The 276,804-nt window shown below is 38.2% G+C and overlaps 15 protein-coding genes, 1 long non-coding RNA gene and 2 pseudogenes across 24 annotated transcripts; 8 read left to right on the top strand and 10 right to left on the bottom strand.

The window, feature by feature from the left end:
• Positions 1–22,912: 22,912 nt before the first annotated feature.
• On the top strand, positions 22,913–26,625 carry LOC147566291 (LEAF RUST 10 DISEASE-RESISTANCE LOCUS RECEPTOR-LIKE PROTEIN KINASE-like 2.1). Its single transcript, XM_086652778.1, has 3 exons — positions 22,913–23,844; positions 25,012–25,050; positions 25,148–26,625. Exons 1-3 carry the CDS (start codon positions 23,013–23,015, stop codon positions 26,266–26,268), a joined length of 1,992 nt encoding a protein of 663 aa, XP_086508904.1. The 5' UTR covers positions 22,913–23,012; the 3' UTR covers positions 26,269–26,625.
• Positions 26,626–27,977: 1,352 nt separating this feature from the next.
• On the top strand, positions 27,978–29,833 carry LOC147566290 (putative glutamine amidotransferase GAT1_2.1; annotated as a pseudogene). The gene is made up of 4 exons (XR_015230421.1): positions 27,978–28,079; positions 28,261–29,027; positions 29,189–29,398; positions 29,508–29,833. The product of XR_015230421.1 is annotated as a putative glutamine amidotransferase GAT1_2.1 (transcript).
• A 571-nt stretch (positions 29,834–30,404) lies between these two features.
• On the bottom strand, positions 30,405–31,936 carry LOC147566289 (uncharacterized). Its single transcript, XR_015237407.1, has 4 exons — positions 31,902–31,936; positions 31,257–31,392; positions 30,808–30,916; positions 30,405–30,712 (listed from the first exon to the last, which is right to left on the bottom strand). It is a non-coding gene; the product is annotated as an uncharacterized LOC147566289 (long non-coding RNA).
• An 11,946-nt stretch (positions 31,937–43,882) lies between these two features.
• LOC147566288 (LEAF RUST 10 DISEASE-RESISTANCE LOCUS RECEPTOR-LIKE PROTEIN KINASE-like 2.1) lies at positions 43,883–47,067 on the top strand. The gene is made up of 3 exons (XM_086652777.1): positions 43,883–44,866; positions 45,615–45,653; positions 45,750–47,067. The coding sequence occupies exons 1-3, from the start codon at positions 44,026–44,028 to the stop codon at positions 46,868–46,870; spliced, it is 2,001 nt and encodes a 666-aa protein (XP_086508903.1). The 5' UTR covers positions 43,883–44,025; the 3' UTR covers positions 46,871–47,067.
• Positions 47,068–48,557: 1,490 nt separating this feature from the next.
• On the top strand, positions 48,558–50,449 carry LOC147566287 (putative glutamine amidotransferase GAT1_2.1). The gene is made up of 4 exons (XM_086652781.1): positions 48,558–48,691; positions 48,872–49,638; positions 49,800–50,009; positions 50,119–50,449. The coding sequence occupies exons 2-4, from the start codon at positions 48,946–48,948 to the stop codon at positions 50,341–50,343; spliced, it is 1,128 nt and encodes a 375-aa protein (XP_086508907.1). The 5' UTR covers positions 48,558–48,691; positions 48,872–48,945; the 3' UTR covers positions 50,344–50,449.
• Positions 50,450–50,916: 467 nt separating this feature from the next.
• LOC147566286 (putative inactive cadmium/zinc-transporting ATPase HMA3) lies at positions 50,917–57,158 on the bottom strand. Its single transcript, XM_086652766.1, has 9 exons — positions 56,514–57,158; positions 54,772–55,029; positions 54,042–54,139; positions 53,694–53,949; positions 53,410–53,547; positions 52,951–53,278; positions 52,352–52,554; positions 52,044–52,237; positions 50,917–51,947 (listed from the first exon to the last, which is right to left on the bottom strand). Exons 1-9 carry the CDS (start codon positions 56,749–56,751, stop codon positions 51,180–51,182), a joined length of 2,481 nt encoding a protein of 826 aa, XP_086508892.1. The 5' UTR covers positions 56,752–57,158; the 3' UTR covers positions 50,917–51,179.
• A 15,642-nt stretch (positions 57,159–72,800) lies between these two features.
• On the top strand, positions 72,801–80,830 carry LOC147566285 (LEAF RUST 10 DISEASE-RESISTANCE LOCUS RECEPTOR-LIKE PROTEIN KINASE-like 2.4). Its single transcript, XM_086654051.1, has 5 exons — positions 72,801–73,618; positions 79,210–79,219; positions 79,335–79,370; positions 79,499–79,555; positions 79,663–80,830. The coding sequence occupies exons 1-5, from the start codon at positions 72,878–72,880 to the stop codon at positions 80,781–80,783; spliced, it is 1,965 nt and encodes a 654-aa protein (XP_086510177.1). The 5' UTR covers positions 72,801–72,877; the 3' UTR covers positions 80,784–80,830.
• A 34,064-nt stretch (positions 80,831–114,894) lies between these two features.
• LOC147566284 (uncharacterized) lies at positions 114,895–115,506 on the bottom strand. Its single transcript, XM_086654037.1, has one exon. The coding sequence runs from the start codon at positions 115,504–115,506 to the stop codon at positions 114,895–114,897; it is 612 nt and encodes a 203-aa protein (XP_086510163.1).
• A 4,622-nt stretch (positions 115,507–120,128) lies between these two features.
• Positions 120,129–202,788, top strand: LOC147566281 (LEAF RUST 10 DISEASE-RESISTANCE LOCUS RECEPTOR-LIKE PROTEIN KINASE-like 1.2). 2 transcript variants are annotated; one of them, XM_086652776.1, is made up of 4 exons: positions 120,129–121,004; positions 201,112–201,147; positions 201,280–201,543; positions 201,636–202,788. In XM_086652776.1, the coding sequence occupies exons 1-4, from the start codon at positions 120,176–120,178 to the stop codon at positions 202,559–202,561; spliced, it is 2,055 nt and encodes a 684-aa protein (XP_086508902.1). In that variant the 5' UTR covers positions 120,129–120,175; the 3' UTR covers positions 202,562–202,788. The 2 variants fall into 2 exon arrangements, with proteins under 2 accessions (XP_086508902.1, XP_086508901.1); XM_086652775.1 differs by lacking the exon at positions 120,129–121,004 and adding an exon at positions 199,178–200,085.
• Positions 165,838–174,157, bottom strand: LOC147566282 (uncharacterized). 4 transcript variants are annotated; one of them, XM_086668288.1, is made up of 8 exons: positions 173,845–174,157; positions 172,784–172,898; positions 167,749–168,223; positions 167,556–167,645; positions 167,364–167,486; positions 167,003–167,281; positions 166,841–166,921; positions 165,838–166,095 (listed from the first exon to the last, which is right to left on the bottom strand). In XM_086668288.1, the coding sequence occupies exons 3-7, from the start codon at positions 168,208–168,210 to the stop codon at positions 166,847–166,849; spliced, it is 1,029 nt and encodes a 342-aa protein (XP_086524414.1). In that variant the 5' UTR covers positions 168,211–168,223; positions 172,784–172,898; positions 173,845–174,157; the 3' UTR covers positions 165,838–166,095; positions 166,841–166,846. The 4 variants fall into 4 exon arrangements, with proteins under 4 accessions (XP_086524414.1, XP_086524421.1, XP_086524419.1 ...); XM_086668295.1 differs by having other exon boundaries at positions 167,749–168,333; positions 172,061–172,898; positions 173,845–174,146; XM_086668293.1 differs by having other exon boundaries at positions 167,749–168,210; positions 173,845–174,126.
• Positions 168,385–172,035, bottom strand: LOC147566283 (uncharacterized). Its single transcript, XM_086652172.1, has 3 exons — positions 169,745–172,035; positions 169,393–169,653; positions 168,385–169,314 (listed from the first exon to the last, which is right to left on the bottom strand). Exons 1-3 carry the CDS (start codon positions 172,033–172,035, stop codon positions 168,411–168,413), a joined length of 3,456 nt encoding a protein of 1,151 aa, XP_086508298.1. The 3' UTR covers positions 168,385–168,410.
• Positions 202,789–209,529, bottom strand: CRS1 (maize chloroplast splicing factor-like protein). 2 transcript variants are annotated; one of them, XM_086652772.1, is made up of 9 exons: positions 208,504–209,529; positions 206,656–207,175; positions 206,418–206,548; positions 205,515–205,865; positions 205,260–205,416; positions 204,139–204,431; positions 203,966–204,025; positions 203,579–203,731; positions 202,789–203,125 (listed from the first exon to the last, which is right to left on the bottom strand). In XM_086652772.1, exons 1-8 carry the CDS (start codon positions 209,338–209,340, stop codon positions 203,684–203,686), a joined length of 2,397 nt encoding a protein of 798 aa, XP_086508898.1. In that variant the 5' UTR covers positions 209,341–209,529; the 3' UTR covers positions 202,789–203,125; positions 203,579–203,683. The 2 variants fall into 2 exon arrangements, with proteins under 2 accessions (XP_086508898.1, XP_086508899.1); XM_086652773.1 differs by lacking the exon at positions 202,789–203,125 and adding an exon at positions 203,186–203,490.
• Positions 209,530–210,286: 757 nt separating this feature from the next.
• LOC147566279 (delta(7)-sterol-C5(6)-desaturase-like) lies at positions 210,287–213,935 on the bottom strand. The gene is made up of 3 exons (XM_086652782.1): positions 213,420–213,935; positions 211,585–211,890; positions 210,287–210,817 (listed from the first exon to the last, which is right to left on the bottom strand). Exons 1-3 carry the CDS (start codon positions 213,637–213,639, stop codon positions 210,525–210,527), a joined length of 819 nt encoding a protein of 272 aa, XP_086508908.1. The 5' UTR covers positions 213,640–213,935; the 3' UTR covers positions 210,287–210,524.
• Positions 213,936–217,075: 3,140 nt separating this feature from the next.
• Positions 217,076–221,979, bottom strand: LOC147566278 (protein ABA DEFICIENT 4, chloroplastic-like). Of its 2 annotated transcripts, none has more exons than XM_086652784.1 (6): positions 221,656–221,979; positions 218,173–218,371; positions 217,922–218,022; positions 217,688–217,816; positions 217,534–217,622; positions 217,076–217,441 (listed from the first exon to the last, which is right to left on the bottom strand). In XM_086652784.1, exons 1-6 carry the CDS (start codon positions 221,716–221,718, stop codon positions 217,411–217,413), a joined length of 612 nt encoding a protein of 203 aa, XP_086508910.1. In that variant the 5' UTR covers positions 221,719–221,979; the 3' UTR covers positions 217,076–217,410. The 2 variants fall into 2 exon arrangements, with proteins under 2 accessions (XP_086508910.1, XP_086508909.1); XM_086652783.1 differs by having other exon boundaries at positions 217,076–217,445; positions 221,656–221,933.
• Positions 221,980–229,888: 7,909 nt separating this feature from the next.
• Positions 229,889–230,957, bottom strand: LOC147566277 (uncharacterized). Its single transcript, XM_086668285.1, has one exon. It carries the CDS (start codon positions 230,823–230,825, stop codon positions 229,992–229,994), a length of 834 nt encoding a protein of 277 aa, XP_086524411.1. The 5' UTR covers positions 230,826–230,957; the 3' UTR covers positions 229,889–229,991.
• A 20,905-nt stretch (positions 230,958–251,862) lies between these two features.
• On the top strand, positions 251,863–258,042 carry LOC147566276 (KH domain-containing protein At4g18375-like). Its single transcript, XM_086652774.1, has 8 exons — positions 251,863–252,027; positions 252,750–253,466; positions 253,835–254,284; positions 254,473–254,718; positions 254,846–255,055; positions 256,725–256,786; positions 256,923–257,022; positions 257,195–258,042. Exons 2-8 carry the CDS (start codon positions 252,801–252,803, stop codon positions 257,765–257,767), a joined length of 2,307 nt encoding a protein of 768 aa, XP_086508900.1. The 5' UTR covers positions 251,863–252,027; positions 252,750–252,800; the 3' UTR covers positions 257,768–258,042.
• Positions 258,043–259,707: 1,665 nt separating this feature from the next.
• LOC147566275 (3-ketoacyl-CoA synthase 6 pseudogene) lies at positions 259,708–261,317 on the bottom strand (annotated as a pseudogene). The gene has a single exon (XR_015230420.1). The product of XR_015230420.1 is annotated as a 3-ketoacyl-CoA synthase 6 pseudogene (transcript).
• Positions 261,318–265,604: 4,287 nt separating this feature from the next.
• On the top strand, positions 265,605–267,258 carry LOC147566274 (uncharacterized). The gene is made up of 6 exons (XM_086652136.1): positions 265,605–265,664; positions 265,926–266,098; positions 266,183–266,337; positions 266,423–266,541; positions 266,645–267,002; positions 267,088–267,258. Exons 1-6 carry the CDS (start codon positions 265,605–265,607, stop codon positions 267,240–267,242), a joined length of 1,020 nt encoding a protein of 339 aa, XP_086508262.1. The 3' UTR covers positions 267,243–267,258.
• Positions 267,259–276,804: the final 9,546 nt, after the last annotated feature.

Genomic DNA, 276,804 nt, shown 5'->3' with positions numbered 1-276,804 from the left:
AGCGGACGAACCTTTGTTAAGTATTATGAGCTCTTGGACTAATGCAGATGATCTTCTAGATGCTTCGAAAATTCAAACTTCACTCGAAAACTTCTTTCTTCCTTTTCTAGATATTCTAGGCAAACCAGAACCTCTAGAAATACTTTCCAATCAGATATTCTAGGCAAACCAGAAACTCTAATTGTTATAAGGGAAGAGAAGAAGAGAATGAATTGAATTGATGATAAATGAAGTGGGTTTGGTGGGTTTATATAGGAATTGAATAGGTACATTAGTTTGGGACACATCTTTTGAGTTTTGGGGACAAAACCCTTAGTTTTTGGGACACAACTCTTAGAAATGAGTTGGTTAATTAACTGGGATTTCGGGTGAGTTCTGGGCCATCAGATTTGGCTAAAAACCGCGGAGTAAACGCCAGCCCTTAGATGGCATGCGATCTGTACCGAAATTTGCCCACTGAGCAAGCCAGATGGCAGTTAGATGTGGGATCTCGCGAAATCCCGAATCTATCCCGATACAAAGTGGACGCGCGCCGTTGGATCTTGCTGATCCAAAGCGTCTGGCGGATCCCACTTCTGTCCCACTCACTTCAGGCGCAACTGCCAGATCCCGGGTCAAAAACTCGGGTGGAACGCGAGCCGTCCAGATCTGGACGTGCTCGCTTCGCCCAGATGGTCCCCAATTTAACTTTGTCCCTTTTGACGTTTTAGTACCTATTTCAACCGAATTTCGTCTAAACTTTAATCTTGAATTTCTCATTCATCCGGAATCGGATTTGAGTGATTCTTGGCTATAAATTGAAGAGCTCGACGAGACGAACGCAATGGCGCATTCCGTTTCTTAGTTTGACGAGTCGGGTCGAGCCAAAATCGGCTCCGATTCCAACAATTAGTGGCAATGCCAAAATTTGAGGGTGTTTAACTTTATCGCTCACCTCATCCGTTTGTCTTTCCGGTCAATCAAATGACTGCTGGAGTTCGGCCAGCAAGATGAAAAATAAAACCAATTTCTACTTTCTCCATCTGTTGGGAGTTCGCTTCTTCATTTTGTATACAGGCCAAGAGACGAAACAATAGCTGGTCCAATAACTGCTTCAGCGACGACAATAGCTATAACAAAAATCGAGAAGATGTCGGGGGGATGGAAAGATTAGAGTTAATGAGATTGATTTACCGATGCAACTTGTTTCAGATCTCTTCGATTCTCCGCCTTAAAGGAGCAGCAACATATGCAGCTTCAAGAAAAAAGTTTCCGCCTTTACTTACCCCTTCTTCATCTAATATCCACCGGACCTTCTTCTCTCTACCACCCGGTTCTATCTCAACTTACTCGGAACGACCATCTACTACCGATTTATACTTGATAATCTTAGGAATGGTTTTAATCTTGATTGGGTTGAAATCAATAATTTGGGATGCTTAGGGTTAGATCATTATTCTTGTCCTACTCTCTATTTTTGGTTTGTTTTGGGTGGGTTACCCATTACCATGAATTATGAAATTGTCCAAATTTTATGGCTCAACTTCTCAAGAACAATGGTCACACAGTTTTACCACAATATGTAAGTATTTGATAAGCTTGTTTTGTTAGGATTTCATTCCAAAACTTAGATAACTTTCTTAGGTACTCGATTGCCTATATACATAGATTGTGTCAATTATCTCTGTATTGTGAACCACAGGAATCTCTATTCTCTCATTCTTGGTTTAAGTATCTTGAAACTTTGAGCAAAGACCCCCTTGAAGAAGAAGAGGAGAAGAAGGAAGAAAAAAAAGATAAAGTGGCAGACCGAACTCCCGCGTCTCCAGAAGAAGAGAGAAGACAAGAAAAGCATGAAGAATATTTTTTTTAATCTATGAAGGTCGCAGCCGGAGATTTCCGGCCTGCGACGACCTAACGACATCAATTGTGTCGTTAGGTCAAACATTGAAAGAGGCATTGCCTTCTATACACACATTACCTTTAAGTATTTTAGGGATTGCCTTTAGCAAGCTTGCCTTTAACAACTTTGGACATTGCCTATAAAATCTCCCAACTCCAAAACTATAAAAGGTACCAAATTCGATTACCAGAGGAGGTGGAATCCATAGTTTATTGAACTTGGGTTATTAAAGGTATAAATAAAGAAATTTAGTTGGGCTTTAGGCCCGTAGTTTAGTTGGTTTTTGGTCCGGTCTTGTGAGAGCTTTAAGTTTGACCATTATCGTGCTTATCAAATCATTAATGTGTGTATTGCCTTGTAATGTGTTTCTACTCAAATTGCAACCAGAAAAAAAAGAAATTTAAAAAACTTTTGGGCCTTAGGTTGAATAAAAACTGAACAAATTTCGTTACTGTTCATACTCAACAAGGTGCATACACTGTGATGGCCATATGCCATATCATAAGGCTAGCCATGACGTCAACACTTGGTTGCCCAAGTGGTTGAAAGTGTTGAGATAAACTCCAAAACTCTGTCATTAAGTTCGATTCCAAGAGGAGGTGGAATCCATGATTTATTAAACTTGGATTATTAAACGTGTAAATAATGTAATACGTTTCTCGGACTTTAGGCCTCTTTCATGTTGTTGGACTTTAGGCCTCTTTCATTGTTAGATTATTCAGACACCAAGAGCGTTTATAGGTGCCCAAAAAATAATTCCTTGCCTTTTTTCTCTTCAGGCCTTCTACATTGGGCAGTTTGAGGGCACTCTGATTGGGCCTAATTTGTGTTGGGCTTGAACAACACAGAGGTTAGTCTGAGGCGCTCAAACCACTCTAATCCGTGGAGCTCAGACCGCTCATTATGAGGCCCTCAGACGGCTCAATCCGACACCAGGAGCGTGTATAGGCGCCCCAAAAATAACTATTGTCCTTCTTCTCTCTTCATGGCTTCTAGACTAGGCCCTCAGACTGGGCTTAATCTGTGTTGGGCTTGAACATGCCACGGACTTAGACTAGTCCGAGGTGCTCAGACTACTCCATTCCATGGGGCTCAAACTCTCATTCCTAAGTTCTCGGGCTGTTCAATCCGAGGGCCTCAGACTGCTTACTCCGACACCGGGAGCGTCTATAGGTATCCCAATTTTTTTTTTTGGCATGCTTCTCTCTTCACGCCTTCTAGACTGGGCCTAATTTGTGTTGGACTTGAACAACGAAGACTTAAGCCATTTGAGGCGCTCAGACTTTTCCAATCCGCATGCCTCTCGGACTACTCAATCCGAGGGCCTCAGACTTCTCAATCCAAGGCTCAAGAGAAGGATAGGCTAAAAGGAAAAGGATGGGGCGCCTTTAGAGGCACCCTTAAACACTATTTTTTCCTGTCACATGGAACCCTGATTAGCACGATCACGCATGAACCAACAGACAAAAACATTGTTCTGAAGGGTTCATGGTTGCCATTTTAGATTTTTCTTTTTGTTATTTTAGATTTTTTTTTTGCCATTTTAGATTGAGAGTATGTTGGATACCTGTGAAAATCAGGTTGGAAAATCAACTTAGACTCTATCTACTTAGTCCGTTGTTTGATTCAACCAAAAGAGTTTTCAGTCCGTTGTTTGATTCAACCAAAAGAGTTAGATAACCGAATTCCCTTAAGAAAAAAGAGTTATAAAATCAAGTCAAATATTTTCCCATCGAAAACATGAGAAAGTCACTTTCTCACACTTCTTTTTTGCGCACACTCTCCTCCCCTCCCTCTCTTACTCGACTCTGCTCTCCCCTTGCTCTGTTATTCCCTCTCTATTTTGAAGCTCTCTTTTTCCCTCCCTCACAGGCTTATTATTGTTCTTGGAGATCCTTGTTGCAGCTATAGATACTACATACATAAATCGGTCATGAAAACAGTAATTTTGAAGCTTTACTATGAAAGAAAACTGTTCTTCTCAATTGGTTAAAGGTTTCCTTGCTGCAAAACTAGATTTAAGGACTTCATGGTTAATTAGTGATCAAAAGCTAGATTCCTCGGGATAAATTACATATTCATACATCATTTACTTACTGCAAACCCATCCAGAAATCATGACCATCCTTTCTCCAATTTCAAAAACAAATTAAATCTCCAGCAAGTTATTTCCCAGAGCATTAAAGTATTAAACCAACAAACGTTGTTGGATTCCAAGGAGAAGAGGAAGAGGAGGCCGGTACTTCACATTTCAATCTCTACTGACACAATTGGATGATTATGTTACTTCTTTGGAGATTTTTGGGTTTTTCCCTCTCAAATCTAGGGTTTCGATTTTGATGTAGAAACGCAGCGGAATTAAAGAAGATGAATAAACTAAATAAGAACGATAAAATAAAGGCTAAATAACTCTAAAATACTCAACTTTATTAAAACTTCAAAGGGGTTTCTTTTCAATCTGAGAATAATGGACAAACTAGATATCCTTTTATAGGATTCTGGACTTTCCTAGATAGACTTGAATTAGACTTTCCTAAATAAATAAAATACTGCAACTTCCTAAATAACTAGACTCAAATCTGGACCTTTCCAATTATTGGAAATACTAAAATAACATAATTTCCTAAACCTAAATTTTCTAATAATCATACTAAAATTGGGACTTCCTAAAACTACTCTCCATAGCCGGATGGCCCATGGCCCGGTTTAGTCATGGAAAAAGCCTCCACGCCGGGTGCCCCTGCATCAGCATCCCCTTCTCTCAAGAGGTTCGTCCCGACCCGTTTTTGAAGAGAATGTAGTTCCTCCGATCCATCGTCAATTGGTAACAACGTCACAATCTTCTTTTTCCACGGGAATTCATAAACATTCAAACGACCACGGTAAGTAGCATCGACATCAGATTACCATGGTCGTCCCAATATGATGTGGCATAAATCCATATCTGTGACATCACAAGTAACTGTAGACAAATAAGAAGAACCAATAGAAAGATTAATAGTACACATTCGATCAACCCGTGTAGTAGTACCCGACTGAATCCAAGCTGTTTTATACGGATTTGATTTGGGCAGTGTAGAAATACCCAAGAAATTGACAAGTTTAGTAGAAATTAAATTCTCTACACAACCATTGTCAATTACAATAGTACATACTTTATTCAATACTGTTCCCCGTGTAACGAACAAGTTCTTTCGTTGAGATAAAGTCTTCTCTAAAGGTGTAAAAAGAAATCTTCGAGTTAGTAACATAACTCGATCACCGTTATCTGGAATAAGATTAATACGTTCCAGTTGTTCTTCATCTGAATCAGAATCTGACTTTTTTTCTACAATATTTGCTTTACCGCGGGAGGGGCAAGCATTAGAACAGTGTCCCGTTTCATAACAACGATAACACTTTACTGGTGGAGGTTTTTTATAAGGATTTTTGGCTACTATTTTAGCACCCTCCTCTGGTTGTTTTGTTTGATCTAATTCATCCGGTAAAGTACGAATTGATTGACTTCTAGTACTGTGTCCCCGGAAGATGGAACGTGAATCTGATTCAAAAGAACGAGCCACACTGATACATTCAGAGACCGAATTAAAAGACCTTAGATTAACTAAATCTTTAATATCATTCCGAAGTCTGTCTTTGAATTTTTCCACTTTCATTGATTCTGAATCGGTAGATTAAGCCTTGTAATTAGTCGTTGGAATTCCGAAGCATATTCCTCAACTGAACGTCTTCCTTGACGACAACGTAAATAATCAACACACAATTGGTTCTCATAATCCGGAGGGAGGAATCGTGAGAACATTGATGGTTTCAATTCTAACCAAGAAGAAATAGGAGAAAGGTGTAATAAACGACGATTTTCGGATTCCTGTTTCCACCAAGTAAGAGCAGTTTTAGATAAGTAACCAGTAACACAACGTACCTGTTCAGGACCTTCCACTTGCATAACTGATAGGCCTAAAATTAGGTCTTTCCCCAAGTGTAGGGGTTAAGTTATAGTATTTAAAATAAGATCGAGTATCGTTCCAAAGGACAAGCTATTTTACCTAAATCTCGAATTAAAAACCCCCTTTCAAAAATTTGATTTGATTTGAAAACTACTTAAAGAAAGAAAACAATACTAATAGACTAATAAGAATGAAATCAAGGTGAGAAAAAGAATTTAGGGATTTCGATTTCACCACATAAATGGACTACTTAAGACAAGCATTCAATCAACAAATTACATTTTGTTTATAACTCAAAACCTAGCTTAATGAACTAATTAGGTTTCGGATAATATTCTTTAATAACACAATTCAAAATCAAGAATATTTGATTGACTATCATATAAAACTAAATTCCTACACTATCATTCATTATTTAAAAAGCATATCTCATCTAATAATTCAATAAAAGCATGAAATATCTAATTATAATGCATGAATGATAATAAGGTTATAGAATCAACATGAAATGACAATCAATAGGCATTGAAGCTCAATATAAGGATTCATTGATTTATAACATATCTCAAAATAAGCCCAAATATGGGTTTCCTCTACACCCTAGATACAAATTTAGCTACTCATGGAATCTAAAGTAATATTCATTGAATTTATAAAATAAATGGAATTACAAAAGATTAATGGAAAGAAATCACCAAGAATGTTCAAACTCCATATTCCCATGTATCTCCATTTTGATATCCAAAACTAGCTCCAAATGTCTCAAGAATATTACCCAAACTCCAAATAATAGCTTATTAGAAGATAAAAGAAGAGAAATTTAGAAGAGAGATAGAAGAAGAAGAGATTTTAGAGAAGAAGGTAAGAAGAAATTAGAAGGTTAGAAGAAGAAATTAGAAGTGGAAAGAAAATGTAGAGAAGAGATAAAGGTGGTAGAGAAAGTAGAAGAAAAAAATGGGGGGCTAGGTTTTTTAGTTTAGAAGAGGTAGAGAGAAAAGGAGGCTAAAAGAGGAGAAAATGGTTTAGGGTTTTACTACTACGAGGAGGAAAGAGAGGCTAAGAGGAGAGAGAGAGGCTAAGAGAGGATTGAGAGGGTTTGCAAGTCTAGAGAGAAATGAAAGAGGTGGAGATTTATTTATAGATGGGTTGATGGCTAGAGTTTTAGGAGTTAATTGGGAGAAAATGGGAGAAAGAGGGTTAAAATAGGAAGTTAGGGTTGCTTTCTACTCAAGAAATGATTTCTTATTGGTTGAACATAAAGTGAGACAAAAAGGAGGGGCATTTCTGTAAATTCAGGGACTTAAAAGTGGGAAAAGAGGGGACCACATGTTGCTGTCCGGTTTGTGCATCCCACCAGCCAGAATGGTGCCCGAAAGTGTCCCACCAGTCTACATTGTTTGACTCCAACTTTGACTATGCATATCTCACTCTTCCGGACTCCGAATTGACTTCCGTTTTCTCCTACGAGCTCGTCTCGGACTCTACTTTTCACTCGTCACTGACCTTGTCCAAATTTCCCAGAATACCCTTGTGTCCAAAAGACCAAAATGCCCTTCAAGTAACTTTTTCTCATTTTTAACCGTTTTTCACACTTAACTCCGCAAAAGACACCTAATCATAAAACCAACCATTTTATTATAATAAAGACTTGATACGAACTAACTTGGCTAAATTAAACGACTCAGATGGGACATTTTCATGACCCATCAAACATCCCCAAACTTAGATTTTGCTAGTCCTCGAGCAAAACAAAATAAAAGAAAAACCTAACTCACTTTCGGAGGAATTCCGGTTGCATTTAGCCTATGCAACAAGCCGTTAAACCCCTAGGTTGCTGATGTGGCGTTAAAATACCACATTAAGATCACTTAACTTGGATGAGTTAGTTCGTTTCGGGTTTTATTTCTAATAATTTATGTATTTTTCTTGTTAGGAAGCTTATTTGGAGTTTGGCATTACATTCGGAATAAAACGAAGCAATTCGTCACATTTTCGTCTCATGTGGAAGAGATCGGAAGGAAAATAGCACCAGGGGTATTTTGGTCATTTTGGTGAAATCAGAGGTTCAATGGAAAGTGGAGTCAATGGTGAATCCGGTGGTGAAGACGGAAGTCGAATCGGTGGTCGGACGGAAAAGTTATGGAACAAAGAAGTCGAGGGACATTTTTGTCTACTTTGGAAATTAGAAATGTAGAAATATATGCTGAAGGCACCCCTTGGTTGCTAATGAGATACAAGGTCCAAAGCCCAAAGTCCAAAGCCCAAAGGCCAAGAGTCTAAGAAAGAATTGGAGAAATCTATAAGCACCCCTCTCTTATGTCTCAAGGGTTGGAAAAAAAAGAAGAGAAAATCTGAAAAAGGGGGCCAGACTTCATCTTCTCAAGGAAGTTTAGGGTTTAGAAGAGAGGGAGAGAGAGAAGAGAAACCGCCGGCCATAGCTTGGCCGGCCGGGGAATGCAACCAGCAGCTTCACGGGTGAGAAGGATAGGTCGGAACATCAGCTCTTCATCTCGGAACAGTAGCTCTCGGGTAGCACATCACAGCAACCGAGAGGGAACAGAGCTTTCATAGCTCGGTATTGGAAGAACAGCCCGTGAAAGCTGCTGTGCAACTCGGGAGCATCTCGGGAGCAGCTTCAAGCAATAGGTAGCTCGGGTTTTGGTCGATTCTTCAAGGAGACGGTCGGGACTTGCTCGGGAATTGAAAGGGAAGCTTCAGCTCGGTCGGAACAGCTAGGGGACGGTCAGGACAGTAACTCTTCTTTGGCCGGACCTTCCTAACTTGGCCGGAATCTCTCTTCCATTTAGCCGGATTTTATAGGTGTTCCGGCCATCAATCGGGTTGGAAACCTTAGGGCTTTTCATTGACATATTATTGCCTTGATTTTCTTAGTGTTTGATTGTGATTTGGTTGCCAATTCCTAGTGAGAGAAAGCTTGAAGCTAGATTTAATGGTGGATTTTGTTTAAGGAAGAAGATGATACTGGCTGATAAGGGGAGGTCAAGTTCTGCTGAGAGGACACCCATTGTATACTGTTAAGAGGACCCCTGCATTCTGTTACAGGGAGATCGACAGCACTTCAACACATATATTTCCCGTCGATCTTAGTCTCGCGCCTCATCGGAATAGGGAGATTCTCACCTTAACTCGTGTCTTTCTTTGTCTTCTTCCCATTTATTATTTGTATCGCCATGTCTAGCTAACTTTTGTATTCGGATACTCGTGATACATGTTTTGATGTGACAAAAGAGTCTTTATTGCTTTTAATGATGACACTTTCCGGATTCTAGAGCGTTCATGTTATAGAATTCGAGTAATATAAAGAGTTCGTTGACCAATCCAAGTAAGTGGGTGAAGTTAACTAACTTTTCATGCTCATAGATTATTCGTATTAGTCATTATCGATCGTGTGAATCGAAATATCCCTCTCACTACATTCTTGCTCGACTCTTATCCTGAGTTTCTCTCACCTTTTAGTCTAGTTAGTTTTTCTTTGTTTATTTATTTAAAATCAATCCAAAAACTCAATTTATTATCTTTTCGTTTTTAGTCTGAGTTAGTGACTGACACTTAAACCGGTGGGTTAGACTCTTTCGGTATTCGTATTACCTTCCTATCTTCGTGGATCGATCCCGGTCTTACCGGGTTATTACTTGACGCCCGTATACTTGCGGGTGGAGACCTTTTAGGGTAACCTTTTAGGCCCATCAAGTTTTTGGCGCCGCTGCCGGGGATAGGTTTAGTAGTTTGGATATTGTTTGTTCGTTTTGTTCATCAGTTTAGTGTTATTTGTTAACTTAGACGTTTTTGTTTATTTTCGTAGTTTCTGACTCTTTCATATTTTCAGGAACTACTCTAAGGAAAAAGCCGAAAAAAAAAGAACATAGGAGCGAAGGAAAAGAAAGGAATCGGAAGGAAGAACGAAACGAGAGGAGCATTCGCTAGTATCGTATTCTATCTCTTTCTTTCTACTTGTGTGTAATTGGTTGCTAGTTTACATTTATAGCTTGTGTGTTGTTCCTTGAACATTGTGAGATCATGGCACGTTATTCTAACGGTTGGTCATTCCATGATGATGATGATGACCTTAATTTGAAGAGTTCCATCATTACCCGACCTGATATGACCTTAAGAGAATACCAACAGTTGCGTAGAGCTGAGCTTAACCAACGTGGTATGACCCTAGGAGAACACCGACGGGTTAATGAGGGGAATAGGTCAATTGAGCCTAATCGACCTGGTATGACCTTCGGAGATTATCAACGAATGTGTAGAGATGATCCGATTAGTGAGAGGAATAGACCATCTAAACCTGATCGATCTCGTATGACACTAGCAGAATACCGACAGATGTATAGAGATGGTCAGATTAGTGATGGATATCGTCCGACACCAAATATGTATGAGAGACCTTATAGTCCACACTATTCTGAGACCAATGACTTTAGAGGCAGGTATGATCCTAGTATATACGGAGGGAGTTATTATCAAGAGTCTTCATTTTATTACACTGGTGAGCCTTGTTATGAGGAGACTCTTGAAGATAGATCTCGATCAGAGTCCGAGAGTCGTCTTATTGAGATGATGTCACAATTTGCTACTCAAACGAAGCAGAGGATTGAGTCCTTAACTCAAAAGATAGAGACGCTCGAGTCACAGTCATTTGTCGACGAGGAAGGGGTTTCACCACCCCAAACTCAAGAGGGTACTAGGTACGATGACGAGGGTAATACGTCTAACCCTAGTACTAAGTTAAATGTCGATAAATCTACTGAGAGGACCCAAGAGCCCGAAAATATTGATGACCTTGTTTCGTCTTTACCTCAACTTTTATCGTCTCATTATGATAGGACTATACCAGACTTTGATGTTCAGGATGATGGCTCTATGAGCAAGTTTGAGGATAACACGATTATGAACTATCCGATTTTTGACACATGTAAGGAGTCAGTCTTAGATGCAATGCTAGGAAGGCCTGATATTATAACTGACTGCGAGGCTCCAGATGCCTTTGAGGATGTTGATGACATAGTAGTTAGAGACATGTTGGATAGTTTGTCAGACTATTTACCTAAGGAAACCATGGACCTTGACTTGGTCCCCGAGCATACTGCCTTACCCTTAGAGTCTAGTTCGACTTTCCACATGATCTCAAACTCGGTTGTTGATCCCTTTTGGGACATTTCAGACGTCTTTCCAAAGACGTCTATGGACATAGTGGATATTCTGTCCACTAAGCTTCCAGATGATTTTTTGCCTTCGACTGATATTGTGACTCTTCACATGTATGTCGATCCTTTTGATGATTTCTTTGTTGTCGTTCCTTGTATTTATGCCTACTTAGTGGACTGTACACCCACTAAGTTTGGGGATGGCTTGTTTTCTTCTATCGTCTCATGTGCACTTCATATTCTTTATCTTTTTGTGAGACGATTAGCATCGGCATATAGCTTTCTTTGGGTTGACCCCCAAAATTTCCGTCTCTTATTGTATGATCTTTGACTGATTGAGATGAGTCTTGATGTTTGTGGGTATCATCTCTGGAAACCCTCCACGAGACAGAACTCGTGCTCTTGCGAAAGCAAGAGAATCAACGGCTAATTGCATAGCTCAATGCAATCGTGTGTACCCGCGTTAGTGGTCATTTTTATGGTCATGATCTTATGTGTTTCATTCTAATATTGCTTGTTGATCATAGGAGCATTTCTTACTTGTTTTGCTTCTGAGACATGGTTTGTTCCAAGTTTGGGGATGACGACGAGCTCGACATCAACTTGGAACCTGTTCATACACGAGTCTCGGTAGTAGTATCTCTTATCTCCTCCGGCTATGGTAATATCTTTTCATTCTTCTCTTTAAATTAATAAGTCTTATCTTTTGGTGAGTATACGGTTGAAACATTGAGGACAATGTTAATTTTAAGTTTGGGGATGGGGTATGACTTTTAGCCATGACCATGGGGTTTCAAAAGACAAGAGGGTTCGATAAATTCGACCAAATTTGAAATTTTTTTTGGGTAGATTTGATGTGACTTTAGTGGTATGCTTAAGTATGTTGATGCATGTGTTTCAGTTTTGGTGAATGTTATACATGTTCTTAGTCTTTTTCATGAATGTTGAGTCCTTTAGCGTTTGTTGTCTGATCATGTGAGTAGCATCCTAAGGAAGAAGAAACATTTCTGAGGGACCTAGAAGAGTCATTAGTGGAGACTTAAACCCATGTGAGATATCTGAGCCTTTATATTATTTTCGAGTGTACTCTTCTGCGCTAACTCCGAGTAGAATGAAGAGCTACTTAACCTCGTAACTTTTAAAAGAGCTTAGACGATCTCATGAGCTCAACTTTCTTAGCCACTAGGAGTGACATCAGGATAGCGACCTTACTCTTGTAGTCCATGAAACCCGCTAATAGTGTCAACTTTAGGGAAACGGATACTCCACCACCCATTCACATACTACTCCCGAGAATGAAGACTTGGAAAGTATAGAAAAAGAATGTGAAACAAAGTGAGAATGAAGAAAAAGTTGTTTGTTGAGAATACTAGTGTTCTTGTTTTGTTATGAAAAAAAAAGTAAAAAAAAATTTGAAAAAAAAAGAAAAAAAAGTGAAAAGAAAAAAAAAGATTGAGTTTATTTGTTATTTTGTTTGTGCTGTGAATAATAAAGTGTTCAAAGCAAAAGCTAAATTTAGTAGTTGTTTGAGCGTTCTTTTGTTGAAGACGTCGACATTCTCGGGATCTCATTACTTCCATCTCATTACTTGTATCCGTTGACCTTTAGGAAGCATTGTTAGAGGGTATAGTGGGTGAGAAGGGTGAGTGAACTTCCCCATTCCATTTTAGTGGTTATTTCCATTCTTTAGAGATCATTTCGTTCTAAAACTTGTTATCCTCATTTGTTTTGTATGTGTTGAGTTTCTCTTTATTCCATGCTCACACATTAGAGTGAACCGTATTATCTATTTTTGAGTGATTTCATGTTTTTGAGTGTATGACCGTGAGGCTAAAGTCGAGGCGAAATGTACTAAGATAGGAATCGAAGTTTTGTGACTTTGAACTTAGATGATGCTCATTATGATTGGACACTCACATTTTCGGATGAGACTACTAGTGAGGAGACTTTTAACATTTATATGCGTTTATCGATTTTGATTCGCTTGTTTAGCATGCTTGAGTGTGTCATTAATTGTCATTATCTTATTTACATCGATGTTGAACTCTTTTATGTCTTTGAAATCTTGAATTTTGTGGGTATATTCTCTGGAAACCCTCACGAGACGACACTCGTCCACTAGGGGTAACCTAGGGGTTTAACGGCTTATTGCATACGCTAAATGCAATCGGGATTCCTCCGAAAGTGAGTTAGGATTTTACTTTATTGTTTTGTTTTGTTTATTTGCTCGAGGACTAGCAAATTCTAAGTTTGGGGATGTTTGATGTGGCGTTAAAATGCCACATTTGGATCACTTAACTTTGATGAGTTAGTTCTTTTCGTCTTTTATTTCTAATTATTTATGTGTTTTTCTTGGTAGGTACCTTATTTGGAGTTTGACGCTTCATTCGGAATAAAACGAAACATTTATCACATTTCCATCTCATGTGGAAGAGACCGGAAGGAAAGAGCATCAGGGGTATTGTGGTCATTTTGAGAAAACCAGAGGTTAGATGGAAAGTGGTGTCAATGGTGAGTCCGACAGCGAAAACGGAAGTTGAATCGGAGTTCGGACGGAAAAGTTATGGAGGAAAGAAACCGAAAGACATTTTTGTCTTTTCTGAAAATTAGAAATAGAAACAATTATGCAGGCACACCTTTGGTTCTTAAAAGCCCAAACTCAAAGTCCAATAGCCTAAAGAAGAAGAACATAGTTGAAATTCTAGGAGCACCTCTCTTTAAGGTCTAAGTCAAAATAGACTAAGAAAAGTCAAGATGGTCCTAAGTTCTATTCTTTAATAAAAAGTCTGATTTTAGTGGGACTTCATCTTGAACATTAGGATTAGGGTTTAGGACTTTTTGGAGAGAAGAAGGGAGAGAGAAAGAGAAGCCGCCGGCCAAAGCTTGGCCGGCCGGGAAAACAGCAACATTAGGCTTCTAGGGTTCCAACAGCAGCAGCTCGGGTTTCCACTTGGACAGCAGCTCGGTTTTCCCACTTGGACAGCAACTCGGTTTTGCCTCAATCCTCCATTATAACAGCTAGGGTCTTCATCTTCAAGAACAGCAGCAGCCACGGGAAGAGCTCGGGTATTCACGGGACGCTTACGGGAAGCTTAACCGGGAGCACGGGAAGCTTGGCCGAACCTCAGAGCAGCTCGGATTTCAACTTCTTGGCCGGATTTTGCAGATCTGGTCGGACAGTTTTGTGGTGATTCCGGCCATCTTTTTGGCCGGAAATTTTAGGGTTTATGCTTGAGTTACTCACTTGATAATTTCCCTTGTGTTTCCTTGTGCTTTGGTGTTCAAATTTCTAGTGAGAGAAAGCTTAGTTATAGCTTTAATGGTGAATTGTTTTTGAAAGGAAGAAGAAGACACTGTCGTTAAGGGGAGGTCAAGTTTGGTTAAGAGGACACCTATTATATTTTGTTAAAGGGACTCCTGCATTCTTTTACAGGGAGATCGACAGCACTTCAATACATATATTTCCCGTCGATCTTAGTCTCGCGCCTCATCGGAATAGGGAGATTCTCACCTTAACTCGTGTCTTTCTTTGTTTTATTCCCGTTTATTAATTGTATCGCCATGTCTAGCTAGCTTTGTAGTCGGATACTCGTGAAACATGTTTTGATGTGACAAAGAGTCTTTATTGCTTTTAATGATGACACTTTCCGGATTCTAGAGCGTTCATGTTATAGAATTCGAGTAATATAAAGAGTTCGTTGACCAATCCAAGTAAGTGGGTGAAGTTAACTAACTTTTCATGCTCATAGATTATTCGTATTAGTCATTATCGATCGTGTGAATCGAAATATCCCTCTCACTACATTCTTGCTCGACTCTTATCCTGAGTTTCTCTCACCTTTTAGTCTAGTTAGTTTTTCTTTGTTTATTTATTTAAAATCAATCCAAAAACTCAATTTATTATCTTTTCGTTTTTAGTCTGAGTTAGTGACTGACACTTAAACCGGTGGGTTAGACTCTTTCGGTATTCGTATTACCTTCCTATCTTCGTGGATCGATCCCGGTCTTACCGGGTTATTACTTGACGCCCGTATACTTGCGGGTGGAGACCTTTTAGGGTAACCTTTTAGGCCCATCAGTTGCCCTAGTGGACGAGTGTTGTCTCGTGAGGGTTTCCAGAGAATGTACCCACAAAATTCAAAAACATTTCAAAAATACAATAGGGTTCAAAAACACTTAAAGTCAACTAAGACAGACAAAAAATGTTTATCTCCTAGAAAATTTTAGCAAGCTAATAGAAATCAGTCAAAGTTAACAACACTATACAGACGTTAAAGATCTCTTCACTAGTAATCTAGACTCGAAGTGTACGTGACTAGCCACAATGAGAATCACTTTTGTTCCGAACAAACAGAGCCTTGATTCCTATCTTAATACATTTCGCCTCGACTTTGGCCTCACAGACATACGCTCTAAAAGATGAAATCACTCAGAAATGGTTCGCTCGTATGTGTGAGTGTGATCACGACTATAGACTCAACACATAAAAAGGGGTGAGGACAATATTTTAGAACGAATGATCTACGAAAAGGATTATAACCACTAAATGGAATGGGGAAGCTCACTTACCCTTCTCACCCACTCTACCCTCTAAAAGTGTTTCCTAAAGGTCAACGGATACAAGTGATGAGATGAATGGAGATGAGATCCCGAGAATGTCGACGCCTTCAATGTTAGAGAACTTCAAGCAACTTCGATACTTAGCTTTTTGCTTCGAACACTTATTTTACATAACAAACTAAAGTTCACCTGAACTTTTTACACAATCTTTCTATTTTTATTTTTTCACTTCAATTTCATTTTTTTTTTAAAACACAACTACAAACAATACAAGCAATGCAATACCAACACTAGTATTCTCAACAATCAACTTTTCTATTTTCTCACACTTTGCTTTCACATTCTTCTTTCTTTACTTTTCATGGCTTCATTCTCGGGAGTCATATGATGAATGGATGGTGGAGTATCCGTCTTCCTAAAGTTGACACTATTATCGGGTTTCATGGACTACAAGAGTAAGGTTTATTCGCTATCCTAATGTCACTCCTAGTGGCTATGGAAGTTGAGCACACGAGATCAAATGAGCTCTTTTTATTAAAGTTGCGAGGTTGAGTAGCTCTTCACTCTACTCAGAGTCAGCGCAGAAGAGTACGCTCAAAGGTAATAGAAAGGCTCAGAAATCTAACAAGGGTTAAGTCTCCACTAATGATCAATCTAGTTCTCTCAGAACCGTCTACCCTTCACTTCCATAACACTCACATGGCTAGCAAACAGACGACCTCAAGACTCGACATTCATAAAAAATCCTTTAACAACCGGATAGTACGATCAACTCGACTCTATAACTATTAACAAGCCAAAAACAACCATTAGACTCACATTTTCGGTCAAAATTGAAAAATTTTGAACCCTCTCGAATTTTCGAAATGAAGGACTTAGCAAAAAGTTCTTCCCTATCCCCAAACTTAAACCGAACATTGTCCTCAATGTTCTGAAGACTATGCCAAAAATAAAAAGATGAGAGGGAAGATATTACCATACTCCACTGTCCTATATCAGAAGCATGGGTTGCCTCCCAAGAAGCGCTAAGTTTATCGTCTTCAGCCAGACGATGATGAAAGAAAAAGGAAAGAAAAGTTACTGTAAACCTACTGGATTAAGGGTTGATGACTCCCCATACAATAGTAATCGGAAGATTTGAGGGTCAACCCAAAAGATGAAGTATCCAGGAAGGTTCAGTCTCACGTCCATGGAATGATATGACAATTTAAGTGAGACTTCCAATGTGAATGATTTATCCCCAAACTTAGATGAAGCAACAATCATTAAGTTTGGCGATAAACTAAAGTTGAAAGACATTGGATAAAATGGATCCTCATAAACATGACAAATTGATTGAGCGACTATGGAAGAATACACAAGTGATTGACACGAGGTTACTTGGACTTCCGAGGGACATGGTGCATGACTATTGAAGAGGTTTGATTCACCTAGATCAACACTCAAATTCGGAGGTTCTAAAATAGCCTCATTGGCTTGTTGTATTGAAATTACCTCCAAGTTGGGTCTAATCTCCTTCGGTAAAGACTCAGACAAACTATCTTTCATTATGATCTCATTAGTGTTTAGAACTTCACCTAAGTCGAGTGAGTCATCACTCTCTTTGGACATTTCAACTAGCCAAAGTTCATCAGCTTCATCTTTAGTAAGACATCTAGTTTGATCCAAAAGATTATCATTAAGATGAGTAGAAGGTTTAGACTCGGGAGACAAAACAGACTCAGCTTTTGGTTTCTCTGAAGGTGGTTCAAGAGTTTCCTCAGCAATGGACTCATATGATGATAGCGGCGACTCTATGGTTGGCAAAATACTATGGTCAGAAACTAAACATGGAGTAGGATCAAACAAAGTATTCGCCTCATTTATACTACCATCCTCATCATCATAAGACTCATGATATTGTGTATTGCACTCCATATTATCAAAGGACTCATCATCTATGATGTTGGGTTTTTTTATTGAGGGACAATTCTAGATTTTCACTAATTCTTTCACTTAGAGCTAATCTTTCAGCTCGTAGCTCCCGACCTTTCTGCTCAAGCTCTATATTAGTCCTGACAAGAAGACTATAAAGTTTGTCTAATGAAGATGATGAAGAGTCATTAGTTTGAATATTATCCCATTGAGGTGGTTGGGACATGTTTGGATCATAAAACTCTTCATTATATTGACTGTAGGATGAACTATTGACATGTGCATAGTGTGACTCATAACCTCCTTGAGGTTGACAATACTCCTTATAATTATCACCATAGACATTATCCCTCGGATTTTCAAAATAATTTTGATAGTTAAAACGTTGATAATTATTGGTATTTTGTAACTGAGGGACACAACCTTGTTGAGGTTGATGATGATTCCAATAGTTATCGACGTTATGACCATCATTACGGGACTGGTCAAAATTATCTAGAGTAGCGTTAGTCGCCTCAAGTCTAGACATGCTCCGTAAAAGCATCTCTTGTGTTCTTAACAATGATTGTTCCTTCCGTCTCTCTTCCAATTCGTCCTCATAGAAGAACCCTTACATTTTTTTGGTATTTTTTTTTTTTTTGTTTTAAAAGAGTAACGAAACTACGAAGATCCTAAGGAAAACACACACACAAGCAAGCTGACTCAACCTAGCAACCTAGACACAATCTAGACGACTGGGTAGTCTTTTTCACCTAAAAATTGATCTAGACAGCTTCTATTTCTTTCCAAAGCTTGAACTATGATTCTTATAAGGAGTTACTCCGTCACAGTACAACGATCAAGAATTGTGCGCTTAGATCGTTCCCTCTTCCTGGGAAAACTCCAAATACTAATCAAGTTCGAGATTTGTCAAGAAGGTCCTATAAGCTCGTTACCCTTGGCCAATGTCTAAATCGATTTTTAATTTTAAGTGAGGCTTGGGATTGCGCAATGTTGTTACCTAAATGGGCAAGAGACCGGTGATGAAATCCGACTCCTATCTTGTAATGGGTTAGTGCCCTTACTAATATGATAATTAAACTAACAGTTCGACAATCAATTAGGCAAGCAAAACCATCACAAGTACCCACTTACAGGAGATTCGTGGGTGATCTAGAAGTTACCTCTCGTTCAAGACGGGCGACGACCTTTGTAGACGACCCGGGCCACTCTTCCCGCAAGTGTGCGAACCCGAGGCTTCTTAGTTTCGGTTACAAAATTAAATGCCCTCCAATTTAGGGTCAAAATAATAAAGGCCTTATTACAAAACAAACAAATAAAAGAAATACAAGAAAATTAATAACACTCTCTCACCAAAATAAAAATAAAGAACTAAAATAACTAAAATTTAAAAAAAGGTCTTCTTTGATGTCCTCTTCCTTGATGCTCCTTCCCTTTAGCTCCTTACAAAAAGAAAAGAAAAGCAAGTCAAAGTAATCAAAATAGACAAAAATAAAAATAAAAACCAATTCAAGATTGAAAATAAAATTAAACTTATCCCCGGCAGCGGCGCCAAAAATTTGATAGGCCTAAAATTAGGTCTTTCCCCAAGTGTCGGGGTCAAGTTATAGTATTTAAAATAAGATCGAGTATCGTTCCAAAGGACAAGCTATTTTACCTAAATCTCGAATTAAAAACCCCCTTTCAAAAATTTGATTTGATTTGAAAACTACTTAAAGAAAGAAAACAATACTAATAGACTAATAAGAATGAAATCAAGGTGAGAAAAAGAATCTAGGGATTTCGATTTCACCACATAAATGGACTACTTAAGACAAGCATTCAATCAACAAATTACTTTTTGTTTATAACTCAAAACCTAGCTTAATGAACTAATTAGGTTTCGGATAATATTCTTTAATAACACAATTCAAAATCAAGAATATTTGATTGACTATCATATAAAACTAAATTCCTACACTATCATTCATTATCTAAAAAGCATATCTCATCTAATAATTCAAAAAAAGCATGAAGTATCTAATTATAATGCATGAATGATAATAAGGTTATAGAATCAACATGAAATGACAATCAATAGGCATTGAAGCTCAATATAAGGATTCATTGATTTATAACATATCTCAAAATAAGCCCAAATATGGGTTTCCTCTACACCCTAGATACAAATTTAGCTACTCATGGAATCTAAAGTAATATTCATTGAATTTATAAAATAAATGGAATTACAAAAGATTAATGGAAAGAAATCACCAAGAATGTTCAAACTCCATATTCCCATCTATCTCCATTTTGATATCCAAAACTATCTCCAAATGTCTCAAGAATATTACTCAAACTCCAAATAATAGCTTATTAGAAGATAAAAGAAGAGAAATTTAGAAGAGAGATAGAAGAAGAAGAGATTTTAGAGAAGAAGGTAAGAAGAAATTAGAAGGTTAGAAGAAGAAATTAGAAGTGGAAAGAAAATGTAGAGAAGAGATGAAGGTGGTAGAGAAAGTAGAAGAAAAGAATGGGGGGCTAGGTTTTTTAGTTTAGAAGAGGTAGAGAGAAAAGGAGGCTAAAAGAGGAGAAAATGGTTTAGGGTTTTACTACTACAAGGAGGAGGAAAGAGAGGCTAAGAGGGGAGAGAGAGGCTAAGAGAGGATTGAGAGGGTTTGCAAGTCTAGAGAGAAATGAAAGAGGTAGAGATTTATTTATAGATGGGTTGATGGCTAGGGTTTTAGGAGTTAATTGGGAGAAAATGGGAGAAAGAGGGTTAAAATAGGAAGTTAGGGTTGCTTTCTACTCAAGAAATGATTTCTTATTGGTTGAACATAAAGTGAGACAAAAAGGAGGGGCATTTCTGTAAATTCAGGGACTTAAAAGTGGGAAAAGAGGGGACCACATGTTGCTGTCCGGTTTGTGCATCCCACCAGCCAGAATGGTGCCCGAAAGTGTCCCACCAGTCTACATTGTTTGACTCCAACTTTGACTATGCATATCTCACTCTTCCGGACTCCGAATTGACTTCCGTTTTCTCCTACGAGCTCGTCTCGGACTCTACTTTTCACTCGTCACTGACCTTGTCCAAATTTCCCAGAATACCCTTGTGTCCAAAAGACCAAAATGCCCTTCAAGTAACTTTTTCTCATTTTTAACCGTTTTTCACACCTAACTCCGCAAAATACACCTAATCATAAAAACCAACCATTTTATTATAATAAAGACTTGATACGAACTAACTTGGCTAAATTAAACGACTCAGATGGGACATTTTCATGACCCATCAATAACATCAAAGAAGATCTCGAGTCGTGAGACGTAATCCAAGAAATCTTCAATATTTATCGAACCATCATATGAAGGTACTTCTATTCGAATACGGTACGATGAACCACGATTTGGACATTCGGTTTCGGTTGGTGGAGTGTGGTATTCTAGTTCGGTTTGAGGGGTTTGGAAAACCAAGGGTGGTCGTTGGGGTAGGGTGATTGGACGGTGGATATGTGTGTTAGGTTCTCGGGTTTGGGTATGGGTTAAGTTGGGTTCTCGGTTTCGGGTTAGTGGATGGAATGGTTCTCGGTTATGTGGGAGTGGTATGTGGTCGGGTTGTTGAGGACAGGTAAGGGTCGTCTCGGTTTCATGGTTACCTAACTGGTGTAAGGTTTCATGTGGACGGCGGTGGTGGATAGGTGGTGTAACCGGGTCACGAACGGAGGAGGTGTATCTTTGTTCGGTTTGGAGGTTGTGGTGGGTGTGATGAGGTTGATATTGTGAGTGGTTCTCGGTTAGGTTGATAGGGTTTGGTGTGTAACGGGTGTATGGGTAAAGAAGACGGGGGTCTTGGTAGGTTGGGGTGGTTCCCAAAGGGACGATCGGTTGGAGGTGGATTGCACTATTTCGGTTGTTTGTTTGGGAGTTGGTGAGGAAATGGTGTTCGGCTGAGAAGGGAGTTTCGTGTTGTGGTCGATGTGGTGTCGTAGTTGGCTCGGAGAAGGAGAACGATGGTGGTGTTGACGTGTGGGTATAGGAGGGGTACGCATGTGTTTGTGAAGGTGTGTTTTGTGAGTACGATGTGATGAAGGGAGGAGTAATAACCGAAGGGGGGTTGCTAATGGTGTGACCGAATAGTGGTGTCGTGGGTTCGGGAGAAAAACCGAGAGGTGGAAATCGGGTGGTGTTGGTGGTGGTCGGTAGTTGTGAGGGTTGTTGAGTTGTGATAGTGGTGGGAGGTGGAGTTTGGTTTTTACACATACCTTCGAGTTGTTTGGAGATGATGTTGATGGAGTCGTTGAGTTGATCGATTTTATCGAACTTTTCTGTTGTTTCCTTTTTGTACTCAATGAAACCTTCTTCCAACTTTTTACCTGCAGATAGTCGTTCTTTAATGTTGTCCCATTCGGATGAAAAGGTTGGTGTTTTCTCCCTAGCTGGTGTAGCGGTGGTAGTATTAACCATGGTGATAAAAGTGAAGAAGAAAAAAAATTTATGGCTCTAAATACCACTTGATTTAGAAACGCAGCGGAATTAAAGAAGATGAATAAACTAAATAAGAACGATAAAATAAAGGCTAAATAACTCTAAAATACTCAACTTTATTAAAACTTCAAAGGGGTTTCTTTTCAATCTGAGAATAATGGACAAACTAGATATCCTTTTATAGGATTCTGGACTTTCCTAGATAGACTTGAATTAGACTTTCCTAAATAAATAAAATACTGCAACTTCCTAAATAACTAGACTCAAGTCTGGACCTTTCCAATTATTGGAAATACTAAATAACATAATTTCCTAAACCTAAATTCTCTAATAATCATACTAAAATTGGGACTTCCTAAAACTACTCTCCATGGTCGGATGGCCCATGGCCCGGTTTAGTCATGGAAAAAGCCTCCACGCCGGGTGCCCCTGCATCAGATTTGGGGAAGAGAAGAGAGTTAGGTTTTCTTGAAATTGCGGAAAATGGAGATCTAATTAATACTTCGTTTTCTATAGGCGCTCCAAGTTGAATCCAATTGAAACATCATTTTTTAAAAGCACTCCCTCGATGAATTGGTATATAAAAGAAGAGATCATAACTTTTTGAAGACACCCCACCATTTTCTTACAACTCTGTCAAACACTTTAAAACTTAATTCAAATGTGAAATAATTGTTTTTTTGCCATTAGAAAAAAGTTGATTTTCTGACTCAGACATTCCAACGTATCAAACGGACCCTGACTGAAGTAAAAACAACGTCAAATTTGTTCTCCTTTGAACAATCAATGCTGATAGGGAGACTCTCTAGTATACTCTAGAGTTTACTATCCCTAATAGGATAAAGGGCATTTTAGTTTTTTCACCGTTTGAAAAAGACTAAAATATCCCTTGTCTTATTAGCCAACCCACATGTAGAGTGTACCAGACAGGACACCAGTGAGTCACATGTAGAGTATACCACAAAAGACGTAAACACAGCCGCCTCCTATATTTCTATATCCTTCAAATTCTAACTTTCCATTCGAATAGTTAAACTCTTCTTCATCTCTCAACAACTCTCATCTTCATCTCTCAAGATGATCTCCAATCACCCATCATCTTTCATTTTCCGACCACCCATTATTACCACCTTCTTCTTTATTTTAGTTTTCATCATTCAATTTCAAGATTGTTTATGTCAGCAACAAACTGATGATGATTCAAAAAAGTACGAAAATTGCCAAAATAATTTCACTTGTCGAGATGGAATTAATATTGGATACCCTTTTTATGGAAACGATCGACCTGATTACTGTGGATTTCCTGGGTACAGATTAGACTGTAACCGTGATGATCAATTCACTGAAATTGAAATCATCTCTCAAAAATACAGAGTTCTGGAAATCAATCAAGCAGAGAGGATCATGAGAATAACAAGAAGAGATTTTATCGTTGGAGGTGATGCTTGTCCAGAGAATTTCACAAACACAATACTAAATACAACCATGTTCAGTACTCCTGAAAATGGGTATTTGAATCTAACACTTTCTTATGATTGCCCTGGATCAAATAATAATGGAGGATTACTTAACAAGTTTAATTGCAAAAAGAATGAAACAACTAGTGGTGATGCTTATTTTTGGAGTAAAACCCCAGGTGATGGAGCAAACCCTAATTGTAGAGAAAACATGGAAGTTCCGATTAGTATATCAGATTTTGGCAGATTAGCAAGTGATCCAAGAAAACTACTTCCGATATTGAGAGAAGGTTTCAATGTTACTTACTACGTTGATGGTGAAGCTCGAACGAGGATAGATGCGTGTGTGAATTGTATTGAATCAGGAGGGTCGTGTGGATATGGATCAACTTCATCTTCAACCTTTTCTTGCTTTTGTGTAAATGGAACAGTTGCTACTACTTCATGTCCTGGTAAGTAGTTAGTTTGCCTTGTGCTCAATAAATTCTTATAACTTGATCTGTACAACTATCTTAACTGTCAAGGGAAGTATTAGGGACACAACGGATTTTACCATGGACTCGTGACTCAACTCTCTTTGCTTGGTCCAAAGACTTGGACCAAGTTTTGGCGAAACCTAGACGGTATAAACTCACCTTCATCTTCAGGCTTTGTCTGCTATTGTCCAAATGGAACTACTTCTACTTGTTCTGCCGGTACTTATCCACTATCCATTATTTCAAACAAGTTATAATCTGTCCTGAAAAGTGGATCAAAATTCGAGGTTGACCGGTTGGATTTGGTCCAACCTATGGGCGGAATCCAGCCCTTTGCCTTGGGTTTCTGTCGGATTCGAAACACTTTTCTGAGCAGACTAAGAGCATCTCCAATGGGACACTCAATCTCTAACACTTAGAGTGCCACATAGATTTTTTGGAGTTTTTGTTAAAAAATCATCTCCAATGGAACACTTTATTAGACACTCTAATATGAGGTGGACACATTTATTATAAAGTGTCTAGAGAGAGAAACTCTAAAATGAGAGTGTCTACTTGAGACTCTCTAAGTGTTACTTTTAATTTTGAACCAATAGAAAATCTTGCTTTTCAACTACTTTTTATCTATTGAATTGAAGAAGGACATGTGTATTAAGTATAGACACTTTAGAGATGTCCATTGGAGACCAACAACAATTAGAGTGTCTCTATATTGACATTTAGGAAAGAGAATCTCTATTAGCCCTTGACAACTAGGATTTTTAGAGTGTTTGTAAGAGTGTCCCATTGGAGATGCTCTAAATATGAAACAATGAGCTTGAACTCACATGAGCCTTAACACCTTTCTGGGTTTATGTCGGATCACTTACTACTTATGTTTGAAAAAAGACGAAAACGTTTGAGTTAAATTCTCATTTGACCCCATTTATGACTAACTAGTTAATTCGATCTTTCATAATTTTAACAGTTGAAAAATCTTTCAGAATTACTTTATAACTTTTAGTTTGGCTCTTGCAATTATGCTAGTGAATTAATATTAGAAGCGTGGATAGAAAGATAAATTCGTCAACGTAATCCGATACCTGGGAGCTTAGATTATCGTGAGCGAATGTTACTAATAAATGTCGGGTTTTCTAATTGCAGATCATGCAAACCGCAGTAAAAGAACGAAAGTTCAATTAGGTAAATACTCGTCCTTGTTCGACTATACAAGTTTGCTGGTTATAAGTAGAGGGAGTTTGATTTTTTTCACTTCATTTCTTCTATTATCTTGTTACAGGAATAGGAGCTGGAGTAAGTGGAAGTCTGATTGCAGTGAGCTTATTGATTCTGGTATTGAGAAAGATATCCTCATGGAAGAAGGAAAATGATGACCAGACTCTGGAGGCTTTCTTTGGACATGGTGGATCCATTGTTTCTAAGAGATTTAGATACACAGAAGTCGATAAAATGACTAACTCGTTTAAAGAAAAACTTGGCCAAGGAGGTTACGGTTCTGTCTTCAAAGGACAACTTCAGGATGGTTGTTCGGTGGCAGTTAAGGTTTTGTCCAATAAATCCACAAGTAATAACGGAGAAGAATTCTTGAATGAAGTTGCAAGCATTAGCCGAACTTCTCACATCAATATCGTGAGTCTACTAGGCTTCTGTTATGAGAAAGAAAAACAAGCTCTAATATATGAATTCATGCCCAATGGGTCTCTTGACAAATTCATTTACAACAAAAATATTTCATTAGAATCATCTTTAGAATGGAAAATATTATACGAAATCGCTATTGGAATTGCTCGAGGACTCGGGTACTTACACCGTGGTTGTAGCACTAGAATAATACATTTCGACATAAAACCTCATAATATTCTCTTAGGTGATGATTTCGCACCCAAGATTTCAGACTTTGGACTCGCAAAGTTGTGTCCTGGGAAAGAGAGTATCATATCGATGTTGGATGCAAGAGGAACGGCAGGTTATATTGCTCCAGAAGTATTTAGTAGAAACTTTGGACGAGTTTCTCATAAGTCAGATGTTTACAGCTATGGAATGATGATATTAGAAATGGTTGGGGGTAGAAAGAACTTTGATGTGAAAGTGGGGATGGATCATTCTTCTCAGCTATATTTTCCAGATTGGATTTACGATCGTCTCAATCTAGAGGGGGGACTTGGAGTGCAAGGGATTACGATTGAAGAGAGCGAAGAAGTTGTTGCAAAGAAAATGATAATTGTGGGTTTATGGTGCATACAAATCAATCCTTCTAGTCGGCCTTCAATGAGTGAAGTGTTGGAAATGTTGCAAGGAAGCCTCGAAGCTTTGCAAGTCCCACCCAAACCTTTCCTTCATTCTCCTGCAAGATCGTGGCAGTCGGAAACAGGTTCTTCGACATTAATTGACTCAAGTTAGCTCTTGTACTATACTGTGGAGCAGGGCTGTGGTCCACAATTTATGGGCCAGTGCCAAATTTTAGTCTTGCTTAGAGTTGGTGTAGAACCCAATACCATTTGCTTGGAAGGGAGAACATTAACCACTACACTATTCATACTTCATTGTTAGTGAATGAACCGAATTAAATACTAATCAAGCCTCTGCTCTATACAAGATCTAAGTAAAAAATAGGCCCCTTGTGGTGGGGGTCCAGTGCGGGCGCACGGCCCGCACTCCCCACCACACAGGCCTGCTGTGGAGGTACTAAGAAGTGTGTGCACTATTTGTATCCTTCCTATGGAAGTAATTTTAAGCCACTCATAATTTTTATTCTCATCAAACACGTTCAAGACTGTTCATGTCAATAGCAAAGAAACTGCCTTACTAATTTAGCTTGTAGAGATCAGATGAACATTGGGTATCCTTTCTATGGAAATAATCGACCTGATTTCTGTGGATTCCCCCGATACAAATTGGACTGCAAATTGGACCTAATTTCTGTAACAATAGTTTTACAGAAATTACAATTATCTCTTAAAAATACCGCGTTCTGCAAATCGATCAAGCAAATAGAATCATGAGGATCACCAGAAGTGATTTCATGGTTGATGGTGATGCTTGTCCAGAGAATTTTACAAACACAAACCTAAATTCCACCCTTTCCAGTTACCCTCGAACTGGGTATTTGAATCTCACCCTTTCTTATGATTGTTCTTTGGAAGCGAAAGGAGGATTACCCAACAAGTTTAATTGCAGAAAGAATGAAACAAGTAGCGGTAATGCTTATTTTGGCAGATTAGCAAGTGATCCGAGAAAAGGTCTTCGGTAGAGCACCGTTGTTTAGTAAAGACAACGCATTAGATAGGGAGAGCAGATTACATATATCCCAATGTTCCATTAGATTTAATGGAAATCCACCGTTAGTGAGAGTGCAATTACTATTAATCCCATGTGCTAAACATTGTCCCTTTCCGACACCAAAAGAGTTGGGGCGCCTTCCGTAGCATACATGGGAGCTTTTAACTGAAATCATATTCTCCCTTACTGTCTCGGGCAACCTCCCTAAATTCCTTGACCCCGAAATCCTCAAATCAAGATCAGAGAAGAACGTTTAGCACACTAAGAGCATCTCCAAACGTGCTCTATTTCTTCATATATAGAGATTTTGAAGCTCCAAAGGCTCCTCTACTTCTCTATAATGTAGAGAATGGTGAATAGTGAGCCTTCACATTCACTTCTTTAGATTATAGAGCTGATTTGACATAATAGAATTTTGGTCTTTAGTTTCAATAAAATTTATAATTGAGTCCTTAATATGTTTTATGAATTGACACTTGTGTCCTATTACTTTTGTATTATAGTAAACTAATAATACTATTTAATTAATTATATAACTATAAATGGCCATAATTAAAAATTTATTAATAAACATAAAAGAATTTTTGGGTTCCTAGTCCAAAAATCTATCCCTAAACACACATTTAGTCCCCCTTAATATTAATATAGGATTTTAAGCCAAAATAGTAATTATAATGGATATTTAGTCCAAATTAGTTAAAGTATGTCTAGACTTCAAAGTTACAGTATTTTTCTGTTTAAAAATTCTTGTTTTGTTTCATAAATTACCTGTTATTTATTGTTAAAGTTTCGTACTTTGTAAACATAAGTAAATGCTTACTTGTACAAACATGGCTACAGATCTTTCCTCAATCCTTCCTAGGGTTGTTATAGTCTGGTTGTTATAGTGTCTAGAAGAACAGTTAGGAAGAACAAATTTGTTGATTTTGTAGGTATATATATATAAATCATCTTCTTTGTTTTTATGCAAAAATAAATAAATCATCTTCTTTGTTTTTACTAGTAATTCAATTTTATGACAAAAAGTTGAGAATTACTCCATTCTAATCCAAACCCATTTTTTAAAATATTGTTTTTCGTGTTCTTGATCTGAATTTAATGTTTTTTCCATAGGTGAATATCATCTTGATCTTATAATAAATTATGAAGCAGTACCTGTTATTGTTCCAAGAGTAACAGGAGTTCATATGTTATTGGAAAGCTTTGAACCAATTCATGGTGTTCTTTTATGTGAAGGAGAAGATATTGATCCATCATTTTACGAAACCGAAATCTCTGGTCTTTCTAATGAAGAATTAGAAGAAGTAAGAAGATTACATGCTAGTGACACGGCTATTGATCGTGAGAAAGATTCGATCGAATTAAGTTTAGCTAAACTTTGTCTTGAAAGAAATATACCTTATTTAGGTATTTGTAGAGGGTCACAAATTCTTAATGTTGCTTGTGGTGGTACCTTATATCAAGATATAGGTAAAGAATTATCGAAAAAATTCAAAGATTATAGCGAACAAGAAGATATTAATGATCGAAAAAATGAATCTGTCATAGTTCATATGGATTATGATAATTATGATGGGCATAGACATGTTGTGAAAGTTGTGAAAAATACCCCATTAGAAGATTGGTTTAAGGAGTCATTAGAAGAAGATAAAATGGAGATAATGGTGAATAGTTATCATCATCAAGGTGTTAAACGATTAGCTCAAGGTTTTGTTCCAATGGCTTTTGCTCCTGATGGATTGGTTGAAGGATTTTATGATCCGGATGCTTATAATCCTGAAGAGGGTAAGTTTATAATGGGGTTGCAGTTTCACCCCGAACGAATGAGAAAACCTGATTCGGATGAATTTGACTATCCTGGTTGTCCTTCTGCTTATCAGGTAATACATATGAAACCATTATTTTACGTTACAAACTGATTAATTGTTGTGTCTAGCAGTTGTTGAATTGGTTTAGACCAATCTTTTTTCGGCCCAATCTGCCATCACATGATAAAGAAAACACTGTTTGATTGATGTTTTAAAATATCTGTTTTGGGCAGGAATTTGTGAAAGCTGTAATTGCATATAGGAACAAGTTGAATGTTTTAACATGTATACCAAAGAGTGTAACAACACTTGATAAAGAGATGGAAAAGAAACGAAAGATCATTGTTCGAAGTTTTTCGATTGCTAGAGACATGTATGATTCCAGGCGTGAGCTACCAATATCAAAAGAGTCAGAACTCGAAGCAGGAGCCGAATTTCTTGAGGTACAATACATAAATTATATACTCCATATAGTATTGTTTTAGGGTAATCCTCACATGAATACCTCGAATGGTAAGCTTTTCTAATCGTCTTGTAATTATGGGTTAACAGTCAAACACAACATTGAGTAAACAACAAGAGAATAGATTGAAGCAGATGGGTGCAACCGTAAGGAATGGATCGTCATTCTTAGAGAAATTGAAGATGAATGAAGAAAGAGAAAGGATAGCAAGGAACATAATGGGGAAGATGTCAATAGAACAGTTATCTGATCTCACGTCTTTCTATCATATGATGGGTAAGATCAGTTCCGAAATTTTAGAGAGGAAGATTCAATAACTTGTAAATGAAGTTTTTTGTTTTTGTTTACAAGAATGAAGTTGCTTCTTGCAAACACCATTGATTGTTATAATGCATGGGATTTTCAATTGGATGTCGATGATTGTCCATAAGGAATGGATCGTCATTCTTAGAGAAATTGAAGATGAATGAAGAAAGAGAAAGGATAGCAAGGAACATAATGGGGAAGATGTCAATAGAAAAAATGAAGTTTTTTTCCTTTACGTTTTTCTGCAAACGTGTTTGCAAAAATCTGTTATGCAAACGTGTTTGCAAAAATCTGTTATGCAAACTTGTTCGCAACAATCTGTTATGCAAACTTGTTTGCAACAATCTGTTATGCAAACGTGTTTGCAACAATCTGTTATGCAAACGTGTTTGCGTTTGCAACAATCTGTTATGCAAACGTGTTTGCGTTTGCAACAATCTGTTCTGCAAACGTGTTTGCATAATGTAAACTGCAAATTGTGTTTGCAAACATGATTTGCAAAGCTTTGCAGAATATCATCTTGAGTTGCATATCTTGCAAACTCGATTTGCAAATCGAGAATATAAACTAAGAGTATGTGTCTATGAAATCTTGAGTTTGGAATTGATTTCATCATTCATTATATAAAACGTAAATGTTTTTGAATTCAACAAGGAAAAATCTGAATACATCATTTGAACCTAAATCTTGATACACCCATTACTAATTTTCATATACGAACTTTTCCAACCATAACTTCAACTTAACTAATCAATCTAGCCAAACCATTTATCGAACGAGCGTATGTCTAAATACCTATATTCTCTGCACCAATTGATTAAGAAACTTGTGAACCAATATGATCATCACACAAATATAAACATCTGATGTACGTTTACAAGCATATGTCTCTAAACAAAGTCTTGGGACATTAAGAATCAACACTAACGGATTGATGTTGTTTGGAATCACTACTTTCATCAAGTTTAGGTCTAGTGTTGATAAGGACCTGCAATTTCAAACAAGTAATGAGATTCAAAACTAGGCTTATCCTGTAGTAAAAATTGAGTTAATAAATAAAGTAAGTATACCCATATTCCTCACCTTCCTAAGCATGGTGTTTTCATTAATCAAAGTTGAAGAAAAGCGAGCCCTTTTGCTGCATCCAGAGCAATCTTCATTCTAATAGACCAAGGCAATGTAATGCACACCTCTGCAGAACATAGAAAAAGAATAAATTACCCGAGCGAATATTAATGTTTAATCAAGTCGTCTGTTGTCTTCCAACATTATTTCTAAACCTTCTTAAGTTGACTCTTCAGTCTCATTAAAAGATTTCATCGCTTTTAAAACATCAAAGGAAATTAATTGAACCAAGTTGCTGGATTGACAAACTGAAGATTTGGGCTCTTGCAAGAAGCCGAGATTAAATTTTGCCGGATAAGTATTATATCATATACGTTTTTTATAGGATGATCTTTATTTTGTGATTTTATTGTTTGCAAGAATAAGAGCAAACCACATAAATCGAGAACATGAATTTGGTCACTTACTTCGGAAAAGGTGTTTTTCCAAGCTCCCACATGCCATAAATTCATAAACTAGCAACCTGTGATCATCCTCGCAATAGTAGCCAATGAGTTTCACAAGATTTGGGTGACTGAGTTGCCCAAGATAGTTGACCTCTTCCTGAGTGAAAACCAAAAGTATAGCGAGTGTTAAAAATCAATAGATACCCTTTACAATCTTACTTGATGTTCCACTAAATTCAACCAGAGAATCCCCTAATTTGGATTACCAAAATGTTTGAAGTTGCCAGGAATGTTAATCAGAATTGATTCGCGAAAAAACTCATTTAAGACAACAACAAAAAAAAGCCTTTCAGGCATTTCGTCAAACACCTGATGAGCTATGTTGGTATAACCACACTTCCCATATGCAAGGTCTGTATTTATAAAATCAATAGAAGAACATTAAGATGGATAATAAGCCCAGGTTAAAGATGAAGAAAATACTTACTAGGTTAACAATAAAGAAGATCAATGTTAATATGAAGGTTATGATGAACAAACGAAGAAAATACGATACCTATATAGTCAAAACTTCGGCAGAAAAATTTGGTAGATTACTTCAAATAAATCGAACAATAAGAGAAGATGAAGACTTAGAACAACATATTCATCAATAGAGAAAGATACCATGACGGAGAAGTTGCAAATCAATTGGAAGAAATCTCCATCTAGGGTTTCCAACGAACAAGGTAGAGAGAAGAAAGTTTCAATCGAACCAGGTAGAGAGAGAGGAAACAAATAAAAAGGGTAATTTTGGTATATAGAGAAAACTGTTTTAAATTTTTGACCTGAATAACAATTAACCAAATTATTTTTAAACATAATATGTTATTAACCCTAATAATTTGATAACTAATGATTAATAAAAAATTAAGTAGGCTTTTTTTGTTATATTAATATCTTTTTGAACTCAAATAGTCATTTTCCCATATAAATATGTTAAAAGGTAATGTATTTTTTACCAAAAACTTGGTCAAAATAAGTTGACCAAATGTGGTTAGTGTTGTTTATCTGGTTATCAATCGATAAGTCGATTTCTCTCTGTCTTGGCTTGATTTAGACAGAGTTTCCTTTCTCTAACTTATAGAGAGATAAACTATTAAAGAATAATGAGTTATCAATATTCCTTCTTTCAGACTAACCGAGATAGATGTTAATGTAGTCGAGGTAAGAATAAATTCTCTTTCCTTAAGACATTTTACACCCCCGTAACAGTACCAAACGTTAGGGTGTATGCCTTCGGGATACAACGACTTTCCTTTCAGAGTTTTAAGATGGTACTTCTATATTCTGAAAGCGGACAAACCTTTGTAAGTATTATGAGCTCTTGGACTAATGCGGATGATCTTCTAGATGCTTCGAAAATTCAAACTTCACTCGAAAACTTCTTTCTTCCTTTTCTAGATATTCTTGGCAAACCAGAACCTCTAGAAATACTTCCCAATCAAATATTCTATGCAAACCAGAACCTCTAATTGTTAGAAGGGAAGATAAGAAGAGAATGAATTGAATTGATGATATATGAAGTGGCTTTATATAGGAATTGAATAGGTACATTAGTTTGGGACACATCTCTTGAGTTTTGGGGACAAAACCCTTAGTTTTTGGGACACAACTCTTAGAAATGAGTTGGTTAATTAACTGGGATTTAGGGTGAGTTATGGGCCATCAGATTTGGCTAAAAACCGCGGAGTGAACGCCAGCCCTTAGATGACATGAGATCTGTACCGAAATTTGCCCACTGCGCAAGCTAGATGGCAGTTAGATGTGGGATCTCGCGAAATCCCGAATCTATCCCGACACGGAGTGGACGCGCGCCGTTGGATCTTGTTGATCCAACGCGTCTGACGGCATCCCACTTCTGTCCCACTCATCTTCAGGCGCAACCGTCAGATCCCACGTCAAAAACTCGGGTGGAACGCGAGCCGTCCAGATCTGGACGTGCTCGCTTCGCCCAGATGGTCCCCAATTTAACTTTGTCCCTTTTGACGTTTTAGTACCTATTTCAACCGAATTTCGTCTAAACTTTAATCTTGAATTTCTCATTCATCCGGAATCGGATTCGAGTGATTCTTAACTCTAAATTGAAGAGCTCGACGAGACGAACGCAATGGCGCGTTCCGTTTCTGAGTTTGACGAGTCGGGTCGAGCCAAAATCGGCTCCGATTCCAACAATCCCCCACATGAATGAAAATTTGAGGTTTTATGCTATGATATATGCAGACATACTATACTGACAGACTGACACTGACAGAGCTCATAAGCAGAACTTCGCTGCATCGGAAGAAGGTAATCTTTCGACTTTGAACCTTTCCTAGTGAATAACTACAAGGTCTACAAGGACGGCAGTAAACTTTTCGTCTTGAACTGAGTTCTGGGAATTGTAATCCAAAACAGCTATCACACAGCTAATCCCTTACTTACTTAGGTTCTCGGTTGTGTTCATTTCGGCCCTGAACAATCCCGATTTCATGAATGCTTTAGAGAAGTCGGCCTAGACGACCTTCCCACGGAACCGGCATCAATTCACACATATATAGGTTATCCGTAATAAGGTATCCTGCTATACCTCACTTTAGAATCAAATTCTAAATTTTCGGATTCATTAAAAGCTTAATGCTTAGCCTCTCACTGCAGGCAACACTGTTGTCATCCTAGGAATGGGTAAGAGATAGAAATCTCTTACAATGTTACTGTCGAGTCAGGATATAGCTTCAGTTGCCCTTTGAACCTAGATCGTGGGATCTCCAGTCATCTAGGTAGGGTTTCACCATGCCTTTACTCATTTACTTTAGGCGTTAGCCCCATTCCCCTTGATGATGCAACTACTAACTCTAGATAACCCTTTTGTAAATGGATCCGCTAGGTTATCTTTGGATCTTATATAATTTATAGTTATGATCCCTTCAGAGAGAAGTTGCTAAACGGTATTATGTCTTCGACGAATGTGTCGAGACTTACCGTTGTACATCTTGCTTTGTGCCAGTGCAATCGCTGCTTGGTTATCGCAGTGTATGTTGATTGTAGGCACCGACTTTGGCCATATTGGAATATCTTCAAGGAATTGTCGCAGCCATTCTGCTTCTTCCCCTCCTTTATCTAGAGCAATGAATTCTGAATCCATTGTTGATCGAGCAATGCATGTTTGCTTCGAAAATTTCCAAGATATGGCAGCCCCTCCCAGTGTAAACACATATCCACTGGTTGACTTAGTGTCGTCGGTATCTGATATCCAATTTGCATCTGCATATCCCTTTAAGACTGCGGGATATGTGGTATAATGGAGTCCATACTCCTTCGTCTTTCTTAGATACCGTAACACTCTCGTTATGGCGTTCCAATGTGTGTTATTCGGGTTACTCGTAAATCTACTTAGCTTACTGACTGAGTAGACTATGTCTGGTCGAGTACAGTTCATTAGGTACATCAGACTTCCAATAATCCGGGAGTACTCTAACTGTCTTACTGCGTTCCCTGTATTCTTCATTAAGTGAATACTTGGATCTATCGGAGTATTCGCCACTTTTAGGTCATCTTTGCTGAATTTGTCTAAGATTTTCTCAACGTAATGCGTCTGAGATAAACTTATCCCTTCAGCCGTCTTGGAAACCTTAATTCCAAGAATGACCTCCGCTTTCCCTAAATCTTTCATGTCGAAAGTTTTCGAAAGCATCTTTTTAGTTGTATTAATGACATCTAAATTATTTCCCATAATTAGCATGTCGTCTACATACAAACATAGAATAACACATCCTTTCACAGTGATCTTTGTATAGACACATTTATCACATTCGTTGATCTTGAATCCGTTTGATAATAATATGTCATCAAACTTTAAGTGCCACTGCTTTGGAGCTTGCTTTAGCCCATATAGTGATTTCACTAACCTACACACTTTCTTTTCTTGACCCGGAGCTATGAACCCTTCTGGTTGGTTCATATAAATCTCTTCTTCGAGTTGTCCGTTTAAGAAAGCGGTTTTCACACCCATCTGATGAATTTCCAGATTATATAAGGATGCTATAGCTACAAACACTCTTATTGAGGTGATTCGACTAACTGGAGAATAGGTGTCGAAGTAATCTAACCCTTCTTTTTGTCGAAATCCCTTTGCGACAAGTCTCGCTTTATACTTGTCTATAGATCCATCTGTTGAAATTTTCTTTTGAAAATCCATTTACAGCCTAGAGGCTTGCAACCCGGTGGGAGGTCTACTAGCTCCCATGTATGATTTTGCATGACGAATTCTATTTCACTATTAACAGCTTCTTTCCAGAATGGTGCTTCTGGAGTAGCCATTGCTTCTGTGAAAGTTTGAGGTTCATTTTCTACCATGTAGGTTAGAAAATGAGGACCAAATGTCTTAGCTTTCTTTGTCCTTTTGCCTCTTCGAGGTTCGAGTGTTGTTTCCTCGATTTCCATATCATCTTCTTTGGATGTTTCTGGATTTTCCTTTTCCTCATCTCTTACACGTTTTCTACTTTCAGATGAGACTTCTGAATTCTGTTTGAAAGGAAACATGTGTTCAAAGAACTTAGCATCTCTCGATTCCAGAATGGTGTTTACGTGTATATCTTCAATTTCAGACTTCTGTACTAGAAATCTATAGGCGCCACTATTTATTGCGGGCCCTATGTATACACAGTCCACAGTTTTAGGTCCTATCTTGAACCGTTTAGGAGGAGGAATGCCCACAATAGATAGATACGAGAGAAAGAAGAGGAAAGAATCTTGCCGTTCCAATCTTTCCCTTTGATATTATATTTGTTTCTAAAATAATGGGATAAGAGTAAAAGGAGGGAAACACGTTTGAAAAAATGAAATTGGTCACGGGTGGGATAGCTGAGTTGTTTAAGAAAATTATTAGGTGTATCATGGAGCTATGTAAGAAGTTGCAACACTAACCATGATGAAGCCACATGTGAATAAAAGCCTTTCAGCCGTTAGATGTAATTGGTACACGGTCATATATTGCACCTGGTTACATGGGGTCAAGAACTCCCAAAAATCCCAACGTGCACCAGCCCTGTGACAAAACATAGCCCACACACGATTGGCGCTGCACACGTGTCCCTCTAGCTGATTTGGTGAACTCTCTTTGACTACAACTTTGACGTGGCCTAACTTTCTCATCTGGATTCCGATTTCACTTCCGTTTTCGCCTACGGACTCGTCATGGACTCTAGTTTTCATTTAAGCACTAAAATTTCCAGAATACCCTAACCTCCAAATGACCGAACTGCCCCTAATGCATCTTTCTCCCGATTTTAACTATTTTTCACACAAAACTCCGTAAAAGACACCTGAGAAAGAAAATCAAACAAATTATCAGAGTAACCGCTCGAACTGGACTAACTAACCCGAATTAAGAGATTCAGATGGGACATTTTCATGTCTCATCAAGGAACTAATACCTTCGTTAGGCACCCCCACACTTTCGTGTATTTAAAGGATGGCATCCTTCCTTTCCATAATTCATATGGAATTTTACCTGTTTTTCTATGGGGTAACTTATTTAATAAGTGATTAGCCGATAATATCGCCTCCCCCCACAAGTTCTGAGGTAAACCAGAACTTATTAAGAAAGCGTTCATCATTTCTTTTAACGTTCTGTTTTTCCGCTCTGCTATACCATTTTGTTGAGGTGTATAAGGAGCTGTCATTTGATGAACATGCCATTCTTCGCACATATCTCGGCGAAAGGAGATTCATACTCTCCACCTCGATCGCTTCTCATAGCCTTAATCTTTTTATTAAGTTGAGTTTCCACTTCGGTTTTATAAAGCTCGAACTTATCGATTGCTTCATCCTTACTCCTTAGTAAGTAAACATAACAAAACCGAGTGGAGTCATCAATAAAGGTGATGAAGTACTTTTTACCACCTCTGGTTTGAACCATCTTTAAGTCACAGAGATCACTGTGAATTAAGTCTAGAGGTTCTGTGTCTCGTTCTATTGATTTGAACGATGTCTTAGTCATTTTTTATTCTACACATGTTTGACATGTTCGTTTTGAATCAATATCGACTTTCGGAATCAACTCTAAGTTCATTAATTTCTTTAATGACTTGTTATTCACATGTCCTAGTCTTTCATGCCAAATATTAGAAGACTCAGCAATATAAACGGAATTATTAATTTTATTAATAATAGACGCCTTTGGCATTATAGAGGTTACATTTAGTTTAAATAACCCCCCACATAAGTAGCCTTTCCCAACATACATCCCATTCTTAGACAGGACGAAGTTATTCGACTCAAAGACTAGTTTTAACCCATGCTTGCTTAGAAGAGAACCAGAAACCAGATTCTTTCGGATATCTGGAGCATGGAGTACATCATTCAAAGTTACTTCCTTTCCTGAAGTGAACTTTAGTATGATCTTCCCTTTTCCTCTGACCTGGGTGGTTGAGTCGTTTCCCATGAACAGGGTTTCTCCTTCACCTACTTCGTTATAAGAAGAGAAGAGGCTTTTGTCTCCACAAATGTGACGAGTTGCTCCGGTGTCGACCCACCACTCTCTCTGGTTGTTAACCAGGTTAACTTCAGATACCACTGCACAGAGGTTCAAGTTCTGAAGTTTCTCAGACACTTCTTCGGCTTCAGTAATCATAGCACATAGATTCTGAGTTTCGGTGTCTTCTACCAGCGAGGCTTGGTCATTCGCCTTTTTATGTCGTTTGCCGGTTTTGGAACGACAATCCTTAGCCAGATGGCCTTGTTTGCCACAGTTATAACATTGGCCGAACCTGGTCTTTTTCTTCGACTTTCCTCCGTCTTTAGACGGATACTTACGCTTCGAATTCTTACTTGGTCCGATCTCTACGACGTTCACATTAGAGAGTCTTTCAGAGTTCTTCTCGGCAATGCGACTGTCTTCTTCGATTCGAAGCTTTAGGATGAGTTCGTCAAGACTCATATCCTTATTCCTGTGGCGGAGATAATTTTTGAAGTCTTTCCACCCCGTGGGTAATTTTTCAATCAGAGCTCGGACCTGGAAAGGTTCATTCGTTATCATGTTCTCCGCCTGTAGTTCCTGTAGGAGACTCTGCAGTTCTTGGACTTGGGTCATAACTGGTTTTGAATCAGTCATCTTGTAGTCCAAGAATCGTCCTACGATGAACTTTTTGACACCCGCCTTTTCAGTTTTATACTTATTGATAAGGGTGTCCCACAGTTGTTTAGACGTTTCTATAATCGAATATTGATTATAGAGTTCGTCGTCTAAACTGTTCAGGATATAGTTCTTGCACAAGAAGTCTTCTTGTTTCCATGCATCTATTTCAGCGGTACGTTGCGCCTCATCCTCTATTTCTGCTTGGTTGGGCCTCTCTTCGGTTAAGTATTTAACCAGACCCAATGTTGTTAGGTAGAACATCATCTTCAACTTCCATCGGTTGAAGTCAGTTCCCTTGAACTTCTCTGGTTTTTCCCCATTGTTGGTGTTAGGCGGAATAACTCGTAAAGTAGTTCTTGTTCGTGCCATTTCCTTTTCTGAAACACACATAAAGTAAACCAAATTAATATCTTATAACCAGAGAAATAATCATTGTCAAATGTCTTAAGATTGTTGTTTCTCTGGTTATCAATCGATAAGTCGATTTCTCTCTGTCTTGGCTTGATTTAGACAGAGTTTCCTTTCTCTAACTTATAGAGAGATAAACTATTAAAGAATAATGATTTATCAATATTCCTTCTTTCGGACTAACCGAGATAGATGTTAATATAGTCGAGGTAAGAATAAATTCTCTTTCCTTAAGACATTTTACACCCCCGTAACAGTACCAAACGTTAGGGTGTATGCATTCGGGACACAACGACTTTCCTTTCAGAGTTTTAAGATGGTACTTCTATATTCCGAAAGCGGACGAACCTTTGTAAGTATTATGAGCTCTTGGACTAATGCGGATGATCTTCTAGATGCTTCGAAAATTCAAACTTCACTCGAAACTTCTTTCTTCCTTTTCTAGATATTCTAGGCAAACCAGAACCTCTAGAAATACTTTCCAATCAGATATTCTAGCAAACCAGAACCTCTAATTGTTAGAAGGGAAGAGAAGAAGAGAATGAATTGAATTGATGATAAATGAAGTGGGTTTGGTGGGTTTATATAGGAATTGAATAGGTACATTAGTTTGGGACACATCTCTTGAGTTTTGGGGACAAAACCCTTAGTTTTTGGGACTCAACTCTAAGAAATGAGTTGGTTAATTAACTGGGATTTTTGGGTGAGTTCTGGGCCATCAGATTTGGCTAAAAACCGCGGAGTGAACGCCATCCCTTAGATGGCATGAGATCTGTACTGAAATTTGCCCACTTCGCAAGCCAGATGGCCGTTAGATGTGGGATCTCGCGAAATCCCGAATTTATCCCGACACGGAGTGGACGCGCGCCGTTGGATCTTGCTGATCCAACGCGTCTGGCGGTATCCCACTTCTGTCCCACTCATCTTCAGGCGCAACCGTCAGATCCCGCGTCAAAAACACGGGTAGAAAGCGAGCCGTCCAGATCTGGACGTGCTCGCTTCGCCCAGATGGTCCCCAATTTAACTTTGTCCCTTTTGACGTTTTAGTACCTATTTCAACCGAATTTTGTCTAAACTTTAATCTTGAATTTCTCATTCATCCGGAATCGGATTTGAGTGATTCTTAGCTCTAAATTGAAGAGCTCGACGAGACGAACGCAATGCGCGTTCCGTTTCTGAGTTTGACGAGTCGGGTCGAGCCAAATCGGCTCTGATTCCAACAGTTAGTGGCAATGCCAAAATTTGAGGGTGTTTAACTTTATCGCTCACCTTATCCTTTTGTCTTTCCGGTCAATCAAATGACTGCTGGAGTTCGGCCAGTAAGATGAAAAATAAAACCAATTTCTACTTTCTCCATCTGTTGGGAGTTCGCTTCTTCATTTTGTATACAGGCCTAGAGACGAAACAATAGCTGGTCTAATAACTGCTTCAGCGACGACAATAGCTATAACAAAAATCGAGAAGATGTCGGGGGTATGGAAAGATTAGAGTTAATGAGATTGATTTACCGATGCAACTTGTTTCAGATCTCTTCGATTCTCCGCCTTAAAGGAGCAGCAACATATGCAGCTCCAAGAAAAAAGTTTCCACCTTTACTTACCCCTTCTTCATCTAATATCCACCAAACCTTCTTCTCTCTACCACCCGGTTCTATCTCAACTTACTCGAAACGACCATCTACTACCGATTTATACTTTGATAATCTTAAGAATGGTTTTAATCTTGATTGGGTTGAAATCAATAATTTGGGATGCTTAGGGTTAGATCATTATTCTTGTCATACTCTCTATTTTTGGTTTGTTCTGGGTGGGTTACTCATTACCATGAATTATGAAATTGTCAAAATTTGTGGCTCAACTTCTCAAGAACAATGGTCACACAGTTTTACCACAATCTATAAGTATTTGATAAGCTTGTTTTAGTTAGGATTTCATTCCAGAACTTAGATAACTTTCTTAGGTACTCGATTGCCTATATACATAGATTGTGTCAATTATCTCTGTAATGTGAACCACAGGAATCTCTATTCTCTCATTCGTGGTTTAAGTATCTTGAAACTTCGAGCAAAGACCCCCTTGAAGAAGAAGAGGAGAAGAAGGAAGAAAAAAAGATAAAGTGGCAGACCGAACTCCCGCGTCGCCAGAAGAAGAGAGAAGAGAAGAAAAGCATGAAGAATATTTTTTTTAATCTATGAAGGTCGCGGCCGGAGATTTCCGGCCTACGACGACCTAACGACATCAATTGTGTCGTTAGGTCAAACATTGAAAGAGGCATTGCCTTCTATAAACACATTGCCTTTAAGTATTTTAGGGATTGCCTTTAGCAAGCTTGCCTTTAACAACTTTGGACATTGCCTATAAAATCTCCCAACTCCAAAACTCTAAAAGGTACCAAATTCGATTACCAGAGGAGGTGGAATCCATAGTTTATTGAACTTGGGTTATTAAAGGTATAAATAAAGAAATTTAGTTGGGCTTTAGGCCCGTAGTTTAGTTGGTTTTTGGTCCGGTCTTGTGAGAGCTTTAAGTTTGACCGTTATCGTGCTTATCCAATCTTTAATGTGTTATTGCCTTGTAATGTCTTTCTACTCAAATTGCAACCAGAAAAAAAAGAAATTTAAAAAACTTTTGAGCCTTAGGTTGAATAAAAACTGAACAAATTTCATTACTGTTCATACTCAACAAGGTGCATACGCTGTGATGGCCATATGCCATATCATAAGGCTAGCCATGACGTCAACACTTGGTTGCCCAAGTGGTTGAAAGTGTTGAGATAAACTCCAAAACTCTGTCATTAAGTTCGATTCCAAGAGGAGGTGGAATCCATGATTTATTGAATTTGGATTATTAAACGTATAAATAATGTAATACGTTTCTCGGACTTTAGGCCTCTTTCATGTTGTTGGACTTTAGGCCTCTTTCATTGTTAGATTATTCAGACACCAAGAGCGTTTATAGGTGCCCCAAAAATAATTCCCTGCCTTCTTTCTCTTCAGGCCTTCTACATTGGGCAGTTTGAGGGCACTTAGATTGGGCCTAATTTGTGTTGGGCTTGAACAACACAGAGGCTAGTCTGAGGCGCTCAAACCACTCTAATCCGTGGACCTCAGACTGCTCATTATGAGGCCCTCAGACGGCTCAATCCGACACCAGGAGCGTGTATAGGCGCCCCAAAAATAACTATTGCCCTTCTTCTCTCTTCATGGCTTCTAGACTAGGCCCTCAGACTGGGCTTAATCTGTGTTGGGCTTGAACATGCCACGGACTTAGACTAGTCCGAGGTGCTCAGAATACTACATTATTGGGCTCAAACTCTCATTCCTAAGTTCTCGGACTGCTCAATCCGAGGGCCTCAGATTGCTTAATCCGACACCGGGAGCGTCTATAGGTATCCCAAATTTTTTTTGGCATGCTTCTCTCTTTACGCCTTCCAGACTGAGCCTAATTTGTGTTGGACTTGAACAACAAAGACTTAAGCCATTTGAGGCGCTCAGACTTTTCCAATCCGCATGCCTCTCGGACTACTCAATCCGAGGGCCTCAGACTTCTCAATCCAAGGCTCAAGAGAAAGATAGGCTAAAAGGAAAAGGATGGGGCGCCTTTAGAGGCACCCTCAAACACTGTTTTTTCCTGTTACATGAAACCCTGATTAGCACGATCACGCATGAACCAACAGACAAAAACATTGTTCCGAAGAGTTCATGGTTGCCATTTTAGACTTTCTTTTTGTTATTTTAGATTTTTTTTGCCATTTTAGATTGAGAGTATGTTGGATACCTGTGAAAATCACGTTGGAAAATCAACTTAGACTCTATTTACTTAGTCCGTTGTTTGATTCAACCAAAAGAGTTTTTAGTCCGTTGTTTGATTCAACCAAAAGAGTTTTTAGTCCGTTGTTTGATTCAACCAAAAGAGTTAGATAACCGAATTCCCTTAAGAAAAAAGAGCTATAAAATCAAGTCAAATATTTTCCCATCGAAAACATGAGAAAGTCACTTTCTCACACTTCGTTTTTGCGCTCACTCTCCTCCCCTCCCTCTCTTACTCGACTCTGCTCTCCCCTTGCTATATTATTCCCTCTCTATTTTGAAGCTCTCTTTTTCGCTCCCTCACAGGCTTATTATTGTTCTTGGAGATCCTTGTTGCAGCTATAGATACTACATACATAAATCGGTCATGAAAACGGTAATTTTGAAGCTTTACTATGAAATGAAACTGTTCTTCTCAATTGGTTAAAGGTTTCTTTGCTGCAAAACTAGATTTAAGAAATTCATGCATGGTTAATTAGTAATCAAAAGCTAGATTTCTCGGGAGAAATTACATATTCATACATCATTTACTTATTGCAAACCCATCCAGAAATCATGACCGTCCTTTCTCCAATTTCAAAAACAATTTAAATCTCCAGCAAGTTATTTCCCAGAGCATTAAAGTAGGTAACCAACAAACGTTGTTGGATTCCAAGGAGAAGAGGAAGAGGAGGCCGGTACTTCACATTTCAATCTCTACTGACACAATTGGATGATTATGTTACTTCTTAGGAGATTTTTGGGGTTTTCCCCCTCAAATCTAGGGTTTCGATTTGGGGAAGAGAATAGAGTTAGGTTTTCTTGAAATTGCGGAAAATGGAGATCTAATTAATACTTCGTTTTCTATAGGCGCTCCAAGTTGAATCCAATTGAAACATCATTTTTTAAAGGCACTCCCTCGATGAATTGGTATATAAAAGAAGAGATCATAACTTTTTGAAGGCACCCCACCATTTTCTTACAACTCTATCAAACACTTTAAAACTTAATTCAAATGTGAAATAATTGTTTTTTTTTCCCATTAGAAAAAAGTTGATTTTCTGATTCAGACATTCCAACGTATCAAACGGACTCTGAGTGAAGTAAAAAAAACGTCAAATTTCTCCTCCTTTGAACAATCAATGTTGATAGGGAGACTCTCTAGTATACTCCACAGTTTACTATCCCTAATAGGATAAAGGGCATTTTAGTTTTTTCACAGTCTGAAAAGCCTAAAATATCCCTTGTCTTATCAGCCAACCCACATGTAGAGTGTACCCGACAGGACACTAGTGAGTCCCATCATTTTTGTTGACCTATACCACAAAAGAAGTAAACTCAGCCGCCTCCTATATATCTGTATCCTTCAAATTCTAACTTCCATTTGAATAGTTAGACTCTTCCTCATCTCTCAACAACTCTCATCTTCATCTCTCAAGATGATCTCCAATCACCCATCATCTTTCATTCTCCGACCACCCATTATTACCACATTCTTCTTTATTTTAGTTCTCATCATTCAATTTCAAGATTGTTTATGTCAACAAGAAACTGATGATGATTCAAAAAAGTACGAAAATTGCAAAAATAATTTCACTTGTCGAGATGGAATTAATATTGGATACCCTTTTTATGGAAACAATCGACCTGATTACTGTGGATTTCCTGGGTACAGATTAGACTGTAACCGTGATGATCAATTCACTGAAATTGAAATCATCTCTCAAAACTACAGAGTTCTGCAAATCAATCAAGCAGAGAGAATCATGAGAATAACCAGAAGAGATTTTATCGTTGGAGATGATGCTTGTCCAGAGAATTTCACAAACACAATACTAAATACAACCATGTTCAGTATTCCTGAAAATGGGTATTTGAATCTAACACTTTCTTATGATTGCCCTGGATCAAATAATAATGGAGGAGTACCCACAGTTAACAAGTTTAATTGCAAAAAGAATGAATCAAGCACTGGCGATGCTTATTTTTGGAGTAAAACCCTAGGTGGTGGAGTAAACCCTAACTGCAGAGAAAACATGGAAGTTCCTATTAATATATCGGATTATGGCAGATTAGTAAATGATCCAAGAAATCAATTACTTCCTATATTGAGAGAAGGTTTCAATGTTACTTACTACGTTTATGATGAAGCTCGAACGGGGATAGATGTGTGTGTGAATTGTATTGAATCAGGAGGGGTGTGTGGATATGGATCAACTTCATCTTCAACCTTTTCTTGCTTTTGTGTAAATGGAACAGTTGCTACTACTTCATGTCCTGGTAAGTAGTTAGTTTGCCTTGTGCCCAATAAATTCTTATAACTTGATCTGTACAACTATCTTAACTGTCAAGGGAAGTATTAGGGACACAACGGATTTTATCATCGACTCGTGACTCAACTCTCTTTGCTTGGTCCAAAGACTTAGACCAAGTTTTGGCGAAACCTAGACGGTATAAACTTACCTTCTCTTCAGGCTTTGTCTGCTATTGTCCAAATGGAACTACTTCTACTTGTTCTGCCGGTACTTATCCACTATCCATTATTTCAAACAAGTTATAATCTGTCCTGAAAAGTGGATCAAAATTCGAGGTTGACCGGTTGGATTTGGTCCAACCTATGGGCGGACTCCAGCCCTTTGCCTTGGGTTTCTGTCGGATTCCGAAACACTTTTCTGAGCAGACTAAATATGAAACAATGAGCTTGAACTCACATGAGCCTTAACACCTTTTTGGGTTTATGTCGGATCACTTACTACTTCTGTTTGAAAAAAGACAGATAACTTTTGAGTTAAATTCTCATTTAACCCCATTTATGACTAACTAGTTAATTCGATCTTTCATAATTTTAACAGTTGAAAAATCTTTCAGAATTACTTTATAACTTTTAATTTGGCTCTTGCAATTATGCTAGTGAATTAATATTAGAAGCGTGGATAGAAAGATAAATTCGTCAATGTAATCCGATACCTGGGAGCTTAGATTATCGTGAGCGAATGTTACTAATAAATGTCGGGTTTTCTAATTGCAGATCATGCAAACCGCAGTAAAAGAAAGAAAGTTCAATTAGGTAAATACTCGTCCTTGTTCGACTATACAAGTTTGCTGGTTTAAGTAGAGGGAGTTTGATTTTTTTCACTTCATTTCTTCTATTATCTTGTTACAGGAATAGGAGCTGGAGTAAGTGGAAGTCTAATTGCAGTGAGCTTATTGATTCTGGTATTGAGAAAGATATCCTCATGGAAGAAGGAAAATGATGACCAGACTCTGGAGGCTTTCTTTGGACATGGTGGATCCATTGTTTCTAAGAGATTTAGATACACAGAAGTCGATAAAATGACTAACTCGTTTAAAGAAAAACTTGGCCAAGGAGGTTACGGTTCTGTCTTCAAAGGACAACTTCAGGATGGTCGTTCGGTGGCAGTTAAGGTTTTGTCCAATAAATCCACAAGTAATAACGGAGAAGAATTCTTGAATGAAGTTGCAAGCATTAGCCGAACTTCTCACATCAATATCGTGAGTCTACTAGGCTTCTGTTATGAGAAAGATAAACAAGCTTTAATATATGAATTCATGCCCAATGGATCTCTTGACAAATTCATTTACAACAAAAATATTTCATTAGAATCATCTTTAGAATGGAAAATATTATACGAAATCGCTATTGGAATTGCTCGAGGACTCGGGTACTTGCACTGTGGTTGTAGCACTAGAATAATACATTTCGACATAAAACCTCATAATATTCTCTTAGGTGATGATTTCGCACCCAAGATTTCAGACTTTGGACTCGCAAAGTTGTGTCCTGGGAAAGAGAGTATCATATCGATGTTGGATGCAAGAGGAACGGCAGGTTATATTGCTCCAGAAGTATTTAGTAGAAACTTTGGACGAGTTTCTCATAAGTCAGATGTTTACAGCTATGGAATGATGATATTAGAAATGGTTGGGGGTAGAAAGAACTTTGATGTGAAAGTGGGGATGGATCATTCTTCTCAGCTATATTTTCCAGATTGGATTTACGATCGTCTCAATCTAGAGGGGGGACTTGGAGTGCAAGGGATTACGATTGAAGAGAGCGAAGAAGTTGTTGCAAAGAAAATGATAATTGTGGGTTTATGGGGCATACAAATCAATCCTTCTAGTCGGCCTTCGATGAGTGAAGTGTTGGAAATGTTGCAAGGAAGCCTCGAAGCTTTGCAAGTCCCACCCAAACCTTTCCTTCATTCTCCTGCAAGATCGTGGCAGTCGGAAACAGGTTCTTCGACATTAATTGACTCAAGTTAGCTCTTGTACTATACTGTGGAGCAGGGCTGTGGTCCACAATTTATGGGCCAGTGCCAAATTTTAGTCTTGCATAGAGTTGGTGTAGAACCCAATACCATTTGCTTGGAAGTTGGAAGCGAGAACATTAACCACTACACTATTCATACTTCATTGTTAGTGAATGAACCGAATTAAATACTAATCAAGCGTCTGCTCTATACAAGATCTAAGTAAAAAATAGGCCCCTTGTGGTGGGGGTCCAGTGCGGGCACGGCCCGCACTCCCCACCACACAGGCCTGCTGTGGAGGTACTAAGAAGTGTGTGCACTATTTGTATCCTTCCTATGGAAGTAATTTTAAGCCACTCATAATTTTTATTCTCATCAAACACGTTCAAGACTGTTCATGTCAACAGCAAAGAAACTGCCTTACTAATTTAGCTTGTAGAGATGAGATGAACATTGGGTATCCTTTCTATGGAAATAATCGACCTGATTTCTGTGGATTCCCCCGATACAAATTGGACTGCAAATTGGACCTAATTTCTGTAACAATAGTTTTACAGAAATTACAATTATCTCTTAAAAATACCGCGTTCTGCAAATCGATCAAGCAAATAGAATCACGAGGATCACCAGAAGTGATTTCATGGTTGATGGTGATGCTTGTCCAGAGAATTTTACAAACACAAACCTAAATTCCACCCTTTCCAGTTACCCTCGAACTGGGTATTTGAATCTCACCCTTTCTTATGATTGTTCTTTGGAAGCGAAAGGAGGATTACCCAACAAGTTTAATTGCAGAAAGAATGAAACAAGTAGTGGTAATGCTTATTTTGGCAGATTAGCAAGTGATCCGAGAAAAGGTCTTCGGTAGAGCACCGTTGTTTAGTAAAGACAATGCATTAGATAGGGAGAGCAGGTTACATATATCCCAATGTTCCATTAGATTTAATGGAAATCCACCGTTAGTGAGAGTGCAATTACTATTAAGCCCATGTGCTAAACATTGTCCCTTTCCGACACCAAAAGAGTTGGGGCGCCTTCCATAGCATACATGGGAGCTTTTAACTGAAATCATATTCTCCCTTACTGTCTCGGGCAACCTCCCTAAATTCCTTGACCCCGAAATCCTCAAATCAAGATCAGAGAAGAACGTTTAGCACACTAAGAGCATCTCCAAACGTGCTCTATTTCTTCATATATAGAGATTTTGAAGCTCCAAAGGCTCCTCTACTTCTCTATAATGTAGAGAATGGTGAATAGTGAGCCTTCACATTCACTTCTTTAGATTATAGAGCTGATTTGACATAATAGATTTTTGGTCCTTAGTTTCAATAAAATTTATAATTGAGTCCTTAATATGTTTTATGAATTGACACTTGTGTCCTATTACTTTTGTATTATAGTAAACTAATAATACTATTTAATTAATTATATAACTATAAATGGTCATAATTAAAATTTTATTAATAAACATAAAAGAATTTTTGGGTTCCTAGTCCAAAAATCTACCCCTAAACACACATTTAGTCCCCCTTAATATTAATATAGGATTTTAAGCCAAAATAATACAGTAATTATAATGGATATTTAGTCCAAATTAGTTAAAGTATGTCTAGACTTCAAAGTTACAATATTTTTCTGTTTAAAAATTCTTGTTTTGTTTCATAAATTACCTGTTATTTATTGTGAAAGTTTCGTACTTTGTAAACATAAGTAAATGCTTACTTGTACAAACATGGCTACAGATCTTTCCTCAATCCTTCCTAGGGTTGTTATAGTCTGGTTGTTATAGTCTCTAGAAGAACAGTTAGGAAGAACAAATTTGTTGATTTTGTAGGTATATATATATAAATCATCTTCTTTGTTTTTATGCAAAAATAAATAAATCATCTTCTTTGTTTTTACTAGTAATTCAATTTTATGACAAAAAGTTGAGAATTACTCCATTCTAATCCAAACCCATTTTTTAAAATATTGTTTTTCGTGTTCTTGATCTGAATTTAATGTTTTTCCACAGGTGAATATCATCTTGATCTTATAATAAATTATGAAGCAGTACCTGTTATTGTTCCAAGAGTAACAGGAGTTCATATGTTATTGGAAAGCTTTGAACCAATTCATGGTGTTCTTTTATGTGAAGGAGAAGATATTGATCCATCATTTTACGAAACCGAAATCTCTGGTCTTTCTAATGAAGAATTAGAAGAAGTAAGAAGATTACATGCTAGTGACACGGCTATTGATCGTGAGAAAGATTCGATCGAATTAAGTTTAGCTAAACTTTGTCTTGAAAGAAATATACCTTATTTAGGTATTTGTAGAGGGTCACAAATTCTTAATGTTGCTTGTGGTGGTACCTTATATCAAGATATAGGTAAAGAATTATCCAAAAAATTCAAAGATTATAGCGAACAAGAAGATATTAATGATCGAAAAAATGAATCTGTCATAGTTCATATGGATTATGATAATTATGATGGGCATAGACATGTTGTGAAAGTTGTGAAAAATACCCCATTAGAAGATTGGTTTAAGGAGTCATTAGAAGAAGATAAAATGGAGATAATGGTGAATAGTTATCATCATCAAGGTGTTAAACGATTAGCTCAAGGTTTTGTTCCAATGGCTTTTGCTCCTGATGGATTGGTTGAAGGATTTTATGATCCGGATGCTTATAATCCTGAAGAGGGTAAGTTTATAATGGGGTTGCAGTTTCACCCCGAACGAATGAGAAAACCTGATTCGGATGAATTTGACTATCCTGGTTGTCCTTCTGCTTATCAGGTAATACATATGAAACCATTATTTTACGTTACAAACTGATTAATTGTTGTGTCTAGCAGTTGTTGAATTGGTTTAGACCAATCTTTTTTCGGCCCAATCTGCCATCACATGATAAAGAAAACACTGTTTGATTGATGTTTTAAAATATCTGTTTTGGGCAGGAATTTGTGAAAGCTGTAATTGCATATAGGAACAAATTGAATGTTTTAACATGTATACCAAAGAGTGTAACAACACTTGATAAAGAGATGGAGAAGAAACGAAAGATCATTGTTCGAAGTTTTTCGATTGCTAGAGACATGTATGATTCCAGGCGTGAGCTACCAATATCAAAAGAGTCAGAACTCGAAGCAGGAGCCGAATTTCTTGAGGTACAATACATAAATTATATACTCCATAGAGTACTGTTTTAGGGTAATCCTCACATGAATACCTCGAATGGTAAGCTTTTCTAATCGTCTTGTAATTATGGGTTAACAGTCAAACACAGCATTGAGTAAACAACAAGAGAATAGATTGAAGCAGATGGGTGCAACAGTAAGGAATGGATGTTCATTCTTAGAGAAATTGAAGATGAATGAAGAAAGAGAAAGGATAGCAAGGAACATAATGGGGAAGATGTCAATAGAACAGTTATCTGATCTTATGTCTTTCTATCATATGATGGGTAAGATCAGTTCCGAAATTTTAGAGAGGAAGATTTAATAACTAGTAAATGAAGTTTTGTTTTTTGTAAAAGAATGAAGACAATGAAGTTGCTTCTCGCAAACACCATTGTTGTTATAATGCATGGGATTTCAATTGGATGTCATTGATTGTCCATAAGTTTACCTTATAGGAAAGGATAATGCTACTCAGACTCCCAAAGTACAGAAGAAGTCAATAAAGTTGGCACTAGAAGTCACCAAATTTGTAAATCATTTTTGCTTTGGGTGAAATGACATATAACTCAAACTCCAAATTGCCTACTTTCTTGACTTCTTCTGTACTTTGGGAGTCTGAGTAGCATTATCAGACTCCCAAAGTACAGAAGAAGTCAAGAAAGTAGGCACTAGTTTCATTTTCATTAGTTTGTACTGGGCCTAGATTGAAAAAAATTAATGTAGAAATCTTATAGGCGCATTCACAAATGTGGCCCCTGAATTTTGGGGGGCCGAAGCGAGTTTTAGTGGGGCCCACTTCTGAAAAGCAAAATGAAAAATGAAACTAGCTCATCTTGATATGAATACGGGCCTTTTCTAAATTAGTTTGTACTGGGCCTCGATTGAAAAAAATTAATTTGTAGAAATCTTATAAGCGCATTCATAAATGTGGCCCCCCAATTTAAATTGTAAGTCTATAACATACAATTGTAAGGTTTAAATTGTAAGTCTATAACATACAATTGGAAGGTTTAAATTGTAAGTCAATAACACACTAAAACTTTGATGATCCAAGATGAAAGGTTAAGGAAAAAGTTATTTAGTTTACCTTCATTTTGAATCATAATCTTCTATTCAGTAATGATCCATGGTGGTCCTCATCTTTCTCCATATGAGTTGTCATGGACTTGTGTCTTCATTTGTGGCTCTGCAACAACCTTTCTTCTCACATGAACTAACAGATCCATGGTGGTCCTCATCTTTCTCCATCTGTATCATATGAGATGATGAATCCATGCCATGAGTAGTACCAATCGGACTTGATGGCTTGGTTTCACTTCCTTTGCAACAACCTTTCTTCTCACATGAACTAACAGATCCACGGTGGTCCTCATCTTTCTCCATTTGTATCACAAGAGATGATGAATCCATGCCATGAGTAGTACCAATCGGACTTTTTGGCTTGGTTTCACTACCTTTGCAACAATCCTTCTTGTCACATGAACCAAGAGATTGAGAGTGTTTTGTTGTGCCATGCGAAAGGAGCATGCTATTAAAGATCACCAGTAAACACGTACCGACATCGGCAAGGACAGCGGCCCACAAAAGTGGGTACCCTGCAACTGCTAATGCAAGGATTGCAGTCTTAATAACGAACGATATAATCACATTTTCTACTATTTTTCGCTTCGTTTTTCTGGCAAGTTGGATCGCTTTTGGTATTTTTCCAATATCATTGGACATCAGAGTTATGTTCCCCGTCTCAGTTGCGAGTGCCGAACCTGATATTCCCATTGAGATACCGATATCAGCAGTGGCTAATGCTGGCGCATCGTTTACACCGTCTCCAGTCATTGCTGTTAGTCCTTCCTCCTTGAGTTCTTGGATGATTTTTGCCTTCTCTTCGGGTAGAAGATCGGCATGGATTACATCTATAACATTCCCTAGCTGATCACCACACATGGAAATTAAAATTATTAGCTAACTACACATATAACTATCAAAACAATAAAATTATTTGGGGATGAGGAGTAATTGTCACACTTGATTCTGACACCGCATTGCTGCGGCAAGACTATCTCCCGTTAGCATTACAGATTTAATCTTCAAAGCTTTTAACTTGTTGATTGCCTCCGCAACTCCTAATCTGCAGCTATCGGAAAGGCTAAATATTCCAACTTGAGTTGCATCTAAGAAAACGTAACCTACAGTTGTTCCTTTTGTGCTGTGATCGGAAACTGAAATTCAATTTAGATAAATATTAGTATTACAATTTCTCAAAAATAATGGTTATTACATATGATTTTATTATTAGTGTTAAAATGAAAACTTGAGAGAGTTGAGAAGTTAACCTATTTCACACCCAGCTCTTGTTGCCATTTTCTTATTCCCAATATAAAGCCTTTTCCCATCAATTTCTCCACAAATCCCTTCTCCTGGGAAATTTTGATACTGGGTTACATTTTCTGGTTTTGGTTCAATGGAGTTAAAGCGCCCATAATCGATAAGTGCAGCAGCCATTGGATGACTCGACTTACTTTCGATGCTTGAAACCCTTCAAAAGTTCAATTTCGAATAAATTTAAACTGAATCCAATTTCAAACTAGAACAATTTGTACTTCAAAAGGAAAAGTAATGTTTGTTTTTTTTCTGTAAGTCAAATTTGAAACCAGACTCCAAGTTTGAATTGATTTTAAGAGACAAATTTAAGAATGTTTTTTATTCGTACTCATGGTGTCTGACTCATGTGAATGACTGATTAAGGTTGATCTTGAGTCCCTTTGAGTAAGATGATTTTGATTTAGACGAGACAAACACTTCAAAATTAAAAATCGGAAAAATAAAATAAAATAAACAAACTCCACCTAGTTTCTTAATACTTTGGTTCTAATAAGCACAAAAATAAAATTTGTATAGCAAAACGTATAGCTAATTAGTTATGACTACTTACCAGTAGAGTAAATCGTTGAGGCTAACTTCATGAGAGGTTGAAAGGAAATCCGTCACTGAAAATTCTCCTTTGGTTAGGGTTCCAGTTTTGTCGAAGGCAACGATCTTAACTTTCGCGAGTATCTCTAGATAATCACCCCCTTTGATCAAAAGCCCGTCTGTTGCAGCTTTCGTAAGAGCGCAAAATGTAGCTACCGGTGTAGAGAGAATAAGAGCACATGGACAAGCACTTACAAGAACAATAAGAGCTAAGTGAATCCAGTGCCTTAAGTCATGAACTTTTAATGCAGCTGGAACCGCTGCCAAACCAACCGATATTATCACCACCGCTGCAAAGTCAAGAAAAGGGATAGTCCTTATTGTTGTCATTGAAAGCCGAACAAATCATTGTCCATAAGTTTATCCAAAGAAAAGCATAATGTCATGTTTTTTTTTCTTTAAACTATGGAAATAAACTAACCTGGTGTGTAATACAGAGCACATTTATCTATGAACCTTTGAGTTTGGGATTTGTTGTTTTGAGCCTCCTCTACAAGTTTAACCATTTTCGCTACGGCACAATCGTTGGCTAAAGCTGTTGTTTTTACACTAATATAACCTGCAAAATGTTCTTATTTTATAAATTAAAAATGGAGAAAAATAAAGCAGTTTCATATCCTAATGAGTTTGCAAAACGTTTTTCTAATATAGTTGCGCATTATATGTTATTGGAAATTTAGATGAAACTGAGTAGACAGTAAATACCGTTTAAGCTAATAGTTCCAGCCAAAACTTTAGATTGATTTTGTTTAGTGACGGGGTAGGGTTCGCCGGTTAACGAGCTCTCATCAACTTCACAACTCCCATCAACTACTATTCCATCAATTGGAATGACTTCTCCAGCTTTGACTGCAATAATAGTATTGATTTCAACATCTTTAGCATCTATGATGAACCCATTTTCGGCCAAAACGGCTTTTTGAGGTGCCATGCTCATTAAAGATGACATGACTGTAGTGGCCTACAAAGATCACCGAAAAATGGTTAAACACCACAATAATGTTAAGACAGAGTACATGTTAAAGAAAATATGAGTAAGTAAGGTCATCTAACCTTATTGCTTGCTCTTGATTCAAGCCACTCAGCAATGGTAAAAAGAAAAACCATAGAGGCAGCCTCCCAGTAATCTTGCGTTGCCATTGTACCTCCAACTGCAGTGGATCGAAACCAAAATGATTTTTATTGAGAAAACTAGTTAGGACAAATGATTTCTAACCAGATGCAACTGTCTTGCACTTTTGTTTTTATCACTTACGTGTCGATATGATTTAGGAAGCATTAAAACAATTGTATTATAAACCATCTGACGATTCTCGTATAACAGAACTAGGAAAGTTATAAAATGTTGATTTAGAAAAGTTGGAAGTCTTAGAACTTAATTGTATTCTTGTTACTCTACCCTATGTTTGATCACTGATTGACTCTTTTAATTTCGATTTTTTCTATATTGTATACAAGAAATGCTTGTATATTTATGGACCTCGAGCCACATATGATAGTCAATTAATTTGAAATTGTAAGATTTATAAACATGTACTTAGGACCACCGAACCAAATGATGCTTTGTTTTTTATTAGTATTATAAAATGTTGTGTAGAGATGTCAAATAAATAGGGCGAAAGAGACTCTAAAGGTGCCCAACATAATGGTCATAGGCACCCCATTTATACGCAAGGCCTTCTCAAAAGTTCAAAGTGAAGACGCGCCTACAACAATTATGTTGGGCGCCTACAGACCTACCCTTCTAATATTTCTTATGTTTCTTATTGTTGTCATTGAATACCTGCAATGAGAACAAGAACGTTGATATCCAATGTCAAGATCTTAACCGCAGCATAACATCTAATTAAAATTGGAGGTAGCCCGACTACGACAGCAGCAACCGCAAGCCATTTTAATGGGTCAAAAAAATGCTTAAAAAATGACCCCAATAACAATAAACCACAACCAATTGTATATAGGCTTGGCCACTTTTTCTCTCTTCTCTTGTCGCCATAAACTTGAACATTTGCATCTAGTCCTGCCTGATTCAGCACTTTAACTGACACAATACAAATACCACGTTAGTAATCAAGAAAAGAAACAAAAACAAACAGACTATATAAAGAGAAAATGTTAAACGTATTAAAATAAATAGGGCATATAGAGTTCTTGGTGAACCAGAAGCAGCTATCTGGAAGATAAAAAATGAAGTGAGAATGAAGATTACTTGCATGAAAATGCAAACCGAAGACAAACCAGAACACCGTCTGTTCTTCGACAATGTAGGAGTCTCGGTAACCTTCACAAATCAACATAGTATTATATGTAAATGGAAACCACCAATGGTGGAGTTTATGATGATTAATACAGATGGGTCCTTGCGAAATGACATGGGAGGATATGGTGCATTAATACGAGCCCATTGGGGCAACGTTCATGGAGCAGTGGCCGGGAGAGCAAGGCCGACAACAATAACAATGCATGAGTTGCAAGGTATTGAAGTTGGTCTTAAGCTTGCAATCTCTCTAAATATCCAAAGAATTCAGGTTTGCTCGGACTCCAAAACTGTGGTGTCATACTTCAGTCCTAACCGTACGAGACCGCCGTGGCATTACTGGAATCTATGGAGGAACAAACATCCTTCGGCTAAAAGAGTCTTTTGAGTACTTCAAAATTAAGCACATTTATAGAGAAACTAATAGAGCGGCTGAGAGTTCTGAACTTCGGACCGTGTGGGAGTAAGAACCCGTTTTTATGGACCCATACACTGTCATTTTCAATTATTCAAGCATAAAATCAGTGGGTTCCACGCCACTAAGAGCAAGTCCAACCCCAGCCTGTCTTAGGCCGAAAAAACCATTTTTTCACCTAAAATTATTGGCCTCAGCTCAGCCTCTAAAATTCAGCTCCAACCCCAGCCTCTCTTGAGGCCGAAAATTTGTTCATGTGGGAAACACGTGTGTGCACTTTTAGTTGGTGTGCGAAAAACGTGTGTGATTTTATGTATATATAAAATACGTGTTTGAACTATTTTTCGAAAAAAATTTATCCGGGGACCAACATTTGGTGGGATTTATTTTAATTACTAAAATATTTAAGTTTTTCTAGAATTTGAAAAAAAAATTCAAACTAATTAGAATTACAAAAATGCATTTTATTTTTTAAGTTTATTTTAATTTTTTAATTGTTAAATTTTTTTTTTTTTTTTTTTTAAAAAGGGTAGATCTGGCCGTTGGATAAACCAACGGCCAGATCTGTCCCCCCAAGTGACCGTTGTCACTTGGGGTCGGTGTTCAGTCGCCCCTAATGTTAGGGGCGACTGAGCACCGAGCCCCAGCCTCCGCTCCAAGCGGCTGGGCTTGGAGCGGGGGGCTGAGGCCAATAATTTGAATTATTGGCCTCAGCCCGGCTGGGGTTGGACTTGCTCTAAGTACCCAAATTTCCTTTCAACAACAAAAAAGAAAAAAGTACCCAAATTTCGGAGATGGTACAAAACATTCAAATTAATCTAAATTATTAAAGATATTATGTAACAAGGCTTACCCATCTGAATCTGAGAAATGAGACGGCTATCATGGATGACGATAACTGTCTTTGATAGAACAATAACAGAGACTTGTTTGACTCCATCAAGTGGGTTTAAAATCTTCTCAATGAGTGGTACTTCAGATGTACAGCAAATACCAAGTACATCGAAATAACTCTTTTGGAACTTCTCGTCAGTATTGGTAGTAGCCCTTAAGAGAGGTTCTTTTAGAACGAGGGTATTTATAGGCGGCATTATTAAGGTCTGTTTCAACGGCTGAGGTCTCTCTTGATTCCTCACCTGTTGGATCTTAAAACTAGTTGTTAAGGGTATTTCTAGGGTTTATATTTTAGAGACAATTCTTGGTTATCTATTTTGGGTTGTGATTATTGCTAAGAATTAGGGGGAAATGTTAGTTCATATCTGAAATGATTGATGTGTGTGTGTGTGTGTGAGAGAGAGAGAGAGAGAGAGAGAGAGAGAGAGAGAGAGAGAGCTTTGATTTGAACAAATTTGAATTAGAAGGTAGAAGACTTTGGGTTATGGGAAGATATAGAGAGAGAGAGGGTAACCAAGAACACAACAAGTTTGTTTAAGTCAACAAGTTTGGGTTATGTCAAGGCCTGTCCATTTCTTTTTTTTTTTTTGATGAAAGATGGCCTGTCCTTTGAGAAAATCACCATGAAGTATAAATATCAGGGCCCCCTCTGGGGCAAAGCGACCAACAGGGTCAAAAGACCTACCAAAAAGACCTAAAAAATGTAAGGGATTTTCGATTTTGTTTATATATTTTGGTAAAAATCTCAAAACTATCAAATAGTCTACTTCAAAAATCTTTCTTAAAAGATTCGTTTTCATAAAATCTTTTCAAAAATCTTTCCTAATTTAGTAACTTATTTGTGTAAATCATCGATTATTTTCAAAACATAATTTGTAAAATCTTTTCAAAAATATTTCCTAAACTTATCAACATTTACGTAAATCATCCTCTATTTTCAAAACGTAATTTCTCAAATCATTTTCAAAAAATCTTTTTAGAATAACTTTCCTAAACTTGTTACTTTATTTATGTAAATCACCCACTGTTAATTATTTCAACAAAGTAATTTCTAAAATCAATTTAAAAAACTGTCTTCAAATATTTTTTATAACCTTATTTATGTAAATCATATCCAATATACTAATAACTACTCCCAAGATATTTCCAAAGTCATTTCTAAATCATGTCATATTTATTTTTCTCATAAAATAATCCTAAATTCGTTCTCAAAAATTATTGCAAGAAAATCATTTCTATACATCGGATTTATATATTTCAAAGTAAACTATAGATTATCCATGGGTATATAGACCAAGATATGGATATTTAGTCCTTTTACATTATAGACATAAAAACTCTCACTTTCTAAACACAATACCGTCAATTTCCCACACTCAAATTTCGCGCGTTTTGGAAATATATATTTGGGCGTGATTTGGGGGATTTATTAGCAAAAAATGGATCAAAACAAATCATAATTTCTCTTTCCTCTAAACATATTTGGAAATCAAATTTTCTCTTTCCTATTATCCGAATCAATCAAAAACCAAAATCCTAACCAAAACAAAACGCCATCACCACGGATATTTCCAAATCAATTTTCTCTCTCTTCTTTACAGATTTGGAAACCAAATCAATTTTCTCTATCTTACTATGTACATTTTTTTTCGATTCAAATCAGATTTCTCTCACTTAACTTTCAGATTTAGAAAGAGTATATTTTCTGGGATCAATTTAGCGTGATTTGGGAGTTAATATACAAAACATATATATCGCTTTTTCTCGCTAACTTTCAGATTTGGAAATAGTATATTTTTCTGGGAATATTAAAGCAACATTTGTTTTCGTTTTTACCCATACATAAATGTACATCGAATACAAATTATGAAACAAATACGTAAATTATGTGTTATTTAAGACTAGGAAACCATCATTTGTCATGTATACAACGTAATTTATCAAATGTATGTGGGTCTTGTTAAATAAATTACACGTAATTTCTTTTACATTACACATCGTTTACATTCTGTTACAAAAAAAGCGTACAAAATCTTCTCTGGTTCAAAGATGGTGCTCATCCATGTACTCTCTATTTGTAGTCTTGAGCGGGACAAACAACAGTTACACTATATTGTCGAAGAGCATATCCAAATGATTTTGCACCACCAGGAAACAACTGACCAACTTCAGTAAATATTTTATCCGAGCCATCAGGTTTTAGTTTCGTTGACTTACTTTGATTTGATGATTCTGTTTGAAATTCCATCTGTTATATCAAATCTACACACATAAATACACATACATTAAAAAAATCATATGTTGTATTATGAACTACATGAACAGTTCCGTAAATTATGTATAATGTTTGTCAAATTTTGACAATACTTGAAGGTTTTGAGTAGTTTGGTTCTCAGACTATAAGAGAAAGGTTCGCTTCTTGAGGACATCCTCAGTGGTTGTAAAATTTGAACTCAAGAGATCCAATGAGCTATTTTTAGCATTGCGAGGTTGAGTAGCTCTTCACTCTAGCGCAGAAGAGATCACTCAAAACAAAAGGAAAGGCTCAAAATCTCACATGGGTTAAGTCTCCACTAATGATCAATCTAGTTCTCGTAGAAATGTCAATTCTTCACTTATCTAACACTCACGAGGCTAATGCACTGACAACCTCAAGGCTCGAAATTCATGGAAAAACCTTTAGCAAACGGATAGCTCGATCAACTAGACTCTATAACTATTAACGAGCAAAAACAACTAGACTCACGTCCAAAAATTAAAAATATTTGAAATTTTTAAACCCTTTTGAATTTTTGAAATAAGGACATAGCAAAAATTTCAATCCCTTATCCCCAAACTTAAACCAAACATTATCCTCAATGTTCTGAAGACTATGCAAAAAAAATAATAGAGTCGAGGGAAATATATTACCAGATTCCAACGTCCTAAGCGTGGGTTGCCTCCCAGAAAGCGCTAAGTTTAACGTCTTCAACCAGACAGAACAAATTGAGTCGAAAAATAGAAAGAATTATACCTACTAGATTACGGATATGTGACTAACTGTAAACCAATAATCGATACATTTGTGGGTCCACCCAAAACACAAATTTTTCAGTAAACAATAGTCTCACATTTTTACAAATTGGTGATAGTGTAGGTGAGACTATCAAGAAAGAAGGGCAATCCCCAAACTTGAACGACAATAAGGTCGTTAAGTTTGGTACCGCACCAGAGAGAGTACATAACAAATAGAAGGGGTATTTATATAAATGATATACACAGAGAGTGAGTGTTTCAAAGTCTACACATGGTTTTAAGGGACAAAGTGAAAAGTGATCGAGAGAACTATCAATGACACCTGGACTTAAACTAGGGTTCTCTAAAACAGGTACTTCGGATTCCTTCAATGGAGAAACCCTGCTAGCAAGACTTACAATCCCTAGAAGTCGGGTTAGATAGTCTTTCTATCCGTGTCAATGCTCGTCAATGCTCTCATTTAGCAATTTGGTCAAGCATGATTCATCATCCTTAGTTGAGTCAAACGACTTCAACTCATCTTCAACCCTAGTAAACTCTTCATTATAGTCTAAATGGATTTCAAGTTCGGTACAATGAGAGGATATCTCAATATTGGGCTCTATCGTTTCTGAGATTTTAGTCTCAATAACGATGTTTTCGAGAGAACTGTACTCCTTTAAAATTGTATCCTCATCATCATCGTATACGAGATATTGTGAACCGTACTCTACATTCTCATGTTAATCCTCTTCTGTAGTTCTAGTTGTTATTTCTTGTAGAGTTTTGCAAATTTTTTCAGTTTTTTTTCTAGATTCTGACAAAACTCGAAAGTACTCTTTTGAAGATCACTAATAGTTTGGACTAATGAAGGTGATGCTAAAGGTGAAGAGTCAATAGTTTCACTGTTATCCCATTGAGGTTGAGACACGTATGGAGCATAAAACTCTTCATTACTCCTCCTTAGCATACTAATAGTTTGGGTTATGAAGATGATGCTAAAGATGAAGAGTCAACAGTTTCACCGTTACGCCATTGAGGTTTAGACACGTGTGGAGCATAAGACTCTTCGTTACTTCTCCTAAGCATACTAATAGCTTCGTGTAATAAATATGAAGAGTCAACAGTTTACCGTTATCCCATTGAGGTTGAGACACGTGTGAAGCATACAACTCTTCGTTATAATGCATGTAAGAGTCATCAGTTTTAATGTCATCCCATTGAGGTTAGGACACGTTTGGAGCGTAATACTCTCTACTATAATGCATGTAAGATGATCTATCAGGATATCTGTAACGTGGTTCATAACCTTCTTGAGGTTGATAATAATCCCTATGAACATAATTATGCACATTATATCTAGGATGATTAACACTATTCTCACCATTTGCTAAGTACCACTATGGTAGATTTGAAGAACTCTCATCTCTTCTGCCATTATGTTGGGGCCACGATCTATCTATCTCTCTTAAAAATTTTTTTTTTGTAAAAACCAAGGAATCACTACGAAGATCCTATAGGAAACAAACACAATCAAATTGACTCCACCAAACAACCTAAACAAAATCTAGCAACAGGTTGATTAGCCTTAGATTTAGTGAATGTGTTAGTCAGATTCACCTAAAAAATCTAGACAGCTCCTGCTTCGTAACAGAGCTTGAACTATGATTGTTATGAGGGTTACTTCGTCAAAGTATTATGGTCAAACAATTCTCCAGGAGACAGCCAACTATGAAAGTTGGATAGCCGTCCTACCTTTGGCAACATTTCCTATTCTCGAGGCGGCCTTTTTAAAGAATTGTACGACACTTTCCCTTTTGGAATGCCCAAATAAAAATCGAGTTCCTGAATTGTTCAAAGAACTTATGAGCTCGATACTTTAGAGGCCAATGTCTAAATCAGATTTTAAATTTTGTTGAGGTTTAGGATCGTGAATGTTGTTACCTATTTGGGCAAGAGAACGGTGATGAAATCCGTCTCCTATCTTTCAACTGGTTGTTTCCCTTACTAGAATGCTTACACCAAACAGTCCGGTCAAAGCAATTAGGCACACAAAACACACAATTACCCACTTACAGGATATTCGTGGGTGATTAAGACAGTTACCTCCCATTCAAGAAGGGCAATGATCTTTGTAGACGACTCGGACCACTCTTGCCTCAAGTGTTCGAACTCGAGGCTTCTTTGGGTTCGATTACAATTAAGCCCCTTAAATTAGGGTCAAAACTTAAATCCAAAAATAAAATCCAGAAAGTCTAAAATCTCTCTCTCACAAGAAAAAAATGTAAATATTTTCTTTTCGACTACTCCTCCTTGTTGCGCCTTCTCCTTCACTCCTTAATGTTCTTCACACCAAAAATAGAGAAACAAGTCAAAGTGACCAAAAAAATCAAAACTTACCAAAAATAAAACTTTCCAAGATTATAACAAATTTAAAACTTAATCCCCGACAGTGGCGCCAAAAACTTGATGGGCCTGAAAAGTTACCCTAAAAGGTCACCCCACCCGCAAGTATACGGGCGTCAAGTAGTAAAACCCGGTAAGACCGGAATCGATCCACGAAGACTAAGTGAAACCTATTCTAAGACTTTGAAGTAACACGATTTTGTTTTTGAAAGTGGTTTTGGTGATAAAATATTAATGTAATAAAATACCGAGACAATCAACGAAGATAGGTAACAATAAAAGGAATTCAAATGGGGAGTATGCCTAGGTTTCGAATCCACCTTATCATGGTCAAAATAAAATTATAATCATCAATGAAACTACAAATTAGATTTCTCGAATGATGATAAGTTAAGCATCGACCATAAAAGAATCTAATCTAATGATGGTGGATCAAATAGGATGCACAACCATGAAAACTGTATCATAATAAGATCGAACTCATCTATAACATCAAGGAGTTTTAACTATTGCGTATCAACTCTATCAAGTATCAATCATAAAAGAACCTAATCTAATAATGATGGATCAAGTTAGAAGCATAAACAATGAAAGATAAATCACTATGATTATGATGAGAGCACATTAAGATCGTCAAGATGAAAAACTATATACTAAACATGAAAGGTTTCATCTAATCCGGGTCAAGAGATCTAGCTACTCATGTTCATCAAATTAATCAAAGAAATCTTAAAGAAGAGTTTTATCACGATAATTAAGAACACAAGAAAATTAAGAAAAGAAAGCACCAATATTGTTATCCCTTCTCCCCTTTTCTTTCCGTAAATTGAAACTCCCATAAGAAGAATGATAAAGTGATGATGAATAAACTCTCTATTTCTTCCTTTATCTCTTCCTCTCTCTTTCGCTCTCTATAATTTCTTCTAACAGAGGAGAAGAAGAACAACTTCTCTCTATTTTTTTACATATAAGAGAAGAAGATGAAGAAGACTAGAACTCTCTTTACAATTCTCTCTCCCTCTGATTTTCTGTTTGAGCTCACTCTTTCTAAAACCTTTGTTCTAACTTTCTGTTCTTACTATTCTCTTTCTCTCTTAATTTTCTTTAATGCTCTAGAGAAGAAGAGTGAAGAACAGAACACGTATGTTCTGCTCAATGTGGTTTACTGTTCAACCAAAAGAGGGATACACTCTCTAGTAAAACCGAGATGTTTATAAGGAAAGAAGAAAATAAACCAGTCGAATCCAGTAGCAGCCACCCCATCGATCCTTCACTCTGTCTCAGATTTCTTACCAAAACTTCAGCTTCAAAATCTATCTCTATAGGAAGATCAGAAAAATTCCAATATCCACAAATCTCTTTATCTAGAAATAATATTTCCAGAGAAGAACCTCTGAATTCTCTCTCTTAAATATCTTCAATCACTCTCTAGCTCTCGTTTTCACTCTCTCAAGATTTCTCACGATTTTTCTCTGAGAAATTTCGTCAAGCAACACCTCTTTATACTTCCTCTTTCATATCTTGATTCTCAATTTTCTAAGAGAAAGAAAATCGTTTAAGAGGAAGGAAATAATTTCAGCCGGTATCTGTTTGTTTCTCTCTTCGAAAATCTCTAACTGTTCTCTTTTCTTCTTTGTTTTTTTGTTTCCATCTCTCTAGATTTTTTAGCCGAATCTAATCCTCTCACTAATATCTCTAGGGAAATGATAGAGTGACTTAGAATTTGGTACTTAGAGGATGACATATTTCTTCATTTGGAAAAAAACGGTCCCCATGATAGTCAAACTTTGAATTTTTTTTGTCTTTTAGTGTTTTTTAGTGTATTCCACGTCATCTTCTAAGTCATCCTCTAAGTCATTGTAGCATCTCTCATATCTCTATAACTGAGAGAAGAAGTCCCAAAATCTTGGGATTAATCACGTCAATTGAAGCTGTTAAGAATTGAGAAGATCCGGTATAACATGTATCACTAAGTTAGTGTGCGTCTCAATAAACTGACTGTCAGATGGAAGCTGATAACCGCCTATGGCTCTGATCTTCGCGGACTACCTTTTATATTGCATTGCGTTACATAGAATCAGACAAATGAGCAGATCCCGAATAGCCCCGCGTTTGACCACCACCGTACCGAAAATTCTCCATCTTACCATTCTGTTTGCGACACGCATCTCTGGAGAGATCTGTGTTGACCTTTGGTCAACATTTGGACCCAAACTTTGACTAGCTATAATTCTCCCATCCGAACTTCGATTGGACTCTCGTTTTTGTTGTTGTGTTCGTCTTGGACCCCTACTTTCCGTCAGATCATCGACATCATCCAATTCACCAGACTACAATAATCACCAAATGACTAAAACACACTTAGTATGTCTTTCTCCCGATTTTATCTATTTTTCGCACTCAATTTTGTAGAAGACAACTGGACAAGAGAAACAAATAATTTATCAGACTAACTGCTCGAGATGGACTAACTAGCCCAAGTTAAGAGATTCAGATGGGACATTTTCATGTCACATCATGACCACTAAGACATTACTAAGTATGCGTCTCAAGAAATGAGAACCAGTAGCGGTTCTCATTTACAAGACTGAAAGAGCTAGGTTTTCCATATTGGCAAGAAAAAGCCACCGATAAGATCATTTCTTCCCTTCGTAGTGGTTTCGATTTGTTGAAGATGAACTACGACATGAATGAATGGAATAAGTCCCAAGAGGATCTTCATACGATGCTCCTAGGATTTGAGTAGAACGTAGCAATAATAGAACCAAAGAACGAGGCTCTAATTGTTTTAAAGAACAAAGGGTTAAAACAGAAGAAGAAGCTAGCATCCAAAATAAAAGGCAAACAAGTTACTATAACCAGAGACAAATGCCCTACTTCTGACTCCAAGTGTCTCTACTACAATGGAAAAGAGACTGCCTTAAGTTCCATGAGGACAAGAAGAACGAAACTGTGGTTTCCAGTTCAGGTATAAACAAGTGTGTTAATTTAACAAATACTGTAATATCCCATTTCGGTATGAGATACCTAATGCTCAAATGATTGTGAATGAATAGGAGCAACTGGGAACTAAGTATTTGGCTAAACGAGAAAGATCCAAGAGGGAAAAGAAGCCAAGCTTGCTAAGCATGCTGAAAGGGACCAGAGTCTTCTCTAGGCACTAATCTAGATTATTTTATTTTCTAGTTAAACATGATCTTTGTACTAAGTATTATGGAGAAACAATAAATAAGTTTAATTTCTATATTGAGATGTCATAAAAACAGATATTGGGGAAGACATGACAGACATGAAGCTTACAAGAATGGATTGTGTCATCCAAATTAGGAAAAATATCTCAAAGCCACTTGATGAGTAGCATTCATTTGAAAATGCGCGGCCGCGCTCGGATGAATTAAAAGGTTAATTATTCATTTTGACAGTTGTACTCGGGATCAAGAAGTCTGGAAGATTTGACGTATCAAGTGGCATACAAATTGATACGGGAATAGAACATTGCACTTATTCTAAGTACAAGTGGGAGACTGAAGGAGATGTCCTTCGACCAAAGATGCAATGCGAGCAATCTTTCGGATAGGATATTTGAAGAAGAAGATCATCAAGTCTGGATTATTTAGGGGTCGTAGTGTTTAACTAAAAACCAACTACGATCGTCGAATCACGAAGCAATTCGCGGCTAACTTCGTCCGGATCCTACATCGGGTTACACAAAGAACGTCAACTTGATCGGAAGATATGACTAGAGGGATGAGACATATATGGTTGGATGAGACCCATAAATATGTCCCAAAGGCCTAAAAGAAGTTTGGGCAAAGATATAGCAAAGGGCCCGAAATAAGAGATTTTGGGTCGGGGTACTTAAGAGGGGTTTTGGGCCCATAAGAGGGATCGGTCATGCTTGGCCGACTACCCTAAGGGGACCTATCCGAAGCTAGGAGAAGAGGAAAATAGAAACTAGTTTCTTTTTTCGACTCTTTCCTAAATCTTATTCAAAAGGGACTTTAGGAAACCTAATTAGGGCGAGACTCTAACTTAGGGTTCTATATAAGGTCTCTTGAGACTTGAATAAGGTGTGGGAAATTCTCAAGAAGCTTTATATCTCTACAACATCAAGTAGAGAAGAAAAGAGGGAAACTTCTCAACTATCTATCTAGTCAAAGAAGAAGGGGTTCTTCATCTAACCACCATTGGTGTTCTAGCTAGCAACAAGGTGGCAGATCAAGGTGATTGCTCGGTGTCCCAAGTATAGGAGCTACAATTGGAGCTCTTGGTCTTCTCAAAAGCGATAGGAAAGGTTCAAGGGGAAAACTAGCGATAAAGGTATTTATGCGACTAGTTTAACTTATTTTTTATCATTGGCTTATGCATGAGATCTTGGGGATACTAGTGTTAGACATATTAGATGTCTGAGATTCCACTACCAACACTAGAAGACCACAAAACCTAACACACTTATCTGCTCTGGATCTGGTGGAAGAATCATAATGAACTTCACTTTAGGCAACAAAGCTCGGATCTGGATCGTCTTCGGTGGTTAACAAAGGTAGAGATTAAACGAAACCCTAACCTAACACTTGCAACTCCTTTATTTGTTGATTTACAGGTTGATACCCCAGACCACCTTCGTGTGGTCGCTTTAAAATTAATATCGATGGTGCTTTCTGTCGAGAAGGAGCATCGACGATAATAGTGATGAGGGATAGTTTTGGAGAGGTGATTGACTCAAGAACGACCATCTTTTCACCCATTTCGGCCCTTCACAGTGAAATGCGATTATTCTGGTTAGGGTTAGAAATGGTGGAAACAAATCACTTATATGGGGTGGAGATTGAAGGAGATTCGATGGTGATGATAACTCTCCTATCGGGCGGCTTGATGAGTACTTAAAGTACTCCATTTTCGGACTTTATTTAATAGTCTTTACATGTTAATTTTGGTGGAATGATTTAAGTTACATGGTTTTTGCAGGAAACTCCCTAAAATACAAAGTTATTAATATTTGATTGACTGGTGACTTGGTGATTGAAAATTGAATAGGTTCCAAAAATATAGTTAATATGAGGTGCGCTCTGTAGTTGTGCATTCTACAGGGGGCAATTCGTGATTATTAGGGACTGAAGAGGAATACTTGGGTTACTCCCCACGTGAATTGACCAACTTATAGTTTTCCTCATAAATTTATTTTGTTTTCTAAGTTTCAATTTTTAGTTTTCCAACATCTTCTCAAAATCAACTATTTTCTTTCCTAGTTTATTAGTTAGTTTTAGGTTTAGACTTAATCCCGAACAAATCCCAAACAAATCCCGAACAAATCCTCGTGGGATCGACTTCGTAACACATACCATATTCACATACGGTTCGTACACTGGCGAGTTTTAATTTAAGCTAGTTAGCCTAGTATTTAGGTTCACTAGATTTCACATCACGACTCTACATCTTTCATGTGGAGATTAGAACAAGAAATCAATCTGTCGCGTGTGAAGGTTCGGGGGAGACAGGTATCTCTATCCTACTGCACCAGAAATGCAAATTTAACCCCTAACATTTTGGCTTATGATGAATTCGTACCGAGGAGTAACTGATTTCCTTTTGCTGTTATTTAACATTTAGTCCTTCTATCTTTCTTGTGTTTTGGACGGATGTTTGTGTGATTTATGAATCAACTTAAAAAAAACACAAACTCTAAACAAATAACTAAACTGTACTTTGACGAGTACAAACGCTCTGATGGTCATATGCCATATCATAAAGGCTAGGCATCAACTAATCGTGTTTCCTTGATGGGTGGTAAATGGGATTTCTTTTACGACATCGAGATCGTCTATAGGCGACAGTAAGTAACTCTTGGCCCGCTTTTCTCTTCATGTTTTTAGACTGCGCAGTTTGAGGGCACTTAGACTGGGCGTAATCTGTGTTGGGCTTGAACAACACGAACTTAGGCTAGTCCGAGGCGCTCGAACTACTCCAATCTGTGGGCCTCCGAATGCTCATCCTGAGTACCTCGAACGGCTTAATTCAACACCAGGAGCGTCTACAAGCGACCAAAAAATAACTATTGCCCTATTTCTCTCTTCATACCTTCAAGATTGGGCCCTCAGACTGTGTTGGGCACACAGACTTAGACTAGTCCGAGGCGCTCGAACTACTCTATTCTCGTAGGCTCAAACTCTCATTCTTAAGTTCTCGGGCTGCTCAAGCATCTGAAGGCACCCCAAAAGTAAGTGATGGCCTAGTTCTTTCTCACGCCTTCCAGACTGCAGTCCGAAGGCACCCAGACTGAAGGCACTCAGTCTGGGCCTAATTTGTGTTGGACTTGAACAACACAGACTTAGGCCAGTCAGAGGTGACCAACCTACTGAAATCTGCATCCCTCTCGGACTACTCAATCTGAGGGGCTCAAACTGCTCAGTCTGAGGCCCAAGAGATGGATATGCTAAAAGGAAAAGGATGGGGCTTCTTTAGAGGAATCCTCAGACACAAATTTTTTCTGTAACATGAACCCTAGTCAGCATAGCCCACGGGCACCTGAGTCCGACGAGGACCATGGACGCCCGCGCCCATCTCGGGCATAACCCATCGAATTTTGATGAGCAGACAGGGGTTAAAACCTTTACCCGCACACCTGCCCATGCCCGCACCCACTTAGCATCACTCAGTGATAAACAACCAAATTACATCAACTTTTTAGGTTGCTGAAGTTGAAGGAGATGGCCTCTGAGCAAAGATGCAATGCGAGCAATTTGTCGGATAAGACAATTGATGAAGAAGATCATCAAGTCCGGGCGATTTAGGGATCGTAGTGTTTAGCTAGAAACCAACTATGATCGTCGAAGGTGTTCTTTGTCTAGTTAACATTAAAGTTATAGCTAAATTGAGGTGAGTGACCAAGTAGATTACTCGGTGTCTCAAGTAGAGGAACAACAATTGGAGCTCTTGGTTTTCTTATATTCAACCGTTTAAGTCCGTGGGAAATAGTAATTAAGGTAACGATTTCTATTTACTTAGTTCATTATTTGCTTATGCATGAGATCCTGAGATACTAGTGTTAGACATTAGATGTCTGAGATTCTGTTTAGAACACTAGGAGACACCATAACCTAACAGAAGCCCACCGTCCATGTTGCTAGGCCCAGTTGAGATCATAAACAATGTGTTTAAGGGCAATTATGCGAAACCTTGCATTGCTTTGCATTGCCCCAAGAAAATTCCTAGTAGGATTATTTAAGTAGTGTTTGGCTATGAGGGAGAAAGGAGTGAGATAAGTTTATATTATCACAATCTCATAGAATTCTGCATGGTGGCCAATAGGTGGACAAACAATTTTCTTATATGGAAAACTAGGGACAACCGTTTTTAAGGGAACATCACTCTATTATTTTCACTCTTGTCCTCTAAGAATTAGAAGTTTTATTTGAAGTCCTCCTTCTTTTCTTCCATAAACCCTAACTTTATTCCACTCTTCTTCATCACCCACAAATTTGTAGAGAGATAAACTTTGGACAGACATTGTTGATCATGACAGCAAAAACTCTAGAATCTTTTGAAATAAAAAAACCCTAGAAAATTGATATTTTGTATCAAACAAGAAGAAGATCCCACGTCTGGATTTCACCCATAAACAATAGCAATCACTGCTACTGTTTCATGTGTTTTCCCCGAAGCCAATAGCAGTAAACTGCTACTTTTAGGGAGTTTTTCCCGAAACCAAAACTCAATTGATAAAAAAAATAACAGCAATAAAATCCAAAACTCAGTTCATCGAAGAATTAAAACCCGCTTCAGATTTTTCTTCATCATAATCATCTTCGTCAAAGTGACGGAGAACAGTGATTGGCTATTGTTTCAAATCAAATCAGGAGGTAAAGCATCAAATAATGATCCATTAAGAAAGTACACAAATTTGTCCAAGAAAACAATAGATGGTGAGAAGATTTTTAGTTTTCCAATAACGACATCACTTTCTCTTTAACCATTCTCTCTTAGTTGGAACCAATTATGGTCCTCCTCCTTCCATTAATATTAATAACCTCCATGAAGGAGGTTTGGTTGGTAGAAAGATCGTTTGTCGTCCATTGAGACGACGATGTGTTCAGCTTCAAGCCTTCAACATACTCGAATAGTTAGTTTTTTTTATTTCTAATAATGGTCCCTAGATTAATTAGTGTTAAAATTCAAGTCTTTATAGAATTATCTCCATATTAAATCAAAGTCAACTGAATCAAACATGGTTGACTTACAACAGACCTGAAAATAGTTGTCTATATAAAAAAATTAGGTGTCCACGTATTGACCACCTTCTTCATTAGTTTTCAATATGAGATTATATTCTTAAAATGAACAACACAAATAACTTCTAGTTTTAGTCCGAGATCGGCTCTTTAGAATTAGGAAAGGTGTTTGTAGACTTTATAAATGGAGAGGAAGAAGTGAGTTTTTTCAAGTTATGGGTTTACCCGCTACCCCCTCACCCATACCCGAATTACCCGAGCTTCTTAATAGGTTTGGGCGGACAATGGGCAAGACAAATTTCAAAATTCAGCCCCCTAGTAACCCGCTTACCCTAATACCCAATGAAGTTTGGTGCCTGATCCGCTTGCTTCGAACTTTAAGTGCCACTAGACTAGGGTCGGGAAAACGGTCCAGAAATCCGAAACCCGGCCCTAACCGCCCGATCCGAGGCAACCCGGAGTCTGAAGAGGACCCGACTCGGGCTTACCCGACCCGAAATTTCGAGCGACCGCGGGCGGGACTCGGGCAGAGCTCTTTGCCCGACGTCTGACCCGATAAGCCCGCCCGAGAACCCGCCAGATTTAACCTATTTAGGTCGGTGTGATCCAACGGTTGAAACTCTTTGGCTTCTCATTCTCCCATCAGAGTTAGGGTTAGGTATATATAAACCACCTTGATGCTCATTACTCTTAGGGTTTCTTTAGAGAGAGAGATGGAAAAAGACTTCTTCAGAGAGAGACAGAGACATTATTCTAAGGAGAGAAAACATCAAATAACTTTGATGAAGAACAAGATTTAGCCGTTAAATAACTTGGTACTCAATTCTCCCATCAGATTTAGCCGTTAAATAACTCAATTCTCCCATCATATTTTTCTATCTTTTTTGTTTTCTGTAAAAGTTCATGTGTAGATTGATATACATGGCATATTTTGTCATGTATTAATCTCTTTATATCAGATCTGTCCACTCTAGCTCTCTGTTCACTGTCTATGTCTTCATCTTTGTAAGAGACAAGGAGCAGTATATGCTTTATCATATGAAGAATTACTTGATATATAGCAGGTGAAACTCCAACAGTAATTGGCTTAAAGTTTTGGTTTTTGTGGTGTTGAACACTTTCATCTCTTTACTTTTGATTTGTTTGAATGGTGGTATTGTATTTCATAAGGATTAAGGACTACCTTGCTTCGGTTGTTAAAATGTTGATTTACTTCCAAAAAATGATAATCTGTATTTTTGAAATTGAATTTTTATTTTTTATTATCAGAAAAAGAAAAAAATTTACCCTCATGCCCGCTACCCGATCGCCCGCATCCGCCAAAGCCCAAGCGGGCTGAATCGGGCCGCGGGCACAAAAATCACACAAATTGTCCGGTCCGAACTGCCCGACTACCCGAGCGGACATATATTTCTTGAGCCCGAGCCCGTGAAAAGGATGCCCGAACCTGACCGCACCCGCCCGATTCCCACCCCTACCCTAGACGCCCATACCCGTCCAATTAGAGGTGGGAATCGGCACAAACGTTCTCGGACACTAAAAGAGCCGGGTCGGGCCGGTCGGGCTCCCAAATTAAGTGTACTCTAACAAACATGGGGTGAATCGGGCCGGGCTTATCACAACAAAGTGGTGCATACTGCTCGCCCATAAACACTAGTTTATTCGGGCTCAGCGGGCTTCGGGTGATTCCGGCGTCGGGTCGAAATCCTCCATTCTCACCAAAATCTTACCACCATCATCCATGGAAGTCTGATTCCTCACCGTACCAATATGATCACCTCAATACCCTAGAAAAACTTTTAGATAGAATAAACAAGATTTGAAATTTTAAATACATCAAATATCTCATATTAGATCTACAACTCGCTGGAACATATAGAAATCAAGAGAAGAAAAAATAAAGAGTCTGTCTTTAGCACCAGGACTGATGTAAACCAATCCATCTTCAATCACAAGACTTACAGAATTCATGGCTTGAGAAGAAAGGGAAAGAGATAGTGGGTGTTTAGGCCAACCTCCCATGAAGAGATAGTGGCTGTTTCTTGGAGAGGGATGGAAAGAGACGGCTTGAGAATAAAGGGAAAGAGATACTCGAACCGAGCTTGAACAAGTGGACAATTACTCGAACGAGCTCGAACTCGACAGTCAAATACACGAACCGAGTTTGAACATCTTACTACTCGGCTCGGCTCGACTCGAGTACACCCCTAGTGGGAAGTGGGAACCCTAAATTTCACTTGACCTGGGGTGTATTTCAAGTCGGGCTTTTAATGTGCGGGTTTTCGGGCGGGGTGACGGGTGGGAGATCCTACCCGTACCACGCCTATGAACGCCCGAATTATCGGGCTGGACTTACCCGAACCGGGTCTCGAGCGCCCATGGTTCTCTTTTGGTCCGGGTTTGATCGTGCGGGCCTCGGGCTCTCGGGCCGTTTTCCCAGCCCTACGCCCAATTACACCCGTATCAATCACGTATGAACCAACCGACAAAATCATTGTATCTAAAGTTGATAGTTGCCATTTTAGACCTGAGTAAAGTAAAAAAAGAAAACACTGAAATTTCTCTTCCTTTGAACAATAGCAAAAAAGTAAACACGGCCGCATCCTATATTTCTATATCCTTCAAATTCTAACTTTCCATTAGAATAGTTAAACTCTTCTTCATCTCTCAACAACTCTCATCTTCATCTCTCAAGATGATCTCCAATCACCCATCATCTTTCATTCTCCGACCACCCATTATTACCACATTCTTCTTTATTTTAGTTTTCATCACTCAATTTCAAGATTGTTTATGTCAGCAACAAACTGATGATGATTCAAAAAAGTACGAAAATTGCAAAAACAATTTCACTTGTCGAGATGGAATTAATGTTGGGTACCCTTTTTATGGTAAAAATCGACCTGATTACTGTGGATTTCCAGGTTACAAATTAGAATGTAATGATGATGATCAACATACTGAAATTGAGATCATCTCTCAAAAATACAGAGTTCTGAAAATCAATCAAGCTGAGAGAATCATGAATATAACCAGAAGAGATTTTATTGTTGATGATGATGCTTGTCCAGAGAATTTCACAAACACAATACTAAATTCAACCATTTTCACTACTCCTGAAAATGGGTATTTGAATCTAACCCTTTATTATGATTGCTTATCATCTGGAGGATTACCCACAGCCAACAAGTTTAATTGCAAAAGGAATTTAACATTGAGTGGTGATGCTTATTTTTGGAGTAAAACCCCAGGTGATGGAGTAAATCCTAGTTGTAGAGAAAACATGGAAGTTCCGATTAGTATATCGGATTCTGGCAGATTAGGAAGTGATCCAAGAAAACTACTTCCGATATTGAGAGAAGGTTTCAATGTTACTTACGGCGTTTATAGTGAAGCTCGAACGGGGATAGATGCGTGTGTGAGTTGTATTAACTCTGTGTGAGTTGTATTAACTCAGGAGGAACGTGTGGGTATGGATCGACTTCATGTTATAGTAAGTAGTAGTTTTTTTTTTTTTTTTTTTGGGAAGTCGACTTCGATCTACGTATGTCGTTACATTTGGCATTGATACATCAAAGATGTGATACGCTCAATAACTGCCCACTCAAACTGAAACAAGAACCGGGCCTATAGCCCAACATGACAATGGCTTAAAGCCCAACTACATTATTTACACCCTAATAATCCCAAATCAAATAACCCCAAATCAAATAACCAAAGATTCCACCTTCTCTGGGATTCGAACCTGAGACCTCTAGGGATTTCTGGAGTTTATGTCAACACCTTGGAACCACTTGGGCTACCAACTGTTGACTAGTAAGTAGTAGTTAGTTTGCCTTGTGTTCAAATAAATTCTTATAATTTGATCTGTACAACTATATAAACTGTCTAAGGGAAGTATCAAGGCACACCGGGTTTTACGATTGACTCATGACTCAACTCTCTTTGCTTGCTCCAAAGACTTGGATCAAGTTTTGGCCAAACCTAGACGGTCAGCCCATTAGAGAGGACGTATGGTCCACACACCAACCTGTGAACGGTCGTCAGGGACTAACCGGCCTTGATTTTTCGAGGGCCCTAGACGAACGTATTGACAGGGGCCCTTACACTTTAAGTCGGAAAATATAAAATTTTGACATTTTTTTTATAAAATTTATAGTTGTTAAAATTGCACATGAAACAAATAATACTTAAACACCACTCTTCTTGCATTTTTTGATGCAAAATCACTAATCAGTGTGTAGTCAATATTCTCAGCATGTTCAATAGATAACAAAGCTAATCCATTTACTCTTTCTCGAGACAAGATAGATCGCAAGTAAGACTTGATTAACTTCAACTTTGAAAAACTTCTCTCTGCAGAAGCCACAATAACCAGAATGGTCAAAAGAATTCTATAAGCGATCCACGCATTCAGACACCCTTCCATCAATTTCAAATACTTTAACACTTCAATTGGTCTTTTAAAATTATCTGGCAAAACCCTCTTTAAAACTTTCTGTTAAGAATACAAATCATCTCCATCAATGTCGGCGTGTTGTTCATCCTTAAGAAAACTTTCTAAATTGGTGCAACAGACCTTTAAACTCTCATTGTCTAACTTCTTTAAATCAAATAAAAACTCAAAAATGTTTACATATACTTGAAACTGTTCAAACCTAATTTTATTAGATGAAATAACTTGATCAACAATATGCATAAAGTAGTTGACTTGAAATGATTCTTCATGTGTAAATGTGTGATAAACCCTTGTGGAGATTCTAGAGAATGAAATAAAATTGTGAAATTGAAGAGAAATTGGAAAAGAGAAAAAACTAAATTATAAAAATATGTATTTAATTTGATTTTTGTTCTTTTATTAAAGTGTCTTTTAGGCTTCCCTGAGTATTTAATTGAGTTTAAATGTTTTGATTTTTTCTTTTTGAGAAATCGACTACGATCTACGTTAGTCGTTACAAGGTATTGATACATCGAGATGACGAGATACAGTGGGCCTAAAGTCGGACGAATTAAATGGACGCATTGCAGAGTATTAATTAGGTTGTTGTTAGAAGTCTAACTTTAATTAAATGTAGACGCAGCAGAATTAAAGAAGAACAATAAAATAAACGAAAGAACGGTAAAGAAAACGAAAAATAAACTAAAACTTAATTAACTTCAATGGTTTTTCTCTTCAATATGAATCATAAACAAAGACTGGACCTCCTTTTATAGATTACTAAACTTTCCTAGATAGACACAAACTGGACTTTCCTAAATAATAGAGATATTGAAATAATGAAACTTCCTAAACCTAGATTCATTATGAATCATACTTAAATTAGGACTCTTACTAAACTGCTAATCTTTGCTCGACTAGGTCATGGTCGTGTGGCCTTGTGAGGCCGTCTTAGATGCGCCTGCATCAACTCCCCTTTCCCCAGAAGGTTCGTCCCGAACCTTTTCGATGAAGAAAACCTTTTGATGCACCCGCATATGATGAACTTTGCCATACTGATCCTTAATTCCCACTTTTCACGAAATTTGCTGAAAATCCGTAGAAGACAAATCTTGACCATACCACCAACTATAAGCTGAATCATATATTGCCAAGATACTCGCAAAAGCAATGCCAACGTATAAACGTCCAATAATTTTAGACATCGCCCGTCGTCCTTTAATTTGATGAAAGAACCCACATATACTACCTTAGCCGATACATGACAAAATTTCAGTTTTGTAGCGGAAATATTTCGTGTAGCACTAAAATTTGTCCTATTGACTTCTTTCTTGAATGGAAACAAACGAGTAGGTGAAAATCCCGTGAGGGACATTTTATCGAACACGTGATGTGCGTCTTCCACTTGGTTCCATGAAGAAAACCAAGAACTTGGAATTGGTTCATGATTATTCCCAAGAAAAACCTTAGCCATTCGTGGGAATTGAGTGTGCCAACATAGTTTCTCAAACAAATTTACATCATCAGATCTGTGTTGTCGTCCGAGTTGGTGTAGTAGGGTCGGTTTGAGTTTTTCTCGGCATTGGAGTGGGTTGTGGTCACTAGCTGCTTTCCTTTCTACTTCCACTTCCATCTCATAGTCATCATCTTCTTTTTCTTCCTTTTTTGATTTTATTGATTCTTTTTCTTCCATCTCTTCTTCATCTCTCTCATTATCATCCCAATTCTTCTCATTAATCCATAATCTTTGTTGTTCACCTCTAATTTTAGCAACCAAAATACCTTCTTCAGACTTCTTAATCAACGTATCAAACAATCTCTCCTCTGGCTTATCTCTACCCCTTCCACTTTGATCCTGAAACTCACCAATCTACTCATGATGCAAATAAGATTCTCTATCTCTCATCCCATGTTTAGAGAAGTAATTTCCCTCAATTACCAACTCGTCCAAATCGGCTCGTTTATTCCTCACTGCAACCGACCTAGATAGAACTTCATTAGTAGTCGGTTGTTTTAAGCTTCTGATATGATTTAAATGCCGATTGATTTCGTAATCGTCTTGTAATGCATCGAATTCAAAAAATTCATCGAGATTTAGTGGAGATTCGTACTATTCCAAGACGACAACGGTGTCGCGGGAGAGAAGGTCGAGAGGAGTGGATTTTCGTTTGATTTCATTAATGGTTGTATCATGGAATGATTGAGGAAAGTAGAGATTATCGAGTTCCATTGTTGACCTACTTAGTTCCTTCGTCCTTGTCTCCACAATCATCTCTTCTTCTGAGTTCTGGATGGCGACGAGAGGTCTCGCTGTTGCGGTATCCATTGAAGGGCCATGGGATATTCCACATTCATCTTCTTCAGGAAAAACACTAGCAGCTTGGTCCAAATCGTCAACCCTAGTAGTCGTAGCAATTGAATTAATAATCACATCGGCTTCCTGATGGAAAGAGAAAATAGGCGGTTGCGGTGGTAAGATTTCTGTTAGGAGTTCTCTTTCGATGTTCCCTCTTTTGGTTTCAAAAGTTGTAGTAACGATTGTAGGTGTAGAATAATATGATGAATGAGGTGGTGGTGAATAATAAGAGTACGGAGGTGGTGGCGAAGACGGTGGTGAATACGATGGTGAATACAGTGGTAAATCCGGTGATGAACACGGTGGTGGTGTATAATAAGAGTACGGTGGTGGTGGTCGTGGTGGTTGTGGCTCTGCGGATGGTGTCGGATAATAATAAGATGAAAGTGTATAACACACTGGTGGTGGTGGTGACGGTTGGTATTGACAAGTAAAAGGTTGTGGTGTATAATTAGAAGATGGAGGTGATGGTGAATATGGCGAATTTTGCATTAAATATGGCGTAGAAAAAAATTTATGATTCGAAACAAGGATGTCTTCTTCCGGAATTGCATATGCATCAAATAATTCGTCCGAACATGGTTTCTTCACATCACGAATAGAAGTTAGGTTTGATGAAGAAAATTTACTTCTTTCTTCTTCCTCGGTCATTGAGAGAATTTTGTTCATCTTGTCAAAAACTTCTTCTTCAATGTCATTGATCACAGAGATAGAATCAACTTCGAAGTACTGCCTTCTCGATTCAATCTTTGTTTCTAAATAAGATAAATATTCATCCAAAGGAAGAAAATCATACCTGAGGATACTTTTTAATGTATCCCAATCATCAATGATCGATTTTCTTTGATCAATAAGTCCCCATTGCATTGTATTGAAATCTTCATAGATTCTTTCGGACATATGTTGCTCAACCAAAAAACCTTATCTTTATCATGAACTTCTTGAGTTCTGAACCAATCTTCCATGTGTTGAATCCAGAAATTTATATGAAATTGACCTTCGAAGAGTGGAATTTTAGAAACTTGATGAATTTTTCTTTCATCTTTTCGATCAATATAAAATTGAGTTGTATCTGTAATGGGATCCCAACATAAACGTGGAAATTTTTTCCAACATTCAAGAGGAGATGTATCCATAGATTTTTTTATTTTTATTTTTCTTGAGAAAACAAAAATTTCAGAATTTTGATGGCTCTGATACCACTTGATGTAGACGCAGCGGAATTAAAGAAGAACAATAAAATAAACGAATAACGGTAAAGAAAACGATAAATAAACTAAAACTTAATTAACTTCAATGGTTTTTCTCTTCAATATGAATCATAAACAAAGACTGGACCTCCTTTTATAGATTACTGAACTTTTCTAGATAGACACAAACTGGACTTTCCTAAATAATAGAGATACTGAAATAATGAAACTTCCTAAACCTAGATTCACTTAAATTAGGACTCATACTAAACTGCTAATCTTTGGTCGACTAGGCCATGATCGTGTGGCCTTGTGAGGTCGTCTTAGATTCCCCTGCATCATATTGATACATCGAGATGATGAGATACAGTGGGCCTAAAGTCAGACGAATTAAATGGACGCATTGCAGAGTATTAATTAGGTTGTTGTTAGAAGTCCAACTTTAATTAATTTTAGTAGATTTGGGTTAGCTGCCTTATTTGGTATTTGCATTTTTACTTTTAGTGCCTACTTAAAAAAAAATTATTTGAATGATGATGTAAGTTGTGGGAGTCACACCCTTAACTTGAGGTTCACTAAACAACCACTCTATCACTCTACTACTCAAATAGACTTGATATATAAGTGCATAAAATAATACATATAATAATACTATCTATATATAATGTTTTATAAGTCGGGGGCTCCCTAAATTTGGGAACCCTAAACGGCCTGGGTCGCCTAGGCTCAGGGGCGGCCCTGGTCGGAGAAGAGGGTTTTCAAACGACTGCTCATTAATACTACCCAACCGATTTTACAATTGACTCATGACTCAACTCTCTTTGCTTGGTCCAAAGACTTGGATCAAGTATTGGCGGAACCTAGACGGTCTGCCCATTAGAGAGGTCGTATGGTCCACAAACGAACCTGTGAACTGTTGTCGGAGAAGAGGGTTTTCAGACGACTGCTCATTAACACTACCTAACCTTTCCGATGTTCAATCGGTACAGCAATGACATCTCCAATCCCTTAGACATCATGTAATTTATGTATGATGGTTTTAGTGGGTTGCTTGTTAGAAAGGCCAGAATCTGAAAAAAAGAATTGTATAAATGGTTTTACTTTCATGTTTAGTAAGAAATCACCAGTACGAACTAAACATATTTCTGGTGCTGTTTCTATACTGCAGATGGCCGCCCCGAGAACAAAAGGGAACCTACAATTGGTATGTCTTCAGTTTTCATAAAAAGGAAAATTTGTCAAAGTAATCCGATACCTAGGGAGCTTAGATAGAGGTTTCGGCTTGTATCTTGAGCGAATGTTACTAATAAACGTCAGGTTTTCTAATTGCAGATTATGGGGTATCCGCAGATCATGCAAAACGCAGTAAAAGAAAGAAAGTTCAAATAGGTTAATACTCATAAAATCCGTACTTGGTCGGCTATACATGTTTGCTGGTTGTAAGTAGAGGGTGTTTGATTTTTTTTCACTTCATTTCTTCTATTATCCTGTTACAGCAATAGGAGCTGGAGTAAGTGGAAGTCTAATTGCAGCGAGTTTATTGATTCTGGTATTGCGAAAGATATCCTCATGGAAGAAGGAAAATGATGACCAGACTCTGAAGGCTTTCTTTGGACATGGTGGATCCATTGTTTCTACAAGATTTAGATACATAGAAGTCGATAAAATCACTAACTCGTTTAAAGAAAAACTTGGCCAAGGAGGTTATGGTTCTGTCTTCAAAGGACAACTTCAGGATGGTCGTTTGGTGGCAGTTAAGGTCTTGTCCAATAAATCCACAAGTAATAACGGAGAAGAATTCTTGAATGAAGTTGCAAGCATTAGCCGAACTTGTCACATCAATATCGTGAGTCTACTAGGTTTCTGTTATGAGAAGGATAAACGAGCTCTAATATTTGAATTCATGCCCAATGGGTCTCTTGACAAATTCATTTACAAAAAAAATATTTCATTAGAATCATCTTTTGAATGGAAAATATTATACGAAATCGCTATTGGAATTGCTCGAGGACTCGGGTACTTACACCGTGATTGTAGCACTAGAATAATACATTTCGACATAAAACCTCATAATATTCTCTTAGATGATGATTTCTCACCAAAAATTTCTGACTTTGGACTCGCAAAGTTGTGTCCTGGGAAAGAGAGTATCATATCGATGTCGGATGCAAGAGGAACGGCAGGTTATATTGCTCCAGAAGTATTTAGCAGAAACATTGGAGGAGTTTCTCATAAGTCAGATGTTTACAGCTATGGAATGATGATCTTAGAAATGGTAGGGGGTAGAAAGAACTTTGATGTGAAAGTGGGGAAGGATCACTCTTCTCAGCTATACTTTCCAGATTGGATTTACGATCATCTCAATCTAGAGGGGGGACTTGGAGTGCAAGGGATTACGATTGAAGAGAGCCAAGAAGTTGTTGCAAAGAAAATGATAATTGTAGGTTTATGGTGCATACAAATCAATCCTTCTAGTTGGCCTTCGATGAGTAAAGTGTTGGAAATGTTGGAAGGAAGTCTCGAAGCTTTGCAAATCCCACCCAAACCTTTCCTTTATTCTCCTGCAAGATCATGGCGGTCGGAAACAGATTCTTCGACATTAATTGACTCAAAATAGCTCTTGTACTATACTGTGGAGGTACTAAGAAGTGTGTGCATTATGTGTAATAGCTCAATTTAGGTGTATCAATTTCAGAGAGTGATTTATGGAGATAAGTAAGGAGACGGAGAGGGGAGAAGGAGATGGTTAAATTTTGTTTTGTGGGGAGAAAATTTAACAAGTTAAGACTTCAAATTTTGTAGCATGTGTGCTTTCATTCCTTCAAAATCCGAAGTCAAACATTTCTTTTCTTTTCAAATGTCAACAAAGAAAAATTAAATTCCTCTTATGGACCAATTCAAATGCTTCCTCCCCTCATTTTTATCTTTGAAGACGATCATCTCTTATCACCCATCATCGTTCATTTCCCAATCACCTGCCACCGCCACCATCATCATCTTCTTTCTAATTTTTATTGTCATCAACCACGTTCAAGACTGTTCATGTCAACAGCAAAGAAACTGCCTTACTAATTCCACTTGTAGAGATGGGAGGAATATTGGGTATCCTTCCTATGGAAATAATCGACCTGATTACTGTGGATTCCCCAGATACAATTGGGCTGCACGGCTGCACCTGTAACAATAGTTTCTGTACCCAAATTGCAGAGACAACATGGAAGTTCCAATTAGTATATTAGATTTTGGCAGATTAGCTAGTGATCCTAGGAAAGGTCTTCGATATAGGAAGAACAATGTTTAGTAAAGACAGTGCATTAGATATAGAGAGCAGTCTTTTTAGGATATGGAGATATAATACTATTTTCTAAAATGTCCCAAAATTAATTATTGGTCCCTCTCCTAAAACTCTGTTCGATTAAAGAGAGAGAATCCCCTAAAACTCTGTTCAATCAAAGAAAGAGAAATCTTTTTCTCTCTAAAATTATGTTCGATCAAAGAGACAGATAGAGATGTTGTTCGATCAAAGAGAGAGCAACGTCGTGGCTGAGAATTTGGGGGCCATGTGCAAAATTTTTTTTTCTAGGTCTTTCATATAATAAAAAATTACAAACGAAAATTAAACAAAATGCAAGATAATCTGTTAGTACATAGTATATGTGAGAATCCAAATGTATTTTGAAAAAAAAAATAACAATCGTACAAAAATCTAGTCTAAAAATCGAAAATAACTTGAACACAAATTTTTCTTTATTCTAATGAACTATAAGGTTTCGTGGAATGTTTGGATGTTAATATACAATCATATGGATTGTTTCGTTTGCTACTTATCAAACATGACGAGGGGCAGAACAAGTGAGCATGACTAACTTAAAATGATTGAATGAAAATAATTTATCTTTACAACGTATAATTAGAATCTAAGCATTTTTTTTAATATGATGTCTTTAGTATAATGTTTGTCTCCTGCGTGATTTGATCCTGCATGGAAGCTGAAGAAGCTTACCAGCCAGGCTGGGAGACATTTCGTATGATTGTACCTATTATTGTCTATATAAAGAAATCTTTGGTCTCTTATAGAAAATGGGCCCTTGTAGTGGGGGGCTCGGTGCGGGTACCCTGCCCGCACTGACCCATCCACGGGCCTGAGAGAGAGAGAGATGTTGTTCGATCAAAGAGAAAGATCGAGTTGATGTTTGATCAAAGAGGGAGAGAGAGAGGTGTTGTTCGATCAAAGAGAGAGATATAGATGGAAACCCTAAATCCTAAATGACTAACACAACATTCATCTCCATAGGTTCATACCTCTTGGTATTGCTTGATTTCTCCATAGATTTTTAGGATTTTGACACTGATTACAGTAATTTTTTAAGAAGTTTCACTTAGCATAATTATAAATTCATGAATGAAAATAGTGAAAATTTTCATCTAGAACCACTGAAAAGTTAAACAAATTTCGTCCAGAACGGATGAAAAGACAACCCAATTTCAGCCGAGTCGGCTGAAATTTGGTGTTTTTTTCACTCAACTCAACCGATCCTTTATTGGAACAAAAAACGACCTAAAACCCTAAAAACATTTGTTCAGTCATAGAGGAAGACAAGAAAAAAAAGAATTTTTCTTTACCTGAGACATGTTATCTTCATTATATGTGTTTGTTTAAATTGATATCTTCGTTTAAGTCAACGCCCTCGTTTAAATTAGCGTCTTCGTTTAAGTCAAATGACTCTTCTTTCTTGATGTAGGTTGCCTCCTTTTTCAGTAATGGTGGTTCCTCGTCCATGAGATCTTGAGGAATCATTATAAGCTTATAACTAAGACAATAGTGATATACAGTAAACTTGTGTACTTTTGCAAGTTCTTTGATATTAATGGTGATATTGATAGTAGTGATCGATATTAGGGATGGGTTGTTTATGTGAGGCAAACTAAAAATGAACGGAATATTAGATTTATTGTTAATTTTTATTCAAGTCTTCACATTTTAGCATTAGTTATTAAATGATCCTTATAACATTCACCTTAAACTAATTTGGTAAAGGAAGAGCAAATACATAAATACACTGCCTATACCAGATATCGCTCTTATACCAAAGACCCAATAAAACTACTACTTTCCAAGAAGGTTTCAATGTTACTTACTACGTTTATAAGCCCATGTGCTAAACATCATCTCCCTTACTGTCTCGAGCAACCTCCCTAAATTCCTCACACCCGAAATCCCCAAATCAAGAACAGGGAAGAACGTTTAGCAAACTAAGGTTTCATTCAATAATCAACTTGGGTAATTTCAGACTCCATTCAATCTAGGGCAAGATTCGAACAACCTCTCGGTTCTAGGTACTCTCTCTCTCTCTCTCTTGGTACTTTATTCTAACTAGAGTTTCTTTAATTTATGGTTCCATTTTTGGAGTTTTTCAAACTTGGGTCATTTCAGATTGGGATGAAAGGTTATAGAGCTTGTAATCTAGGGTTCCATTCAATTAGAACTTGTGTGAAATTTGGTCCCTTGATTTATACTCCATTTGCTAACCTTTCAGACAAAGGTTATAAGCCATTTGATAGCATCTACGGTTTCATTTGATAGTAATAACTCGAATATAGAAACTTGTCTGATTTATACTCCATTTGATTTCAAATTTCAGTAATTCCATACTCCATTTGATAGCTAACCCCATTCCAGTCTATTAGGCAAGGTCTGTTCGATTGAGCTTCTATTAGTCATCTTAGAAAGCTCGGCAAGGAGCTGAACTATTTTCCTCTTTCTTTTGCTTTGGATAGATCTCGGATCGTGTGTGTTGGGGATAGAAACATCCAGCGGGTTTTTGAGTTGGTATACTGTAACCTGCCCAAATTCATCATCTCCCAATGGTTTTGGCGATGGGCTTATTCTCACCTCGTTAAAGTCTGAGCAGTCACTCTCTCGCCCATGAAGACTGCGACTAGGGAGACGAAGAATGAAATTGAAGGCATAGCCTCAAAAAACAGAATTAAACACCAACCAACGAGTGGCGGATTTGGATGGAGTCTTGCAGAAGAAGAGCCTTACTCTATAGGGGCGCTAGCGCGCTACAACTAGCAGCCAGCTGAAAAACGGAAGCGCGCTAGTGCGGCTCGCTTCGCTCTTGTTGCGGAGCTCGCTGCTTTTCGCTGTAGCGTGCTGCTTGCTAGTCTCATCAGAAAAACAAACTATTAAGTAGTTTTGACAAAGCAACCTACCTCAGAAAAACACTCTAGTAGTCTTTCCAAAGGTGAACCTGTCTGCTACAACTATTCCAAAGGTGAACATCTAGATGACTAAGGCTAGTTTTAGGCCTACTTCATTCATTCCGGATGCTCGCCGAAGTTTCCACATCTAGTTTCCAAAGGGCTGTAAGCGGGCTCATGCGGAGCGGCACTAAGCGGTGGCTGAATACGGAATGGTTTCTGACGTCTACTAAAAGGGGGCCGCGATCCGAACAAGCTACTACCGTGGAACGCGGGACGAACAAGGAATGAAGTCGCTCGACCACCAAGAGAGGCCTATAAGTAGAGGTCAAGGGCGGCGCCCCCTTTAATCTACTCTACTCTCAAAGGCACTCTCCTTAGAAGAACTGTATAATCATTGGATTAATAATTCGAATTTAGATGACAAGTCATAGAATTTGTGTGAACTTGTCTGACTTTTACTCTGAAATTTGGGTTCATCTTGTCCCTTCATTTTAATCTTGTCCCTTCATTTTGAAAACCTGGTGTAATATGTAAATGAGTCAGTAAAGGTGTGGTGTAAAGCGTAAAGGGGCAAGAAAGTAATATTCAAAATTTTAAAGTTAAGTTTTAGAGATCATGGGGGTATATGTATTTATAAATGAAACATGAGGATTTATGTAAAGTGCTTTTCAAAACACGGGGGTTTCAGTAATTCTTCCTTCTTGCTTTTGTGTAAATGGAACAGTTGCTACTACCTCATATTCTGGTAAGTAGAATCGACAGATAAAATTGAGAAAAGTGTGAGAATAGCCTTATACGATAGAAGAGAGAATTGAAGAAAAACCGTTTTTTGGGAGTGCAGCGGAGCGATTTGTTTAGTAGAGGAGCAACTCCATTCTGGGTTGTGCAGGCAGTTGGGTTTTAGTTTTTATTTTCGTTTTTCTTGCGGTTCCCAGCGGTTTGGCAGTTTTTGTCACCAGAACTGCTCTTGTAATTAGATTTTTTTGTACTTTGTTTTCCTTTTAGAGGATTTCATTCACGAGATTAAGCCTCTTTTCGTCCACACTCTTCGTATCATCTTCACTACCTTCTTTATATCTGATGCATTCAACGAATTCTCTTTTCATCCAACAATTTGCAGCACTTACGACCGAGGAACAATCTCCATTAACAGTGGAATGAGAGGATCTTACTCCATGGACAAGGGATATTGTTAAAAATGGGTTCGCCTTGTACCAAAGCACTAGGAAGGTCGACATCAGTCAAGCTATGTTACGTCTGTCTAGAGTTATACATGGTCTGAACAAGTCCCCTCACCGGACTCAGAGATAATGTGTTGTTAGTGAAATTCATGACGGTTGCAGAGATGGAGTTGGCTTTGGACAGTCCTCTATGGGTTATACAAGAGGAACTGATCGTCTTTCAACCATGCAGTCCAAATTTATCCCCGGCTGATCATCTCTTTCAACCATGCCGAAGAGATTATGAATGTCTTCTCTTGAAATTATCGGGGACTTGGGAACGCCCCAACAAAAGAAACCTTGTGTCAGTTCGTAGGAACGACTAAACCTTCTTTGGTTTTTCTCTCTGAAACTAGATTAATTAATTATAGTATGTTATCTTGTTTTAATAAATATTATCTCGTTCACTTTCATCATGTTCCTTCATCTAGAAGGAGTGAGGGCTACTCTTAAAGGATATATCTGTTCGGTCTGAAGGAGATGTCCTTCGACCAAGATGGCAATGGGCTCAATATGTCAGTTAGGATTACGGTGACTTTATCCGGAAGATCATCTAGTCTGTTCCAATTAGGGACCGTAATGCTTAGTTAGAAGCCGCTTACGATTGTCGGGCACTTTGGTGATTCGCAGCTAACATAGACTGGATTCTACAACGGGTTACACCAAAGAGAGGTAGCTTAATCTGAGGGAGTTGACTAGTGGGAGCTTGCCTATAGATGGATATGATCCAGTAGATAGGCGCAAAAAGATAGAAAAAAACGGGCTCGAAAGGGAAGCCCCAAAAAATGTAAAACCTATTTTCGGGCCGACCGGAGCAAGGCCAGTAATGGGTTGATCAGAACCCTCCATAAGAGAAGGGTGGGCCGGATAGACCAAACCCATTAAAGGGCTAGTCTGGCCGGCCATACCATTAGGGGAAACCCTAATGGGAATTCCCGCGTTTCCCAATCAAATGGGACTCTGGTGTTTATCTTTTCTGGGTCTCTTATTGAAACCTAATTGGACTGGGATTCTAATTAGATTTTCTCTATATAAGGGTCATTAGATAACAAAAAGGGTGTGGATTTTTCTCAAGAGAAAAACAACATCTCTCTCTCTCAAACAGCTAAGTAGAGAGAAAGGGTTTTGAGAGAAAGCACCCAATCTATCTAAGGAGTCAAAAGAAGAATGGTTCTTCTTCTCAACCTTCAATGGATTCCTAGCTGACATCAAAGAAGGGAGATCAAGACACTTGTTCGGGTGTCTCAAGTAGAGGAGCAACATTGGAGCTCTCATTTTCGGGTTAAAGGAGTTGGAATCTTAATTATTTGGGAAAGCGAATCCAGGTATTCTCTTTGTGTTTCTAATTCATTATTAGTTCTTGCATGCGATCCTGGTAGACTAGTGTTAAACATATGATGTTTAAGATTCCTCTTACAACACTAGTTAGATGGTTAAGTTAGTCTTAGAGACGTACAAAACCCTACAGTGGCATCATGAGGCTTTTGCATGTACCTAGTTTTGACTAGACGTATTAGATTCAGACTTGATTTATTAGATAGATTGGTTTGAATAAGAGATTTAGACACGTTTTTTGAGTTGTTTTAATTAGATTTAGACGTAATCAAACGAGAAATTGAAAGAGTTTCAATGCATAAAAACCTTAGTTTTTCGGTTTTTTGAACGTAGTTTTCGAAAACAAAGATTTTAAGATTTTGATTTTTGGAAAGATGTTTTAAACATAAGGATTTTTTGATGAAGAATCATCAAGAACAACAGGTTGGAATCAAGAAAAACGAAAATGGAAGGAGTTTCTAAAAACCAATTTTAGAAACAACAGCCCAGTCTGGCCAGAATGCGTCTGGGCCAGACGCGGACGCTGATCAGGACGCGTCCCAGTCCGGGGATCCCGATCCGACTCGGACTAGGAGTCCGAGACGTGAGCGTCCAGGACTCTCAGTCGCATCTAGGACGCGTCGGGAGAAGTCCTGGCGCATATTGAAGTAGGATTTCAAGATGCGCACGGATTGCTGCTCCAGACGCGTCTGGACATGCCTAATGCATCTCGGACTTGGAGTCTGAGATGACCTAGGATGCGTCCTTGGTCAGACGCGTCTTAGGACGCGTCTGGAACCATAGGAAGCATCCAGCTGGGCTGGGACGCATCTGGCTATGGGACAGCATACGTTTTGAACATGCTGTCCCTAGGGTCAACCTAAGGGTCTTAACCGAGAATGTCTCAGAACTAGACCAAGGCATATTCCGGGCCATTCCGAGAGCCGTCTCGGACCATGGACTAAATTTTTGGGGTCACGACCCGAGTGGGAGTTTTTCGGTCTTTTTACCAATTTTTCCTCCCGATTTCTTCTAACTTTTCCCGATATTGACCCGAGCCATCCAAAAGCCTAAATGGAGTTTTTCCTAAAATGATTTTAGAAATCTTTGAGGATAAAACCGAAATGTGTCATTAGTCTGAATTTTACGAAAATAGACTTTAGACCCGTTTGACATAAAGATGTTAGTAGTTTCTCCCATATAGCTATTTAGGATATTGCAAACCTTGATTCGACCTTAGAAGCGAATCTCATACATACTTTGGTATATTTTGAACGTAGTATTATTATGTATGTATGAATGTGAATGCGGAGACTAGTATGGCCATAGAATTGTTCTATTCTTGTTTTTAAAATAAGGTCTTTCCCCAAGTGTAGGGGTCAAGTTATAGTATTTAAAATAAGATCGAGTATCGTTCCAAAGGACAAGCTATTTTACCTAAATCTCGAATTAAAACCCCCTTTCAAATTTTTGATTTGATTTGGAAACTACTTAAAGATAGAAAACAATACTAATAGACTAATAAGAATGAAATCAAGATGAGAAAAATGATCTAGGGATTTCGATTTCACCACATAAATGCACTACTTAAGACAAGCATTCAATCAACAAATCACTTTTTGTTTATAACTCAAAACCTAGCTTAATGAACTAATTAGGTTTCGGATAATATTCTTTAATAACACAATTCAAAATCAAGAAATTTGATTGACTATCATATAAAACTAAATTCCTACACTATCATTCATTATCTAAAAGGCATATCTCATCTAACAATTCAATAAAAGCATGACATATCTAATTATAATGCATGAATGATAATAAGGTTATAGAATCAACATGAAATGACAATCAATAGGCATTGAAGCTCAATATAAGGATTCATTGATTTATAACATATCTCAAAATAGGCCCAAATATGGGTTTCCTCTACACCCTAGATACAAATTTAGCTACTCATGGAATCTAAAGTAATATTCATTGAATTTATAAAATAAATGGAATTACAAATGATTAATGGAAAGAAATCACCAAGAATGTTCAAAATCCATATTCCCATGTATCTCCATTTTGATGTCCCATATTAGCTCCAAATGTCTCAAGAATATTACCCAAAACTCCAAATAATAGCTTATTAGAAGATAAAAGAAGAGAAATTTAGAAGAGAGATAGAAGAAGATCAAGAGATTTTAGAGAAGAAGGTATGGAGAATTAGAAGGTTAGAAGAAGAAATTAGAAGTAGAAAGAAAATGTAGAGAAGAGATGAAGGTGGTAGAGAAAGTAGAAGAAAAGAATGGGGGGCTAGGGTTTTTAGTTTAGAAGAGGTAGAGAGAAAAGGAGGCTAAGACAGACCAAAAATGTTTATCTCCTGGAAAATTTTAGCAAGCTAATAGGAATCAGTCAAAGTTAACAACACTATACAGACGTTAAAGGTCTCTTCACTAATAATCTAGACTCGAAGTGTACGTGACTAGCCACAATGAGAATCACTTCAGTTCCGAACAAACAGAGCCTTGATTCCTATCTTAATACATTTCCCCTCGACTTTGGCCTCATAGACATACGCTCTAAAAGATGAATCACTCAGAAATGGTTCGCTCGTATGTGTGAGTGTGATCACGACTATAGACTCAACACATAAAAAGGGGTGAGGACAATATTTTAGAACGAATGATCTACGAAAAGGAATATAACCACTAAATGGAATGGGGAAGCTCACTTACCCTTCTCACCCACTATACCCTATAATAATGCTTCCTAAAGGTCAACGGAGACAAGTGATGAGATGAATGGTGATGAGATCCCGAGAATGTCGATGCCTTCAATGCTAGAGAACTTCAAGCAACTTCCATACTTAGCTTTTTTTGCTTCGAACACTTATTTTACATAACAAACTAAAGTTCACATGAACTATCATACACACTATACACAATTTCTTTTTCAGAGATTTTTTTTTTTTTGAAACACAACTACAAACAATGCAAATACCAACACCAGTATTCTCAACAATCAACTTTTTCATTTTTCACATTTTGCTTTCACATTCTTCTTTCTTTACTTTTCATGCCTTCATTCTCGGGAGTCATATGATGAATGGATGGTGGAGTATCCGTCTTCCTAAAGTTGACACTATTATCGGGTTTCATGGACTACAAGAGTAAGGTTTATTCGCTATCCTGATGTCACTCCTAGTGGCTATGGAAGTTGAGCACACGAGATCAAGTGAGCTCTTTTTACAAAGTTGCGAGGTTGGGTAGCTCTTCACTCTACTCAGAGTCAGCGCAGAAGAGTACGCTCAAAGGTAATAGAAAGGCTCAGAAATCTCACAAGGATTAAGTCTCCACTAATGATTAATCTAGTTCTCTCAGAACCGTCTACCCTTCACTTCCATAATACTCACATGGCTAGCACACAGACGACCTCAAGACTCGACATTCATGAAAAAACCTTTAACAACCGGATAGTACGATCAACTCGACACTATAACTATTAACAAGCCAAAAACAACCATTAGATTCACATTTTCGGTCAAAATTGAAAAATTTTGAACCCTCTCGAATTTTCGAAATGAAGGACTTAGCAAAAAGTTCTTCCCTATCCCCAAACTTAAACCGAACATTGTCCCCAATGTTCTGAAGACTATGCCAAAATAAAAGATGAGAGGAAAGATATTACCAGACTCCACTGTCCTATATCAGAAGCATGGGTTGCCTCCCAAGAAGCGTTAAGTTTAAAGTCTTCAGCCAGACTAAGCTGATCATCGGGAATCACTTCTGATAGACTGGATTTTCAATAAAAACATCCACGGTTTCGGGTGATATTTCTTAAAATGGTTTTAAACTTTGACCATTGACTTTAAAACAAACACCATTTTTATCCTCAATATCAACCGCACCATGAGGATACACAAATTTGACAACAAAAGGCCCCGACCATCTAGAACGAAGTTGTCCAGGAAATAAATGCAAACGAGTGTTGTATAAAAGAACTTTTTGACCTGGTGAAAATGATTTTCTCAAAATGTTTTTATCATGAAACACCTTCATTTTATGCTTATACACTCTAGAACTCTCATATGCATCATTCCTCAATTCTTCTAACTCACTAAGTTGGAGTTTTCTTTCTCTACATGCGTTGTCAAGCGAAAAGTTCATTTGCTTGATAGCCCAATATGCTCTATGCTCTAACTCTACAGGGAGGTGGCAAGCCTTGCCAAACACCAATCTATATGGAGACATTCCAATAGGAGTCTTAAACGTTGTACGATAAGCCCATAATGCATCAGTTAGCCGTAATGACCAATCCTTTCTATTTGGATTAACTGTTTTCTCAAGAATGCGTTTAATTTCCCTATTGGAAACCTCAACTTGACCTCTTGTCTGTGGATGATACGGGGTGGACACTCGATGAGTAATACCATACTTTTTCATTAGAATTTCGAACTGCCTATTACAAAAGTGTGTTCCCCCATCACTAATAATCGCTCGCGGTGTACCAAAACGAGAAAGGATGTTTTCTTTTAGAAACTTGATCACAACTTTGTGATCATTCGTTTTGCAAGCAACCGCCTCTATCCACTTGGACACATAATCAACTCCGACTAGAATATATAGATTGCCGAAGGAGTTTGTAAATGGACCCATGAAATCGATGACCCATACGTCGAAGACCTCAATAACTAAAATGGGATTTAGGGGCATCATATTTCTACGTGAAATACTCCCCAATTTCTGGCATCGCTCACAAGCTACACAATATGCATGGGTATCTTTGAATAAAGACGGCCAATAGAAACCACATTGTAAAATTTTGGCGGCCGTCTTTTTGCTACTAAAGTGACCGCCACATGCATGGTCATGACAAAAGGAGATGACGTTGGTTTGTTCACTATCAGGGACACATCTCCTAATAATCTGACCGGGACAATACTTAAACAAGTATGGATCATCCCAGAAGAACCGCTTTACCTCGGACAAGAATTTATCACGATCTTGCTTAGTCCAATGTTTGGGCATTTGTCCCATAACAAGATAGTTCACTATGTCTGCGAACCAAGGTAATTAGGAGACTACAAGAAGTTGTTCATCAGGAAAACTCTCTCTAATAGGTAACTCATCATTGACGGACTCCACAACAAGCCTAGACAAGTGGTCTGCTACAACATTTTCGGAACCTTTCTTATCCCGTATCTCTATGTCAAACTCTTGTAGCAAAAGTATCCATCTAATCAACCTAGGTTTAGCCTCTTTTTTAGAGAGGAGGTACTTTAATGCGGCATGATCAGAAAATACTATGACCTTAGAACCTACTAGGTATGATCGAAACTTCTCTAAGGCATAAACAACAGCTAACAACTCTTTTTCAGTGGTCGAGTAGTTGAGTTGTGCATCATTCAACGTCTTACTAGCATAATAGATTACGTGAAGTAATTTGTTTTCACGCTGACCTAAAACGACTCCTATTGCATAATCAGATGCATCGCACATGATCTCAAAAGGAGCTTTCCATTTAGGCGGTTGAACAATAGGAGTAGTAGTAAGTAAAAATTTGAGTTTATCAAAGGCCTCTAGACAAGCATTATCAAAGACAAACTTGTTTTCTTTTGCCAAAAGATTACAAAGAGGTCTTGATATCTTACTAAAGTCTTTGATAAATCGACGATAAAAGCCTGCATGCCCTAAGAATGATCGGATGTCTTTAACTGTTTTTGGTACAGGAAGACTTTTTATCAATTCTACTTTGGCTTTATCTACTTCTATACCCTTAGCTGATATGACATGCCCTAAGACAATTCCTGAACGAACCATGAAATGACACTTCTCCTAATTAAGCACTAAATTCTTCTCTTTACATCTGACCAACACGAGTGTGAGGTGATGTAGACATTCATCAAATGATGACCCGAAGACTGAAAAATCATCCATGAAAACTTCGAGAAACCTTTCTACCATATCCGAAAATATGCTCATCATACAACGTTGAAAAGTAGCGGGTGCATTACACAACCCAAACGGCATACGACGATAAGCGTAAGTTCCAAATGGGCAAGTGAAGGTTGTTTTCTCTTGATCTTCAGGAGCAATGGCAATTTGATTATACCCGGAATAGCCATCTAAAAAACAATAGTAACTATGTCCTGCCAGTCTCTCGAGCATTTGATTAATGAATGGAAGAGGAAAATGATTTTTCCTCGTGACCGTGTTCAACTTCCTGTAGTCTACACAAACACGCCATGCAGTGGTCATTCTGGTGGGTATTAACTCATTGCACTCATTTCTAAATACAGTAATGTCTGACTTCTTGGGAACAGTTTGAATAGGACTGACCCAAGTGATATCTGAAATAGGGTAGATAATACCCGCATCTAATAATTTCAGGACTTCAGATCTCACAACTTCCTTCATATGAGGGTTAAGTCGACGTTGCATCTCTCTCGATGGTTTAGCATCTTCTTCTAAGTAAATGTGGTGCATGCAAACTAACGGACTTATACCCTTGAGATCGGCTATAGACCATCGTAGTGCCTCTTTGTGTTCTCTTAGGACATCTAACAATCGACCCTCTTGTTCTTTCTCTAGCTCGAATGCAATAATAACAGGTAGGGTTTCTGAAGGTCCTAAAAACGAATATTTCATGTTCTCAGGTAAAGGTTTCAACTCTAAGGATGGTGGTTTCTCAATAGGGTGAGACGACTCTGAGACAGAGGGTGATTTGGACTCATCACTTGTCGATGGTTAAGTTGTCTCTAAAGTTGATGCCATACTTGGTTCAGAGATTGTGAGGGATTCAGTTTTCGCTTTCCATTTCTCAGTATCCAGTAATGGGGTGGAATCTAATAAAGCATTCACCTCATTGATACTACTTTCCTCATCAAAATCTAAACCAAAGTAGGCCAACAATGTTTCCAACGGGTCATCTGATAAAGTTGTTGGTAAGGAATCCTGAACCAACATATCTATCAAATTTAACTCGTTAAAATCATCAACATCATCGGGGTGAAGTCCAGCATGGAAGATGTTCATCTCTACAGTCATATTTCCAAAAGACAATTTCAAAAGGCCGCTACGACAATAGATGATAGCATTGGATGTAGCTAAGAATGGTCGCCCTAATATGACAGGTATTTGACTTTTGGAATTATGGACTGGCTCAGTATCTAAAATGATGAAATCAACAGGAAATAAGAATTCACCAACTTTGATCAAAACATCTTCGACTATGCCATGTGGGTGCCTAACAGACCGATCCGCTAACTGTAGGACCACAGAGGTTGGTTTGATCTCTCCTAATCTCAACTGTAAGTACACAGAATAAGGAAGAAGGTTAACACTAGCACCAAGATCCAATAGAGCATGCTCTATTTTATAATCTCCTATGGTACATGGTAGTGTAGGACTTCCTGGATCCTTGTACTTAGGTGGAATATTTTGTTGGATGATCGAACTAACATTCTAAGTAAGGAAAACTTTCTTATGCACATTCATCTTACGCTTACTAGTACATAAATCCTTAAGAAACTTGGCGTAAGCTGGGATCTGTTTGATCGCATCTAAAAGTGGAATGTTGATACTAACTTGTTTGAACAACTCCATTATCTCCTGAAACTGAGATTTCTTCTTTGACTCGACCAAACGTTGAGGGTATGGAGCTCTAGGGACATAAGGCTCGGATACTAAGGGTGGACTTTCTGACTCAGGAGCCTTTTCAGGCTCATCCCTAGAGACTCTGGTTGGCAACGAGGATGGCTCGTTCTCACTCTCTTCCTCTTCAGGAACTCTTACCTTGTTATTCACAATTTTACCACTTCTAAGGGTTGTTATCGCATTAGCTTCATCTGGTGGTGGTCTACCTAATAGACCTTTTGGGTTCTGCTCAACCTGACTCAGAAACTTACCTTTTTCTCTCTGACTCAAGGCTTCATGAAGTAGACCTATTTGGGTTTCTAGCTTAGTCAAAGATTGTTGGGTAGATGTTTCTAGCTTAGTCAAAGATTGAGGATGATTCTATCCTAGTCAAAGATTGACGGGTGGATTCCTGAAATTCCTCATGGTTCTTAGTTAACTTGTCCTGGTTCTGAGCTAGCATATGCATGGTGTCCTCTAATGATGTCTTCTTTTCGGGTGGATGTTGGACACTGGGCTGAGCAAAAGGGTTGCTAGGTGCATTAAACCCATGATGGTTCATAGAACTACTAAGCTGACTCTGGTATTGACCTTTAGACCAAGAGAGATTGGGATGATTTCTCCAGCCTGGATTATACGTGTTAGAGAAAGGATCATACTTCTGACGATTGTCTTGCCTAGAGTTTTGATAGAGAGCATGAGCTTGTTCTTTGTTAGAAGACTCAAAGAATAAGGCACATTTGTTCCCCGTGTGAGTAGGGTCTCCACAGACAGAACATGGGTAAGAGATGGGTTCATTTTCAACAATCATGACATAAGTGGGATCCTCTGTGAAGGTTTTAGGTTGATTCATCACTAAGGCTTCCAACCTTCTGGTAATGGCGTCAAGTTTAGACTCAGAATCATCGATCCTATAAATCCCGCCCTTAGTTGGATTAGGCTTTGCCCTAGTGATAGGTTCTCTAGAAGTTTCCCATTGTTGGGATTGTGCGGCTAGTTCCTCAAGAAAATCCATGGCCTCATCGGCGGATTTGTTGGAGAACCCGCCATTACAGAATGACTCGATAATGGAGGTGGTCGGATAATCTAGTCCTTCATACAACAGTTGGACTAGTTTCATTTTTTCGAACCCATGATGTGGACACTCTAGAAGAATATCTTTGAATCTCTCAATATAGGAGTATAGAGATTCTCCTTGGAGTTGCTCGAAATTAAGCAAACTCTGCCTTAAAGCTCTAGTTTTATGCTTGGGAAAGAATTTTTCTAGAAAGACACCACTAAGTTCTGCCCAAGTAGAAATAGACTCAGGTTGTAAGGCATACAACCACGACTTTGCTTTATCCTTTAAAGAAAAAGGGAACAACCTTAATCTAACGGTATCAATCGAGTTAGGGACGTTCATGGTCTTACAAACGTCCTCAAATTCCCTAACATGATAATACGCGTTCTCGTTCTCTAAACCACGAAACACTGGAAGCATATTGATGATTCCCGACTTTAACTCGAAGTAAGTGTTAGTCGGGGGTAGTCTAATGCATGATGGTTGACTAACTCTTGCCGGATGCATGTAGTTTTTGAGAGTCATAGGTTGATCCTCGACCCTAGCTTGATCAACGTGATCCTCCATAGACTCGTTTAAAGAAAGGCTTTCAAGTAAAATACTCAAATCAGACTCTTTAACAAAACGACCTCTCTTATCACGTAACCTAGGGGGCATAAACCAAAAGACAAGGCAAGGGACTCTTTTGAAAACTTGTTTTTGAAAATAAAAGGAGTAAGGAAACTACGAAGATCCTAAGGAAAACAACGAAGCAAGCAAGCTGACTCCACCAAGCAACCTAGACACAATCTAGACGACCGGGTAGTCTTTTTCACCTAAAAATTGATCTAGACAGCTTCTACTTCTTACCAAAACTTGAACTATGATTCTTATGAGGAGTTACTCCGTCACAGTACAACGATCAAGAATTGTGTTCTTGGATTGTTCCCTCTTCCTGGGAAAACTCCAAATACTAATCAAGTTCGAGATTTTGTCAAGAATGTTCTATAAGCTCGTTACCCTTTGGCCAATGTCTAAATCAAATTTTAATTTTAAGTGAGGCTTGGGATCGGCAATGTTGTTACCTAAATGGGCAAGAGACCGGTGATGAAATCCGACTCCTATCTTGTAATGGGTTAATGCCCTTACTAATATGATAATTAAACTAACAGTTCGACAATCAATTAGGCAAGCAAAAACATCACAAGTACCCACTTACAGGAGATTCGTGGGTGATCTAGAAGTTACCTCCCGTTCAAGACGGGCGACGACCTTTGTAGACGACTCAGGCCACTCTTCCCGCAAGTGTGCGAACCCGAGGCTTCTTAGTTTCGGTTACAAAATTAAATGCCCTCCAATTTAGGGTCAAAACAATAAAGGCCTTATTACAAAACAAACAAATAAAAGAAATACAAAAAAAAGTTATAACACTCTCTCACCAAAATAAAAATAAAGTACTAAAAAGGTCTTCTTTGATGTCCTCCTTCTTGATGTTCCCTCCCTTTAGCTCCTTGTGAATCTACACAAGGAAAGGAAAAGCAAGTCAAAGTAATCAAAATAGACAAAAATAAAAATAAAAACCAATTCAAGATTGAAAATAAAATTAAACTTATCCCCGGCAGCGGCGCCAAAAACTTGATAGGCCTAAAATTAGGTCTTTCCCCAAGTGTAGGGGTCAAGTTATAGTATTTAAAATAAGATCGAGTATCGTTCCAAAGGACAAGCTATTTTACCTAAATCTCGAATTAAAACCCCCTTTCAAATTTTTGATTTGATTTGGAAACTACTTAAAGAAAGAAAACAATACTAATAGACTAATAAGAATGAAATCAAGATGAGAAAAAGGATCTAGGGATTTCGATTTCACCACATAAATGGACTACTTAAGACAAGCATTCAATCAACAAATCACTTTTTGTTTATAACTCAAAACCTAGCTTAATGAACTAATTAGGTTTCAGATAATATTCTTTAATAACACAATTCAAAATCAAGAATATTTTATTGACTATCATATAAAACTAAATTCCTACACTATCATTCATTATCTAAAAGGCATATCTCATCTAATAATTCAATAAAAGCATGAAATATCTAATTATAATGCATGAATGATAATAAGGTTATAGAATCAACATGAAATGACAATCAATAGGCATTGAAGCTCAATATAAGGATTCATTGATTTATAACATATCTCAAAATAGGCCCAAATATGGGTTTCCTCTACACCCTAGATACAAATTTAGCTACTCATGGAATCTAAAGTAATATTCATTGAATTTATAAAATAAATGGAATTACAAAAGATTAATGGAAAGAAATAACCAAGAATGTTCAAAATCCATATTCCCATGTATCTCCATTTTGATGTCCCATATTAGCTCCAAATGTCTCAAGAATATTACCCAAAACTCCAAATAATAGCTTATTAGAAGATAAAAGAAGAGAAATTTAGAAGAGAGATAGAAGAAGAAGAGATTTTAGAGAAGAAGGTATGGAGAAATTAGAAGGTTAGAAGAAGAAATTAGAAGTAGAAAGAAAATGTAGAGAAGAGATGAAGGTGGTAGAGAAAGTAGAAGAAAAGAATGGGGGGCTAGGGTTTTTAGTTTAGAAGAGGTAGAGAGAAAAGGAGGCTAAAAGAGGAGAGAGAGGCTAAGAGGGGAGAAGCTTGGTTGGTTCTCTAAAAGTCTTTATATAGAGTTAGAGTTTGGTTGGGGTTAAAGTGGTAAAAAGTGGGAAGTTTGAGGGCTAAAAGGGTAAAAGGAGGGTTTAAAAAGGGTAAAACCCTAATAAGGCTGGCGGCTAGGGTTTATGGTTGGGAATTTGGGTGATTTGGTGTACCCGGTTATAAGATAATAGGGTGAGATGAAGCAGCAGCTGTCAGATTCTCACGCGCACGGATCTGGGTGGGCGGGAGAGAGCCACGTGGCCAGGAGCAGCGTAATAAAACACTACGGGTAATACGGAATAACCAATAAAGGAGCAGATGCACCGAAACCGTTGGATCTCAAAAACGCGGAGGGTTACGGTCAAGATTAAAACGTTGGATCGGGACCACCAAGTTAAGCTGCAGCGCGCTCCACCGGATCAGGCCTATAGGGTCCATTTCGCTGCTTAGCGGAAACACGGGATTTGGATGCACCGGCCTTCGGCAAGCGACACGTGTTCCGCAAGCATACCGCGGCCAGAAACTTGCCCGACATTGTACCGAATGCTGACCAAATGTTGACCTGACTTTGACTTTGCATTTTTCACTCATCCGGACTCCGAATTGACTTCTGTTTTCTCCTACGGACTCGTCTCGACCTCTACTTTTCAACCACACACTGACTTTGGCCAAATTTCCAGAATGTCTTTGACTCCAAATGACCAAAATACCCTTCATGCATATTTTCCTCGTTTTTAACCTTTTTTCACACCTAACTCTGCAAAAGACACCTAATCAAGAAAACCAACCATTTTATTATAATAAAGACTCGAAACGAACTAACTCGACTAATTTAAACGACTCCGATGGGACATTTTCATGGCCCATCAGTGCTTGATGTAATAATTAATTTTACTTTCAAATTTTTTACAATCTGCGAATCATTGAGTCTTGTCATTAGAGTTTAGGGTTTATAGAGTCCATTGAAGAACCGAAGGATGAGATCGTGGTTCGAGTGGGAGAAATCAATGGAGGTTCGAGGATGGATCCAGGCGGGACAAGAAGTAAACTAAGAAGATTAAATCTTTTAGGTTAGGGGCCATACTAGGATCCAGTCTGTTTGATTTATTTGCTCACGTGTATTTACTTGTTTATTTACGTTTTATGTCATGGATGATTATGTTAGAGTTCACAGTAATGCATGCATGATAAAAATGTAAAAGTTCCCAAAAAGAATTTTGAGTAAAGCCTGCCCAGATTAAGACACATGTTGCACCCTTGTTCATCGATGGTGGGTCGGCCTTCGCAGAGTGCCATCTTTTACCTCGGGACAATACGGGTCGATCAATGAAGAGGTTTACGCGTCTAAATGGTTTCAACGAGTTAGCAAAAGGATTTTGGATTTCGAGGCAAAAAGATGAATTCAACACATAAACGTGTTATTCATAAACCAAGAGTCATAGGAGTATGATCAGTAAAGAGTTACATATCGAGGACGAAGGGGTTAAGGGAAGCGCCCTAGTACGCTCGACTTCGAAGAAATGGGATCTTCGAATCGCATTGTTAAACCGGGGACGGTTTCCATTGAATAATGTGGCAAGACTGGTGTGTTTGCTATGATAATAAGTTTTAGGATTTTGCTTTTTCTTTTAACGTATTGTATATATGAACATTAGAAAATAGTTTTCCAACCTTCGTTCATTCCTTCAAAAGAAATTAGCGAAAGTTATTTCCTTGATTGGAGTAGAATCCAAGAAACGCTCTCGAATTCGAAACAAAGAAAACGTTGTTTGAGAATATTTCATTCCTAATGTTCACTGCTACCTCAACGACAGAGGATAAAAGCAGGATGTAATCATCCGAAAAGTCTTTTGTGAACATCCATTATGTTTTTCTCTTTCGTAGAGATTAATATGGATGCATTCACCGGTTCAATCAGATTGAACAAAGTTAAGGATAAGTCACTCGGTTTGCGAAGACAACTGAAAAGAACATTGAGAAACGTTGAATCTAAGAACCAAGTTCTTAAGATTCGGCAATCAAAGGAATATAAGAAGAGTTCGTGTGATTCATAGAGACAAAGGGTCAGAGTTTCTAAAGCAATGGCTAGGCCATTAAATACTTGGAAGACAAAAGAAACGGAATTGTGAATTCTGGTTCTTGTATCTTCGTTAACAAAGATGATTAGCAAGTATAGTAGACTCCCTTCATCAGGTGTTTAAGACTGGATGCGAGGCTCAGTGGGAGCCCAAGGGAATTACATACTTGACTAAAAGGAGAAAAGATCTCAGAGGGAGCAGAAGCAAGTAATTTCTAAGGATGCTGAAAGGGATCAAAGTCTTCTTTTAGACACTGATCTAGCTTAGAACTTAATAAGTGTTATTATGTTCTTTTAGAAACATCAATGGTTTTAGACTAGTGCTAAATTAACAAGTTTAGTTCTCCTAGAACTAAAAAGTTAACAATGATACTTAAGGCTATAATCAAAGTGTTCAAACCGGTCAACTCAAGTTAACCGGAATTACTTTGCCATGTGCACTAACAACTTCAGAAAGTATGGAAACATACTAGTCTTGAGGCACAAGTCGAAATTGTTTGAATAGTTCAAACAAGCATAAGATGAAGTAATGAATCAACCTGACAAAAAATTATGATTCACCGGATCAGATCAGGATGATGAACATTTGAGTCAAGAATTTGATGACCATCAAAGAAGTTGAGAAATAGTTTCTCATCTTGCTCAAAAGATCATATCATGTGGGTGATGAGTTCAGTGGGAGTAGTCGAACGTGTTAGACATGAGTCGATTGATGATGGGTATATGTCAATCTTCCGAACACTTTATGCGATATATTCTCAAACACGATCGTTCTTCCTACCTAACCACATTCCGTCTAAAAGCTGAAAAGACACCATAAGAGTATGGATTTGGAATAGTACCGAAGCATTCTTTTCTTAATGTCTGAAATTACGGAACTAACGTTAGCATATCAGACAAAGTACTTCTTTATGATATAAAGAAATATTGGAGATTCTTCTAGAACCCATCAGAGAGTAAAGTGTTTGTTGCCCGTGATGTGTCTTCCTTGAAATAAGAGTTATTTCCAAGAAGACAGGTGAGAGAAATTTAATATATCAAAGAAATTTGATATGAGAAACAAACTGACAATGGTATAACAAACCAACAGTGGTATACGAATGTCAAAAATCGCGGTTCCTAACTATTCATAGTCGATAGACAAGGAAATTGAGGTATAGATATAAGATCTCGGAGATCCTCCCAGCATAAATCGAATTAGATTTGCATGAGAGGCCTCAAGAAGTTGAGAGCGTTTCAAAGTTGTTCAAACTCTCGTAGGCCTTGAAGGCTCATACATCTGTCTCAGAGGACTAAAATCCTACTCAAGAAGAAAATGAGCTACCTACACAAAAGCTATGACGAAATCACTCTGAAATATGGCTTGGAGCCATAAGATCGGAATGGAATCCATGTTTGGAATCAAGCTTGGAACTTGGTATATTTTGCTTAATGGGATAGTTTCTGTTAAATAGAATAGGTTTTTCACAGAGTTTGAAAAACGGACAAGGATGGAAACGTTGGTGTTTCCTAGAGCAAGAGTAGAAAAGAAGGTCACAGAATTCTTGATTTAGACCATGAAAGGCCATCTCTCAAGTCATGATGCTTAAGACTATAATGATCAATCACTAAGCAAAAGAGTGTGTACATGACACATTCGGAAGAGAGTTAACTCTTCTAAAAAGCTGGTGACAATCGCAAGCTTCAGAAATCCACCGAAAGATTGAAGCAGACAAGTAGGATTCGGAATCTTCGATTAAGCAAAGTAATCAAGAGTTGATTTCTTTGAGAATGAAGAGAAATCTTGAATTTCATAAAAGTTCAAGAAGGTTTGTGAGAGTGACACAGTTTTCTTGGTCCGGTATGTGGATGACATACTAAAGATTGAAAACAGTTTAGAACTGACTTAATAAAAGGACCAGACACAAAGGTGAAAATCTTTATGGACATCAAAGATCTATAAGGATATATCGACAAGATGATAAGACTCGTTCAAGAAAAGGTCTTGAAAAGTCTAATGAGAAAGACTCGAATAGAGTATTTCTACCCAAGTCTCATGGCACACGGGTTAGCAAGATTCAGTGTCTGAGAGATTCTAATGATCAAGCACGCATGAGAAAAGATAGTTATGCTAAAGGCATAAGATCGGTTATGTTAGCCATAATTAGCATTCATCTCGACATCTCAAAATACTTGGAGTATTTATGGTCGTCACCAATCAAATCCAGATAAGCAGATCTGGATCGCAACTAAGAAATATCATAAAGTACTTGAGAAAGACTTATGATAAACTCTCGGTATAAAACAGGGAAAACTCATATGTTGCAAACCTCCAGAATAAGATGGAAATCTTGACTTGAAAGAATAGTAACTTGGAAAGGTTCCAGGCGAAGACTGTTGCAAACTTTACAAATAAAGGAAAAAAACTTGAGAAGCTTTAATTTAGTATTGGAATACTAAAGATTATCATCCTTTAGTCGGGATGATAACCCGCAAAATCCGAATAGACAAGATCTATTAACTAAACTGTCACGTTAGACTAAAGTATGGAAGTCATACTACGGTCATAGGCATTAAGCTTTCTTGAAAAGCTTAGACTAGTAACTTAAGAGTGTAAGGAGTTACACGGGAAGGCTCAAATTTACAAACTCTTATTATTAGAAATGAGTTAATTATTTCGTCGTTAATCGTGGTTTTAGTATTTAATCGACAATCCAAAATAATGAAGCATTCCAAGTAGGTTTATCAGATACGTGATCTGGTAAATGAAATCCTACTAAGTGAATTTGGAATATATTCATTACTAAGTCCCTAGTCCAGGTCATTGCATGGACAACAATGACTTATGTAGACTATCATGTGAGATTGATTGATAGCGCAGTTTCATGGGCCATAAGAATATGGTAGTCAAATCAACTACATGGGTGTATGATTGGGAATATACACTGGATAACCCAAACATAGAGTTCTTCAAGTTATGAAAAACGTCATGAACTCTCATAGGCTAGATTGAAAGGTTCCTTAAACATGAGTGTTCCACTCATCTTATGTAAGGAATGTCAAACTTTGGTACCGCCAAACGCCGCACCGTCAAAGGAGGTTATAAAAGCGGATACTGGGAATGACACGATAAACATGAAGATTAAGTGGGAGTATAAGTCTGGATTATGTCTTCCTAACTATGTTAGCATAGTATCTCTAGGCCATTTGAGGAGAGGCAAAATGTGCGGTTGTACTCAAATGGATTAATAATTAATCATTTACTTTGACAGTTGTTATCCAGATCAAGAAAGTCTGAAAAGATATGACGTATCATATGAGATGCGAAGTGACATGGGAATCGAGCATTGCACTCGTTCTAAGTACAAGTGGGAGACTAGAGGATATATCCATTCGGTCTGAAGGAGATGTCCTTCCGAATGAGTGTCCTTCGACCAAGATAGCAATGCGCTCAATTTGTCAGTTATGATTACGGTGACTTTATCCAGAAGATCACCTAGTCCGGTCCAATTAGGGATCGTAATGCTTAGCTAAAAGCCGCTTACGATTGTCGGGTCACTTCGGTGATTCGCGGCTAACATAGACCAAATCCTACAATGGGTTACACCAAAGAGTGGTGGCTTGATCGGAGAGAGTTGACTAGTGGGAGCTTGCCTATAGATGGATATGATCCAGTTTGATAGGCGCAAAAAGATAGAAAGAAACAGGCTTGAAAGGGAAGCCCGAAAAAGTGTAAAACCCATTTTTGGGCCGACCGGAGCAAGTCCAGTAATGGATTGATCAGAACCGGCCATAAGAGAAGGGTGGGCCAGACAGAACAAACCCATTAAGGGGCTAGCCTGGTCGTTCATACCATTAGGGGAAACCCTAATAGGAATCCCAAGTTTTGCCAATCAGATGGGACTCCGGTGTTTATCTTTTCTGGGACTCTTATCGAAACCTAATTGGATTGGGATTGTAATTAGGGTTTCTCTATATAAGGGTCATTAGAGAACAAAAAAGGTGTGGATTTTTCTCAAGAGAAAAACAGTCTCTCTCTCTCAGGCAGCTAAGTAGAGAGAGAGGGTTTTGAGAAAAAAACTCTCAATCTATCTAATAAGTCAAAATAAGAATGGTTCTTCTTCTCAACCTTCAATGAAGTCCTAGCTGACATTAAAGAAGGGAGATCAAGTCACTTGCTCGGGTGTCTCAAGTAGAGGAACGACAATTGGAGCTCTCATCTTCGGGTTAAAGGAGTTGGAATCTTAATTATTCGGGAAAGCGAGTCCAGTTATTCTCTTTATGTTTCTAGTTCATTATTAGTTCTTGCATGCGATCCTGGTAGACTAGTGTTAAACATATGATGTTTGAGAATCCGCTTACAACACTAGTTAGATGGTTAAGTTAGTCTTAGAGACGTACAAAACCCTACAACTCTTACATTGGAAATCTGATCTTAATGTTACTGTTAATTCCTAATATCATAATTTAATTCACGTTATTGTTTCTAGTCTCGACAACCCAGAACAATGGGATATGCTTTTAATTTATGGACTATTGTTAATCGTCTAGCTGGTTCATTGGGAAATTTCAAACCTACTACTAGGGAGGATGCTACTAGATGGTCTCTATTTGGTTGTGTCAAAGTGGAATTCAACATCTCTAACTCCTTTACGAAGAAAGTTTATCTTAAGATGTCAAATTCTCAACTTATCTATATTAAACCTAGGGTAGAGAGACTTCCTAGGTTATGTATGTCGTGTGGTCGAATCGAGCATTCAATCAGTTTTTGTCCGATTACAGTCTAATTTGTAGATCTCTTGAAACAACCCATAATAGATGAACAAAAAGCCCTTATCAATCTTGCTACGGGAACCAAAATACTCGATCATGTACAAGATACCATTCCTTAACCGAAATATCGGAAGGGAATTTAACTCATTCTCGGGATTGGACCATATATCATACTCGGGTGTCTTAGGCGAATTCCCAGAAACATTTGATGTTCTAAGAGATAATGTGTATAGCCATCATAATTTAAATGAAAAATTTTGGACTAATTTTGGATGATCTATTACAGGTAAAACGCACTAGACTTTCATCACAACATGGAAATGATCTCCCTCCGCCCATCACTGGTTCACAATTGTAACTCGGTGTCAATTGGAATGTTCTAATAGTGTCCCACTGATCGACTGTTTGGAGGGCAACAATTATTCTTTTCTGGAAAGTTCGTGACAGGAAAAAGTACGTATGCGTAAATAATTGAAGCGTTCAATATGCCAGGTTTCGGGCAATTCGTCATCACGGTCGGTTTTGGCTACCGCAAAGCTGATGGTGGAATGAGTATTTTTTTCATGGAATTGTCGTATCTTAGGGAACGACACGATAAAAACACTTTGTATCAGTTCCTAAGGCCACAGGGCCTATTATTACTTTTATTTCGGAAACTAAATTACTAACCATGGATAATTTACCGAATTACAATAATGTAGAATCACATAGAAAATTTCATGTTCCTTCTCATGAGGATGAGGGTAGATTCTTCTTTGGAACGATTCTATTAAGATTTCTATTAATTATTCCTCACTTAATCTCATACATATTACTGTTTTAGGTTCATTAAATGACCAATCATGGGATTTATTCTGTGTATACAGACCAGCTTTCTTGTTGTTTTACAGGGGACATGAATGCTTTGGGCTCCCGGATCGAAATTTGGGTGGAACAACGCATGTACCTTTTCTTGAACATTTGCAGGAGTTTATTCATAATGGGGGTCTATTGGACCTGGGTTTTAATGGACCCGCTTACACGTGGACGAATAATAAGTCTAGACACCACTTTACCAGAGAAAGGTTGGATTGGGCATTATGTAATATGGATTGGTTGATTCAATATCTGGATTCTGGTTTATTCCATCTCCCCAGATATTCTAGTGATCATGCACCTATTTTACATAAGACTGGGGCAGAGACGCATATTATTAATAAAATAGATTAGTTCTACTTAAAAATAGACTACTGCATAATCAATCCCTAGCCCCTACAGAAGAAACGTTGCAAATTGAAAGTGTTTTTCAAGAGGAAATCTTATACCTAGAGGAAGTGGAAAGATAAAAAATGAAATAAAGAGCTAAGTCGAAATGGGTACATAATGGTGATCGGAATTCTAAGGCCTTCCATGTAGCGGTGTCTCAACGTCGACAAAAAAAAAATCAAATCAGTCAGCTACAACTACAATCATGTATTACTACAATCAACATTACAGAAAATAACATGGGACATAACTAGTTATTTTCAGAATTTGTCTACTGAAGAGATGGTAGAGACACATCCAATAGAGATACTAGATGCATATAAGGTACTATCGGAGGAAGATCTGGGCTATGTCTCAAGGATCACAACGACGAAAGAGATTAAAGCAGTTGTAATGGAGATGGGTGCTCTAAAGAGTCCAGGACCAGACGGGCTACCGTGTATTTTTTATCAACATAAGTGGGATGTCATCGGAGCGGGTTCTAGCTAGTAAGCTTTAAACAGGCAGCCTTCAGATCAAGTTCTAGTGACCCATTCTCTTAACTTTACAACTATTGTTTTAATTCCTAAGGTCAGGAATCTGAGTATGGCCTCGGATTTTAGACCGAGATCCTTATGCTACTCTATATAAAAATTCATCACTAAATTAGTTGTCAATAGGATCCGACCTTTTTTGGAAGATAACATTATGTGGACCTAGAATGCATTTGTACCAAACATATAAATCCTTGATAACATAGTAGTTACTCATGAACTCATTTCATTCCATGCATGGTTCGAAAGCCAATAAGGAGGGATTTTCTCTCAAAATAGACATGGTGAAGGCCTGTGACAGGGTTAATTGGTATTTCCTGACCCGTTCCTTCAGGCTACTGGTCTATCCGGACCCATTTTGGGTCTCATCTATCTTGTGTCACTACTGCCCAATTGAACATTCAGATCAATGGGGGTCTTTATGGGGCCTTTACGGCCTTTAGGGGTCTCAAGAAAGGGTGTGCACCGTCACCCTGCATGTTCATCTTATCATCCTTATCCCTATACCCCCTGATACATTACTATGAGAGTCAGTGTATTCTTACAGGTAACAAATTAAACAAATATAGCTTTCCAATTTCTCACCTACTCTTTACAGACGACTTAATTTTTTCTGAGAAGCTAATCATTCGAATCCAAATGCTATATCACTAATCATGGCCGAATACACTGGCTTCTAGGGTCAGGCAGTGAACTTTGATAAGTCTTCCATCTTTTTGGTATAGGGGGCCTTCTAACAATTCAAGAGCAATTCAGTTCTCTGTTACAGGCACCAAGAATGTCAGACCAAGCAAAGTATTTACGATCGCTACTTCTAAAACTAGGCAACAAAATAGAAACATATACCTAGCTTACTGATAAGTTTAAAAAGGCCCTAGTGAAGGATATATCCGTTCGGTCTGAAGGAGATGTCCTTCCGAAGGAGTGTCCTTTGCCCAAGATGGCAATGCGCTCAATTTGTCAGTTAGGATAACGATCACTACAAGAAAAAATGGTTCTAGCGACAAGTTGTTTTATCGCTAAACAATATTTTTTATCGCAAAATATTTTTGTCGACCGAAAAATATTTGTCGTCCCTTGGTCGTAATAGCCCCGTCAAGAAAGTATTTAATGACCAAGTAAGAATTCGTTGTAGAAAACATTTCTTTAGTGACAAGTTATTTAGTCATTAACAATATTTTCAGCGTCCAAATTGTATGGATGTTGAAGGTGTTTTTAGCAACTAATTTTTACGTCGCTAAATAATATTTTAAGTGACAAAATATTTTGTCCCTAATGAAGTATTATGCGACAAAATGATTTGTCAAAAAAAACAATATTAACGGAGAAAATTAATTGTGTAAAAGTGTTTAATGACTAAATAATTTTGTTGCCAAAATTAATTAGTTACAAAACAATCCGTCTCCAAAAATATTTACGACATTCCCATTTTGTTATTGAAAATATTTTCACAGACGAAATATTCCTTTGACAAAGTTTGTTGTTGCAAGAAATTTTTGTGACTAATATTTTTTTGCGATGTTACAATTTTTTTTTTGTTGAAGTACTGTGTTACAATCTTGTCACTGAAAATATTTTCAATGACAGATATTAGTTTTTCTCTACAAATATTTTTCTATGTAACAATTTATCTTACCCTACATTACTCAATAAAATACATATTGAAATGTAAAACTAGATGACATTCAATTACTATAATAAACATAATCTCTTAGTGATGTAAACAAACAACCAATATTCAAGAGTATATAACTAAAGTTTTCTTAGTACCTCAAAAACTAAAAGATTTAAATGACCAAAAACTTGAGTATTCAAACAATTACATACTCATTAAAGGCACACTTGAACCAATTTGATTAAAGATCCATCCTTCTCAAGCTCTCATTGTCATCATTTATCTTTGTACATATTAATTTCTTCATTCCAAATAGAGTAATTAAAAAATCTTATCTTCCTTACGTGGTATGGAACTCCTCATATCAAATTCTTGTAATTGAAGCAGTCGCTCCTACACATAAAGTGTATGATCTTATCCGGAAGATCATCTAGTCCGGTCGAATTAGGGATCTTAATGCTTAGCTAGAAGCCGCTTACGATTGTCGGGTCACTTCGGTGATTTGCAGCTAACATAGACCGGATCCTACAACGGGTTACATCAAAGAGTGGTGGCTTGATCGGAGAGAGTTGACTAGTGAGAGTCTGCCAATATATGGATATGATCCAGTTTGATTGGCCCAAAAGGATCGAAAGAACCGGGCTCGAAAATGAAGCCCGGAAAGGCGAAAATGGGTCGACCATGTCGACCATGAGATGGCCGACCAAGAGCATCGGCCAACCATATGATGGCAGACCACATACATGGGTCGGATAGACCAAACCCATTAAGGGGGTGGTCTGGTCGGCCATATGTAAGGGAAACCCTAGATGGGAATCCCCCCATCTAGGATTCCCAGTCAGAAAGAGTTCTGACTTATCTTTTCTGTGGTCCGGATTAAATCCTAATATGAATATGATTTTAATTAGGGTTTCTTTATATAAGGACCATTATAGAACAGAAAAGGTGTGGATTTTTTTCAAGAGAAAAACGGCCTCTCTCTCTCTCTCAAACAGTTAAGTGAAGAGTGCAGGTTTTAGAGAAAAAAAAACTCACAACCTATCTATCTAGTCAAAAGAATATGAGTTCTCCTTCTCTAGCTTCAATGAGGTCCTAGCTGACATTAAAGAAGGGAGATCAAGTCACTTGCTCGGGTGTCTCAAGCAGAAGAGCTACACATGAATCTCTCATTTTCGGGATAAGGGCATTGGAATTTAGTTTGAGGAAAAGCGATTAAGGTAATCTTCTTTCAGTTTATAGTTCATCTTTAGTTCATGCATGCGATCCTGGTCGACTAGTGTTAAACATATGATGTTTGAGATTCCGCTTACATCACTAGTTAGATGGTTATGTTAGTCTTAGAGGCATATAAAACCCAACACCTAGCAGGTTGGAAGCAAGGTTTAATTTCCCAAGCAGGCAGCATAATACTCATCAAGTCTGTACTTGGATCTTACTGTACCTACTCTTTCAGCTATCAAATGGCCCCTAAAACAATAATCAATAAACTCGAAAGAGTGGAAAGAAGCTTTTGTGGGGGCATGATTTGGAAGATCATAAAAAGTGTTTCATTAAATGGGAAGTTATAACCAGTTCGAAGAAACATGGAGGTTTGGGTGTAAGATCTTTATCGGAAGTCAATAGCTAAAATGGCACAGAGGTTCTTAACAAACCAAGAGTCCATGTGGGTAAACTTTTTAAATACGAAGTATCTTACCAATGAGGACTTTTGGATAGTAAACAGTAAACCAACTAGCTCCTCATTCTGGAGGTATATACTCTAAATCAGAGATGTACTGAGAGATCACATACTTTAGTAAATGGAAGTGGCAAATAAGTGTTAATTGATCGAGATCCATGGTTTCCTAAAATGGAAATCCGCCACAAACCTACATTGATTTGGCCATTATCATCAATTGTGAAATGGGTCTCTGACCTATTTGAAACCGACTTGAATCAATGGAATCATGATACATTGCGAGAATACTTCGATCAGGAATCTATAGTTGCTATTAATAAATTATATGTCCCAAATAGACAGAGTAAAGATGCATTGATATGGTGTGACATAGAAAGTGGCAACTTATCGACAAAATCATAGTACTCGATGGTCAAACAAAAGGTGGTTCCACCGAATCATCTAACTAATTTCCCTTGGGCAAATTATGGAAGAAATCTCTCATATATCCCAAAATACAACTGTTTATTTGGAAATTAGTTCATAAAGGGGCTAGCAACATTATCTAATATAGGTAGACGAATGCAACACATAGATCTGGGATGTAAGCTTTGTCATCTTCATGAAGTTGAAACTCACTTTCATCTTTTTGGAACGTGTTCTGCATTTAGAAATCTATTAACATTAACTAATGATCATGATTTCTTGCAGTTAGGACACGATCCGATCATGAATATATAGGATATTCTAAATAAAGGAAAATTGGCAAATGGAGTTTGGTATAAGTACACTTATCTGCTCTGGATCTAGTGGAAGAATCATAACGAACTTCACTTTAGGCAACAAAGATCGGATTTGGATCGTCTTTGGTGGTTAAGAAAGGTAGAGATTAAACGAAACCCTAACCTAACAGTTTCAGCTCCTTCCTTTGTTGATTTACAAGTTGATACCTGAGACCACCTTCGTGTGGTCGCTTGAAAATTAATGTCGATGGTGAGCATCAGCGGCAGCAGTGATGAGGAATATTTTTGGAGAGGTGATTGACTCAAGAACGACCAACTTTTCATCCATTTCGGCCCTCCTCGGCGAAATGCGATCAGTCTGGTTAGGGCTAGAAATGGTGGAAACACATCACTTATATGGGGTGGAGATTGAAGGGGATTCGAGGGTGGTGGTAACTCTCCTATCGGGCGGCTCTACATCTCTCCCGTGGAGATTAAAACAAGAAATCAATCTGCTGCGTGTGAAGGTTCGTGAGAGACAGGTGTCGCTATCCTATTGCACAAGAAATGCAAATTCAGGTCCTCACATTTTGGCTTATGAGGAATTAGTACCGAGGAGTAATTGATTTCCTTTTGTTGTTATTTAACATTTAGTCCTTCTATCTTTCTTGTGTTTTGGATGGATGTTTGTGTGATTTATGGAGTCAACTTTCAAAAAAAACACGAACTCTGAAAAAATATTTCAACTGTGCGTACTTTGACAAGTACAAACGCTATGATGGGCATATGCCATGTCATAAAGGCTATGCATCAACTAATCGTGTTTCCTTAATGGGTGGTAAATGGGATTTCTTTTGTCTGGTGGACATGACGAGGTGTTCATACAATCAGACACCGGGAGCGTCTATAGGCGCCCAAAAATAACTCTTGGTTTGGATCTCTCTATGTCTTCTAGACTGCGCAGTTTGAGGGCACTCGGGTTGGGCCTAATCTGTGTTGGGCTTAAACAACATAGCCTTAGGCTAGTCCGAGGTGCTCGAACTAGTCCAATTCGTGGGCCTCAAACTGCTCATTCTGAGGTCCTCAGACGGCTCAATTCGACACCAGGAGTGTCTATAGGCGAATCAAAAATAACTATTGCCCTCTTTCTCTCTTCATACCTTCCAGATTGGTCCTCAGACTTGCCCTAATCTGTGTTGGGCTTGAACAACACAGACTTAGACTAGTCTGAGGCGCTCAGACTACTCCATTATGTGGGCTAAGACTCTCATTCCTAAGTTCTCGGACTGCTTAATCCGACACTGGGGGCGTCAATAGGCACCCCGAAAATAAGTTTTGCCATGCTTCTCTCTTCACGCCTTCCAGATTGAGTAGTCCGAGGGCACTCAGTCTGGACCTAATTTGTGTTGGACTTGAACAACACAGACTTAGGCCAATTAGAGGTGTTCAACCTACTCCAATCTGCATGCCTCTTGGATTACTTAATCTGAGATCCTCGGACTGCTGAATCTGAGGCCCAAGAGAGGATAAGCTAAAAGGAAAAGGATGGGGCGTCTTTAGAGGCACCCTAGGACAAAGTTTTTTTGTAACATGGAACCCTGGTCAGCACAGGGGTGGGAATTATGCCCACGTGCCTGAACCTGCCCACGGGCACCCGAGTTTGACGAGGACCATAGACGCCTGCACCATTCTCGTGCACCACCAGCCTAGCCTACCAAGTTTTGGTGACCGTACATGGGTTAAAACCTCTACCCGCCCATCCCGCACCCACTTAGCATCACTCAATGATAGCCAACCAGATTACATCAACTTTTTGGTTTGATGAAGCCCAACAGTCCATGTTGCTAGGCTTAGTTGAGACAGTAAGCAATGTATTTAAGGACAATGTCGCGAAACCCAATGCTTTGCTTTGCAATGGCCCAAGAAAATTCCTGGTAGGAAAATTGAAGTAGTGTTTGGCTTTAAGGCAGCCAGGAGTGAGAATAAGTTTATATTATCATAATCCCATAGAATTCTTCATGGTGGCCAATACGTGGACAACCAATTTTCTTACATGAACAACTATTTTATATGGACAACTAGAAAAACTAAAATTTTATACGGACAACCGTTTTTAAAGGGACATCACTCTATTGTTTTTCACTCTTGTCCTCTAAAAATTAGAGGTTTTATTTAAAGTTTTCCCTCTTTTCTTCCATGAACCATGACTTTATTCTACTTCTTCATCACCCACAAATTTGTAGAGAGATAAACTTTTGATAGACATTATTGATCATGACAGCAAAAACCCTAGCATCTCTTAAAATAAAAAACCTAGAAAATCAATATTTTGTATCAAACTACAAGCAGATCCCCGCGTCTGAATTTCACCTACGAACGGTAGCAGTCACTGCTACTTTTAGGGAATTTTTCTCGAAACCAAAACTCAATTCATCAAAGACTAACAACAATACAATCCAAAACTCAATTCATCAAAGAATTAAAATCTAGTTCAGATTTTCGAATCACATTAGGAGGTAGAGGATCAGATAATGATCTATTAAGAAAGTGCACAAATTTGTCCAAGAAAACAATAAATGATGAGAAGATTTCTAGTTTCCCAATAACGACATCACTCTCTCTCTAACTTTTGGCGATTGGTAAGGGGAGCTAGGAATTGTTGTTGGGGAGCTGTAGTACAAAATATTAATTTTGTACTACAGCTCCCCATACCAATTTAGTATTAGGAACTATTTTTTTGAAATTTAAGTTAAATATTGAAATACAGAGGGATTAGAAAACGATTACAGAATTTCTAAATTAAAAAATTTTAATTGTAATTTTTTTGAAGATTGTTTTTTGTTCATGATTTAAGATTTCAAGTCTAAAACGATAATGTTTCATTTTATAAATGTCATGACCTTGAAAATTAGATATGATATGAGTTGTAATAGAGTTTTATATTAATTTTTGCTCTAATTCAAATTATCTATATTGATGTGTTAAAAAATTTCGTTAAACAATTTCCCCCCAGTGGAGGGAAATATGGTGAACAAACACGAAAACAGTGAGTTTTCCCTAGGGAATTGCATATACATGATTTTTTTCTTCAACAAATTTCCCCCCAAACGAGGGAAATTAGACGAAAAAATGTGAAAACAGTAAATTCCTACTCAATACTATCCAATTTGTCTTCTCTATTTTCCTTGAAGTAGAAAAGATTTGCAGGAAAATGGATGAGATTGAAGAATTTGGAATAAAATTTTATAATGCTACCCATCCAGAAGACTCATCTCCATACACATCTTCACCTTCATAGATTGTTTGTTTCTTGGAAATGGATGAAATTACGGAGAGTTCTCCATTAATGGTGGGTGTGATTTGTAGTGGTAAAAAAAACTCACTAAAACCCTAGATATAAAACTCAATAAAACCCTAGAAATTAGAAGGGGGAAGAAGAAGTCACAAGACTTTGGTTGATGTCTTCTTCGTTAGGCAAAATACTTTGTAAGAAAACGCCAGAGATTTGTAGTTGATGAAGGAAAGAGATTGTCGGAGGGGAGATTGAAGAGTCGACTTCAGAAGAGAGAAGAGTGAAAGAGGAAGAAAGTTTTTTTTTTCTTTGTTATTTATGAGATATTTGACTATGTTACACTTGAGTCCTTCAAATTATGATTAAAATCTATAACATAGAAGGTCTTTAAAATAATAATCCAAAAGTCTTATCTCCCCTTACTAATCTCTATAGCTCCCCAACTATAATAGCTCCCCAACAACAATTCCCAGCTCCCTTTACCAATCGCGCTAACTTTTCTCTCTAAAAACCTACTCTCTCTCTCTCTCTCTCTCTCTCTCTCTCTCTAGAACTGTGATAACTTGTTCACTGTTATCCCAGATGGAACCGATTATGAACCTCCTTCCATTAATATTAATAGCCTCCATAAAGGTGGTTTGGTTGGTTGAAAGATCATTTGTCGGTCCACTGAGACGACGATGTGTTCAGCTTCAAGGCTTCAACATACTCTTTTTTTTTTTTTTTTTTTTTTTGTTGAAAGCGACAGAAAAAACAAGAAAATTACAACCCCAGATCCAGCCTCATCGCCTCTCTAGAATTCCAAATACGACTAACTTTGTGTCTTCGACCCCATTTTGCAAGTTGATCTGCCATCATATTAGTTGATCGGGGACTGTAAAGAAATTGAACTTGAGTGAAGTTATTGCATAATAAGATGATTTTATCCCTGTGCATCTTCGATTGCCACTGAATATCTTGTTTCTGATCCCTAAGGTGAGATATAAGATTGAGATTGTCACTTTCCACTTGAAGATGTGTTATGTTGAGATCCGATGCCCATCTGGTGGCTTGGAGAATCGCAATACATTCACACTCCTCTGCAGACTGTCCCCTGATCGTGTCGGCCATAGCAATTATGAAATCCCCATTCTCGTCATGGATGATGCAGCCTATACCGGCTGGATCTAAGTAATTCGTGAAGGAGGCATCCACGTTGATTTTGAGAAAAGGTGGTGGCGGAGGACTCCAGTTAGGTTGCTCGGGTTTCAAGGAGTGCGTTTTTACTGCCTGAGTATTGGTGATGTAACTCTGAATCATTTGAATCACTTGTTGTGGTGAATAATCTTTATTACCAAAACTTTTTTCACATCGCGCTTTCCATATAAACCACATAATTTTGCTCATCAAAGTGATTTTGGTTTCCTCTAGAGTCTTCCAGACCAGAATCCAATCAAGTACCGTCGAGAAGTTGCTAGTTCTGATATTAAAATGAAGCCAAATAGCTCTAGCGTAATTACAGTGCAGCAGCAGCAGGTGCGCTAAGGATTCCCTCTCCTCACAGAACGAACAAGTATATTGACTACCAATGAATTACCCAATTTTGTCTCTCACCGGGAGACTGTTAGTACAGCATTTCTAGAGGAATAATTTGATCCTCGGGATGGTTTGAATATGCCAAATAAAGTTCCAATTGGTTTTCTCGTAGTTCCGAGCATTAAGACGTAAATGCGTGTACATCGATTTAATCGTAAAATTACCAGATTTAGTTAACGTCCAGATCATGACATCATCAGCCTGAGGGTGCAGATTTATGCTAAGAATAGCATTTCTAATGTGTTCCGAGAAGTAAGTTTCGAGCAGGTCAACATTCCACCTATCATGCACAATCAAGTCGGCCACCTTATCAAAGGGGCAATTGTTTTCATTAGTTAATGGGGGAGCATGGTTGGGAATCCAATAGTCAGACCAAATATTAACAGAGATTTCCAGAACCAAGAATGGTTTTGTTTAGGAGGAGTAGGTTGGTCAGCTTTCGGGAAGTATTTAGCTTTAAGAAGACGAACCCAAGGGGCATTAGGGGTTTTATGAATGCGCCAACTTAGTTTACTGAGGAAAGCTTCATTATCAAGGATAGGAAGACGGAAGCCAAGCCCACCATAGCAGCGAGGGCGACAGATCGAGGACCAGTTGATAGTATGAATCGATTTGCTTTTTCCCCACCAAAAGGACCGTTGAATGGTCTCGATGCGCTTGCTGATCCCTTTAGGGATAGAAAAGCATTGCATCTGGTATCGGGGAACAGCCGCTGCAACAGTCGAAATGACAACTGAGCGACCAGCTTGGGAGAGGAGGTTGGTTTTCCATTTCGAGAGTTTATTCTGAATCTGGTCTATCAAAGAAGAAAAGGCCTGCACCTTTTTAGCTCCAATGAAGAGTTTAGACCCGAGGTACTTGTCTAGGGAGGAAGCTTGGTGCACTTTGAGGGCTTTACTAATCATACGTTTGAACTTAGGATGGGTGTTTTTAGAGAAAAAAACAGTGGATTTGTTGTAGTTTATAATTTGCCCAGATTCATTGCCGAAGACGTTCAGAATGTTGATCAGAGAGGATATATTATCGAGAGTGTTACGGCCAAAGATAATGCAGTCATCGGCGAAGAGGAGATGGTTGAAATTGAAAGCGGATCGAGGAGTAGAGAACCCCGAGAAGGTGAAAGGGCTATTAGGGGAGTCTAGAAGTCTGCTCAGGCCCTCCATGGCGATCGTGAAGAGGAAGGGGGATAGAGGGTCCCCTTGCCTCAAACCTCTAGAGACATTGAAGGAGTTGCCAGGGCGACCATTGATCAAGACGGCCATCGAGGAAGAGGAGATACAGGAGTGGATCAGACGAATCCAATGGGGGTCATAACCCATCTTCGTCATGATAGAGAGCAAATAAGACCATTCAACACGATCAAAAGCCTTTGACATGTCAAGTTTCAGACCAAAATAGCTTTTTGAGCCTCGTTTTGATTTGAAAGAGTGGGCAACTTCCTGGCTAATAATGATGTTGTCCGTGATCTGACGACCCGGGACATAGGCAGCTTGGTAAGGAGAAATAATATCCGGAAGCGTAGTTTTGAGGCGATTAGCAAGAATCTTGGTGATGATTTTGTAAGTGGTGTTAAGGAGACTGATGGGTCGGAAATCCGTCGTAGACTGCGGGGATTTGGTTTTAGGAATAAGGCAAATATGAGTATGGTTCGAACCTGGGGGGAGAGCAGAGGAGCGGAAGAAATTATTAACCATCTGGATGATATCTGGTTTGACAGTCTCCCAATTCGTATGGTAGAAGAAAGGAGGAAAACCATCGGGGCCTGGAGCAGCCTCAGACTTAAGAGAAAAGGTGGCATTGCGAATCTCTTCATCATTAGGGGTAGTAGTAAGAACCAGATTTTGGAGTGGCGTGATTTGCAAATGGAACAGATTTTGGATGATCCCCGCATTACCCGATGGGGAAGAAGTAGAAATGTTTTTCAAAGTATCGGAGAAAATTTGGGAGATCTCAGAGGGATCCGAACACCAGGAATTATCCGCTCTTTTAATGGAGGTAATATGATTTTTCCGGTTTCGGGTAATAGCCTTGGCGTGAAAAAATTTCGTATTACGGTCGCCCAGGTGGATATTAGCATCCCTAGATTTTTCCTTCCAAAGGCTTTCCTGTTGGTTATACGCCTCTTCGAGTTGGGAGTGAAGGGAGAGAAGAGATTCGGGATTGGTGTTGGATTGGATTGAGGATACAAGTCTCTTAATACGGTTCTCTATATGCCCAAAAACCGTTTTATTCCACTTAGACAATTTAATGGCCAGAAAATTAAGCTTTTGTTGAATGAGAGTGGGAGAAGGAGGCCAGTTAAACTGGACGAAAGCACTACAGTCCGGGTGAGACATCCAAGTGCGAATGAATTTGAAAGGTTTGCAACCAGAGGGAGAATAAGGGTTGGTAGTAAGCAAGATAGGCAGGTGGTCAGACCCGACTCCCGGGAGGTGTTGCACTCTAGAATGGGGGTACACCGACAACCAGGACAGGTTGGAAAGGGCACGGTCAAGACGCTCTTGAACAAGATTACCTTTGAATTGTCTATTAGACCAGGTGTAAGAGGGGCCACTGAAACCAAGATCCTGGAGGCCAAACTTCTGAGTGAAGGTCAAAATTTTCTTAGCATAGTGGGGGAGGGGTTTGGGAGGGCCGCTTTTATCCGAGGGGTGCAATATAGCATTGAGATCCCCAATAATAGTCCACGGGTGTTCAGGAGTCGTGCGGAGGGAACTCAACAACTCCCACGGTTTAAGTTTGTTGGTATTGTGGGGACAACCATAAAAGCAAGTCACCACTAGGGGTTCCAGAGACCCCGGGACGGAAATATTAGTATGTATCATGTTGATGTCCTTGTGGGTAATCTTGAGATCAATGTCTGGGAGCCAGAACAAGGCCAAACCTCCCCCTTTATTGACAGGATCAACCGTTATCTTATTGTAGTTAGATTGAAGGTTAAGAAGTTTATCTAGATTAATGTTCAAACATTTGGTTTCGGAAAGAAATATCAGGTCAGGTTTGTGTTCCCTAATAAGGTTCCACAGATGCTTGCGGTTGAGGAAGTTTCCGCAACCCCTCACGTTCCAAGCGAGGATAGTCAAGTTGGGAAGGGTGTGAGAGTCAGTCGAGCTATTGGGCTGGGCAATGTATAAAGTGCCGGGTTGGGACTGAAGCAGACCCCCCGTGTCCAAATTGGTCTCCAAATTGTGAGTCATCTAGGCTAGGCCAGGCCAAAAGGATAAAAACTAGAGAAGCAATAACCAAGAACCGAAAAACACTAAAAACCGCCAAGTACCAAACAGGAACAAAAAACAGAAAGGCCAAACGGCCGCCAAACAACTAGCCCCTAAACCCGGTACACGTAGCAAGAGAGCCAAAAAGGCCCAGAACCGAACTCACTACGGAGTTAATTCTAAAGGCACCACCCAGGCAAAACTCTCTTGCTTGAGTACCCGAGAAAGACCAACAAAACAGAACAAACTAAACAGAAAAGAAAACAAACAGACCCAACTGAAAACAAACAAACAGAAACCCGAAAGACTATCGGCACCGAGACTAGGCAGGTGGGATAACGGCACCCTCCGCCCCCTGAGCGACGAGAATGTCTAAGCTTCGGGACAGAATACTTGACTCCTCTAACAGTTGACGCGCCTCTTTGTTAGCCAGCAACCTGGAATGGTAGGAAGGAGAGTCGGTTGATTCGTCTGAAGAGCTGATAGATTGGTGGGATGGGCTCGAACATATAGGTTTTTCTATTTCTAATTATTGTATTTGTTAATGGTCATCAGATTAATTAGCGTTGATATTCAAGTATTAATAGAGTTATCTCCCTATTAAATCTAAGTCAACTAAGTCAAACATAGTTGACTCACATCGGACCCAAAAATAGTTGTCTATATAAGAAAATGAACAATACGAATAACTTCCAGTTTTAGTCCGACACTGCCTCTTTAGAATTAGGAAAGGTGTTTGTAGACTTTATTAATGGAGAGGAAGAAGTGAGCTTTTTCAAGTTATGAGTTTACCCGCTACCCGAATTACCCGAGCTTCTTAATGGGGCCGACAATGGACAAGGCGAATTTCAAAATTCCCGTCCGGTTAACCCGCTTACCCTAATAGCCATTAAAGTTTAGTGCCCGACCCGCCCTGCCTGATGCTTCGACTGTCCGTAGACGCCCATACCCGCTTAATTCTCACTGCTGGACATCAACACGGTCACGTATGAACCAACAGACCAAATCATTGTTACCGAAGAGTTCATAGTTGCCATTTTAGACCGAGTCAAGTAAAAAAACACACTTTTCAACAACAAAAAAAGAAAAAAAAAAAAAGTAAAAAACACACTGAAATTTCTCCTCCTTTGAACAATAGCAAAAAAGTAAACGTAGCCGCCTCCTATATTTCTATATCCTTCAAATTCTAACTTACCATTTGAATAGTTAAACTCTTCTTCATCTCTCAACAACTCTCATCTTCATCTCTCAAGATGATCTCCAATCACCCATCATCTTTCATTTTCCGACCACCCATTATTACCACCTTCTTCTTTATTTTAGTTTTCATCATTCAATTTCAAGATTGTTTATGTCAGCAACAAACTGATGATGATTCAAAAAAGTACGAAAATTGCCAAAATAATTTCACTTGTCGAGATGGAATTAATATTGGATACCCTTTTTATGGAAACAATCGACCTGATTACTGTGGATTTCCTGGGTACAGATTAGACTGTAACCGTGATGATCAATTCACTGAAATTGAAATCATCTCTCAAAAATACAGAGTTCTGCAAATCAATCAAGCAGAGAGAATCATGAGAATAACCAGAAGAGATTTTATCGTTGGAGGTGATGCTTGTCCAGAGAATTTCACAAACACAATACTAAATACAACCATGTTCAGTACTCCTGAAAATGGGTATTTGAATCTAACCGTTTCTTATGATTGCCCTGGATCAAATAATGGAGGATTACTTAACAAGTTTGATTGCAAAAAGAATGAAACAAGTAGTGGTGATGCTTATTTTTGGAGTAAAACCCCAGGTGATGGAGTAAACCGTAATTGTAGAGAAAACATGGAAGTTCCGATTAGTATATCAGATTTTGGCAGATTAGCAAGTGATCCAAGAAAACTACTTCCGATATTGAGAGAAGGTTTCGTTGTTACTTACTACGTTGATGGTGAAGCTCGAACGAGGATAGATGCGTGTGTGAATTGTATTGAATCAGGAGGGTCGTGTGGATATGGATCAACTTCATCTTCAACCTTTTCTTGCTTTTGTGTAAATGGAACAGTTGCTACTACTTCATGTCCTGGTAAGTAGTTTATTTTTATTTTTGAACCTGGTAAGTAGTTAGTTTGCCTTGTGCTCAATAAATTCTTATAACTTGATCTGTACAACTATCTTAATTGTCAAGGGAAGTATTAGGGACACAACGGATTTTACCATGGACTCAGTGACTTATCCACTATCCATTATTTCAAACAAGTTATAAACTCACCTTCATCTTCAGGCTTTGTCTGCTATTGTCCAAATGGAACTACTTCTACTTGTTCTGCCGGTACTTATCCACTATCCATTATTTCAAACAAGTTATAATCTGTCCTGAAAAGTGGATCAAAATTCGAGGTTGACCGGTTGGATTTGGTCCAACCTATGGGCCGAATCCAGCCCTTTGCCTTGGGTTTCTGTCGGATTCCGAAACACTTCTCTGAGCAGACTAAATATGAAACAATGAGCTTGAACTCACATGAGCCTTAACACCTTTTTGGGTTTATGTCGGATCACTTACTACTTATGTTTGAAAAAAGACGAAAACGTTTGAGTTAAATTCTCATTTGACCCCATTTATGACTAACTAGTTAATTCGATCTTTCATAATTTTTACAGTTGAAAAATCTTTCAGAATTACTTTATACTTAACTTTTAAGTTGGCTCTTGCAATTATGCTAGTGAATTAATATTAGAAGCGTAGATAGAAAGATACATTCGTCAACGTAATCCAATACCTGGGGAGCTTAGATTATTGTGAGCGAATGTTACTAATAAATGTCGGGTTTTCTAATTGCAGATCATGCAAACCGCAGTAAAAGAAAGAAAGTTCAATTAGGTAAATACTCATAAAATCCGTCCTTGTTCGACTATACAAGTTTGCTGGTTATAAGTAGAGGGTGTTTGATTTTTTTCACTTCATTTCTTCTATTATCTTGTTACAGGAATAGGAGCTGGAGTAAGTGGAAGTCTAATTGCAGTGAGCTTATTGATTCTGGTATTGAGAAAGATATCCTCGTGGAAGAAGGAAAATGATGACCAGACTCTGGAGGCTTTCTTTGGACATGGTGGATCCATTGTTTCTAAGAGATTTAGATACACAGAAGTCGATAAAATGACTAACTCGTTTAAAGAAAAACTTGGCCAAGGAGGTTATGGTTCTGTCTTCAAAGGACAACTTCAGGATGGTCGTTTGGTGGCAGTTAAGGTTTTGTCCAATAAATCGACAAGTAATAACGGAGAAGAATTCTTGAATGAAGTTGCAAGCATTAGCCGAACTTCTCACATCAATATCGTGAGTCTACTAGGTTTCTGTTATGAGAAAGATAAACAAGCTCTAATATTTGAATTCATGCCCAATGGGTCTCTTGACAAATTCATTTACAACAAAAATATTTCATTAGAATCATCTTTCGAATGGAAAATATTATACGAAATCGCTATTGGAATTGCTCGAGGACTCGGGTACTTACATCGTGGTTGTAGCACTAGAATAATACATTTCGACATAAAACCTCATAATATTCTCTTAGATGATGATTTCTCACCAAAAATTTCTGACTTTGGACTCGCAAAGTTGTGTCCGGGGAAAGAGAGTTTCATATCGATGTCGGATGCAAGAGGAACGGCAGGTTATATTGCTCCAGAAGTATTTAGCAGAAACATTGGAGGAGTTTCTCATAAGTCAGATGTTTACAGCTATGGAATGATGATATTAGAAATGGTAGGGGGTAGAAAGAACTTTGATGTGAAAGTGGGGAAGGATCATTCTTCTCAGCTATACTTTCCAGATTGGATTTACGATCATCTCAATCTAGAGGGGGGACTTGGAGTGCAAGGGATTACGATTGAAGAGAGCCAAGAAGTTGTTGCAAAGAAAATGATAATTGTAGGTTTATGGTGCATACAAATCAATCCTTCTAGTCGGCCTTCGATGAGTAAAGTGTTGGAAATGTTGGAAGGAAGCCTCGAAGCTTTGCGAATCCCACCCAAACCTTTCCTTTATTCTCCTGCAAGATCATGGCGGTCGGAAACAGATTCTTCCACATTAATTGACTCAAAATAGCTCTTGTACTATACTGTGGAGGTACTAAGAAGTGTGCATTATGTGTATTAGGTGGAAATAATTTTAAGCCGAACTTCTATAATAGTTCAATTTAGGTGTATCAATTTCAGAGAGTGATTTATAGAGACAAGTAAGGAGACGGAGAGGGGAGAAGGAGATGCTTAAATTTTGTTTTGTGGTGAGAAAATTTAACAAGTTAAGACTTCAAATTACGGATCTTAACTTTTCCTTGAAGCATGTGTGCTTTCATTCCTTCAAAATCCCAAGTCAAACATTTCTTTTCAAATGTCAACAAAGAAAAATTAAATTCCTCTTATGGACCAATTCAATGCTTCCTCCCCTCATTTTTATCTTTGAAGATAATCATCTCTTATCACCCATCTATTTCATTTCCCAATCACCTGCCATCACCACCACCACCATCATCATCTTCTTTCTAATTTTTATTGTCATCAATCACGTTCAAGACTGTTCATGTCAACAGCAAAGACACTGCCTTACTAATTTCACTTGTAGAGATGGGAGGAACATTGGGTATTCTTCCTATGGAAATAATCGACCTGATTACAGTGGATTCCACGGATACAAATTGGGCTGCACCAGTTAACAATAGTTTCTGTACCCAAATTGCAGAGACAACATGGAAGTTCCAATTAGTATATTAGATTTTGGAAGATTAGCAAGTGATCGTAGGAAAGGTCTTTGGTACAGGAAGAACAATGTTTAGTAAAGACAATGCATTAGATAGAGAGGGCAGTCTTTTTAGTGTATGGAGAGATAAATACTATTTTCCAAAATATCCCAAAATTAAACATTGGTCTCTCTCCTAAAACTCTGTTAGGTCAAAGAGAGAGAATCCCCTAAAACTCTGTTCAATCAAAGAAATAGAAACCTTTTTCTCTCTAAAATTATGTTAGATCAAAGAGAGAGATAGAGACGTTGTTCGATCAAAGAGAGAGCAGGGCCGTGGTTGAGAATTTGGGGGCCATGTACGAATTTTTTTTATAGGTCTTTCATATAATAAAAAATTACAAACAAAAATTAAACGAAATGCAAGATAATCTGTTAGTACATAGTATATGTGAGAATCCAAATGTATTTTGGAAAAAAATAACAATCGTAGGAAAATCTAGTCTAAAAATCGAAAATAATTTGAACACAAATTTTTCTTTATTCTAATGAAATATAAGGTTTCGTGGAATGTTTGGATGTTAATATAAAATCATATGAATTGTTTCGTTTGCTACTTATCAAACATGACGAGGGGCAGAATAAGTGAGCATGACTAACTTAAAATGATTGAAAGAAAATAATTTATCCTTACAACGTATAATAAGAATCTAAGCATTTTTTTAATATGATGTCTTTAGTATAATGTTTGTCTCCTGCGTGATTTGATCCTGCATCTCCTGCGTGGAAGCTGAAGAAGCTTACCAGCCAGGCTGGTAGACATTTCGTATGATTGTACCTATTGTTGCCTATATAAAGAAATCTCTGGTCTCTTATAGAAAATGGGCCCTAGTAGTGGGGGGCCCAGTGCGGGTGCCCTGCCCGCACTGACCCATCAACGGGGCCTGAGAGAGAGAGATGTTGTATATGTAAGCAGGTGTAACACTTGTCAGCAAATTAAGGCAGAACATCAGAAACAGGCTGGAGAGTTACAACCATTTCAGATACTATAATGGAAATGGGAGCATATCACGATGGACTTCGTAACTGATTTACCACGAAGCAAGGAAGGATTTGATGTTGTATGTGTGATAGTTGATAGACTAACCAAATCAGCCCATTTTGTACCTATCAGTATGAAATATACACCAGAGAAGCTCGATTTGTTGTATTCTGAACAGATTGTAAGACTTCATGGAGTTCCAGTGTCGATTACCTCAGACAGGGACCCGAGATTTACTTCTAGATGGTGGGATAGTTTACTGAGAGCTCTTGGTACAAAATTGAATTTGAGTACAGCATATCATCCCCAGACAGATGGTCAGTCGGAGCGGACTATTCAGATTTTGGAAGATATGCTTCGTGCTTGTGTTCTAGATTTTGGAGGACCATGGCAAAGATATTTACATCTAGTAGAGTTTGCTTACAATAATAGCACACAGTCTAGCATCGGAATGGCACCTTTTGAAGCCTTATATGGTAGACCATGCCGATCACCAGTCTGTTGGTCAGATGTTGGAGTAAGATCTTTGCTTGGGCCAGAAATGGTGGAGGAGACTGCTGAAAAAGTGAAATTGATCAGGGAAAGGATTTTACGAGCACAGAGTAGACAGAAGAGTTATGCTGATCATCGACGAAGACTATTGACTTTTGAGGTGGACGATCATGTCTATGTGAGAGTGTCACCAAGGAAGGGGATTCGGAGGTTCGGACTACAAGGAAAGTTAGCACCAAGATATGTTGGTCCCTTCTCTATTTTAGAGCGCATTGGTCAAGTAGCCTACAGGTTAGCTTTGCCCCCACATTTGGAGAGAATGCACAATGTGTTTCACGTATCGCAATTACGAAAGTGCGAGCCAGAGCCGGATCAAATCATCAGACGGGAGAATTTGATTTTAGACGAAGATGCCACTTATGAAATCCACCCAGTTCGGATAGAGGATCGAAAGGATAAAATTCTTTGGAATAAGGTTATACCTTTGGTTCGAGTTCTATGGCGACACAATAACGTAGAAGAATCTACATGGGAGACGGAAGCAGACATGAGAGTTCAGTACCCACAGTTGTTCGATAAAGAGGTATGTATTTTACTTGATTTCCTTCTCTACTTTCAATTTCGAGGACGAAATTCATTTTAGGGGGGTGAAAGTGTAACACCCAGATTTTTTTGAATTGGAAAATCAGACGAATTAGAGCGCCGAGAAGAATTAATTAATTTTTTCATGGTTAGTTGTGGGAGGAAAGAGAAAATAAGAAGTTAAATTGGGGGTCATAAAATGATTATTGTGGTTGGAATAGTGAGTTGTAAATTTAGTGGGACTTATCTGCAAAGGACATAGGAATTCAGGGACTTAAAGCAAAGGCATTTTGTTAGCCACTTTAGTTGTTGACAAGTGGCAACTTCATGCATTTAAATTCTTTATAAACCAACCCACTGCCCACGTATTACTCCAGCAACCCACTTTCAATTTCAATTTCAATTTCAATTCCATCAGCAACAACATTAACAGTTCGGGTGAAAGCCACTTAGGGTTTTATAAAACTTCGATTTTCCGGGTCCAATTAGTTTGTCGTCGGTAGTCGGAAAATTGTGCCGTTTCTTCCAGGTAACTCTATTCAACTTCATCTACGTTTCTAGCGATTCAATTTTTTTTTAGTTTCATCCCAATTTGAGAGATATTGGATGGTAATATCAGAAGCTATATAGTTGGGTATAATTTTTAGTGGGTTCATATATTGGAGCTATTGGAATAGTTAATTATTAAGTTCTTTCAATGATTTTATGATTTGGGACTCGTTTAAAATCTTTTGGACTTATCTGGGGTACCCATATGCAGACGAGGTGCTACCGAATTACTTCTAATAGTCGATTTCTGTATAACGAACAGTTTTGGAATAGTTTGGTATATAATGGGTATCTATTATATGTCGGGTTCACTGTTATATAGATGATTTGGCTAAGAAAATTCATATGGTCAAGGTCTATATGATATGATGGCTTCGAAATTACGGATAAGATTATATGGACTTGTCCAGTTGTTTAGGACGCGAGTTAAGTATTCGGTGGAGCTATATACTGAATCTTATATCGTTCATAAGTTCATTCTCATGCATCTGAGCATCTTATGAGATTGCAGGATCTCCTCGGACAATTTTCTAATTGTCAATTGACCCTCTTGTTTCTTCTTACTTGCAACAGGAAGTGAATACTACGTAGAAGAGGTCTTCGAAGAATCCGAGTCTCAGGTGGAGGATATTACTGAACCTGAGGTGTATTATATTTGAGGTAGGATCCTATGAATCTTACTTGGAGCACGGGTATTCCCCGCTTCACCATTATATATATATATATATATTTAGCCATTTTCTTCTGTTTATAGTTCTCTTGTTCAATTTATGATATGATATGGTATGATATGTATGTATGTGGTGTGCTCTATGTTATGGATGTTTCTCTTTTAAAAACAAATTGGTTTTTCTGAAAAAAATAATCACATGGAGGCGGAATCGCTTGATCTGTGTGATCTTTTTGTGTGAATTGTAAACACGTGGTGGCGGAATCGCTTGAGCTGCGTGTACAACATGGAGGCGGAATCGCTTGATCTGTGTTACGTGTAATGGTTGTTTTACCACGGGCATTGGTTGATCCCCTTGTTTATTTTATGTTATGGATTAGCCATGAATTATGTCAAGGGTTACACTCGGTTCGTGGCCAGCCGTTTGGTAACGACCATTCTAGTTTACCCGGAATGGGGTCCGGAGAGGATGGGAGTTGGGGTATTCCGACCCTTGGAGTGATTAGGGGACTGACCCAATGCCATGCTTGTTTATTTATTCTGCTAAACCACTGGTGTGTGTGGTTTGAATTCTGTTGTGATTGATACTTACAATGTTTTCACCGAAATAAGAGAGGGTGTTTACCCGAGTTTTCTTAATAAGAAAATACTAATTCCCTGAAAGTGGACACTAGTAAAAGCTTGGCTTTAAACAGGGTTTACCCTACCTTGAGACATGAGAACGCTCTTCTCCTTTGGGTTGATGGGACCTTTAGGAGGGCTCTGTTTTTGTAGCTTTGGGAGCTTATCAGATCATTTAATACTATTATAGGTTCATGCATATGTTTGGGTATTCTTCGAATGGTCAATGAGTTACCTTGTGAGGAAGCGTCAGATCTGGCCGGAGATAGGACGCGCCTCAAGATGAGATAATTGTATCGTCGTGGTTATATGGCTCTGCTACACGACGATGCTCTTATAGTCGTCTGGGTAAGTCATGACATATTCTAAGCGTATCATGGTTTGGGTGAGATTTACTATTTGATGCGTATTGAGATCACAAGCCAGCCCGATGGGCGATGATGACGAAGGGAGAGTTACAGAAGCTCTTACCGGGGTATTACGTGGATCCATGTGTACACTGCAGTAGTCAAACGTTCGATAAGGCGCCGCCTGCCTACATACTAACAAAGGCCGAATGGTTCTTCCTAGCCGAATAGTAGGTGACCCCGACTGAGGGCGTATTCAGTCGTGATCTTGGTAAGCTAGAAGAATTATCTTGCTATATCGCCTTGCTTGATGTGCATATTGATATCTCTGTATATATGTAACATTTATAAACTATTGATTTAATAAACTGTTGATGTGTGTGGTGCGGGTAGGATGTCTAGGTATCCTACTGAGCTGACTTTCGAGTTATCTCACTCCTTCTTTTGTTTTTGTTCAGGTACTATATACTTAGATCGATCTCATACTGCCTGTGAGCAATTTCTGATGTAAGATCGATCAGCTTTTGATATTTTCAAGTTATGTATATTATCACAGAACGAACCTTATATATGTATCACTGTAGTATTTAGTTACGTGTGAGATGTTTGGAGTTTGGACTTCGATGTGTGTTATATGAAGTTTATGTGAGGATATATATAAATGTTTGACAGGTTTTTCAGGTTTGATTGTCTAAATTTACAGAGGAGACTCTGCCCAAATTTAGTCTTGACCGTTTGACTTTTAGTTCGTTTTTAGAAAACATGATTTCTTTTTAGATTCCTGTTGCTTCATTTTATTGGTTTGTTATCGGAGATAAGTTTTTGGCTTTGGTTTATTTTAGAAACTCTGTTTAAGCGAGACTTGGACCTAGTTTCTTTTATAAACTGACTGGCAAACCGTGACTCAGAAAACGGGGCGTCACATGATTTCTCCATAGATTTTCAGGGGTTTGACACTGATTACAGTAATTTTTTAAGAAGTTTCGCGTAGCATAATTATAAATTCATGAATGAAAATAGTGAAAATCTTCATCCAGGACCACTGAAAAGTTAAACAAATTTCGTCCAGAGCGGATGAAAAGACAACCCAATTTCAGCCGAGTCGGCTGAAATTTTTTGTTTTTTTCACTCAACTCAACAGATCCATTATTGGAACAAAAATGACCTAAAACCCTAAAAACATTTGTTCAGTCATAGAGGAAGACAAGAAGAAAAGAATTTTTCTTTACCTGAGACATGTTATCTTCATTATATGTGTTTGTTTAAGTTGATATCTTCGTTTAAGTCGACGGCCTCGTTTAAATTGGTGTCTTCTTTTAAGTCAAACGAATCTTCTTTCTTGATGTAGGTTGCCTCCTTTTTCATTAATGGTGGTTCCTCGTCCATGAGATCTTGAGGAATCATTAAAAGCTTATAACTAAGACAATAGTGATATACAGTAAACTTGTGTACTTTGCAAGTTCTTTGATATTAATGGTGATGTTGATAGTAGTGATCGATATTAGGGATGAGTTGTTTATGTGAGACAAACTACAAGTGAACGGAATATTAGATTTATTGTTAATTTTTATTCAAGTCCTCACATTTTAGCATTATTTATTAAATGATCCTTATAACATTCACCTTAAACTAATTTTGTAAAGGAAGAGCAAATACATAAATACACTGCCTATACCAGATATTGCTCTTCCTGTACCAAAGACCGAATAAAACTACTACTTTCTAAGAAGGTTTCAATGTTACTTACTACTTTTATAAGCCCATGTGATAAACATCATCTCCCTTACTGTCTCGAGCAACCTCCCCAAATTCCTCAAACCCGAAATCCCCAAATCAAGAACAGGGAAGAACGTTTAGCAAACTAAAGTTTCATTCAATAGTCAACTTGGGTAATTTCAGACTCCATTCGATCTAGGGCAAGATTCGAACAACCTCTCAGTTCTAGGTACTCTCTCTCTCTCTTGGTACTTTATTCTAACTAGAGTTTCTTTAATTTATGGTTCCATTTTTGGAGTTTTTCAAACTTGGGTAATTTCAGATTGGGATGAAAGGTTATAGAGCTTGTAATCTAGGGTTCCATTCAATTAGAACTTGTGTGAAATTTGGTCCCTTGATTTGTACTCCATTTGCTAACCTTTCAGACAAAGGTTATAAGCCATTTGATAGCATCTACGGTTCCATTTGATAGTAATAACTCGAATTTAGAAACTTGTCTGATTTATACTCCATTTGATTTCAAATTTCAGTAATTCCATACTACATTTGATAGCTAACCCCATTCCAGTCTATTAGGCAAGGTCTGTTCGATTGAGCTTCTATTAGTCATCTTAGAAAGCTCGGCAAGGAGCTGAACTATTTTCCTCATTCTTTTGCTTTAGATAGATCTTGGATCGTGTGGGTTGGGGATAGAAATATCCAGCGGGTTTTAGAGTTGGGATACTGTAACCTGCCCAAGTTCATCATCTCCCAATGGTTTTGGCGATGGGCTTATTCTCACCTCATTAAAGGCTGAGCAGGCTTGTAGTCACTCTCTCGCCTATGAAGACTGCGACTAGGGTGACGAAGAATGGAATTGAAGGCATAGCCTCAAAGAACAGAATTGAACACCAACCAACGAGTGGCGGATTTGGATGGAGTCTTGCAGAAGAAGAGCCTTACTCTATAGGGGTGCTAGCGCGCTACAACTAGCAGCCAGTTGAAAAATGGAAGCGCGCTAGCGCGGCTCGTTTCACTCTTGTTGCGGACCTCGCTGCTTTTCGATGTAGCTTGCTGCTTGCTGGTCTTATCAGAAAAACAAACTATTAAGTAGTTTTGACAAAGCAACCTACCTTAGAAAAACACTCTAGTAGTCTTTCCAAAGGTGAACCTGTCTGCTACAACTATTCCAAAGGCGAACATCTAGATGACTAAGTGATGGAGATCATCTTCCTATTGGGCCTCACGTCCATGGTGATAGTGGGCCTCACGGTCAAGAAGCTACATTAACGTAGTTTCTATAATTAAGTATTTAGGGTTTCCATAATTATGAGTCTTAGCAATCAAGGAAAGTATTATTAGTAGTTATCTTATTTCCTTATTTCAGTCTATCTAGGAAAGTAAAATCTCTATATAAGAGAAGTCTAGTCTGTCTTTGTTAACCAGATCAGAGAATATTATCAACCAAGTTTATTATTAATCAAGTTATTAATCAAGTTTATTGTTTATCGTTATTTTATCAGTTTTATTTCGTTAGTTTAGTTTATTAACAATGGTGGATTCCATTACTTTTACGCTTCCGCAACAATCTACATCAGCTGGTATTCAGAGCTTTAAGAATCTGGGAACAGATAATTTTTTTTTAAATACTTCTCATCTTGAATGTTGGAATAATCTTCCGCGTTTAGGTTGGGATCCTTTAAGAGATGCACAACAACTCTATGTTGATCGAAAAGATCAAAACAAAATTAATGTCGATTCCAAAATTTCTATGTTTGATTATCAATATCATATAGATTTTTGGATTCAACAGATGGAAGATTGGTTTATAAACCAAGAGGTTCGTGATGAAGATAAGGTTTTTATTCTTGAACAACACTTGTCTACAAGAGTGTATGAAAAATACAACGAGATGCAATGGAGACTCGTTAATGAAGGAAAATCGTTCGTAGATGATTGGAATAAAGTGAAAAGTATTTTTTCGATATGCTTTTCTCCCTTTACATGAATACTTATCTTTTATAGAATCTCAAATTCAATCGAACCAATTATTATCCGAAATTCCTTCAACTACCATGGTCAATATTATTGAAGGAGAGGTTTTTGATAAAAAATCCTAGTTTTTCAATAATGGAGGAAGAAAATTTCGATGAGACAGATCAAGAAGAAGAAATTCAACTGATTAACACAAGCTCGAATAAGTTGTTTGATCCATATATGATTCCGAGAGACAAATTAGTTGTGTCCAATCATAAAATACTTTCTCCTCCATTGATTTCTTCATGGATTTCAACTTCAAAGAATCATACAAACCAATCTTCATGGTCATCCATTGTTTTTCCAAGAACAAGACAGGTTGTATATGTGACCTCTTTCGTCAAACTAAAAGACGACGGGCGATGTCGCAATTTACTAGACGTATCTACGTTGGTATTGCTTTTGCAGGTATCTTGGCAATATATGTTTCACATTATAATTGGTGATATTGTCAATATTTTTCTTCTTCGGATTTTCAGCAATTTTCGTGAAAAGTGGGAACTAAGGATTGCCTTCAAACTCGTCGCCGAAGTTACCTTCAACATCGCTGATATATATCCTCATTACTTGGACGATCCCCTTTATGACAACACCAACTTGGGGGCAAGTTGTTCCGCAGCGGGGGAGTATGATGGAGACCATCTTCCTATTGGGCCTCACGACCGTGGTGGTAGTGGGCCTCACGGTCAAGAAGCTACATTAACGTAGTTTCTATAATTAAGTATTTAGGGTTTCCATAATTATGAGTCTTAGCAATCAAGGAAAGTATTATTAGTAGTTATCTTATTTCCTTATTTGAGTCTATCTAGGAAGGTACAATCTCTATATAAGAGAAGTCTAGTCTGTCTTTGTTAACCAGATTAGAGAATATTATCAACCAAGTTTATTATTAATCAAGTTATTAATCAAGTTTATTGTTTATCGTTATTTTATCAGTCTTATTTCGTTAGTTTAGTTTATTAACAATGGTGGATTCCATTACTTTTACGCTTCCGCAACAATCTACATCACTAAGTAAGGCCAGTTCTAGGCCTACTTCATTCATTCCGGATGCTCGCCGAAGTTTCCACATCTAGTTTCCAAAGGGGCGTAAGCGGGCTCATGCGGAGCGGCACTAAGCGGCGGCTGAATACGGAATGGTTTATGACGTCTATTAAAAGGGGGACGCGAACCGAACAAACTACTACCGTGGAACACGGGACGAACAAGGAATGAAGTCGCTCGACCACCAAGAGAGGCCCATTAGTAGAGGTCAAGGGCGGCGCCCCCTTTACTCTACTTTACTCTCAAAGGCACTCTCCTCGGAAGAAATGTATAATCATTAGATTAATAACTCGAATTTAGATGAAAAGTCATAGAATTTGTGCGAACTTGTCTGAATTTTACTCTGAAATTTGGTTTCATCTTGTCCCTTCATTTTGAAAACCCGATGTAATATGTAAATGAGTTAGTAAAGGTGTGGTGTAAAGCGTAAAGGGGCAATAAAGTAATATTCAAAATTTCAAAGTTAAGTTTTAGAGATCATGGGGGTATATGTATTTATAAATGAAACATGAGGATTTATGTAAAGTGTTTTTCAAAACACGGGGGTTTCAGTAATTCTCCCTTCTTGCTTTTCTGTAAATGGAACAATTGCTACTACCTCATATTCTAGTAAGTAGAATCGACAGATAAAATTGAAAAAAGTGTGAGAATAGCCTTATACGATAGAAGAGAGAATTGAAGAAAAACCGTTTTTTGGGAGTGCAGCGGAGCGATTTGTTTAGTGGAGGAGCAACTCCATTCTGGGTTGTGCAGGCAGTTGGGTTTTAGTTTTTATTTTCGTCTTTCTTACGGTTTGGCAGTTTTTGTCACCAGAACTGTTCTTGTAATTATATTTTTCTGTACTTTTTTTCCTTTTAGAGGATTTCATTCACGAGATTAAGCCTCTTTTCGTCCACACTCTTCGTATCATCTTCACTACCTTCTTTATATCTGATGCATTCAACGAATTCTCTTTTCATCCAACAATTTGCAACACTTACGACCGAGGATCAATCTCCATTAACAGTGGAAGGAGAGGATCTTACTCCATGGACAAGGGATATTGTTAAAAATGGGGTCGCCTTGTACCAAAGCACTAGGAAGGTCGACATTAGTCAAGCTATGTTACGTCTGTCTAGAGTTATACATGGTCTGAACAAGTCCCCTGACCGAACTCAGAGATAATGTGTTCTTAGTGAAATTCATGACGGTTGCGGAGATGGAGTTGGCTTTGGACAGTCCTCTATGGGTTATAGAAGAGAAATTGGTCGTCTTTTAACCATGCAGTCCAAATCTATCCCCGGCTGATCATCTCTTTCAACCATGCCGAAGAGATTATGAATGTCTTCGCTTGAAATTATCGGGGACTTGGGAACGCCCCAACAAAAGAAACCTTGTCTCAGTTCGTAGGAACGACTAAACCTTCTTTGGTTTTTCTCTCTCAAACTAGATTAATTAATTATAGTATGTTATCTTGTTTTAACAAATATTATCTTGTTCACTTTCATCATGTTCCTTCATCTAGAAGGAGTGGGGGGCTACTCTTGAAGGATATATCCGTTCGGTCTGAAGGAGATGTCCTTCCGAAGGAGTGTCCTTCGACCAAGATGGAAATGGGCTCAATATGTCAGTTAGGATTACGGTGACTTTATCCGAAAGATCATCTAGTCCGTTCCAATTAGGGACCGTAATGCTTAGTTAGAAGCCGCTTACGATTGTCGGGCACTTTGGTGATTCGCAGCTAACATAGACTGGATCCTACAACGGGTTACACTAAAGAAAGGTGGCTTAATCTGAGAGAGTTGACTAGTGGGAGCTTGCCTATATATGGATATGATCCAGTTGATAGGCGCAAAAAGATAGATGAAACGGGCTCGAAAGGGAAGTCCGAAAAAGTGTAAAACCTATTTTTGGGCCGACCGGAGCAAGGTCAGTAATTGGTTGATAAGAACTTGCCATAAGAGAAGGGTGGGCCGGATAGACCAAACCCATTAAAGGGCTAGTCTGGCCGGCCATACCATTAGGGGAAACCCTAATGGGAATTCCAGCGTTTCCCAATCAAATGGGACTCTGGTGTTTATCTTTTCTAGGACTCTTATTGAAACCTAATTGGACTGGAATTCTAATTAGAGTTTCTCTATATAAGGGTCATTAGATAACAAAAAGGGTGCGGATTTTTCTCAAGAGAAAAACAACCTCTCTCTCTCTCTCTCTCAAACAGCTAAGTAGAGAGAAAGGGTTTTGAGAAAAAGCTCCCAATATATCTAAGGAGTCAAAAGAAGAATGGTTCTTCTTCTCAACCTTCAATGGATTCCTAGCTGACATCAAAGAAGGGAGATCAAGTCACTTGCTCGGGTGTCTCGAGTAGAGGAGCAACAATTGGAGCTCTCATTTTCGGGTTAAAGGAGTTGGAATCTTAATTATTCGGGAAAGCGAATCCAGGTATTCTCTTTATGTTTCTAGTTTATTATTAGTTCTTGCATGAGATCCTGGTAGACTAGTGTTAAACATATGATGTTTGAGATTCCGCTTACAACACTAGTTAGATGGTTAAGTTAGTCTTAGAGACGTACAAAACTCTACAGTGGCATCATGAGCCTTTTGAATGTACCTAGTTTTAACTAGACGTATTAGATTCAGACTTGATTTATCAGATAGATTAGTTTGAATCAGAGATTTAGACACATTTTTTGATTTGTTTTAATTAGATTTAGACGTAATCAAACGAGAAATTGAAAGAGTTAAATGCATAAAAACCTTAGTTTTTCGGTTTTTCGAACGTAGTTTTCGAAAACAAAGATTTTAGGATTTTGATTTTTGAAAAGATGTTTTAAAAATAAGGATTTTTTTATGAAGAATCATCAAGAACAACAGGTTGGAATCAAGAAAAACGAAAATAGAAGGAGTTTCTAAAAACCAATTTTAGAAACAACAGCCCGGCTGGCCAGAACGCTTTTGGGCCAGACGCAGACGCTGATTAGGACGCGTCCCAGTCCGTCTCGGACTGGGAATCCCGATCCGACTCAGACTAGGAGTCCGAGACGTGAGCGTCCAAGACTCTCAGTCGCATCTAGGCCGCGTTTGGAGAAGTCCTGACGCATCTTAAAGTAGGAGTTCAAGATGCGCACGAATTGCTGCTCCAGACGCGTCTGGACATGCCTAATGCATCTCGGACTTGAAGTCTGAGATGACCTAAGATGCGTCCTTGATTAGACGCATCTTAGGACGCGTCTAGAACCATAGGAAGCGTCCAGTTGAGGACGCATCTGGCTATTGAACAGCATACGTTTTGAACATGTTGTCCCTAGGGTCAACCTAAGGGCCTTAACCGAAAATGTCTCAGAACTAGACCAAGGCATATTCCGGGCCATTCGGAGAGCCGTCTCGGACCATGGACTAAATTTTTGGGGCTACGACCCGAGTGAGAGTTTTTTTCGGTCTTTTTACCAATTTTTCCTCCCGACTTCATCTAACTTTTTCCGATATTGACCCGAGCCATCCAAAAGCCTAAACGGAGTTTTTCCTAAAATGATTTTAGAAATCTTTGAGGATAAAACCGAAACGTGCCATTAGTCTTAATTTTACGAAAATATACTTAAGACCCGTTTGACATAAAGATGTTAGTAGTTTCTCCCATATAGCTATTTAGGATATTGCAAACCTTGATTCGACCTTAGAAGCGAATCTCATACACACTTTGGTATATTCTGAATGTAGTATTATTATGTATGTATGAATGTGAATGCGGAGACTAGTATGGCCATAGAATTGTTTTATTCTTGTTTTTAAGCACAAATGTGTGTTCGATGTAATAATTAATTTTAATTTCAAATTTTATACAATCTGCGTATCATTGAGTCTTCTAATTAGAGTTTAGGGTCTATAGAGTCCATTGAAGAACCGAAGGATGAGATCGTGGTTCGAGTGGGAGAAATCAATGGAGGTTCGAGGATGGATCCAGGCGGAACAAAAAGTAACCTAAGAAGATTAGATCTTGTAGGTTAGGGGCCATACTAGGATCCAGTCTGCTTGATTTATTTTTTCTCGTGTATTTACTTGTTTATTTACGTTTTATGTAATGGATGATTATGTTAGAGTTCACAGTAATGCATGCATGATAAAAATGTAAAAGTTCCCAAAAAGAATTTTTAGTAAAGCCTGCCCAGATTAAGACACATGTTGCACCCTTGTTCATCGATGGTGGGTCGGCCTTCACAGAGTGCCATCTTTTACCTCAGGACAATACAGGTAGATCAATGAAGAGGTTTACGCGTCTAAATGGTTTCAACGAGTCAGCAAAAGGGTTTTGGATTTCGAGGTAAAAAGATGAATTCAACACTTAAACGTGTTATTCATAAACCAAGAGTCATAGGAGTATGATCAGTAAAGAGTTACATACCCAGGACGACGGGGTTAAGGGAAGCGCCTTAGTACGCTTGACTTCGAAGAAATGGGATCTTCGAATCGCATTGTTAAACCGGGGACGGTTTCTATTGAATAATGTGGCAAGAACGATGTGTTTGCTATGATAATAAGTTTTAGGATTTTGCTTTTTCTTTTAACATATTGTGTATATATATATATATATATATTTTTTTTTGGAATAGTACTTCATTAAATATCAAAGGATAAATGTTCATACAATGAAGTAAAGAAAAGCCTAAAAACACTCCACATAGAGTGGACCCCTGCAAAAACATAAAGTTAGGTGGATTGGAACATAGCCCTTGCCACCACATGAGCTAAGGTATTCAGATTACGTGGAATCCATCTTAGGGAGTGGCTCTCAAATTGCGCCAGGTACTCTTGAATCAAGATGATCGTCGATCTAATGCGCCAAGGGATGTGATCTTGGCCGTCCATCACCGCGTTTACTATCACCGAGGAGTCTCCTTCTAAAAATACCCTCTGTAACCCTAAATGTGCCGCTACTTCACAAGCCAAGAGCAAAGCTTGAGCTTCACAATCCAGAGGAGAAATAGGGTTCATTAGTTTCCTTCTTGATGGATGGGCATTCCCACCTGGTTTTGTATCACCACACCAACAGAAGCCTCTTGATTCCGGTAAGAACCATCAAAAGAGATCTTCCACATATCGTCTTGAGATGGATCCCATAGTAGTTGTTGAGGCTGTACATCCCCTGAATCAAGAACTGGGTTATTGTTCGTACTCTTGAGAGCCTGGATGATGATGCTTTGTGGATTCAGTCGCCCTTCATTGAAATGATGAGCCTTCCAATAAAACCAGATAAGGTAAAAGTAGAATTTCGAACTCCTTTGATTAGATTTGCTCATATTGATAAGGTTGAGTATTAAATCTTCTGGTTGATTCTCCTTCATGCATTGTTCTTGGTTCTGAGCTAAAGTCCACAACTCCACAAACTTCGGGCAATCTCCGAACAGGTATGTTGTTGTTTCTTCTCCTTCGTTACATAGTTTGCAAACTGTTGAGATTAGTTGGTTTCCTCTAACAATATTTGATAGTAATGGTAGACCATTGTTCAACAACCTCCAAATAAATTGAGATATCTTGGGTTCTAGATATTGAATGTTCCAAAACTTAAACCATGGGAAGTTTGGTTTAACTCTCGAATTCCTATGAGAAGGAACGACCTCCTTGTAGTATGATTTGGTTGTGAATTGTCTGTTCTTAGTAGGCAGCCAAGTTAAGGTATCCAATATAGAAAGCCCCGAGAGTCTAATGTTGTTGATAGCTTGAACAGATGCATAATCAAAATGTCTTTCTAATATATCCCTTTTCCATGTTGAGGTCGACTGATCTATAAGATCTGAAACCCAATAGATGTTAGTAGGTAATGGAGAAATACATTGTGGTTTGAAGCCCGACATATCCGGAATCCAAGGATCTTCAGTAATTTGGATTGAAGACCCATCTCCAACCATCCAGCAGGTTTGTGTTTGCAATATTTCCTTGATCTCCATTAAAGAGTTCCATAATGGTGTAGCATTTGCCTTTTTCCTTTCATTCCAGAATGAGCTGGTTCTGTAATATTTAGAAATAATAATACGGGACCAAATAGCATTAGGGTTAGTTAACAGTCTCCAGGCTAATTTAGCCACCAGAGACTGATTAACTTTGGCCAATGATCGAATCCCCAAACCTCCTAGCTCCTTTGGTTTTTGGATCAGCTCCCAGGGGAGGAAATGCATTTTGTGCTCATTTTTCTTGTGATTCCACCAGAAATTTCTCTCGAGTTTTTCTAGTTGAGTACTAGTTCCCTGGGGAAGCAAAGAAAGACCCATAAAGTAAGTTAATATAGGGCTTCAAGCTGACTTTATCAACATAGTACGGCCAGCTTGAGAAATGAAACGTCTCTTCCAACCTGCTAGTCTAGATCTGAATTTTTGTACCAAAAAGTCATGTGACTGTATGTGTGACTTAGGTTTCAGGATTGGATACCCCAAATACTTCTCAGAATCTACCATAAGTGGAGCATGTAAATTATTGATAAATATGGTGGTGAGTTCTGGTTCCACCCCTTTACTGAAGTAGATAGATGATTTAGAGAAGTTGACAGTTGACATGCAAATGTTGTGTATTTGTCTAGAATTACTTGAACATCTTGTAAAATTTTGAGTGATGCTTCACCCATGATGATTAGATCATCTACAAACAAAAGGTGCGATACTCGTGGGGCCTTTCGATTCACTCTGTATCCGTCGAACAGGGCCTCCCTTTCGAATTTCTCGATAAGTAGAGACAGACCTTGTGACACCAATATGAAGAGGTAAGGAGATAGGGACATCCCTGTCTCAGACCTCTAGTAGAGGGGAAATTGTCGTACTTTTTCCATTTACTAAAATACTGAAAGAAGGAGAAGTAACACAGGACATGATAAGATTTAAAAGTGTCCCAGAAAGGCCAGTTGCAATCAGTACCTGTTTAAGGAATACCCAGTCTACCCTGTCATATGCCTTCGCCATATCTAGCTTTAGAATAAATCCACCTAACTTGGACTTAGACCATTTCATAGAGTGAAGTGATTCTTGAATGATAATTATATTGTCAACTATCTGTCTGTTAGGAACAAATGCATTTTGTTGTTGACTAATACAATCGTCTAAGAATGGTCTCAATCTATTGGCTATGATCTTCGTGATGAATTTATATAATGTGTTACATAAAGCTATCGGCTGGAAGTCAGCTGCCTTCGATGGGTGTTCAGACTTGGGGATAAAAACCAAGTTGGTTTGGTTTACTTCAGGTGGTATATATCCAAGACGGAAAGAGTCTTGAATAAACTTGATAATGTCGGGCCCAATAATATTCCAACCATTTTGATAGAAGTGGCACTGAAACCCGTCTGGACCTTGGCTTTTAAGTGGACCCATATTGAATATTACCTGTTTGATCTCCTCGTCTGATGGAATTCTTGAAATGGCAAGTAGGTTCTCCGTCTGTAATTGTTTATATGCATGTAACACCTCTGGCGGGACTGGTTCCACCTGTTCAGCCGTGAATTGATTTTGAAAGTGAGCCAAAAGAGTATCTGCAATATCTGTTTCAGAAGTGAGACGAACGCCGTCTTTGTCGGTTAAGTACTGTATATGGTTTTTTCTTCTTCTATTTGAAACTGCTACGTGGAATGCCTTTGTATTTCTATCGCTCTTTAAAGCCCAAAATTGCCTGGTACGTTGCTCAAGTCTGGTTCTGTGAAGTTCTTCTAAATGAAGGAGATCCTCTTGTGTAATAGATTCCTGTAAAATTGTATCTTCAGTTACTGGTTGGGCTTGAATACCGCCCAACTTGGTTCTAAGAGTCGCAAATCGCCTATCCACATTTCCAAAACAGTCACGTCCCCATACACGGAGTCTCTCTTTGACTTTCTTGAGTCGGGATGTAATATCAGGAGGAGCTGCTTGCTAGTGTAGGTCTAACTGCAGAGTAGTCATGATGTTTAGTCCAAAATGCCTCATATTTATCACTAACTCTACTAACAGTACCATGAATCTCTGTTTTCAGCAATATAGGACAGTGATCACTGTTATATCTTGGCAAATGAAATACACCCGCATTAGGATACATATCTAGCCAGTTTGCTGAAGCAAGAACCCTTACCAATGTTTCCCGAGTTAAAGCATGAGACCCACGGTTGTTGGACCAGGTGTAAGCCGGACCGTTGAATCCCAAGTCAATCAAATTAGCATTTGAGATAAATGAGCTAAACTGCCTAAAAAAAGGGGTTTGTCTAGAACCACCATATTTTTCTGATCTGGAGGAAATAGCATTCAGGTCACCTAGACAGCAATACGGGTTAGATAACGATTGGAGAGTGTTCTGAACTTGCTGCCAAAAGGGGGTTCTGTCCGAAACAATATGGGGGTCGTAAATGCATAATAGGTCCTATTCAGGACGATCCCCTCTTTCCAAAACTCGAATATGAATCAGATTCTGGTTTTGAGAGACAGGAGTAGTATTAATTTCATCAGACCAAACTAAAGCAAGACCGTCACTACGGCCAATAGCTGGAATGATAATTTTATTAGTTAAATTAAACTGCTGCAAATTAAACACTTTTGATTGAAGCTGCAATCTGGTTTCTGACAGAAATAAAATAGATGGTTTAACCGAGCGGAGGAACTGGTGGAGGGTGTGGCTTGTCGAGGGGTTCCCCAACCCTCGGCAATTCCGGGATAGAATCAACATCGACCTTGCGGCTCTTTGGGAGCAGCCGCCACGACCCGTTCCTTGTCTCTGACATCTTTGGTAACATTTCTGGATACTTTAATAGCTTGATCTTCCTGACTGAATTGGTCTCTAGCAAGACATTTCAGGCTCTGTTTGAATGTGTCTGCTGATTGTTTCAACATTACATTGTCTACTTGTGTTGTAGGGTTTCTCGGGGAGTAGGTGTTGGAGATACCTGTAGAGCAAGAAGATTTGAACTTTCGTATCCTGGGTTGGGAGCGTATGTCTCCATCATCTGCTAGAGGGTTAGTACTCTTTCCTTTCTCAGGATGTAAACGTATTGTATATATGAACATTAGAAAATAGTTTTCCAACCTTCGTTCTTTCCTTCAAAAGAAATTAGCGAAAGTTATTTCCTTTATTGGAGTAGAATCCAAGAAACACTCTCGAATTCGAAACAAAAAAAATGTCTGAGAATATTTCATTCCTAATGTTCACTGCTACCTCAACGACAGAGGATAAAAGCAGGATGTAATCATCCGAAAAGTCTTTTGTGAACATCCATTATGTTTTTCTCTTTCGTACAGATTAATGTGGATGCATTCACCGGTTCAATCAGATTGAACAAAGTTAAGGATAAGTCACTCGGTTCGTGAAGTCAACTGAAAAGAACATTGAGAAACGTTGAATCTAAAAACCAAGTTCTCAAGATTCGGCAACCAAAGGAATATAAGAAGAGTTCGTGTGATTCATAGAGACAAAGGGTCAGAGTTTTTAAAGCAATGGCTAGGCCATTAAAGGAAACTAATTGTAAATACCTCGAAGACAAAAGAAACAGAATTGTGAATTCTGGTTCTTGTATCTTCGTTAACAAAGATGATTACCAAGTATAGTAGACTCCCTTCATCAAGTGTTTAAGACCGGATGTGAGGCTCAGTAGGAGCCCAAGGGAATTATATACTTGACTAAAAGACGAAAAGATCTCAGAGGGAGCAGAAGCAAGTAATTGATAAGGATGCTGAAAGGGATCAAAGTCTTCTTTTAAGACACTGATCTAGCTTAGAACTTAATAAGTGTTATTATGTTCTTCTAGATACATCAAAGGTTTTAGACTAGTGCGAAATTAACAAGTTTAGTTCTAGGAGAACTAAAAAGTTAACAATAATACTTAAGGCTATAATCAAAGTGTTCAAACCGGTCAACTCACCGGAATTACTTTGCTATGTGCACTGAAAACTTCAGAAAGTATGGAAACATAGTAGTCTTGAAGCACAAGTCGAAATTGTTTGAATAGTTCAAACAAGCACAAGATGAAGTAATGAATCAACCTGACAAAAAATTATGATTCACCTGATCGGATCAGGATGATGAACGTTTGAGTCAAGAATTTGATGACCGTCAAAGAAGTTGAGAAATAGTTTCTCATCTTGCTCAAAAGATCATATCATATGGGTGATGAGTTCAGTGGGAGTAGTCGAACGTGCTAGACATGAGTCGATTGATGATGAGTATATGCCAATCTTTTGAACACTTTATGTGATATATTCTCAAACACGGTCGTTCTTCCTACCTAACCACATTCCTTCTAAAAGCTGAAAAGACATCATAAGAGTATGAATTTGGAATGGTACCAAAGCATTCTTTTCTTAATGTCTGAAATTACGGAACTAAAGTTAGCATATCAGACAAAGTACTTCTTTATGATATAAAGAAATATTGGGGATTCTTCTAGAACCCATCAGAGAGTTAAGTGTTTGCTGCCGTGATGTGTCTTCCTTGAAATAAGAGTTATTTTCAAGAAGACAAGTGGGAGAAATTTAAAATATCAAAGAAATTTGATATGAGCAACAAATTGACAATGGTATAACAAACCAACAGTGGTATACGAATGTTAGAAATCGCGGTTCCTAACTGTTCATGGTGGATAGACAAGGAAATAGAGGTATAGATAGAAGATCTCGGAGATCCTCCCCGCATTGTCGAATTAGATTTGCATGAGAGCCCTCCAGAAGTTGAGAGCGTTTCAAACCCTCGTAGGCCTTGAAAGCTCATAGATCTGTCTCAGAGGAATAAAATCCTAATTAAGAAGAAAATGAGCTACCTACACAAAAGCTGTGACGAAATCACTCTGAAATATGGCTTGGAGCCATAAGATCAGAATGGAATCCATGTTTGGAATCAAGCTTGGAACTTGGTATATTTTGCTTAACGGGATAGTTTCTGTTAAATAGAATAGGTTTTTCAAAGAGTTTGAAAAACGGACAAGGATGGAAACGTTGGTGTTTCCTAGAGCAAGAATAGAAAAGAAGGTCACAGAATTCTTGGTTTAGACCATGAAAGGCCATCTCTCAAGTCATGATGCTTAAGACTATAATGATCAATCACTAAGAAAAAGAGTGTGTACATGACACATTCGGAGGAGAGTTAACTCTTCGAAAAAGCTGGTGACAATCACAAGCTTCAGAAATCCACCGAAAGATTGAAGCGGACAAGTAGGAGTCGGAATCTTTGATTAAGCAAAGTAATCAAGAGTTGATTTCTTTGAAAATGTAGACGACATACTAAAGATTGAAAACAGTTTAGAACTGATTTAATAAAAGAACCAGACACAAAGGTGAAAATCTTTATGGACATCAAAGTGAAGGAGTTGAAGGAGATGTCCTTCGACCAAGGTGACAATGCGAACAATTTGTCGGATAGGACAATTGATGTGGAAGATCATCAAGTCCGATTGATTTAGGGATCGTAGAGTTGTAGCTAGAGACCAACTACGGTCGTCGAATTACGAAGTAATTCGCGGCTAACTTCGATCGGATCCTACAACGGGTTACACATAAGAGTGACAAATTGATCTAGGATATGAATAGTGGGAGTGAGATATAATCATGGGAGTGTCCCATAAACATATCTCATAGGCCTAAAAAGGAATTAGGCAAAAATAGTACAAAAAGGCCAAAAACAGGGTTTTTGAGCCTAGACCGGTTCGGGTACTTCTAGGACTCGGATTGGGCTGAATTTTGGAGGGTTAGTTGATGATATAATAAACATTATATCTGCAAATTTTCGTGGTGTTTGGGCACCTCCTCCTTAGGGAATTGAGAAAATATCAATAGTTGCTATTTTCGACTATTTCCCTAAATCTTATTCTAAAGGGTGTTTTAGGAAACCTAAAAGGAGGTGGATTCTTATTAGAGTTCTATATAAACACTCTTAGGGCAGAGAATAAGGTGTGGAATTTCTCTCTAAGCTTTCTTACTCTACCACATCAAGTAGAGAGGAGAAAGTGAGCTAATTCCCATTAACTATCTATCTAGTCAAGAAGAAAGGAGTTCTTCTTTTCCAACCACCATTGGTGTGCTAGCTATACAACAAGGTGGGAGATCAAATTGTTTGCTCGTGTCCCAAGTAGAGGAGCTACACTTGAAGCTCTTGGTCTTCTCATAAGCAATTGGAAAGGTTCGAGGGAAAACTAGCGAACAAGGTATTTATCTTTCTAGTTTTAATTAATGATTATCATAGGTTTATGCATGTGATCCTGGGAATACTAGTGTAGACATTAGATGTCTTAATTCCGCTATAAACACTAGTAGAAGGGCATAAAACCCAACAGTGGCGTCAGAGCCTCTTGCAATTAGCCTATCTTATCTAAGTTTTGGACCAATTCCATGCTTTTCTAGATAGATTATTGTGTTTAAAAGTATTTAAAACACAAAAAATTTTGATTAATTTTGAATAAGATTCAAGTATTTGTCAAAAGATTTCAAAATTTGTTCTTGAAAAGAATTTCAAAACCTAAAATTTTGATCCAAATTGGTTTGATTAAAAGAGTTGTTTTTAAGTTTTTTGGAAACTTGTGAAAAACAAAATTTGGAAATTTAGAATAGTTCTAAAAAGAATTTGAAATATTTTAGAAGTGTTTCAAATTTTGGAAAAAGCAATTTAAAATTGCAACAAAAAAAAGGAAACTATTGAGTTTTTTAGAAACTCAATAGGTCCGGCCAGGAAGCTTCCTGGCCGGACCAGTAGCCTGGAGGACGCGTCTGGTAGACGCGTCCCAGATTACTGTTGGATGCGTCTGAGGACGCGTCCAGCTGCTCCAGGTCGCGTCTTCCAGACGCGACCAGTAGCTTAACCAGGACGCGTCTTCCAGACGCGTCCAATAGCTACTACCAGACGCGTCTTGGGGACGCGTCTGGGGTCCTGGGTGTCTCGGACTAAGTCCGAGACACCTAGTGCTGGTCCGGTCCAGCACCAGATGCGTCTAGGACGCGTCTGGTGCTTGGACTAGCGTCCTGGCTCCGGCCAGGACGAGATCAGGCCTATTGGCCTCGGCTCGGACATGCCGGCCCTATGGGCCGTACCATATCCGGACCTTGTCCAAGCCCTTTTGTGGGCAATGGGCCGGGACTTGTCTAGGACTTGTCCCGGGTCTTTTCAAGGCTTTTCGGACCACGAAAAGGGACCACTATTCGAGTGGGAGTTTTATCCAAATTTTCTCCCAAAATTCCAATCCAAATATTTCCGAAATTAACCCGGGCCATTCAAGGCCCAAACGGAATTTCTCTTTAAAATCAAACCAAGACACACCATTAGTCTAATCTTTTGATGTAGACTTAAGGTGCGTACATGACATACGGATGTCGACAAAAGTATCTCCCGGATATACATGCATATATAATTGATAGCCTTGAAATATATTATATGATTGCATGTGATGTGAATGCGGAAACTAGTATGGCCATAGAATTTATTTCTTATTCTTGTTTTGAGCACGGATGGGTGCATGTTTTGTAATAATTTTAATTTCAAGTTTACACGATCTGCGAATCGTTTGAGTCTTGTAATTAGAGTTTAGGGTTTATGAGTCCATTGATGAAACTCAAGGAAGAAATCCAAAGGCGAGTGGGAGAAATCAATGGAGGTTCAAAGACGGAGATCTAGACGAACTAAAAAGGCGAAACAAGAAGCAAACCAAAGGAGATTAGATCTTCTAGGTTAGGGGCCACACTAGGATCCATATGTGCTTGATTTACTTTCTCGCGCGCATTTACTTACTTATTTACGCTTTATGTCGTGGATGTTGGTTAGGCTAATTAGTTCACTAAAACGAACGCCAGACTAGCGTAAAAGTCCCTAAAAGTAATTTTGAGTACAGTGCCTATCCAAATTAAGACACTCCTTGCGCCCTTGTTCGAGGAAGGTGGGTCGGCCTTCGCAGAGTACCTCCTCTACCTTGGGACATTGCGGGTAGGCCTATAGAAGAGGCCTACATGTCTAAATGGTTCTACTCAACGAGATCAGCAAGAGAGTCTTGGATACTCGAGGCAAAAGGATGGATTTTACACTAAACATGTAATCCATCAACCGAGAATCATATGGTATGATCAGTGAAAGTATTCACTCACCTAAATCAATGGGAATTAAGGGCAGGGCCCTAGTCTGCTTAATCCTTGAGAGATGGGATCTCGGAATCGCATTATTCATCTAGGGACACGTTTTATCTTGAATAATGTGGCAAAAACTTAGGACTTTTTGCAAAAATTATCGAATGTAATACTTAGCAAAATCCTTTTTCTGTTTCATGTAGTTTTACTATGGCCAAAATCAATCTTTTCAACCTATGTTCAATCTTTGATGAGGACAAATTGAACATGGATAACTTCCTTGATTGGGAAAAGAGATTGAGAAGTGTTCTCAAATCTACAAACAAAGAAAGCGTACTGGATACCCCTATTCCAAGAATAACTGCGAACTCAAAGGATGAGGAACAAAAGCAGGCTAAAAGTATCCGGATGAAATCAATTTCAGTAACTTGCCTTATGTTGGCAACCATGGAGCCTAATCTTCAAAAGAGATTCAGGAAAATGGATGCGCATACAATCATCCGTCGATTAAGGGACATGTCCCGAAACAAATCACGGTTGAGGAAGTACGGAACTTCTAAGGCAATCCGGAGAGGCATTGGAATGTCTGAATCAAAGAAAGAACTTCAACTGATTCAGTAGAACAAAAGGAAAAAGGAAGGAACTCACGATTCCGACCAAGGTATCTATGTTATCGAAGTTAACTTAGCAAATACATCTGATTCTCAATCCTGGGTATTCGATACCGGATGTGGTGCTCATATCATTTATGATGTGCAGGGCCTTAAGGGAATCAAGTATTTATCTGGAAGGGAGCTTGTCCTACGAGTAGCAAATAGAGCAACGGTTGCTGCGAAAGCTGTAGGAACTTTCAGTCTACCTTTGGAAACTGGTCTAGTTTTAGAACTTCATAATTGCTATTATGTACCCTCTATTTCTAGAAACATTATCTCAGTCTCAGAATTAGACAAAGAGGGATATCACCTATTAATAAAAAACCAGCGTTGTTCTTTATACAAATGTGAAATGTTTTATACCAGTGCTAAGCTATACAACGGTCTCTATATCACGAATATTGAGAACGAAGTCTTCAACATAGAAACCAATAGGCTACGGTCAGATGATTCAAATCTAAGTTACCTTTGGCATTGTCGTTTGGGTCACATTAACATGACACGCATGAAGAAGCTCCATGAACATGGACTTCTAGGTTCGTATAATTTAGAATCATATGACACATGCGAATCATGTTTAATGGGTAAAATGACGAGGTCTTCTTTTAAAGGAAAAGGAGACCGAGCCAAAGAACCCTTGGAACTCATACATACGGATGTATGCGGACCAATGAGTACTCCGGCGAGAGGTAACTATGGCTACTTCATCACGTTCACGGATGACTTCACTCGTTATGGTTACATATACTTGATGAGGCATAAGTCCGAATCGTTTGACATGTTCAAACAATTTCAGAACGAAGTAGAGAATCAACTTGGCAAGAAAATAAAAGCCATTCGATCCGATCGAGGTGGTGAAATATTTGAGTCAAGAATTTGACGATAATCTTAGGAGTTGTGGTATAGTATCTCAACTCATTCCGCCAGGAACACCCCAGATGAATGGTGTTTCTGAAAGGAGAAATCGCACCTTGTTAGACATGGTTCGATCTATGATGAGCTTAACAAATCTTCCAAACACGTTCTGGGGGTATGCTCTAGAAACGGCTGCTTTCACACTTAACCGAGCTCCGTCAAAAGCTGTAGAAAATACGCCATATGAGTTATGGTTTGGAAAGATTCCAAAGCTGTCTTTTCTCAAAGTCTGGGGATGCGAAGTTTATGTAAAACGCTTACAAGGAGACAAACTCGCACCTAAATCAGACAAATGTCTCTTTGTGGGCTATCCAAAAGAGACAAGGGGTTACTACTTCTACCACGAATCTGAGAACAAAGTGTTTGTTGCTCGAGATGGTGTCTTCCTTGAAAAGGAATTCCTTTCCAAACAGACAAGTGGGAGAAATGTAGATATCGATGAAATTCGATATGAGCAACAAATAAACACAAATATAGAAATATCAAGAGGTTTAGCGGCTCCTATCTATACACAAAGTATGGAAGAGGAAAATGAGGTCGAGAGAGTACCTCCCGCTCAAGTCGAATCAAATTCGCAGGAGACATCTCAACTAGTTAAGAACACTCCAAAAGTTGCTCAGGCCCCTCGTAGATCTCAAAGGCTCCAGGAATTATCTCAGAAAACAGATATCCTACTGTTAGAAGATAATGAGCCGAGTACCTACAACCAAGCTATGACGAGCCCCGACTCCGAAAAATGGCTAAAAGCCATGAGATCGGAAATGGATTCCATGTCAGAAAATCAAGTATGGAACTTGATCAATTTGCCCGATGGAGCAAAACCAATCGGATGCAAATGGGTTTTCAAAGTAAAAACTGACAAGGATAGAAACGTTAGCGTTTTCAAAGCTAGACTCGTGGCAAAAGGATACAAACAGATTCATGGCATAGACTATGATGAAACCTTTTACCTGTCGCAATGCTTAAATCCATTCGGATCATTCTAGCAATTGCAGCTCATTATGATTATGAGATTTGGCAAATGGATGTCAAAACCGCCTTCCTGAACGGACACTTGGAAAAGTTTGCAAGCTTAAGAAATCCATTTATGGACTCAAGCAAGCAAGCTGGAGTTGGAATCTTCGATTCGACGAGAAAATCAAAGAATTTGGATTTCTCAAGAATGCAGAAGAATCTTGTGTTTACAAGAAGGTTAGTGGGAGCGACCTAGTTTTCTTAGTCCTTTATGTCGATGACATATTAATCATAGGAAACAATATTCCGATGTTGGAATCAGTTAAAGACTGGCTTCGGAAATGCTTCTCTATGAAGGACTTAGGGGAAGCAGAATACATATTGGGAATCAAGATCTATAGAGATAGATCAAGGAGGATGATCGGACTTAGTCAAGAAAATTATATAGATAAGATTCTTCAACGGTTCGAGATGACAAACTCCAAAAGAGGATTCCTTCCCATGTCACATGGTATGGTGCTTAGCAAAGATCAGTGTCCTAAGAGTCCTGATGAGCTAGCACACATGATGAAAGTACCCTATGCTTCGGCAATAGGATCAATCATGTACGCCATGATCTGCACTCACCCAGACGTCTCATATGCTTTGAGCATGTGTAGCCGTTACCAATCAAATCCAGGCCAAGCGCACTGGCACGCCGCCAAGAATATCCTAAAGTACCTGAAAAGGACTAAGGATCATTTCCTGGTATATGGCGGGGAAGATACACTAAAAATTGTAGGCCATGTGGATGCAAGCTTTCAAACGGATAGAGACGACTTCAAATCACAATCTGGGTTCGTCTACTGTCTGAATGGAGGAGCGGTATGTTGGAAAAGTTCCAAGCAGAGCACAGTTGCAGACTCTACCACTGAAGCAGAATACCTAGCGGCCTCGGAAGCTGCAAAGGAAGGAGTTTGGATCAAGAAGTTCCTGATAGAACTTGGTGTCGTACCTGGCATGGAAGAGGGCGTGACTCTCTATTGTGACAACAACGGAGCTATAGCCCAAGCCAAGGAACCAAGAGCGCACCAAAAATCCAAACATATCCAAAGGAAGTACCACTTGATTAGAGAAATCATAGAGAGAAAAGATGTGGTAATTTGCAAGGTTCATACGGATGATAACGTTGCAGATCCGTTAACCAAACCGTTACCTCAGCCCAAACATGATTCACACATGAGGGACATTGGTATAAAGCGCATTGGGGAATGGCAACAAATGTAATTTGGATTCATAATAGAGTTTATGTGCCTAATTACTTACATTCGATAAATAAAATAAAAGAAATTTTATTTTGTCCTTAAAATTTGGTTTGGTATTTTAAGAGACAGTCCACACGATAAAGAAAACGCTCCGAGTAGGCTTGTCAGATACGTGATCTGATGAATGAAACCCTACTAAGTGAACTTGGAGTGATTCATTATCAATTCCCTAGTCCAGGTCATTGCATGGACAACAATGACTCACGAAGACTAGTACGGGAGTCGATGGGATAGCGCAGTTTCATGGGCTATAGAAATAGTGTATTCGATTCGACTACGTGAGTGCATAATAGGGATTATACACTGGAATAACCCTCAACGTGAGAAGTTCATCCAAAGAATGATGAAATCGTCAAACTTCTCACAAAGACAAGATTGAAGAGATTCCTCAAAACATGAGTGCTCAGCTCATCTTATGTAAGGAATGTCTGACTTTGGTTCCGTTAAACGCCGCGCCGTAAAAGGAGGTTATAAAGGCGGATACTGGGAAGGACAGGATAGACATGAAGTTGAGTGGGAGCGCAAGAATGGATTATGTCCTCCTAACCATGTTAGGGTACAGTGTCCTCGGGCCACTTGACGAGCAACAACTGAAAATGCATGGCCGTGCTCAAATGGATTAAAAGTTAATCATTTGTTTTGACAGTTGTACTCGAGATCAAGAAAGTCTGAATGACGTGACGTATCAGATGGGATACTAAGTGACATGGGAATCGAGCATTGTACTTGTTCTAAGTCCAAGTGGGAGTCTGAAGGAGTTGAAGGAGATGTCCTTCGACCAAGGTGACAATGCGAACAATTTGTCGGATAGGACAATTGATGTGGAAGATCATCAAGTCCGATTGATTTAGGGATCGTAGAGTTGTAGCTAGAGACCAACTGCGATCGTCGAATTACGAAGTAATTCGCGGCTAACTTCGATCGGATCCTACAACGGGTTACACATAAGAGTGACAAATTGATCTAGGATATGACTAGTGGGAGTGAGATATAATCATGGGAGTGTCCCATAAACATATCTCATAGGCCTAAAAAGGAATTAGGCAAAGATAGTACAAAAAGGCCAAAAACAGGGTTTTTGGGCCTAGACCGGTTCGGGTACTTCTAGGACTCGGATTGGGCTGAATTTTGGAGTGTTAGTTGCTGATATAATAAACATTATATCTGAAAATTTTCGTGGTGTTTGGGCACCTCCTCCTTAGGGAATTGAGAAAATATCAATAGTTGCTATTTTCGACTATTTCCCTAAATCTTATTCTAAAGGGTGTTTTAGGAAACCTAAAAGGAGGTGGATTCTTATTAGGGTTCTATATAAACACTCTTAGGGCAGAGAATAAGGTGTGGAATTTCTCTCTAAGCTTTCTTACTTTACCACATCAAGTAGAGAGGAGAAAGTGAGCTAATTCCCATTAACTATCTATCTAGTCAAGAAGAAAGGAGTTCTTCTTTTCCAACCACCATTGGTGTGCTAACTATACAACAAGGTGGGAGATAAAATTGTTTGCTCGTGTCCCAAGTAGAGGAGCTACACTTGAAGCTCTTGGTCTTCTCATAAGCAATTGGAAAGGTTCGAGGGAAAACTAGCGAACAAGGTATTTATCTTTCTAGTTTTAATTAATGATTATCATAGGTTTATGCATGTGGTCCTGGGAATACTAGTGTAGACATTAGATGTCTTAATTCCGCTATAAACACTAGTAGAAGGGTATAAAACCCAACACAAAGATCTATAAGGATATATCGACAAGATGATAAGACTCGTTCAAGAAAAGGTCTTGAAAAGTCTAATGAGAAAGACTCAAATAGAGTATCTCTACCCAAATCTCATGGCACACGGCTTAGCAAGATTCAGTGTCCGAGAGATTCTAATGAGAAAGCTCACATGAGAAAAGATAGTTATGCTAAAGGCATAAGATCGATTATGTTAGACATAATTAGCGTTCATCTCGACATCTCAAAATATTTGGAGTATTTATGGTCGTCACCAATCAAATCCAGATAAGCAGATCTGGATCGCAACTAAAAAGTATCATAAAGTACTTGAGAAAGACTTATGATAAACTCTCGGTATAAAACAGAGAAAACTCATATGTTGCAAACCTCCAGAATAAAATGACAATCTTGACTCGAAAGAACAGTAACCTGGAAAGGTTCCAGGCGAAGACTGTTGCAAACTTTACAAATAAAAGAAAAAAACTTGAGAAGCTTTAATTTAGTATTGGAATACTAAATATTATCATCCTTTAGTCGGGATGATAACCAGCAAAATCCGAATAGACAAGATCTATTAACTAAACTGTCACGTTAGACTAAAGTATGGAAGTCATACTACCGTCATAGGCATTAAGCTTTCTTGAAAAGCTTAGACTAGTAAATTAAGGGTGTAAGGAGTTACACGGGAAGGCTCAAATTTACAAACTCTTATTATTAGAAATGAGTTAATTATTTCGTCGTTAAATCGTGGTTTAGTATTTAATCGACAATCCAAAATAATGAAGCAATCCAAGTAGATTTATCAGATACGTGATCTGGTAAATGAAATCCTACTAAGTGAATTTGGAATATATTCATTACTAAGTCGCTAGTCCGGGTCATTGCAAGGACTCAATGACTTATGTAGACTATCATGTGAGATTGATTGATAGCGCCGTTTCATGGGCTATAAGAATATGGTAGTCAAGTCAACTACATGGGTGTATGATTGGGAATATACACTGGATAACCCAAACATAGAGTTCTTCAAGTTATGAAAAACTTCATGAACTCTTATAGGCTAGATTGAAAGGTTCCTTAAACATGAGTGCTCCACTCATCTTATGTAAGGAATGTCAAACTTTGGTACCGCCAAACGCCGCGCCGTCAGAGGAGGTTATAAAAGCGGATACTGGGAATGACACGATAAATATGAAGATTAAGTGGGAGTGCAAGACTGGATTATGTCTTCCTAACTATGTTAGCATTGTATCTCTAGGCCATTTGAGGAGAGGCAACTGAAAATGGTTGTACTCAAATGGATTAATAATTAATCATTTGTTTTGACAGTTGTTATCCAGATCAAGAAAGTCTGAATAGATATGACGTATCATATGAGATGCGAAGTGACATGAGAATCGAGCATTGCACTTGTTCTAAGTACAAATGAGAGACTGGAGGATATATCCATTCGGTCTGAAGGAGATGTCCTTCCGAATGAGTGTCCTTCGACCAAGATGGCAATGCGCTCAATTTGTCAGTTATGATTACGATGACTTTATCCAGAAGATCACCTAGTCTGGTCCAATTAGGGATCGTAATGGTTAGCTAAAAGCCGCTTACGATTGTCGGGTCACTACGGTGATTCGCGGCTAACATAGACCAAATCCTACAATGGGTTACACCAAAGAGTGATGGCTTGATCGGAGAGAGTTGACTAGAGGGAGCTTGCTTATAAATGGATATGATCCAGTTTGATAGGCGCAAAAAGATAGAAAGAAACGGGCTTGAAAGGGAAGCCCGAAAAAGTGTAAAACCCATTTTTGGGCCGACCGGAGCAAGTCCAGTAATGGGTGATCAAAACTGGCCATAAGAGAAGGGTGGGCCAGACAAAACAAACCCATTAACGGGCTAGCCTGTCGTCCATACCATTAGGGGAAGCCCTAATAGGAATCCCAAGTTTTGCCAATCAGATGGGACTCTGGTGTTTATCTTTTCTGAGACTCTTATTCAAACCTAATTGGATTGGGATTGTAATTAGGGTTTCTTTATATAAGGGTCATTAGAGAACAAAAAAGGTGTGGATTTTTCTCAAGAGAAAAACAGCCTCTCTCTCTCAGGCAGCTAAGTGGAGAGAGAGGGTTTTGAGAAAAAAACTCTCAATCTATCTAATGAGTCAAAATAAGAATGGTTCTTCTTCTCAACCTTCAATGAAGTCCTAGCTGACATTAAAGAAGGGAGATCACTTGCTCGGGTGTCTCAACTAGAGGAGCGAAAATTGGAGCTCTCATCTTCGAGTTAAAGGAGTTGGAATCTTAATTATTCGGGAAAGCGAATCCAGTTATTCTCTTTATGTTTCTAGTTCATTATTAGTTCTTGCATGCGATCCTCGTAGACTAGTGTTAAACATATGATGTTTGAGAATCCGCTTACAACACTAGTTAGATGATTAAGTTAGTCTTAGAGACGTACAAAACCCTACAACTCTTACATTGGAAATCTGATCTTAATGTTACCGTTAATTCCTATAATCATAATTGAATTCACGTTATTGTTTCTAGTCTCGGCAACCCAGAACAATGGGGTATGCTTTTAATTTATGGCCTACCTAGATTACGGGATTGTCTCCCTTTTTGGACTATTGTTAATCGTCTAGCTGGTTCATTGGGAAATTTCAAACCTACTACTAGATGGTCTCTATTTGGTTGTGTCAAAGTGGAATTCAACATCTCTAACTCCTTTCCGAAGAAAGTTAATCTTAAGATGTCAAATTCTCAACTTATTTATATTAAACCCAGGGGTAGAGAGACTTCCTGGGTTATGTATGTCGTGTGGTCGAATCAGGCATTCAATCAGTGTTTGTCCGATTACAGTCTAATTTGTAGATCTCTTGAAACAACCCATAATAGATGAACAAAAAGCCCTTATCAATCTTGCCATGGGAACCAAAATACTCGATCATGTACAAGATACCATTCCTTAACAGAAATATCGGAAGGGAATTTAACTCATTCTCGGGATTGGACCATATATCATACTCGGGTGTCTTAGGCGCACTCCCAGAAACATTTGATGTTCTAAGAGATAATGTGTATAGCCATACTAATTTAAATGAAAATTTTTGGACTAATTTTGGATGATCTATTACAGGTAAAACGCACTAGACTTTCATCACAACATGGAAATGATCTCCCTCTGCCCATCACTGGTTCACAATTGTAACTCGGTGTCAATTGGAATGTTCTAATAGTGTCCCACTGATCGACCGTTTGGAGGACAACAATTATTCTTTTCTGGAAAGTTCGTGACAGGGAAAAGTGCGTATGCGTAAATAATTGAAACGTTCAATATGCCAGGTTTCGGGCAATTCGTCATCACGATCGGTTTTGGCTACCGCAAAGCCGATGGTGGAATGAGTATTTTTTTCATAGAATTGTCGTATCTTAGGGAACGACACGATAAAAACACTTTGTATCAGTTCCTAAGGCCACAATGCCTATTATTACTTTTATTTCGGAAACTAAATTACTAACCATGGATAATTTACCGAATTACAATAATGTAGATTTACATAGAAAATTTCATGTTCCTTCTCATGGTAGAGGATGAGGGTTGATTCTTCTTTGGAATGATTCTATTAAGATTTCTATTAATTATTTCTCACTTAATTTCATACATATTACTTTTTTAGGTTCATTAAACGACCAGTCATGGGATTTATTTTGTGTATACAAACCACCTAGGGTGCAAGACAGATCAGCTTTCTTGTTGTTTTACAGGGGACATGAATGCTTTGGGCTCCCAGATCGAAATTTGGGTGGAATAACGCATGTACCTTTTCTTGAACATTTGCATGAGTTTATTCATAATGGGGGTCTATTGGACCTGGGTTTTAATTGACCTGCTTACACGTGGACGAATAATAAGTCTAGACACCACTTTACCAGAGAAAGGTTGGATTGGGCATTATGTAATATGGATTGGTTGATTCAATATCTGGATTCTGGTTTATTCCATCTCCCCAGATATTGTAGTGATCATGCACCTATTTTACATAAGACTGGGGCAGAGACGCATATTATTAATAAAAATAGATTAGTTCTACTTAAAAATAGACTACTGCATAATCAATCCCTAACCCCTACAGAAGAAACATTGCAAATTGAAAGTGTTTTTCAAGAAGAAATCTTATACCTAGAGGCAGTGGAAAGATAAAAAATGAAATAAAGAGCTAAGTCTAAATGGGTACAGAATGGTGATCGGAATTCTAAGGCCTTCCATGTAGCGGTGTCTCAACGTCGACAAAAAAAAAAAAATCAAATCAGTCAGCTGCAACTACAATCAGGTATTACTACAACCAACATTACAGAAAATAACATGGGACATAACTAGTTATTTTCAGAATTTGTCTACTGAGGAGATGGTAGAGACACATCCAATAGAGATACTAGACGCATATAAGGTACTATCAGAGGAAGATCTGGGCTATGTCTCAAGGATCCCAACGACGGAAGAGATTAAAGCAGTTGTAATGGAGATGGATGCTCTCAAGGATCCCAACGACGGAAGAGATTAAAACATAAGTGGGATGTCATCGGAGCGGGTTCTAGCTAGTATGCTTTAAACAGGCAGCCTTCAGATCAAGTTCTAGTGACCCATTCTCTTAACTTTACAACTATTTTTTTAATTCCTAAGGTCAGGAATCTGAGTATGGCCTCAGATTTTAGACCGATATCCTTATGCAACTCAATATAAAAATTCATCACTAAATTAGTTGTCAATAGGATCCGACCTTTTGGGGAAGATAACATTATGTGGACCTATAATGCATTTGTACCAAACATACATATCCTTCATAACATAGTAGTTACTCATGAACTCATTTCATTCCATGCATGGGTCGAAAGCCAATGAGGGATTTTATCTCAAAATGGACATGGTGAAGGCCTGTGACATGGTTAATTGGTATTTCTTGACCCGTTCCTTCAGGCTACTGGTCTATCCGGACCCATTTTGGGTCTCATTCTATCTTGTGACACGTTACTATGAGAGTCAGTGTATTCTTACAGGTTACAAATTAAACAAATATAGCCCTCCAATTTCTCACCTGCTCTTTACAGACGACTTAACGTTTTCTAAGAAGCTAATCATTCGAATCCAAATGCTATATTACTAATCATGGCCGAATATACTGGCTTCTCGGGTCAGCCAGTGAACTTTGATAAGTCTTCCATCTTTTTGGTACAGGGGGCCTTCTAACAATTCGGGAGCAATACAGTTCTCTGTTACAGGCACCAAGAATGTCAGACCAAGTAAAGTATTTAGAATCGCTACTTATAAAACTAGGCAACAAAATAGAAACATATACCTGGCTTACTGATAAGTTTAAAAGACCCTAGTGAAGGATATATTCGTTCGGTCTGAAGGAGATGTCCTTCCGAAGGAGTGTCCTTTGACTAAGATGGCAATGTCAGTTAGGAGACGACAAATGGTGAGGAAACGAGACAACAAGGTTATCAGTTTGTTTAAGCTCTTGGGCCCTCTCAGTTGATTCGTCGACATTTAACTTAGTACTAGAGTATGACGTATTACCCTCGACATCGGACCTAGTACCCTCTTGAGTTTGGGGTGGTAAAACCCCTTCCTCGTCGGCTAATAACTGTGACATCATCATCTCTAATGGATGATTTAGAGACTCTAATTGATGATTTAGAGACTCAAACCTCTGATGTAACTCTTGTTGCAGTTGAGTCTGCGTTTGTTGTAACTCTTGCTGCATTTGAGTCTGCATATGTTCAAATCGGTCTTGTGTCTCTTTAAGTTGTAACATCATTTCAGTCAGACGACTCATAAACTCTAATTGAGAACTATCTTCAAGAGTCTCTTCATGATAAGGCTCACAAGTGTAACGAGATGAAGACTCTTGATAATAACTCCCACCGTACATACTAGGATCATACCTGCCTCTAAAATCATTGGTCTCAGAATAGTGTGGACTATAAGGTCTCTCATACATATTTACTGTCGGACCATATCCATCACTAATTTGACCATCTCTATATATATGTCGGTATTCTCCTAGGGTTATACGAGATCGGTCAGACTCAAATGGTCTATTCCCCTCACTAATCGAAACATCTCTACACATCCTTTGGTATTCACCTAAGGTCATATCAGGTCGGTTAGTGCGGGGAATCCTCGAAATAAGCTCATCATCAACATCGAATGGCCAACCGTTAGAATAACGTGCCATGATCTCACAATGCTCAAGGAACTAACAAACAAGCTATCAATGCAAATCCAAACTTATCCAACCAATCACACACAAGTAAGAAAAAAAGAGATAGAATATGATACTAGCGGATGCTCCTCTCGTTTCGTTCTTCCTTCCGATTCCTTTCTGATTCTTTTGTTCCCCTTCGCTCCTATGTTCCCGTTTTTTGGCTTTTCTCTTAAAGTGGTACCTGAAAAAAAAAAGAAAAGATAAGAAACTACGAAAATAAAGAAAGAAAAACGTCTAAGTTAACAAATAACACTAAACTAATGAACAAAACAAGCAAACAATATCCTAACTACTAAACCTATCCCCGGCAGCGGCGCCAAAAACTTGATGGGCCTAAAAATAGGTCTATTCCCGCAAGTATACGGGGTCAAGTTATAGTATTGAAAATAAGATCGAGTATCGTCCCAAGAGATAGGTAGGTAACTTCAGATATTGAATGCGGGTTTAACCCAATAATCAAAATGTCAATAGCTAACTTAGACTAACACACACACCCCACTCATAAATTTGATGATTGATATGTAAGAAATAAGAAAACGAATAAAACTAAATAAACTAACTAAGAGAGAGGTAAGAAGATATCTAAGGTTATAAAATTCACCGCATAATTTCACTTTATAAAACAAGCACTTAATTACTTAAATCTCTTTTGTATTTACTCGGGATCCAATATAATGAACTATTTGGATTCCGGATGATATTCTAGATAAAACAATTTTATAATCACTAATTCTAATTGTCTTCCTTATAAAGATTCGGATCACTTAACTATTATTCATCATCTAAAAAAAGCATACTCCATCTAACAACTTAACGAAAGTATGAAATATCTAATCATGAGGCATGAGTAATGGAAAGAAAATCCAATCCATATAGATAAACAATCAATAGACATTAAAGCACCTCAAAGGATTTAATTAATCAAGAACAAGTATTATAAAGATCCAAAATGGGTTTCATTCACAACCTTAGATTGCTAAATTAACTATACATGGAATCTAAAGAAAGCAATACTAATAGACTAATGAGAATGAAATCAAGATGAGAAGAAGAATCTAGGGTTTTCGATTTCACCACATAAATGGACTACTTAAAACATGCATTAATTAACAAATCCCTTTTCTCATGTATAACTCAAAATCTAACATAATAAACTATTTAGATTTCGGAATATATTCTTTAATAACACAATTCAAAATCAAGAATGTACGATTGACTACCATATAAAACTAATTTCCTACACTATCATTCAAGATCTAAAAGGCATATCTCATCTAATAAATCAATAAAAGCATGAAATATCTAATTATAATACATGAATGATAATAAGGTTATAGAATCAACATGAAATGACAATCAATAGGCATTGAAGCTCAAAATAAGGATTCATTGATTTATAACATATCTCAAAATAAGCCCAAATATGAGTTTCCTCTACACCCTAGATACAAAATTTAGCTACTCATGGAATCTAAAATAATATTCATTGAATTCATAAAATAAATGGAATTACAAAAGATTAATGGAAAGAAATCACCAAGAAGGTTCACAATCCATATTCCCATGTATCTCCATTTTGATGTCCAATTTAAGCTCCAAGTATCTCAAGAATATTGCTCAAAACTCCAAATAATAGCTTATTAGAAGATAAAAGAAGAGAAATTTAGAAGAGAGATAGAAGAAGAAGAGATTTTAGAGAAGAAGGTATGGAGAAATTAGAAGGTTAGAAGAAGAAATTAGAAGGAGAAAGTAAATCTAGAGAAAAGATGAAGGTGGTAGAGAAAAGAATGGTGGCTAGGGTTTTTAGTTGAGAAGAGGTAGAGAGAAAAGGAGGCTAAGAGAGGCTAAGAGGGGAAAAGAAGGGTTAGGGTTTTACAACTACAAGAAGGAGGAAAGAGGGGCTAAGAAAAGAAGTATGAGAGGGTTTGCAAGTCTAGGTTTAATGGAGGTTCAAGAGTTTTTTTATATAGGGTGAGGGTTTTTGGTGGGTTAAATGGTAGAAAAGATAAAAGGAAGGGTTATTTTGGAAATTATAGGGTTAAAATGCACAAAAACCCTAAATAACAAAGTCTGGTCGGCGGCTGGGTAATAAGGTTTTCAACTTTAGATTATTTGGTGTAGCCGGTTGTGAGATAAGAAGGTGAGACGGAGCAGCAGCCCTTGGATGGAAGAAAGCGCGGGATCTGGGTGGACAGGAGAGAGCCACGTGGCCGGGAGCATGAAGACTAAACAGCTTCGGGAGCACGGGATCTGGAGGGACACGCGTCCGGGACTACTTAAGCTAAGCAGCTTCGGTTCACACAGAATACGCAATAAAGCACGGGATGCACAGGAGCCGTCGGATCTTGAAAACGCGGTAGCGGACGACCAAGATTAAAACGTGGGCTCGGGATCATGGGAGCTAAGTTGCGACGGGTAACACGGGATTACAACAAAGAGCTGACGCTCAGCAACCGTCGATCTGGGACACGCGGAAGATTGCGGTCCAGATTAAAACGTGAGAAGGGGGCTACCGAAGGAAGTCGCGACGCGCCACATTGGATCATGCTCGATGGCTCCACTTCGCTGTTCCACGAGAATATCGAATTTAGATGCATTGGCCTCCGTTGTTCGCCACATGTCTACCCGTGTACCGGCCGCCAGAATACATCTCGAAAATTGACCGAATGTTGACAAACTGTTGACCCGACTTTGACTTCACATAATTCTCTCGTCCGGACTCCGATTTGACTTCCGTTTTCTCCTACGGACTCATCTCGACCTCTACTTTTCAACCACGCACTGACCTTGGCCAAATTACCAGATTGTCCTTGACTCCAAATGACCAAAATACCCTTCATGCATCTTTTCCTCGTTTTTAACCGTTTTCACACCTAACTCTCCAAAAGACACCTAATCAAGAAAACCAACCATTTTATTATAATAAAGACTCGAAACGAACTAACTCGACTAAATTAAACGACTCAGATGGGACATTTTCATGACCCATCAAACATCCCCAAACTTAGATTTTGCTAGTCCTCGAGCAAAACAAAATAAAAGAAAAACCTAACTCACTTTCGGAGGAATCCCGGTTGCATTTAGCATATGCAACAAGTCGTTAAACCCCTAGGTTGCCTTAGTGGACGAGTGTGGTCTCGTGAGGGTTTCCATAGATGATACCCACAAACATCATGGTTTCAAATACACAAGGGTCCAAAATCCAAATCATAGATAAGCATGTTCATATGGTGAAGGGTTTAAGCATGTTAAAACATAATGAATCAAGTAAACAAGTTCGTGTGAAAGCTAAAGATCTCTTCACTAATGGTCTTACCCTAAAATGCAAGTGGCATACCATGTAGGGTTTTGGTGTATCCTATACACTACCTAGTGTTGTAAGCGGAATCTCAAACATCTCATGTTTAACACTAGATTGCCCAGGACCTATATGCATAAACTAATCAATGAACTAGAGAGGGATAAATACCTTAACGCGTTTTTCCCTCGAACCATTCCAATCGCATGCAAAGATCGAGAGCTCCAACTGTAGCTCCTCTACTTGAGACACCGAGTGAATAGACTTGATCTCCCTTCCTTTCAGACTGCTAGGACTTAGTAGAAGGTTGAGAAGAACTCTTCTTCTTGACTAGATTGATAGAATGGGAACTTTTTCTCTATATTCCTCTCTCTCCAATAGCTGTATATTCAGAGAGAGAGAGAGCTGTATAATTTTTCCTTAGAGAAAAATCCACACCTTTTCTGTTCTCAACTGACCCAATATATAGACAAACCCTAATTAGAATCTCATTCAGATTAGGTTTTCTATTTTCTGGGTCACAGAAAAGATAATTACCAAAATACCCTTTTTGGGGTATTTTGCTAATCCCCTTAAGTGTGGCCGGCCAGGGCAGCCCACCATGGGCCTTATATGGCCGGCCCACTTACTCTGGTCGGCCATCTCATGGCCGGCCCAAAGAGCCTTCCTCTATCTTGTCCCGAATCTCCATTCGGACCCTTTCGGCCTTTCCAGTTGAATCCCATCCAACTTTGGCCAGTTCCCGTCTAGTCAAATCTCTCCGATCAAGTTACCACTCTTATGTGTAACCCGTTGTAGGATCCGGTCTATGTTAGCCTCGAATCAACTCCTTGATCCGATGATCGTAGTTGGCTTCTAGCAAAGCATTACGACCCCTAATTGGACCGGACTGGATGATCTTTATGTGTGGTCATCGTTATCCTAACTGACAAATTGATCGCATTGCCACCTTGGTCGAAGGACACTCCTTCGGAAGGACATCTCCTTCAGACCGAACGGATAAATCCTTCAGTCTCCCACTTGTACTTAGAACAAGTGCAATGCTCGATTCCCATGTCGCTTAGTATCCCATCTGATACGTCACACGTTTCAGACTTTCTTGATCCAGAGAACAACTGTCAATTCAAATGATTAACTCTTAATTCATTTGAGTGCGGCCACACATTTCACAGTTGCTTCTCCTCAAGTGGCCCGGAGATACTTATTCCTAACTTAATAGGAGGACATCATCCAGTCTTGCACTCCCACTTAACTTCATGTCTATCCTGTCTCCCCCAGTATGCTGCCTTTATAACCTCCTTTTACGGCGCGGCGTTTGACAGTACCAAAGTTCGACATTCCTTACATAAGATGAGTGGAGCACTCATGTTTACGGAATCTCTCCAATCTTGCCTATGAGAGTTTGTGACGCCTTTTTCAACTACTTGAAAAAACTCTCATCTTTGGGTTAATCCAATGTAGATTCCCCAATCTACATCCATGTAATTGACTTAAATACCATATTCCTATAGCCCATGGAACTGCGCTATCAGTCAATTCCCATGCTAGTCTTCTTGAGTCATTGTTGTCCATGCAATGACCTGGACTAGGGACTAAATAATGAATCTATTCCACGTTCACTTAGTAGAGTTCCATTTACCAGATCACGTATCTGATAAACCTACCTGGAATTCCTCATTATTTTGGACCGTCATTAAACACTAAACCATTATTTAACGACAGAAATAAACTCCTTTATTTCTTTTTATTGAATGTAGCTAATTGATTACATGAAAACCCCTTTTCATTAATCCAATTACAACCTAAAGCCATTCATCGATGCGCTTTATACCTATGCCCCTTCTATGACTCTCATACTTGGGCTGAGGCAGTGGTTTAGTTAACGGATCGGCAACGTTGTCATCCGTATCGACTTTGCAAATGACCACATCCTTTCGCTCAGTGATTTCCCTAATCACGTGGTACTTCCTTAGGATATGTTTGGATTTCTGGTGTGCCCTTGGTTCCTTAGCCTGGGCGATAGCTCCATTGTTGTCACAATACAGAGTAACCCCATTTTCTATGCTAGGAACTACACCAAGTTCGGAGATAAACTTCTTTATCCAAACTCCTTCCTTCGCTGCTTCCGAAGCGGCAAGGTATTCTGCTTCTGTGGTAGAGTCTGCTACAGTAGTCTGCTTTGAGCTCTTCCAGCTTACTGCTCCTCCGTTTAGACAAAAGACATAACCCGACTGCGATCGGAAATCATCTCTGTCCGTTTGGAAGCTCGCATCCACATGGCCTTCCACGATTAGTTCGTCTTTCCCGCCATACACCAAGAAGTGATCCTTAGTCCTTCTCAAGTACTTCAGGATATTTTTGGCTGCGGTCCAGTGTTTCTCCCCTGGATTAGATTGGTAACGACTACACATACTCAAAGCATATGAGACGTCTGGGCGAGTGCAGACCATGGCGTACATGATAGATCCTATTGCCGAAGCATAAGGCACCTTCTTCATGTGTGCTAGCTCATCAGGATCTCGGGGACACTGAGTCTTGCTAAGCGTCGTACCATGTGTCATGGGTAGGAATCCTCTCTTAGAGTCTTCCATCTTGAACCTCCCAAGAACCTTATCTATATAAGTCTCTTGACTAAGTCCAATCATCCTCCTTGATCTATCTCTATAGATCTTGATGCCCAATATGTATTCTGCATCTCCTAGGTCTTTCATTGAAAAACACTTCCTAAGCCACTCTTTCACGGAGTCAAGCATAGGAATGTCATTTCCAACGATCAGTATGTCATCCACATACAGGACCAAGAAAACTAGGTTGCTCCCACTAACCTTCTTGTATACACAAGATTCCTCTTCATTCTTCAGAAAACCAAACTCTTTGATTTTCTCGTCGAATCGAAGATTCCAGCTCCGACTTGCTTGCTTCAACCCGTAGATGGACCTTTGAAGCTTGCAAACCTTTCCAGCATTCCCGGAATCCTCAAAACCCTCAGGCTGTGTCATGTACACATCCTCTTCCAGTTTACCGTTCAGGAAGGCGGTTTTGACATCCATTTGCCAAATCTCATAATCATAATGAGCTGCAATTGCTAGAATAATCCTAATGGACTTAAGCATCGCGACAGGGGAAAAGGTTTCTTCGTAGTCTATACCCTGGACTTGTCTGTAACCTTTTGCCACCAGTCTAGCTTTGAAAACGCTCACGTTTCCATCCTTGTCTGTTTTCATCTTGAAAATCCATTTGCATCCTATGGGTTTTACTCCATCGGGCAAATCAACCAAGTTCCAAACTTGATTCTCAGACATGGATTCCATTTCGGATTTCATGGCTCCCAGCCATTTTTCGGAGTCGGGGCTCGTCATAGCTTCTTCGTAGGTGCTGGGTTCGTTATCCTCTACCAACAACAACTCTTGTCGTTGAGATAACTCAATCAGCCTTGCGGACCTACGCGGGGCTTGAACAACAGGTGAGACACTCTCAACTCCTTGAGGGTTCTCCTGCGAATCACATTCGCTCTGCGCGGGAGGCACTACAAAAAAAAGGCTTATTTGGGACGGTCAGAAACCGTCCCTAAATGTCCTCAAACCGTCCCGAATAAGTATCAGGGACGGTCCTGCGCGTGTGGTTATTACTGGCGTCACAGATAGTTTTAGGGACGAATCATGGGACGGTTTTTATCCGTCCCAAGTTCTTTTTCGGGACAGAGAGTGTCTGTCCCAATTAATTATTAGGGACACCTTGTGGGGGACATATTAGCTGTCATTAAAAGTCATTGGGGACGAATGGGACCTGTCCCTATTAGTTGTTTTGGGACGAAAATTGTATTATGACACTTCGAAAAACCGTCGCTAAAATTTTTTACTTACGACTGATAAACCGTCACTAATAAATTTTAAAATTTTGAAAATATGCTTCCCATTTGTTTGGTCCAGGCAGTTCTGCCTATTACTATTTCCTGCTAGATAGAAACAAATAACTCATCCATTCCGCATAAACTCTAAAAACAATAAAAAAAACTTGTATTTTACTAAAATCAATCAATCAAACAATGTTTGAACTAAAATCCAACTTCCTAATATACTAAATAGAAAAGTACTCCCACCACTTCAAGTTTTCATATGCTTAACCATAATATTACTTAGCAAACCATATACTATACACCAATACTAGGTTCGTAGTCGTTTTCGCTTAAAATCTTCATATCCAAATGACAGTTTTTGACATTCTCTTTATACAGCAGCTTGATTCCGCACTGAAAACATAACAACACAATAAATAAAAATGTACGAAAGATTGTATATGAATATTTGTTTAACATATTAATACACTCAACATTAAAGTCAACCAAAAGGTTTAGAGTTTCAAAGAGTATAATATAACCTAACATGCCAGAACCTAACCAACACAAGTATGTACTACGAAGAATTCAAGCAAGAATAACCGAACTTAATGAAGTACTAGTTATCAGGTGAAGTTAAACAAGAAATCAATACCTTATAGAGAAGAGTGTGCGCTAACTACCTAATGAATATTCAATGTATTAGATAACAAACATTCAGTAATCGAAATCGATGAAGTACTAGTTATCAGGTGTAGCTAAACAAGAAATTGATACGTTATAGGGAAGAATGTGGCTAACTTCCTAATGAGCATTCGATGTATAAGATAACAAACGTTTTGTACCTTAACTTACTACAATTGATAAATCATACAAAATAGTAAGAGGTGTTGGTGAATAAGGGAAAAAGTACAACACTAGAATATGTCTTAGTTATCATTCGAGCTCTAAGTTCAAATGCTTATTCGGTGAAACTTGTGAAAAATCATACATAATGCAGCATGTGGAAATAAACTATAACTACATTCAGGGAAAAAGTACAACACTAGGTCTATTGGTTACTATTTTCTTACATATATACTTCATCGAGTCCAACGAAGTACTAGTTGATCAATTCTAACTCAACAAGAAACCAATACGTTATAGCAAAGAAGATCACCTCATATTAATCGCAATGAGTGGTTGAATTTGGACTAGTAGGAGAACTTCCAAACGAGAAGTTAGGTGTAGAAGTGTGTACCTGCAAAAGACGTATATGAATTTTTTACTATGGCATCTTGTAACACTAAATTAAATAAAATAATAAATTTTAAGATAATACCTCTTGGTTGCCAAATCGCCTGAAATAAGCCTTCATTTCTGCAACTTCATTTTCCATTTGTTCGACTTTCCTCTTTAAATTCAAAACCTCTTCGTCGTTCGCATTGGATTTAGTTTTTGGTGATTCACCCCAAATAGATTTTGGAGTTCCTTTTCCATAACAACGGACAAAGCCTCTACTTTCAGGTCCCATGACCTTGGAAAATATGGGATCTGGTCCGTCATTATGTATAGGTAATCCGTCTTGATTAGCTTTACTGACCAAGTCCCTCAATTCGTCCTTTAAATATTTGAAGCTTAAATTAGTATGAAAAGATGTTTGTACGCAAAAGGAATATAACATTAGTTAATATCATGATTACCATTTTTTGAGCTGCTTCTGGTGTTATAGGTGTCTTGTTTTTCTTTGTGTGAATCTTGAAGAACATTTCCACCTGTGATGCAGGTGCCCCTGCGGGTGCATCTCTTTCAGGATTTTGTTCAATCTAAAATATAAACTGAATATTAGTATGATAATATGACAATGCATTAAACTATAAACAATGATTTCTCACCTCAATAGCGTGTTTAGCGTAGTTTTTTGATCCTCCCGTATGTGGCAATTTTTGTTTCTTCCTATTCTCCGAATTTTTTTTGGCTTTTTCCTGTATAATCAATTAAATTATTGATTGGATTCATAAACAACTTACGAATTAGGAGCAAATTAATATTTAACAACAAAGATAAATACTATAATTTAGAACTTACAACGACTTTTTCATCAGCCCAATAGTTTATAGCCAATCTCCATGATTCCAAAGGGACTTCTTTCGGACAATTCATAAGTCGTTCTGTGAATGTGGAGAAAGGGAGAAAGTAATCACGCTTCAAGTCATACTTGTTATCTTTCCAAGCCGAATTTAACGTAGAAAGAGCCCACTTCATGCTCTCTTTGTTCTCTTTTGGGATAACAAAATAGTTAGTGATATTGCGAATAGCTTCATCTTTATGTTCTTCAGCCATCTCTTTCCAGCTACGAATGTGCATTGGTAGAATATTGACATCTTTACCGATTTTTCCAACAAAAGCAGACAATTTTTCTGAATGTTCTCCAACTGGTTGTCCACGATAAAAAGCTACTTGTAGTGGTTCCGTCGTGTTTGCTAGCCAGCTGAACTTTGATCTTCCTCTTCCCTTCCTTGGAGCATTTTCTTCTTGTGGTTCTGCCATCTGTATGCAAAAGCTAAAACACAAAATTCTTATAAAATATTAAAGTTAGACAAAAGACAAGTACTAATCTAAATTCAATTACCAAGGAGAAGCAGTTAATTAATATCAAACATCACAATTTTTCTTATTTCCTACTATATACTAATATCAAGTATCAAAGTAAAATTAATAAAATATCACTCAACAAAAACCAACTACATTCAAGCATCATCGTCATCATCATCATCATATATATGATCTTCTGCTTCGTCATTTTTCTCTTCGTCATCTTCCACTTCTACTTCATCTTCATTTTCTTCTTCATCTTCATTTTCATCATTACTTTCATCTTGATCTTCATTTACTTCATTCACGGTAGGCGGATCACCTTCAATTGTTTCTCCCATCACATCATCCCTAACCAAATTGGTATTTTCGTCCAGTGTAATATCAGCTTGATTGTGATTACCAAATGGGTCATGATCTGAAGCTAGTAACTCATCATCTCCACCCATATCAAAACTATCTCTAGGTTTATTCTTTACGACTACATGCCAATCTGGCTCATTAACGTCTTGTACATAAAAAACTTGTTGAGCTTGGGAAGCCAACACATATGGTTCAACTTTTTGGGATGGTGATAGATGTTTAAAATTTACAAGTGTAAATCCAAGTGCATCCACCTTTATACCTCTATTGGTACTCACATCTGCCCACTCACACTTAAAAAGTACAAATGTACGACCCTCAATATACGACACCTCTATTATGTCGAGTAAACGTCCGTAGTAGGTTACATATGCTTCTACCGGTCTTCGGTCTCTTGAACTTGAGTAATTACTTACTGTTGCAGTAACTGTAACACCACTGTTCTGCGTTTTTGATCCTTGCTCCCTTTGAATAGTTTTGAAATAAAACCCACCAATCGCATACCCATTGTATCTTTTTGCTGTAACAAGAGGACCTTGAGCAAGTATGTTGTGACCTTCTGCAACTTGTAGATTGGCCTTTTGACTATCTCTAACATACTCTTTAAACCAAGCTGGGAATTCTCTTTTATGCTTTTTCTGGAGCTCATGTTTGGACGTTTTTGGGTTTAACATATTAAGTAACTCGTTGTGTTGACTGCAAAGAAAGTAGTTGTTGTAATCACATGATTATATATGAAAAATAAATATCATATAATCTATATAAAACTCTTACTTCAGTATAGGAGAGATATTGGCATCATTAAATAAGATGTATTCGTGTACTTGACCCCTCTCTTCGTGAGTAAGAAAAACGCATTCAACACCACCAATATGACAGTCTTCCACATACCTAGAAGGTCTAGTAAGTCGTGTCTCAACGTCTTCTAAGTACCTTGTTGCAAATGTCAAACATTCTTCAATCATATAGCCTTCTGCAATGGACCCTTCTGGTTGAGCTTTATTGCGCACATACTTCTTCAGTGTGCACAAGTATCTACATTTTATGACATTAAGAGTTATGCATAAAACTCCTACAAACAAGAAATTCATAAATAAGTTAGACCATGTGTATAAAAAGTAAATACCTTTCCATAGAATACATCCAACGGTTATGAACAGGTCCACCTAGTTCTGCTTCAGATGCCATATGGATGGGTAAGTGCATCATAATATCAAAAAAATGAGGGGGAAATATTCTTTCTAGTTTGCAAAGTGTGAGTACAATTTGCTCCCCCAACCTTTTAAAATCTTCTGCCCTCCCAACCTTTGTGCATAATTCGCGAAAAAATGTACTTAGCTCAATTATGACAGAGGCAACTTTGTTTGGCAAAGTTTTTCGAATAGCCAACGGCAAAAAGTGTTGCATAATAACATGAGAGTCGTGACTCTTCAAACCAATAATCTTTCCTTCCTTTACTTTTATGCATCTTGAAAAGTTAGAAGAGAATCCATCTGGGACTTTCAAATTTTTCAGTACCTTACAAAAGGTTTGCTTCTCAGACTTAGTCATTGAATAACAAGCGGGAGGTATGTACCACTTGCTTTTATCCTCGAGCCATTCTGCGTGAAGCTCATGTCTAACCCCCATTAGTTTTAAGTCATGTCTCACCTTTATACCATCTTTGTATCTTTTATTGTGACCTAGAAGAGTACCTAAAATAGTATCACATATATTCTTCTCAGTATGCATAACATCCAAATTATGTCTAAGAAGAAGATGCGGAAAATATGGCAACTTTGCAAGTATCGGTAATTTTTTCCAATTATCTGGGAACTCTGACATCACTCGAGCTCTTTTTCTCTTACGTTCATTACCTTCCTCGCCGCAAGAATCTCCTTCAATAGGAATCTTTCCAAATGTATGTGGAATTCCTTTCAGCAGTTCCACTATTTCAATACCTGATAGTGGGGTTGGAGCTTCTCTTCTTTCGACTTCTCCGTCAAAATCCTTCTTAAGTCGACGAAACCTATGATCGGGTGGTAAAAACCGACGATGCCCCATATAACATATTTTACCACCATTTTTTAGATACTTACTACAAGTATCCTTACCACATGTTATGCATGCCATATACCCTTTTGTGCTCCAACCCGAAAGCATTGCCAATCCTGGATAGTCACTAATTGTGGACACCACAGCTGCATGCATCTTGAACATTTCCTTCTTTGATGCGTCATAAGTGTCCACGCCTTCTTCCCATAATTCCATCAGTTCATCAATCAAAGGTTGCATGTAAATATCTATATCATTTCCAGGGCTCCTTGGACCAGGTATTAACAAGGACAAGATCATATGTGGTTGTTTCATGCACAACCATGGCGGCAAATTGTACGGCATCAACACCACGGGCCATGTACTATGTGTTGAACTCATGTTTCCAAATGGATTGAATCCATCAGTTGCTAATGCTAATCTAACATTCCTTGGTTCCGCGGAAAAGCTCGGAAAAACCTCATCAAAGTGTTTCCATGCCTTCCCGTCTGCTGGGTGTCTAAGCACGCCATCTTTTGTGCGACCTTCATCGTGCCATTTCATATCTACAGCAACTTTAGATGACATATACAATCGTTGTAATCTTGGTTTCAGTGGAAAATGACGAAGAATCTTTGCTGGAGTTTTTTTATTTGTAATGCCACTTTGCTTTATATATCTTGAAGCCTTACATACTGTGCAGTTTTGCAATTCAGAATTTTCTTTCCAAAACAACATACAGTCGTTAGGACAAGCGTCAATCTTTTTGTAGTCCAAACCCAAGTCCGTAATAATTTTCTTACTTTGATTAAAATTCTCCGGCAACGTACACCCATCAGGAAATGCTTTTCTTAGCAAAACTAGTATATCGGTGAATATCTTATTGCTAATTCCACCAAGGCATTTAAGTTGCCATATTCTAAGAAGAAACGACAACTTGGTGAAATTTTTACAACCAGGATACAACTCAACTTTAGATTCTTCTAACAGTTTATAGAAGTGTGAAGCATCACTATCAGGAGGTATATAATTGGCTTCTTCAGAGCCAATACCCATATCATTGCTTACATTTGGTATTCCACATGCATCATGCAACATGCCTTCTATGTCATCACCTTCCCCATTATTAGTAGTAAACACTTCATTTTCAACTACAGGTCTCTCGATAAAATCTTCACCATGAAAACACCACACTTTATAATTGGGCATCATTCCACGACAAATCAAATGCTCATAGAGTACACTTCTATTAGCATACTCTACATTAACACAGTCTATGCACGGACACTTCACAATTTCTCTATCATAAACTCTTCCATGAGTGAAGGCGTATTCGATGAACGCCTTTACTCCATCTTGGTACTCTTTACTAGTCCTATTTTTGTGGATCCAACTTTTATCCATTCGAACAAATATCACTGGATATTACTGCGATCATGATAAAACTCAAAAACTACACTATTAAAAATCATTTGAAAAACAATGAAAGTGAGTTCAAGATCAACAAACAGCTACCATGGATATAATAACATAACTTCATAAACAATAGTCGAAAGAAGAGATGTACTAGTCTAATTTTGTCATTTCTAAAACAAATCACTAAATACTACTCGTCAAGAAATTCATAAAATTATAATATTAAATACCATATAAACAATTATCAAGTGGTGCAAGTCCAGCATACGAATAATATGATCAATTTAATAAGATAACTTCACGAACAATAACTAAGTTGAAAGTAAAACTGAATACAATAAAAACTATGAAGAAATTCTGAATAACACATGTTCTGGCTCTAAAAGTCAGTCTGCATAATATATCAAACTTTTCCTTCTCTCCAAAAACATTTTTACCTTACATTTGCTTAAACAACACATGTTTTGGCCTCGAAATGTAGGTGAAGGCTTTTATTTCGTTCAATCCAAACATTGTAAAAGAATGCATATATCCATAATCAGAGTTGATTTCAATTTTAATTGAAAATGGTACTTTGTTTAATAGAGTTGATACTGATTAGTGTATTCATATATTAAACAAAATCAAACTATCTACCTAAACAAATAAAGATCAGTTTAAATATAGAACATAACAAGTAATTCAAATGAGGAAATAAGACGATTTCACTTAAACAAATAACTAAAATATAACTGACCTTTGAGTTTGAAGTTGAAATTTCGGACTCAAGGAAAGATTTCGATGCTTTCCAATCGTCTCTATCTCCCGCTGTTATCAGTGTTCAGGGTTTTGATCCCTAAATATTTCTGCCCCTGTTTTTCCAAAAGATAAAATCAAATAAACAAGATGATTTCAAATACCCAACCCAAGAATAGCAGTTGGGGGGGCTTAGTACTGTTCCAGAATAATATAAAACAACAAGGCTCTAGCGCATCCAGTTATGCTAAACACTTAGCAGAAACCTTCATGAATTGTTTGAGAACCTAACAACCCATTGCAATATACGATAACCGATTTGGTCCATGATTAGTACTATGATTATATGAGTTCACCGAACTACTGCCCTAATGTAAGTAAACGAGTTAAAGTCGTTGCTTCTTTGTCTATCAAAATCTAATTCATTCAGTATAATCCGGAAATTGGAAATATAAAAAGAGAAAGAACATATATTGATCTATCAAAGAGAAAATACTATTTCTTTCTTTTGTTTCAAGATCTAATTGGACAAAAACCCTATTACATCATTAGCATCTATCTTTCTAATAAACACAAAATTTTCAATAAGAAGAAGAATTCCAGCAGTACAAGACCACCTCCCAGAACATAATGAAGATCTATATGGTAAATTTAACAATAAATTCATAAACCAATTTGACTAAGTAAGAACTCCTTATAAAATCAAACAAACAGTTGATGATTTCATATAAACAAAGTGATTTCAAATAAACAAGATGATTTCAAATAAACAAAAACCTAAAATATTACTCACCTTCTATGGTTTTGAAGTTGAAATTTCTGATTGAAGCTATCTCTAGCTCTTATCAATTTTTTAGGGCTTTAATCCCTAAAATTCTTAACAATAAATTCATAAACCAATGAAGATCTATATGGTAAATTTAACAATAAATTCATAAACCAATTTGACTAAGTAAGAACTCCTTATAAAATCAAACAAACAGTTGATGATTTCATATAAACAAAGTGATTTCAAATAAACAAGATGATTTCAAATAAACAAAAACCTAAAATATTACTCACCTTCTATGGTTTTAAAGTTGAAATTTCTGATTGAAGCTATCTCTAGCTCTTATCAATTTTTTAGGGCTTTAATCCCTAAAATTCTTCTCCTTGTTTGAGCAGAACAATGATTCTTTCTCTTCCAAGAAAACTTAGGGTTTTAATACCTAAAAACTTCCTCTCTATTAAGCGTTTAATCTCCCTCGTTCCCTCTCGCCTTCCCTCTTCCAGAAAGATAGCAAGAAGTGGCAACTTTCCCTCCCTCTCGGTTTCTCTCTCTCTCTAACGATTTCTCTCTCTAACAGTGGAGGGAATGTTTGGACGTGGGGTACTAGGGTTCTTTGTGGGACATGGATGTAATTTTCACAAATTTTTTTGGCGCAAAAATTTTGGCGCAAAACTTTTGCCGCACATCTTCCCGGGTTTTTGTAAAATTATTAACCAATTATCCCTTGTATTACTACACTAGGGACTAACAATTCAAAAGAGTCCCTATTGAAGACTTATTAGGGACATACGGAAAAAATTGTGTGTCCCGGATAAGCCTATTTTTTGTAGTGAGGATCTCCGAGATCTGCCATCTCATCCCCTCTTTCCTCTTCTATCGGCTCATAATAGTTAGGAATCGCGACTTCTGACATCGGTGCAACGGTGCCAGTTTGTTGCTCAGATCGAACCTCTTCGATCTCTATATTTCTCCCACTTGTCTTCTTGGAAAGGAACTCCTTTTCAAGGAAGACACCATCACGAGCAACAAACACTTTGTTCTCTGACGGGTTGTAGAAGTAATTCCCCTTTGTCTCTTTCGGATAACCGACGAAGAGACACTTGTCTGATCTTGGTGCTAGTTTATCTCCTTGTAAACGCTTTACATAAACATCGCAACCCCAGACTTTGAGAAAAGACAACTTTGGAACCTTTCCAGTCCACATCTCATGTGGCGTCTTTTCTACAGCTTTTGACGGAGCTCGGTTAAGTGTGAAAGCAGCCGTTTCTAGAGCATACCCCCAGAAAGTGTTAGGAAGATCGGCTAAGTTCATCATCGATCGAACCATGTCCATCAATGTTCGATTCCTCCTCTCGGACACACCGTTCATCTGAGGTGTTCCTGGAGGAGTGAGTTATGAAACTATTCCACAACTCCGAAGACGATCCTCAAACTCTTGACTCAAATACTCACCACCTCGATCCGATCGAATGGCTTTTATTTTCTTGCCAAGCTGATTCTCCACTTCATTCTGGAATTGTTTGAACACTTCAAACGATTCCGACTTATGCCTCATTAGATACACGTAACCATATCTAGTGAAGTCATCAGTGAACGTTATGAAGTAGCCATAGTTACCTCTCGCGAGTGTACTCATAGGTCCGCATACATCCGTATGTATCAGTCCTAAGGGTTCACTCACCCGATCTCCTTTCCCCTTGAAGGACGATCTTGTCATCTTGCCCACTAAGCATGGCTCACATGTATCGTATGATTCCAAATCACACGATCCCAGAAGTCCATCTGCATGAAGCTTCTGCATGCGCTTCATGTTAATGTGACCCAAACGACAATGCCAGAGATAACTTTGGTTAGAATCATGAGTACGAAGCCGTTTCGTGTCTATGTTCAGGATTTCGTCTTCTATGTTTACAACATAAAGACCATTACGCAGCTTAGCACTGGTGTAGAACATCTCACCCTTGTATAAAGAACAACTCTTGTCCTTTATTATAGCGTGATATCCCTCTTTGTCTAACACCGACGCAGAGATGATGTTCCTCGATATAGTCGGTACGTAATAGCAATTACATAGCACTAATATCAACCCAGTCTCTAAACTGAGCTCGAAAGTTCCTACAGCCACAGCAGCAACTCTTGCCTTGTTTGCGACTCGTAGAACCATCTCGCTCTTTGTCAGATACCTGACCTCCTTGAGCTCATCTAATTCTGAAATTATATGAGCTCCACATCCGGTATCATATACCCATGAGGGAGAGTCAGCCATATCTGCCAAATTGACCTCTATAACATAGGCACCGACTTCCACTTCCCTTTCTGGTAGCTCTATTACGCTTTCTTTCTTTGAAGCATCGAGAACTCTTCTCTGATCTTCCTCCCAATCTAGAAAGTCGTATAGATCTCTATCTAAACGTGAACTAATCATATTTGCCATCTCTACTCTACAGAAACAAAATAAGGATTTTGCTAAGTACTACATTCAATGTTTACGCAAAAACACTTTTTGCCATATTATTCAATGAAAACCGTCCCCCTATGAATAATACGATTCCAAGACCCCATTCCTGTGAAGCTAAGCGTACTTTGGCACTGCCCTTAACTTCACCCTCCTGGGTGAGTAACTCCTTACTGATCATATCTCATATGACTCTTGGTTGATGAATAACACTTATGTGTTAAATTCATCCTTTTGCCTCGAAATCCAAAACTCTTTTGCTGACTCGTTTGAGAATAACCATTTAGACATGTAGACCTCTTCATAGGTCTACCCGTATTGTCCCGAGGTAAAAGATGGCACCCTGCTTTGGCATGACCCACCATCGATGAACAAGGGCGCAACAGGTGTCTTAATCTGGGTAGGCATTACTCAAAATTCCTTTTGGGGACTCTTACGTTTTTGTTTGCATGCATTACTGTGAACTCTAACATAATCATACACCACACAAAACGTAAATAAGTAAATGCGCGCGAGAAAATAAATCAAGCAGATATGATCCTAGTATGGCCCCTAACCTAAAAGATCTAATCTTCTTAGGTTCTTCGCTTGTTTAACCTCCGTTCGCCTGGATCTCCATCCTCGAACATCCATTGAATTCTCCCACTCGAACCACGATCTCATCCTTTGGCTCTTCAATGGACTCAATTGTACCCTTAAACTCTAATTACAAGACTCAACGATTCGCAGATCGTATAAAACTTGAAATTAAATTAATTACAACGGGCACCCATCCGTGCTTAAAAACAAGATAGAACAATTCTATGGCCATACTAGAACCCGTATTCACATCCATACACACATAATAATATGACATTCATAGAACACCCAAGCATGTATGAGATTCGCTTACTCAGGTCGAATCTAGGTTTGCTATGTTCTAGATAGCTATTCGGGAGATACTACCGACATCTCTATGTCTAACGTGCCTTAAGTCCCACTAATGGCTCGTTTGGTTTTATCTCAAAAGATTTTGAAATCGTTTTGGAAAAACTCTGATTCGGGCTTTGGTGGGCCCGGGTCGCTTTCGGAAAAAATATGGTCAAAGTCGGAAGAAGAAAACCGAACCCTCCTACTTAAGTCAAGGCCCAAAAGACCTGAGTCTAACTCAAAAGACTTAAGTCAAACTTGGTCAAGGGACCCTTTGACTGGACCTAGTCAAGTCTCGGTCAAGGTCCGAACCAAGGTCGGACCCGGATTGGCACGTTCCAGACCGTGCCAAGTCCCTCGGGTGGTCGCGTCCTGGCCCTAGGCCAGACGCTTCCTGACCTTGCAGACGCGTCCTAGACGCTCTGCCCAAGTCCGAGCTTCTCGGACTCCCAGTCCGAGACAGCTTCTGGTCTCACCAGACGCGTCCCAGACGCGTTCTGGAAGGTTCTGTCCTGGTCGCGTCCGAATTCCCAATCCGAGACGCGTTCGGACATGTCTCTGTGGTCGCGTCTGGAAGACGCGACCTCAGGTGCTGGACGCGGATCCTTCGGGATCCCTGTCCGAGACGCTCTCGGACGCGTCCTTCTGTCCGAGATGCTCGGACGCGTCCTAATCCGAGACGCTCTCGGATTCCCAGTCCGGGAAGGACTGGGACGCGTCCAGAGCGTCCGCGACTGGCCAGACGCGTCCTGGGACGCGTCCTGTCAGTCCGGTCTCCTGGACAGCACCCTGTTTTCTTCAATTTTCCCAAAAATTTCCAACTTTTTGCTGTTTTTGATGATTCTTCATCCAAAAACCCAGCAATTTGAAAACTCTTTTCAAAAAACCATCCACTTTAAAATTTTATTTTGAAAACTCTTTTCAAAAACACCAAATTTTAAAGATTTAGCATTGAAACTCTTTCAATTTTCTATCCGATTAAGTCTAAATCTAATTTAAACTAATCAATTTCATGTCTAAATCCCTATTTAAACATAAAATTATCTAATCAATCAAGCTGGAATCTAATTCGACTAGTCAGAGATAGTTTCATGCAACCGGCTCGTGATGCCACTGTAGGGTTTTGGTGTATCCTATACACTACCTAGTGTTGTAAGCGGAATCTCAAACATCTCATGTTTAACACTAGATTGCCCAGGACCTATATGCATAAACTAATCAATGAACTAGAGAGGGATAAATACCTTAACGCGTTTTTCCCTCGAACCATTCCAATCGCATGCAAAGATCGAGAGCTCCAACTGTAGCTCCTCTACTTGAGACACCGAGTGAATAGACTTGATCTCCCTTCCTTTCAGACTGCTAGGACTTAGTAGAAGGTTGAGAAGAACTCTTCTTCTTGACTAGATTGATAGAATGGGAACTTTTTCTCTATATTCCTCTCTCTCCAATAGCTGTATATTCAGAGAGAGAGAGAGCTGTATAATTTTTCCTTAGAGAAAAATCCACACCTTTTCTGTTCTCAACTGACCCAATATATAGACAAACCCTAATTAGAATCTCATTCAGATTAGGTTTTCTATTTTCTGGGTCACAGAAAAGATAATTACCAAAATACCCTTTTTGGGGTATTTTGCTAATCCCCTTAAGTGTGGCCGGCCAGGGCAGCCCACCATGGGCCTTATATGGCCGGCCCACTTACTCTGGTCGGCCATCTCATGGCCGGCCCAAAGAGCCTTCCTCTATCTTGTCCCGAATCTCCATTCGGACCCTTTCGGCCTTTCCAGTTGAATCCCATCCAACTTTGGCCAGTTCCCGTCTAGTCAAATCTCTCCGATCAAGTTACCACTCTTATGTGTAACCCGTTGTAGGATCCGGTCTATGTTAGCCTCGAATCAACTCCTTGATCCGATGATCGTAGTTGGCTTCTAGCAAAGCATTACGACCCCTAATTGGACCGGACTGGATGATCTTTATGTGTGGTCATCGTTATCCTAACTGACAAATTGATCGCATTGCCACCTTGGTCGAAGGACACTCCTTCGGAAGGACATCTCCTTCAGACCGAACGGATAAATCCTTCATACCATAATAAGCACATCTATGTTCCGAAGTCACAAAACCTAGATTCCCAAGTTAGTACATTTCGCCTCGACTTCGGCCTCACGGACATACACTCCAAAAATGAAATCGCTCAAGAATGGTTCGCTCGTATGTGTGAGTGTGATCACTTAACTAGGACTCAACACATAAAAAGGGGTGAGGACAACATTTTAGAACGAATGATCTTCGAAAAGGAATTAGCCACTATATAGAGTGGGGAAGCTCACTCGCCCTTCTCACCCATTCTACCCTCTAAAAATGCCTTCTAAAGTTTAGCGGATACTAGAGATGGATGATGATGGTGGATTCCCGAGAATTTCGACCTCTTCATTATGGTAGAACCTCTTAAGCATCTTAACATTTGTTTCTTGCTTCGAATACTTATTCATGAACAAAAAACACCAACACATATATACAATCACATCACTCACACCAAAGAGCTAACACATGCTCAAACATACACAAAAATCACTTTATTTCACTTTTTCTTCTTTTTTCTTTTTTTCATATCACTTTTTTTTTCATTTTTTTTTCATTCTTTTTTTTCTCTTTTTTTTTCTTTTTCTTTTCATAACACAAATACAAACAACTAAAACAAAATACAACACACACACAACTCTATTATTGCAATCAACTTTTCATTTCATACTTGCTTTTGACATTATTCATTCTTCTATCTCATGTCTTCATTCTCGGGATATAAGATAATGGATGGTGATGGAGTATCCGCTATCCTCTAGTTGGCATTCTCATTGGGTTTCATGGACTACAAGAGCAAGGTTAATTCGCTATCCTAATGTCACTCTTAGTGGCTAAGGAAATTGAGCACACGAGATCAAATGAGCTCTTTTATAAGTTACGAGGTTGAGTAGCTCTTCATTCTACTCGGAGTTAGCGCGGAAGAGTACACTCGAATGACAATTTAGGCTTTAAGCTCACACATGGGTTAAGTCTCCACTAATGACTACTTTAGGTCTCTTAGAAATGTTTCTTCTTCACTAAGATGTAACTCACATGGACAACACAAACACTAAAAGACTCGACTTTCATGCAAAGGCCATTAGCAATCACAAAACTCATCAACTCGACACATATGCATCAAAATTCTTAAAACTATCACTAGAATCGCATGCAAATCTACTCAAAATGTTCAAAATTTTCAAATTTTGGCTAATTTGAACCCTTTTGTCTTTGAAACCCATGGTCATGCATTGGTTATGGTCATATCCCGCATCCCCAAACTTAAAACTAACATTGTACTCAATGTTCTAAGCATACACTCACCAAAAGATAAAGAGGCACATTAATTTAAAGAGAAGAGTGGAGAGATATTACCACAACCGAAGGAGATAAAAGATGATACTACCAAGGCTCATGTATAAAGAGGTTCCAAGTTGATGCTAAGCTTGCGTCATCCCCAAACTTGGAACAAACCACACCTTAGAAGTAAAACATATAAGAATTGCTCCTAAAATATCAACAAATATCATAAGAATGAATCACATAAAAGACATGACCACATACAAATCTACCACTAACGCGGGTATACACGATTGCATTGAGCTATGCAATTAGCCTTTAATTCTCTTGATTTCACACAAGAACACGAGTTATGTCTCGTGGAGGGTTTCCAGAGATGATACCCACAAACATCAAGACCCATCAATCGGCCTAACGATCATAAAGCAAAAGACGGAATATTTGGGGGTCAACCCAAAGAAAGCTATATGCAGGTGCTAATCGTCTAAAAAAAAGATAAAGAATACGAAGTGCACATGAGACGATAAAAGAAAACAAGTCATCCCCAAACTTAGTGGGTGCACAGTCCACTAAGTAGGTATAAATAGAAGGAACGACAACAAAGAAATCATCAAAAGGACCGACATACATGTGAAGAGTCAAAATATCAGTCGAAGGCAAAAAATCATCTGGAAGCTTAGTGGACAGAATATCCACTATGTCCATAGACGTCTTTGGAAAGACGTCTGAAATGTCCCAAAAGGGATCAACAACCGAGTTTGAGATCATGTGGAAAGTCGAACTAGACTCTAAGGGTAAGGCAGTATGCTCGGGGACCAAGTCAAGGTCCATGGTTTCCTTAGGTAAATAGTCTGACAAACTATCCAACATGTCTCTAACTACTACATCATCAATATCCTCAAAGACATCTGGGGCCTCGCAGTCAGTTATAATATCAGGCCTTCCTAACATTGCATCTAAGACTGACTCCTTACAAGTGTCAAAAATTGGATAGTTCGGAATCGTGTCATCCTCAAACTTGCTCGTAGAGCCATCACCCTGAACATCAACGTCTAATGTAGTCCTATCATGGTGAGACGACAAATGGTGAGGAAACGAGACAACAAGGTTATCAGTTTGTTCAAGCTCTTGGGCCCTCTCAGTTGATTCGCCGACATTTAACTTAGTACTAGGGTATGACGTATTACCCTCGACATCGGACCTAGTACCCTCTTGAGTTTGGGGTGGTAAAACCCCTTCCTCGTCGGCTAATAACTGTGACATCATCATCTCTAAAGGATGATTTAGAGACTCTAATTGATGATTTAGAGACTCAAACCTCTGATGTAACTCTTGTTGCAGTTGAGTCTGCGTTTGTTGTAACTCTTGCTGCATTTGAGTCTGCATATGTTCAAATCGGTCTTGTGTCTCTTTAAGTTGTAACATCATTTCAGTCAGACGACTCATAAACTCTAATTGAGAACTATCTTCAAGAGTCTCTTCATGATAAGGCTCACAAGTGTAACAAGATGAAGACTCTTGATAATAACTCCCACCGTACATACTAGGATCATACCTGCCTCTAAAATCATTGGTCTCAGAATAGTGTGGACTATAAGGTCTCTCATACATATTTACTGTCGGACCATATCCATCACTAATTTGACCATCTCTATATATATGTCGGTATTCTCCTAGGGTTATACGAGATCGGTCAGACTCAAATGGTCTATTCCCCTCACTAATCGAAACATCTCTACACATCCTTTGGTATTCACCTAAGGTCATATCAGGTCGGTTAGTGCGGGGAATCCTCAAAATAAGCTCATCATCATCAACATCGAATGGCCAACCGTTAGAATAACGTGCCATGATCTCACAATGCTCAAGGAACTAACAAACAAGCTATCAATGCAAATCAAAACTTATCCAACCAATCACACACAAGTAAGAAAGAAAGAGATAGAATACGATACTAGCGGATGCTCCTCTCGTTTCGTTCTTCCTTCCGATTCCTTTCTGATTCTTTTGTTCCCCTTCGCTCCTATGTTCCCGTTTTTTGGCTTTTCTCTTAAAGTGGTACCTGAAAAAAAAAGAAAAGATAAGAAACTACGAAAATAAAGAAAGAAAAACGTCTAAGTTAACAAATAACACTAAACTAATGAACAAAACAAGCAAACAATATCCTAACTACTAAACCTATCCCCGGCAGCGGCGCCAAAAACTTGATGGGCCTAAAAATAGGTCTATTCCCTCAAGTATACGGGGTCAAGTTATAGTATTGAAAATAAGATCGAGTATCGTCCCAAGAGATAGGTAGGTAACTTCAGATATTGAATGCGGGTTTAACCCAATAATCAAAATGTCAATAGCTAACTTAGACTAACACACACACCCCACTCATAAATTTGATGATTGATATGCAAGAAATAAGAAAACGAATAAAACTAAATAAACTAACTAAGAGAGAGGTAAGAAGATATCTAAGGTTATAAAATCCACCGCATAATTTCACTTTATAAAACAAGCACTTAATTACTTAAATCTCTTTTGTATTTACTCGGGATCCAATATAATGAACTATTTGGATTCCGGATGATATTCTAGATAAAACAATTTTATAATCGCTAATTCTAATTGTCTTCCTTATAAAGATTCGGATCACTTAACTATTATTCATCATCTAAAAAAAGCATACTCCATCTAACAACTTAACGAAAGTATGAAATATCTAATCATGAGGCATGAGTAATGGAAAGAAAATCCAATCCATATAGATAAACAATCAATAGACATTAAAGCACATCAAAGGATTTAATTAATCAAGAACAAGTATTATAAAGATCCAAAATGGGTTTCATTGACAACCTTAGATTGCTAAATTAACTATACATGGAATCTAAAGAAAGCAATACTAATAGACTAATGAGAATGAAATCAAGATGAGAAGAAGAATCTAGGGTTTTCGATTTCACCACATAAATGGACTACTTAAAACATGCATTAATTAACAAATCCCTTTTCTCATGTATAACTCAAAATCTAACATAATAAACTATTTAGATTTCGGAATATATTCTTTAATAACACAATTCAAAATCAAGAATGTATGATTGACTACCATATAAAACTAATTTCCTACACTATCATTCAAGATCTAAAAGGCATATCTCATCTAATAAATCAATAAAAGCATGAAATATCTAATTATAATACATGAATGATAATAAGGTTATAGAATCAACATGAAATGACAATCAATAGGCATTGAAGCTCAAAATAAGGATTCATTGATTTATAACATATCTCAAAATAAGCCCAAATATGAGTTTCCTCTACACCCTAGATACAAAATTTAGCTACTCATGGAATCTAAAATAATATTCATTGAATTCATAAAATAAATGGAATTACAAAAGATTAATGGAAAGAAATCACCAAGAAGGTTCACAATCCATATTCCCATGTATCTCCATTTTGATGTCCAATTTAAGCTCCAAGTATCTCAAGAATATTGCTCAAAACTCCAAATAATAGCTTATTAGAAGATAAAAGAAGAGAAATTTAGAAGAGAGATAGAAGAAGAAGAGATTTTAGAGAAGAAGGTATGGAGAAATTAGAAGGTTAGAAGAAGAAATTAGAAGGAGAAAGTAAATCTAGAGAAAAGATGAAGGTGGTAGAGAAAAGAATGGTGGCTAGGGTTTTTAGTTGAGAAGAGGTAGAGAGAAAAGGAGGCTAAGAGAGGCTAAGAGGGGAAAAGAAGGGTTAGGGTTTTACAACTACAAGAAGGAGGAAAGAGGGGCTAAGAAAAGAAGTATGAGAGGGTTTGCAAGTCTAGGTTTAATGGAGCTTCAAGAGTTTTTTTATATAGGGTGAGGGTTTTTGGTGGGTTAAATGGTAGAAAAGATAAAAGGAAGGGTTATTTTGGAAATTATAGGGTTAAAATGCACAAAAACCCTAAATAACAAAGTCTGGTCGGCGGCTGGGTAATAAGGTTTTCAACTTCAGATTTTATGGTGTAGCCGGTTGTGAGATAAGAAGGTGAGACGGAGCAGTAGTCCTTGGATAGAAGAAAGCGCGGGATCTGGGTGGACAGGAGAGAGCCACGTGGCCGGGAGCATGAAGACTAAACAGCTTCGGGAGCACGGGATCTGGAGGCTGCTAAGGTGACACGCGTCCGGGACTACTTAAGCTAACCAGCTTCGGTTCACACGGAATACGCAATAAAGCACGGGATGCACATGAGCCGTCGGATCTTGAAAACGCGGTAGCGGACGACCAAGATTAAAACGTGGGCTCGGGATCATGGGAGCTAAGTTGCGACGGGTAACACGGGATTACAACAAAGAGCTGACGCTCAGCAACCGTCGATCTGGGACACGCGAAAGATTGCGGTCCAGATTAAAACATGAGAAGGGGGCTACCGAAGGAAGTCGCGACGCGCCACATTGGATCATGCTCGATGGCTCCACTTCGCTGTTCCACGAGAATATCGAATTTAGATGCAATGGCCTCCATTGTTCGCCACATGTCTACCCGTGTACCGGCCGCCAGAATACATCCCGAAAATTGACCGAATGTTGACAAACTGTTAACCCGACTTTGACTTCACATAATTCTCTCGTCCGGACTCCGATTTGACTTCCGTTTTCTCCTACGGACTCGTCTCGACCTCTACTTTCCAACCACGCACTGACCTTGGCCAAATTACCAGATTGTCCTTGACTCCAAATGACCAAAATACCCTTCATGCATCTTTTCCTCGTTTTTAACCGTTTTTCACACCTAACTCTCCAAAAAACACCTAATCAAGAAAACCAACCATTTTATTATAATAAAGACTCGAAACGAACTAACTCGACTAAATTAAACGACTCAGATGGGACATTTTCATGACCCATCAAACATCCCCAAACTTAGATTTTGCTAGTCCTCGAGCAAAACAAAATAAAAGAAAAACCTAACTCACTTTCGGAGGAATCCCGGTTGCATTTAGCATATGCAACAAGTCGTTAAACCCCTAGGTTGCCCTAGTGGACGAGTGTGGTCTCGTGAGGGTTTCCATAGATGATACCCACAAACATCATGGTTTCAAATACACAAGGGTCCAAAATCCAAATCATAGATAAGCATGTTCATATGGTGAAGGGTTTAAGCATGTCAAAACATAATAAATCAAGTAAACAAGTTCGTGTGAAAGCTAAAGATCTCTTCACTAATGGTCTTACCCTAAAATGCAAGTGTCATACCATAATAAGCACATCTATGTTCCGAAGTCACAAAACCTAGATTCCCAAGTTAGTACATTTCGCCTCGACTTCGGCCTCACGGACATACACTCCAAAAATGAAATCGCTCAAGAATGGTTCGCTCGTATGTGTGAGTGTGATCACTTAACTAGGACTCAACACATAAAAAGGGGTGAGGACAACATTTTGGAATGAATGATCTTCGAAAAGGAATTAGCCACTATATAAAGTGGGGAAGCTCACTCGCCCTTCTCACCCATTCTACCCTCTAAAAATGCCTTCTAAAGTTTAGCGGATACTAGAGATGGATGATGATGGTGGATTCCCGAGAATTTCGACCTCTTCATTATGGTAGAACCTCTTAAGCATCTCAACATTTGTTTCTTGCTTCGAATACTTATTCATGAACAAAAAACACCAACACATATATACAATCACATCACTCACACCAAAGAGCTAACACATGCTCAAACATACACAAAAATCACTTTATTTCACTTTTTCTTCTTTTTTCTTTTTTTCATATCACTTTTTTTTTCATTTTTTTTTTCATTCTTTTTTCTTTTTTTCATATCACTTTTTTTTCATTTTTTTTTTCATTCTTTTTTTTCTCTTTTTTTTTCTTTTTCTTTTCATAACACAAATACAAACAACTAAAACAAATTACAACACACACAACTCTATTATTGCAATCAACTTTTCATTTCATACTTGCTTTTGACATTCTTCATTCTTCTATCTCATGTCTTCATTCTCGGGATATAAGATAATGGATGGTGATGGAGTATCCGCTATCCTCTAGTTGGCATTCTCATTGGGTTTCATGGACTACAAGGGCAAGGTTAATTCGCTATCCTAATGTCACTCCTAGTGGCTAAGGAAATTGAGCACACGAGATCAAATGAGCTCTTTTATAAGTTACGAGGTTGAGTAGCTCTTCATTCTACTCGGAGTTAGCGCGGAAGAGTACACTCGAATGACAATTTAGGCTTTGAGCTCTCACATGGGTTAAGTCTCCACTAATGACTACTTTAGGTCTCTTAGAAATGTTTCTTCTTCACTAAGATGTAACTCACATGGCACAACACAAACACTAAAAGACTCGACTTTCATGCAAAGGCCATTAGCAATCACAAAACTCATCAACTCGACACATATGCATCAAAATTCTTAAAACTATCACTAGAATCGCATGCAAATCTACTCAAAATGTTCAAAATTTTCAAATTTTGGCTAATTTGAACCCTTTTGTCTTTGAAACCCATGGTCATGCATTGGTTATGGTCATATCCCGCATCCCCAAACTTAAAACTAACATTGTACTCAATGTTCTAAGCATACATTCACCAAAAGATAAAGAGGCACATTAATGTAAAGAGAAGAGTGGAGAGATATTACCACAACCGAAGGAGATAAAAGATGATACTACCAAGGCTCATGTATAAAGAGGTTCCAAGTTGATGCCAAGCTTGCGTCATCCCCAAACTTGGAACAAACCACGCCTTAGAAGTAAAACATATAAAAATTGCTCCTAAAATATCAACAAATATCATAAGAATGAATCACATAAAAGACATGACCACATACAAATCTACCACTAACGCGGGTATACACGATTGCATTGAGCTATGCAATTAGCCTTTAATTCTCTTGATTTCACACAAGAACACGAGTTATGTCTCGTGGAGGGTTTCCAGAGATGATACCCACAAACATCAAGACCCATCAATCGGCCTAACGATCATAAAGTAAAAGACGGAATATTTGGGGGTCAACCCAAAGAAAGCTATATGCAGGTGCTAATCGTCTAAAAAAAAGATAAAGAATACGAAGTGCACATGAGACGATAAAAGAAAACAAGCCATCCCCAAACTTAGTGGGTGCACAGTCCACTAAGTAGGTATAAATAGAAGGAACGACAACAAAGAAATCATGAAAAGGACCGACATACATGTGAAGAGTCAAAATATCAGTCGAAGGCAAAAAATCATCTGGAAGCTTAGTGGACAGAATATCCACTATGTCCATAGACGTCTTTGGAAAGACGTCTGAAATGTCCCAAAAGGGATCAACAACCGAGTTTGAGATCATGTGGAAAGTCGAACTAGACTCTAAGGGTAAGGCAGTATGTTCGGGGACCAAGTCAAGGTCCATGGTTTCCTTAGGTAAATAGTCTGACAAACTATCCAACATGTCTCTAACTACTACATCATCAATATCCTCAAAGACATCTGGGGCCTCGCAGTCAGTTATAATATCAGGCCTTCCTAGCATTGCATCTAAGACTAACTCCTTACAAGTGTCAAAAATTGGATAGTTCGGAATCGTGTCATCCTCAAACTTGCTCGTAGAGCCATCACCCTGAACATCAACGTCTAATGTAGTCCTATCATGGTGAGACGACAAATGGTGAGGAAACGAGACAACAAGGTTATCAGTTTGTTCAAGCTCTTGGGCCCTCTCAGTTGATTCGTCGGCATTAACTTAGTACTAGGGTATGACGTATTACCCTCGACATCGGACCTAGTACCCTCTTGAGTTTGGGGTGGTAAAACCCCTTCCTCGTCGGCTAATAACTGTGACATCATCATCTCTAATGGATGATTTAGAGACTCTAATTGATGATTTAGAGACTGAAACCTCTGATGTAACTCTTGTTGCAGTTGAGTCTGCGTTTGTTGTAACTCTTGCTGCATTTGAGTCTGCATATGTTCAAATCGGTCTTGTGTCTCTTTAAGTTGTAACATCATTTCAGTCAGACGACTCATAAACTCTAATTGAGAACTATCTTCAAGAGTTTCTTCATGATAAGGCTCACAAGTGTAACGAGATGAAGACTCTTGATAATAACTCCCACCGTACATACTAGGATCATACCTGCCTCTAAAATCATTGGTCTCAGAATAGTGTGGACTATAAGGTCTCTCATACATATTTACTGTCGGACCATATCCATCACTAATTTGACCATCTCTATATATATGTCGGTATTCTCCTAGAGTTATACGAGATCGGTCAGACTCAAATGGTCTATTCCCCTCACTAATCGAAACATCTCTACACATCCTTTGGTATTCACCTAAGGTCATATCAGGTCGGTTAGTGCGGGGAATCCTCGAAATAAGCTCATCATCATCAACATCGAATGGCCAACCGTTAGAATAACGTGCCATGATCTCACAATGCTCAAGGAACTAACAAACAAGCTATCAATGCAAATCAAAACTTATCCAACCAATCACACACAAGTAAGAAAGAAAGAGATAGAATACGATACTAGCGGATGCTCCTCTCGTTTCGTTCTTCCTTCCGATTCCTTTCTGATTCTTTTGTTCCCCTTCGCTCCTATGTTCCCGTTTTTTGGCTTTTCTCTTAAAGTGGTACCTGAAAAAAAAAAAAAGATAAGAAACTACGAAAATAAAGAAAGAAAAACGTCTAAGTTAACAAATAACACTAAACTAATGAACAAAACAAGCAAACAATATCCTAACTACTAAACCTATCCCCGGCAGCGGCGCCAAAAACTTGATGGGCCTAAAAATAGGTCTATTCCCGCAAGTATACGGGGTCAAGTTATAGTATTGAAAATAAGATCGAGTATCGTCCCAAGAGATAGGTAGGTAACTTCAGATATTGAATGCGGGTTTAACCCAATAATCAAAATGTCAATAGCTAACTTAGACTAACACACACACACCCCACTCATAAATTTGATGATTGATATGTAAGAAATAAGAAAACGAATAAAACTAAATAAACTAACTAAGAGAGAGGTAAGAAGATATCTAAGGTTATAAAATCCACCGCATAATTTCACTTTATAAAACAAGCACTTAATTACTTAAATCTCTTTTGTATTTACTCGGGATCCAATATAATGAACTATTTGGATTCCGGATGATATTCTAGATAAAACAATTTTATAATCACTAATTCTAATTGTCTTCCTTATAAAGATTCGGATCACTTAACTATTATTCATCATCTAAAAAAAGCATACTCCATCTAACAACTTAACGAAAGTATGAAATATCTAATTATGAGGCATGAGTAATGGAAAGAAAATCCAATCCATATAGATAAACAATCAATAGACATTAAAGCACGTCAAAGGATTTAATTAATCAAGAACAAGTATTATAAAGATCCAAAATGGGTTTCATTCACAACCTTAGATTGCTAAATTAACTATACATGGAATCTAAAGAAAGCAATACTAATAGACTAATGAGAATGAAATCAAGATGAGAAGAAGAATCTAGGGTTTTCGATTTCACCACATAAATGGACTACTTAAAACATGCATTAATTAACAAATCCCTTTTCTCATGTATAACTCAAAATCTAACATAATAAACTATTTAGATTTCGGAATATATTCTTTAATAACACAATTCAAAATCAAGAATGTATGATTGACTACCATATAAAACTAATTTCCTACACTATCATTCAAGATCTAAAAGGCATATCTCATCTAATAAATCAATAAAAGCATGAAATATGTAATTATAATACATGAATGATAATAAGGTTATAGAATCAACATGAAATGACAATCAATAGGCATTGAAGCTCAAAATAAGGATTCATTGATTTATAACATATCTCAAAATAAGCCCAAATATGGGTTTCCTCTACACCCTAGATACAAAATTTAGCTACTCATGGAATCTAAAATAATATTCATTGAATTCATAAAATAAATGGAATTACAAAAGATTAATGGAAAGAAATCACCAAGAAGGTTCACAATCCATATTCTCATGTATCTCCATTTTGATGTCCAATTTAAGCTCCAAGTATCTCAAGAATATTGCTCAAAACTCCAAATAATAGCTTATTAGAAGATAAAAGAAGAGAAATTTAGAAGAGAGATAGAAGAAGAAGAGATTTTAGAGAAGAAGGTATGGAGAAATTACAAGGTTAGAAGAAGAAATTAGAAGGAGAAAGTAAATCTAGAGAAAAGATGAAGGTGGTAGAGAAAAGAATGGTGGCTAGGGTTTTTAGTTGAGAAGAGGTAGAGAGAAAAGGAGGCTAAGAGAGGCTAAGAGGGGAAAAGAAGGGTTAGGGTTTTACAACTACAAGGAGGAGGAAAGAGGGGCTAAGAAAAGAAGTATGAGAGGGTTTGCAAGTCTAGGTTTAATGGAGGTTCAAGAGTTTTTTTTATATAGGGTGAGGGTTTTTGGTGGGTTAAATGGTAGAAAAGATAAAAGGAAGGGTTATTTTGGGAATTATAGGGTTAAGATGCACAAAAACCCTAAATAACAAAGTCTGGTCGGCGGCTGGGTAATAAGGTTTTCAACTTCAGATTATTTGGTGTAGCCGGTTGTGAGATAAGAAGGTGAGACGGAGCAGCATCCCTTGGATGGAAGCAAGCGCGGGATCTGGGTGGACAGGAGAGAGCCACGTGGCCGGGAGCATGAAGACTAAACAGCTTCGGGAGCACGGGATCTGGAGGCTGCTAAGGTGACACGCGTCCGGGACTACTTAAGCTAAGCAGCTTCGGTTCACACGGAATACGCAATAAAGCACGGGATGCACATGAGCCGTCGGATCTTGAAAACGCGGTAGCGGACGACCAAGATTAAAACGTGGGCTCGGGGTCATGGGAGCTAAGTTGCGACGGGTAACACGGGATTACAACAAAGAGGTGACGCTCAGCAACCGTCGATCTGGGACACGCGGAAGATTGCGGTCCAGATTAAAATGTGAGAAGGGGGCTACGGAAGGAAGTCGCGACGCGCCACATTGGATCATGCTCGATGGCTCCACTTCGCTGTTCCACGAGAATATCGAATTTAGATGCAATGGCCTCCGATGTGCGCCACATGTCTACCCGTGTACCGGCCGCCAGAATACATCCCGAAAATTGACCGAATGTTGACAAACTGTTGACCCGACTTTGACTTCACATAATTCTCTCGTCCGGACTCTGATTTGACTTCTGTTTTCTCCTACAGACTCGTCTTGACCTCTACTTTTCAACCACGCACTGACCTTGGCCAAATTACCAGATTGTCCTTGACTCCAAATGACCAAAATACCCTTCATGCATCTTTTCCTCGTTTTTAACCGTTTTTAACCGTTTTTAACACCTAACTCTCCAAAAGACACCTAATCAAGAAAACCAACCATTTTATTATAATAAAGACTCGAAACGAACTAACTCGACTAAATGAAACGACTCAGATGGGACATTTTCATGACCCATCACTTAGCTAGAAGCCACTTACGGTCGCCGGGTCACTTCGGTGATTTGCAGCTAACATAGACCGGATCCTACAACGGGTTACATCAAAGAGTAGTGGCTTGATCGGAGAGAGTTGACTAGTGAGAGTCTGCCAATATATGGATATGATCCAGTTTGATTGACCCAAAAGGATTGAAAGAACCGGGCTCGAAAATGAAGCCCGGAAAGGCTAAAATGGGTCGACCATGAGATGGCTGACCAAGAGCATCGGCCGACCATATGATGGCAGACCACATACATGGGTCGGATAGACCAAACCCATTAAGTGGGTGGTCTGGTCGGCCATATGTAAGGGAAACCCTAGATGGGAATCCCCCTCATTTAGGATTCCCAGTCAGAAAGAGTTCCGACTTATCTTTTCTGTGGTCCGGATTAAATCCTAATATAAATATAATTTTAATTAGGGTTTCTTTATATAAGGACCATTATAGAACAGAAAAGGTGTGGATTTTTTTCAAGAGAAAAACAACCTCTCTCTCTCAGACAGCTAAGTGAAGAGTGCAGGTTTTAGATAAAAAAAAAACTCACAACCTATCTATCTAGTGAAAAGAAGAAGAGCTCTCTTTCTCAACCTTCAATGAGGTCCTAGATGACATTAAAGAAGGGAGATCAAGTCACTTGCTCGGGTGTCTCAAGTAGAAGAGCTACACATGAATCTCTCATCTTCGGGATAAGGGCATTGGAATTTAGTTTGAGGGAAAGCGATTAAGATAATCTTCTTTCAGTTTATAGTTCATCTTTATTTCATGCATGCGATCCTGGTCGACTAGTGTTAAACATATGATGTTTGAGATTCCGCTTACATCACTAGTTACATGGTTATGTTAGTCTTAGAGGCATATAAAACCCAACACCTAGCAAGTTGGAAGCAAGGTTTAATTTCCCAAGAAGGCAGCACAATACTCACCAAGTCTGTACTTGGATCTTACTGTACCTACTCTTTCAGCTATCAATAAACTCGAAAGAGAGGAAAGAAGCTTTTGTGGAGGCATGATTTGGAAGATCATAAAAAGTATTTCATTAAATGGGAAGTTATAACCAGTTCGAAGAAACATGGAGGTTTGGGTGTAAGATCTTTATTGGAAGTCAATGAATCCTTACTAGCTAAAATGGCATGGAGGTTCTTAACAAACCAAGAGGCCATGTGGGTAAACTTTTTAAATGATAAGTATCTTACCAATGAGGACTTTTGGATAGTAAACAGTAAACCAACTAGCTCCTCATTCTGGAGGTATATACTCTAAGTCAGAGATGTACTGAGAGATCACATACTTTAGTATATGGAAGTGGCAAATAAGTGTTAATTGATCGAGATCCATGGTTACCTAAAATGGAAATCCACCATAAACCTACATTGATTTGGCCATTATCATCAATTGTGAAATGGGTCTCTGACCTATTTGAAACCGACTCGAATCAATTGAACCATGATACATTGCGAGAATACTTCGATCAGGAATCTATAGTTGCTATTAATAAATTATATCTCCCAAATAGACAGAGTAAAGATGCATTGATATGGTGTGACATAGAAAATGGCAACTTCTCGAAATCATAGTACTCGATGGTCAAACAAAAGGTGGTTCCACCGAATCATCTAACTAATTTCCCTTAAGAAAATTATGGAAGAAATCTCTCATATATCCCAAAATACAACTATTTAGTTGGAAATTAGTTCATAAAGGGCTAGCAACATTATCTAATATAGGTAGACGAATGCAACACATAGATCTGGGATGTAAGCTTTGTCATCTTCATGAAGTTGAAACTCACTTTCATCTTTTTGGAACGTGACCTACATTTAGAAATCTATTAACATTAACTAATGATTATGATTTCTTGCAGTTAGGACACGATCCGATCATGAATATACAGGATATTCTAAATAAAGGAAAATCGGCAAATGGAGTTTGGTATAAGTACAGTTATCTGCTCTGGGTCTAGTGGAAGAATCGTAACGAACTTCACCTTAGGAAACAAAGATCAGATTTGGATCGTCTTTGGTGGTTAAGAAAGCTAGAGATTAAACGAAACCCTAACCTAACAATTTCAGCTCCTTCCTTTGTTGATTTACAGGTTGATACCTGAGACCACCTTCGTGTGGTCGCTTGAAAATTAATGTCGATGGTGCTTTCCGACGAGAAGGAACATCAGCGGCAGCAGTGATGAGGAATAGTTTTGGAGAGGTGATTGACTCAAGAACGACCAGTTTTTCATCCATTTCGGCCCTCCTCGGAGAAATGCGATCAGTCTGGTTAGGGCTAGAAATGTGATGTGGCGTGAAAATGCCACATTGAGGTCACTTAACTTTGATGAATTAGTTCTTTTCGGATTTTATTTCTAATTATTTATGTGTTTTCATTGTCAAGTATCATATTTGGAGATAAACATGTAAATCGTAATAAAGGGAGCGAATTGTCACTGTCATTTCATGTGCAAAACGAGAGAAAAAGATTTCAAGCAAATCAAATGACAAGAGGAGTCAATGACGAGTCCGACGGTGAAAACGGAAGTCGAATCGGAGTTCGGACGGAGAAATTATGGAAGATGGAAGCAAAAGTCGTCTCTTGAAATTAGATTAGTAGAGATCAAGTATGAAGGCACCCTCCTTGTTTCTTAAGAAAAGCCCAAGTCCAAATCAAGCCCACAAAAGAAAAGAAGAAGAACAAGATAAAGAGAAATTTATGAGCACCCTCTCTTTGGTCTAAGTCAAGTTTGACTAAGTCTAGGGTTGTGTATACACAAGTGAAAGAAAGGGGTCAAGGGAGCTATCTACTATTCATCTTCTTCCCCAAGCAAGAGAGAGAGAAGGAGGCTAGGGTTCTTCATCAACAAGCTTCTAGGGTTTGAGTGGAAGAGAGGGAAAGAGAGAGGAGGAGCCGGCCAAGTTAGGCCGGCCATCACTAAGGCCGGCCAAAGCTTGGCCGGCCAAGTCGTGACTACAAGAGACACGGTACAGCAGCTGCCCGAGCTCCATTGAAGCAGCTCGGGAGCTTCAAAGCATGGCCAACACTCTTCACAGCTCGGAACAGCAAGCTGCAAGCACGAGAAGGGAGTAACTATCTCGGGAAGCATCTAGATCTGGCTGGATTTTGAAAGGAGCAGCTCGGCCGGAACTTCCAAGCACGGGACAGCAAGAACGGGACGCCTAGCAGCCACACGGACGTGCACAAACAGCTCGGGATGCGGCTGCAATGGCGCAGGACAGCAGCTTTGGACGAAATTTCAAGCATTTTGGCCGGAATCTTCACTTCCTTTAGCCGGATTTTCTTGCCTTTCCGGCCATTTTCTTGGCAGGAAACCTTAGGGCTTTTATTCCCCATCATCTTGGCTAGCTTTCCATGTGGTTTGATTTGGTTTTGGACTTGAAAATTTCTAGAGAGAGAAAGCTAGGTTTAGCTTTAATGGAGGTTGTGTTCTAAACGGAGAAGATGATGGTGGTCGCTATGGGGAACCCAGAAATTTGCTAAGGGGAGATCGGCTGCACCTTAAAGACTAATATTTTCCGACGATCTTAGCCTCGAACCACATCGAAAAAGGGGGATTCTCTCACCATTTCCTTGCCATTTCTTATTCAATCACCATGTTTAGCTAACTTTAGTTTGTCGATTATATGAGATGAAATGTGATGAATTCGTGACTATGTTTAATATGATTTGATGTTTTGATTATAAATTGATGTTCATTTATTTCGATTATCGTTTTGATCGTATTTTCATGTGTCTTGTCAAGCACTTCGCATAGTTAATAGACGAAACGACGTATTCGATATCGATCGTAGTCTAAGTCATAATTTCATGTGTCTTGTCATGCACTTCACATACTTAGGCGACTAGACGACACTTCCGACGACTCGGGATCAACCGATTAAGGCGTTTGTTTGACTAAGTATGATCTCCGGATATACATAGTACTTAGAGACATCTACTTTAGGAGTCGAACATCGATTGTACTTCGACACATTAAATCGGACTACACATAGTCGTAGGTTTATTATTATGGATTCCCGGACTTTGACACCTCTCTCACTTATTTGTTGCCCGAATCGAGTCTTACCGTCTCCCGACTCTTGTTCCTCCGACTCTTCTCTCGAATCTCTCTCGCCCGTTTACTTTTATTGTTTAGTTTAGTTTATTTTACTTGTCTGCTTTATTCTCTTATCACCTTATTTGATCAAACCCCATTTATCTTTGTTTCCTTTCCTTTTTAGTCTAAGTTAGCTTGAAATATCTAAACCGAGGGACAAGACCCTTCGATACCCAAACTACCGTCCTATCCTTGGATCGATCCCGGTTTGCTGGATTACTACTTGATACCTCCGCTTGGGTGTGTAACCTTTTCGGGTGCATCAAAATGGTGGAAACACATCACTCATATGGGGTGGATATTGAAGGGGATTCGAGGGTGATGGTAACTCTCCTATCGGGCGGCTCAACATCTCTCCCATGGAGATTAAAACAAGAAATCAATCTGCTGCGTGTGAAGGTTCGTGAGAGACAGGTGTCGCTATCCTATTGCACCAGAAATGCAAATTCAGGTCCTCACATTTTGGCTTATGAGGAATTAGTACCGAGGAGTAATTGATTTCCTTTTGTTGTTATTTAACATTTAGTCCTTCTATCTTTCTTGTGTTTTGGATGGATGTTTGGGTGATTTATGGAGTCAACTTTCAAAAAAAAACACGAACTCTGAAAAAATATTTCAACTGTCCGTACTCTGACAAGTACAAACGCTATGAATATGCCATGTCATAAAGGCTAGGCATCAACTAATCGTGTTTCCTTAATGGGTGGTAAATGGGCTTTCTTTTGTCTGGTGGGCATGACGAGGTGTTCATACAATCAGACACCGGGAGAGTCTATAGGCGCCCAAAAATAACTATCTCTCTATGTCTTCTAGACTGCGCAGTTTGAGGGCACTCGGGTTGGGCCTAATCTATGTTGGGCTTGAACAACACAGCCTTAGGCTAGTTCGAGGTGCTCGAACTACTCCAATTCGTGGGCCTCAAACTGCTCATTCTGAGGTCCTCAGACGGCTCAATTCGACACCACGAGTGTCTATAGGCGAATAAAAAATAACTATTGCCCTCTTTCTCTCTTCATTCCTTCCAGATTGGTCCTCGGACTTGGCCTAATCTGTGTTGGCCTTGAACAACACAGACTTAGACTAGTCTGAGGTGCTCGGACTACTCCATTATGTGGGCTAAGACTCTCATTCCTAAGTTCTCGGACTGCTTAATCCGACACTAGGAGTGTCTATAGGCACCTCGAAAATAAGTTTTGGCATGCTTCTCTCTTCACGCCTTCCAGACTGAGTAGTCCGAGGGCACTCAGTCTGGGCCTAATTTGTATTGGACTTGAACAACACAGATTTAGGCCAGTCAGAGGTGTTCAACCTACTCCAATCTGCATGCCTCTCGGATTACTTAATCTGAGAGCCTCGGACTGTTGAATCTGAGGCCCAAGAGATGATAAGCTAAAAGGAAAAGGATGGGGCGTCTTTAGAGGCACCCTAGGACAAAGTTTTTTTGTAACATGGAACCCTGGTCAGCACAGGGGTGGGAATTATGCCCACGTGCCTGAACCTGCCCACGGGCAACCGAGTCTGACGAGGACCATAGACGCTTGCACCCATCTCGTGCACCACCAGCCTAGCCTGCCAAGTTTTGGTGAGCGTGCATGGGTTAAAACCTCTACCCGCCCATCCCGCACCCACTTAGCATCACCCAGTGATAGCCAACCAGATTACACCAACTTTTTAGGTTGATGAAGCCCAACAGTCCATGTTGCTAGGCTTAGTTGAGACAGTAAGCAATGTATTTAAGGACAATGTCACGAAACCCAATGCTTTGCTTTGCAATGGCCCAAGAAAATTCCTGGTAGAATTATTGAAGTAGTGTTTGGCTCTAAGGGAGCCAGGAGTGAGAATAAGTTTACATTATCATAATCCCATAGAATTCTTCATGGTGGCCAATACGTGGACAACCAATTTTCTTACATGAACAACTATTTTTTATTTTATATGGACAACTAGAAAAACTAAAATTTTATACGGACAACCGTTTTTAAAGGGACATCACTCTATTATTTTTCACTCTTGTCCTCTAAGAATTAGAGGTTTTATTTAAAGTTCTCCCTCTTTTCTTCCATGAACCCTGACTTTATTCTACTTCTTCATCACCCACAAATTTGTAGAGAGATAAACTTTTGATAGACATTATTGATCATGACAGCAAAAACCCTAGAATCTCTTAAAATAAAAAAAACCTAGAAAATTAATATTTTGTATCAAACAACAAGCAGACCCCCGCGTCTGAATTTCACCTACGAACGGTAGCAATCACTACTACTTTTAGGGAATTTTTCTCGAAACCAAAACTCAATTCATCAAAGACTAACAACAATACAATCCAAAACTCAATTCATTAAAGAATTAAAATCTAGTTCAGATTTTCGAATCACATATCAGATAATGATCCATTAAGAAAGTACACAAATTTGTCCAAGAAAACAATAAACGATGAGAAGATTTCTAGTTTCCCAATAACGACATAACTCTCTCTCTAACTTTTCTCTCTAAAAACCTACTCTCTCTCTCTCTAGAACTGTGATAACTTGTTCACTGTTATCCCAGATGGAACCGATTATGAACCTCCTTCCATTAATATTAATAGCCTCCATAAAGGTGGTTTGGTTGGTTGAAAGATCATTTGTCGGTCCACTGAGACGACGATGTGTTCAGCTTCAAGGCTTCAACATACTCGAACATATAGGTTTTCTATTTCTAATTATTGTATTTGTTAATGGTCATCAGATTAATTAGCGTTGATATTCAAGTATTAATAGAGTTATCTCCTTATTAAATCAAAGTCAACTAAGTCAAACATAGTTGACTCACATCGGACCCAAAAATAGTTGTCTATATAAGAAAATGAACAATACGAATAACTTCCAGTTTTAGTCCAACACTGCCTCTTTAGAATTAGGAAAGGTGTTTGTAGACTTTATAAATGGAGAGGAAGAAGTGAGCTTTTTCAAGTTATGAGTTTACCCGCTACCCGAATTACCCGAGCTTCTTAATGGGGCCGACAATGGACAAGGCGAATTTCAAAATTCCCGTCCGGTTAACCCGCTTACCCTAATAGCCATTAAAGTTTAGTGCCCGACCCGCCCTGCCTGATGCTTCGAGTGTCCGTAGACGCCTATACCCGCCTAATTCCCACCCCTGAACATCAACACGATCACGTATGAACCAACAGACCAAATCATTGTACCGAAGAGTTCATAGTTGCCATTTTAGACCGAGTCAAGTAAAAAACACACTTTTCAACAACAAAAAAAAAGTAAAAAACACACTGAAATTTCTCCTCCTTTGAACAATAGCAAAAAAGTAAACGTAGCCGCCTCCTATATTTCTATATCCTTCAAATTCTGACTTACCATTTGAATAGTTAAACTCTTCTTCATCTCTCAACAACTCTCATCTTCATCTCTCAAGATGATCTCCAATCACCCATCATCTTTCATTTTTCGACCACCCATTATTACCACCGCCTTCTTTATTTTAGTTTTCATCATTCAATTTCAAGATTGTTTATGTCAACAAGATACTGATGATGATTCAAAAAAGTACGAAAATTGCAAAAATAATTTCACTTGTCGAGATGGAATTAATATTGGATACCCTTTTTATGGAAACAATCGACCTGATTACTGTGGATTTCCTGGGTACAGATTAGACTGTAACCGTGATGATCAATTCACTGAAATTGAAATCATCTCTCAAAAATACAGAGTTCTGCAAATCAATCAAGCAGAGAGAATCATGAGAATAACCAGAAGAGATTTTATCGTTGGAGGTGATGCTTGTCCAGAGAATTTCACAAACACAATACTAAATACAACCATGTTCAGTACTCCTGAAAATGGGTATTTGAATCTAACCGTTTCTTATGATTGCCCTGGATCAAATAATGGAGGATTACTTAACAAGTTTGATTGCAAAAAGAATGAAACAACTAGTGGTGATGCTTATTTTTGGAGTAAAACCCCAGGTGATGGAGTAAACCGTAATTGTAGAGAAAACATGGAAGTTCCGATTAGTATATCAGATTTTGGCAGATTAGGAAGTGATCCAAGAAAACTACTTCCGATATTGAGAGATGGTTTCGTTGTTACTTACTACGTTTATGATGATGCTCGCACGGGGATAGATGCGTGTGTGGATTGTATTGAATCAGGAGGAGCGTGTGGGTATAACTCATCTTCATCTTCAAACTTTTCTTGCTTTTGTGTAAATGGAACAGTCGCTACTACTTCATGTCCTGGTAAGTTGTTAGTTTGCCTTGTACTCGATAAATTCTTATAACTTGATAGAACTATCTAAACTGTCAAGGGAAGTATTAGGGACACAAACGAATTTTACGATTGACTCGTGACTCAACTCTCTTTGCTTGGTCCAAAGACTTGGACCAAGTTTTGGCGAAACCTAGACGGTGGGTGGGGTTCAGGTGAACTGTCGTCGGAGAAGAGGGTTTTAGACAGCTGCTCATTAATTAGAGAACGAGTAAGAGAGAGCTAGTGGCCCGAGAGAGAAAGTGTCGAGCGTGTGAAAAAACAAATCAAGAGTGGGACCAAACTGAGTGAGAAAGCGCCGACTGACGTCGACCAACTCTGGTCGACTATGCAAGAGAACGGGCATGCCGCAGACCTAATTTGTAAAGAAGCGTAAAAAGAGAATGAAAGAGTTAATGAAGTTGTTTGATTAAAATATGCAAAAGAGGATCAAATAGAAGTTGGTCGTCTTTAGGGGGCCATTTTGGTGAGCTGGTCATCTTTAGGAGGCCAAAACAGAATTATCCCAAAAATCAAAAGAAATTGTTTTTCTGAGGGAGAAGAAATCTGCTTGAGCCCTATGCCTCTTATAGTCTTATTGTTCAAATGTTCAGCCACCATTAATTTATCCACCTCCACCATGGAACACATCGGGAAATAACCGGGTTCATGTAGTGAGTGCTGAACTCTCTCTCTTAAGTCGAATGTTCTTGAGGATTGTTGGAAGTGTTTCCTAGAAGGAGGTCAATGTCTAACTGTGAATACTGCACAACCATTCCGATGTTCAACCCTTACAGCAGTGACATCTCCGATCCCTTAGACATAATGTAATTTAAGTATGATGGTTTTAGTGGGTTGCTTGTTAGAAAGGCCAGAATCTCGGAAAATTTTGTGAATGGCTTTACTTTCATGTTTAGTAAGAAATCACCAATCCAAAAAAACAAAAAAAAAAAAAAACAAAAAAAAAGAAATCACCAATCCGAACTAATCATATTTCTTGTGTCGTTTCTATACTGCAGATGGTCGTTCGGGGGACAAAAGGAAAACTGCAATTGGTATGTCTTCAATTCTCATTATCTCATAAAACCCATATCTCACAGGATAAAAACTAAAAGAAAGCATACTTGCAGGTCATAATATCTAAATTCATATTCTTTTATTAAAACATTATGTTTACCTGAATTTAGGTGTAGGAATTGGAGTAGGAGTTGGGGGGAGCCTTCTAATAGGTATATTGGTGGTCATCTTTCTCTACTACCGACAGCGTCATAAAAACTCTTCAACTCTCGAATCATTTCGAAACATCTCTTCTGTTTCCTCCATGACACCCGATACTGAAAACGGATTATTCCCAACACCAATCTTTACCTACAAAGAACTAGAGGAAGCCACCAACTGTTTCGATGATTCCAAAGAACTTGGAGATGGTGGGTTTGGTACAGTTTACTACGGTAAGAACCTATGTTGCTAAAACCTAGACCTGGATAACTCTTTCATGTCGAGTTTATCTGTCATGAGCTCTAACTTGCTTATGTAAATGCAGGAGAACTCAAAGATGGGCGTGCTGTTGCTGTTAAGCGATTGTATGAGAACAACTACAAGAGAGTTGAACAGTTCATGAATGAAGTTACTATACTTTCTTCTTTACGACACCCGAATCTTGTTATCCTCTATGGATGCACATCTCGACATAGTCGAGAGCTTCTCCTTGTCTATGAATTTGTTTCTAATGGCACAGTAGCAGATCACCTCCATGGGGAACGGGCTGGTGCTGGATTAGTATCTTGGCCTGTCAGAATGAGCATAGCTATAGAGAGTGCAGGTGCATTGGCTTACCTTCACGCTTCTGATATCATACATCGTGATGTTAAAACAAATAATATCCTCCTCGACGACAATTTTCATGTCAAAGTAGCAGATTTTGGGCTCTCCCGTCTCTTCCCGACAGGATTTACCCATGTCTCTACAGCTCCACAAGGAACTCCTGGTTATGTTGATCCTGAGTATTATCAGTGCTACCAAGTTACAGATAAGAGCGATGTTTATAGCTTCGGAGTGGTACTGATTGAGCTTATATCATCAAAACAAGCAGTAGATATAAGTAGGCATAGACACGAAATCAATTTGGCGAACTTAGCAGTTAGCAAGATCCATAACCATGAATTAGACGAGTTAGTCGATCCGTCTTTGGGATTTCAATCAGATTTTTCTGTTAAGAGGATGATTACATTGGTGGCAGAGTTAGCATATAGGTGTCTGCAACAAGAAAGCGATAAGAGGCCTTCAATGGCGGAGGTTTTAGAGGTCCTGAAAGGAATTGAAAGCGAAGCCTCAAAGATGGTGAATGCGGTGGAAATGGATATTCCTGTTGACGATGTCAGATTGTTGAAGCACTCTCCACCATATTCGCCGGATTTTGTGACCCAAGAATGGGCTAGCAATCCTTCTACTCTAAACGTTAGTACATGAGGTATCAAACCCTTTTTCCCTTTTTTGTTTTCTTAGAGATCTTGTCTATTTTCCCCATCTCTTTTTGGGGGTTAGTTGGTTAGACTTTATTCTCACATTGATCAATATATAGATCCTGTAAAGCAAATATATATATATATATATATATATATATATATATATATATATATATGAAGTTGAAGATAATATATACAGAGAGAGTATTCAGTTATTGCAGAACTTATAAATTTCTTGGAGTAAAAATAGTCTTTGTATTGCATGTACCATTGAAAACATTGTTATTGGTTTAAAAAAAATGGAAAAAAACTGCACACTCCAGACTAAAAAACATCGCATGTACAAGAATATAACTTAATTGGAGATGGAAACTGAACATCTGTTGAAGTGGAAGCAGAATACATTTTACCCGTTATAGCCGTAATAATCCTTCAGAGTACCTCTGTTGCAAATATCTTCCTGTCCCAACATCTCTTAATCTTGTTTTACTCATCAACTCTTCTTGGGTTGAAGATGGGCGACAAAAATAAAAACCACAGTTGCTGAATTTGTAGTTCATTTTTCGATCTGCACCCGTTATTCGAATAAAGTAAGATATAATATAAAGCCATAGCCAGGAAGAGAAAAGAGCGTAATCAGTACAAATAAAGTGATCTTAGATAATGACAAAGGCAGGATATAACCACATGTAAATAGTCAATGTAAGATAATTTACATGCTTCATTTTCATAGGAGTCTTAACTAATCTGCTAAATAAATGCATCATAAAATCATGTTACTGGTACGCCACATCCCGTTGATGTTGGTGGGTTGGCACAGCGCCTCTTGACACGGGCAAGAATGGCCCGTTCGGGGAACTTAGAAATGAATAAGCCAAGATATTTTCAGTATGAGGAGGCACTGATAGTTGAATGAAATAAGAATTTATTGATCTCCATGTGAACCCAACAAAATCCAGCTATCAGAACCCGGATTCAGTGAAAGAAAGACATGAGAAAAGAAGCAACATTAGAACCTTACCAGGAAATTATGCTTGCTGTGCTAGTTGGATAGGTTAACAACTTCAACGTCTGATGCAGCAGATCCAAGTAAAATACATTTTCGCTGAAGTGACATTCATGAATTCTAGGAGTCACTCGGAGTTACATTCTCATCTCTTCTCTGCAAATCCCTCTGCAACCGGATAAAGGAATCAAAAACAAACTTACTTGAGAAGGAAGATAACACCACACATACTTGTCATCTACTAATTTATGTCAATTTTCGTTTATAAAGGCACTAATTCGAAATGATGGCAACCTAGATCAGAAACCTTCGATGGAACAATAATTACGTTAAGCCCACATGAAGGTTGGGCAACCTCATCACGAATATCTAATCTCGAAAAGTGATACAAGAGTTTATTACCAGTCTGTGTTCCAGGTTTGAGATTGTCCGCTGTCTCTGATATGCAAAGAACTTTAGCGACTGAAGCAATAGAAAGAGAAAAAAGATTCAGTTGATGTGATTTTATATTTTCACATGTGTATTTAAGTAAAAGGGAAAACTTAAGGGAATAAAGCTAGAGAATGTTTACTTACTCCGATCCTCTGCATTTGAAGTGACCTTTGTAACGCTTCTCGCTTCGTTAAGAGGCTCCCTCTCAATATCTTTAATGGGCGTTTATAGTTTTTTCCACGGTACAAAATTACTGCATGTCCTTTCTGTAGTCTCTTAACTGAAACCAGTATCCCACCACTTTCTACCTCTAACCGGGCAGCAGTACCAATGACTTGCGAGAATGATTTTTGCATGGTTATCACTTTCACAACTTCTCTGTGCTTCCAGTGTTGATGGATGCTTTCTATTACTCCATCAAATATTCCACGCCTCCCTGAACAGATACGCCTCCCAAAATGTAAGAATACTCGTACCAAAATGATCTAAAAATGTAGCTTCTTGATTAGAGACAAAAGGGAAAAGGTTATGGAGTTCAGTGAGTAGGAAATAATAGCAACAACTTGCTTACTAAATCCACAAATATGCAGATACTCCTCTTTTAAAGTTGAAAACAAAAATCATGCAATTAGTAGAATGGGGAGAATAATATGAATATTAACTCGTTAATATTGAAAACTAAAGTTCAAAGTTCAGTGTCACTTCTGTTCCCATCTTCCTATCGTGGCCAAGGTGGAGTGAAAGTTATATGGTCCAATGAAAAAGGAATATAAAAGTACGGCACAAATGATTAGACCAAGAGAAAGGCCCTAGATGTTCCTATAACTTTAACGACGATAATCAACAATAACAGGATCGGTGTACTACTCGACAGATAACTACTTGGTTCTTTTTCATGAAGTATAACTAAATAGACCAATTTTGTAATTGCAAACAACCATTATTTACATACAGTAGATAGAGAGTAGTTAACAATGCATGTGTGTAATTCCACACAAATGGCATGCTTACCCTAATTAAGTGAATCAAACTGATATTGCCATAAGGGAGTATAAAAATAGCATTTCTTTTTATCAGCAAGCTGACAGAACAAATTTGTGTAAAGAACAAAAGCTGACAAGGGAATTAGGAAAAAGCCAAAAACATCTGGAATGAGTATATCTCTGAGAGTCCGAAATCTGATCCTTTATTTTGCCAAATTCCAGAAGAAATGATGTTCCAGGCAAGATATTAAGCTAGAGCTGTTAAAGATGTTTTTCCTTACCAAGGACCAAGCTTTTATCCATTTTTAGGCCCATCTCTGAGAAACATTGTCTCTCCTCTTGAGTAATCAATTCATGATCAAAAGCCGGCTCAGCAGGCCTAAATTGAGAATTAAGTTTTGCTAACTCTTTCGCAGATCTCTCTATCTTCGCCTTAAGCTGAAGCAAAAAAAAAATTCAGAATCAGCTATTTCCTTTTCAATTTTCTAGCAGATGTCAATATAGTAGACCAAAGAATATATCTAGATGAGTCTTACAATAGAGAGTTTACGGTTTTGCCTCCTCAACTCGTTTTCCAATCTCTCTCTTTCGGCCTCAGCTTCGACATCAATCTCCGTATATTCATTTTTTATGAGTCCATATTTTGATTGGATATCACGAAAATCAGAAAACGTTCCAATATTGCTAATATTTGTAACTGTTTTATCAACAGCAGGAAATGATTCAATTGCTTTTGATCGGGCATCTTCTTCCTCAAGTTGACATCTTCTGAGTTCTGTTTCTCTGTGAACTATCACGTCCGCTAATGTGGGGGATAAAAAGTCTTTGCCTCTATAAAAAATGATAAAGAACTTATTTCGTAACAGCAAAACACCACCTGTGAGACGCTGCATTAACAAGAAGTGTAAGGTTTCTAACTTAACAGACGAGAGAGACTAATAAAAAGGACTCCTAGAGAAGAAAGGATGCCTAGTACCCTATTAGAACTAGTAAATTAGCAACCCAGATGAAGAGATTTGCCACTTCAAGCGTTGTTATTACATTGTGGAGTCAGGTTATAGAAAATTAAAGAATAATATTTTTTTGTTCCCAATCACTTACATAAAATCTGAAATGAGACAATAATTTTATGTGAAGTCAAAAAAGAAATGTAGATCTTCCGAACTATAAAATAAGTGTATTTTAATTTTGTCTTCACCGCCTATCATTATTCAAACTTTTAATGGTAACATTTTCTTTCAAATAAATGTTCTCTACGATTTGATCTATATAAAGTACAATCTCGTACACATTTTAACCCAAGAGAAATACCATAAGAAACCATCAAACACAACAACATGCAAGAGTAGAAAATATTTAATCTCGTCACACAAATGAGCCCAAGTTCGAAAACGTCAAAGAAATGCGACTTATAATAATATAGATGTGATATAACTTGCCTTTAACTCCCATGCCATTTGCTCATTGTTGGTGTTGGGAACTCCCAGCTTCACTGCGATCTTCGCTATAGGACATTTCTCCCACAACTTTATGATGGCAGAGGCTAATCCTTGAAGCTTTGTGTTTCTCCCTTTTGTAAGAATAAATCATAAGAAGCTTGAAATTCCACACAAGAAATAAAACAAAAAGCAACTAAAGCTACACATGTACATAGCTAAAAAATGAACAGGCCATTACCAAGAGCAAAATGAGTTGGTAAAGGACGAGCAAGTTTCCTCAAATATGTCAACTCATCATCTGCCAACTGCAGTCTAACACGTGGAGGACATCGTCTAAATGGAGTTGTAAAGCCAGGTACCACTTCTGGAAGCAAATCTGCATCTACTGGCAGAGGTTTAGGCCACCACCAGTCGACAAAGCGAGGCCCTAAACCATCCAACAGCCTATCAGCTTCTCTCTCATACAATGTTCCACGAACTGATTGAAGACTCCCATTTCCTTCCATGACAGGAAAGAGAGAATTCACCTCTTTATCATCTTCACTTGCTTTTCCATCCCAAACAACTCTATGTGTTAAAGATGAGGCTCTAACATCTTCAGAGTTGGGAGAAAGTACTTTTAAGGAACACGTTTCGTCATCATGAACGTGACTTGTATGTAACTTTGCTACTTTATGTGATGGTGTTTCATATGGAAATCCTCTATAGACAACATGAGTATCTCTCTTACTCCAAACAACCAAACCTCCAGTTTTGAGCTGCTTCACCAAAATAATCTGGTAAGGTTCTCATATACCTATATTTCAATAATAGCATGATGTCAAAACAAAAAAAAAAAATCCCCTTAACGCTCAAACCATACTATGTGTGAGTAGTTTAGCAAAAATACATGCCTTTAGGATTATAAAGCATAAAATTCACAAAAATGTTGATAACCCGTTCTCTAGTAACTTAAAGGGCAGAAAGTTAGAGGAATTAGTGGGCAATAACTTCATTCTAATATGGTAATTAACTTCATTCGTGTCACCTTACTTTGAACACAATAAGAATATAGTGTTTATTTCAAGTGGGTTACTCTAATTTTTGAACTTTTTGCTGTGAAAGTAGTCAGTAGAGGCTTCCCACGTCTCCCTTACAACTATGTTGTTATCTTTGTTTTTGGAAATGGACTAGGATAGCTATTGCATGGCATTGATACATCATCAAGATGTGATAAGCACAATAACCGCCTTAAGTGAAACCCTTACAGGCCAACCAAAGGGGCATAAAGCCCAACTAACATATCAAAGAGCCTAAAGCCCAACTAACTTAATGGTGTGTTTGGTTGCAGGATTCCTAACTAGGATTCCTATCAAAAGTGGAATTTGGTAGGAATCATGAATCCTTGGTCTGTTTGGCTACTAAGAATCCTAGGACTCTTGAATCCTAAGGATTCCTAATTCCAAATTTTGTATTGGACCAAAATCCCACCCTACCCCCTAGGATTTGCTAAGATTTTGGATTAATGAACCTAAATTTCAAACTAAAAATCAACAAAAAAATATTTCCTTCTACAAAATCATTATTTTTTTTCAAAATCATTGTTTTTTTCAAAAATCATATTTTTTCTAAAGACGTTTAAAAATACTCAAATAATAATAAATCATAGGATTCTTAGTTGCCAAACAAGCCAAAAAATATTACTTGGATTCATGAATCCGTGGAATCATGAATCCCAAGGACTCATGAATCCATGGATTCATGATTCCGCCATCCAAACACACCATAATTTTATTTATACTTTTAATAATCGAAATTCATTAACCATGGATTCCACCTCCTCTCGGAATCGCACTTGGGACCTCCAGGGTTTTGGTGTACGTGACTTACAAACTGAGCTATCAGTTGTTGGCACAACTATGTCATTATCAAACTAGTACAAGATTGATTCACCATTGTGTCTAATTAGTAAGCTAGGTTAAAAGTGGTGAGCTACAAGCAATATCACAAAAGCAAGTGTAAAAGTTTCAAAACAAACATCTCAAATTCATGATCTATAAGTGATATATTGATAAACAGAAACAAACTAATATAGTGTGGACCGAACCTCAACGATTTCCCGAGCTCTATCCATATTCCTGCATAATGGGGACTCAAATTTAACCATGGCAAGCTCATTTCTCTTCCAAATCATCTTAATATCATCCACAATTGCTTCAGTTACTCCAGCTTTTTTAACATTCACCCATTTATTGATCTTCACAGCATCCGTCTTCAATCTCTTAAGAACCAATTCAGGAAGTCTTAATTCAGCTTCAGTCACAACTCTTTCCTTCTTTAATCTCCTAAAAACAATTTTCTCTCTAGTCACCCATGGCATTTTCACATCCAATTTCGTATTCCCTGCTTCTTCCTTAACCCCTTCAATCGGAACCCTAAAATCAAATTCTTCAACTTTATTTACTGGACTCAATTTCTCTGAACTATTATTGGAGTCTTGAAGTTTTGTAATACTTTCAACAATCTTACGCATTGCTTGTTTTCCTCTACCTCCACGAATTTTATCAGTTAAAGACCAATCAGAAGATTTTTCTTTATTGAAATTCTTGTTTTGTTTTCTAATTTTAGAAAGATCTAATACTTCATCAGATGGAAGCAAAAGTGGACCTTTCATCCAAGGAGCTGTGGGCATTTTAACAGAGGGTTGTTGTTGTTCAGATGGTGATGAGAAATTAGGGTTTCGACATTGAATGTTACTGTAGTTGGTTTTGAAAAGAAGAACTCCAGAGTGGTAGGAAATTTTGGGTGAAATGGATTTGAAGAATGAGGTAGAGGAAACATCACGGCCATTGAAGAAGAATTGAGGAGATGGGTATGATGAATTGGAGAAGAAATGAAGAGGGTTTGAACTGTGAGGAGGAGAGAAGAAGAGAGTAGTGGACATGAAGAAGAAGAAGATGATAATGGTGATTTTGCGTTTGTTTGTTTATCATTGAAGGCGTTCCCTCTTTCTCTTTCCGATTTTATCCAAATTGGAGCTTCTTACGTGGAAAAAATCACTTTTTGGCCAAAAAATTTCAATCTAAACAATTGAGCTTCAACCCCAGCCTCTCTTTAACCCTAAAATTTATGCATGTGAAAACGCGTGTGTAGACTTTTTGTAGATGTGCGAAAAACGTGTGTGATTTTGTGTATGTACAAAACACATGTTTGAACTATCTTCTAAATAATTTTTTTTTTTCAAGGTTGGAAAAGTATTCGGAAACCGACCCGTTAGTGGGATTTATTTTAATTATTAATGTGAGTTTTTGTTAGAGTTAAAAAAAACTAATTAAAGTTTTAAAAATAAGATTTAAGATTAATTACATTACAAAAGAAAAAAAATGAAATTGGAGAAAATCTTAGTCGTTGGATAAATCCAACGGCTAGGATGAAGCCCAACATGACCGTTGCCCAACGGTCGTGTTGCGAAGACTTCAGTCGACCCTAATGTTAGGGTCGACTGGGGTTGGATTGCCCGTCTGAGGCCAAAAAATTGAATTATCGACCTTACCCGGGCCTAGGTTGGAGATGCTCTAACCAAAGGAAGAGAACTATATATGATATTTAAATCAATTTCCTTTGACCGCAAACATCTATTTGCCCCTGGACACAGATTGACTTGTCCGAAACCCAAAGCAAGGCTTCGGACTGGGACAGTCCGAGCCTTTGTTTTGGGTTTGAGACTGGTGAGTCATCTAACTATAAAATAATCCTTGTGCAATCATCTAACTATTGCTGGCTTGGCATTGGCCTTCCCTGTGAAGAGAGAGAGACGTTTGTGGCGGGAGTCAAGTTGACAAAACTTTGGAAAAAAAAGAGAGACGTGATGAAAGTATCAAACTCAAAGATAAGATAAATGCACATTCACATAAAAATAGAACATTTTAGAACACAAGAACTCAAATACAAACAAAAGGACCCTCAAATCCATCTTAGCCTCTCATAACCAAATGCCTTCAACAAACTCCACAATTGCCGAAACCTCAATTAATTAACAATTAGTACAATACTAATCTCTCAAGGGGTTGTTTTAAATTTATCAGACTTAATATCTGAAAGAAAAATAACAAATACCCCCCAAGTTTCTCACTCTTCTTTGGCCGATTCGAACACAGGGTCACGAAGAGTACCGAATAAATGATCCATCCATATGGTGTAATGACCATAGTTGTGCCGATAAGTTGTGTGATGAATTGTATGATAACCAGCACCCATTACAGGCCAGAGCTTTCCGTGTATGCAGTCATGAATGTTTGCCGTCCATATAGCCTCGATGAACAATAAACAAATGTGAGTTGTGAAATGAGTTGGGATAATGAAGAGTGCTATAACGTGAGGAACTGCCTGTAATATCCCGTCTATCGGATGAAATGCCAAGCCTTGAAAACAAACAAGAAAGAAAGAAATTAACTATGATGATAATTTCGTCACATACTACCTATCCATGAACGGTAATCGCTAAACTGAAAGGATACAGTGTGAATAAGATGGATTTACAGGCACAGCAAAAGTACACGAGAAACTAAGGTGGTGCTCGTCTTTTCATTGTATGAATTTGACTCGCCTGAATCTAACTTGTCTGAATTGGAGTTGTGTGACTATGACTTGTTTTATTGATGGACATAATGGTTATTTTAGGTTATTTCAGACAATGTGCTCTCGATGGAACTTTTTGTGGCTAACTTAAATGGCTCCAAATCACACTGATAGCACTGACGAGTAAACACACAAATATGGGATTAAATACATAAACATATGCTTCAAAATAAATTAACAGATATTGGTTGATTGCTACTTGGTGGATCTCATTCTTCTCCTAGTGTCATGAGCTTCAACACTCTCCACCACTAGATCATATAATGCTTTCCTCCATGACAATTCAAACGGAAGTGGCATGAATATCTCCTATACCTAGTTGGCTAGTTGAAGGTATGCAAGAAGAAAGGAAATAGTCAATCTCGTCTTTAGATCTTTTTGAAGCGGTGAAAGAAACGGAATTGTCTTGGATGGTTTTGATATGTGTCCGTACTATCCATCTATTGTTTCAGAATGTGTGTGGAAACAACTCGGTATTTAAAGCTCACATTAAATCAGATAGCAGACATCAAGTATGCAAAATAGAATTTTAATAAAACGTACAACTTACCGGCAAATGGAGAGAGTGTGTTCTGCTTGTTATAGATGTGATGAGTCGCATGAAGAAGCTTGTATAAGGGCTTTATGTCATGCAATTCTCTATGCATCCAGTAAATCCCGAACTCAACAAAGACAAGATACACTGCCAGATAGAAAAGGTAGGCAGGATATCCTATGTCGCTTATTCTAGAAAAGCACCTTGTCCAGCCAGATTCAACCATATATTCTGAAAGTGTTGGAAGAGCACAGTACCATGGCATAGCCTTCATTGCAACATATATTTGTAAAAGCATTGATTTTCTTGTAGGTATAGCATCTGCAATCAAAAGTCAATTAGATCCTGAAACTGTTATTTTTCACCGAATAAGCATTGCTGCAAGCTTTAGTATCACAATCTAACTTTTCTTATTTAGGTTGAAATTCACTTATAAAAGGCACCTTAAAACAATAACAAACAATCAACCAATAATTGAGGGAATGCGTTTTTCTTTGAAAGGGAGGAAAGAATGAACTCTTATACTAGGTAGCAGCGTGTATTCGTATAGCAAAAAGACAGGTTTCTTCATTGAAACAAAGATGGGTTCCCAAACTGAAACAGCAGGTCTGATGGGCACCACAAAACTCTAGAGAGAGCTAAAATTTAATTTACGAGTGACTTTTTTGAAGAGAGGTAATGTATGCTGTCATGTAAGGTGCATTAATTATATAATTATATGATTGCAGATCCGCTCATACGCGAATACTTCACAATCAATTATAAGGAATTCTGATCAGTGTTCTTCTTGGATGTAATACTTCATGGTATGCAAATGTGCAACTACGTTCAAGTTTCCGTACAGGATTCTTACATGGAGGTATGAATAATAACGGTCTGATTTCTCGATTGATTTCAAAATCATCCTCCCTGTTTCGCGTGACTGCTTGAAGAAGTGGTGAAGGTTATCAAGACTAAGAGACGTTAAATTTCTTATAACACATAAGTCATTAGGACTCCAATATATCGTATAGATCCTTAAAAACCCAAGTTATATATCATGGTAGATACTTAAGATTACATATTTTCAACCGATGGGTATGAGACCAGATTCGAATCTAAGGTTTCCAAGAAATTAAAGGAAATGGGTAATGAGCTTCAAATTTTTCTTGTTGGAATATCATGTCATCCACGTAAATAAGTAAATAAGTGTCGCTCGCAAAGAAGCTATAGAATTCATGCCGTAGTTAGTGTTTAACTCGGATAAGTATTCACAAGTTCAACCTCTGGAACTGATGTATCAAAAAAAAAAAGACAAAGTATTATTTGCTCAAGGGAATGAAAGTGTTGACCCCAAACAACTCGATATTCGATTTGAATCCTATGGATTCTAACTTAACACGTCTTAATCACTAAACAAGAACCAAGAGCCTGGGAATTTCTTTTGTCTCTTGATAGGTTTAAAATCAACACATGCTCCACGTTAACCGAAAGCAAAAAAACACAGTGCTAGGCTCAAAGACGCCACACGTGAGGGGGCGTGTGAGAATAGTCCCACATGGGAGAATGGGTATTTTGCAACCAAGAATATAATGTCTAGGTCCTCTCCACTCGTTGCCAATTGGTTTTGATTTGGATGAAATTAGCCCTCAATAGTTGTTTTGGAAATTAAACACCATTAGCATCAAATAACTACAAGTAGAACTAGTCCTCAAATAAGATCAAACTCCTCATTAACAGCATAACAGATTATATAAAACCTAATACAAAAACGCTACATTTCCATCAATCAAGCTGAAACAGAACAAAAATCAAAGAAGATCCGGAAAACAATTCAAACAAACAAAATCAAAGATCAAAGCAAAATATACCTTCAGGAAGATATACATTTTTCTTCAAATAGTAGATGTAGAAACACCATAGAAATCCAGAGATGAAATAAAGCAAAGTTCCTCCAATGTAATTTCGAATCCAAGTTTGTAAAACGTGAGGAAGAGGTTTCCATAGATTTGAAGGTAGAAGGTTATCAAGAACAATATGGTTGTAAAAGGTGGTTTCATTAACGAAAAGCTGTAAGTAATCCTCTTCCATCTTTAGGTTATCAGATCCCGGCCGGCGAGGGGTATTTAGCCGGAAAAATCAAACCAGAAGAGAAGAGAATCAAATGAGGTGGAAATTACTCAGATACCCGTGACGTCTGGTCCAGCGAAAAGGTTGTAGAGAGAGAAAGAAAGTAAAGAGAGTTCGGGAGGAGATATTGGAGTGATAGATCGAGGGACTATGAACGTGCATTTTTTCGAAGAATGGGCTACCATTAAACCTTTATTTATTTTTATTTATTTTGTATAATCAAGCCATGTGGCTTTCTCAACAACAACAAAAAAAAAGCCATGTGGCTTGGGTCTGCAATCGGCATATGACCAACGTGCCCATTCTTGTTCAACATATCTAGGCTATGTTTTCGTGCGGAATGGAATGTGATTCTCACACTCTGATTCCAGAGAACCAAGATTATTTTAATGTGATGTTTGCTTTGACCAGTAATAAGAATGTAATAAGAATTCGATTCCTGATAGATCTCTAACTTAGCGTTTGGTTCGTATAGGAATAGGTTTGTTAATTTTTGTAAGTCTTGTTATATATCCTTTTACTTAAGCTACATAAGTTATATGTCTACTTTGTTATGTAATTTAATCAGTATTATCTATTCAATTTTGTAGATATGAATTAGTAGTGCGATACGTAATATTCAAAATTTTATTTAAAATTAATAAAGTTTTGACTAATTTTTTTTTTTTCTTTTTAAACGTTATGGAATCGATTGGAATGACCAAAGAACTAGAGAAGAGAAAGAAACTAAAGAGAGTAACATTCGAGGGAGAGAGATGTTATGGTGGTACCTAAACTCTTATGTTTTTAATTATTTTAGTTGTAATATTATGTTAAGGACGATTTTAATATTAGTCATTCTAATAATTTATTAAGGATATATTTGTCCATAAATATTAAATAAAAATCATTCCCGAGAATGAGAATCACAAACCGACTCCATCCTTGGGTTTGTTATCTCGTATAAGGGGAATCATATCCTTCTGGGAATAGGATTATCCCTACATTCTCGCGAGCCAAACAGTAAACGGGATTGCGATTCTCCGGAATCACATTCATGAATCACGCGCCAAACTGGCCCTAGGGTTCATTCAATTTGAATCCCAATCGGTAATGATCTAGGAAATTTGACTTTTACATCTGTCTAGTTTTTCAATTTTATTTCTAAAAACTACAATTTGTTGAGTCAAGTTTAATCTTCTCGGTGTTGTAAAGCAATCCCACATTGGTGGGAGACAGAAGTGTGGTGCTCCTCTTAAGAGGTTAAGCATCCTTCCCTAGTGAGGCCTTTTAAAACCGTGAAGCCCAGGTGTGCCAAAGCGGACAGTATTACTAGCAGCCCGGAAGGCTGGTCCGCACCATCCTATAACACGTTATCAGCACGATTCGCTCTACTATGATGTGGTCTTGGGATGGTGTGTTGTAAAGCAATCCCACATTGGTGGGAGACAGGAGTGTGGTGCTCCTCTTAAGAGGTTAAGCACCCTTCCCTAGTGAGGCATTTTAAAACCGTGAGGCCCAAGTGTGCCAAAGCGGACAGTATCACTAGCAACCCGGAAGGCTGGTCCGCACCATCCTATAACACTCAGAAGATTTTCTTATTTATCATTTCTTTGTCTTAGTCATTGGGTAAGTTTGTCACAATGGGTCCCCGACAACTGTCGACTTGCAATTGCCCACAACTTTTGAACAAAAAAATTCAGTCTCTTTCTTTCACATCCACCATCACTGACCATCACCACCATCGTCATCGACTCATCGACATCATTTATCTCTTTCTGTCTCCAAGCTTCCTCTTGAATGGTGGCTTGAAATTGGGAGTAGCTATAAAGACACTCTTACGCTCCAGTTAGTTCGGTGTCTAGGTTTAAAACATAATTGAATGATACGGATTGGATTTGATTCAACTTTAGGCAAACTTGTAATGTTTATATAGGTTTCGATGACAATGGAAGATCACCAACTGGGATTATAAGGTGGTAAGAGATCAGTTTGATGAGAGCCACTTGACATGGTCGTCGTTGGATAATAATCATTGATCATATGATCGTATTTTTTTTGGCAATAATGATATGTAATATGAAAAGTGGATCTGTGAAACTATCTGACCTTCTGTATAGCCGTCGTTCTCTTGGGCGGAGCAAAGCTGGAGTTGTTAAACTCACTTCTACAGACCTCCATGTTGTCTCTCTTATCAGAGCAAGGCTCAAGTGGCAGGGTTGACTCATATCAACCTCCTCGTTTACCTCGAGGCCACAGTAGGATTCCAGGTATTTAGGAATGCCGAATTTCCATAAAGATCTCAGTTAGAGGTGGGTTTAGGTGGTGGAGTTATTTCAAGTCCACCCCCTCAATACCTCTATTAAGGGTTTGGTTGTGTGCACGCGAGTCCTTGCCACGTGTCACTCGAGTCAATTTGTTGACTTTTTTACTAGCTGAAGCTGACCAATAAGGAAAGAAGTTATTGAGTGTTAAGTTTAGCTAGCGGAATGATGGATTTGTTGGCAACGACCATTATTGTGAAGGACTTATGCATGTGAATTAAATTTTGAGAGACACCTTGTTGAAATAAAATAAAAGAGACACACCTTTTGATCTGTGTCTGATAGTAACCATTCTCTCTAATAATATAATCCAATTTTCATTTTGAATAAAGAAGTTTTTAGAGTTTTAGAGTTTGCATTAGAGGTCTAGCACCATTGTGGGACAAATAACGTCTAAGGAGACCATTGTGGGACAATATAAGTGGTCAAGAGAGTTCACTACATATTTTGTTCGAAGTTTCTTTAAGATCGAAGTGTTGAGCTTCAAGAAGGTAAGACTGTTTTATCATGTGAGAGGATTCGTATAAACAATCTGGTTTAGCACCATTGTCGGACAAATACCGTCTAAGGAGAGAGTATTCAATACTCGACTCAGTCATAAAACTATGACTTATTATTTTACTTATTTGTCTTACAATTTGTCGAGCAAAACCGTCGAATTGGATATTCGAAAAGGACTAATAACACATTTTGTCCATCAGGATTTAAGGATCAAATTTGAACCTAGACAAATATGGAAGTCAAATAGTTCAGTTCATCGGGGGTCTAATGATGTTAGAAAGTGGTTTGCCGGATATCTTACTGAATTGACCCTGTAAGCTTAGACTTGAATTCTTCTTCTTGCTACAGTACTCATCTTTTGCCCGCATTATTAAGATTTAAGAGCTCTTTATATCCATTCTGCATTAGTGGTTTATCACAGGGATATTTTTGTTTAGGTTTTCATAAGAAGTACTCTGAAGCATCAAACACTCAAACAGAATGAAGAGTTCCACACTTCCACCCAAGGACAGGGCTCCTATAGTTTCTTTAGAGAGTGACCCTATTTACAATTTCTTCTTGGTTTTAATTATGTGAGTATAAGGTACAAAAGATTCCAAAAGCGATTTCATTACACAAGTGTTCTAAGGAATGCTTCAACTCGTGAACTTGTACGGACATAAAATCGAAAAACATGTCAGAATACAACACAAGCCAGAAACAATGCGATTTTTCTACTTGTTTTGCTCGATTTACAATCAAGTTCTATGACAAAAAGATGTTGGAAGTTCAAATTTGTTTTGTAACTTTGCTCTACAATATGTTTCTGCTCAATCAAATTTTCGGTTTGTATTTTGTGCAGCTCTTTTGGTTAGTACCTTGGTGATTACATGACTTGCTACTCCGATCGGACAGAAAAGCAGGCATAGAGATACTGAATGTCGAGTCTCTATATCATTCTCGAGTCCATCAAAATATACCTGCCTGAATCAATGAATTCTGTCAGAGCTACCACCACCAACAAAAAGAAAGCGATCGAGAAAGATAGAACAGAGAGAGCGAGAATATAGACCTTGCGGCAAAGAGATCAACAGCTAACAAGTGAATCCAAGCAGAAGCCAGTGTCAACTCACTGGAAAACAACTTCACCATACCAGGTAACTGCACAGAGATTTCGTTTACAAGTTTATGAGACGAGTAACAAAGCATATGTTTGAAATGCATACCTCTGGCAGCCAGTATTTGCTTGCAAACATCATCCTAATTGTATCAGGTGTCCAAGAAATGTCAAGAAGATATGCATATAGAGCTCCGAGAACGATATAAGGTATGCTACTCTCCATGGATCTCCTAGTCTGCATTTTAATCGACTTAATCCAATCAAACAGTTTGGTCTAGGAAAGGGAAAACAAAGTTCTGTATTGTGGTGCTCTTTTATATTTATATGTTTATACACAAACCAGGTTGGCTTTTGGAGCAAAAATCATGAGAGTATAGAATGGAAGAACAGCAACTGTTCCGAGAGTGAAAATGCTGCTAGCGATTTGAGAGTTTGTGAGCACTGCAAAAGAATATCATTCGTGAACTTAATAAAAATGAAAAAGGAAGTTTGAACAGCCTTGCTTGATCGGCTATGTGATAGACATATTCTTGCATATTTTCCAACCGAAATGTAAATTGAACAAGAAAACCGAAGTGAAGAAAGGATTACATGAAGAAGATATTCCACAGAGTTTTCGATTTGGAATAAAGCTTACTACATCTGATGTGACGACGACTTCTGCTCCTCTCATGAAACTCCATCGGTTGCTTATCTTCGCTCCGATTTTTGTCATCCTCAGGCCAATGTGTTCAGCACTACTAGCTCCAATACTAGACTGAGGTTGCATAGCTTGCCATGACTGGTCAACCTACATTGTGGACATAAAACTGTAAAGAACTTGAAGTGAAAGGGATCATTTTTTTATACCAAGAGCTCAACAAGAATTTGAAGTAAAAGCACATGTAAGAAGGGAAACATGAAGGCTAAGGTGGTATTTGTTTCTTTTTCAGATTCAAATGAGAAATCTGACTCAAGATTTGAGTTGACTCGAGTCGTATTTCATAATTCTTGTTTTTTTATCTAACTTGTAAGTCTGTCTTACTTGAATGGTTGACTATTACTAATGTGCTAATGACCAAGCAAGTTAGACTTAGACAAGTCATATATGGACAATAAAAAAGAGACATCTGATGTGCTAGATGGTGAATGTCTTAAGCAACATAAAATTGGTGGTTCTTGTTAGGATATATGGACCAAGATCAACCGTCCAAGATATATGAAGATGAGGAGGATCGACATCAAGAGATCCGACGACCAAGATGAGTCCAAGATATTGAAGATATGAAAGATATCGAAGATATATTTAGGATATCTCTTGTATAGTAATATTGAGTAGAGATTATATTATTTCCTAGTTTAGTTAGGAGAAACTAGGAAACCCTAGACCCTATAAATAAGAGATGGGTTCTAGGAGTTTAAGCATTCGATTATAATCATTGTAACGAATCACCACAAGTGTGGATAATAAAGTATGTAGCCGTTCTGGCTTTCTCCGAGGATGTAGGTCGTGAATATCCGACCGAACCTCGTTAACTATTGTGTTCTTTATTTTAGTTTGTCTTATAGTCTATCAACTAACATAAACTTTCACATGGTATCAGAGCAGGTTAATCAATCCTGATCAAACTTCCGCAAATTTTCGATTTTTTGGATCGATTAAATTATCCTGAGCAGGTTCATCGATCATGTTTCATCAAAATATAAATAAATAAGAATTAGCTTCCACTATTTCCGACGATTTTCTTGCGTCGTGATTTTACTTTCCAATCACTTTGTCGATTCGTTCGACTCTTCTTAAAATTTTAGTCGTTGTGATTAGATAATCGATAAATCACCTTATCAATTTTTTATTTTTTCCAAGTTATCTTGTGATTATCAAACTTTCCTATTCAAGTCGACTTCATGCAATTTCCATCCACCTCGTCTTACCATACATGAAGAACTTAATAGATGATTTTGACGCAAGGGAGTTTATGCTCTTCATAATTGGAACCACCCTACTGTTAGGAACAATATTCTTTGGATTGGGCAACATAGGGTTGGCATCTTCAGAACCATCTCTATACCTTTCAATCTCAGGCATCATCAACATTCTTCTCTCTAAATTCCGTATTGACTAATTTATCAATCAATATTTTTGATTTTTATCTTCCAACATTAGTCTTATGAGTACTCTCATATTAGTCCTATATTCATCTACTTTGTATTATTATCCTAGAGTTCAGATTTTCAAGAAATACATTGGTGAACTATCTACGTGTACATTCTCAAGTTCAAGGTTCGTAGTTTGGATTCGAGTTTTCAAATATCTAGCTCAAAATTTTTCGTCAGATTTCATGATGCAAGAATATCATCTTCATTGAATCATTGTTAATAAATTGAATCAATATCCCATCAAAATCTCCACTTTCTCTCTCTCTCTCTCATCAATACAAAGATGAAGATTAATTCTGTTATAATGCCAGCAATTTCAATTGGATTTATGTTCATCATAAAACCTAGTTCCTCTTCACATGGTTTTGGGAGGCACCAATAACTTCTCCCATTCAGGGGGAGCCTACTTCTAAAGCACTTGGGAATGTTTTGTCAATTTTCGTCTCCCAAACAACTTTACCTCTTTTTCTGCCAATCGATTTTTCCGGTCTTCACTTTCACATATTGACCGTTCCCATCGTTTTGGACGATATCTACTAAACCATCACTGACTTTCTTTTAGTTGGGTGATGAATCAACAATCTTCATTTTTTTTTCTCACTCTCAATATCGGTTGAGTTCTCTATTTGGTTGGATTTTTATCTCCATTCAAACTTCACAATTTCCAAACATCTTTCCCAACGATGTGCCAAGATTCCTTCAGTCGAAGAATTTCAAGTCTTCAAGCCTATTCATATTACCAAGTTGCCAAGTCTTCAAGTTCAAGTTTAAGATTTGAATCCAATCGTATGCAAGCAAAATCCGATTGTACACGAGCAAATTCATCTTTTCCAAGTTCTATCTTCAAGTTGGATACTCCACACGTTCCGCAGTCCAACTTGAGGGGGAGTGTTAGGATATATGGACCAAGATCAACCGTCCAAGATATATGAAGATGAGGAGGATCGACATCAAGAGATCCGACGACCAAGATGAGTCCAAGATATTGAAGATATGAAAGATATCGAAGATATATTTAGGATATCTCTTGTATAGTAATATTGAGTAGAGATTATATTATTTCCTAGTTTAGTTAGGAGAAACTAGGAAACCCTAGACCCTATAAATAAGAGATGGGTTCTAGGAGTTTAAGCATTCGATTATAATCATTGTAACGAATCACCACAAGTGTGGATAATAAAGTATGTAGCCGTTCTGGCTTTCTCCGAGGATGTAGGTCGTGAATATCCGACCGAACCTCGTTAACTATTGTGTTCTTTATTTTAGTTTGTCTTATAGTCTATCAACTAACATAAACTTTCACAGTTCTCCATTGCACATAGTGAAAAAAAGGGTTTCCAAAACCTTTGGAGGTCGCTAGAATATAAGTTCTCCTTGAGGACTAAATCATCTATATTTGGGGATCTAGTTTAAAGAAATTAGCAGGTGTTTTTTTTTTCCAGAAATCGACTACAATCTACGTCAGTCATTACATGACATTGATACATCACCAAAATGTGATTAGCAGTAGTTGTTTATCACATATTTTTAACAAATCACGGTGTCTTTTGGCACGAGTGTTGTTTTAGTACAATATCTGGCCCAAGAGCAGATGTCCGAAATTATATATAAAACGAATAATATAATGAACTCCTAAGCAAACTATACACTACAGGGAAAACTCATAAAAAAATGCCTAAAAGACTATCTACCACATCATCTGTACCAAGAGAACCATTTCAGTGCCAATATAATAAGATGGAGAAATTTCAAAACATGTTCATATTTGACAAAATCCCTTCATATCTAGAACTTATACAAATAAATCAGAATGAAGAGACAATTTATTTAAACTATACAAGAACTAAAGACCTCGAAATCTCCAATATAAATACCAAACATCAGATTACACTAAAATAAAAATATTTGGAGTCCATGAGAGAGAGACAGAATAAAAACCTTGAGAGATATTTGAGAAGAGAGCTTGATTGATAGTAGAGATGAACAAGCAAAAGAAGCCATCTTGATGTGTGAGAAACTATTACTCTGCCTAACAAAAAGAACAGCAACCCTTTCATTTATATTTGTAGTTTGGCTTATGCAAAGAAAGAAGATCAAACAAGCAATTAATGACTTGGAGGGAGAAAAAGAGAAGTTTTAAGTGCTAAGTGACATAAGTTTCCAAAAATATAATGCAAGCAAAAATGAGCCATATATGGGTACAATTTTGCTGCATCAAAAGTTTGCTAAATGAATGAGGGGGAACTATAACCATGTGGAGTTAATGACGCTATAGTCCTAAATGACCTATATCCCACTTTCATCCAAACTTCTTTATCTTTTTCAGTTTTTGTTTGATGGGATTTTGACTAACATGGGTCCTGGCCACGGGGGCCTAGCTTTAAGGGTGACACAATCACACAAGTGTACTCTTCTTTAAACCTAATTTCTTTACGGGACATTGACAGTCTTTCCTATCAATATTAGGACTACATCTCAATTATTTTAAGCTTTTGATTCACACCCACGTGAAAGGAAAACGTTGACTTCTAATTAAATGTCAGTTGTGTGAATCACACATGTTAATCATGACAAAAATATCTTTATTTATGATTTTGACATTTACTCCACTTTTATCTCGATACTAGGACAACGCCTCCGTTTTTTTCAATTGACATTTAACTAGAAGCTAACATTTCCTGTCTACGGAGGAGGTATAAATTAAAAGTTTAAAAAAAAAACGGGGGTGTGATCTTAATATCGAGATAAAAGTGGGGTAATGTCAAAATCATAAATAAGGACATTTTTTTCACTGATTAATATGTTTGATTCGCACAACTGACATTTAACTAAAAGTCAATTTTTTTTCGTCCACGTGGGGGTGTAAATCAAACAGGAAATTGGGCCGGAGGCCCAATTTCTAGTATTTTTTTGTTAAAAAGACAACCCATCTTTTTAACTAGCTAGGCCCCAAGTAAGTTATAAAAATAGGCTTGAAGGACATTTTTAAAGGCACCAACTTTTTAAGAGTCAAAAATACCCTTCATTCAATTAGAAATACCTAGTAATAATCTAACTAATAAATCAGGAACTTGAGTTTTTCTCATGAACGAACTGAGTTGGATTGTTGACGCCGATTAAAATTTCTGGGGTTTGAATCGATTTTGGCTATAAGATGGGTTGATGTTTTTAGGTTTTGGTGATTTAATCTATTTGCTTGTTGTTTGAAGAGGCTTTTAAGGGGTTTGATTTAGTTTTTGGTTCTAAATTCTAGAGAGAGAAAGTTTTATATACTTTCAATGGAAGGAGAATTTGATAGTGTTTCAAGGTATAATCCAACTTCTTCATTGCTTTATTTTCATTAAGTTATGAATGATGGATGACAATTTGTTAGTTTTGACGTTTATGTTCAAACTTATTTGTTGGATTTATATGGAAGTTGTGAAAGTATAGTTGATGCAAGCAATGTGTTTGATAAAATGCTTGAAAGAGATGTTGTTGCTTGGAATGCAACGTTAGTTGGTTATACAAGACGTAGGTTGGTTGAAATAGCTATAAAGTTGTTAGATGAAATGCCTGTGAGAAATATTTTTTTTCTTGGACAATCATGATTGGTATTTATGTTCAAATTGAGAATTTCATGAAAGCTTTGGAAGTTTTTCGAAGAAAAGTAAAATGATGGTGCTAGAGCTTATAAAATGACTATTATGAATTTGTAGGGTTTTAGCTAGTTTTTCGATACAACATTCTATTAGACAAAATATAATAATTTGTAACAAATTTCATGTTAAATCAATTCAAAAACTAATTTGCAAACCATTGCATGGCATTGCAAGGTGTTTGCAAGGCTCTGCAAGGTGTTTGCAAGGCTCTGCAAGGTATTTGCAAAGCTTTGCAAGGTGTTCGCAAGGTTGTGCATGGTATTTGCAAAAGTCATGCAAGGTGTTCGCAAGGCTCTCCAAGGTGTTCGCAAGGCTCTCCAAGGTGTTCGCAAGGCTCTGCAATTTGTTTGCAAGGCTATCCAAGGTGTTTGCAAAAACCATGCAAGGCTCTGCAAGGTATTTGCAAGGCAGTGCAAAGTGTTTGCAAGGCAGTGCAAGTTATTTGCAAGGTATTTTCTTAGACTAGGGTTAGGTTGGTCTTTTTACTGAAATTGAAAATTACATAATTGCCATCAGGGAGGTGAAGCCTAAAAAACTTTGATGAATTCTTTTTAACCAAAATCATAATTTCTTAGGGAGTTTTGGCCAAATTCCCCTAAATCAAAAGGTTAAAAAGAACGAAAATGTAATTCTAATATTCTATACATTAAAACATGTCAGTCGATTATGTGAGGTATAAGTCTGGCCGTTCATTTTTGTTAGGAGTTTGATGGAGATCACATCCGACGACCGACACAAAATCTTCTTCATCTGATTCGAATCAAAACAAATGAATATTAGTGTCAATAATTAGTGTAAAACCCAAAATTGACTACAATATCTTTTTATTTATAAGTGTAAAAAGTGATGAATAAAAAAGAGAGAATGTAAACCTAATTTCTTTGTAGAAGAGTGAAGTAACTCCGGCTTATCTAAACAAGATATTAAGCTAGTTCATTTCTTTTCTTTTTTTGAGAACAGCTAGTTCATAGTTCAACAAAAAAAAAAACGAACAGCTAGTTCATTTCTACGTCAGGTATATCACTCGAAGTACCACTGCATCTTTTTTTTTTTTTTGACTAAAAACTCATGAAGAAAGATGGAAGTAAGAAAATCTTACGAAATATTTGACAATGAGCTTAGTATCACTTGTTCTAATTAAAATTTCCTAATGGACCATTCCCTTCTAATTTACAACTGTCATTGACCTAATTTTGGCCTCTTAAACAAATTATTTTATATGGTTTGTCTATAGACAGAAGGGCGGCCAAGGTCCATTTGATGCCCTCCATAAACTCCACCTACTTCATATTACCACTTTAAAAATCAGATTAACAACTTTTGTTGTCAACATAAAAATACATATCAATGAGAAAACAAAAGAAAATAGATTAACTGTAATTGATGTTATGATTAACAAATTTGTTTATAATATGATAATTTCTGTTTTAGTATGATAATAATTATCATTATCAATGATGGAGTAGAATATACTTATATTTATATTTCTTCATCAAAAGATATCGTAGAAGATAATTAAAAAGTTATTAATATTATTATTTTAATTCGTGTTTATTGCCCCTACCTATTTTTCAGTAGGTATAACCAAACTCAGATGGAATTTTATATTAGTTAAATAAATTTAAAGAGATGATGTTAAGTTCCATATATAAGTTGGTCAATTATATATAGGGTCTACGGGTTTTAGGCCCTAAATAAAATTCAAAAAGGATTAAGATCCGATCTTTCCAGAAAAAGTGATTTTAGTCACTTTTTCTTTAGGAAAACATATTGTTGATACATAATGTGTTACGTATGACACATAAAAAAAAGTGAAATAAAGTATGAAACTTTAACAATAAATATGAAACAAAACAAGAATCAATAAACAGAAAAACACTGTAACTTTAACATCTAGACATACTTTAACTATACTAAATGTGTTTTGTTTTACAAATATACGTAATTGATACTAAATAACGTGTATATTGCGAAACAGATAGTAAATTTGAAATCACTCGAAAAAATCTGAGAAAAAAAGAAAGAGAATATAGGGGATTGGTTTTCAAAAGTGAGTTTTTTCTTATATAAAAGGTTATAATGAGTATTATGATTAAATAGAAATGATAGAGATCTGTTTTTTCTATAAAGATGGGTCAATTGGACAAAATATCCATTATAATTTTTATTTTGACTTAAAATCCTATATTAATATTAGAGTGGACTAAATATGTGTTTAGGTGTAGATTTTTGGACTAAGAACTCAAAAATTATTAAATATAAGGATCTAATTTATGCAATGTATAATTTTGGTCCCAAATTAAAAGTTGGCTCATATGACCATTCGCGTGGAACTTCTATCTCAATTCCTGCTGATAAGTATGGGAGATATAATCTTTGTCAGTGAATAACAGAGCATACATATCTTCTTTTTTTGTTGAAAGGGAGAGCAAACATATCTTACGAAAGATACCCTCTTCCCTTATTGTATACATTGTATCACTTTGATTGGATTTTTCATCTTTTTATATATCGCATTTTCCAAGTTATTATTATTTAAAATATAATTTTTTAATTTTCTTTTGCTTTTTCCTAAGATCGGTTTACGTTAGACTTATTCACTTTTTATTTCGACTTTGATTTTTTTTTTTTTTAAGTTAATAAGTGAAAATCAATTCTAAGTGGTAGCAAAGTAAGTGCAAACTTGATATTTTTTTTGCACTTACTTCGTAAGAGTTAAAACAAACATTTTTATCCTTATCCCAGTGTAATAATCAGTGTCGAGGTCAGAAAATTTTATGAGCGGGGGCATTTTTTTGTTATAGTTAGTGAAAGAATTCCATAGTATACGATCAGGCTAGAATCAAAAAATCAATTTTCAACAAACTTTTATTTATAGTTTAGATATTCCATGTTAATTTTGATTTACAACAAGTAATCTCTAATTTTGTCATCAATATTGTTTGGGAATCTTTCCCCAAATTGCATTCCCAAAAAACATTAAAATAAAAAACAAAGAAACAAAGGAATGAAGAGATAGTGGTGAAGATTAAGAAAAAATGGTGAAGATTAAGAAAAAATGGTGGAGATGATGGATAGCAAGTGATCATAATGGGAAAAAATAATGAAGATAAACTTTTCTCTCTAATAACATGTTTATTATAACAAACGTGTAAAAAAACAATCTTGAAGTCCAAAATACAAGTCACTGAAAAATCAGACAGAATCAAAATTAATGGAGTTATTTACAAAACTCATCATCTCTACAAAGTCGTTTTATTAAGTTGGTCACTTTGAGGAGGCCAAAATTGAATTAGTTCAATTAATAAGAACCAACTTTAGACCAAACATGCATTTTATAAAGTATTTTCAATAAGCACATCTTAAACCAAACAATATTTTCAACTAACGTAAATAGTAGACATTCGAGGAAAAATTGTAAGTAGTGGAAATTCTTAAAAAAAAATGTGTTGTGTGTGTCGATCACAAGACCTCCACAACGTAATCCAAGCATTTCACCACTTAAGCTATAGAATAATTATGTTCATAAAGTGTTACTATAAATACATAATATAGTGACTAGTGCAATTTAACACATACGAGTCATTAGGGTCGCAGGGCACGTGCCCTCACGGCCCCTATGTGGGCTCGCCCTGGTAATAATGACGACTATAATCATAACTAAAAATGAAACTTTAAATAATGGATAAATACAAAACTTGTTTATAACTTTAGGAAAAACTCCCCCCTTTCAGCACTCATTTTTCACCGAAGCATTTCTCCTAGATTACTTTCATTTTTCTTTCTTCACTAATCACGGAACCACCCAAACTCTATGATGTCACGTGATATCTTTCTCTGTCATGATTCTCAATTATTTGCAGTTTATGTTCCTACACAAAGAATTCATAACTTAGGTTTTTTTAACTAAAATCGCGAGCTTAATGAATTAGTATAAAATGCTAGCATTTTAATATTTCAAGGTCCAAATAGATAATTACTCATTTTTATAACACTTAAATTTGATATAGAAACAAAAATCATGCACTTAGAAGTGGTAGAAAACAAACGACATAACACTTACAATTGATATCAGTCACTAAATAATATTCACTTAGTAAGTGGTAGCACTAAGTGCTAAAAAAAAATCAAACACGCCAGATTCTGGCTCAACTTGTAGAATTTTCTAAATATTGATTTATATACTAGAATTTTCTACAATTAAAAAAGGATTAATACCAATTTGACCCCCACAGGTGTCTGATAATTCAATTTGGCCTCCAATTGTGTACGGTGGTTCTATTTGCCCTTAATTTTTGTCAACCCTTCCATTTCTACCCTTGTGAATTTTTTTTATTTGTCTAACTCATATTTCTTTCTCCACCACTTTCATCCTTCCCTCTATTCCACCTCACTTTCTTCAATCTAAGAAGGTTGTCGATAGAAGGTCGCTGATCGACGACTTTTTGTCGGCGAATTTATTTATTAACTCTCATATCTTCTTCTTCTTCCACCACTTTCGTTTTTTACCGGTGAAATCGGGGCATTTAGTAAACTGCCATGTTAATCCGCAGTTTACCTTCATTTTCGCAGAAGACAAACATCCGATCCTATTACATTTTTGAGTTTTGCATAGAGTGTAAATGCATGGAAAATCTAACCTAGAACGAGCGTTTTTCATCACATATTAACCGAGACAAACACAAACGATGAGGGAAAACATAAAAAATATCAACGTAAAGAGAGAAACTAGAACTTAGTATTTCACCTACTATTATAGCAGATTCACCAACCAGTTCTCGACTGATGACTTTGGCATTTAATAAGAAGAGTGAAAATCTATGGACCATGAAGAAGATGAAAAAAAGAAAGACTACATGTTTGGTTAAGTTGGGAGAAAATTTATAGGAAAGAAGAAAGGAGATTCGTTTGGGAAAGAAGATATGAGAAACATTCACAATATACGTAAGTGATAATTTCCGGACAACTAAGTGAATGAGCTGATGAAATGACCGACACTAGGGAAGGTAAAATCGAAAGAGAAAATATGACGAAGAACATCAACTAGACGAGAGAAACAAAAACAGGAAATTGGGCCGAAGGTCCAATTTTTTGTTTTTTTTTTTTGTTAAAAAGACAACCTATGTTTTTAACAAGCTAGGGCCCAATTACCTTTTTAAAATATTCTTGAAGGACATTTTTATAGGCACTCACTTTTTAAGGGTCAAAATTACCCTTTAATTAATTTAAAATACCTGGAAACCCAATTTAAAAACACAGAAAGTTTTCTTAACGAATGAAATGGACGAGCTAGGGAACTTGGAGAAAACCGAGCTGAATCTCGAGGGTTTGAAATCGATTTTTTCTATAAGATAGGTTAATCTACTTTAGGTTTTGGTGATTTAATCTATTTGGTTGTTGTTTGAAGATGCTTTTAAGGGTTTTGAGCTAGTTTTTGGTGAAGAATTCTAGAGAGAGAAAGTTTCAATTTCATTCATAATTTGCTAGGGTTTCAAAGGTTTTATATACTTTCAATGGAATGAGAATCTGGTAGAGTTTCAAGGTATAATCTAACTTCTTCATTGCTTTAGTTTCATTCAACAATATATTATGAGTTAAGAAAAGAGAATCATGAGTTTTGAATGTCAAGTTGTGGAAGTATAGTTGATGCAAGGAATGTGTTTGATAAAATGCTTGAAAGAGATGCTGCTTGGAATGCAATGTTAGTTGGTTATACAAGATTTGAGTTGATAAATGTTAGTTCTCATTATGTCTTCTCTTGCTATTGTCTTCATTTTTTTTGATGTGTTATGTTTATGTAACTGATTGTGATAGTAGATGAACTTGAGACCATTGTGGCATCAGTTGCAACTTAAGTGCAAGGCTCTGCAAGATGTTCGTAAGGTGTTTGCAAAGCTATGCAAGGTGGTTGCAAAACTCATGCAAGGTGTTCGCAAGGCTCTACAAAGTGTTTGCAAGGCTCTGCAAGGTGTTTGCAAGACTCTGCAAGGTGTTTGCAAGACTCTGCAAGGTGTTTGCAAGGCTATGCAAGGTGGTTTCAAAAATCATGCAAGGTGTTCGCAAGGCTCTGCAAAGTGTTTGTAAGGCTATGCAAGGTGTTTGCAAGGCTACGCAAGGTGGTTTCAAAAATCATGCAAGGTGTCCGCAAGGCTCTGCAAAGTGTTTGTAAGGCTCTGCAAGGTGTTTGCAAGGCTTTGCAAGACAGTGGAAGGTGTTTGCAAGGTATTTTCTTAGACTAGGGTTAGGTTGGTCTTTCCACTGAAATAGAAAATTACATAATTGCCATCAGAGAGGTGAAGCCTAAAAGAATTTGATGAATCTTTTTTAATCAAAGTCATAATTTCTTAGGGAGTTTTGGCCAAATTCCCGAAATAAAAATAAAATAATCTTAGTATTACGTGTAATTTAAGGGTCATGCAGAAAGCTAATCATAAGAGTCAATCGGAAATGACCCCCTTAAACGGAGACAAGGAGCCCACTCCTGATTTTATACTTTCATGTGATAAATTAAACAATTCCATGCTAGGAAGTTGATATAGAAGTATAAAACAGAGTATTCAGATATCACAAAAAATTATTTACAACATAATCATCACCATTAGCCAAAGCCAAAAAAGTAAACCTAACATGTCTTTACTTTAGCATGCCGGGTTCCGACAAATCATCAACCGGCGATTTTTTAACGTTCCTAATATCTACAGAGAAGAGAGTATTAGCTAGGCCGGAATCTTCATTGCCCGAAAGACTCTTCCAGCGAGGCCGCCATTCAGCCAAAATCTCCGGTATATGACGACTCACACGTGTGTCCCAAATTCTTAATGCAACATTTTTACTGTTTTCAATTCCGGTTGATATAATGACTGCCGGCAACAACATTTCCGTTTTTATCTCTGTAAAAAAAGACTTATCACTAAAGTCCCACATTGAAACAAGACTTTCAGTAGATTTCTCTAACCCTAATTTTAAACCTAATCCAAATTCTCCTGACCATGATTTTACTACGCGTCTACCGGTAGGAAAGTCAGACCAGGTTAAGGGATTTAAATTATACCCTTGGTATTCGTCGGAATTACGAGAACCTGCCACTCTAAAATCTTCATCTCTGTTTTGTTCGTCTTCCTGTTCGCTTTCAAATTCTAATGAGCAATTGCTCGAGTCATCATCATCACCATCACCGTCGGTATATTCTTCGTCGTCGACGTTGCCGGTTTGGGTGGGTAGTGTATGGGGAGAAGGATGTGAAAGTACTGTTTTAACCTTACGAGATCTACGAATTACGAGTTCGAATTTGGTGAAGGTTGCTAGAAAGGCAAGAATAAGAGCTCCTAATGTCCAAAGACTGAAAATTTGATAGATTTCATGAATTCCGGCGAGAATGCGGGAAATAAAAGATGGGTTTTGTTGTAAACGATTAATTTCAGCTTGAAATCCGTTTATTCTAGTAATGGTTGCTGGTATTATTTCCATTGAAGAAAATCAGAAATGTTATTCTAGAGAAGAAGGAAAGAGACTTATTGGTTTGCTTTTGATAGGTGTAGAGAGAGAAAGAAAGAGAGGCTTGGTTGGAGTTGTGATAATTCTAGAGAGAGAGAGAGAGAGAGAGAAGAGAAGAATTGGACCTCTATATATAGGGATTGACATTGAGAGAGAAGGGAAGAGGAAATGGATGATGAATATTAATTTGGTGATAGATGACGTGCCAATAAAATCCTGAATTAGATTGGTCAGACTTGAGAGGATCTGAATCGGATGAATTGGATCAGTGATCCAGCACGTGGGACTTGACATAAATGAGTCAGCATCAGATTGGATAGGACTTGTTCACATTAAATTCTACCAGCCAGATATGGACACGTGGGTGGATATCCTTAACCATTATAGTGGTTGTAGTATCTCAAGATTATTCTGGTCTGATAGTAATTTAAACTAGTACAGGTGTTCCTTGCGTGCCAATGACTGTTTTGTGCTTACCATTTCTTTCTTCTTCTTTTTTTTTTTCTTTGAGAATCTTTTTTTTTTTGTTGAGTACTTATAAGTTTTGTGCTTACCATTTCAGTCCCATAAAAGAATAGACTACTATTTTAAGGTGTCCTTATAGTTATTGGAAAAGCAAGTGCCACGATTGTTCTCTCCCCTTGCTTCCAATAAAACATATTATAGAGAATTAGAGATATCAAAGAAATATTTTACGTGTGAAATTAATCGCAAAACTAAAATAAAAAATTTCAAAACTCACCAGAATCTAAGGAGTTATCGAAAGCTTAGACAGTCAGAAGCGTCTTATACTTGAAGGTTAAAAGCATAGAGGTGATATTATAGTGTATTATACTTGAAGACCATTATATTTGAGAAATCGGTTCTTGCTCTTTTGTCAACATAATGAGCAAATGAGCTCAAAATATGTGAGGTTCTTACTCAAACACTTTATTTTAGTGTCTTTATAATGTGCTATTGGCCATTGATAGAAAATGGATCCATGAATATTTTTTCTAGACATAATCTCTTCTTCATTTTGGAAGAAGTATAATCTATTCTTTATTACATACAAGGTCGTGCATGGGGTGCGGGTTGTAGTCCGCATTGGCACTATGATTACGCATTTTTTTTTTTCAATTTTGAAGCTTACCCGTTTGGTTATTTATAAAAACGAGAGTACAAACTAAACATGGATGTAGTGGTAGCTCTGGTTCGATGTAGGTTTGAGCTCTCCAAGTAGTAATTTCATTAATTTTTTATTGAGTTTATACTTACCGTAAATGATTTGTTGATAACTTTATTTTCTTAAATTCCAAAATAATAGTTTGTAAAAATAAACGATTTTGCAAACAACAATATCTTTGTTGAAGAAAATTATGTCGAACATTTTGCAACCGCCGCTTGAGTATGCATTCATCTATTATTTAATGTCTTTTTTATAACTAAATTATTTAATATTTTTTGTTCTGTGAGGAAAAAAGTTTATTTTGTTATCTTAAATCCTTACAAAAATACCATATTTTACATTCGGACCCAAAAATGATATGTCACGACCCTAATAACATATCATACGTATAGAAAGCATTTTGTGTAGGGTTGTTTCCATATCTATCTTCCATTTAACACTACAACTAAAATACATAAGTGGTTGGATTAGTCACTAATTCAACACATGAGTGGTGGTTGACTGCATTAATAATCCATTCCCAACTAATTAGGGCAACTGAAATCATATCTTAGATCATATCTATTTGAAGATCATCTGCATTAAAGTAGAGATCATCTGTAACAATACATGCCTAAACAATTTAGACACTCCAGATCGTCTCTCTGTAACAAATCTTCTGTTACTCTCTTAGTTCAACTTCAAATGGTAAATATAAAAAATCCCTACTGTTTTGTTAGTTGTAACAAAATTGTCTTAAGATTTCAAAAAAGAATCATCAACATTCCAATACAAAAGAATCATCAACATTCGGAAGATAGATAAATAAACTTGAAAGTTGGAATAATAAGTCAGAATTTATGGCGATACTAAAGGAAAACGCATATTCATACTTTCTCCATTCAACATTCAATTATTGGGTGGGCCAAATTAACTCAAAAACAATCTTTAATCGTGGTTTACCCTTGTACCCAATAACATTATATTGTGTCTGCACTCATCAAAGAAACAAAACATAAACGATATACCGCAATATGGTTTCATAAAGATACAAGCGCACAACCTATATTAACATTAGCATGCAGTAGCTTCTACTGCGTGATCTTATCCCACAATTTATGAGTGATTATCCCAACTGATAAAGCATGGAGTAAAATCAGCATTCAAATATCTCCAAATCATTCTCAATATTTCCATATCATTTCCAACATTTCTAAATCATTTTCAATTTTGAATTTGATTTTTTTATCCAATACAGTTGTATACATATTATATATCTATAAGTACCTGTTGTACCAAGAGTTACAAGCAAGAGAAAATAAGAAATAAAATTTTATTCATGATATTTTGAGCTACAAGTTTTTTTTCTCTGTTGCTATGGCTCCCCCATCTTCCTCTAGTTCTCTTCCTACCACCACTCCCTCATCTTCAGTAACCAACTTTCCCACCCTCTCTAATCTAGTTCCTTTGGTTTCTATCAAATTAGACAATACTAACTTTATCAATTGGAGGAAACAAGTCCTACCTATCATGAAATATCAAGGTTTCTTTCATCACATTGAACAATCTGCCATTCCTCCACCTTTTCTTATCCTTGATCCAACAAGTCAGATTGAAATCCCAAATCCAGCATTTGCTCAATGGACTCGTATTGACTAGACTCTTATTAGCTGGCTCAACACCACTCTCTCACCATCAATTCTCTCCCAAACACCAGAATTTCAAACCTCTAAAGAATTTTATGCATATCTTGAAGCAACTTTTTCTGTTCAAAATACAGCTAGGAAATCTCAGCTTATAATCCAACTTCAAACCATTCAGAAAAATTCTCTTTCAATGTCAGAGTACATTGGAGAAATAAAAGAAATTTCAGATGCCATTGCAGCTACCCATACACCAGTTCCAGATATAGAGCTTGTCCTTTATACACTTAGAGGCCTGTGATCTGATTATATTCCTTTCGTTACAGCAATTGAAACAAGAGAAAACCTACCCACATTTAATCAACTTCAACCTCTTTTATATACTCAGGAAATGAGATTAATCCATAAAAAATCATTGTTAAACAATACTCTTTCTACCGCCCTGGTTGCTAAGACTGAACCATTATCCACTTATCAATCAAACCAGATTCAGTCTAGTCAGACCTATACACCCAAAGGTGGTCGTGGTGGTCGAAATGGTGGTAGGAGACGAGGAAGAGGTCGTTCAAACTATTATGGACAGCAACAATGGTCTTCTTCAAATCGGAATCAACAAAAGTCAGTTTTGGATACACCTTCCTTTCCTACACAACAACGGGTCATTTGCTAAATTTGTGGACGTCCGGGGCACACGGCTCTTCAATGCTATCATCGTAATTATCAGAATTATCAATCACAAGATATACCTCAGTCTTTTGCTGCATATCAACCTTCATCTATTCCATATGATCCAAATCTTTATGCCGATTCAGGTGCCTCAAATCATATGATTAGTGATTCTTCAATGTTGGTAACTAAAAGTCCATATTATGGACCTGGTCAAATAGCTATTGGAAACAGGACTATTTTACCCGTTCATAACGTTGATAAAATAATTTTGGGTCCACCTAATCTTCTCTTACCTTGAAGAATGTTTTTCACGTTCCGTCCATTTCTAAAAATTTAATTTCAGTTTCTCAACTTACCAATGATCATGATTGTCTAGTAATTTTTGATCGTTACAATTTTTTTGTTCAGGCTCGACAAACAGGGAAGTTTTTACTTCAAAGTCTTAACAAAGGCGGTCTTTATCAGTGCTCAAGTTCAGCCCTTCGAGCTCTAAATAATAATAACCTTAGGTCTTGTCATTCTAGTTTTTTAAGTACTAAAATAAATAGTGATGTTTGGCACATGATATTAGGTCATCTAAATGCTCGTGTTTTCTCTAAGATGATTTCTAATGCACTTTCTTTTGAATCTTTTAATTCTAAATGTAGTGGTTTATGTGATAGTTGTATGCTTGCAAAACATCATAGACTTACTTTTTCTCAATCATCCAATTGATCAAATACTCTGACCTCCAAAATACATTCGGATTTATGGGGTCTGTCACCTATTACTTCCTGATGGGCCCATAAAGTTTCCTAAATAGGTCTATACCGCAAGTGCACGGTGGTCAAGTAATAATTCTGGTGAGACCGGGTCGATCCGCAGAGACTAATCAAACCCATTCTAAAACTTGGAAGTAACACGGTTTTCTTTTAAAATTTGGTTTGGGTTTTGGTTTGGTGATGAACTGATAAAATAATAAACTATTGAAAGAAAACAAGTGCTATGATACAAGGGACTCAATGGTGGAGATAACCTAGGATCTTAGAATCCATTTTAACACATACTAATAACCATGCATATCTCTCGTATTACTCAAGTATTGGTAACCTATTATACCAATTATCGGAAAATAATCAAATTAAAGCCGAATCACTAAAGTCTAAACTCAAAGCTTCGGAATGTCAAAGTCGCAATGATTAACTATCAATTTGTAAGGATAACCCATTAAAGACACTTAGTCTAAACATGAATCATCAAACTATAAAGCATAGCTAATGAAAAGATCTTCGTAAATCGACACCTAGACTTCAGTATTACTACGGTTAAAATATTTCAAGATATTAAAGCATGAAAAGAGTCTCACTATTGATATGTTAAGACTTCCTCATAAACCTTAGTCGGATAGAGACTTAGCTACACAAGATCATCATCATGGCAATAGTAAACAAATGAGCTTATTACAAAATCAAATATAAAGGTGAAGAAGATCACCAAATAAAAATCTCCAAATTTTACCATCATCATCCTCATTAAGGAGCAACACTCTCTACAATTCTCTCTTTAAAAGAAGAAAATGAGAACACTGTTTACAGTTCTCTCTATCTCCAACTCTCTACTCTATTTTCTTCTATAGAACTCAGCAAAGAAAAAATGAAGAAGAAGGGAAGAAGCCTCTCTACTGTTCTTCTTCTCTCTCTAGATATTCATGAAGCTCAGAGAAGAAGAAGAACTCAGAGACAATTGTTTGATCAAGTCCTAGTTGCTATCCCCCTCATTAAGCCCTCCTTGATGATGCCTCTATTATTTGTTTATATAGAGAGAAAAGGAAGAAGAAGAATTAGAACTGGTTCATCTTCTCTCTCTCTCTCTCTATTGTTTACTCTAATAATGGAACCTCTATCTTCCTTCAATCAATCTATCTTCTCCAATAAAATATTCAGCTGTGAAATCCTCTCTCTAAGAATCCATCAAACCAGCAAAATCAACCAAAGAGAAAAAGCATTCCCAATCTCTCTAATCTTCATAGCTCATTCTTTCCATCTACTGTTATTTCATGTAGAAGAATAAAATCAGTTAAATCTCTAAGAAAATATTATTCAGCCTAGAACTCCCTCTCTCAATTTCTTAATCTCTTTCTGGAAATATTGTGGAATCGACTCTCTCTCTCTCTCAAACTCTTATAATTAGCCGAAAGCTCCATGATTCTCTTTCAAAAAGATCATCTTTAACATCTCACTGATCTTATCTCTCTCTCTCTCCAGTTAATAAGAAGATTTTCCTTCAATCACTCTCTCTCATCTCCTCAATCTCTCTTTCTATTTCAAGAGATTGAAGAAATCTCTTCTTGATTTATGTTGTTCTCTTTCTCAAATATCTCTGTGATTTTCTTCCCTCTACATAAAATCTAGTCGATCTTCCCCTTTCTCTGTCTAAAAATTAATCTTCATGACTTTCTCTCTCTACTGTATTATGGAAGAAATCTCCTTCTTCTCTCTAAATATCATATTAGATTTCTGAAATATTCTCAGAAATCTCCTTCTCTAATTTATCCATCAAACCCAATCTTCTCTCTCAATCGATTTCACAAATCCCTCTTTCCATTTGAATCTTTGTTATTTCTTTGTTAAATTTTCTTAAAAAGAAAACTTTCTGTTAAAAGAGAATTAGATGATAAAGAAAAAGAGAGAAATATCAACCAACCGTAGCTACGGCGACAACCGAGGGCTCTAAGGAGCAGTCCTAATTAAACTGAACTTTGCTCGAGCAAAAACCGGCCCTTCACCAAGGTCCCAAGGAGAAGTCCTAGTTACACTGATCGGCTCAAGCCGGCAAAGGAGGTAGCTCCGGTAGCTACGGCTGCGACCCGAGGCCTCACAAGGAGGAGTCCCAGCTAAACTCAACCCTTTACTCGAGTGAAACGTGGTCCCTGTGGATCATCGGCAACGGCGCCAAAAACTTAATGCACCCGAAAAGGTTGCACACCCAAGCGGAGGTATCAAGTAGTAATCCAGCAAAGCCGGGATCGATCCAAGTATAGGAAGGTAGTTTGGATATCGAAGGGTCTTATCCCTCGGTCTAGATATTAAAAGCTAACTTAGACTAAAAAGGAGAGAACAAGAATAAATGGGGGTTATGATATTGAATAGGAACAAAAGAAAACAAATAAAACTAACTAAACAATATATGTAAACGGGCGAGAGAGATTCGAGAGAAGAGTCGGAGGAACAAGAGTCGGGAAACAACAAATAGGTGAGAGAGGTGTCGAAGTCCGGGAATCCATAATGATAAACCTACGACTACGTATGATCCAATCTAATGTGTCGAAGTATAATCGATGTTCGACTCCTAAAGTAGATGTCTCTAAGTACTACGTATATCCGAAGATCATACTTAGTCAAACAAACATCATAATAGGTTAAACCCGAGTCATCGAGGGTGTTTGTCTAGTCGCCTAACTATGTGAAGTGCTTGAGAAGACACATGAAATTATGACTTAGACTACGATCGAAATCGAATACTTCGTTTCGTCTATTAACTATGCGAAGTGCTTGACAAGACACATGAAAATACGATCAAAACGATATCGAAATAATGAACATCAATTTATAATCAAAACATTAAATCATATTAAACATAATCACGAATTCATCACATTTCATCTCATATAATCGACATACTAAAGTTACCTAAACACGGTGATTGAATAAGAGAAATGGAAAGGAAATGATGAGAGAATCCCCCTTTTTCGTTGTGGTTCGAGGCTAAGATCGTCGGAAAGTATGAGTAGTTAAGGTGCAGCCGCTCTCCCCTTAGCAAATTTTTGGGTTCCCCATAGCGACCATCTTCTCCATTTAGAACTCAACATCCATTAAAGCTAAACCCTAGCTTTCTCTCTCTAGCAATTTCTAGTCCAAAACTAAATCAAACCACATGGGTAGCTAGCCAAGATGATGGGGAGTAAAAGCCCTAAGGTTTCCGACCAAGAAGGTTGCCGGAAAAAACAAGAAAATCCGGCAAGGTTTCCGGCCAAAAATCGTTTGAAAATCCGGTTAAGCTTGCTGTCCCGGCCGAGTGCGCGCGTCCCCCGTGCCGGCCCGACCTGCATCCGTGTCCCGGGCTTGCTCCGAGCTGCAACCGAGCATGAGAAGCTTGCTGTTGCAGGCTGTGCTGAAGACCGAACAACAGCTGCTGTCCAGCGTCCGATCTGTTGCTCCCGCGCGCGACTGAAGCTGTTGCTGGTTACACCCGAGCTGTTCCGTGCTAGATTGATCTTCACCGGCCTGATGTCCCGTCTCTAGAGCAGCCCAAGCTGCTGCTTGGCCGGCTAAGCTAAGCCGGCCTAGTGTGCTGGCCGGCCTATGCTTGGCCGACCCTCCTCCTTCTACCTTCTCTCTTTCTAGCTCCCAAACCTTTAAAACTCTAGCACCCTTGATGAAGAACCCTAGCCTCTTTCCCTCTCTCTTGATTCTTAGTGAAGAAGATGATGAATAGTTGATAGCTCCCTTTGACCCCTTTCTCTCACTTGTGTATACACAACCCTAGACTTAGTCAAACTTGACTAAGTCTTAGACCATTTTGACTTGGACCAAAGAGAGGGTGCTCATAAATTTCTCTTTATCTTGTTCTTTTTTTTTGTGGGCTTGATTTGGACTTGGGCTTTTCTTCAGAAACAAGGAGGGTGCCTTCATACTTGATCTCTACAAATCTAATTTCAAGAGACGACTTTTGCTTCCATCTTCCATAATTTCTCCGTGTCCGAACTCCGATTCGACTTCCGTTTTCACTATCAGACTCGTCATTGACTCCTCTTGTCATTTGATTTGCTTGAAATCTTTTTCTCTCGTTTTGCGCACATGAAATGATAGTGACAATTTGCTCCCTTTATTTGGATTTGCATGTTTATCTCCAAATATGATACCTAACAATAAAAACACATAAATAATTAGAAATAAAACCTGAAAAGAACTAACTCATCAAAGTAAAGTGACCTAAATGTGGCATTTTCACGCCACATCAATCCCCAAGGAGAAGTCCTAGATATAAGGAGAAGTCCTTGCGAAACTATTCATGCTTAAAATGAGGAAGACAACCCTGGTAGCTAAGGCCACGACCAGGGGCACGGGAGGAGTCCCGACGAAAACTAGTCGAGCTCAAGCCGACGAAAACTGCTCTGCTAGCGAAAGCCACGAACAGGGACAGGACAACCTCGATAGCTATGGCAACGACCGAGGGCCCTGAGGAGAAGTCCTAGTTAAACTTGCCAAGCTCAAGCTGGCGAAACCAGCTCTGGTAGCGAAAGCCACGACCAGAGGCCTAAGGAGAAGTCCTAGTTAAACTAGCCAAGCTCAAGCTGGCGAAACCAACTCTGGTAGCGAAAGCCACGACCAGAGGTCTGAGGAGAAGTCCTAACAAAACTAATTGTGTTCAAGCCAACGAAACCAGCTTTGGTAGCAAAAGCAACGACCAGAGGTTTAAGGAGAAGTCCTAGTGAAACTTGCCAAGCTCAAGCCGATGAAACCAGCTCTGATAGCGAAACTCACGATCAGAGGTCTAAGGAGAATCCTGACGACGCTAGTTATACGAAGACAACTCTGGTATAAACAACCAGGGGCAGAGCTGAAAACTCTAACATTATCCAAAACTTTTTACACAGGGCTAACTCGGGTTCTATTTTGCAGAGGGAAATAGTAAGCTTAGGGCATGCTAGACTAGGTCTGAAATTGTTTCTCTTGCAGGTGCGATCATTCGGAGCATGCGTAGTAAGCCTAGGAAATTGCATTAGTAAGTTAGGATGGACTAACTATATCCTACCTTGGGATGTTCTTATATGTGCAACAACAGGATATGGAAGCAAATCAAAACCATTAAGATTAAAACAGAAAAAAGCCATTGTAGCAGGGTCACCATTCAGACAAGAAAAGGAAGAGCATCCAGAAGACAAAAGAAAAATAAAAACAACTACGGTTCTTCGCCAGAAAGGATAGGACCAGAATGACCATCGGGACCAGGGACGAAGGAAGCAGAGCCTTCGTCGGAGTCATCACCCACATGGACCACATAATTGGTGGCCTCCTGGTCCCACTCGTCCTCGCTAAAGGGAAAGTCTTCCTCCAACCCTCGATCAACAACGACAACATTAACGGACAAGGCGACTCGCTCTTTATCAAGATGACGCAGGGGAGTAGTTTCCTTAGGAATGTAGAAACGACGAGCTGCATCCAAGGTAACTTGAAACGCGGATTTACGTTGCTGCCTCAAGATCGCCGAGAACTCATCCCCTCTTTAAAAGTCGTTATCGCCCTCTGACGGCTCATGTCGATCATCTCGAAGATGTTCTTATAAGAAGCTTGAAGAGCGACCCTATCTTTGTCCCTCTGCTGAATCAGAGTAGCCTCCTTTTCCTGAAGGGCTTGAAGCCTCCCTTCTAGACTAGCAACACGAGCATCAGATTGAGAAGACCGAAGTTCAGCACTGGTCCTGGATTGCTCCGCCTCCAGTTTCTATGAATCCCGTTCAGCGGAGACAATCTTCACGTCGTTGGCCAAAATCTCAGCTTCAGCTTTGTAAGACAAGGCATCCTTCTCGGCCTTCGCAAGTTGGGATTCTAGGCGCTCGATCGAGGATAACTGAGATGCGACGTTGTGACTAACTTGATAACTCTGAAAAAGAGAAAGAGGATACGCAAAATTGGAAAAATTACATAAGGAAGAAAAGAAGGCAGAAAAATAGCGCCAGAAGTACCTCGTTCTGAAAATACGAATAAAGACTATCGACCAAAGCTTACTAGGCATAGAAGGGAGCTTCTTTTGCTGATAAAGAGGCTGCAGATCAGCAACGCTCTCAGGAATAAGACCCTTTTTGTCTCTGACTAAAGCATTGAAAGCCGCTAGACACTTAACGTCTCCTTCATCAGGAACAAGAGTTGGACGAGTATAGTTAGGATCAGGCGAACGTAAATCGTATTTTTCAGTCGCAAGGGAAGGACGAACGAAAAAGAACTTATCCTTATAAACCTTCGGAATATTCGGAGTGGAAAAAAACGGGCCGACGCGAGAGGAAAAAAATGCCAACATTTGTCACTGGATTTGAGGGAAAAAGTCTTGTCAAAAGCAAACAAGCTCGCCTTCTCACCAAGATAAAGACAAAGGAAGTAAAACGCCATGATGGTCATAACGGCGTTGAGGCTCATGTGGAAGAGTCGCAATCCATAGAAGTTCAACAAATCAACAAGAAAAGCAGGGAAAGGAACCACCAACCCTAGATTGAAAAAAACCTCATATACGCCAACACGACGATCATCGGAAAGGTAGATCTTATCGTTAGGAGAAGGCAAAAGAAGTTTGACGGAAGCTGGAATCGCATGATTATTTCGAAGAATGTCAAGATCACCCTGAGTCATCTGACTCGAGAAGCGGTGTTGACCAGCAAAATCAGCAGCGGGAGAAGAAGTTGTCATTTTTTTAAAAGAAAACAGAGAAAGAAGGAGAGCACAACTCAAGAAATGAAGAACTGAGTAGACGAAGAAAGTAAAAGAAGAAAATATGAGCAAATCCGGAGGCTTAAAAAGACTCGCGATAGCAGTCACAACCGAAAAAACCCTAACATCTCTTCAATCAATAGCTAGAGACAATCGACGGTCCAGATCAGCCCAAAGATAGCGTTAGGAATTAATAAAACCTTAGGGAACGCACCCGCTCTCCCACTAGCAAGATACCACGTGTCCACACATGCCAAAAAACGCTGCCCTGAATAGTAATTCAGAGGGATCAGCGTCGAAAATAGGCAATCAGAGAATCAAATCTGTGGCGTCACAAAATCACGCATGAAAAGAAATTAATTACTTGCGCAGAAGACGAAACGTGTCTCGGAATAACAAATCACGCGTCAAAACGAGAACACAGCTGGGTCAGCTCCGATAAAGATAACACTTAGCCAGAAAATCTCTAATTCGTGAACATCAATCGGCTCTGGAGTATTGATAGTAAGACAGAACTCCACCAAACGGCCACGGTCTAGGTAAGGCCCAAAGAGCTTCACGATACAGCTCAGGGACAGGTAACACTTTCGACTTCTGACCTTCAAAGTAAAACACACGAGTTACTTCTACTCCTTAGTCTCTCTACTTTTAACTAAGGAGTGGCGGGACTCATGATGATGCATAAAATGTCCAGACATTGACTAACGTCTGAAGAGTCAAAGATCAGACCAAAAGTCTCTCGGAACAGCTCGGCTTAACGCAGCAGGACAGCTAAAACCCCTGATGGTCCACCATACATTCCCACAACCGGGAGGTCGGCCAGAAGAAACCAGCTCTGCACAAAACGCCCTTGGCATGGATAGATCAGCCCTAGGATCTCTAAAGGAATAAGGGGGGTCTCCACAGGTTCGACCCATATCTTACACCCATAACTGGGAAGATATCAGCGCTGCGGAATCTAATGACTTAATCCCGGACTTTCCAGAAAGATCTCAGTCGGTTACACATCTTGAAGTGTTTAAGCCCGGTTGGACTCCACGTATCTGAAGGAGGAAACTTCTCCTTTAGAGTCTATCACTCTGGCAAGATATCAACGAAGTATCCTGGAACTTAGTAACTTTCACTTATCAAAGATCCGGGATAGACTCGAAGAGAAACCCTAGATACGCAAAAGAGGTAACTTCTATTACGGTTTGACGGCCACCACCTCACCACCGCCACTAAGGATAGTCGGCCTACCTTCGCCTATAAAAGGCCCCCCACATCGTCCTTCAAAGGACACTATCTCTGGAGAACAAGCACACCATCTCTCCTAAAAATAAGATCCCTTCACGCCAGAAGGATCACCCCCAAAACAGAGTTCTCATAATTCGCCCCCCCAAAAGGATCAATCAATATTAATTCTTTTATTGCAAAGAGCACCCTGATTGTCTTGAGCGTCGAAGCGGTTTTCAAACCCTTTGCAGGTCTTCCCCCTCGGAAACAGACGAACATGAACAAAGAATCAGGAGCTGGAGCAAGGAATCAAGAGCTGGATAAGGAGTCAGGAGCTGAAGCAGAAAGCAAGGAGCAAAGAAGTAGAACATAGGAGTGGAACAAAGCAGAGAAGTGGAGCAGAGGAGCGGAGCAGAGCAGAGAAGCAGAACTGTATAGAGGAATCTCCCCTCTCCAAACAGAATATACCATAACGGAGGCTGTCATGCATCAACTCCCTTTTTCATGCTGACTTAACCGGGAGCCAATTTTCGACATCAGCAATCACTACAGCTGAGATCGCATGGATCCAATTCTTATTACGTGATTTAGGGATCTATATGAAGCTTCCGCCTATTCTTCACTGCAATAATATAAGTGCCACTTACATGACCCATAATCTGATTTTACATTCAAGGACCACACATATGGAACTTGATTATCATTTTGGTCATGAGAGAGTAACTAGAGGAGCTCTAAAGGTTGTCTACATACCGACGCATCACCAAATTGCAGATATATTTACAAAAGGATTGGCCAAAGTTCGGCATAAATTTCTTTGCTTCAAGCTTTCACTTCAAGATCCAGACGTTCGGCTTGAGAGGGGGGGGGGGGGGGGTGGGGGGGGGTGGGGTGATAAAGCATGGAGTAAAAGCAGCCTTCAAATATCTCCAAATCATTCTCAATATTTCCATATCAATCCCAATATTTCTAAATCATTTTCAATTTTGAATTTGATTTGTTCTTACCCAATACAGTTGTATACATATTGTATATCTATAAATACCTCTTGTACGAAGAGTTACAAGCAAGAGAAAATAAGAAATAAAATTCTTTTCACCAACAAGGTCACTGTCAATATTGGTTTTAATTTCACTTGGGTTAACACTGTTTTGGTTAAACCATTACACTCCACCGAACTCCTATGTTTACGAATACGAGTTAAACCTAGTCCAAAACACACATTAGAAAATCTAGCAATAAAAGTGATTTAGACCTTTTAAAAGATGATAAAAACATTAAAGCATCTATTTTGGTGAGTCGTTCATCTTGAGGGGGTCAAAATGGGATTAAACCTTCATTTTACTAGGTCTCGGCTTTGGAACATAAAGAAAAGTCTTTGGATTGGGGGCATAAAGATAAAGACTTTGGTGAACAAAATTTGACTCAGAGGCATCTTCATTTTAAATTCAAAAATTGAACTTTTTTTTGTTGTAATCTTCATATCCTCGTGATTTTCTCTGTCCTTCTCTCTCATTCTCTTTTTATCTCTCTCATGATGCTCTTCCCACTCTCTCATTGTTTATATATATATATATATATATATGTCTCACTATCTCTCCCCCCTCTCTCATGATCTCTTCTCATCTCTCACCGCGCATCTTTCATCGAAGTTGCTTTTTTCACCTCTCCTCCTTCAGTAATCACGGAACCACCCAAACTCCACGATGCAACGTAGTCCATTTCTCCCTCGTAATTCTTTATTGTTTGTGTTTTTATGTTTTCAATGCTAACTATTCATCAATCTTAGTTATTTCTTAACCTAAATCATGAGTTTAAGAAATTAGTATGAAATGCTAATATTGAAATACTTTAAGGATAAAATAGATAATTACTCATTTTTATGACACTTAAAATCAATATAAAAACAAATATCATGTACTAAAACTGATGGAAACGAACGACATTACATTTACATTTGATATCCCTTACTAAGTAATTATCAATAAGTGGTAGCACTTAAAGTGGGTATCTACTTCACAATGCGGAGGTCCTAGGTTTGGAATTGCAATTCCATGGAATCGAAGTTAGGACATCGAAGAATATTGAACTTGGGTATAAATAAAGTAGTTTATGTGTGTGCTTTAGGCGTCGGACTTTAGGCTATTTTAATTCGTCGGTCTTTGGACCGGCAGTAATTCGACCGTTATCGTGCTTATCACATTGAATTGATGTATCAATGCCTTTGTAATTATCATTGTAGTCAATACTACAAAAAGAAGTGGTAGCACTTAAAAGTGTTATAAGATCGAACATCATCCCAGTCTTTATTACTCGGACATTTTTCTTGGGGCCCTAGAGGATTCACCTTTTACTAGCATTATCGACCCCAAAGGTGAAAGATCTAAGGGAACAGAACGTTGGATGAGATTTGATCGTAAACAAAAAGGATGGAAGGAAAGTAGTAATTACAACTTACCTTTGGTGGGGTTTTTGGAAAGCTAGGAATCATAAGCAGTTCGAAGGGAAGCAGATCAACTTTCGTGAGATTATACACCAGGGCCGAACCCATGCCAAAGGTTTAACCAACAGATCGACAAACCAGACTCATGAAAGCATCATCCAAGAGTGGATCCCTCCAGAAAATGAGTGCCTCAAGATAAACTTTGACGGAGCATACTCCCACAGAGGCTCGTCGGCGACAATCGTGATTCACAATAGTAGGGGCTCGAAAATTTCAAAGGTGGGTAAACGAGTTTTCAACAACTCGGCGATGGAGAGTGAAGTGAAGGCTTTATTAATGGCTTTGGAGGTAGTAGAGGCGACCTCAGACAAGGATTATATAGTGGAAGGTGACTGTAGGGTCATTATTGACCTAGTGATCAACGACCAGGATCTAGGCCCATACAGGATACAACGCTGCATTTTACAGGCGTGTCATTTACTAACTCTCCAAAACATGAAGTCTCTCCGGTTCAGCCCAAGACAAACCACCACGGAGGCCCATCATCTGGCTCAAGCGACTCTAGAGGCACCCCACACAGGTTTTGTTTAAGTTTCCCTCTTGTAGTTTCTTCTTGGTCTTTTTAACTTCATTATGTAATTATCATTAGCCTTTGGGCCTGTATATGAATTTTTCTTTTGATGAAGAGCCTGTATATGAATTTGATTCCCAAAAAAAAAAACATCAAGCATATACAAAATCCTTTGGTGCCCTTTCACACTCCTCCCATGATTTGCCTCTGAGGTGGCCGGAAATCTGAAACGGTTACACACGGTGGTGGCTGGTGGTACTGGCATTTTGTCTTCTTCCTTGGTCTTTTAGGACCTTTCCTTGGTCTTTAGGACCCTCTCTATTACTCTCCTATTACCTCTTAATTCTAGTAATATGAACTCTGATGAAGAATTTCTCCGACAATTAGCTGAACTATCAACTAATGAACTAACTTTCAAAATAGTAAGTAACAACCAGGAGGAGATTGAATCAACTGAATACAAACAACAATGTGTTGTGAAAGTTAAACAATTCTCAATTGAACTGTTGGCTAGGAAATTAAAAGGTGTTTGGAATCTACCATTTCCATACACTTTTACAGAACTGTCTTACAACATCTTCTTGGCAAAACTTGGCACTTCTGGTGAGGTGGATATTGTGACAAGGCGATCTCCATGGATAATTAAATAGGATCTGTTCTTAATCGAAAAATGTGTTTCGGAGAAATCCCCAATGGACCACGACTTTAATTCGGCATGGTTCTTCGTACAATTTCATGGTCTTCCTAGTAAATTACTGAATGCTAAAACAATAAACCTTTTGGCGAAAACTCTAGGCCAATTCATACCGGCAACACAGGAAGAGGTGGCGAAATGGTCAGTTTACGGTAGAATTAAGGTGGAGATACCTCTAACAGAACCGCTACCGAAAGCAGTGCAATTACAACAAAAAGGTTCATCGTCTATGGTGAATCTTAGGTTTGAACGACTGGGCCGATTCTGTAACTATTGTGGGTTCTTGGGACATCTAATAACCTTCTGTCCAAGTAGACTGAAGTTACTTGATATGCTTAATGACAGCCTCCCTCAAGATAAACAACAAATGATTTTGGATAAAGCTAAACCAAAATACCCAGATGATTTCAAAGTCCTTCAACGCTGGGAATCTAATACTAGAGGTAAGAACTTAATCCCTACACCATCTATGATAGAAATTAATTTGCAGGGAACCACCGGTGAGGCAGCGCCACCTTCTCCGGCGACCCTGCCCATGAAGTCGGTTGTAGACGGTTACACCAATAACCCGACGGTTTCAGATCGTGATGTGGCCAATGAGGAGGTGGAAACGGTTACTGTTACTCTCCCCACTTCCACTCAAGTAATGGGCCAAAACGTGTTAGGAGAGGGGTCCCACAAAGCTGGTTTATGCAAGAGGATGAATAATGTAACACCTTATCTACCTTTCTTTAGTATCCCACGTGACTTGGACTCCCAGTTGACTCAGTTTGTAAACCCTACTTACCAAAACCAAATAATTAATTCTGAGCTTGACATCACTATGGAGGAGGAAGAAATTGCAGAACCCTCGTCTCCAAACTTGGGTTCACTTAGACGTTCTCTTAAAAGGGGTGCTCGCAATCAAGAACCTAAGGCACTGGTTTCTAAAGTCCCAAAAAGCATGGGGTCTGAAGATGGCGTTGATACGTTAAGGGTCGTGGCGGCTGCTCCCGAAGAGCCGCAAGGCCAATGCTAGTCCTTTCGTGGAACTGCCGAGGATTGGGGAACTCCTCGACAACCATCACTTTACATCAGTTCCTCCGATCGGTCAAGCCTGATGTGCTTTTCCTTTCTGAAACAAGGTTACACGATATAAATACTACCTTAAATCTGAACAGGTATGATCTTATCAATCATTCTTCCACCCCGGCAGTCGGAAGAAGTGGTACAGCTTTATTTTGGTCTTCCTCGGTGCGATTGCAAATTATTTCCAATTCCATGAATCTTATTCATGGACAAGTAACTGACTCGGACTTCGTTTGGGATCTGTTCTGTATATACGGGCCACCCCACGTTACAGATAGACCGGTCTTCTGGCAGAACTTGAAATCTACCATACAGTCTCTCTCTACGCCATATCTTTGTATGGGGGACATGAATGCCTTGAGTATGAGAAAGGATAAATGGGAAGGGTCATCAACTATTCCTTTTTCATCTCAATTTAATGATTTTATTTCTGCTACAGGCCTTATTGATTTGGGTTACAATGGACCGGCTTATACTTGGTCGAACAACAGGTCTTTTACCCATCTGACTAGGGAAAGATTGGACAGAGTTTTAGCTGATTCGAACTGGTTGAATCATTATGAAAATGCAGGCGTCTTTCATTTTCCAAGGTACAATAGTGATCATTGTCCTATTTTGCTGAAAACTACTGTTCACAGGTCTAATGGTCCTAGATTGGACAAATTTGAAGCTCATTGGATCAAACATCGCCTCTATCACAATATCCTAGAGCAATGCTGGCTCCAAGATGCAGGGTCACTCAATAGTAAACTCCAGTTTGTTAAAACAGAGTTGACTAAATGGAGCAAACAAACATTCGGTGAAATGGAAAGACGGTTGAAAGTGCTTAAAGACCAACTACAGAGAATCCAGTGTTCGATTCCCAACACAGAGTCTATGCAAAATGAATCAATCATTCAGGAGGAGATCCTCTTCATAGAAGAAATGCAACGTACCAAGTTAGAGCAACGTACAAGACAATTCTGGGCCCTTAACGGCGATAGAAACACCAAGGCCTTCCATACTGCTAATGCTATTAGACGGAAGAAAAATCACATTCAATATATAGTCAAGCCTAACGGTGACCGTATTACTACTGAAGAGGGTATTGCTAATCATTTAGTTGAACACTTTCAGATCTTGTTTACAGCTGAACCAGTATCACCAGTCCCCAACGAGGTGTTAAACAACTTTAAGCAATTAACGGGAGAAAACCAGTATTCCCTATCGAGGTCTCCAATAGAAGAAGAAATCAAAACTGTAGTCTTTGGTATGGGGCCTATTAAGAGTCCAGGTCCAGACGGATTCCCACCCTTATTTTTCCAAAATGGTTGGGAACCCATTGGCCCCGACATTGTGGAATTTGTGAAAGAGGCATTCGAAACAGGGACATTCGATCCAGCAATTAATCATACTAATATTGTTTTGATTCCAAAATCTGGGAATCCAGCGATGGCTACTGATTTCCGACCCATTGCTCTTTGTAACACAAGCTATAAGATCATCACAAAGTTAATAGCGACTCGTATTCGACCTTTTATGGAAGCAACAGTGAGCTGTAACCAAAGTGCTTTCGTGCCCAAGAGACAGATTATTGATAATCTAGTTATAGCTCACGAGAGTCTGCACTCAATGAATCTATCCAAATCCAAAAAAGGAGCATTTGCATTGAAAATTGACATGGCCAAGGCATACGACCGAGTCAACTGGAAGTTCTTAGAAACAATCCTAGCAACAATTGGAGTACCAGAATTACTATTAAAGCTTATTATGACCTGTGTCTCTACCCCGACTTTTAGTATCTTAATCAATGGGAAACAATATGGGAACTTCAAGTCAACTAGGGGACTTAGACAAGGTTGCCCCTTATCCCCATTCCTGTTTATTCTATCTTCTCAAGCTCTCTCGATACTAATAGAACAATTTGAAAGGGATTCATTATTCGAAGGCTACAGGGTCAATCGGTATGCACCAAGAGTATCTCATCTACTCTTTGCTGATGACCTCCTATTCCTTGGTGATGCTACTATTAAAAACCTTGAGGCAGTACAACATATTATTGATATATATACCGGGTTTTCGGGACAAGCAGTTAACTTTAACAAATCATCGATGTTCTTTAGCTCGGGAGTCTCGGAGGACATTAAGGTCAGATTCTTAACCTAATTAAACACTATTGTGATGCAGGAATCAGACAAGTACCTTGGTACTCTGTTGCTAAAGCCTAAATACAAAATACAGTCTCATGAGTTCCTTATAGAGAAGTTCAAAGCGAGACTGGCCGGGTGGAAAAAGAAGCTTATGTCCCAAGCAGGGAGAACAACACTCATCAAATCAACCCTAAATCCCATTTGTACTTACTTTCTTAGCCTCTCTTTTGTGCCTCGAGGGATTATTAATAAACTGGAGAGACTAGAACGTAATTTCTGGTGGGACCAAGAAGAAGACCAACATAAGATGCACTTTCTCCCTTGGGATTGTATCCAGAAACCCAAGGAGTTGGGAGGTCTAGGCATACGGGCACTGGCCAGGGTCAACGAATCTCTCGTGGCTAAGCTAGCCTGGAGATTCCTCACTCAACCAGATTCACTATGGGCTAAAGTATTACAAGCTAAGTACAACAACATGGAAGATTACTGGACAACAAGTAAAAAACAGAATTCTTCATCTATTTGGTCTTCAATGCTCCTGGTTCGAGACACCATCAGAAACAACATTTGCTGGGAAGTTGGTAATGGTAGATCCATTCATATCGAGTCTGATCCTTGGGTCCCTACCACTCAAGGTTTGATTCCACAAATCAAACATCAGATACATGTAGAGAAATATTATGTGGCTGAACTGATAGTAAACAACACATGGAATAACAAACTTATTCATAACTATTTTGAACAAGAATCTGCAGAGGCAATATTAAAGATAAAGCTCGATGAAGACATGGGAGAAGATAAATTAATATGGACACCACACATCAGTGGGGTCTTTTCGGCTAAATCGTATTTCAAAGGAATCAGTTCACATCAAACAAATCAAAGGGGTCCTCAGGACTTCCCATGGACTAAACTTTGGAGTGTGAAATATATTGAACCAAAAATTATCTTATTCCTTTGGAAACTAGTTAATAATGGCTTACCTCTCAAATCGAGCTTAAGAAAAGGTAACCCAACAATGGATCCAACTTGTGTACTCTGTTCACTCGAGGAGGAAACATCAGATCACTTGTTCCATGCATGTGTGAAGTTCAAAGACTTGTGTCGGCTGGCTGAACCAGTAGAGATATTACCTCGACACACAGATGGGATAGACATGATCAAATCTCTTATAAAGAAACCAAAAGAAGAAAAAAAGAGGGTATTCTATGCTTACCTTCTTTGGGGATTCTGGAAAGGGAGGAATAACATGATTTTTAGAGGTGAACAGATAGATCTGAACTATATAATATACCAAGCTAGCCTCAAATCTCGGAACCTCGCTAATCTAGATCAAGATCCACCATCATCTTGGACTCCACCTCCGGCAAATACCTTGAAAATTAACTTCGACGGAGCATTCAAAGTAGATAGATCAGCGGTTGGGGTGATTGTGAAGAACCACACAGGAGATATCATTAAAAGTGAAGGAAGGAGGATTAATGCAAGCTCGACATTAGAAAGTGAGGTAGAGGCTGCCTTGCTAGCTCTGGAAATAGGGTTATCTCTAGGGCAACTCAACATTATATATGAGGGTGATAACCAGCTGGTCATTAACTCCATTTTGAACGGTCAGGATCAGCCTCCTTGGAGGATCAAAAAGAGGATTCCAGAAGCTAGGGCAAAATTTATTAGACAACCTAATAGTTCAATTCGCTATTGCCACCGCTTTGCTAACACTGCGGCCCACTTAAGGGCCCAGCAATTCATGGCCCAGTAACCTTTTACCTTTTGTGTTTTGGTTGTGGGTGTGTTTCTTTGTATTTAACTTCTTGAGCATTGTATTTCACTACTGTTATCAGTTTATCAATGAAGTTATCTTCCAAAAAAAAAAAAAAAATCCTTTGGTGCCTACAGCATTTATACCGGGCGCTTTTAGTCTCTCCCAAATCCATAGACCGAAGTCAAGAAGCACACAATCCCTCGAAGTCTCGAACCCTAGAGAGAGAAAGAGAGGAAGAAAGAAATAAAGGAGAGAGAGTGAGTGAGAGATATGCAACAACATCTCTAAACCCAACACTATCAAAACCAACACAGAAGGGCTTTTTTTCTCAATTCATGGCTTCTCCCATTAACAAATCTTACCTAATTTCTTCTGGTACGTACGATTTTATTTCTCTTTATTTTCCCTCTTTTCTATTACAATCATCTTCGATTTCGTTTATATGCTTTTTGATGTCTGTTTGATATCGAGATGGTAAGTTCAGATTTTTTTGAAATTAACTATACCTGTAGACAGATATGTCGATTAGAAAAGTTTCACCTCTTGAAATTGAATTTTTTGATCAATGTTCGTAAACCCTAGTTTTGGTTCATAGTGAAGCGGTTAAAGAAGCCCTATCATTAAATCTAGAACCCTTGAAACCTTAATAGCTCAAAGTGGTGGAGTTAAGTGATTTCTGTCAGTTCTCATGTAGAACCCTTGAAACCTTTATTTATCTTACTGCCAAGACATATAAGATTTTAGGGCATCTCTTTCTCTCTCTCTCTCTCTTGTCAGATAATATGCGTGGTTTAAAGTTTAAACCAAAGCTTGGAACTTTTGAGTGTAATTTCGGTGGGTAACTTCAAAATTTTCTTCGAATACAAATTGAACAAAGAGGGTTAAAATTTTCACTCACTCGAAGAAATGTATTTCATTAATTACAGTATCAAGTGAACTTGGGATCTCAGTAACTGCATAACTAATATAATAAACTTTTAAGATAATATATTTGTTCAACATTTTTGTTTGTTCCGATCAGTTTCTGTTTATTTTTCTCATATGCGGGCAATTAATTTTTTTTTTCTGTGATGTTTATTTTCGTTGTTCCATAACAGACTTTTGTCTTGCTTCAACATCGTAAGCCGTACAGTATTTTATATTGCAATATGGTTAGGAACAAGAACAAGTCGGGTTCATTTCGAAAACGTCCTCCTTTCCAACCTGATCGAAGAGGTGGTTTCAAAAGAAGCAAAAGATCAAATTCTGCTTTTGAACAAAATGCACCAATTCCTAGTGGTTCAGAAGAGACCATCTATCGCCTTCTTTGTCCTATAAGAAAGATCGGTAGTGTTATTGGAAAAGGAGGGGGCATAATTAAGGCCCTTAGAGATGAGACTGGTGCGAAGATTAAGGTAGACGAAGCTGTTCCAGGCTCTGACGAGAGAGTAATTAATATCTTTAGCCCGGCAGCAAAAAAGCCTAGGATGCAGGATACAACAGAGGATGCTGAAGATCCTGAGAATGATGACCCCATTGAAAAAGAACTTGAGACCATGGAGCCACATTGTTCTGCTCAGGATGCGCTTTTGAAAGTTCAAAAAAGGATAAATGAGGATGATGATCTATATGGTGGCAAGGAGGAACATGAAGATAACAACGAGGAGGATGTGGTTACTGCACGTCTTCTTGTTCCTAGCAATCAAGTTGGGTGTCTTTTGGGTAAAGGTGGACATATTATTCAAAATTTGAGGAGTAACACTGGTGCAAACATTCGTATTCTCCCTGCAGAGAACCTTCCCACTTGTGCTATGGCGACTGATGAATTAGTGCAGGTAACTTATTTTGGGCACTATTTCTTGTTTGTTATTAATTTTCTAAACGATAAAAAAACACCTTTCTGGTTACCCAATGTTATTTCTCTTCATGTACGTCTCTGCAGTTTGATTAATTGTATAGGTGCCATAATACAAGTGTAACTTAATTTCGGATCCAAGCTATAGTGCTCCTCATAGTTGCCTGAGCAAATATATTTTACTTGACTATGGCTGTTTGCATCATACTTTATATATTACAGAAATACGAAGTCCTTATTTACAGACTTTTTATTTATTTGCAAATAAACACCTGCTAATTGGCTCTCGAGTTCTTTGCATGCTCTTCACTTCCCTTGCAAACTCTAACTTCACATAGCACTTTTCAGATATCCGGAGTTACAGCTGTTGCCATGAGGGCTCTATATGACATTTCAACTATGTTGCATGAGAATCCACGCCCCCCTATGGATTATCCTATGGCTGCTGGTGGGCCAGATTTTTATCCACGAGGTCCTCCCATGTTGCCACAAGGAAACCGTGGGTGGTCTCACCGGCCTGGAGATGTTCCACCGCCAATGCCGTGGGACAGAGGATTTGGAAATGAGCCATCTAGATACGGGCGAGGTGGTTTCAATGGTGCCCCCCCTGCAAATAATGGGAAAACATCAGATGAGTTTTCCATGAAAATTTTGTGCTCAGCTGAGAAAATTGGTGGGGTGATTGGCAAGGGAGGCAGTAATGTAAATCAGCTCCAGCAAGAGACAGGGGCTAGCATTCATGTTGCAGATACAGCACAAGAGGCAGACGAGCGTGTGATTATTGTCTCATCATATGAAGTAAATTTTATACCTCTGTGCTAAGCGAATATCTCATACACTTCTCAAAGTTCAATACCAAACTTGTAATATCTGTCCATCTCGTTAGATATGACATTCGATCAATTTCTTCTGATTTGAATGCTTTCTTCTGAACTCTTGACCACAAAGAGAATTGCTAACTGTTTTCATATCTTAATCATTTCCAGGCTCCTTGGGACCCAAGATCTCAAACTATTGAGGCGATTCTTCTGCTTCAGAGCAAAACAAATGAGATTGGCGAAAAGGGTAACCTTGTTACAAGACTTTTGGTTCCATCAAGTAAGGTTGGGTGCCTACTTGGTCAGGGAGGTCATATAATTAATGAGATGAGGAGGCGAACCAGAGCAGACATACGTATCATCTCCAAGGAAGGAAAGCCCCCCTGTGCGTCAAATGATGAAGAGCTTGTGCAGGTGAAGTTGTTAGCATAATGCATTAATGCCTATAACGCAATTGGCATTGAGATGCACCAGCATTCCTAAATGTAATTTATATGTTAGTTCTCTGATAATTAGTTCCTGATGTGTCTTAATCATATAGATAGCTGGAAACGTAAATGTTGCTAGAGATGCTTTGGCAGAGATTGCATCAAGGCTAAGAGCGAGAAGCCTTGAGGGTGTAAGTGCTGCAGCTGAGCCTCTCCCTCCGAGGCCTTTCAGGGGATATGGTCCTCCTGAGAGCTTCTATGAAAGAGGAGTACCTCCATCTGGCATGCGTGGAGCTGGGAGTTCCAGTGCATATGATATGCAGGTATGTTATTTATTTCTTGCTATGTTGAGTGGAGATGCATGCTTTCCGAATGCTTTATTTCATTTTTGATGCCCCCTTTTTCTTATTTCCCCAAATCACCCACCTTAAATAAGTGTATCCTACATACGTATTAGATATATTTATGTACTACATATAACCGCGCCCTGTAGGTGTGGGCGATACTGTCTAACATTTAAGTCATGTAAGCATGCATGGCAATGCATTTCTTGAGAATTGTGAGATGAATTCCATCATTTCATGTCAAAAAATACCCAGGTTGTGTTTGTTTGTTTGTCTGAATCTGAATCGTCTAAATCTTAATTATCTGAATCTGGAATTGGTTGAATCGTTTTATAAGTTAGACTGCTTGTTTTCCAATTGAGATTGTTGTATTTGTTGTCTGATATTTTATTTTGACACTTATACCCTTACTTGTGAGTGAATGACCTCTTTCGATCCCTCTCTTCCCTTCTCCTTTCTCTCTTTCCTATCCTGCGCTCCCTCCTCCGCTGTTCTCTCTCTCTCTCTTGTTCGATCATAGAACTCTCGCCAGATCCTGTGAGGGTTGAACAAGCCGAGGAAACCCTCGCCAGATCTGGCGAAGGTTGAACAAGCCGAGGAAACCCTCGCCAGATCTGGCGAGGGTTGAATAAGCCGAACGAGCGTAGGAAACCCTCTCTATAGCTGGCGAGGGTCAAACAAACAGTTTTGGATTTACAGAGATGATCAGAGAAAGGACTACTGGGGTCGCTTGTCAGAGAGTCTTTTGATGAGCCGAAGTAATTCAGGATTTTCTTAGATAGCACAAGTGGGAACCATGACTAATAGTCTTAAAAGATATCGATGAGGATGATTTGGTTTGTGGCATCAGAAGAAGATGAGGTAATAGGAGTGCTGTTATGATTGTTGTTGTTGGGGATTTTGTTGAACTTATCCCTGAATGGGGAGAGAAGAAATTGCTAATTTCTTTTTTATCTGTTTTTTTCTTCTAAGTTCATCATCCACATCATTACCATCTTTTCTTTGATTCATCACCCCTTTGTTCAGATCTTTCCTAAAGAAGAGAGAGAGAGAGATTGTGATGGTGCTGGTCCCCGGTGTGGTCGGTTGTGGTCGGTTGTGGTGAAGTGACAAAGATAAAGATGTAGATAGTGAAGCGCTTTTCTAGATTTCACGGGCATACGATTCCCATTTGCGGCTTCCATTTTGGACTTGTTTTAAAGTCTAAGTGACCCTTTGATCAGCCCTTTCAGCAATTTTGCGCATTCAGCCACCACTTCAGATTTTGTTAAAGAAAAAACAAGAATCAGAATTCTCAATTGAGGTTTAATTCAGATTTCACATCTGAAAACTAAAAATTAAAAACACTAAGGCAACCACGCAATGAGAAGCAACCTTTTATGAAATTTCATGAAAAAAATAAACAGTGAGTAGCAGAAAAATACTTCTAACTAGTTGCTGTACTGCTTGTTAGAAAATTTTCAGAACTGAGCCCCAAAAATCAATTTGTTGTTGATCCCTTGAATCGTATGCCTTGAATAGTGAAGAACTGAATGGTTCATGCAAAACACATGCATGTTAAATTACGAACAATTACAGAGCAATTCTTAAAATATGAGTCCTTTTTTTTTTCCTTATGTTCAATTGCTAATATGGTTCTTCCTTGAAGGGTGGTGTACCAGAGTATGAACCTCCTAGTTATCCAGTTCGGCCACCACCAGCTACTCCTGGGTATTGTCACTGACACCCTCCAAGTTGTTCTATTTTAAGCATCAGTTCTTTGATTATCTTGCTTAATCAGAAGCAAACAAAATCATTCTTTATTTTGGCTATGGGCCTCTGACGGCTAATATTTTTTGTTATCCAGTTATCAAACAATTGACCATTGTATGGAGATAACAATTCCAAATGGTGCAGTTGGTCCTGTTCTTGCAGCAGGTGGAAGCAACATTGCTAATATAGGCCAGGTATTATTTCTAATTTGTGCTGAAGGGCTGAACCATTAGTTGTTTAGTATCTCCATGAACACGTTCGATATTCCATTATAAGTTGTATTAAATAGAAACTCTATCGATCACAAAGGCCCTGTATGACTGTGTCTATGAATTTTGACTCGTCTTGTATGTTTCTGAATTTCAGATGTCTGGAGCTAAAGTAAAATTGAACAATCCTACGAATGGTTCAGAGTGCACTGTTGAGATCCGTGGGTCTTCTGAGCAAATGAATGCGGCACAGAGTCTTCTCCAAGCTTACATATCTTCTGTCGTAAATAACTTCAATTCGCACCAACAACAACCCCCTCAGCAAGCCCCTTACCAGCAAGCTCCAGCCCCTTACCAACATGCTCCAGCCCCTTACCAACAAACCCCTCAGCAAGCACCGTACCAGCAAGGCGCGTATCAACAAGCTCCTCAGGAGACACCTTACGGACAAGGTGCAGAGCAAGCCCTCTACGAGCAAGGAGCACAACAAACCCCTTATGATTACGGGTCTCAACAACCCCATTATGAACATGCCACTCAGCAAGCCACTTACCAACAAGTGTCGCAGCAAGCTTCTTACCAGCAAGCCCCTTACCAGCAAGGCCTACAACAAAGCCCTCTACAAGGCTCTGAACAAGGGTTAGCACAACAAGGCGTTCAAGAAGGAAGCCTTTACCAACCAGTTGCCGAGCAGCAAGGTTTGTATCAGCAAGCTCCTTACCAATACTAAGTCTGTTAGGCATTTTTGTAACATATAATATCCTCGATCTTCAGGGGCTATTATGGGTGTTTGCTCTCTAGGGTTAAATTATGAACGACTAAGATGCATGTCTTAAAGTGTTTATGGAATGGGACTAGCTAATTGGCATTCACCCATACAAACATTTTAGAGTTTTCTTTATTTGAATTTCATTCTAGATAGACGACTTTATGATAAACAGGAATTATGTTGGTCTTTGAAGAACAATTGTTGTTTTTGTACTTGGAAGAGCTGAGCTTTTTAAAGTTTCCTCTAGATTTCCAGTTACACCTTTCTTGCAGGAGATCACAGAAGTTACGGTTGGAACGAAAATGGAATGATGGCATCCGAACCTAAATAAATCTTTCTTCTTTGAATTTTTCTTTGCGCTTCTCGCTCTTACATTTTTTTTTATGTTGAACAAGTATTAGTTTCGTTGTGAAAAGGTTTCAGAAGTTTCTATCATTAACAAGGAAGATATCCTCTACTGAGAAACCTCCATTCGTTTTTTCCCCTCTCGGCACGCTTAGTTTTCTAACTTGATGTATTATCTTGTTAGAGAACAATCTTGTCTCTTTATGTTGAAACTCTTTGCTTGTCTATTACAAAACTGGGTAGAGAATCAGACTACAGCTTTAAGGTTTTGACTACTCTATAAATATCTTTTAAGAGCAAACTCCAAGAGAGGCTTCAAATGTAGGGCTGCCATCTCATTAAAAGAGAGCAAACCCAAAAGGCTTCACAAATGTAGGGCTACCATCTCATTTCGGAAGCTTGTTGGGTGCCGAACTCCAAGAGGCTCCTAAAAGAGGGGTTCTAACCCAAATTTAATGTGTAAATTTAATTTGTTGTGTGTCAAATTTTCACTATGAAATTTTTGGTTTCAAATTTGTTGCTCCTAAAAGAGGGGTTCTAACCCAAATTTAATGTGTAAATTTAATTTGTTGTGTGTCAAATTTTCACTATGAAATTTTTGGTTTCAAATTTGTTTGGTTTTTCATTGTAAGATTGCCTCGGACAACTCATTAAGATAAGAAAAATGTGTCAGAAAAACTAAAGAAAAGTTGTTCATTTCATTCATTGTATTCTAAACTTCTAGTAAGGTCTTGGAAATGTTTAAGTTCTCTAATGAATTTTAAGAAGTTCGGCCAAGGGAAACGATAATTTGGAGGCATGAGACTTAGAAATCAACCCAATAGACAATAGAAAGGGGGGAATAATGGACGCGTGGGGTATAACAAATGGTATAAGAGTTAAGAACAACTTGTTGCGGAGGATAGGGGATTGTGATAGTCCCGCATGGCTTACAAGACTGTTCAGAGCCTTAACTACTGGTGTACGCTCATAAGTGCAGTGGCTTCCAACTTTTAGAATAAAGTCTGACACCAGGACTGCTACTTATTTTAGCGGGTAGCACAAATCATGTGTTCTCCAATGTTGAGGCATCCTAGTGTGGAGTAGAACCTCACATCACGGCCAGTGGTGACTCACTGAGGATAAAGTTGTGCATGTGGGGTTCTATGATGTCACTATGTACTCTGATAGGTAAGACGAATTGTATGTCTTTGCCAATGTCAAGGTCTTTTGAGTGGGCTCGCAATCCATAAAAAAAACCTTACCGTGAAGGTGGGTCTAGGTATCTAAAACGGGGACAATATCAGTAACTACTGAAGTTTGGGACTTCACAAATGGTATTAGAGCAGAGGACGGCTCGTCGCCCAGAGTGAGAGACTGTGATAGTTCCACATCGCTCGTGAGAGAGTGTAGGATCTGGACCGTAGGTATAAGCTTTTAGTGTTAGAAGCAGAAACAATATTGGTATCTGCTATAGTCACAAGTGAGGCTAGAGTTTTGTACTGGAGATGTTCAGACTTCTTGACATCACTTCCAGTTAATTTTAATATTTTAAAATTGTAAAAGCAAGACCTCCATTAATAAACATATGGATTAGCTTAGAAACTCATCACATAATTATACAATGGACTTAGTTTACCATTGCTTTAGAAGTAGACTGATCCACCCAAATTCATATTTGGATTAGATAAGAGAAATATAGCTAAAATTTAACAATGTCAGGAATTTCAACAGGATACCTATCAATACAATCAAACCATGGACTATCACTATCTTTTTCAATAGCCTTATTACATCTCCAAACTGCACTATTACATTTAAACCCACTTCCGAATGCAATTTGCCAAACCCTATCACCTTTCTTCATCCTTCCTTTAGCTTCAATATAACCAAGTTCATACCATAAAGAAGATGAAGATGTATTACCAAAACGATGAAGCGTCATCCTTGAAGCTTCGACATGTTGTTCTGATAACTCAAGTTTCTTCTGTAACTCGTTTATAACAGCTTTTCCACCTGCATGGATACAAAAATGCTCGAATGCTTTCTTAAAATTAGGTATATAAGGTCCCCTTTTAGGGTTTAAGACTCTTTGAATGACAAGGGTGTACAAAAAGAGAAGTTTTTCAGATGCAGGAAGAACAAGAGGTCCTATAGTTGTTAAATTTGATCTTAGAGCTTCACTAGCTATTGTCCTCAAATTTTTCGAAAGTGAAACACCTTTGATGCCTTGGGGATCTTCTTCTTCATAAACACATTTATATGCTATATCATCTGATCCTTTATGGGTTCTAACAACATGAAGTAAATTATACTTCGAACGTGATTTTTCGATTCCACGGTTTGATAGAAGTATAGCTGCACCACCCATTCTAAATAAACAGTTCGGTAAAAGCATAGATCTCTGTTTTCCACTGTAATAACTAGGAGTTATTACCTCTAAAGTTATGACTAAAGCATAAGAATTTTGATGGACTAGTAATAAATTTCGAGCTAAATCGATCGATATTAGACCAGCACTACAACCCATACCAGATAGATTAAAACTCTTTATATTACTCCTCATTTTGTACTTGTTTACTACCATAGCAGACATCGACGGGGTTGGCGAAAACATACCACAATTTAAAACCAATATATCAATGTCTTTTGGATGAATACCTGTCTTTTTAATAAGCAAATCCGTGACCGAAAAAATAATTGATTGAGCTTCAAGTATTGAATCTTCCATAGATGGTTTAGGTGGGATATAACGATTTGCAGGTGGTAAACAAGTTTCTTCACCAAGACCTGATCTTTCAAGAATTCTCATTTGGAAATGAACACTTTGTGGATCAGAGATATTGTTGAGTCTTGAGTGTTCCATGAATGTCGAGTAAGGAACTCTAAATGTAACAGATGGTCTATAAAGAGTATAATCAACAAGGTAGATTGATCTTGGTTTGGATATAAAATACAGAGTTGTGATTGTAGTTATGAGGAGTAAAGAAGAAAGAATTTGAACATGACTTAGGTTTAGTAATTCTTCTTGGACCAAAGGAATTAGTTTCATGAAAGATGTAGCCATTATGGGTATGAGGAGAAATGTGAGAAAGTTGTTTATAAGGAACTGAAAACCTAGTTTCACATATTTGAGATGAACAGAATTGGAGGTATCAGGCATTTTTTGTTGTTATTTTTGATTGATGGTAGTATAAACTTATAATGAAGTCTTTGATATAAGGATCTCCTAAACATGAGAAGTGTGATATCAACCACTTAACAACCAACCAATATAAAACCAAAAAGGAGTGATCTTGGGGAACAAAAATAACTTTAAATTAGAGACAAATAGCGACCTAAAACACCCAAGATGCCTGGCCGTTAAAAATACAAAACGCTGAGTCCTAACCGACGACTTCAGTTGACCCTAACATCAGGGTCGACTGAAGTCTGCCCAACATGACCGTTGGGGACTCCCAACGGTCATGCTGGGCTTCATCTTGGCCGTTGGATTTGAGTCCAACGCTCCAATTTTCTTTTTAAATTTTTTTAAAATATAAATTATCTTAATTAAAAAAAAAAAATTAAATACTCAAACACTAATAATACAAATACATTAACAATCCAACTTTTGCATTAATAATCCAACATACACTACTAACAATCCAACGACCAAATCTCTTCATTGTCATCGTTAGATCTCGTATTTCACAAGTGTTCAACAAGATCTGCCTTCAACCGAGTATGAATTTCCTGGCTTCTAACTTGACCAATACGTTCAAGCACTTCGTCCAGTAAATTTTCTCCACGACGTATCTGAACCATTTCACATCCCTCAACATTGGTTGAAGCATTTGGTCCCTCGTCTTCAATAATCATGTTATGCATTATGATACATGCCTTCATAATATCACTCATGGTATTTGCATCCCACCAACGTGACGGTCCCCGAATAATTCCCCAACGTGCTTGCAGTACACCAAAAACTCGTTCAACGTCTTTTCGGACCGAATCTTGTCTTTTGACAAAGTATGCTTCTTTCGGGCGATATGGATTAGAAATAGTTTTAACTAAAGTACCCCATTGAGGGTATATCCGATCAGCGAGATAGTAACTCATATCATGCTGTGTGCCATTAACTACATAAATAACCGGGGGATTCTCACCCATTAACAATTTATCAAAAACTGGTGAACGTTCAAGAACATTAATGTCATTGCAGAATCCAGACATCACAAAAATGCACGCCATATATGGAGATCTGACGATGCAACTGCTTCTAAGATGATAGTTGGGGTTTTGACATGGCCAGTGTAGGTTCCGTGCCATGAGACAAGGCATTTATTCCACTACCAATGCATACAATCAATATTCCTAGCATTCCAGGAAATCCTTGTGATTCACCAAGTGCTAGGAGTCTAGATATGTTTGACTCATTCGGATCCCTCAAGTATTTAGGACCGAAGACATGGATAACTCCTATTACAAATTCTTTTAAAGAGTCAATGACTGTAGACTTACCAATCAGACGATATTCGTCCTGTGAATCGGTAGGACCTCCATATGCAAGCATCCTCATTACAAATGTAATTTTTTGATGAGGTGTCAATCCCTTTTGGCCCATTGCATCAATTCTTTCGGTAAATTTGGGATTGTATTCCCCAACCGCATTGAGAATGCGCATAAATAAATGAGTTAATTCTTATTTGCCCCCCCACTTTGTGACCAACTTCCTTTATGACTCCTATTTTTCACAAATTCAAATATGTCCCTCTTTTTTTAGTGTAGATGTCATAAGTACCCTTCTTATATATATTTTTTCAAAATAAAGTTAATTATAACACATGAAATTCCACCTCACTTCCACCTCACATCTCTCTCTCCACCTCACCTCTCTCTTCAACTCACATCTCTCTCTCTCCCCAACTCATCCTTGTCTTTTCCGGCGAATGCCGCTGGCTGAAAATTTTTCCGGCCGACGACCTAAACATAAAAAAAAAACTCTCATCAACAATGTAAAAATATATCATAACAAGTTTTTGTACTTAAATACCATAAAATATATTAAAACTTGAAAATAGTAAAACTAGAAAGTATATATTGTAGCAAACAATTAAAAACTAGACAGAGAATTGGTACATGTAGCAGGCTAGCGACAGTAAAAGTAGAAGAAGAGATAGAAGATGGTACATGTAGCAGGATAGCAACAATAAAAGCAGAAGAAGTCAGAGACTCAAAATTGTAGAGAGAGAAACCCTTGCCAAAAAGTAGAAGAGATAGAAGATGACTAAAGAAGTAGAGAGGGTCTGGCTTGTAGCAGCAAGCAATCAACCAACAAGAAAAGTAGGAGAAGACGACTAAAAATAATGCCTTTTTCTGAACGAAAAAACGTACGCCTCGAGGCGCCTCGGGACCGCCTTGCCTCGATGCGCGCCTCGAGGCGTACGATACGGCTGTTTTTTAAAACCTTGCTTCCAAATGCCATCATATGACATCTAAGTTCAAACAAGTAAGGTTTCATTTCAAATTTTCAGCAAGCTCATCATGTCAATCTTTTCTCTTCCAATGATTTTTAGTTAGGAGGTGATTAACCACATATAAGTTATTCTACGGATTAGATTCGGTACTTTCACATTTACTTGTTAAAGTACCACTGTCATGGTTTATGGTGTAAGTCAAACCAATGTTTGAAAATGCGATTGAAGCGGGCGCATCGAGGCGCGCTTCGCTTCGATGCGTAACCCCACCGTATTGAGTTGTACGCTTTTTACAGCAAAATCAACTCGTGTGCTTTCTTAACCCGAAGCGTATGAGTCGGGGCTGTACGCATCAAAGCGTACAAAGCGTACAAAGCGTACGCTTCACCCCATTGGTGTGTATTTAGAAATTTTGGGATAAAATAGAGGGATTGTTAGGGTTTTTTTTCCTTCGTTCTCTCTCTCTCTACGAACTGGAAGTACTCAAGCAGCAACCAAAACAAGTAAACAACAGGTATGTCTCGATTTTCTTCTCTCTTTCTCTAGATTTTCTTTTCTTTCTCTTTAGGTTTTCTCTCTTTCTCTCGATTTTCTTCTCTCTCTCTAGGTTTTCCTTCTTTCTCTCGATTTTCTTCTCTCTCTAGGTTTTCTTCTCTCTCTCTCTAGGTTTTCATAAATCATACTCATTCAGTCATTCTCTCGATTTCTTCCTAGGTTTTCATAGTAATACTAATATTATTATGTTTATGAAGAAATACTAAATATGTGTTAGACTAACTAATACTAAATAGGTTTTCATTAGTAGTTATAAGTTTCTTCTCTCTTTCTCTCGATTTTCTTACTGACTTACTGTTATACTTATACACTCTTATAGTGTATGTGTAATGTGGTAGTAAATAGTAATAGTTGTTCGATATGTGTTAATTGTGTTAGTAATAGTTGTTTGATACTTTGATTTGTATATTGTTGTTTGATTTGTATATTGTTGTTTGATTTGTTATGTAGGGCGTTAGAATGGGTAGGTCGAAGACTTCAAAGAGTATTGATACTGGTCGTAAGTATGGAATTCGAATTGAAGGACCGAGTGTTAATGGTAAAGCTTACACTTATTTTAAATGTAAGTTTTGTGCGAAGAAGATAACGAGAAGAGTGACAAGATTGAAGAATCACCTTGCCGGTAACCATCAAGATAGTCAACCATGTGATCAGGTACCTCCCGAGGTAAAAGAAGAAATCAAACTACATATGGCTAAAGGGGTTAGGCAAAAGCATACCGATCAAGAGAACTTTCTATAGCCACTGATGGAGCTTATTACAGAGATGCACGGGAAGATCAAGGTTCAAATCATACTTCTACTACTACTAGTAGTAGACCCAGAGCATCTAGTCGTGGGGTTAGAGGTTCGATTGATCCATATGTCGTTTCAGTTGATGATTTCGTGGAAGATGGGGGTGAACCACGGGTAATTCCACCGTCAAATATGAAGGAAAAGATGAACCAAGTGTGCATGGATATTGGTCGATTCTTCTATGAGAATGGAATACCTTTCAATGTAGCAAATAGCCCCTCTTTTGCTAATATGCTAAATTCAGTTAGTGATTTTGGGGGTGGGTTTCAAAGGCCGTCAAGTTATGAGTTGAGTACTTGGATACTCAAAGAAGAGGTTAAAACTACGACCAATATGGTTGCCGAGATTAAGAAGACGTGGCCAACTATCGGTGTTACCATAATGTCTGATGGTTGGACAGACATTAGGAGTAGGCAATTGCTTAATTTTTTGGTTAATTCTCTAGAAGGAACTGTCTTCTTGAGAAGCGTTGATGCATCTAATGTAGTTAAAGATGCTGATATGATAATGAAGCTTTTAGACGAGATTGTTGAGGAGGTGGGAGAAGAAAATGTTGTCCAAGTCGTAACTGACAATGCAGCTGCTTATAAAAAGGCGGGAGAGAAACTAATGTAGAAGAGGAAGTGTTTGTATTAGACTCCATGTGCTGCCCATTGTATTGACTTGATGCTTGAGAAGATCTACAAATTACCTCAACTTGCAAATGCTTATCGAAAAGCGAAACAGGTGAGTAATTTCATATATAATCATGGTTGGGTGCTCGCTTTGATGAGGGATTTCACAAAGAGAGAGTTGATTCGGCCGGCTGCAACACGATTTGCTACGGCAAATCTAACTCTACAAAGTATGTTACAAAGCAAACGGGGTTTAGAGGCTATGTTTAGTTCCAAATAGTGGAACACTAGCTCATGGGCAAAGAAAGATGATGAGAAAGCTATAAAGAAAATAATTTTGAGAGATAACAATTTTTGGCAAAGTTTAGTGTAGTCGTTGAAAGCTACAAAACCTTTAGTTGGTGTTCTCAGACTTGTTGATTCAGAAGATAAGCCTTTTATGGGATTTTTATATGGAGCAATGGACAAGGCTAAGGAAGAAATTGCAACAAATTTTGGCAATGATCTCTCGAAGTACAAAGAAATATGGGATATTATAGATGAAAAGTGGGACTTCTAAATGCATCGAGATCTTCATGCTGCAACATATTTCTTAGACCCTCAATTTCGATATGAGCCTAATTTCTCGAGACATTTAGAAGTCTCAAACGGACTTTATAATTGTATGGGCAAACTAATTCCAAATAAAGATGATAGAAGTGAGGCTCATGTAGAACTTGACAAATATGTAGCAAGAGAAGGATTATTTGGTCGTCCAGAGGCAACTAGGCTGAGGAGAACACCTGGTAATGTCCATATCTTATATTGCTTGTCTTTACACTTCATCGTAGTTTATGTTTATTAAACTACTTCATAATTGTCTTTTGGTAGCACGTTGGTGGGCAGCTTATGGCGTGGAGACACCTATATTGATGAAGTTTGCCGTTAGAATATTAAGTTTGACAAGTACCTCGTCCGCGTGCGAAAGAAATTGGTCAACCTTTAATCAGGTAAAATGCCATATAATACTTAAGTTAAGCTAAATTCAAGTTACTAGACATTCACAAGAATCGTATAATTAATAATTGGCATGGGATTCAATGGAATTTGTAGATTCATACAAAGAAGAAAAACAGATTGGGTACAACAAAGTTAAATGCTTTAGCTTTCGTCATGTACAACAAGAGACTAAGGGCCAAACAATTAAGAAAGAGGAATCGAAAAGAAGAAGATGTGTTAGTTGTTGATGAGATAGATTGTGAGGATGAATGGCTTGTCCATGAAAATGAGGATACTAGTATTATTACTAGTAATTGGGAGAAAAATCTTGATGAGTTGGATATCAATAATCTTCAAAAGGCGATTGGAGAATCCTCTGAAGAAATGCCACAAGTAGTAGAGAAAAGAAAGGAACCCAGCCAACCCATTAGAAAGAAGGGAGGATCGAGTAAAAAGGGAAGAAAAGATGGAGGTAATTATATAACTTAGTAATAGTATCTCAGTTGTTATTATTGAGTTTTTTATTTTGAGTTCATGTTTTTTATTCTTTGAAATAGGAAAAAAGAACGGAAAAGCACCCATGGAGTTGGTAGATGAGGAAGAACATGAGTGGGGAGATTTCTTGTCTGATGAAGAAAATGATCAAGTTGTTAAAAGCAACGAAGATGGTGATGGAACTAGTGATGACGAAGATGAAAACATCCTTGGATGATGGTCTCGTTAGGAGATGATGCACTACATTGAATTTTGAAAAGAAAAACTCTTTTGTTTTTGTTTGAGATGTTGGACAACATGACTTTATTTTCGTTTTTTGGTTTGCTTAAGTGGTATGAGCTACGAGTTTATGACGATGAAACTCTTGTTTTTTGTTTATGAAGCCCTTGCGACTTTATAATGGTAAATTGGTAGTAAAATTATGTCATGTTATGTTTTTACACTCTTTGAAGTTACTTTTCTATACATATATAAAACTACGTATTTTACGCATCAAGGCATACGCTTCGATGCACCGCTTCGCTTTTTGAGAGTCCACCGCTTCGAGGCTTAAAAACGTATTTTCGAACATTGAGTCAAACCTCGAGTCATTTGTTGTAATTTGCATGATTAGATTATGTCAAACCACTGTCGTGATTTATGTTTGATTATTTCACAGTTCAGGTATCATGTATAGATATTTGAAAACCAAAAGGGTTTTACTCCAGACAAATGGACATGTAACATTAATAGATTTTCATCTATCATGTTTAACCTCTTGCAAACTACAGGTATTTCAATGTCATTTTCGGCTAAGTTGCAATCGCAATTTTGAACGACATACTCATACTAATTTACTAAACTAAATACTATGGTTTACTATTTGCAGCTAATCTTCAACATGTATTCGATTTGAAGTTTTTCACTTGGCTATTCGAAGAGAATTGGATTGGTTCTCTTACAGTTCAATCCCAGGTGAAAAGGAAAGCGCACTACTGCTTGCAGCTAATCTTCAAGTCCGTTCAGGGTTGCTGTTAATGTCATCATTACCTCAGTCATTTCGTTCTCAATTTGAGTAAGGTGGTAGTCTCCATCATTTTGTTACCTGACCTGCTGCGTTCTTTGTATGTTGATATCTCCTGTTAGGAGTTGGCTCAATTATACCAATCTTTCAGCCCATGACTTATTTTTACCGGCAATAGTATTACTACTTGCAGATGCTTCAAGTCCAACAATGAAGAACGATACTTGCAGCTGATCTTCTATGTTATTTGCCTTATACTGGAACCTTTAGATTTTGTAGCATTGCATATCTAATGCTCTTTCTAGATTTATATCATCAATGTAAACATGAGGATGTTTTTTTATATAATAGAAATTTGTTTGTTAATATTGTACTCAGCTTGTTATATGCAATGGATTTTTTGCTCAGTGTCATTAAAACATTGCTTGAACATTAGCTTTAGAATATTTGCGACGTAGAATCCTGAATCCAGTGCACGTTTAATGGGCATTGATGTGACACGAAAATGTCACATTTGGAGCGCCTAACTTAGACTAATTAGTCCTTTTCGAGTGTTATCAATAATATTTTATGTGTGTTTTCTTGTTAGGTATCATTTTTGGAGATAAACATGTAAATCGGAATAAAGGGAACGAATTGTCACTATCATTTCATGTGCCCAAAATGAGAGAAAAAGATTTCAAGCAAATCAAATGACAAGTGGAGTCAATGACGAGTCCGACGGTGAAAACGGAAGTCAATCCGGAGTTCGAACGGGAAAGTTATGGAAGAAAGAAGTCCGAGTGTATTTTAGTCCTTCGTGAGAATTTGAAGATGTAGAGATAAGGATGGAGGCACCCTCTTGGTTTCTGGATCAAAGCCCAAGAGTCTAAAGAAGAATGACAAGGAAGATTTTATGAGCACCCTTTCTTTATGGATCCAAGTCAACAAAGTCTAAATGAGTTGACTAAGTCAAGGGACCCTAGGGTTTTAGTAGTCTAATCTACTATTCATCATCTTCTACCTTGGAAAGAAGGCAAGAGGAACGCTAAAAAGAGAGAGAAGGAGGCTACAACTTAGGATTTTAGGGTTCTTGAGTTTGAAGGGTTTGGTTGGGTTGAGAGCTAGAAAGAGAGAAGGAAGAAGGAGGAGGGCCGGCTCGGGACTGCTGCAACACAAGGGGACAATAGCAGTAGCAAGTACCGGCTCGGGCCAAAGGAGATCGGGACGGACATCAGCAGCTCCGGCGCGAACAACACGAGTTTGGCCGGACTTGAAGCTGCTCGGGATAGCTCACATAGCACGGGTTGTAGCTCCTCATGCACGGGACGCACTCTGCCGGCACGCGACAACTCGGCACAAGCTAGGGACGGCCGCAACAGTAGCTTACTTGGCCGAAATCTCCATGTGTTTTGGCCGAACCATAGCTTCTTTGACCGGAACTTTCCAGGGTTGCCGGCCACTTTTTTGGCCGGAAACTTTAGGGATTTTACTCCCCATGTCATGATCTAGCTACCCATGTGGTTTGATTTTGGACTACAAATTTCTAGAGAGAGAAAGCTAGGGTTAGCTCTAATGGAGGTTGTGTTCTAAATGGAGAAGATGATGGTGGTCGCTATGGGGAACCCATAATTTGCTAAGGGGAGATTGGCTACACCTTAAAGACTCATATTTTCCGATGATCTTAGCCTCGAACCACATCGAAAAAGGGGGATTCTCTCATCATTTTCTTTCTATTTCTTATTCGTTCACCATGTTTAGCTAACTTTAGTGTGTTGATTATATGAGATGAAATGGGATGAATTTGTGATTATGTTTAATATGTTTTGATTATAAATTGATGTTCATTTATTTCGATTATCGTTTCGATCGTATTTTCATGTTTCTTATCAAACACTTCGCATAGTTAATAGGCGAAACGAAGTATTCGATTTCGATCGTAGTCTAAGTCATATTTTCATGTGTCTTGTCATGCACTTCACATAGTTAGGCAACTAGACAACACTTTCGTTGACTCGGGATCAACCGATTTAGACGTTTGTTTGACTAAGTATGATCTCCGGATATACGTAGTACTTAGAGACATCTACTTTAGGAGTCCAAAATCGATTATACCTTGAAACATTAGATCGGACTACACGTAGTCGTAGGTTTATCATTGTCGAATTCTCGGTTCGACACCTCTCTCACTTATTTGTCTTCCGACTCTTGTTGCCTCTCGACTCTTGTTCCTCCGACTCTTCTCTCGAATCTCCCTCGGCCGTTTTACTTTGCTAATTTATTTTAATTTTACTTGCTTTAATCTCTTATTGCTTATTCATTAAAAACCCCCATTTATCTTTGTTTCCTTTCCTTTTTAGTCTAAGTTAGCATTTGATATCTAGACCGGGGGATAAGACCCTACGACATCCAAACTACCTTCCTATCCTTGGATCGATCCCGGCTTTGCCGAATTATTACTTGATACCTCCGCTTAGGAGTTTGAAGTCCTGTAATACGATGCACATCCTCTAGTGTGATCGTCATTTCTCCAAATGGCATGTGAAAGGTGTTAGTATCTTCATGCCACCTCTCCGTCATTTCACGGCTTCGGCGCGAACAACACGAGTTTGGCCGGACTTGGAGTTACTCGGGATAGCTCACATAGCATGGGCTGTAGCTCCTCATGCACGGGACGTACTATGCCGGCACGCGACAACTTGGCACAAGCTAGGGACGGCCGCAACAGTAGCTTACTTGGCCGGAATCTCCATGTTTTTTGGCCGAACCATAGCTTCTTCTTTGGCCGGAACTTTTTAGGGTTTCCGTCCACTTTTTTGGCCAGAAACTTTAGGGCTTTTACTCCCCATGTCATGATCTAGCTACCCATAGGGGTGGAAATTTTGCCCATGAGCCCGAACCTGCCCACGGGCACCCGAGCCCAATGAGGACCATGGACGCCCGCGCCCGTCTCGGGCACAACCCGCCCAGCCCGCCAAATTTTGGTGGGCGGGTATGGGTTAAAATCTCTACCCGCGCATCCGCCTATGCCCGCACCCACTTAACCTCACCCAATGATAACCAACCAAATTACATCAACTTTATGGGTTGGTGAAGCCCCAACTGTCTATGTTGCTAGGCTTAGTTGAGATGATAAACTATATGTTTAAGGGCAATCACACGAACCCAATACATTGCTTTGCATTGGCCTAAGAGAATTCCTAGTAGAATACTGAAGTAGTCTTTGACTTTGAGGGAACAAAGAGTGGGGTAAGTTTATATTATATCTCATGAGAAATCTTTATTAGTTTTCAATGTGAGATTAAATTCCTAAAAGGAACAACACAAATAATGTCTAGTTTCAATCTCACATTGTCTCTTTAGAATCAGGAAAGGTGTTTGCAGTTTCTATAAATAAAAAAAAGGGAAAATGTTATTTTTTTCAAGTCATGAGATTACCTGCTACCCGCCCGCCCATACCCGAATTACCTGAACTTCTTAATGGGCTTGGGCGGGTAATGGGCAAGACGAATTTCAAAATTGCTCGCCCAATTAACCTGCTTACCCTAATAGTCATTGAAATTTTGTGCCCGATGCTTCAAGTGCCCATGGACGCTCATACCCGCCCAATTCCCACCCCTAGCTACCCATGTGGTTTGATTTTGGACTACAAATTTCTAGAGAGAGAAAGCTAGGGTTAGCTTTAATGGAGGTTGTGTTCTAAATGGAGAAGATAATGGTGGTCGCTATGCGGAACCCAGAATTTGCTAAGGGGAGATCGGCTGCACCTTAAAGATTCATATTTTTCGATGATCTTAGCCTCGAACCACATCGAAAAAGGGGGATTCTCTCATCATTCTCTTTCCATTTCTTATTCATTCACCATGTTTAGCTAACTTTAGTGTGTCGATTATATGAGATGAAATGTGATGAATTTGTGATTACGTTTAATATGTTTTGATTATAAATTGATGTTCATTTATTTCGATTATCGTTTCGATCGTATTTTCATGTTTCTTGTCAAGCACTTCGCATAGTTAATAGGCGAAATGAAGTATTCGATTTCGATCGTAGTCTAAGTCATATTTTCATGTGTCTTGTCATGCACTTCACATAGTTAGGCGACAACACTTTCGTTGACTCGGGATCAACCGATTTAGACGTTTGTTTGACTAAGTATGATCTCCGGATATACGTAGTACTTGAAGACATCTACTTTAGGAGTCGAACATCGATTATACCTTGAAACATTAGATCGGACTACACGTAGTCGTAGGTTTATCATTATCGGATTCTCGGTTCGACACCTCTCTCACTTATTTGTCTCTTGACTCTTGTTGCCTCCCGACTCTTGTTCCTCCGACTCTTCTCTCGAATCTCCCTCGGCCGTTTTACTTTGCTAATTTATTTTAATTTTACTTGCTTTAATCTCTTATTGCTTATTCATTAAAAACCCCCATTTATCTTTGTTTCCTTTCCTTTTTAGTCCTAGTTAGCATTTGATATCTAGACCGGGGGATAAGACCCTTCGACATCCAAACTACCTTCCTATCCTTGGATCGATCCCGACTTTGCCGGATTACTACTTGATACCTCCGCTTGGGTGTGCAACCTTTTCGGGTGCATCAGACATCATAGTATGACCTTTTGCTACACATAACCCCGTAACAAAAGAAATGTCCAACGGTCATTATATTTTGAAAATACATGACCTATAGCTACGAAAAATTCTGTAACCAAAAGTGGGTTTGTTAGTTACAGATCTGAGCCCGTAGCCAAAAGGTCGTAGCTAAAACTTTTTGCTACGACAACATTAGTCACAGGGATGAAGTCATAGCAATTGACCATTTGCTACGGATTTTGACTGATCTGTTACGAATTACATGCGTAACTAAAGCCTGACTATTTTGTAGTGATTTAAAGGGGCTATAACAAAAAGAGCTACTAAGTCTAGACTAAGGCAATATAGATCTAAGATAAAGTTCAAACTAAACCTAAGATTGATATGTACTATATGAGAGCTACCAGAAAGGGGAAAAGATTTGAAACTATTACAACCTAAATCAGGCAGGTACTACCATATGATCAAAGTAGTACAACAAGTGAACAAGACAAATAAAAAATATATGCATGAGGTCATTGGAATTAGGAAATTAAGAAGATTTAATACTCAAGTAACTTAAGGACTCTGGATATGAAAATAGGCTAAGAAATTAAGAGGATAGATAAGAGAACTTCCCTGATATCTCCAATTGCATTGGAGAAAGTGAGATTAAGAAGCTTTTATGCTCGATCTGAATCGCATATCATTTGAATCTAGACCAACTCGCAGGGCAAGAGACCTATCTAAATTAAATATAGTCAACCCATCTAAATTGTTATATTTGTCGTCTGATAGTTTCTTTTCACACTTACACCCTTACTGATGAGTGAATGAACTCTTTCGATTCCTCTCTTCCGTTCTCCTTTCTCACTTTCCTATACTGCGATCCCTCCCATGTTTTCTCTCTCTCTCCCTCTCTCTTGTTCGATCATAGAACTCTCGCCAGATCCGATGAGGGTTGAAGAAGTCGAAGAAACCCTCACCAGATCTTGCGAGGGTTGGAAGCCGAATGAGCGGAGGAAACACTCGCTAGAGCTGGGAAGGGTTAACAAAAAGTTTTGGATTTACAGAGATGATCAGTGAAAGGACTATTGGGGTTGCTTGTCGGAGAGTCCTTTGATGAACCAAAGTAATTCAGGATTTCCTCAGATAACACAAGTGGAAACCAAGACTAATAGAGTAATAGTCTTACAAAGATATCGAAGATGGTGATTTGGTTTGTTGCATCAGTAGAAGATGAGTTAATAGGAGTGTTGTTATGATTGTTGTTGTTGGGGATTTTGTTGAACTTGTTCCTGAATGGGGAGAGAAGAAATTGCTAATTTCTTTTTTTTTATCCTTTTTTTCTTCTTTAATTCATCACCCCTTGGTTTAGATTTTTTCTAAAGAAGAAAGAGAGAGAGAGAGATTGTGATGGTGCTGGTCACCGGTGTGGTCGGTGGTGGTGAAGTTACAAAGATAAGATGCAGATCGTGAAGTGTTTTTCTAGATTTCACGGGCTTACAATTCCCTTTTGTGGCTTCCATTTTGGACTTGTTTTAAAGTCTAAGTAGCCCTGTAATCAGCCCTTTCAGCAATTTTATGCATTCAGCCAACACTTCAGGTTTTTGTTTAAAAGATAAAACAAAAATCAAAATTCTCAATTGAGGTCCAATTCAGATGTCACATCTCAAGACTAAAAATACTAAGACAACCACACACCACGAAGCAACCTTTTACGAAATTTCATGACAAAAAATAAATATCGAGTAGCATAAAAAATACTTTAAGACTTCTTACTAGTTGCTATACTACTTGTTAAAAATTTGCAGAACTGAGCCCCAAAAATCAATTTGTTGTTAATCCCTTGCATCGTGTGCCTTGCATAGTGAAGAACTGAATGGTTCATGCAAAACACATGCATGTTAAAAAGATGAGAAATTACATCGCAATTCTTTAAATATAAGTCTTTTTTCCCCTTAATGTTCAATTGCTAATGTGGTTTTTCCTTGAAGGGTGGTGTACCAGAGTATGAACCTCCTAGTCACAGAGCAATTCTTTAAATTTGAATTTTTCTTTGCGCTTCTCGCTAATCGAAGCAGAAACTTGTATTTGATTTGGTGAGATATTACAACTTATATAAAGGGGTTAGTTGGAGTTTGTTAGAGTCTGTTGTAGTTGGTTAGTTTGTTAAGAACTACCTATTCAGTGTGACAAGCCACACTTGACCAAGATACAACACAATACAACACCCCCTTATGGTTTCTTACATCTCTTGTACACTATGACCAGTCTTTGACTTATCTTGACTATTACTCCCCCTCAAGATGAAATTGGATGAGAAGCACTTTCAGCTTGGTCTTCAAATCTTGAAATCTAGGAGAAGGAAGAGCTTTGGTGAATACATCAGCAGGTTGAGCAGCTGACTTGATATACACCACTTTGATTCGACCAGATGAAACCAATTCTCTTATAAAGTGAAAATCCTATAGCAAGATGTTTCATTTTAGAGTGAAACATTGGATCAGAGGCAAGAGAAAGAGCTGAAATGTTATCACACCATAGTGTTGGAGGATAGACAAGAAACACATGAAGATCCTGAAGAAGAGAGTAAAGCCAAACTGACTCTGCTGCACACTGGGCCAAGCTTCTATATTCTACCTCTGTTGAAGATCTGGCCACACTTGATTGCTTCTTGGCCGAACATGAAACATGATTGGATCCAAGAAAAAATATAAAACCTATAGTAGACTTGCTAGTAAAAAGGTCGCCAGCGCACTCCGCATCTGAGTAACCAGTGAAGAGATGGTTCCTTTCCTAAATGTAAGTCCCTGATGAAGTGTGCCTTTGAGATATCTAAGGATTCTTTTGACAACAGCTAGATGATACTCAGTGGGAGAATGCATGTGTTGGCAAACCTAACTCACAACAAACCATATATCAGGTCTTGTCCAAGTCAAGTGCTGGAGAGCCCCAACTAATGATCTATATGAAGTAGGATCAGAGAGTAATGGACTGTCATTAGGAGTAAGCCTAGAACCAACTACAACTGGAGAAGAGCAAGGCTTAGCACCTATCATATCACTTTTTTTAATAAATCCAAAGTGTATTTAGTTTGAGTAAGACTAAGACATGAGTTGTCTCTTTTGACTTCTAATCCCAAAAAATAGTGTAGATCTCCAAGATCCTTCATAAAAAAGGAGGAACTTAGCTTATCAATCAAGGATTTACATGCATCAGGAGAAGTACCAGTGACAAGAATATCATCTATACAGATCAAGACAATGGTAAGAACACCTCGAGAGTAGCTGACAAACAAGGATGAATCAGACATTGATGTAGTAAAACCCAAACCCAAAAGAGCATCCATTAAAGCTTCATACCAAGCTCTTGGGGCCTGCTTAAGACCATAAAGGGATTTATGAAGCTTACATACATAGTGAGGGTGAAGTGGGTCTTGAAAACCAGAGGGATGAACCATATAAACTTCATCCTTAAGTTGGCCATGGAGAAAAGCATTACTCACATCTAATTGTCTAATTTGTCAACCATGTTGAACTGCAAGAGATAAAACCACTCTAATGGTGGTGGGTTTAGCTACTGGACTAAAAGTTTCAGAAAAACCAATACCCTGCTTCTGATGAAACCCTTTGGCAACTAATCTTGCCTTGTATCTTTCAATAGAACCATCTGACTTTTGTTTGATCTTAAATACCCACTTACAACCAACCAAGTTTTGAGAAGAATTAGAGGGAACCAAGGTCCAAGTACCTGCCTTTAGAAGAGCATCAAATTCAGCTTGCATTGCATCTTTCTCATGTGGAACCTTATTAGCTTGGGTAAAACATGTCGGTGTATCAGGAATGAAACTAGTAAGGAGAGCTTGAGAAACTTGATGTTTGGTGGCCTGAAACACCTTGGGTTGGAAAATACCTGCTTTAGACCTTGTAACCATTTGATGAGTGTTGGGTAATGTAGGTAATGGGTCTGGGGATAAAGGTTGAGTAATGGGTGATGTAGTGACAATAGGAACAATAGGTGATGTAGTGACATTAGGAACAATAGGTGATGTAGTAGTAGATGTAGTGAGAGGTGTAATGTTAGGTGTAGTGGGAGAGCAATGTTAGGTGAAGTGGGAGATGCAATGTTAGGTGCAGTGGTAGGTGGTATAAGAGTTGCATGGTCAAGGAGAGGTACAGAAGTAGCACAGGTAGGTTGCATTGATGAATTGCTAAA

The sequence above is a fragment of the Eschscholzia californica genome, unplaced genomic scaffold, assembly GCF_041429995.1.
Source record: "Eschscholzia californica isolate CP2 unplaced genomic scaffold, dmEscCali1.0.p SCAF_1, whole genome shotgun sequence".
NCBI classification, from domain to species: Eukaryota; Viridiplantae; Streptophyta; class Magnoliopsida; order Ranunculales; family Papaveraceae; genus Eschscholzia; species Eschscholzia californica.
The sequence above is the reverse complement of the archived record's forward strand: the minus strand, read 5'-3'. Positions and strand labels throughout refer to the sequence as shown.

Excerpts from the sequence above, each read along its gene's own strand:
- LOC147566291 (XM_086652778.1), top strand. The coding sequence starts at position 23,013 with ATGATCTCCAATCACCCATCATCTTTCATTTTCCGACCACCCATTATT. Across the intron at positions 23,845-25,011 it reads TGCTACTACTTCATGTCCTG|ATCATGCAAACCGCAGTAAA; the intron begins GTAAGTAGTTAG and ends TTCTAATTGCAG. Across the intron at positions 25,051-25,147 it reads AAGAACGAAAGTTCAATTAG|GAATAGGAGCTGGAGTAAGT; the intron begins GTAAATACTCGT and ends ATCTTGTTACAG.
- LOC147566288 (XM_086652777.1), top strand. The coding sequence starts at position 44,026 with ATGATCTCCAATCACCCATCATCTTTCATTCTCCGACCACCCATTATT. Across the intron at positions 44,867-45,614 it reads TGCTACTACTTCATGTCCTG|ATCATGCAAACCGCAGTAAA; the intron begins GTAAGTAGTTAG and ends TTCTAATTGCAG. Across the intron at positions 45,654-45,749 it reads AAGAAAGAAAGTTCAATTAG|GAATAGGAGCTGGAGTAAGT; the intron begins GTAAATACTCGT and ends ATCTTGTTACAG.
- LOC147566287 (XM_086652781.1), top strand. The coding sequence starts at position 48,946 with ATGTTATTGGAAAGCTTTGAACCAATTCATGGTGTTCTTTTATGTGAA. Across the intron at positions 49,639-49,799 it reads GTTGTCCTTCTGCTTATCAG|GAATTTGTGAAAGCTGTAAT; the intron begins GTAATACATATG and ends TGTTTTGGGCAG. Across the intron at positions 50,010-50,118 it reads CAGGAGCCGAATTTCTTGAG|TCAAACACAGCATTGAGTAA; the intron begins GTACAATACATA and ends ATGGGTTAACAG.
- LOC147566286 (XM_086652766.1), bottom strand. The coding sequence starts at position 56,751 with ATGCCGCCTATAAATACCCTCGTTCTAAAAGAACCTCTCTTAAGGGCT. Across the intron at positions 55,030-56,513 it reads CATTTCTCAGATTCAGATGG|TTAAAGTGCTGAATCAGGCA; the intron begins GTAAGCCTTGTT and ends GTATTGTGTCAG. Across the intron at positions 51,948-52,043 it reads CAATGCGGTGTCAGAATCAA|CTAGGGAATGTTATAGATGT; the intron begins GTGTGACAATTA and ends TGTGGTGATCAG.
- LOC147566285 (XM_086654051.1), top strand. The coding sequence starts at position 72,878 with ATGATCTCCAATCACCCATCATCTTTCATTCTCCGACCACCCATTATT. Across the intron at positions 79,371-79,498 it reads CAAAAGGGAACCTACAATTG|ATTATGGGGTATCCGCAGAT; the intron begins GTATGTCTTCAG and ends TTCTAATTGCAG. Across the intron at positions 79,556-79,662 it reads AAGAAAGAAAGTTCAAATAG|CAATAGGAGCTGGAGTAAGT; the intron begins GTTAATACTCAT and ends ATCCTGTTACAG.
- LOC147566284 (XM_086654037.1), bottom strand. The coding sequence starts at position 115,506 with ATGTGGTTTATATGGAAAGCGCGATGTGAAAAAAGTTTTGGTAATAAA.
- LOC147566281 (XM_086652776.1), top strand. The coding sequence starts at position 120,176 with ATGATCTCCAATCACCCATCATCTTTCATTTTCCGACCACCCATTATT. Across the intron at positions 121,005-201,111 it reads TGCTACTACTTCATGTCCTG|ATGGTCGTTCGGGGGACAAA; the intron begins GTAAGTAGTTTA and ends TCTATACTGCAG. Across the intron at positions 201,148-201,279 it reads CAAAAGGAAAACTGCAATTG|GTGTAGGAATTGGAGTAGGA; the intron begins GTATGTCTTCAA and ends ACCTGAATTTAG.
- LOC147566282 (XM_086668288.1), bottom strand. The coding sequence starts at position 168,210 with ATGGCAGAACCACAAGAAGAAAATGCTCCAAGGAAGGGAAGAGGAAGA. Across the intron at positions 167,646-167,748 it reads GGGCTGATGAAAAAGTCGTT|GAAAAAGCCAAAAAAAATTC; the intron begins GTAAGTTCTAAA and ends TTGATTATACAG. Across the intron at positions 166,922-167,002 it reads GGCGATTTGGCAACCAAGAG|GTACACACTTCTACACCTAA; the intron begins GTATTATCTTAA and ends CGTCTTTTGCAG.
- LOC147566283 (XM_086652172.1), bottom strand. The coding sequence starts at position 172,035 with ATGGATAAAAGTTGGATCCACAAAAATAGGACTAGTAAAGAGTACCAA. Across the intron at positions 169,654-169,744 it reads TGGATGTATTCTATGGAAAG|ATACTTGTGCACACTGAAGA; the intron begins GTATTTACTTTT and ends CATAAAATGTAG. Across the intron at positions 169,315-169,392 it reads AATATCTCTCCTATACTGAA|TCAACACAACGAGTTACTTA; the intron begins GTAAGAGTTTTA and ends CTTTCTTTGCAG.
- CRS1 (XM_086652772.1), bottom strand. The coding sequence starts at position 209,340 with ATGTCCACTACTCTCTTCTTCTCTCCTCCTCACAGTTCAAACCCTCTT. Across the intron at positions 206,549-206,655 it reads ACCAACTCATTTTGCTCTTG|GGAGAAACACAAAGCTTCAA; the intron begins GTAATGGCCTGT and ends TTCTTACAAAAG. Across the intron at positions 204,432-205,259 it reads GGATAAAAGCTTGGTCCTTG|GGAGGCGTGGAATATTTGAT; the intron begins GTAAGGAAAAAC and ends GTATCTGTTCAG.
- LOC147566279 (XM_086652782.1), bottom strand. The coding sequence starts at position 213,639 with ATGGAAGAGGATTACTTACAGCTTTTCGTTAATGAAACCACCTTTTAC. Across the intron at positions 211,891-213,419 it reads AAATGTATATCTTCCTGAAG|ATGCTATACCTACAAGAAAA; the intron begins GTATATTTTGCT and ends TTTTGATTGCAG. Across the intron at positions 210,818-211,584 it reads CACACTCTCTCCATTTGCCG|GCTTGGCATTTCATCCGATA; the intron begins GTAAGTTGTACG and ends TTTGTTTTCAAG.
- LOC147566278 (XM_086652783.1), bottom strand. The coding sequence starts at position 221,718 with ATGGCTTCTTTTGCTTGTTCATCTCTACTATCAATCAAGCTCTCTTCT. Across the intron at positions 218,023-218,172 it reads CTGTGGAATATCTTCTTCAT|TGCTCACAAACTCTCAAATC; the intron begins GTAATCCTTTCT and ends ATTCTTTTGCAG. Across the intron at positions 217,446-217,533 it reads GTTGATCTCTTTGCCGCAAG|GCAGGTATATTTTGATGGAC; the intron begins GTCTATATTCTC and ends TCATTGATTCAG.
- LOC147566277 (XM_086668285.1), bottom strand. The coding sequence starts at position 230,825 with ATGGAAATAATACCAGCAACCATTACTAGAATAAACGGATTTCAAGCT.
- LOC147566276 (XM_086652774.1), top strand. The coding sequence starts at position 252,801 with ATGGTTAGGAACAAGAACAAGTCGGGTTCATTTCGAAAACGTCCTCCT. Across the intron at positions 255,056-256,724 it reads CCAGTGCATATGATATGCAG|GGTGGTGTACCAGAGTATGA; the intron begins GTATGTTATTTA and ends TCTTCCTTGAAG. Across the intron at positions 257,023-257,194 it reads ACATTGCTAATATAGGCCAG|ATGTCTGGAGCTAAAGTAAA; the intron begins GTATTATTTCTA and ends TCTGAATTTCAG.
- LOC147566274 (XM_086652136.1), top strand. The coding sequence starts at position 265,605 with ATGCTTGAGAAGATCTACAAATTACCTCAACTTGCAAATGCTTATCGA. Across the intron at positions 265,665-265,925 it reads CTTATCGAAAAGCGAAACAG|TCGTTGAAAGCTACAAAACC; the intron begins GTGAGTAATTTC and ends AGTTTAGTGTAG. Across the intron at positions 266,542-266,644 it reads ATTGGTCAACCTTTAATCAG|ATTCATACAAAGAAGAAAAA; the intron begins GTAAAATGCCAT and ends TGGAATTTGTAG.